Here is a 259426-nt window from a genome sequence, read left to right as displayed (position 1 = left end):
GCCATTTGTTTAGCTTTCAGCGCTGTCACACTTTGAATGACAATTGCGCGGTCATGCTACACTGTACCCAAAACATTTTTTATAATTTTCTTCACACAAATAGAGTTTTCTTTTGGGGGTATTTAAATCACTGCTGTTTTTTTTATTATATAAAATTAAAAACATTTTTTTTTTATTTAGTTTCTGTCAGTAAATCTTGTAACTAAGTAATTTTTCGCCTTTACGTATGTGCGCTGATGAGGCAGGACTGATAGGCTGAGCTGATGGGCATTGATGAGGTGGCACTTATGGGCACTGATTAGGTGGTACTGATGTGGAGGCACTAATATACCGCACTTATGGGCACTGATAGGTGGCACTGATATGTGGCATTGTTAGGCGGCACTGCTGGGCACTAATAGGCAGCATGGATAGGTGGTACTGATGGGCATTGATGGGTGGCACTGATAGCCAGCACTGACTGGCATTGCTAATGGGCATTGATTAGTGGCACTTGAGGGAAGTGGTGGGCACTGATTGGTGCCACTGGTGGGCACTGATTTCTGGCACCGGTAAGCAATAGTGGGCACTGATTGGTAATAATTAAATTTTTATACTGTAATCAGGGCATGGGGGATGGTTTGACTGGGCAAAGAGAGTTCCATGCTTAGCAAGAACACAAGACCTCTCTTTCCCTCTGACAGAATGGCGTTCTGCCTCTTCCAGGAACGATCGCAGGTGGCGGTGCACATTGGGTTCGCCTGACCCGCCGATTAGCTCTCCCTCTGGCCAATCAGCACACGCCCCCCCAGAGCTACTGTAACTGTGCAGAAGGCGGTCCAGAACTGGTTAAAGTGGTTGTAAAGATCACCTTGTAAAACAACCCACTCAGTTGGAATAGAAATGAAAGGCAAAACATTTGTGCATTGATTAAATTATATATATATACATATATATACACACACACACACACATATACATATATATACACACACACACACACACACACTATATATATATATATATATATATATACACACACATATATACACACACACACACATTTTTATATATATATATATATACATATAAAAACACGGAGATATATATATATATATATATATATATATATATATATATATATATATATATATATATATATATATATATATATATATATATATATATATATATATATATATATATATATATATATATATTACACACATATACCCCCTTTTTTATAGGTGATCACATTCCCTCTGTTTTCAGCTGCGTAAGAGCTGGGGGAAGAGGAGAAGCAGCAGCACACTGAGTTTCCCAGTGAAAGGCTGTGCAGTGAGGGGCGTGTCAGGACGAGTCTGATCATTGGAGAGCACATGGAGTTCCCAGCATAACTAGAGAACTGACCATGCTGTGCTCTCCTGCTTGGTGTAGTCAGTTTTAGGAAAGCAGAGGGACTGGCAGGAACACCAGGGATTTCACACAATAAGCAATACAAAGAGAACAGGAGGCTTTCTCATAAAAGTACATAGTACAGCATCCACATATCATGATGACACAAGTCATTGACTGTACTGAAAAACTTACAATTTGAAACTGTTTGATTAGAATTTTCAAACCAACATTATTTTCCAAATCCTACTAGTGTATAGCCAACTTAAAGCGCCCACGTTTAGCAGGAGCCAGCTGAATTTTGATTCATGTATGGTTGTTCCCCAAGAGTGGATTGTTAGATTGAATTCTGTCAAACTGGAATGTTGGAAAACTTTTCTTGATCAGCGGCTGTAGTTGCTGATCAGTGTGTCCTGAAAGCAGGGAGTTCTGCTGGGAGAATTCAAATGTCCCAGCGGGGAGGATTCCTCTGTCCACCTCGCTTGTGTGGAAGAAGGAATTTGATCTTATTTTTTCAAACAGCACACTATCTGGTTGAAAACAACAAAAAAAAAAAAAAAAAAAAATCATCTATGGCCAACTTTACTGTAGCAAACTTTAACCACTTAACCCCCGGACCATATTGCTGGTCAAAGACCAGAGCCCTTTTTGCGATTCGGCACTGCGTCGCTTTAACGGACAATTGCGCGGTCGTGTGACATGGCTCCCAAACAAAATTGGCGTCCTTTTTTTCCCCATAAATAGAGCTTTCTTTTGTTGGTATTTGATCACCTCTGCGGTTTTTAGTTTTTGCGCTATAAACAAAAATAAAGCGACAACTTTGAAAAAAATGAATATTTTTTACTTTTTGCTATAATAAATATCCCCCACAAATATATAAAAAAACATTTTTTTTCCTCAGTTTAGGCCAATACGTATTCTTCTACATATTTTTCGTAAAAAAAAAAAAAAATCGCAATAAGCGTTTATTGATTGGTTTGCGCAAAAGTTATATCGTTTACAAAATAGGGGGTATTTTTATGGCATTTTTAATAATATTTTTGTTTACTAGTAATGGCGGCGATCAGCGTTTTTTTTCGGTACTGCGACATTATGGCGGACACTTCTGACACATTTTTGGGACCATTGGCATTTTTATAGCGATCAGTGCTATAAAAATACATTGGATTACTATAAAAATGCCACTGGCAGTGAAGGGGTTAAGGGGCGGGGAAGGGGTTAAGTATATTCCATGGGTGTGTTCTACTTGTAGGGGGGGGGGGTGGACTGACATGGGGAAATGACTGATCTTCTGTTCATACATTGTATGAATAGAAGATCAGCATTTCTCTCCCTGACAGGACCGGGAGCTTCCGTTCCTCGCTCTGTAACAAGCGATCGCGTGTGCCCGGTGGCGCGCCCGCCGGGCACGCGCACGGGAGTCGGGGCGACGTATAGCTACGGGCTCTCGCGCAGGGGAGCCGACCTGCCATGGTAAAACGGCGGCGGCTGGTCGGCAACCAGTTAATTGGCCACAAAACAGGAATATTATTAAAGTAAATCTAGTGTCAAAACTATTTGTACTAAGAGTAGAAAGTGTTCCTTTTCTTTTTTTGTTATACATCTGCACCCAGGGAGCCTCTCCTTGTCTTTTCAGTGTTACTGGAACAGGGATCTCTGTTCCTAATTGATGGCAGCCCTGCGTGTTGGACCTCTCACCAGTTTCCCTTATGGTCATTGGACTGTTAACACTGTTAATGATCATGGACCGTTTCATTTTAGTTATCCTTTTGACCGGGATATTATGCTGAATTAATGTTCATGCCATACTACACTGTAGTTCTCTGCGCCTCCACTTGTATTAAAGTGGTAGTAAACCACATTTTTTTTAAAACCTGCAAGGCAAAGATATAATGTGCTAGTATGCATCGCATACTAGCACATTATGTGACGTTTACCTTAAAACTAAGCCCTCCAGCAGAACACTGTTACCGCTGACAGGGCTTCCATCTTCACTCGGTCTTTCTTCTGGGTTGGCCGGCTCCGATCTTTTGACTAGATAAGCCACAATGACATCACTCCCAAGCATGGACGTGGGAGCCACACAGTGATGAATAGACCTTCCGATCAGGTCCACCTGTCAGTTTTTCCATGTGAAAGGGGCCTTAGTGGTGGCATCAGCAATGAGCGACTGTGAGGAAATGCGTTTAAAACTGTACTGCCCAATTTCTCACAGTCAGAACGGTGCTACATGAAAAAAGGAGATATAATCTTCTTGATCTTTGTCAGCTAATAGCACTATTTTTTTTACTTTTATCTAAACTTTTAAATAGAAGTAAAAAAGTGCTGTTAGCTGACAAAGAACGAGAAGATATTTACCTTTTTCATGTAGCACCGTCCTGACTGTGAGAAATTGGGCAGTACATTTTAAACCCAATTTCTCCTGACAATGCTACATGAAAAAAAGGATACACAACATGCTGTTGCAGACTTTTTTTTTACTTAGCAGAGCAGTTGAAAAATGTGATCCAGTTGCATCCTGAAAATTCTGTGAATGATCCTTGCTTGCCACAGACTTACTGAGCTGAGCTCAAATACACCACCACTAGAAGGAGATGGTAGGGCCGGCCGCACCCTCTCATGTCCACTCACACTCACTGCAGCAGGATAAAACCTTGCAGGCTCCACCTCAGGGATGTTCCAGTCTGGAATCCAGAGTGCCTGGACAGCTGTATGAGGAAGAATTAGGGATCTGTCCCTACATGTTCTCGGCCTCGTGGGTTCCTTGTCCGGCAGCACAACAATGCGTGCCCCTGAGTGCAGGCACCCACGGCAGTGATGTGAACAACAAAGCCTTGACATCCAGTTGAGTTGTGGTGCCAGCTGCCCACCAACAGGCAATGCAGTGTGACATATCATCACTCACTGGCTGCTATCCATGAAAGACTTTCATTTCTGGGACACAGCCTGGGACAAAGTCATGTTGGGACAGCTTTTGGAAATCTGTGACTGTCCCGGCAGAATCGGGACTGTTGGCAACTATGCAAGTGCATTTAGAAATTCTGTTGCTGGGGACAGTAACTGGGTGGGCGCATGACCCTGTTGCGTGTGGCTGTTGCCCAAGGACACTTTCAGGATATGAAGTGCCAATCCACTGTTTGAAGTGTAGCAGTGGCACTACCCCCGTAGGAGCTGCTGGTTTAGATTTTGGGTTTTGCACGTTACCACTAAGTTTGTTGTCCAGGGGAAGAAGTCTGTAGAAATTGCAATGTCCACACAAGATGTAAAACCTTCAACTGTAGGCTTTATTTTCACTGCATAAACTTGTCAAGGAAGTAGAGAGTTTATAGAGAAGGGGAAGGTTCAGGTACGTGGTACAGAATGCACAAAAGTATTCAAAGGTCCAATATTCGCCACTCACTCCTGAGTGGGTATTGCTCACCCGGATAGACCCCTCTCACATGGCCTAGCAGCCGGAATGATGCACGGACAGTATAGAAACAGTCTCTGCCACAGACCGTCTGAGAACACAGAATGGATAGTCAGGAATCCTCTGCCACAGGATTTAAAGTCCCGAACTTCCTGCCTTAAAGCCAGAGAACCTTTAAGCCAATACGGCGGATTGTAAGACAATTTGTGTAGCGGATCCTTTTTTCCTTAACGAGGTCACCAGGCCTATCTCGAGACATCAGCTTGCCTTGCTTGTCTTCTCTAGGGCAGGTCCTCCCCCGGTTTCCTTCGCTAAGAAGCTTCCTCCACTTGGATAGACAGCTTGGGATCCCTTGCAGAACCATAGGCCCCAGCCAGCATAGCTGGGCCTACTTGACAGGAACATAGCCTCAGACCAACGTGGTCCAGAGACTGAACTCACGCACACCCACCTCGCGCCAGGAGGGCCACGAGGCGAAGGACCCCGAAAAACGGCGTCTGCCACTTAAGTACCCCCTCCCAGCATGCACAGCGGGGCACCACTCCCACTGGGCTGCTGCCGAGAAGGGTCACTCAACACACTATGGTTTGCCAGAGTTCCAACATGGGCCTGAAGTGGTAACACCACCTACAGGCAACAAGGAAAAATTCCTACCGAGCACAACCATAGCCAGAACAGAGGCCAATTTAAATAGAATTAAGAGTCTGAGCCCAACTATTGGCTCAGACACCCCTAAATTTACAATAGCGCCCGACTCGTTGGGAGACCAGCGCTACAGAAGCGTTGACTTGGAAATAGGGAGTCTACTCCCTGGGACGGCCTGAGGCATTTGGTGAACACCTTGTGTGACTGGACTACCTGGTAGAGCATCCTCTCCCCTTAATGATGGCTAAAGTTGTACCAAACTGAGTCTGTGTGAACACATAGAGATTATGGAAGTGAGCTCAGGGCTGGTAAGAGCTCAAACTTCAGCAAGCTCAATTTCTTCCATATTGAATCTTATTTCGTAAAGGGCCCCACCACTGCCAGCCAACGTGCTTATCTCATCTACCACTGGCCAATGAGGAAAGGGCAGTTTAGCAAATATAATAAACATTTTTCCTCTCGGTACCAAGCATATGCTACCCATGCAGTTGAATATTGCTAGACGAGAACATTGCTAGTGCTTAGCTCTTATTCTCTCCATACAAAATATAATGGTGCAAGTAATAATAGTAAACCTTGGTGCCAACCAAAATAAAAAAATTGAGTGTGTGAAGCTGCCCCTTTAAGTGGATTGACAACCTATGAAAAGGAAAATAATAAAAAGCAAGACGCTAACACATATCCGGTATTTGCATGTGAACAAATAGCAATCCAATATACTTGAAAATACAAAATGATGAACAAAAAGTGTAAAAAGTTTTTTACACTTCTTTTCATTGTTTTGTATTTTCAAGTATATTGGATTGCTACAATTTTTTTGTTCACATGCAAAGTATTGGATATGTGTTTGTTGCTTGTGTGTTCTTTGACATACTAATTGCCTTTTCTCACATTGTTGCTATTCAAATAAATTGTTAAAATGCCCAAGGTGTGTGGCAGAGGAACTACCAGGGTCACAGCAGTCGCACTTGCGACGGGGCCCTGTCATTCCGCCACTATCAGGGCCCCCAGAGAGGTTCCTAGACCCATGGCTCTGAGCGGCGAGCATCTCTCATACAGCTCAGAGCCAACAGTTCTCCCTGCTCCCCCCTACCTCCCTCCCTCCTCTCTCGCATGGGATGACACAGCCGATCTGCTCCTTCTCCCCCCCTCCCGTGTGTGTGCTTTGTGGGAAGCCAAATGCGAAGTCAACAAGCTCACACCTCCCGCGGTACAAATACGGGATAGAGGAGGGGGGAGAAGGAGCAGATCGGCTGTGTCATCCCGTGCAAGAGAGGAGGGAGGGAGGGATGGAGGGGGGGAGCAGGGAGAACTGTAGGCTCTGATCTGTATGAGAGACACTCTCCACTCAGAGCTGTGCTAAGGAGGAAGACGGCATTGATAAGCACTGATAGGTGTCATTGATGAGCAATGATCTGTGGCATGGATAGGAGGCGCGGCACTGATAAGCGGCATTGATAAGCAATGACAGGCAGCATTGATGAGCAATGATAAGTGTCACTGATAGGCAGCACTCATAGATGTTCACTGATAGGTGGCATTGATAAACAATGATAGGTGTCACTGATAGGCAGCATTGATGGGCACTGATAGCTGGCACTGATAGGCAGCATTGATCAGCAATGATAGCCAGCACTGAAATGCAGCACTGATTGGCACCACTGATGGACACCAATAGGTGGCATTGCTAAGCACTGATAGGTTGCACCGATAGGCAGCACTGATTATGAGTGTAAACAATTTACTGACATTCTTGGCAGTTAAGGACAATCCTTTCCTTACACAGACACAGCTTATCACATGGTAAAGGGCCACTGTTATTGCGCTGGATACATGTCCCAGGGGGCATATGGGAGGCAGAGTTCATGGGAGGATATCCATTGACACCCTCCCAAAATTGGAAGCCTGAGGGATGGATGGAAGGGGGGGGGGATGGGTAAGGGGGCTCATCATTGTTTCCTGCACCGGGACCCTAAAGTTTCTAGATGTGTCATCTCCACTTACACAGACAATATATATCCTGCGGCTCCTCCAGGGGTTCACTACAAAATATGAACCCAGTAGTAAATTAAAAACCAAGTACCTCCCCCCTTGAAGAATGAAAGCCCTGCAGCACATAAATTGGGTAGAAGAGCAGCTAAAATTCACTGCCAACCTCAAATCAACCACAACATAACAAACAAAATTCCTGCAATGATAAGAAAAAAAAAAAAAACACAGCAAAGGAGATGATTGTGCAAAAGGCCAACAATCAGAATAATTTCCTAAATGACTTACCTCTTGCAGTTAGTCAGCTTTCCCTACAGCAGTTTCCAATACACTGACACTATGGCTACTTTGAGCCCCCTTTTTTTATAATGAAAAACCTAAATGATCTCAAAGTCACATTATTGTCCCTTTTAAGCCTGGTGGTCATATCTCAAGGGCAATGTAGTGCGTTGTGGTTAAAAATAAACAAAAAATCTTCTGGGCAAATCTGCATTATCCAACAGGATTGCAAATCTCAAACCCACAGGATTTACCTTGGTAATAACAACATTTTTGACCATAAAGTGCATGTATACCGACACATTGTTGCGCTGCGTTAAATAAGCCCAGTATTGTCCTGCTGAAAACTCCACTTTTATTAGGGTCCAATAACGGGGCCTGTGTATGTAGTATTTAGTGCAATAGCATGTCATGATCCCTCTTCTCTGACAACAAAGTGCTGCCTGTCTGTCTTGGCCTGCTGGAGTCACACACCACTAGTGGACTGTGAAATTTCTAATTAGCTTGGCACGCATGAAAGTCAATCTCTACTGAGAGGAGGGCCAATATTATATGTTGTTCACTTATGTGCTACTAGTGCAGATGACTTTGCTTGTTAAATACCAGGAACTATGCTGTCAATGACAATGGGGATTTCCCAAGTATGTTAGAAAAGGAACGTGTTTTTGGGCAGGTAGAGTAAAAGCCCAGACCTACAGAAGAAAAGAAGAAGAGATAACGAACAGCGGGGCTGGAAGGAGTAAATGAGGAGTTAATGAGTTAGTTGGGAAAACAGGGGGCCGGGATTAAATTACCCTACAACCTATTATTTTTAATTCCTTTTTTTTTTTTTGCTCCCTTTCCCGGAGGTACTTCATACATGACCCTGGCTCCCTATGCCCCCCCCCTTCTTTTTTCCTTTTTACATATCTATATATATTTTTTCTGGAGGGGGAGGGGTTAGGGTGAGGAGGGACTGGTCGACAGGAGTTGAAAGAAAAGGGGATCCTATCCTTAGTACCTTGAAGTAGAATTATCGGGGCGGACAAGAAAAAGGACTAAATGGACTAAAAAGACTAAAACTTTTCCAACTGGGGTGTAATAAATAACTCAAGTGTTAAATATACAGAGGGTGGGGGTTGGTGAAATCATGTGAACAAGGGGTAGAACAAAGAGGGCATATTAAGGGCAGGTTAAGGGGGGGAGTAAAGGTGGTAGTAGGCGGGCGGACGGAGAGGGGGGAGCATAGAGGATTATATACTTTTTTTTTTTTTTTTTTTTTTTACTCACTTCTATTTTTTTTCTTTTTTTTAGGGGTTTTCCCCTTTTTTTTTTTTTTTTTTTTTTTTCCAGTTTGTAAGGCACTGGTTTTGCTACTAGGGTCAGTAGCAATACAACAATAATGGCATTAATAACTAATAACTAAATACACTTAATACACTCTAATACACTCTACTATCAAGACACAGACACACACAGCACATAATGCACATAACGCACAATTCAACAGGAAAGTCGCACACAGATTATAAACACCAACATTAGACACAAATAGGTCACATTAAGGGCACAATAGGCCACAATGGGCCGCCGCTGTGGGGCACAAGGTGGGGGGGTCTGATTGTGGGCCCAATCGCGGAGGTTCCACCCCCTTTTTTTTTTTTTTCTCACCTGCACTAACGGAATACTACACAGGAATGTACACGCCCGAATTGGGGGCCACGAATAAGGGCTAGTGGGATGTGGCTTTTTTTAGAGGACACAGCACTCTTTCTCTAGAAAGGTTTTTTTTTTTTTTTGTTTTTCTTCCTCTCTCTTCCTCTTCCCCTCCCCCTTTTCTTTCCCCTTGTATGCGGTATAGGTAGGCGTATGTGTTTGCGCGTTAAGGCGTAAATATATACAATATATATACACAATATATACACAATCCCCGATAAGCCACCTACCTGTAATGATCACATGGAAGTTAAGACTCAGTTGGGAGGGGGAAAGAAAAAGGAAAAGTCCCCCCCCCCCTTTTCTTCTCGTTTCTTTTTATCTATTTTTTCTGTCTGTTTTACGCGGTAACCATATCATTTTGTCTATCCCATTCGATTAGAAGGGGGAGTGGGGGAAGAGGGGGAAAATGGGACATGTATATGAGCGCATATTAAATGTATGCATAAATGTATATAAATGTATGTAAATGTAAATTTATTTAAATATATATCCCATAAGTTAAACATACTAATGTACTAGTAAGGGGATAGGGGGAGGGGGGTAAAGGCAGAACATGTAAAGGAGGGGATGATGTAGCAGAGAGCAAAGTGAATGTAAGGATTACTATTTGAATGTTTGGTTGGTGATAGCTCTCATGCTCTTTTGTGAATCTTGCTGACCCCCATCTTGTACTGTCTCTATATGCCACCCGGGCATGATGACATGTAAGGAAAATGGGTTTATTTTCCTCTCTTTTCTTTTTTTTTTTTTTTATTAGAATGAGGATATGGGAGCCGGCCCCTCAGTACTCCTTTCAGTATCCTTCTTTTTTCTGTTTTTTTCTTTTTCTCTCTTCTCTTTTTTTTCTTCTCTTTCTCAGATGAAGCGAGGAATATAGAGCAACAAAGTGCAACATAGTGCATTATGACTATTGTTTCTGTTTTAAGGAGTCTAGAAGGGTACCGTGGAGAGGCCCAGCTCCAAGCTCTCTCTTTTTTTTTCTATTCTGTGGCTAGCCTGAATAGTGGTTCCGCTCTCTTTTTTCTTGTTTTTTGGTTTAGAGCCAGGGGAACTGCTGTTTTGTGCTGAACTTTTATTTTTTCTCTCTCTTTTTTGTCTCCCTCCTGGGGAGGAATACTCGCGCACGCCTGTGTTCAGAGGCCCTCGGATACCGGTTCAGCTTTATGGTGTGAACAGGCTCTTTGAGGGGGTTGGGACGCAGGGGGGCACGGGTTCTACCTGGGGTACACGCCCCTAACCATAGGCTGACGCTCAAATACCGTGTATACGGTGAGTGTTAATTAGCAGATTGCTAAATATTAGAGTTTGATCCTACTCTTTTTTGTATTTTTTTTTTTCTTCTCTCCCTTTTCCCTCTCTCCCATTCCCCCCTCCCGCCCATATCCTCCCCAATACGACTAAAGGGAATTGAGATGGAGGCTTTAAATATTTTGTCACTGAACGTAAAAGGATTGAACTCACCAGAAAAAAGGAGGGTCCTTATGCATGACCTGCAAAGACTAAGGGTAGACATGGCATATATACAGGAAACCCACTTCAGAGAAGATAAAACCCCGATCTTAAAAAACAGGTTTTACCCAACTGTATATCACGCTACAAATCAAGAGTCAAAGTCAAAAGGGGTATCTATCCTTATAGGAGGGAGAATTAAGTGGACATACACGGATATGATGAGAGACACGAAAGGGAGATATCTATTTGTGAAAGGTAAAATAGGAGGAATCGGGGTAACATTTGCCAACGTATATGCACCGAACGAGCAACAGGAAACTTTCCTGGGTAAAACGATTAAACGTCTTCAAGACCTCTCAGAAGGTCACCTGATACTGGGAGGGGACTTGAACATCCCGCTAGATCCCAAGATGGATACATCAACGGGAAAGTCATCTATCTCTTGTGGGGTTAGAAATCGTCTCAACCAAACTCTATTTAAAAACCAGTTGACTGATATATGGAGATTGCTACATAACAAAGAAAAAGACTATACATTCTACTCTTCACCACATAAAACCTACTCTCGAATAGATCTTTTTCTTATCCCACATGCCCAATTACATTCAGTACGATCAGCTAAAATAGGATCTATTACATGGTCAGACCATGCCCCGATTTTTCTGGAATATGAGATACAAGATTATAGACAGACTAGATCTAACCAGTGGAGACTAAATGAAAGTCTATTGCAAGACAAAAAAACTCTAGAAGAGGTAATTAAAGAATTGGAATGTTACTTTAACACCAACGATACCCCGGAGTGCGATCCCGGAATTATCTGGGAAGCACATAAGGTGGTCATTAGAGGGGTTCTAATTAAACATGGGTCTAGAATAAAAAGGGAACGTACGGAAAAACTGAAAAAGTTACTGGAGGAATTGGCCATGTTGGAGAGTAGACATAAGCAGGCAGGATTTACAACAGGAGAGGAAGAGGTGGTGAGGAAAAGAAGGGAAATTACAGATTTTTTGTACTATAAAGCTCAAGCAGCAATACAGAGGTGTAAAAAGTATGCATACGAATCAGGAGATAAGTGTGGGAAGGGATTGGCTAGATTATTACGTGAACAGAAGACGAGTAACTATATCCCATGTATCAAACCATTAAAGAAACAGAAAGTTTTTAAACCAAAGGATATAGCGAAAGAGTTTCAAGAATACTATAGCTCTCTCTATAATATAAAAAGTAAACCCCCGATCAAAGGAAAGATCGACCAGTATCTTATGGAATCAGCAATACCAAAACTAATGGAAGCAGATAAAGAGAAGCTAGATGCCCCTATAGTTGAAGAAGAAATCAAAGTAGCAGTTAATTCAATGAAACAGGGGAAAGCGCCTGGGCCCGACGGGTATACGGGTCAATACTATAAAACTCTATTCCCATCGCTATTGAAATATATGACGAAATTCTTTAAACGCATTAGGGACATCAGCTAGCTTTACGAAAGAAACTTTACTGGCCTATATTTCGGTGATACCGAAAGAGGGGAAAGACTTGAGTTTGTGTGAAAGTTATAGGCCGATTTCGTTACTAAATTTAGACGTGAAAATCTTCGCTAAGATCCTGGCAAATAGAATACAACAATATATCCCAGAACTGATACATTTGGACCAGGTGGGATTTGTCCCCACACGGGAAGCACGCGACAACACGATAAAAGCCATTAACTTAGTACAGATTGTAAACAAAACACAGACACAATGTGTACTATTAAATACAGACGCAGAAAAGGCCTTTGACAGGGTGAATTGGAGCTATATGAGGGCAGTTTTACAACATGGAGGTTTTGGAGATAAAATGATAAAATGGATACTGTCTATGTACTCTGGCCTGACGGCCCAAGTTCGGGCCAACGAAATAGTATCAGAACCCTTCCAGATATGGAATGGTACAAGACAGGGGTGCCCCCTGTCCCCGCTCATCTTCGCCCTGTCGCTAGAACCCTTCCTGTGTACCGTACGCTTAAATAAAAATATATCAGGAATACACATAGGAAAAAACCATTGCAAAATATCTGCATACGCAGATGACATGCTGTTCACACTCACGAAACCACTGATCTCTATCCCGAACCTAATGAGGGAATTCGAGAAATATGGCTCTCTCTCGAACTTAAGTATTAACTTCAATAAATCAGAAGCAATGGGAATTAACGTCCCACAAACATTAATAAATCACTTAAAACAAAAATGTAAGTTTAAATGGACAGAAAAAGCATTAACATACCTGGGTATACAACTTTCAGGGAGAGTAGATAAGATTTTTGAATTAAATTTTCCACCATTGCTTCAGAAGGTGAAGATACTACTGGATAAGTGGAACCAGGGGTTCCACACCTGGTTAGGCCGATGTAATGTCATTAAGAGGAGTATACTCCCAAAAATCCTTTACTTATTGCAAACATTACCAATCCATATCCCAGCGCAGTTTTTCAAACAATGCCAGAGAGTCATCTTCAAGTTTATTTGGGCACACAAAAATCCCAGAATACAAAGAAAACAACTAATGTATACCAAACAACAGGGAGGTCTGGGAGTGCCAGATATACGGAAGTACTACTATGCTGCCCACTTGAACAGATTAATAGACTGGAATAGGCACGCAGACACTAAACTCTGGGTACAAATTGAACAATCCCAATCTAAAACGCCATTAGAAAGGGCACCATGGTGGTATGCTTCATTTCCAAAAGAACTTAACAAAAACCCGATACTGGGAAATACAGTGAAGATATGTGTAACAGCTTTTTCCATGATGGGCATGGACCCTAGGACCTCTCCACTATACCCAGTACTGGGAAACCCCCTTTTTCCCCCGGGAGATGAGGATGGAGTTTTCCGAGACTTAAGGGAGGGGGGGTGTAGACAGGTAGTGAGTTATATACGAAGGGGAAGATGGCTCACAATAGCTGAACTGATGGAACAAGGGGGGGGATTCCATCTAAAGTTTTGGAATGCACTCCAGATGGTTCACTTTTTGAATACATTACCAAACCCAGGGGTTTTCAAAAGACCAATTACGAGAATTGAAAAAATGTGTAGCGAGAGGGGAAGATTACAACATACACTATCATTATGTTATGATATATTGACACAGTCAGGGAATCATCCTCTGAAATGTGTCCAGGATTGGGAACAGGAACTAAAAAAGGTATTTAGCACGGAACAGCGACAATGCATATATAAACGAATACATAAAACATCAATATGCGCAAGGACACAGGAGACAAATTATAAGATATTCGCGAGGTGGTACAGGACACCGGAGAGATTAAACAAAATCTTCCCGGAGGTGTCAGATAAATGTTGGAGGTGCCTGGGGAATAAAGGGACGTTGTTACACATATTCTGGGACTGCCCTTTGATAAGGAGCTTTTGGCTGGAGATTAAAAGGATACTTCAGATATGCTCAGAATATGAGATACCGGAAGATCCAGAATTCTACCTCTTACATGTGAACCAAATACAAGAGAAAGCATATAGGGAGACAAGTCTAGGTCATCTATTAGATGCTGCAAAAATGTGCATAACAAAAAAATGGAAGTCCTCAACATCACCCACAATAGAGATGTGGATAAATAAAGTAAAAGAAATCAGTAAATTAGAAGAATTAATACAAACAGCACAACACCAAAAGGAAAGATATTTAAGAATTTGGACACCCTGGAAATCTTTTATAGACTCCAGGGCTTGAGGGGGGGGAATGGGGGTGTGGGATAATGGAGAGAGTATGGGCAAATTTTTTTTTTTTTTTTTTCTCCTTTTCTTTATGGTTTTGTTCTCTTTTCTGGTTTATATATTTTTTTTTTCTCTTTCTTTTCTTCTCTTTGCTCCTCTAACAGATGGGTAGGAGTGTTTAGGATCACATCCATAGGTTAGAGGGGATACGCTACAGAACGCAGTGGCAAGGTCAACCTATGTGAATTGTATATATATATAATGAAGATGTGTACAACAACAGTATCTTAAAAGTAATAAGCACTGCTATAATTGTATAATGTATAATGTTTTATTAATGTGTATCTAAATAAAACAAAATAATCGTAAAAAAAAAAGAAAAGGAACGTGTGATCCACTCCCCCTTCCTTTAAACAAAATCATTGGCTGTGCCATCGGTTTGCTTTGAAGAGCTCTAATAAATATGAAACAGCCTAAAGCCTCTGCTAGGGGCCTTACAGTGGGAAGAGTGTTTTTATGCAGCTGAGAGGTGCCTGGGAGTGAAAGGTGTTCATGTACAGCCGCCTGTACAAATCAATGACAGATTGCAGCTGTGTGCGTGACACTGCACATCCGAGAGTTGGCATGCATACAAAGACAGAAGAGCGGCCCTGGACGCAGACCGTGTGCTTCTTGGATGTGATGTCAGCAGCCCCAGTAGACTCAGAGCTGTCACTGCTTCCCCAGCAGCTATATACAGTGGGGATCCAAAGTTTGGGCACCCCAGGTAAAAATTTGTATTAACCACTTCCCGACCTCCTCATGTACATATACGTCAGCAGAATGGCACGGACAGGCACATGTACGTACCTGTACGTCCTCTGCTAGACGTGGGTGGGGGGTCCGATCGGGACCCTCCCCGGTACATGCGGAGGTCGGGAGGAGCGATCCGGGACGACGGCGTGGCTATTTGTTTTTAGCCGCTCCGTCGCGATCGCTCCCCGGAGCTGAAGAACGGGGAGAGCCGTGTGTAAACACGGCTTCCCCGTGCTTCACTGTGGCGGCGCATCGATCGGGTGATCCCCTTTATAGGGGAGATGCGATCGATGATGTCATTCCTACAGCCACACCCCCCTACACTAGTAAACACACACACACACAGTGATCCCTAAATGTTACAGCGCCCCCTGTGTTTAACTCCCAAACTGCAACTGTCATTTTCACAATAAAGAATGCAATTTAAATGCATTTTTTGCTGTGAAAATGACAATGGTCCCAAAAATGTGTCAAAATTGTCCGAAGTGTCCGCCATAATGTCGCAGTCACAAAAAAAAAAAAAAACGCTGATCGCCGCCATTAGTAGTAAAAAAAAATAAAAAAAATAAAGATGCAAAAAAACTATCCCCTATTTTGTAAACGCTATAAACTTTGCGCAATCCAACCGATAAACGATTATTGCGATTTTTTTTACCAAAAATAGGTAGAAGAATACGTATCGGCCTAAACTGAGGAAAAAAAAAATTATATATGTTTTTGGGGGATATTTATTACAGCAAAAAGTAAAAAATATTGCATTTTTTTCAAAATTGTCGCTCTATTTTTGTTTATAGCGCAAAAAATAAAAACCGCAGAGGTGATCAAATACCACCAAAAGAAAGCTCTATTTGTGGGGAAAAAAGGACGCCAATTTTGTTTGGGAGCCACGTCGCACGACCGCGCAATTGTCTGTTAAAGCGACGCAGTCCCGAACTGTAAAAACCCCTTGGGTCTTTAGGCAGCAATATGGTCCGGGGCTTAAGTGGTTAATGTGCATAACGAAGCCAAGGAAAGATGGAAAAAATCTACAAAAGGCATCAAATTACAGATTAGACATTCTTATATTATGTCAAAAAAAAGTTACATTTTATTTCCATCATTTACACTTTCAAAATTACAGAAAACAAAAAAATGGCGTTTGCAAAAGTTTGGGCACCCTGCAGAGTTAATATCTTGTACTGCCCCCTTTGGCAAGTATCACAGCTTGTAAACGCTTTTTGTAGTCAGCCAAGAGTCTTTAAATTCTTGTTTGAGGTATCTTTGTCCATTCTTCCTTACAAAAGTCTTCCAGTTCTTTGAGATCTCTGGGCTGTCTGTCACGCACTGCTCTTTTAAGGTCTATCCATAGATTTTCAATTATGTTGAGGTCAGGTGATTGTGAAGGCCATGGCAAAACCTTCAGTTTACACCTCTTGATGTAATCCCCCGTGGATTTTAAGGTGTGTTTAGGATCATTATCCATTTGTAGAAGCCATCCTCTCTTTAACTTCAGCATTTTCACAGATGGCATCAAGTTACCATCCAAAATTTGCCGAAATTTTATTGAATCCATTTTTCCTTCTACTCGTGAAATGTTCCCTGTGCCACTGGCTGCAATACAACCCCAAAGCATGATTGATCCACCCCCATGCTTAGCAGTTGGACAGAGGTTCTTTTCATTAAATTCGGTGCCCTTTCTTCTCCAAACGTACCTTTACTCATTCCGGCCAAAAAGTTCTATTTTAACCTCATCGGTCCACAGAACTTTTTTCCAAAATGCATCAGGCTTGTCTATATGTTCATTTGCAAAGTTCAAATACTGATTTTTGTGGCGAGGACGTAGAAGAGGTTTTCTTCTGATGACTCTTCCATGAAGACCATATTTGTACAAGTATCTCTTTATAGTGGAATAGTGTACCACAACTCCAGTGTCTGCCAGATCTTTCTGGAGGGATCGTGCAGTCAAACGTGGGTTTTGAATTGCTTTTCTCACAATCCTGCGAGCTGTTCTGTCTGATATTTTTCTTGGTCTTCCAGATCTTGCTTTAACTTCCACTGTTCCTGATGACTGCCATTTCTTAATTACATTCCGAACAGAGGATATTGACATCTGAAAACGCTTTGCCATATTCTTATAGTCTTCTCCAGCTTTGTGAGCGTCAACTATTTTCAGTTTTCTAGACAACTGCTTAGAAGAACCCATGGTGCTGATTGTTGGGGCAAGGTCAGATGAGCCTGGGCATTTAAAACCTTTGAGATTGACATCACCTGGTCTTCCCAGACGATGATTGAGAACAATCCATGACACTGGCAGGTCTCAGCTTTGCAAAGGGGGCAGTGCATGCTATAAATTCTGCAGGGTGCCCAAACTTTTGCAGACGCCATTTTTTTGTTTTCTGTAATTTTGAAAGTGTAAATGATGGAAATAAAATCTAACTTTTTTTTTGACATATTATAAGAATGTCTAATCTGTAATTTGATGCCTTTTGGAGATTTTTCCATCTTTCCTTGGCTTCGTTATGCACATTAATACAAATTTTTACCTGGGTGCCCAAACTTTCGATCCTCACTGTAAAGGGTATCATAGGGAGGTAAAGGAAGGGGTGAACCAGCAAGGCCAGCACAGATAAGGACTATGAAATACAAGGTGAGAGGAGGTTGTGCAAGTTTTAAGCTGCTATGCTTTTACCTGCAGTTTTTTTTACGTTGACGACAGGGTGTCTTAACCACTTAAAAGGGGTTGTAAAGGTACAATTTTTTTTTCCTAAATAGCTTCCTTTACCTTAGTGCAGTCCTTCTTCACTTACCTCATCCTTCGATTTTGCTTTTAAATGTCCTTATTTCTTCTGAGAAATCCTCACTTCCTGTTCTTCTGTCTGTAACTCCACACAGTAATGCAAGGCTTTCTCCCTGGTGTGGAGTGTCGTGCTCGCACCCTCCCTTGGACTACAGGAGAGTCAGGACGCTCTCTCTACGTTGCAGATAGAGAAAGGAGCTATGTGATAGTGGACGTCCTGACTCTCCCGTAGTCCAAGGGAGGGGGCGAGCACGACACTCCACACCAGGGAGAAAGCCTTGCATTACTGTGTGGAGTTACAGACAGAAGAACAGGAAGTGAGGATTTTTCAGAAGAAATAAGGACATTTAAAAGCAAAATTGAAGGATGAGGTAAGTGAAGGAGGACTGCACTAAGGTAAGGGAAGCTATTTATGTTTTTTTTTTTTTTTTTACCTATACAACCACTTTAAGCAATGGAAGCTCCCCTATTTTTCTACCCAAACAAAATATACGTCCTTTTTACCCACAAATAGAGCTTTCTTTTGGTGATATTTGATCACCTAACAAATTGCTACAAATTATAAAAAAAAAAAAATTACATGTATGCTTTAATACAGGCATGTCCAAAGTCCGGCCCGCGGGCCAATCGCGGCCCACATTCCAGTTTTGAATGGCCCGAATGATTGATGCAGCCACCACAGTGAAGCACGGGGAAGCCGTGTTTACACACGGCTCTCCCCGTTCTTCAGCTCCGGGGAGCGATCGCGATGGAGCGGCTATAAACGAATAGCCGCGCCGTCGTCCTGGATCGCTCCCCGCGGGTATCCGACCGCCGCATGTAGCAGGGGGGGGTCCCAATCGGACCCCGACCCGCGGAAAGCGGGGACGTACATGTACGCCCATATGCCTGTACGTGCCATTCTGTGGACGTACATATACATGTGGCAGTCGGCAAGTGGTTTAAAAGGTATCATTTTTTTTTTAAACAATAATCATGTTACCTGCTCTGTGCAGTTGTTTACGAATCTAATGAAAATTTGTATTTCGTACGAATCCAAATTGAATTTCGGACACGAATTACAAATCTTCTGGAATCTCCTCCATGCTCTTGAGACTGTGCTGTGAGAAACAGCAAACCCTTCTGGCAATGACACGTATTGATGTGCCATCCTGGAGACGTTGGACTGCCTGTGCAACCTTTATAGGGTCCAAGTATCACCTCGTGCTACCAGAAGTTACACTGACCCTAGCCAAATGCAAAAACTAGTGAAAATAGTCAGAAAAGATGAGTAGGGAAAAATAAAAATGTGAGTGGCCTCCACATGTAAAACCATTTCTGTTTTGAAGGTCGTCCAATTGTTGCCCATCTAGTGCACCTGTTAATCAGTTTCAGCTGCTTTGGTGATAAATTAACAACCCCCTCTGCTAGTTAACTGACCAGATCAATACCCCAGGAGTTGTATTGACTTGATGCTATACTCTGATTATAAAGTGTTCCTTTAACTATTTTTTGAGCAGTGTGTGTGTGTGTGTGTGTGTGTGTGTGTGTATGTATATATATATATATATACACACACACACACGTGTTTGAGCTTTGGGGTTGCACACCCTAAGAGCCCTTTCACACTGAGCCGCCCAAAGCATCGGAGGTAAAACGCCGCTATTTTTACCGCCAACGCTATGGGTGGATTTTAAAATAAACACAGTCCTTCCTTAGAAATCCTCTCCACAAAGTGTATATGAAAGTGACCCTTCATCAACTAAATGCAATGTCATCCACAAATAATAAAAAAAGATTCCACCACTTTGTCACACGGTTAAATGCCCCTCTTACCAGATCTGATGGACCATCATATTATAAATGGTCATTGCATCAAAGCCAGAGACGACTCCCTTCGGCATAGAAATGTTCCCACCAACGATATCACCACTGGATAAAAATTAAACAATCTCCCATCGTGAAAAGTGTAAAAAAAATCTCTACTTTTATTCATAAAGACTAATGTCCACATCCACTTTAAATACGGTGCAAAAAAACAGCAAAAAAATAAGTTGCCTTACATAAAATGGTATTGTAGCAGGCTGAAAGCTTTGGGCACTGAAAGACACTAAATCAGAACAGCAAACAGCATGGACCGGCGTAATACATGATGGAACTTTTTTGTTTTGTATAATTTATTAACATTTCTTTATAGACGTTTTCACTTAAAGTGGACCTACACCCTTCATCAGCACTGTCCTCCTCCCCACCCTGCTCCCCCTCCGCAGCACTGATATCGGTTTCTTTTTTACCCATGTTTTTTCCCCTCAAAAGTTCAGCCCGCTCCCTGTTTTCCAGAATTCGTCTAGGATTATGGCGCCGTGCCCCCAGTGCCTGACATGCAGTCCCATTCAGCAAAGAGGAGGGGGCGTGGTGAGCGGCGCCTGCACCCGAAGAGCTAGTAGCTGAACCAACACCATGGAGGCACCAGACCTGTGCAGCCACTGCAGGAGGAGGATCCCAGCAGCTCAATGCTGGACCTGCTTGCTAGGTGAGAATGCTTTTTGTGCTGAAGAATGTCAAAGATAAGCAGAGGAAAAAATGGGGGGGGGGGCTGCAGTTCCTCTCTAATTATAATTTTGAATATATGTTACAAAGTAGCTTCTTGTGCTTGTCGATTGGTGACCTAGCGTGGATTTAATTAATTTTTATATACAATCTATAGTTAAATACATGTGTACATACAAAGGGGTAAAACCAATGGATTCTGGGGCTTTCAGGTTAAGTATAGACACTGGGGCAGTGATGTACAACAAGGGCCGGTGCTAGCGCAAGGCAAGTTGGGCACTTGCCTTACGGCGCCAGGGAAACAGGGCGGAAAACTGAGCCGGTCACCGCCGGGACAGTCGTAGTGTGTGTGTCTGTGGTGGGTTAGGCTCAGGGCTGCTGCTGCGTGACAATCCGTCCAAATCCTAACTGCTCTGTACAGACGGTGTCACTGGCTGTGCTCTGGGCTTCGGCCACCAGGCTCCATTCAGTGCGCCCGGTGATTGGACGAACGGAGGTCACATTCGGTGGCAGGGCTGGATTGCTCCAGGAGTCCCGTCTTCGCCTTGCTGTGTGAACCGCCGCCGTCTTCTCTTCCTCCTCTTTGGGTTGGATGATTTCCCCTACGTTGTGGCAGCCACTCTGGCACTGGCGCTGTGGCGCCAGCTCTACCCCGGTCCCCGCATGCAATGAAATTACATCTCCAGGGATATGGATCTGTGGCTGCCTGACCAAGTGAACTGCGGTATGTGAAACGGATGTACATACACAGAGCATCAACTTCTCCCCCACAATGTCCTCAATGTGCCTCCTGTCACCTCAATGTCCCACCACTTATCTCTAATGCCTCTCCTCCCCCCCCCCACTTATCCACAATGCCCCTCCTCTCCTTTCACTTATCCCCAATGTCCCTCCTGTCCCACCACTTATGCCAAATGTCCCCCCCTGTCCTACCACGTATCCCAAATGTTTCTCCTCTCCTCTCATGTATCCCAAATATCCCCCACTTATCTCAAGTAGCCCCTCTCTCCCCAATTGTCCCAAACATCCCCACACTTCGCAATAATGTCCCCCTCCCCCACTTAGCACCAATGTTCCAATTTCCCCCCCCAAGTTAGAAATTAGCACATTCCCCCCCTCCCCCCATTTAGCACCAATGCCCCATTAACTTAGCACCAATATCATTGCCTATACCCCCTCATTCTACAAAGTGCATATACAGGGGATTCGATTCACTGAAAACCTGTGGAGGGAAATCATTTATTGACGACTGCTGCGTGTGTGCCGGGGGGAGGCGGCAAAATGCACCTTCGCCTGAGTTCGCAAAAATCCTTGCACCGGCCCTGTGTACAGCTGTATCTAAACTACCATGAACCTGCTTCTGAAAATGCTGGTTTCTGTGATGTAAAAAAAATGAAACAAAGATAATTAATTTCAGAACTTTTTCCACCTTTAAATGTGACCTATAAACTGTACAGCTCAAAAACATTTTTTTTTTCTTTGGGGGGTGGGGAATAAGTAAAAATAAATGTGGTTGCACAAGTGTGCACACCCTCTTATAACTGGGGATGTAGAATTAAGCACATTCAGACTCATGTTAAATAGGAGTCAGTACACACCTGCCATCATTTAAAGTGCCTCTGATTAACCCTAAATAAAATTCAACTGCTCTTTCTTGAAATTTTCTTAGTCGCATTCCACAACAAAAGCCACGGTCCGTGGAGCTCTTCCAAAGCATCAGAGGGATCTCATTGTTAAAAGGTATCAGTCAGGAGAAGGGTGAAAAAGAATTTCTACGGCATTGAAATATACCTATGAGACACACTGAAGACAGTCATCATCAAGTGGTGAACAGATGGCACAACAGTGACATTACCAAGAACTGGACATCCCTTCAAAATTTTTGAAGACGAGAAGAAAACTGGTCAAGGAGGTGGCTAAGAGGCCTACAGCAACATTAAAGCGGATGTGCCACTAAAACAATATATTAAAAGCTAGCAGCTACAAATACTGCAGCTGCTGACTTTTAATATAAGGACACTTACCTGTCCTGGAGTCCAGCGGTGATCGCAGCAGAGGATGAGCCGATCGCTCGTCACCCTGCTGCTCCCCCCTCCATCCACGGTGAGGGAACCAGGAAGTGAAGCGCTGCGGCTTCACTGCCCGGTTCCCTACGGCGCATGCGCGAGTCGCGCTGCGCCCGCCGATTGGCTCACACGCTGTGTGCTGGGAGCCGAGTGTTCCCAGCACACAACGGGCGACAGACGGGATGTGACGGAATGCCCGTCTTTCGCCCGTAGCGTGTGGCCGGAAGTGGGTGCAAATACCTGTCTTTAGACAGGTGTCTGCACCCCCCTCCCCCCTGAAAGGTGTCAAATGTGACACCGGAGGGGGGGAGGGTTCCGATCAGCGGGACTCCACTTTAGGGTGGAGGACCGCTTTAAAGGAGCTGCAGGAATGTCTGTCAGGGACTGGCTGTGTGGTACATGTGACAACAATCTCACATATTCTTCATATGCCTGGGCGATGGGGTAGAGTGGCCTTTTACTACGAAGAAAAAATCCAGGCCTGGCTAAATTTTCAAAAAACACATCTGAAGTCTCCTAAAAGTACGTGGGAAAATGTGTTATGGTGTGATGAAACCAATGTTTAACCTTTTGGTCATTATTCAAATGATATATTTAGCACAAAAACATTGCACATCACCAAAAGAACACCATACCCACAGTGAAGCATGGTGGTGGCAGCATCATGCTTTGGGGCGGTTTTTCTTCAGCTGGAACAGGTGCTATACATACACCCCTGAAGAATGAATCAACTTCTAAAAGTGTTGGTTGATTCTGCCAACAATGAGTAATGGTGTGTTTATCGTGAAGTTACCAGAAAAAGTAGAACATCACTTTTATGTATATCGTATGTTCTGTTGGTAAAACAATACATCAGCCATAATCTGTTTTTAAAGTGATATTGTTAAATAAAATTTGCATTGAAATTTTCGCAAAAAACTTTGTCAATATACAATATTAATGGATTAAAGATTATATACTTTTTTGGGCCTTTAAAGTCCTGTTAGGGGGGTTCTTTCTTTTCAGTCTCATTTGGGATGATGCCTACCTAATCCGACCTTCGACTATACCCTCATTTCTATTGCAACTTTGGAGAGGAGAGAGGAGAATTCTCTTTCTGCTCCCCGAGAACACGTTTGGCCAGAGGGAGAAGATGGGGATCTATGCTCACAGCTTTCTGGAAACCCTGCATAAATGTAGGGAATAGTGGAGGTAGACTGATCTGAAATTATTCTCACCGTTATTGTCATTGCCTGCATATTGCATGCCCCTGTTGGACCATCTATACTTATTTTCTGCCTGAAGCTGTTAACCACTGCAGCACCAGAACTTCAGTGACAGGAAGAGGCATCTCCGCAGTGAGGATTTCTATAGGATCCATTTGTCTGCACAATGCGAGTCATCTTACATTATAGGCAAGTGATGAGACTAAATCTGTAGGGACTTCGGCTTTAAAGCCACAAGTGCTTTACTTCTGCTTTTTCTTTAATCCAGCTTTACAATAATTTAGATGTTGGATTGAAGGTTTAGTATAACAAATTTGATTACTAAGTTTTTTTTTTTTTTTTAAATAAATGTTGATCAGAACAAAATGAGATATGGAGGAGGAAAGTGTAATATGGGTCAAAATGGACAGTTAGGAGCTACATTCCCATTCGCTGTGGCCCAGTATACACTATTCCTAGATTTCATCGTTGGTAACTCCAATATCTTATAGAAGTTCCCAGGTATTCAAATGACTTGGCAGTGAATACTAGGCTTGTTACGTGCGAACACTTGTAGTGCACAAATGCTACAGCACTACAAGTGTAATTAAAAACTAATAATTTCCAATGTAAATAAAAGGAAATGTATGGTAATTCAAGGTAATATATGGTATAAATAAAAGCCCAGCATAGATGCACCGTGTTATGTGTATTGGAAAAAAGTAGTTAGCAGCTTCCGATGAGTTCCCCCTCTAGTGGTCAGAGATAAAGTTGCAATGAATGCCTGTCCTTAACTAGTTCGAAGAATTACTCTTTGTTTGGGAAACGCAGTTTAGAACTGCTGGTACATTTAAAAGATATGTTGGAAAAATGTCACATTGTGGTGCTGAAATTAAAATCCCTGAGCAAATCATAATTATGTGTGTTATGTAATTTAGATATTTCATCCAGTTTCCAGCTACTCGGTTAATATTAATTACTGTTTTCATCACCATCTGTATTCATGTTGAGTACAAAGGGGGATCCATGGCTGTTTATACAGTAACAAGGGTTTTTGAATTTTCATAGTAAGTCAAGATTAAATCTTGACTTACTCTGCAGTTTCAGTATTTATTGGATATGGCAAAAATAAAGAGTGTAAAACTGTACATATTAAAATAAAAGTTTAAAGATACAAGGTTCTCTCTGCTGTTACAATGCATTCCATTTATGTGGACATATAACATTCCCTACCATGATCTCTTATTAATATCCTTACCTGCAGATTGCCAGGACCTTCTCTGTTACATCACCATCTGGAATTCATGATGGGAGTCTTGGCGTTTGGATATGTGATGCCCCCAGATGTGCCCATCAAACCATTCCTCAGATACAGCTCCATCCTGGCATCTGCTGTGCAGCCTCTGGCTTAATGCAGCTTTTAATATAACTGATTGATTTCATAATCCCAATAAATGAGAGGGGGCTGGATTATAACAATGTACAGATCATCCCAGCGAGGAAATGAGATGAAACTGAAATCCAGGACTACCTGAAATGTTGGAGGGCAATACCAAATGCAAAAAGACATTTAAGAAGGCAGGGTAAATGCATTTGAACAAACCACATTTTTGCAATAGAAGCGTTCAGTAAAACATAAATATGACCATTCACATAGTATATCCAAATCTGTGAAAGTTTATAATATCTCACAAGTGTTAGTGAGTTATACAGATGTCAGTTATGGCACTTGAAGTTATTAGTCACCTCAACTGAAAAAGCAAAGATTTGCCATTTTATAGGAAATATCTAAAATGTTTATTGTGCTGAAGCAGAAGGTTTACCTTTTTTCTTTTTACTCCTCCAGAAAATAGCATTGCACTTCCTGTGCCTTGAGCTAAAATTGTACATCTGCAGCGTGAGATCATCTAAAGCAATTCTGATTTTTAATTGTTCTCAAAAGACTTGGAGATGTCACCGGTATGCTGGTCGCTGTTCTTTGTGCTGGAGAGAAAACTGAACCCGAGAACCTACATTACAAAGGATCTCTCTGCTTTATCCATTATCTGGATCTGTGCTAGGATCTCCAGAATTCCTAGGACCTCAACTGCCACCAGGATTTCCAGAGTTCCTAGTAATAATGCTGGGCACGTCCTTTTACTAGAATGGCATTTAAGCTCCTGCCTTTAAAGTAGCTGGTGCTGGGTCTTATTGCCAGATAAAGATCTAGGTTACTTACCTGCCAGTTTGACTGTTTGTTGCTGACCCAGAATGAACTGACTACGCTCTTGCCTGCCTAGTCTGGATCCGATCGTTTTTGCCTGCCATGACTTCCTACCTGGACGTGACTACTCTCTCACTGCATTTAATTCTTGGTGTTTACACATATGTACAGCGAGTATAGAAAATAATCAACCCCTTTAAATAATCACATTTTGTTGCTTTGCAGCCTGAAATTAAGACAGACACAGTTTTTGTTTTATCCAGTTGTATTTACTCTTCGGCACATCACAGATCTGGTGGACAATTTCCTGGGAAGGGCTAGGGAAGACCCGGCTGTCATGGTGCACGTTGGCACCAATGATAAAGTCATAGGCAGATGGAGTGTAAAGAAGTGTAAAGAATGATTTTAGGGACTTTTTAGGGAAATTGAGGAAAAGGGACCTCCAAGGTAGTATTCTCAGATCTGCTGGGAGTGAAGATGGCCGAAAAGTTAGAGGGGTTTTTAAACTAGTTGATGGGGGGAGGGTCCAGAGGTAGACAGTCAGCAATGAACATACTCCAGAGAGAGTATTGGGGGCATTAGTGGTAGGTTGACTAAAGCACAGAAACCCGAGGTAAGTATAGTAACAAGCACCATTTGCAATCTCGAAACACCCAGTAAGAGGACAGTATGCGACCGGTCTAAAATATGTGGCATGTTCACCAATGCCAGGAGCCTGGCGGAAAAGATGGGTGTACTAGAGATACTGTTGAACGAGGAGGATTTTGATTTTGTGGGAATTTCAGAGACCTTGTTCAACAGCTCTCATGATTGGCTTGCAACCATTCAAGGGTATTCCCTTTTTCGCAGGGATAGAGGGGGTAAAAAAAAAGGGGGAGGGGCATATATCAAGAATATTATACAAGTGAATGTGAGAGGTGACATCAATAAAGGGAGCTAGGGAGGAGGTGGAATTCTTATGAGTAGAGCTCCAAAGGGATTTTAAGAGGAAATTAATACTGGGACTATGCTCTAGCCCCCTAACCTGAGGGAGGAGGAGATGGACCTCCAATCACAATTTGGATTAGCAGAAAGGATGGGAAGTGTTATCATAATGGGGGATTTTAATTATACAGACAGACTGGGTGGAGAGAACCACGCATTCGTCCAAGGCTCGCCAGTTTCTAAATGTCTTGCAAGTTAATTTCATGGGTAAGATGGTAGATGCACCAACTAGAAACAAGGTGTTACTAGATCTACTGATTACCAATACAGACCTGATCACGGATGTGAAAATATGGGTCAATTTAGGAAACAGCGATCACAGGTCAATTGGCTTCAATATAAATCATACAAATAGGAAACACAAGGGAAACACAAAGACACCGAATTTCAAAAAAGGCAACTTCCCTAAACTACCAACCTTGCTAGAAGATATAAATTGGGATAAAATGTTAGAAACAAAGAACACGGAGGGTTTGCTTTAACATATTAAGAGCATTAGCCAGTGCATCCCATTGGGAAATACATTTAAAAGAGCTAAACTCTAATGTAAAAATGCATATTAAAGCAAAGTAGAAGGCCTTCAAAAAATACAAGTCTGAGGAATCATCATCAGTATTCAGACTTTACAAAGAATGCAACAAGATATGCAAGGGTGCAATTTGGGCAGCCAAGATAGAATACGAAAGACACATAGCGGAGGAGAGCAAAAACAATCCCAAGAAATTCTTTAAGCTTATAAATAGATTTTTTTGGGCAGAAAACCATACTAATGAAAAGAAAATCAGACGTTATGGTCACATCAGACACAATTTTTTTTATCAAAAGCAGCATACCAATCGGCATATCATTCATCTGACGAAATTTAACTTAAAATTTTCTGACCGTGTGTACGGGCCTTAAAGGAGTTGTAAAGGAAACTGTTTTTTCACCTTAATGCAATCTATGCATTAGGTGAAAAAACATCTGCTGCTAACAGTTTGGTCAATAGTGTAAACCAGGGTCTCCTCAGTCAGTAAAGGGATTACTGCCAAGATGGTTACTGGTTCTTCTATTAGGCGTTGAAGAAATATCAGTATCAGAGGGATCTGAGGGAATGCATATCCTATCTGAAAAATCCACTGTTGGACAAGGGTATCCACCCCCGACTCCCAGACTGGAAACTTTGTGAAGAAGCAAGATGTTCTGGACATTTGTTTGTTGTCCATTTGTAGCAAGATGGACCTGCCTTTTAGAAGGGATGCCAAGTGTGATATCGCCATCCAGCTTACTCTTAACTGGACACTATACCTTCCGTGTTCAACTCCCACCCTCCCTGGATCATTTGATCTTTGAAGTGGGTGCCCCAACCCAGACGACTTGCATCTGATGTAAGAGAGACAGGGCCAAGATGGTATTGATTTAATAGATGATTGTAAGGTTTTGTCCGCCACCATAGACTGAATTTCACTGAACATGTAATTAGAATCTTCCGAGATAAGGATCCTCCACTGGGATAGAAACCACCGCTGAAACACGTGGAGATGCTACCGGGCCCACTTCACCATTGAAGTTCCCCTACCTTGAATCGTAGAAAGGTCTGGAAATCGTGATGAAATGGGATATGTAGGTAGGAGTCTGAGACCATCCAATACTCTAGTTGAACTGCTAGGATTACTGTGTTGAGAGATTCAATTTTGAAATGTTCTAGATTAATTTGTATTTGTTTAATTGCTTTAGGTCCAGAATTGGCCTCCTGATTTTTTGGGTAAAACCCCAAGAATTTTTCTGACTTCGGGACTGGTACTACTGCTTCCTGGTGTATTAATGTCTGTACATACTAGAGAAGAATTTACTTTTTTTCTCTGGAGCTTGGTGGGTAGAAACGAACAATGAGGCAGGTTGGGCCTGAACCTCCAGAAGTGCTCATGGAGTATCGTGGAAGTGACCCACTGATCTGTACAAGCTTCCACCCAAACCTGAGCAAGAGCCCCGGGACAAGCCCCCACCGGACCGGTATGGGTGGGCAGGAAGTCAAAAGGACTAGTTTTCGAGTGGAGTAGATGTAGACTTCTGCTTTCCCATATTTAAAAAGGTAGCCTGGGAACCGCTCCAGCCCCTTCTATATTCTCTCTCTGGCCTATATGACCCGGTGTCCTTGTTTTTCTGCTGAAAGGAAGGCCAAGCTGCAAACTTTTGTCTCCTGTTCCTATCTTGAGGTATTAGGCCACTTTTCCCTCCTGTGACTCAGTTAATCACTGTATCAAGTTTTTCACCGAAGAGGGCTTTCCTCGCATAGGGTATGCGGCACCATGTTTGCTTGGAGGAGGGGTCCGCCGACCATGGTTTTACCCAAAGCGCTCCTCTGGTAGTCTGAGTATCGCATGGCTCGGGCGGAACATCTCAATGTATCAATGGCTGCTTCAGCCATAAAATCCAATTTTATTTAATCAAGGGCTTTAATAATCTTGTCTGACTCAATGCCCTGCTTTAAAGCCAACTCGATATTATCAGCCCAGGCCTTTGTCACTCTGGAGACTAAAGTCAGAGCTACTGCTGATTTACAAGCACCTCCAGCTGCTTGAAATGCTTTTTTGAGGTCTGCATCGATTTTGTGATCGAGTACGTCTTTTAAAGGAAACTCTAAGGGCAGTGTTGTATTTCTTGCTTGCCTTATGATAGAGGCGTCTAATGATGGCAAGGAATCGAATAGTTGCGCATCTGAGTCTGCTAGGGCAGTGGTCATCAACCCTGTCCTCAGGGCCCACCAACAGGCCAGGTTTTATGTATTATCTTGGGGAGATGCAGACTAGAATACTGCAATCACTGAGCAGCAAATGATATCACCTGTGATATATTTCAGTTATCTTGCAAACCTGGCCTGTTAGTGGGCCCTGAGGACAGGGTTGATGACCACTGTGCTAGGGGATATAACTTGTGGAAACAGGTATGGACTATCTGCCTTTTTTCCACCTTCCACCATACCTCCTTTATTTCTTCCATAAGCAGGAAGGTTGGGGCTTGCTTCTTTAAATGGGGGAAAATATTTCCATGACTTGGCAGGGGGTTCAGGAGCCCCTGCCCATTGAATCACATCTTTCACTGTGATTACAAATGGTTCAATTAACCCGAAATCAAAAGAGGAACGGTGTTCTTCTGTCGTGTCTTTGGTGTCGTCTGAGCTGAAGTCTGCCGAGTCGGGGTCTCTGCAGAAAACTCGCTTATTGAAGGAGCTGCTAAATCCTGGGATGAGGCTAACTCTTGAATTGAGTCTTATCAATTTTTCATAGTGTTTATGGACTCTTGTTCTTCCTTATTCCCAGCTGCCTCCAGAAAACATGCTTTGCAGACCAATTTCTCTGGAAGGGCCTCCCTTCCACAGAATTAGCAAGCCTGGTCTCTGAGGTGGGCAGAAAAATGTCAAGAGGCTCTTCTAGCCATATACAGGGGTGATCTCCAGCTATGAGATGCATGAGCTGAGGAAGAGTGTTCTCTTCTTGCGCTACTATGACCTTTGGAGCTCCTGTTTGGTGAATCTCTGTGGGATGATCGACAGTGCAAGCTGTAAAGAAGAAAAGACAGGAATTCCTGTATTTCATACATAATACCCAGATACTCTTATTTTATTATTTGCAGCACTGGACTACATTAAGTGGCTGTCAAAGACGGAAAGGGTCGACTTATTTTTATATAACCGATCCAGAAAAAAAGTTTTAGTTGGCTCCGTCCCACCTCCCCCTTATCTTGGGCTGGCTCAAAATTGCCAAAGGCTGTTCCCGTAAGAGGGAAACTTTCCCAGCGTGTCTGCCATAATGAAGGTACACAACCCTTTATATATGTACAGCTAGCTTGGGTGTACCAAGATGGGCGCCTACAAGTTCACGAGTCTACCGTGCATGCGCCGATTACATCACACCATCCGCAATGCGGCTCCACCTCTGAAGAGGATATACTAGCCAAGGGAGGCAGGTATGGCCGTGCTCTGCAGTATAATCAGGCTGGAAGTCTTTTTTTTTTTTTTGCCAGACACGCATCTGCAGAGAAAAAGGAGCTGCAAACACATTTAAATAGGCGCAGGCTTCTCAGCAGGGGAATTGAAAGACCCCAGGCCCCTGACCCTAAAAAGATCCACAGAAAAACAGGTTCCCAAACATATTGGCGCCTTTAGCAGCCTAAGAACTGGGACTCCATATACAGGGGAGCATGAACCTGCAATGGTTGCACAAACATTGTTGGTGTGGCAAGACCTGTTTCCAGGTGATCCATGATCCTGCAGATTTGAGGACAAAAAAAAATGGCATATGGGGGGGTTAACTTTATTTTATAGAGTTAAATTGGTCCTGTTGGTTGGGGTGGAGCAACCAACCATGTGTATGCTGCCATGAAGGCACCAGGAAAATAGGTTTGCTTGGCAGTGAAGAGGCAGGAATTATATTTTTGGAGGTCAGATTGAGAGCAGTTACATTTAAGACTTCTGGTGTCATCTGTGGCCAAGGTTGTAGAGGTCAGTCAGGGCCTGATTGCGGAGGCAAGCATGTCCATTGAGGATGACCGTGAACTGTTCTAGCCACTTCTGTCCGAGTTGGGGAAGGACAAGGGTGATATTTTGTCAGTTGGTCCATAGCAGAGAAGAAAAGGGTTAAAAAGTGGCAAAGGTTTCTATGGGTAATTGTTATGCAACTGGGAGAGGTGAAGGACAGGGAAAGAGTGAAACCAATAAGTGGTGATCAGAGAGAGGAAAAGGATTATTGGAGAGGTTGCATGGAGTCTATAGGTAGGAATATATAAGGTCAAGGATGTTGCCATCAGAGTAGATTTATGAATCCATTGCATCAGGTCAAAAGAGGAGGTTGGACTAAAAGATTACAAGTAGCAGGAGTGTTTGAATTAACAGGGATGTTGAAGTTGCCAAGAATGATCGTGGGAATTTTAGAAGAGTTAATGTAATGTAGCCAAGTAATCGAGGAAGGTTGAAACTGGTCCAGGGGGTCAATAGATCACAGGAATTATTAAATAAATTGGAGAAAACTGACATATACAGTGAGCTTCAAATGGTGAGAGGGACAGAGGAGAGCGAAAAATCTGAAAAGGTGCTTTGTATGGAAAGGGGGATTCCCACTCGACCTGCCTTCTGTCCACTGGGTCTGGGAGAGTGAGTCCAGAGAAGACCACCGTGGGAGAGGGAAGCGGGAAAAGAAGTGTCGAATTCACGGAGAAAGGTTTCAGAAACGGCAAGTACAGCTGTATTGGGTACACTTAAATGATGGAGTCCCAGGGTTTTGGAATGCATCTACAGATGTTAGGAGAAGCAGAAGTGTGAGGGAGGCAATATGGGAGTGCAATTTGTATGAAGGTACATGCCTCAGCATCCTAGGACATGATGTGATGAGTGCAGTACTAAGGAGAAGACAGACGTAAGGGTCATATATTAAAGGCTGTGGGATGGGGAAGAGGGATAAAGGAAAGAGCGTTCAAATAGAGGACACAACTGTGAGAAAGTAAGGTAGAGAGCGCATGTTACAGAGGGGAAGGAAAGTTGAATGGGGGGAAACAAGGTCACCTGCAGTCTGTTTGGCGTTTTTCAAAGTAGTCTACTGTAAATCTTTCCTTTGCGGAAGTGCCACTTAAAGAACCCACTTTATTAAAAAGAACCCCAGCATTTGCCTCCCCACCCATGTGCACCCCCATAAAAGGCGGTCTAGCTTTATACTGTGGTAGGGGTGGAATTTGACAACTATTCAATCAGGAGTTAAACACACGGCTAGCAGAGCAAACTTTTCACACCACACTCAAACTGCAAGAGGACCAAGACATGGGCAGAGCTGTAAAAAAAAAAGATCATCAACCCAAAAGTTATGCAAGACACCAAACAGAATAAACATCACAATAATGTGAACAGGGCCACAGATGGTGAAAACAATATAGATGCAGAATTTACCATTAAGACATTGAGGACAAATTTCAATCAAAGCAGCACAATAGACACATCTCATTGTCGGCAAGTAATGTCCCTTGCGCTGTTTTTAAACATTTAATTTTGACCAAGCGTAGGCTTAAAAGCAGAGCACCTCCTGTAGAAATCTTCTGTGCCTTGACGACAGGTCCTCTCTTCCTGTTAGCTGCTGAACATCTGTCATTGTAGGAGTTAAAGGGTATCTATGGTCATAATGTCAAATCATATTTCCACATTGCATTTCAATTATTTATAGCCTACTCTATTAATATAAGATCTTACTTTGTGAAGATCCCCACACATTGATTTCTTTAAATTCAGCATTAAATATTCACTATGTAGTATGAATAGGCACTGCTGTGCCACAGATTTTACAGAGCCTGCATGCTGAACAACAGAGGTACTGAGAGGAAGAGTTTCAGGAGGTGGAGTCAGTATGGGAATCACTGCTTGCAGGCAGCAAGGTACCATGGGTTATATAGTCCTTAAGAAGTGAAAGCAAGAAGCAAAGTATAAGCTGCAAAGCATGCAGGAATCTAGGATGTTGTGGAACGAGATGGCCAGTAGACAGAAAGCACTTAGGACATGAAAGGACATTTTTAAAGAAAGCTTGTATTGGATCACATATAACTATTGTTTGTATTGTTGTCGATATTATTAAATGAACGTATATGCAGTAGCTATGATACTGTGCAGCAATAAGGACATGTGGTCATAGGCAATATTTACCTGCATTTTAGGCACACAACAGAGGTCAGCAGATTCCCATTTACAATGTGGATGAGTGTTCTGAGGTTGCATTTTACCAGCTTTGCATTTCTCTAAACTCAGCATGCCCTCTTGAAAATGATTATTTTTTTTTGCATTGGAAGCAAAGCAGATCAAACAAAACCTGTAGCATTCAAACACAATCAGCTGCACTGCTTTGTATACAATGTCTCAGTTGTTTAGCATTAATTTTTACCATTTCAAAATGCGTTCTGAATTTCAGTCTAATGCACTGTATATTTTAATTGCAAGTACTGTCAATATCAACCATAGTCCGATGATTATGAAGGAAAAATCCAAAACAAAAACTGACCATACACTGTGCACATTTTGGTTGGTTTTGGCCATGGGTCTTCAAAGTACAGCCCTCCAGCTGTTCAGGAACTACAATTCCCATCATGCCTAGTCATGTCTGTGAATGTCAGTGTGTTACAATGCCTCATGGGATGTGTAGTTCTACAACAGCTGGAGGGCCGTAGTTTGAGGATCCCTGGTTTTGGCACTGCAGCTTTATCCATCTGTGCTGTATAGCACTAGTCCCCAACCTTTTTGGCACCAGGGACAGCTTTTAGTGTCAATTTTTTCCGGGGGTGGTGGATTGGGAAGGCGGTTCATGGAACCTCACATCCGCCCCTGCACTGCAAAAGGAGCACTGTGATATACAGTGAGGGAAAAAAAGGTATTTGATCCCCTGCTGATTTTGTACATTTGCAGTGATTTTCTGCTCTGATAACCTCACAGCAGCTGCTTATTATCAGCCAGAAGCTAGTAAAATATTAAGCAGTGCTAATCTTTGTAAATTTCATTTTACATAAAACATTCTGCATAAAAATTAAAGTAAGCGTTCATGTGACATTTCAGTGATATACAAAATAAAAAATCCATTGCCTATTCACACTAGTGCAGTTGTATGTAGTGAGTTAAAGTGGTATTAAACCAAAAAGAAACCATTATATTGTAACTTACCATTTCTTGGATGTGATAACTGCATTAATTTTCTTTTTAAGGCTTTCTTTATTCTATTTTAATCTGGTGATCTGGCCGCCAAGTCTGTTTTTCAAAAGAACAACCTCTCCAGCAAAATGCAACAGTTATAGAGATGAGACAAACCCATTAACACTATCGGGGGTGGAGTGCTTACAATGATTAGCTTTTTTTTTTATTTATGTAAAACCTTTGTCCCAAAAGGAAAAAAATGTTTGCTGTAACTGCTTATAAAGTGTGAGCTAAAGTTTGGCTTTGGAATCTGTTAGTATATTTAAATCTGCTACATCCAACACCCCCTCCACCAGACTGACAATGCTGCTGTCCATAAGTGCCCCCTTGTGCTCATTCTTCCAGAGTGGGAGCACTTCCAAGGCTACATTCACATTGGCAACTTAGGCCCGTGAGACCTGCGGTGGCAGGAGTCTTCCGATTCCAGCTGCGGCAGTAATCGGCTAGGTGCGGCTGCCAGCCCCACTCACTATGACAGGTCACTGGCGGCTGCAACTATTCGCAGCTGTCCACACAGTCAGCGATTAACCCACAGTGATCGCTGCTAAACACACACAATGAGGCCCAATGTGGGTAAAACATGTCAGAGGGGCATGACCGATGGGCTAGGATTTGTGCTGAGACCTGTCTTTCATTTACCTTACATTGGAGTTGAATGCAGTGTGTGTGGTGGTACCTGCATGTCATGTTAAATGTGCTCGATTTCTGCCAGCACCTAAATACAAAGAGTAAACCTGGGAGAATGATACTGCAGGCTTGGAGCAGTGTCGATATGTTAATAGTTTACTGGGATGTTACTGGCCAGGTCACAAGGTGAAAACAAAAGAAAAAAAAAAAAAAAACTTAAAGCGGAGCTCCGGTAAAACGGTTAGCAGCTGCTAACACTGTGCAGGCTTCACTGCCCGTTTCCTACGGCGCATGTGCAAGCAGCGCGGCGCTTTGTGAATGGGCTGGCTGCTTTCTGGGATACACACAGTTCCCAGAATGCAGCACGCCCCATTCACAAGAAGAAACCGAGTGTAGGAGGAGGAAGAGAATCCACCGCGGAAGAGGCAGATTCGGCACTTCTGCATAGCAACAGCTATTTAGGGTAAGTAAAAAAAAAATACTTCTTTTTTTTTTTTTTTTCCAGATTTTTGGTGCAAATTTTTTTTTCAGGGTGGAACTCCGCTTTAAAAGAAAACTGCTGCAGCTATCACATTTAATAATTGGTAAATTGCAATGGATTACATTTTTAGGTTTATTACCGCTTTAACACATGCATGTTGCATAAAGGCAGCCCATTTGAGCTTACAATACACAGCAGAACCAATAATGCACCTGCACCATTTCTGCTGATGCAGGGTACCACAATGCATGGTGGTGTGTCATTGTGCCATTTATCGCAGGCATATTTTGCTTCCCAAATAAATCAACAGACAGCAGAATCTATTTTCCTTTTTTTTTTTCTTTTACGAAAAAGACAAACAAAAAAAATAATAAAACACATAAAGCCACATAAATTTGTTTTTGTTTTTTATACAATCTACAAACCAGAAGCACTTTGTGCCAAATTTTTTCCTACTGACCAGAAAGTACTCCACAGTATTAAAAAAAATGTACTCTTATATCCATCAAAAGGGAACAAAAAATCTATCTGCACAGTCACAGAGAAGAGCAAGCAAGTATCGGCCTGTGCTCTCTTTTAGAGGACAAGCTTGGAGAGAAGGAAGGGAAGGAGCAAGCATGAAGTGTGTGGAGGGAAGAGAAATGAAATAAGACTAGATGTGGGGTGTAGGGACACAAGATAGGAATGCACCAACAAGTCACAGTGCTGATACTGAAGACATCTAGCAGGAAGAGAGCTTCACAGTGGGGACAGACAGCTGGAGAGGGGAGCAGGGAGGGACGGAGTGTGCTTTAATTTCCTCTTTATTCCCTGTTTTTCCACGTCCCTCATCCAGGTAGGATTCCCTTGCTGTACAGCCTTACATCACATCTTACACAAGAAGAGCACGTTTGTTACATCACAGCTACAAAGCTTGAGCCAGCTCTGAGGCAGGGAGGGAGATCCTGTAGGCCGTGTCCGTTCTCTCTACTGATGTGAGCGATCCTGTTGCAAGTAAATCGCATTATGAAGACTGTTCACAGCAGTACCAGCAAAAGACTGAAGTTACAGCTGCATGCCAGGAAGGTGCCATTTGATCTCAGCTTATAAGTGGCCATACTTCCGGTATTCCTCCTATTACAGCAATGTTTGCCAAGTAAACAGCCGAGACATATTTAGGGAATGTAAGTATCAAAGCCTGAGTTGGCTAGATTACTAATTATATACAAAACCCACAGTAAACGATGTGGCTCCTAAACCCTGTAAGGAGTTTAACAATACAATTTGAAGTCAGCCATTTTGTAGGATGAACTACAATGTTTTCTATCAGCTCCCTAGCTCATAGTGACTTAAAAAGCTGTTTTATACAACATTGGTCAAGGTTTCAAAATGGTTGCCTTCACAATACAATTGAACAGTCCCTTCCTGCAAGTTCATTTTGCATATTCCTAATCACAAACAAATTGGTTTTAAGCAGACATAGGAGTTATTGTTACTGTAAATGTTGTAACAGGTATAATGTCAGTCTTGATGTGTAGTTCCTTTCCATTACAGCCTATCAGGCTTTAAAAGCAACTCCCTATACACAGCAGTTGAGCTCGGTTTTAAAAATACAAATGATTCCCCCCATGGCACGGAAGGAAGGACAAAGCATGCACACAGACATAGGAAGCCAAGCTGAACAGCAATGCACATGTACAGCAACAGCTAAGACAAAGCAGTGGTCACAAACCTCGAGATCTCTCAGCATGGCCCTTTGACTCAAGCCCGTCAAAGAACTGGAGCCAGGGCAGTGCTGAGAGAGGCAGACTCTTGTAGAGGTACGTTGTCACCTAGCGGAGGTCTATTTCATAAGATTGTCCTTGCACTAACTGGAGAAAGCAGACAGGTGTGTGGGAGAGGGCAGCTCCATTATACATCTAGACCTGTCTCATGGAGAAGGTGAGGATGGACTCTTTAAAGCCAACATCGTCTTTCGAGAATGAATGACGTTAGTACTATGCTGCCCCCTTCCCAATAACTGCATTGTGCATCTACTGCAGTGCTGGGTATGGAGGGAGGGTTATTAAGACTGGTTCCCTATTGTCAGCCCTTGTGGGAGGGTCTGCTGGCAAATGTGGGTAGAACCCAGAAAGGCAGCGATGAGACAGCTGACAGCCGTGTATGAGCCTGCTCTCACAGAAGTCATAGAGAATACTTGAGACATACATTGCACCTCAATGTGCAATGTTGACATGTCTTATCTGGCAGTAAAGGGGAGAGCTTTAAATTCACCCACTCTGCTGTGGGAGGGTCTGTGAACCATTTACCCCCGTGGCCAACAGTACTCAGTAGGGGAATGGTTAGGCACAGCTCTCCCAGTGCAGGCTATTGAGGCTATGGAAGGGAGTGCTCAGCTCTTACAAAGAGCAGAATACAGGCCCTTGGCAGGACTGGCTTCTGTCAGATTATGGTGTGGCTGCACACCACTAAGATGAGCATAGAGAATTGAACACATCCAGCAAGAAGATCGGAAAGATCAGAGAGAAGATAGGATGGAGAAAGAGCAAACAAAACTTTGGTTTAAAACAATGAATTAATGAAGGTTTAAATGTAGGGAAGTTAATCCCTCAAATCTCAGTCACTCCCCCAGCCCCTTTTTCATTGGGACCCCTTCCAGCACTGCTGGGGGGTGGGAACAAAAAATATCCATAATGCTCTGCAAAAAAAAAATGCATGTATGGGGATATCAAGGGTAAGGGCAATGAAAACAGTATGTAAAACAAACAAAAAAAAAAAAAGGATCAGCTGTGAATAAAACAAACCCAGCACAGGGTGTTGTGTGTGGCATCACAGCGATAGAGATCAATTAAATCAAATCTGTCTGAAGTCAGGTAAGCAGAAAGACGGGACAAATCAGCAGATGGAGATTATGATCGCCCTTTAATATTCTAACTCCATCTAAGCAACCTTGAGTGTAGCGGTCATTCCTTGGCTTCTTTGTTTACATCTGTCCATGGATTTGGAAGAAGGGGGGCAGGCAAATCACTTAATGAAGAGTTGGCAAGCGCACAGGACAGCCCTGTAATGAAGGGGTGTGGTGAGTGGACAGAAAGAAGCCTGAAGTGGGGATGAAAGCTTGGTGGAGATGGTCGAAGAGAGTGAACGGTAAAAGCAACGAGTGCCTCATGTGTTGGCTTCATCATCAGTGTCATCAATCAGGACCTTGGCATCACGAGTCTTGCTCCTATAGAATGAAGAACATAACATAAGCTATACAATGCAAGAATTTACTTTCATAGACACTATGGGCTAGATTCAGATAAAATTGCCTATCTTTAGGCGGGCATAGCGTATCTCAGATACACTACGCCGCCCTAACTTAGTGAGGCAGGTACCGTATTCACAACGAACTTGCATCCTAAGTTACGACGGCGTAGTGTAAATGGGCCGGCGTAAGCCCGCCTAATTCAAATTGTCCAGGCAGTGGGCGTGTTGTATTATAATGAGCCTTGACCCCACGTAATTGACGCTCCTAACGAACGCCGTCCGTGAACGTTTCCCAGTGCTCATGCTCAAAATCAGGTCGCAAATAGTCAATGCTTTAGATGTGAACGTAACTTACGCACAGCCCTATTCTTGTACGACGTACGCAAACGAAGTAAACAACGGAAAATTCAACGCTGTCCCGACATCCATACTCAACATTGGCTACGCCTCATATAGCAGGGGTAACTTTACGCCGAAAAAAGCCTTACGTAAACAACGTAAATCAATGCACCGGGCGGACGTACGTTTCTGAATCGGCGTATCTAGCTCATTTGCATATTCTACGCGTAAATCTACGGAAGCGTCCCTAGCGACCAGCGTAAATATACACCCTAAGATACGACGGCGCAGGAGACTTCCGCCGCTCGTATCTAGGCCAAATCTATGCGTAACCGATTCTATGAATCAGGCGCATAAGATACGACCGCGCTCATTCGGACATACGATGGCGTATCTGAAGATACGCCGTCGTATGTCCTTTATGAATCTAGCCCTATGAGGGGAACTTGCTAAGACTGGAGCAGCCAGAATATGAAGCAGCTGTGCATGGGAACCAATCAGCTTGTCATTCATTTTCAAAGCTTAACTGAACAAGCAGCATTTAGACACCGATTGGTTACCAAAAACAGCTGCTCCAGATTTTGTTGACTTAGTTTTAGTAAATTCCTCCCTATATGACCAAAGGTTTCTTGACATCTGACCATCACACCTATAAATTCTTGCTGGACAGCAATATGGAGTTGGCTCCCCCTTTGTGATTATAACAGACAAATTTTGCAGCGTCTGGGAATTTGTGCCCCTTCAGCCAAAATAACATTTGTGAAGTTCGGTATGGATTAGGTTTGGAGTCAAGGTTCTGTCCAGACCAATTAAGTTTCTGCACAATAAACTCCCTCATACTAGGTTTCCAAAGACCTGGCTTTGTGCACAGGGGTGTAAGCCATGCACAAACAGAAAAAGAGCCACCCTCAAACTGGTACTAAGATTACAAAGATCTCTATTGTTTAACCAGCCGTCATTGGTCATCCTTGGTTTGCAATTGTTATACTGGGACGATGCCGGTAGGTACAGGCATCATCCCAGTATTAGAATTTTCAGGCAGAAAATCCCAGCAGGAAAGAAATTATTTGAGTGGTTCAGCCACTCAGTCACTTATACGGGCTGTGGAAGGGGGTCCCCAGGCTCTCCTGTCTGATCGCGGAGTCCGGAAGCGCTGCGGTTGGTGGCGACGGATGCACGGCACAGAGAGAGAGGAACAGATGTTGTTCCTCCTGCTTTGTGACCCCGGAAACAAGTATTTTGTCACTTCTGGTTCCGTTAGCGGCCAGGAAAGCAGCTGATCGGACCAATCTTTGTCTGATCAACTGCATTGGTGGGCAGAGGAGAGATTTGGGGTCTAAAAGACCCCAGATCTCTCCATAAAGAGGACCTGTCATGGCCCATGCTGTCACAAGAGATGTTTGTTCATTCCTTGTGATAGCAATAACGGTAATACATAAACAGCATTTTAGCTTGCACATGATTGGATGATAAAATCAGCAGAGCTTCCCCTCATTTCAGATCTACCCCTCAGATTTACAGCGACCGCACTTCTAGTGCACTTTCAAGTGCACTTGTAGTGCAAAGTGGATTTGCCTTTTTGTAAATACTGTATTTATTGGTGTATAACACTCACTTTTTTACCCTGAAAATAGAGGGTAAACTGTGCTTGCGTGTTATACGCAGGGGGCTGTGGAAAGATTTTTTCCTGAAACTTCCCTCTTAAAGTTAGGGTGCGTGTTATATGCCGATAAATACGGTAACTCCCAAGGTGTCCTCAAACATTTTGGCAATATAGCACATTGTTGAACTCACGATATCAGTCTTACATACAGACTGCTCACTAGAACGTACTTCAACAAACATTACTATCCCTTTTTCCTAAATTCTGAATCCTATCAGGCTCCACAAGAGTGACAAGCACTGATCTCTAAATGCAGCATATGTGTGCCTTGCAGTGAAGTTTTTCTTTAGTACAGGTTGACAAGATATTGAATAAATAAAAGTTCATAGTTTCCTTGTTAAAAGCAAAAACTCTAGATGCCATATGGACTTTATTAGGTGCACTAGATATCTGGCTCCTGGCATCTGTTCAGTACTTAGATACCAATACATTAGTTATTTATTATACAGTTAACAGGTATCACTCACTGGGAGGACAAGCGTGGTATACGGAGAGAGATACTCTGGCTGCGCTTCCATATCTTGCTTTTGGCTCTGTTCTTCACTCCGTCGTCCTGATCCATCATCTGCTCCAGCAGTGTTTGGTCATCGGCATTCATCGGTGCCACAGAGATGTCGCGCACGGCGCGGAACTCACCACAGTTATTCAGGTGCTCATTCTCCAGTCGGAAGAAATTCCACACAAAACGGCTGTGGGGTGAAAGTGGAATGTGGATATAAATATTTCTACTTTAAAACTTGTGAAAACTGGTAAGCTGCCTTTGTTAAACTCTCCTTTTGGAAATGCTGAATGCTTGGCTGTTATGCTGATCCTAAAGCACAACTGAACTTACAGTTGAAATCTGTTAAAGACATTCCAGGCTCAACAAAAAAAAAAAAGTCAGTTTGTGTTCTACAGACGGCAAGCATACTGCCCGAGTACAAAAGACGGTCACACCCTGCCAGAATGCTGTGGCGAGGGACCCTTGTGCACTGTGTGGAAGCAGTGGTCTCAATGTAGAGATCAGAAATTCCCTGCATCAGACCTATAGCTCAGCAACAACTTAAAAGGGGTTGTAAACCACCCTGTTTTTTCACCTTAATGCATCCTATGTATTAAGGTGAAAAAACATCTGACAATTACCGGCCCCCCAGCCCCTCAGTTTTACATACCTGAGCCCTGGAATGTCAAACTATGAGGATGCGCTGCATCTTTACCTGGGGTTCTCGGCTCTTGATTGGATAGATTGATAGCAGCGCAGCCATTGGCTCCCGCTGCTGTCAATCAATTCCAATGATGTGGGCACCAGGCAGAGTCCTGCATTCGGCGGCTATGGACGCGAAATGCTGGACTCGGGAGCACGCCCGCAAGGTAACCCCCTTGGAAGAGCGCTTTCCAGAGGGGGTTATCCGATGCAGGGGAAGAGCCAAAAGAGCCGCCGAGGGACCCCAGAAAACGGAGTTCGGGGCCACTCTGCAAAACAAACTGCACAGTGGAGGGAAGTATGACATGTTTGTTATTTGAAAAATAAATAAAATAAAAACGTTTAGTGTCACTTTAACACGGATTGAAGGGCTCTAGCTCCAACTCAGCAGGGGGGCATGTTGTACCTTTAAAGAGAGGCCATGCTTCCACACAAAATAGCAACCATCCTTCTCTGCAGCATGACATCATTGTTTTCATGCACCTGGAAATGTATTTAGCAGTTTTATACCTGAAAGCTCAGTTGGGCTTTAAAGTGATAAGAGAGTGTCCCCATAGCAAGCCACTTGATCTGGGGGCACTTATGCATGTTCCCTCCCGAGTCCATAATACACACCCAGAACGGGGCTCAGCCCCGCACCCGCTCACTTCACATTGGCTGTGATTAGCAGCCAAGGGCTCCTGCTGCTGTCATTCAGCCAATGAAGAGTCAGAGACCAGGGAAAGCAGCCGCTCTCATGTACATCGCTGGATCGCGACCAGGCAAGTATTGGGGGGGCTGCATACTGATGGTAAAAAAAACTTCAACCTTTAGATGCTCGTCAATGTTTTTTTAAATATACAGATGTAAATTTAAATGTACAGAAACAAACATGTATATAAGAAGTTTTGTCTGTTCTGTGACTCAAAGTATTGAGGCCAGAAAACCAGGCAACTTACATTTTCAGAAGGACCTCCACAGCCTCCTTTTTATGCTCAGTATTGTATTTCTTTAAAGAGACAATGTTGTGCCCACATCAACATAAAACTGTTGCTCAAACCCTGCTCAATACAAACCAAGGATGAGCTGTTGGAACATGGGGCTTAGGTTGGTTCAGTAGGAACTTGCCGAGATTCAAACTTTTGAATAGATCGATTAACGTAAATACAACCAGCCTGACGGAGTCACTTCTGACTATCGCTAGCGGCCGCTATAGTTTTTAAAAAACACTGTAGTACATCTGAATGGTTTGTGACCCAGTTTTGTACCCATCTACAGTTAGAAAAAGTGGGTAGGTATAACAATTCTAGGAGAATACATCCGATTAGGTTCTAATAAAGAAGAATATGCATTTAAAGATCGGGCAGCTAGGCTAGGCTGAAAAAAGTAAATGTCATAAACAAGTCGCTAAACATGTCTTAAAAAATGGCTTTTTAGTATAATGCATACATAGTAGTAAGACAAGCTATGACAATGAAATGTAATGTACTGTACGAGTTCCTCTGGTGAACAGCAGAGGGCGAAACTTGCATGAATAATACCAAGAAAGCAACAAAGAAGGAAAATCTAATACTTCCATCAAGGTCATATGTAGGTAAAAGCAGATAAAGAGCTTTTCATTTGATCAAAAATACACCTTGAAAAAAGCAAACTAGTTTATGTGACTAAACTGATGCATTATTATAGAGTTGCTGTCAGAAACCATTTTGTTTATTGGTGTGAAGAATAAAAAAATGCTAAAAACAAAAAGCACGCTCAGCAAAACTGAACACGCATAGAGAGCACACATGAAGGACAGAGGATCCATAAATATTTTTTTATGAAAATGTTTGAACAGACTACCAAATTTTTAACCCTGTTTTTCCCATAATTCACTTCCTTAAATCATTTTAGTATAAGATTTTTTTCCCCTCATATACTGTGTGGTCACAGGTAATGCTGTCTCCCGTCCTGCTAGATATGTTGAAATCTGACACTAAAGGCCACCTTCGCTTATATGATACGAGATTAACATAACCTCAAAAATAAGGTGTACTCCGTGGTGATATTGCAGGTTAATAAAGACTCCTAATACTAAGATGTATGCTTTTTTTGTACAAATGTTGTTTTGGTAGGGCGGACTTGTACGTCCTCCCAGAAATGCAACCCCCACCCCCCGGATTGTACAGCCTTGTAATCCGTTGCAGTCTTGTCCGCCAGACACAGCAGATAATGGATCGGAGTACTGGGCAGTGATGGGCCTGGTACCATGTGATCTCTATGTCCAATAGTAAACAATATCTTTCATTCATGATGGCACTACTTACTACTGTGATCTCTGATTGCTCACAGCGATCACATGGTACAGGCCCAATCACTGTAATAAGCATTCATGATATATGTATGTTACTGTGGTGAAATGGCTTTGTTGTTTGACCGTATTTAAAAAAAATATATATCTTTTTTACATACGGTCACCAGAGCAAGTGCAGTGTCACTATGGTCACTTTGTACTGCAGTGGCGTTGTGCATGTACAATGGCTTGCTGCTCTGATATCACTGTATCTCAGTGTAGCCAGCCATTGTCTCTGACCACCACCACAGCAGTACAATGTCACCAGACTAGTGCTACCAGTCAGTGTCCTCAATCACCCCCATTAACACATAGCGTCCCTAATCACCGCCACACCAGTTACAGTGTTGCCGATTATGATCTCTCCAGTTTACAGTGTCCCTGATCACCGCCACACCAGTGCAACTGGTAAATTCTCCTGTCAGGTTGCCAAGTGACTATGAAAAAGCGGCAAGATGGCAACTGTTTTGCTTGTGGTTTAAGCTTCCTTCCCTCCCGGCCTTCTGCAGTTCCTGTGAGGTCATTTCCTGCCCAACCCTGTGCCACTTCCTGTGTGCCGACTTGTTGGAATCTGCTGTACAACCTCTCCACACTGAACATTGTCTCTCCAGCTCCTTGGACACACCTATTTAACCAGCAATTCTCATGGTATGCTATTACTGTTATCTTTACAGCGTCACAGTGAGCTTTTTACCACAGCATAATTTTAAAGAGCCATTTCATTTGTCTTTATGTGCTCAATAAACCTTTTTTTTATGGACCCTGTGGACAAATGCCTTATTTATACAGAAGAATAGTGTATATATCAGTCCATCCAGCTGAGCATAACTGTTTTCTAGTACCATCTAGTGACCACCCCTACCAACAGCGTTCTCGTTTGTCTTCTCGTCACTCCTCAATTCCTGGGAGTTTTTTTATGAGCAGCGAGGTCAAGGTGGCTGGACATGAATTCAATTTTCTTTTCCCTTTATACCAAGGCTGTAGCACCTGGATGTTGGTAATGTGCAGTTTATTTCTTCTGCTGTGATAGAGAAGGTGGGGGCTTGGTCTGTGGTGGCAGATTTATCTAGGCTTGGATACCCTGAAATGGCATGGAGCTTGCCAGGATAAAATAAACTTAAAAGAAGGACAGGAACCCTTTGATGCAGTATAATAAAGGTGTAAACTTGCATCACTAATCCTTAGCTGTGCATAACTGGGGTTAAAAAAAAAAAAAAACTTTCAACACATCAGAACTTTAAATGATTTCATCCAGCAAAGCACCAAAAAGACAGCCTTCCACAAAAACAGGCCTTCTTACGTATTACTCTGCTGTTCAGTAAGTCTGAATGCCCTGCACATCTGAACAGAGAGGAGGTTACCCAGAGACATAACTTGGCTTGTATACAGCACTGCATAGCAGATCAGGTTCAATGTGACTGCCATCTAGTCAATGCTGGGTGTTAACACCAACCACTCTCAGGTCCCCACATAGGGAATTCGAAAATGACTGCAGTAGAGACGAGTATAGTTTGAAAAGGAAACCCCCTTTGAGGAGTGTTTGAATGTTCAATTACTCACCGGAAGACTTCAAGCGGAGCAAGGACAGTGGATATTATATCTGAAATATTCCCATGTAGGTTTAACGTTGTGAGAGAAATCTGTATGGTCCATGCAAAGCGCAGAATGACATCCTGTATGATTGCACAGTAATAATAGGCCTAGAACAGGAAAAGGGAGAAAGTAGTAGCGTTTTAGATAGAGGACACAAAGATGAAAAATGACCAGAAACAACAAAGGAAGTCTACAGAGCTCTCACCTTCTGTGGATACACAATCTCTTCTCGCAGGAAAGTATTCTCACCGGCGTTCTTGTCAAACAAACCCCAGTCCATCTTCAAGTCCCAGATAAGCGTATATAATGAACTGATGACATAACTAACGATCCACAGGTAAAAGAACACCTGAGCATCCGAGTGATTATGAGCTGCAAGACAAAGAATACACGTGTGGGCTGCATTTCAATTACCTTGGCTGATATGTTAGTCATGCTAATGTAATCACACATGCATTCAGGGTCATGGCCTTTTTGACCCTTGGAACAGGATGATTTTTCATTTTGAAAAGGTGTCAGCTGTGCTATTAAAAAAAAAAAAAAAACATTTTGTAGTCTGTTCTGACATGTCACAGTTTATTTATTATTTATTTGGATGGTGATGACTGCATTATTTTTAACCAAGGAACAAGTGGAAATATACTGTCCAGTATCACATAGGCAGGATCTGTATATTGGATTAAAGTGGTACAGAACTTAATCAAATCTCACCTTTCAACTTAAATCTTTTTACTCCTTATGTTCCGATATGTGGCAAAACCAGTGAAAAGAAATCTGTGAAAGCTTGCTTAAAGTGATTCTAAAAGGTATTTTTTTTTACCTTAAAAATATAAATATTATACAGTAAAACCTTGGATTGCGAGCATAATTTGTTCCAGAAACATGATTGCAAACCAAAGAACTTGTATATCAAAGCAAATTTCCCCTTAAGAAATAATGGAAACTCAAATGATTCATTCCACAACCATTTATTCATAAGTCCTTCAGCTTGTAGTCCCATATAAAAAAAGATTATAGCAATGTGACCAAGTTGTGTAAACATAAAAAGTCCATCTACAAATGGCCATTTTCACAAGGGGATTGGAAGCAAAATCCAGCAGGAGCTACAGAGTATAAAAGAAAAGAGAGGCGCCTCCAAGTGTAGCAATATGGTTATATTGATGATTAAAAGAGACACATCCAAGTATGCAGGCATCTGGGGCAAGGCTGTTCACAGACGATCCTCCGCACCGCCGGCTCTCACCGCTGTCAGTCTGAAATCGTGACCGGGAAGTCTACCCTGCAGTAGAGCAATCTGAAAAGTGAGGCTTGAAGTGTATGTGGAGCGCAAAGTGGAAGAAATTACGTTGATGGCGACGAAAAGGATGGTCTATCTCAGGGGATAGACAACCTTGGACATCCAGCTGTTTTGAAACTACAAGTCCCATGAGACATTGCAAGACCCTGAGATTCACATGCATGACTCCTAGAGGCAGAGGCATGATGGGATTTGTAGTTTCACCACAGCTGGAGGGCCGAGGTTGCCTCCCCCTGGTCTATGTGGACCTGTTTTCTCCCGGATGCCCGCATGCTTAGATGTGCCTCTTAATCATCAACCATGTAAGTTTACTAAATGTTGTACCTTCAATAAATGTAACCATATTGTAACACTTAGCGGTGCCTCTCTTCTCTTTTATACTCAGTTGTGACATGACGCTACTCTTATAACAAGACATTGCTTGTATATCAAGTCACAATTTATTAAAAAATAAATAAAAATGCTCACCTTGCAAAACGCTCTCAAACCAAGGTTTTACTGTACTTGACTGCAAAACCATTGCACAGAGCAGCCCTGATCTTCCTTTCTTAGGTCCCCCGCCAGTGCTCCTGGCTCCCCACCCTTGCCAAGTGCCCCTATGCATTCAGAAGGCTTTTTATCTTAATGCAAAGAATGCATTAAGGTAAAAAAATAGAATATTTTTATTTACCTTTAGAACCATTTTAACACTCAGATTTGTGCAGAAGTGAATTGGCGCAGAGGAACAATATTTTCATATCTATGGTCATCTGAATGCTGAGTGTATACTTGGTCATCTAACACCTATTTGAGGAGTACAAATAACTTCCAATGTGCATATTAGGACCCATGGGTAATGGGTGTTTAAAGAACAACTCTTCCCATGCATCAATTCCTACATCCTTTGATTTCTATAGATGCTGTGGATGCAAACCAGCATGGTTGGACATTTTGTCTCCCCCTAGAATCTGAATGCTTACCATAAAGAAGTATTTTATCTCTGTACTTGTATAAATCGTACTCTAAATCTTACCTTAGATTATAACCCTAATTTTAAACATGACTACTCACATTGAGTTTAAACATTATTTGTATGGATATTTTTTTTTTTTAAGTATGCTACAGCCACTAGAGGGCATCACATGACAAAATGTACCAAGTATCTGACTGTTTTGAATCGATTTGTCAGAAAAATTAGGACACCTAGAACTTAGTATATGGTCACTGATACAAAATTGAGCCAGCATTATGTCTTATTAGACCGCTTTGCATCCTCTTTATATTATAGGTTGGCCTACCACAGGAGATTTACTCAGCTTTCCTACATCAACCATTCGAATACATACCTTGGCAACTAAAAAAGCATCATACTTACAACTATCAAAGTGACAGTAGTAGTAATAAGAAACCGTAGCAAAAAGCAGGCTGGAGTTAAGTGGTTAAAGCGGAGGTTCACCGGTAAAATGCTGTTTTTACCCTTAGATGGATGCTCATTTAGTCTAGGGGAATCGGCTAGTTGTTTTAAAATCCGAGCATTACTTACCGTTGTAGAGGGCGATCTTCTCCGCCACTTCCGGGTATGGGCTGCGGGACTGGGCGTTCCTTCTTGATTGACAGTCTTCCGACAGGTCTTCCGAAAGGCTTCCGACGGTCGCATCCATCGCGTCACGATTTTCCGAAAGTAGCCGAACGTCGGTGCGCAGGCGCAGTATAGAGCCGCACCGACGTTCGGCTTCTTTCGGCTATTCGTGACGCGATGGATGCGACCGTCAGAAGCCTGTCGAAAGACTGTCAATCAAGAAGGAACGCCCCCGAAGACCCATACCCGGAAGTGGCGGAGAAGATCGCCCTCTACAACGGTAAGTAATGCTCGGATTTTAAAACAACTAGCCGATTTCCCTAGACTAAATGAGCATCCATCTAAGGGTAAAAACAGCATTTATGGGTGAACTCCCGCTTTAAGGAAAATCTGTTTCTGTTGGAAATGAGGAAGGACAATGATACAACATAGGCTTATCCATCAGGGAGACAAGCAGTGTACATATAATGAATCACATATGTCACCAATATTGGGATTTCACAGCTAATCAGTCACAATGATGTCTCATATCTGGAGAGAATACACACACACACACACACACACACACACACACACACACACACACACACACACACACACACACACACACACACACACACACACGACTTTTACCATTGTGGGTTTGGTAGAGAGCAGCAAACGTGACCATGAAGAAAGTAGTGGAGTATTTGCCAGCATTCGCCAGGTGAGGAAAGGCTCTTTTAGTGTCTCTGTATCGTCGCAGGCACTGGATGAAACGCAGCCATGCTGGAATACACTGAACCACAGCTCGCACCCCATAAGAATACGTATTACACTTCCCAGTCGCTGTAAACAGAGGAGAGGATGTGAGACACAAGAATAAACAGATGAAATAAACCCACACTCTGATTCAGGCACCTGGACTGGCTATCATGACCAATGATGTCAACCTTATCCTTGTCCTCTGCTTTTAAACATCTAGTCTATATTTTATGTGATAGAGATTTAAAGAGAATTCGTCCTAAAATGAAGAAACTGCCTGAGAAACTTGAAAGAATATGATGTCTTCTAGATTGTAAGCTCTAACGAGCAGGGCCCTCTGATCATTCCTGTATTAAATTGTATTGTAACTATAATGTCTTCCCTGATGTTGTAAAGCGCTGCGTAAACTGTTGGCGCTATATAAATCCTGTATAATAATAATGTCCTCTCCCTTCCGGTTTTAGCCATGGGACAGGAAGTGAAGGGAAATCTCCCCAATGGGTCAGAGATAGCAAAAATTAAACCAACATGGGTTATAACCCTTACTCTATAAAGGTTTGTATTGCGGTCTGTGCCCATGTTAGGGAGATTGACCCTCTGTTTGTCCTGTTTACCATTATTAGTAAAAGTGAAAGTAAAAGAAAATCCCAAATGTTTGGTTGTCCGCAGAAAAGTAATGGGGGGGGGGGGGGTATCTCCCACGGGGGACACTGGGTCTGGTGACCTGGGGGCCCAAAGAAGTCCCTTAAGTTGCAGGGATTTCCTCTCGCTTCCTGCTTTGGCTATGGGACAGGAAGTGAAGGAAAATCTCCCCAATGGGATACAGAACAGATGGCAAAAAGAACTGACAGGCGTTATAACCCTCCCTTAAGCTATTCGAAATGAAAAACAAAAGTTTTGCCTATAGTTTTACTTTAACAATTCTTTGACGTAATTGGAACTGAATTGGTGTGCAAGAAGAGAATTTCTGTTAAGTATTTGACCTCTATCTTTCAACACTCGAACAAAAGACAAGGTATTGAGGCACCTGTGAGGTGTGACTGCCCTACAAGTATGTAGCCCAAAAGCCAAAGAATAGAGACTTCCATCAAAATCAGATGTTTAAACTTAATGACACAAAATGGGCTTGCACCAAATATGGGGGGGGGGGGGGTGGAAGCTGTTAGGACATCACATTCCTGACTATCATTCTGCAGTGAATCCGATTGTATATTTTCACTGAATCTCGGATTTGCTCTTTTTTTAGAATATTAGGGTTGCAACTGTGAGAAGGTAGGCAGAGAATTTGTAAACTTTCCCCCTTAAGCCCCGTACACACGATCAGGCTTTTGCCCAGCCAAACTCACATTGGAATTCCATCGGAGTTAAAGAGAACATGTTCTCCATCTAAACTCCAATGGAATTCCTCAGAGTATCCGATAAAATTATTCCGATGGGGCATGCACACAGTCGGAATGTCCGATGGAAAAAGGCCGTCTGAAATTCTGATCATGTGTACGGTGCTTTACCCTCTCTTCGCCCGACCCCTTTATTCTTTTATACACTTCTTTCCTGTTGTACACTCAATGCAACACTTCTCTTATATTTTCTAACACTGCAATATCTTTTTACAAAAGAAAGACATGTTTTGAGACATGTCAGCTAATTATATTTCCGTTGGGTCTCAAAGTAGATATCTGAGGTTTTCTATCTGTATTGATTTCAGTTCCCAGATCACATTGGACTAGTTATGCAAGATAAAAATAAATAAAAAACAGAAAACCCCTTCTATGCCTTTCCCCCCCCCCTACTGAACCATAGATATGTTTCAAAGTCCATGAAAGCACAATGCCCTCTGCACTTTTCTAACGCATCAGAAAAGGAAGGGTCTGGTTGAGGGTTGTGCACTATACTTTATGACATATCAATGGTACAACAATGCTTTGCAGGGAAAAATAACTTTATGAAGGTCTGTCTTGTTATTTCCATTGTTTCCCACCAGATCATGCTTTTCTTTTACCCGCCAATATCAATTGAAATTAAGAATTGAAGACATTCTAAAACAATGCACAACAAGCAAGAAAAAAAAAGGGGAGCTAGCATTAAAAGAAACAAGGTGGAGGTGGGGAGAATGGTTTCCCAAACCAATTGACAAGAACTCACAATCCCATCAAAAGAAGCAGATTAAAACAAAGAACATGTATGGTAGAGGGTGGTCCCTCTTCCAAATATAGGGATTTTAGATGTGAGGTGTCAATTGTAGTAATAGGGTAAGCACACAAATTTAACAAAAAGGTTTAATATATGTATAAATAGTTCATAAAAAACATGTATTGCATGAAATAGACCACAATAGTTACAAAGCAGCGATAAAGTATTTGGTGCAGAATGCCAACTAGTTTCGCACTTTCGTGCTTCGTCAGGGCCTTGCAACGTTAGCCTTTATGGATATAGTCTTAATATCTTAATATCCACGCATCTAACGGCCAAGTGGATCTGGCTTCCACTGGCCATTGCCCGGCTCGCCCCTGCCGTCCATGCCGCCAGGATCTTCTGGACTGCATTCTATTCAGTCAGTGACAGAATTGGTAAGCACACAGTTACCATGCTTTTCTCTTTATTTTGATACTAAAATGTATGATGTATTACAATGTATTAACTGTATGTGTACTAACGGCATATTTTTATGTCACACACAGACCACTATATCCATAAAGGCTAAAGTTGCAAGGCCCTGACGAAGCACGAAAGTGCGAAACTAGTTGGCATTCTGCACCAAATACTTTATCGCTGCTTTGTAACTATTGTGGTCTATTTCATGCAATACGTGTTTTTTATTAACTATTTATACATACTGTATTTGCTGGCGTATAAGACTGCCTTTTACACTTAGAAAAACTGGCCAAAAAGCAGGGGTCGTCTTATACGCCGGGTCAGCTGCTCGATGTGCGGTAATACTGTATGTAGCTTTGGCTACATACAGTATATACCGTTTAGCCAATCCCAGTGAGCGATGTATTCAAATGAATACAGAGCATGCTCGGATTGGAGTAACAACCTCTGCCAATCCGTGCAGGCTACATACAGTAGCCTGTCCGGATTGGTTTTGAGAGTCAGAGAGGCGCGGGCTGATGATGTTACAGCGTCTACCCATCCAAGCAGGCTTTGTATTCATTAATAGAATACATTGCTCGCCGTGATTGGCTCCAGCAAGAATGAAGAAAGATATGGCTCCAGAAGGAAGAAATATGAAGCCTAGGAAGGGGGCTCGTCTTATACGGTGAGTACAGGCAAAACATCTTAAAAAAAACTGTAAAATTAGGGGGTCGTCTTATACGCCCAGTCGCCTTATACACCGGAAAATACGGTATATTAAACCTTTTCGTTAAATTTGTAAACCTCGTTGTTTGGTGTGCTTACCCTATTACTACAATTGACACCTCACATCTAAAATCCCTATATTTGGAAGAGGGACCACCCTCTACCATACATGTTCTTTGTTTTAAGGAGCTAGCATTGTTTTTTTACCAGCACTGATGAGTCCATTGTCATTCTTCCAGTTCAGCTCAAAGCTGTAGAAGCAGATCATGAACTCCAGGTCCATAAGTATCACTGCAAGACTGTTGAGTTGGTCGGCCAGCCAGAAATCTGCAAAGCCCACTTTATGGAAGGGGGCAGTAAACACTCGGAACTAGTATGAGAAAAAAAATAAAAACCAGATCAAAAAAGACAGAAGAGGATAAAAACACAAGAGCAGAAACAAAAAACACATGAGACGGGTTTTAAGAGATATACAAGCTCAAAACCACCAACTGGTTGGAAAATTAGCATCAAATCTGAAGTATGAAATTAGTAATGTAAGTGGCCCCTTCTACACAACTATACTAAAAATATAGAAAGCATGAAAGTCAAACACTTTGGTCTTTTTTCAGAACTTTGAAGGTTGCTGCAGTAAATTATCGCACATCATGCACAAGGAAATAAGACCGCTGATTCCATTTGAATTGGTTGCCAATGCAAAACAAGGGTCCAAAAGGAACGTACACAACCCTTTTAACACTGCACACTATAATGCTGCGTTGCAGTGCAGGTGTTGTTTCAGGGTTAGTTTGTGTATTACAGTATTTTACAGCAACACATAATTGTGAATGGGCAATTATGTTTAATGTTCTTTTGTGCAATGGAATAAAAACCAATAAACAGCCTATGATGTAGTTATAGAGTAGAAAACATTACAGATAGGAAAACGGATTCTGTTTCTTGTTCTGTTTAGACATATTCAGCTAGGATATGCTGAAGACTGGGTCCAAGCATCTTAGCCTTGGTAAGGGTAACCATAACACAACCTTGGATAGTACATACTGTAATCCATACATATCAAAAATCAATGGGAACGCAAGTTGAGAGAGTAGAACAACAGGCTTTTGCCAAATGGCTTCTGTAGCACTCACCAATAACTTAAGCAGCCAAAATCGAGACTTGTAGTAGAAGGTCTTTGTGGGGTTGATGAGAAAAAGCAACATGAAGCCATACAAGACCAGTGGATTCACCTGCATTGGCAAATAGATGTGATGTCCAAAGACACAGGAGAATAGACTGAGGCACCACAGCATGCCAAGGAATCCCGCAAGCTGAAACAGACACAGAACTGTTATAGACCTATATAAACACATTAAATACACAATAAATGACAAAATAATGTAAAGCTTTGTTTAAAAATTATCAGCTCACACACCAAATTATAAATAGAATGCAACATTTACATAAAAGACCATTGTGATCTTTTGGTAATACACTATCACAGTGACGGCGAACCTTGGCACCCCAGATGTTTTGGAACTACATTTCCCATGATGCTCAACTATACTGCAGAGTGCATGAGCATCATGGGAAACATAGTTCCAAATCATCTGGAGTGCCAAGGTTCGCCATCACTGCACTATCAGGTCCTTTCATCTATTACAATGAAATATCAATACTCGCTCTACACCATGTTCAAACAAAATATTCACACATTTTATAATGCAATTTTCTTCCTAAAATAATAATTTTAACCCTTTCGCCACCAGGCACTGTGCTCAATTTTGTATACCTCAGGTGGCCAGACCATTTTTGCAATTTATCCTTTGGTTTTTTATTTTTCACTTATAACTTTCAGAGTTTGTAAAAGAACCACCAAACCATATTTTTTTGAAAGCCCATGATCAGTAGAATAAAAAGAAGGCGCTACTGATTTTTTCAGACCACGCGGTATTTGTGCAAATATTTATCAAACCAATATATTTGCAAAAAATACATTAAAACCATTTATTTTTTTAAAAGGTGTTTATTTTCCATTATAAACAACCAAACAGAAATTAAAGGGGTTGTAAAGGTACATTTTTTTTTACCTTAGTGCAGTCCTCCTTCACTTACCTCATCTTTCGATTTTTCTTTTAAATGTCCTTATTTCTTCTGAGAAATCCTCACTTCCTGTTCTTCTGTCTAAATCCACACAGTAATGCAAGGCTTTCTCCCTGGTGTGGAGGGTCATGCTCGCCCCCTCCCTTGAGGGGGGAGGTGGCGAGCAGGAGAGTCAGTTCAGGATCAGTTCACCTTTAGTAACATGTTACACCAGTATTTAGGGCGTGATATGTTACTGTGCAGCACCCCACACACCCCCCTGTTGCAGTGGGCAGGGCTCCCTCTTCCCCACAGCCATAGTCACATTTTAAAATCAGCGCAGCTGAGAAGGGCTTCATCAACATAGTCGCACCATTCATTCACAGCAACCTGTGAATGAATGAACGAACTGCAAAGTCCTGTCTGCAACTACGGCTCATCAGCACCCTCATAGTTCACCAACGTTTCTTCCAGCATTCAAACAGAAAGCTGGAGGCATTGTATGCAGGAGTCTGAAATTGCATCCGTAATCTACTGATCGCAGGTACAATGCTCTGAAAGCTCCTGTGAAAAAAGTAATGATAAATGCATATTAATTTCCTGCAAAAAATGGGAGGCGGGAGCTTGGCTTGGCTTGGATGTGCTGCAATGACACCATTCTTATAATTGAAATACCCATTTGATCTTTTTATGTTTGACAGAGACCCAGAACAACTATACACAAGGATTTAGGACTTTCTTCAACTGAATACTTGTTCCAGGATAGCAATGCAAAGTATTGAAGCCATGGCACTATTCTTCCAAGGGCTTCCGTGGCAGACCTGTATTTCTCTCATTACATGTTTAAATTGCATACAAACACATGGAAGTATTCCAATATAAAATAACAATCTAAACGAGAATTACACACAGAACACAAGTCAACCTTGCAAGGCTATGAAAAAAATAAATGTAATGTTTATGTTCTAATGTAAGCATCAATCTTGTACAGACAGCTTAATTTATATGTATGGAGGTAGGCACTGCATTCGCTGAAGCCTTCTGTGTAACCACAGAAACAGTATTTTCCAGAAGAAAAATAAAAAAGCTGTGCTGACAATAGCACTTACACTATTAGTAATATATATATAGCAATACCCTAAGACCCCATATACACACTATTAGATTTTCTGCAGATATTTGTCTTCAGATTTACCAAAACAATGTAGTGCAAGTGCCTCCATGATTGCATACAAATTGAAACTCTTAAGGTTTGATTTCATATGTATGGTTTTGGTAAATCTGAAGACAAAAATCTGCAGAAAATCTAATAGTATGTATGGGACTTAACCCATGGCTCCACTCCAGATAACAGGGGCAACCTAGGTGCTGGCTACCACAGCCTGTTTCCGCTCTCAGCCAAAAATAAATGTAAGCTACACTCCAAAACTTTGCTCTTCTTTCTATTTAATTTGTCAGAAGATGAAAACTGCATATATTAAAGTCTCCACCCGAAACCACCTTCCTTGATGAATTTCACCACTGCTGGCTTGCTGACAAGGATAGAGGTTACTTCCCCTATACGTGTGAGCAAGCCAGCAGTGCTGAAATGGATCAAGGAAGGTGTTTTCGGGTGGAGACATTAATGTATAGTAATACCCCAGAGGTGTTTGGCATTTCTTTTACCATCAATGAACGCACCTGCACATTTGCGAATGTGCCCATGCAGACAATTTAGCACTTTTTATGCACAGCATTAAAAAAAAATAGCACAGGCATGCGTTCCCGGAGATGCGTTTTTTTTCTGTGCAAATGTGCATAAATACATAAAAACATGCACAAACGCCCTCCTATGCATGGACATTTATGCTAATGGTTGGAATACATGAATATTCTAGCCAGCAGAATGATTTTATGCACAAAAACTTCTAAACGCCATATGCATAAAAACACACTTAAACACAAGTGAAAAAATTGGGAATTCAAGGCATTTTCTGTCAACTTTAAAGGGTTACTGATCCCAGGACTGTGCATTCACTATATCTGGTCTCCCACAGTACATGCAAATTATTTAGCAAATATAAAAAGGAGTGTCTGGTTAAAGCTTGTAGGAGTTTTTCTTCTACTCTGACTGGCCTATACTGCTGCAGGACCCCTGACCTTATGTCGGGACAGTGCTGATTGGCCCAGTGTCGATCACATGCACCCTCTCAAGAAAGAAAGGAGAAAAAAAAAACTCTAGCAATACACGCCAACATGTGTAGAGTGTCCCCAAAGATCTGTACTATCAGGAGATTGATTGGGAATGGTGGAAGAAGGGGAGGATCAGAGAAGAAGGGATCAAAAATACTTTTTTACACAATGCAGAGGATTAACCCCTTAGGTTCCACAGCGAGTAGAACAAGTATGCTTTCCTGCATACAGGGAGTGCAGAATTATTAGGCAAGTTGTATTTTTGAGGATTAATTTTATTATTGAACAACCATGTTCTCAATGAACCCAAAAAACTCATTAATATCAAAGCTGAATATTTTTGGAAGTAGTTTTTAGTTTGTTTTTAGTTTTAGCTATTTTAGGGGATATCTGTGTGTGCAGGTGACTATTACTGTGCATAATTATTAGGCAACTTAACAAAAAAAAAAATATATACCCATTTCAATTATTATTTTTACCAGTGAAACAATATAACATCTCAACATCACAAATATACATTTCTGACATTCAAAAACAAAACAAAAACAAATCAGTGACCAATATAGCCACCTTTCTTTGCAAGGACACTCAAAAGCCTGCCATCCATGGATTCTGTCAGTGTTTTGATCTGTTCACCATCAACATTGCGTGCAGCAGCAACAAACAGCCTCCCAGACACTGTTCAGAGAGGTGTACTGTTTTCCCTCCTTGTAAATCTCACATTTGATGATGGACCACAGGTTCTCAATGGGGTTCCGATCAGGTGAACAAGGAGGCCATGTCATTAGTTTTTCTTCTTTTATACCCTTTCTTGCCAGCCACGCTGTGGAGTACTTGGACGCGTGTGATGGAGCATTGTCCTGCATGAAAATCATGTTTTTCTTGAAGGATGCAGACTTCTTCCTGTACCACTGCTTGAAGAAGGTGTCTTCCAGAAACTGCCAGTAGGACTGGGAGTTGAGCTTGACTCCATCCTCAACCCGAAAAGGCCCCACAAGCTCATCTTTGATGATACCAGCCCAAACCAGTACTCCACCTCCACCTTGCTGGCGTCTGAGTCGGACTGGAGCTCTCTGCCCTTTACCAATCGGCCACGGGCCCATCCATCTGGCCCATCAAGACTCACTCTCATTTCATCAGTCCATAAAACCTTAGAAAAATCAGTCTTGAGATATTTCTTGGCCCAGTCTTGACGTTTCAGCTTGTGTGTCTTGTTCAGTGGTGGTCGTCTTTCAGCCTTTCTTACCTTGTCCATGTCTCTGAGTATTGCACACCTTGTGCTTTTGGGCACTCCAGTGATGTTGCAGCTCTGAAATATGGCCAAACTGGTGGCAAGTGGCATCTTGGCAGCTGCACGCTTGACTTTTCTCAGTTCATGGGCAGTTATTTTGCGCCTTGGTTTTTTCCACACCTTCTTGCGACCCTGTTGACTATTTTGAATGAAACGCTTGATTGTTCGATGATCACGCTTCAGAAGCTTTGCAATTTTAAGAGTGCTGGCATCCCTCTGCAAGATATCTCACTATTTTTGACTTTTCTGAGCCTGTCAAGTCCTTCTTTTGACCCATTTTGCCAAAGGAAAGAAGTTGACTAATATTATGCACACCTGATATAGGGTGTTGATGTCATTAGACCACACCCCTTCTCATTACAGAGATGCACATCACCTAATATGCTTAATTGGTAGTAGGCTTTCGAGCCTATACAGCTTGGAGTAAAGACAACATGCATAAAGAGGATGATGTGGTCAAAATACTCATTTGCCTAATAATTCTGCACTCCCTGTATAGAGACTGATTTTACTGTTGTGGGTTTAGTAACAGTTTAAGTAGCATAAATGAATATGCCTGTGTGCCTGAGGCTATAGAGCAGGGGTCTTAAACTGGCGGCCATCCAGCTGTTGCCAAACTACGAGTCCCATCATGCCTCTGCCCGGGATTAATGCTTGTAACGGTCAGCCTTGCAATGCCTCATTGGGACTTATAGTTATGCAACAGCTGGCGGGCCGCCAGTTTGAGAATCCTGCTCTATAGCCTCAGGCACACGGGCATATTCAGAAGAGACCCTGTCATATTCAGTTTTGAAACCCCTGCCATAGAGTATTATACATAATATAGGAAACAACTGGGTAAATGTTAAAAATAAGAATAGCAATGCTTAGTGATATGATAGGGGAGTTAACTTTGATGAAACAAATCATGTATAAAAAAGTAATTCTGTTAGTGCACCAAACCAAGAAACAAAATAAAAAATAAATAAATAAAAAAAGTCCCATTACTGTGACCTGTATTAGAAAAATAATGAATGTAACTGACTGAGGTGGGCAAGAACGCCAGTCTCTACAAATGGAACCTGAGACCTAGAATTTGACTCGATCACACCTTTGCATTCTGGAGACAAAGCCCCAATTCGGCCAACACTGCCATGTGTTTATTGGAAAAGACAAAGCACAGTGGACAGAAAAGATGAAACACAGGAATGAACACTATTTATAGCAGCGTATATCCCAACACAACTAGTTGCTTCTGATCCACTCATAAGGAATGTCCATTACTTTATCCTCAAAGTGGGAACTCCGCTGTTATAGCAACCACACGGGCAGGGCTGCGCACAGAAAAATCAAAGCCTTCCCAGGTTGTCCGAGTTACTTTCTAGACTGTATTCTGTAATTGGCCATCAATTATTCATTATACAATGCTTAATAGGGGCTTCCACAGGAGATGAACTTAATTTACCGTCTTGAACGTGCCTCCTGCAGCTTTTACATTCTAGTGTTATTCTTTCTTTTTAATCATAGGTTGTATTATCAGGTGGTACCTAGGATAAGCGGAGTATGTTTAGATAAAAGGATATTGATTGTGAACAGCAGATCTGCACTTATGCTACAGGACAAACTACCGTATTTATCGGCGTATATCCGCGCACTATTTTGCCCTGAAAATCAGGGCAAAATCGTGGGTGCGCGGTATACGCCGATACCCGCCACGGGTATTGAATACTGCGCTGACATATACCGAGCGCAGTACACTCGTGTATCTTCGGGCAGTCTCGGCGCCTCTCACGCTGACGTCCTGAGCATACAGGACGTCAGAGCGAGAGTTGACGAGCCTGCCCGACGATACACGAGTGTACAGCGCTCGGTATATGTCAGCGCAGGTATTCAAACTCGCGCGGGAAACGAGCGGGGAGGACGCCACAGAAGGACGCCGGACCCGACGAAGAGGACACCCGAAGCCGCAGAAGGACGCCGGACCCGACGAAGAGTACACCCGAAGCCGCAGAAGGACGCCGGACCCGACGAAGAGTACACCCGAAGCCGCAGAAGGAAGCCGGACCCGACGAAGAGTACACCCGAAGCCGCAGAAGGAAGCCGGACCCGACGAAGAGGACACCCGAAGCCGCAGAAGGACGCCGGACCCGACGAGGCCGCCAATGGACGCCGCGCAAGACACCAAAACTGTAAGTACAAAAAAACGTATTTTCCACAGGATTCACGGCAACTTTAGGGGTGCGCGGTATACGCGGGAGCGCGTTATACCATGATAAATACGGTAATATAAAAACCAGGTCCATAAATGAATCAATCCGAAGGAGGCAAGTTATAGAATTCTTTCTGACCTTCACAACCCCTTTAAACCTGAATTTCCTTTTCTCCTGTTGACTGAACAGAGGCATGTGTCTGAAATAAACACTAAAGGCCAGACTGTCAACAAGAAAAATCACGGCAAATGTCAGGGGGAATGGGGGCAAGTGACGTACAAATGATTTATTTAGCACTGTCATTTTTGGCACTATACAACATATGCATTGCAACCAAGGGCAAGACTGATATGCAAAACCTCTGAATGACTGTGAAGCATAATAAGAGTAACTAAAAGCTGCTGTTGGAGTAATAGCCCAGGCTACAGAGGCTTACAGTCAAAGACTAAAAAAAACAAGTCCTCTTTAATTATCTCTAGTCAAGTATAATGCACTCAATTTGCAGACCTGCAATAAAACCATCACATTACAGCCATGGTTGTTTACTATTTTTATGGTATTATTCATTGCCATTGTAAAGACATGTGCATGAATGCTTACCTCAAACAGATGCTGATGTGAGAGGTTGTTACGAGGGTTGAGCTCAAATATGAGGACGTGATTGACGCCAGCTTGTCTCCATCCATAAGTATTGATCCCCAGAAGAAAAAGGAATTCCACCAGCAGGAAACCACCCCTGTAAATGCGCACCAAAGGCCAGACATCTGTAATTTTATACCTCTCGTAACCTGCAAGGGACAAAATTATGACAGATGTTTGTCTCTTACACACAGCGCACCGCAGACATTTTAAGTGATACTACAGCCACATGGCAACCTTTTCTATCTTGCTCATGGGAGCAATTTTCTTAAGAACAGCAGATTTCTATGTATTAACTGCCCAAACACATGCAGATTGAACAAACCTAGCAACTTGTCAGCTGTCAGTGGCCTGGCCCGCAACAGATTTAGGTGTGAACTAGAGGTAGACCGATATGGGTTTTTCTTTGGCCGATGCGGATATTTAGAAATTGGGGTGGCCAACGGCCGATATATGATGCCGATTTTTGTGGCCAATATTTTAGGCCGATTAAAAAAAATTAAAAAATCGGCAGGTATCACTGGTTTGGAACTGACAGATGGCACTAGCAGGTGGCACTGGTTTGGAACGGACAGGTGGCACTGGTTTGGAACGGACAGGTGGCACTGGTTTGGAACGGACAGGTGGCACTGGTTTGGAACGGACAGGTGGCACTGGTTTGGAACGGACAGGTGGCACTGGTTTGGAACGGACAGGTGGCACTGGTTTGGAACGGACAGGTGGCACTGGTTTGGAACGGACAGGTGGCACTGGTTTGGAACGGACAGGTGGCACTGGTTTGGAACGGACAGGTGGCACTGGTTTGGAACGGACAGGTGGCACTGGTTTGGAACGGACAGGTGGCACTGGTTTGGAACGGACAGGTGGCACTGGTTTGGAACGGACAGGTGGCACTGGTTTGGAACGGACAGGTGGCACTGGTTTGGAACGGACAGGTGGCACTGGTTTGGAACGGACAGGTGGCACTGGTTTGGAACGGACAGGTGGCACTGGTTTGGAACGGAACGGACAGGTGGCACTGGTTTGGAACGGACAGGTGGCACTGGTTTGGAACGGACAGGTGGCACTGGTTTGGAACGGACAGGTGGCACTGGTTTGGAACGGACAGGTGGCACTGGTTTGGAACGGACAGGTGGCACTGGTTTGGAACGGACAGGTGGCACTGGTTTGGAACGGACAGGTGGCACTGGTTTGGAACTGACAGGTGGCACTGGTTTGGAACTGACAGGTGGCACTGGTTTGGAACTGACAGGTGGCACTGGTTTGGAACTGACAGGTGGCACTGGTTTGGAACTGACAGGTGGCACTGGTTTGGAACTGACAGGTGGCACTGGTTTGGCACTGGCAGGTGGCACTATTGGCACTGGCAGGTGGCACTGGTTTGGAACTAGTTTGGAACTGACAGATGGCACTAGTTTGGGACAGATGGCACTGGCAGGTGGCACTGGCAATTGGAACTGGTTGGCACTGGCAAGTGACATTGGCTGGCACTGGTGGGCGACACTGGCTGGCAGTGGTTGGCACTGGCGGGATGGCACTGACAGGTGGCACTGGCTGGTGGCAGCGATTTGCTATGGCACAGGTTTCACACTAAGCCTGGGCAGGTGACAAGTCTGGAAATTGGTCCCCAAGTCCCCAAGGCTGTGCCTCTTCATGGGTTTTTGATACAGTTTCATGATTCATGTGTTTTTTGCAGAAGGAGACTGGTTGTTAAACGAAAAGCTCTACCAGAAAACACATGCATGTGCACATTTTCCACCTTGCACTGCCATTGATGTCTATAGGGTCAAAATTGCACCATCAAAAAAGTACCTGCACCTCTTCCAAAAATGCACTGCAGGAAAATGCATAAATGTGAACCTCATAGAAAGCAACGTCAAATTAAAAAACAAGCCTTTTCATACCCTGTAGAAGTATTTACCATAGGCTTTGATACAGCAGTAAGGGGGTGTAAGGTGGTGTCTCTCCACGGGTGGGGGATTTTCTTAAAAGAGTATATTTTCACAGTAACAGTGTTATATTTCTGATATGTTAGGTGGTCAATCAGATATCAATATATTTTACTAGAATTCATGCTTACCTTGAAGATATATTGCTTAACAATAAAATACTACACTGGTTATCGGAACATGCGGTATAAAATCAAAAGAAATCCTACAAGGTCCTGGTGCTGGCAACGAAAATAAAATAGTATTTTTTCTGCAACCAATAACATTTCCAAATCTGCATTACGACGACAGCTGGTACATGGTTCATTGCTATAGCAACACCTCCATTTCCTTTGCGCAGATATCAAACATATAATTTTCTGCTCCTGATGCGGTTTTACAGCTTATGTTGGACACCAAGGCTGCATAACTAAGAGAAAGGTATTGGCAACGCCTGTGATCTATTGTTTCCGTATGTGAAAAAAGCAGCAAATGTAAGCTTACCAGTATACACAACCTGCGCAATTCAACACAATAAATATCCACAATACAGTCCCACACTGATGTAGTCCAGGCTGGTGCAGGCTGAAAAATAACAGAGAACAAAAGTCATTGGCAACTTTTAATGCTCAATGGGGCAGCTGAATGATACAATCTGTTTTAGAAGAAAATCATAAGAAGCCCAGCATCTTAAAATTACGTTTGGTGACCATTTCGCGATTGAGAATGCCTACAGACACATATGCAGGAGGGCTTTACATTTTATCTAAAGTAACTTCCTTTTGAAGCCTTGAAAAAGATCCCCAAGGCCAGCCACACACAGCTCGAATCTCAGCTGGTTCCTACCAATTTAAATCATTCATGGGCAGACGGAATGTAACAAGTTGATTGATCGATCAACTTGGGTACAATCAACCTTATGTTCTGTTATAGTGTGTGTTAAGATGGAAATCCTCAAAAACCCAATCTGTTTATGCATTAGACTGAGAGGGATCATAAATTGTCACAAGCAATATGATTAAGGATCATTCCTCACTTATGCCGCGTACACACGATCGGATTTCCAAAGGTATAAAATCTGAGGGAATTTTCCGTCGGAATTCCGATGAAGCTGACTTTCATCAGTCTTGCCTACACACTGTCAGACTAAATTCCCACCGTCCAAAACGCGGTGACGTAAAACATTACGACGAGCCGAGAAAAATTAAGTTCAATGATTCCGAGCATGCGTCGACTTGATTCTGAGCATGTGTGGAAATTTAAAACATGTTCTATTTTTTCATTTACACCGATGGAAAAAAGTCTGATGGGGCCCACAAACGATTGTGTGTACACGGCATTAGAGTAATTATCTTTTTGCCAACATAAATTGTGGCATGTCTGAGGTAAACATCAAAACACAATTACAATAGGGTGCAAATAATGCATACCACCACCAAGACCATAAATAGAAGAATACTGACCGAGTAGTACAGACATACTTTCGGTGCTGATCATGCTGCTTGCAGCTTTAAATTAAATTGTATCAAGTCTTTATCCAATCTCTGTAGTATGATAAGCTTTTATTAAATGCTTTCTTATAAAGAGTGTACAGCATCAATACACGTCTTCCAGCATTTGTAGTTTTTAGTGCCATAATATTGATGGAACTGCTTGCTTGTGTCACTACGACTGCAAGCTATTGCGTACCTAAAATGGAGAAGAATTGGGGTTTTCACCATATAGATTGCAAGTATTATTTAAAAAACAACAACTGAGTGTCTCTCATCAGCTGCATTCTGGCTGCCACTTGATATCCATGGTCAGGGGTGAAAAATTCCTCAGCTGGCCTGACCAAAGAGTTAGGAGGTTCTTTTAGGAAGCTAGGAACAGGAAACTAAAGACAGTAGAAACACTTGTTGACTCTAGCCCAAATTTTTCACCTGTGCAGCTCCGAGGGGTGGCACACGCAGACGCTTCATGGCTTTCTGTCTGTCTCCATCTTCCAATTCATTTGTCACTAGACCCTAAAAACAGAAAAACGTAAGCAAGTGTGAGAAGTTTACAAACAGGTCTTAGTCCATTGATGATGCCAGGTATCTTGGTTAAACTTCCTGCCAAATGTATGAAGATTTAGAACCTAGGGTGTTCAGAACTGCTACTATAGACTTTAGATGCAGAGATGAGCAGCCCTCCACTGCCATAGCCTCTGGGATGCAACCCTCTGCTAGGGTGCATAGGCATGGATCTGGGCTACTGTATAGAGATAAGGGGAGAGCAGTCTACCTAATAATAAAGCTTTGCCTTAAAGGCAAAGTTACTTTTAGTATACCTGTTTTACACCCATAATCATGGTGTAACACGTTTCAAAAACAGCATTGTGCCGCAACCCCCTAACCCCCCAACGACAGCAGGCAGGGAGTAACTTTCCATACCCACACAGCCGCATCATTCATTCACAGCTATCAGTGATAGAATAAACTTGCGGCAGATGGCTTGTAGTTCTTAATTAATGCGGCCATACGCATATTATGTGGCCTCTGGGTATTATTGCCAGAGGCCACATATACGAGTACCAAAATATAAACAATGGCCGAAAGTGGTGCACCCTGCGAGCTCCTGTTACCCGACTTTCCAATCATGTGACCGCTGTGACAGCCAATGACGGTGGCAACATACCGGAAAACCTACCTTCGGTGTCAGAAACCCCTAAAGGGCCAGGAGGTGCCAACGCTAAGGGTTCAGGCAGGGTGCTAGAGAGCGCCTTCATAGTTTATTCGATTCTCTCTAGCTCTTCAGCAATTGTCTGCCTGTACGGAAAGACAGCAGTACTGAGAGTCAGAAAGGAGCCCGACATTGCAACCCGGGATCTGTTGATTGTGGTGTGTTATGCACTACATTCACCCAAGAAATATAATAAAACGCACTTTTTTTTACCGAGAAAAAAAATAATTCCTTTTTAAAAGTGAATTTAATTAGGACTTGGGGACCTCAGTTATCAGAAAGGCTAGCATACGTAAAAAAATAAAAAAAATCTTCAGCATCAGGTAAAGACACAAGGCCATTCAAGTAAGTTGGAGAAGTGGTTTAACCTGAACCAAAAATACCCAGAGGGCAGAAAGATGGAGCTTTGAGGTACCGAAAAATTGATCAACATCAAATTATCAAACAATATAATTTTTTTTATTACGTAGATAATATAAAATGACTATAAAATATTCGGGCAAAAACAGCCATTTGGTTACAATACAGAAGAATAGTTGCCTCTATATTTTTCACCACAATCGTGGCTTCGTCTGGAGCTTCCGTAGTTCCTTTACATACAATATCACCCTTAATGATCATGGTTCCAAATAATCCCTAAGCCCCTCCAGGAGGTCCGATCGGGGATATCTGTGCCAAGAGCAGGAGGGAACAACAAATACCCTCAACTTGAGCCTATTCGTCTTAGAAGGGTGCTAATCTGTTAAACACAACTTCTAAGACAAACAGGCTCAACTGGAGGGTATTTGTTATTCCCTCCTGCTCTTGACTCAGACATCCCAAACCGGACCTCCTGGAGGGGTTTAGGTTATTTGGACCCATAATCATTATGGGTGATATTGTATGTAAAGGTACTACGGAAGCTCCAGGCGAAGCTACCATTGTGTGGTGAAACATATAGAGGCAACTATTCTTCTGTATTGTAACCACAGGGCTGTTTTTGCCCGAATATTTTATAGTAATTTATGTAATAAAATGTTTTCTATTAATTGATAATTTGATGTTGATCATTTTTTCTGTACCTCAAAACTCCAATTCTTTGCCCTCTGGGTATTCTTTGTTCTATATAATTAGGAGGTGGTGCGTTTAAAATATCACCAAGCTCCAATATTAAAATAATGGTTTAACCTGAAACTGCGTAGGTTTTTTTTTTACTGTTAGGGCAGTTATGAGGTGGAACTCATCTACAATCAGCAGGAAGTGCAGATAATTAGAAAAAACGTTTAGATGGGCATCTTAAAGCGGATGTCCACCTGAAATTTAAAAGCCAGCAGCTACAAATACTGCAGCTTCTGACTTTTAAAAAATGGTCACTTTCCTGTCCAGTGCGCCTGCGATGTCGGCAGACGAGGACGAGCAATCGCTTGTCTCTGAGGCTGCCGCCGCAATGCTTGGTGAGGGAATAGCAAGTGAAGCCTTTGCGACATCACTGCCCGGTTCTCTACTGCACATGGGCGAGTAGCGCGGCACGCCGTCACTGGTCCTGCTCTCTCCTGGGAACAATGAGTTTCCCAGAAGACAGCGGGCGGTGGTGATGCAAAGGGGCGTGACTCCCAGGGGAGTTAATACCCGGAAGTGGTGCAAATACCTGTTTTATACAAGTATCTGCACCCCCTCCCCCCTGAAAGGTGCCAAATGGACATCGGAGGGGGGGGGGAGGGTTCCGAAAAGGGGAAGTTCTATTTTTGGGTGGAACTCCAACTTTAACACAATATACTTAGATATGGGAAATGTCAAAGACCGAATTATAAACACAGGTTGAACGGGATGGACTGGCGTGTTTATTCAACCTTACTATGCAACGAATCCTTTCACCTTCATTAAAACAGAAGTGCAAGATCAATGACATATTACACATAAGAACATTAACACTGAACATGTCAAAAATTAATTTAGATAAACACAATTTTTTTTAATAATGTAAATTCTGTTTCCAAACTTGGCTACCATCATGTTCTCCTTGCAACAGAGTTTGAAATGACGACAGATGGGTGGAGGCGTAAGACAAGTAAACAGGTGCCAGGAATAAATCTTCTAGCATTCCAAGCTGTATACTAGGAAGCCACGGGATTTAAAAAGTGGTGATCTCTGCAGTGCAGAGATGAAGAGAAGTATAAAGAGTCACAAACTTTTTTGTGTCCCTGGTTCAGCAGATCACATCTACTGGAGCTATTGATAGTGCAAATTCTTAGAGAAATTAACCATCAAGACAGTTAGGAGGCACCGTGGCAATGTAATCTTGTGGATTTTTTTATTTTTTTTATCAAAAGTCCTACTTTCACGTTTCCTTGTTAGTTTTAAAAACCAAACTGCAGATATTGCATATTCATTCAATGACAGTGCACCTACTAATAGAGAAAGGGACATACAGTCAGCAAATTGGGGCTCATTTACACTTGCTTAACCACTTTCCCACTTTCACCCCAGGCCAATTTTCAGCACTGTCACACTTTGAATGACAATTGTGCGGTCGTACGATGTTGTACCCAAAATAAATTTTGATCATTTTTTCCCCACAAATAGAGCCTTCTTTTGGTGGTAGTTTGATCACCTCCAAGTTTTGAATTTTGCGCTATAAACAAAAAAAATACAAACCTCACATCCAGGTTAAAAAGGAATGTGACAAGCAGGATAGAAAAATGAAACGCATAAATAAAAAGAAGTTAAACTAATGGGACAAAATATATGTTTGCTTCATAGCTTATGTTGCTATAGTGACAAATTGACATGGTTAAACATTTTTTCCAGGGAGACCTGATCGGACTTTGCAGTCTCCTCTATGGAGGGATGGATGTCAGCGGACATGTGTCCGTCATCCACCGATATCCATCCCAATGCTGGATGTTGCCCGCAAAATCCAGACGGATGGTGGTCCTATTTTCCATTCCTCTGGCGATTCGGATGAAAAATGGGCAGGCGGTTAGTTTTCATCCGATTTCCCCATACAGGAGAGTGGGACTGTTTACGCTGTGAACAGTGAAGCAGACAGAACCTGTTATTTGACTGCTAAGTGGGGATCAGCGGAGCAAGCGGAATCCGCAATACTGAGGCGCATGCATCATATAAATATGTAAATTCCTCATACGCCACCCCCTCCGCCAAGACTTGGGGTGGCCAAAGAGGAAGAGATTTAATCTTTGAATGTCCTTCCTGATCACACTCCACCTCATGTCTTGGTAGTTGGCCCCTGCATGATACAGTACCTCCTACCTCCTCTAAATTAGATGAGGGAAGATTAGGCCCACTGTAAAGTTTTTCAAACAAGTTTCAGATGTGCAATAAGAAGTACATTTAAAAGATGAAATACACCTGTTCAGTGTATATAGACGTACCTCAGTCTCGGAGATCAGCTGATTAATTTTCTTGCAGGTATAAAATGGCGCCACCTCCACATGAGCCACCCTCCAATCTGCACCACGGCCCGTATCCAGAATCTTGTCATGTTTCTTAAGGATCTTCGGAACCCTGTGAAGTTCAGATTCTAGCCAAATAAAAAAAGAAAAAATAGGTTTAGGAAAAATATGTTAGTGCATATAATAAAATACCATACATTGTAATTTTTATATTTTGTTTCAACAGGTTTTCATGTTGTATTCAGCACTGCCGGCAGCATACATCTTAAATGTAAACATTTCATCTGAACCAGTAGAGCCGAGAGAGATGTTCTTGCTTCTTAGGATTGATTTTATTTTACTGAAGACAGGTACTTATATAGCGCTGTCAATTTAGGCAGTGCTTTACATAATATTGTACATTCACATCAGTCCCTGCCCTCAAGGAGCTTATAATCTAAGGTCTCTAACTCATATTCACACATAAACATAATAGGGCCAATGGCCAATTTACACAGGAGCCATTTAACTTCCAGCATTTTTTTGGAGTGTGGCAGGAAACTGGAGTAACCAGAGAAACCCACGCAAACTCTAGGCAAGTAGTGCCGTGGTTGGGATTTGAACCGTCGACCCTAGTGTTGCTAGGCGGAAGTGCCAACTACTACACCACTGTGCTGCATATCCATTTTAAAAGGTCAACCTCTGGCATCAAACACATTTTTTTACATGGGCAGCAGTGCCAACTGCCCCACCTGAAAGGCAATCCAATGCTGATCACTTTTCAGATTGTCTGGAATGAGGTTTTCAGGCGTTCAGGAAGCGATAAATGCTGGAGAAGGTTACACCCAACGGGTGTAATGTGCAACATACTACCAAAGGTGAACCTATCCTTTAAAACACCACAGGCTGTGGCATTTATATGCACTCTTCCATGATCAGGGTGGATAAAAATCGATGCGGGTTTAAAAAAATAAAATAAAAAAAATCAGATTTTTTTTTCAAATTTAGTTTAATAAAATGCTTTTGGAGTAGAAAAAAAAATCTATCTATAGACCCTGTCCATGATAGAATTTAGGTGGGCAGTTAGGGGCGGCTGTAAAAACAGGCAGTTGACACTATCCTGCCTGGTTGCATTAGGTATGAATGCTTCTTTTACCTTTAGTCCCAATTCACACTGATGTGGTGTGAGGAGCTGTATGTGATTTGGACAGAATTTGCACCGCATTCCTGTTCAAATCACATGCGATTCTTTGCGATTTATGCCCATTTTACCTGGCTCAAATTGCATCACACCCGCCCAAAAAAAATGCATGCACTTTTTTTGGCACACTGGAATTGGATCACATGGGTGTTCACAGCCAATCGCACTGCATTATGCGAACCAAATTTGGGGTGTCGTTAACATTGAAATGCACAGGACACACTGTGAATCCCACACCACATCAGTGTGAACCGGGACTTAATGTAACCACAACCTAATTTTTTTATGATCACACTTCTCTGCCGAGTGTTGGTTTTCCTTAAATAAAACAAATAAATACGTTGCTCAGCTTCAGCTCTGCTCAAAGCTGACAACAGTTATTTTACTCACTGCATTAATGGAAGGAAAAAGAAGCATAATGTTGGAGCAAGACCTTTTAATGAGGCCATAGACCACATTTGGAGGTAAAAGGCAGGCACACAACTTGCATAGTGGCTCTGAAATTGGTGTATAATTGGTAAATACAGACAACGGCAAGAAGAATCTAGGAAGCCTCGGAAGACGTCACATTAGGCGAAACATGCAATGCAGTGTCTGCGCTCGTGACGTCATCATGAAATCTGGAAGCTGTTCTCTTGACTTGTACAGCGCTGTCTATGTCTTTATACATGCAAGTAGCATTATTTTCAATAAATACTGGTCACCATTGATTATACACCATGTGAAGTGTTTCCATTTTTTCATGCACATTTCCTTGAGTGGCTGTTAATATACATGGTGGATTGAAGTGGCAATATCAAATATCCAGGATCTGAGCTAACAGCTTTCAAGCACTATATGACTTTGCAGTGTGAGGGTCATACGGTTTCAGTAAGCCTTTGATTTGGGCACTGGTGTGGGAACACAGCGTGCATCGTCTTTTTTCACTTAGGAGTATTTTTCATTATATGAAGATTATTTAATCTTTCATTTACAGTGGATTTTTTTTTGCTTGCCTGGAACAAGCCATTATAGAGACACACTTTGGACCAATATCTATTTATTTTTATTTTTTTATGAGCGATGCACTTTTGTTTGGGTTTATTAAATACTACCATTTTGTATCCATTAGTGTGCTAGCTGCAGGTTTAATGATTTTGGGTGAGTCAAAGATTTTTCTAAATCAAAATATTGATGGGGGGCTCAAGCGCAACCCTTGACATCAAAGGGGCCATCTCTAAAATTTGGCAAATATTTAAAGTGGATGTAAAGCCTCAGATATACCCAGTGAAGTGAACAGCCTCAGATAATGCACAGAGATTAAACAAATCTACCTACCCAAGTTTTACATGTATATATGCGGTGTTCAGCTTTATATACGGTTTAGAAAGTGCACATCCTGTTAGAATTTTCTATTCCCTAATCACCTGTGGGTGTGGATTTTTGCCATACACTGAGAAAGTAGATTGAAGGGAAGGCACACCCCCCTCTTTACACAAGCAGAAAAATGAAGAAATTTGCGGAGCTGTGAATAGACCAGCTATCTGCTAATCGATTTATAACACCCACCCCGACACAAATTTCCCACTGGTTTTATCTCAGTTGACAGACTTGTCAGAAGTTATGCTGATATCAGAAGAACGGAGCAGGAGAAAGCCACAGGACTTAGGTTGTTGAAGAGAGATAAGAAAACACTACAGATATACATGCCCGGGTCAAATTTAATGAATGGGGTTTACATCCACTTTAATGTCAGAGAAAACAGACATACATCAGGATATAGTCAGAAACTGCAGGCATGATACAATAGTTGATGAAAGACTGGGCATGCCACAAGAGATGGACAAAGACTGCAGACTCCCATTTATTGCTGGAAATGAACAAAAGTAATCCGAGTGCGTCTCCAGCATTCAGAGCTAGCCCTGTATCTTTGTTAACAAATACAAGTCTACTTTCACTTAGGCCAGCTTGGCCCAAACAAACCATTTAAAAAGTGATATTAAAGCTAGAATTCTACTTTAAGTGGAAGTAAACCCATCAATTTAACAGTTTCAATCGTTTTTCTGCGCAGGAATCTGTAACATGTATGCAGTTTTCTGCATGGGAAAAAACTGACATGTCATCAACGCTGGAGTGAATGGGCACATAACGGACGCTCATGAAAACTGTTGTCAAGGTGCATGAAAACTGATGTAAACTGATGTGAAACTTATGTCTCTACAAGTGAAATCTGAGTGGTTTTCCCTTCAGTTCCCATCAGTTTTCATGCACGTATGGTGTGAACGCGCCCTAAAAAAGGTATGTAAACTTTTATATATATTTTATATAATTTTTTTTCCATAAATTGTATATTAACTAGTCTTTCGTATCTGATAAAAGAAAGAAGTTACATTTAAGTTGACCACATTCTCCATATAAAAGTCTGGCCTCAAAATGACAGCAGCCATGTTGTACCTGATAGTTCTGCAGCAGAATTAGGCTGAGATAGAACTCGCTGAATGCCAATTTCAGGTCCCTGATGTTTCTGTACTGGACCCGTTCCTCATGTGAAAGGGTGAATACAGCTTTTCTACGATGCCTGAGGGTAGGCAACCGGCTGATTTCCCTTTGTGCATCCAGTGAGGATTGCAGCTCATTTTGTAAAGTGGCTGAGCGTCGCTGGGCTTCTGCTAACTTTTCTGCAAGGAAAGACAAAAACAGTAATTAAAGCGGGGTTCTGGGCATAATTTTTTTTTTTTGCAAGCAAAAATTATTTACATTAAATAGTCCCTAAAACATATTAGTAGCTCCCCAATCGTTCCAGAAATCATTGCAAACACTTGCCTTATATCTGCCAGCTCATGTTGTGGCCGTATCCATCATATGTGTGGGCAGGGAGATTTTTAGGCACAGTAATGAATGCCCAGAGACTCCTGGGAAATGAGGGTCATAATTTCCCAGGAGGCAATGGGATCTTAGGACAAGAAAGTGAACCACCTAGAAGCAGGAACTAGGCAGATTACGAATACTGCCTAGTAACAGCAAGCTGTTAAAGCGGAGGTTCACCCTCTATATCAACATGACCTTATTCAGACGTGCTCCATATTTACTAATACCTTCCGCAATTTTTAAAATTAGTTCTGTACCTTGATTCTGATGTTAATAGCAGCCACTTCCTGCTATCCCTCCCGCGGAAGTGGGCGTGTCTCCCTTCTCCACAGCAGCCCAGTGTTTCATGGGACAGCATCGCAGTGTCTCCTGGGAGCAGAGTGTGACGCTTCCCTCGAGACGATTCCTAACACAGCCCGACGAGATATCGCGAGATTTTACTCGTCACATGACTACTTTTCAGTATGCCGGCCGTTGTGATTGCAACTGTGTAGTGTTGACGGCGCCGCACGCCGTCAACACTGCCCATGCGCGGGATAGAGCGGTGAATGCTGGGACATCAGCATTCACCGTATCCCGCAAGTATTTGCTTGTGAGCTTCACAGTGCCCATAAGCAAGATGGAACCATGCAGGACACATTTTTATAAATTATTTTCGACCGAATGACCGTGCGGATGGCTAAAAAATAAATAAAAAATCTGACACGCGAGTACAATCTTAACAGCAGTAGATGCACCTAAAGGAAAAAAAAAAAAAAAAAAAAAAGATTTCCTACGGAACCCCCGCTTTAATAGAAAGTTAATTTTTAAGGTGGAACTCCACTTTAAGAGATGCAGTGTGGGCATAGATGTCTTCTTGCTTTGATCAGAACCCTGACAGTGGTTGCTTCCAGCAGCCAATGGACAAGAAGTTTCAGGAGAGCTGACCACAGATTGTCTATACTTAAAGCAGTTCTTTGCTCAGTTTGAAAAATATTTAAACGCTCAAGGACCACCCTACATACATATATTGTGGCAGGGCAGCCCTTGAACACGATTCCTGTGATCAGCTCTAGGGCGCATGCTGCCGGAGCCCCGCTTCCACTGTGATTGGGTCCAATCACACTGTGTCCAATCAGTGGGTCTGGCTGGCCTCCCGCGATCATTCACAGGAGAGGCAGAATGGCGGTTTGCCTATGTAAACGAGGCAGGCTGCCATTCTGTGAGGGAGAAAAATTGAGATCTTGTGATTCTGCCAAGCAGAAACACAGATCTCTGTTTTCCTTCAGTCAAAGCCTTCCCCACATTTAGAAAGCACTCCCTAGGTGCAGATTTAACCCTTTAATCACCCCCTGGTGTTAACCCCTTCCCTGACGGTGTCATTTATACAGTGACCGTTTTTTTTTGCACTGATCACTGTATTGGTGTCACTGGTCCCCAAAGGGTGTCACTTTCTGTAACACTTTTGTCCGCCGCAATGTCGCAGTTCCACTAAAAAACGCTAATTGCCGCCATTACTAGTAAAAATTTAAAAAATGCAAAGGTCCATAAATCTTTCCATAGTTTGTAGACACTATAACGTTTGCTCAAACCAATCAATATACGCTTCTTGAGATTTTTCTTACCAAAATCATGTAGCAGAATACATATTGGCCTAAATTGATAAAGACATTTTATTTTTAAATTTTTTGGGGATAGGTTATATAGCAGAAAGTAAAAAATATTGGGTTTTTTCCCCAAAAAAATGTTTTGTTTATAGCGCAAAAATTTAAAAAGCAGATCAAACACCACAAAAAAAAAGCTCCATTTGTGGAAAAAGAAATCTATTTATTTGGGTACAACGTTGCGCAATTGTCAACGCAGTGCCGTATCGTAAAAAATGGCCTGGTCAGGAAGGTGTAAAACCTTCCGGAGCTTTAGTGGTTAAAGTCAGTAGCTACTTCTAATGGATCGCTGCTGAGATCTAATGGGAAGTGGGAGAGGGTACCTGTCAAAACCAGGTACCACCCCAAAACAAATTGCCATAAAACAGAAGAGGGCATAAAGCTGGACTTCCCCTAAAAGGAAAGTCCCGCTTTATGCCCTCCTCTTCTGTTTTTGCCTTTAACAGTGTTCACAGTTAATTTACCTGAATAAAATGTGTTGATTTTGGCAAGTTCTTTCTCGCAGGTCTGGAAGAATTTTTCTTCAAACTTGGCATAATATCGTTTTACAGTATCCTCGTCTGTAACTGCAAAAGACAAAGGTAAAGAACAAAAAACTGTAAGAAAACATTCCTGGATAAAGCATCAACTACCACACAGGAGAACCCAATTTTAAACAAATTTTCATAATCTCACCCTAAAGAAATCGGTATCAGTTAAACCGTCCTGCCTTTTCCAGTATGATATATTACAGACCCAAGCTGATCTGGTCTTTCTAGAAAATGATCCAGTATGGTATTAGTGTCATAATACATTCCTCTATAGTCATTCTACTGTACGTGCATGGGTAGTGAGCGATACCAATACTATACTATAGATGGTAAATAAAATCCCTTAATTTCTTGTCCTGGTGACAGTAGCAACAAATCCTTACCCTATCTAAAATATAAAAAAATATCTATCCGCCATTGGATTTTTACCAAACCTAGTTTTTCTGGAACCCAGGCGTCTCATGGCTTCCACATTATAACAAGAACTATTGGAAAGTGTGCATACTGGCCAACAATCCTCCCTTACTGTGGGGAAAGTGAGTGTTAACCGCACAGCATTAGCCATGTTACACAGAGGATGGCGGCATAGCCTAGAGCAGCGGTCTTCAAACTGTGGCCCGGGGGCTGGATACGGCAATTTGCTTGCCTTTATCAAGCCCCTTGGGGGAATAATTCTTCCACCAATACGAAACTATTCTGCCTACTCACACCAACAATGGGGCGCCACTTCTGACACACCAATTCCTCCCAAGGATACTAATGATGGGGCACTATTGCTCCCCCTAATACCAAATGTGGCAATGTTTAGTTGCGCTGATGGCAGAAAAAAATCTGCACCCACTGGCTACAGTCTGCCCCCCCTAAAGCCTGAAGGACAATAAACTGGCCCTTTATTGTAAACGTTTGGATATCTCTGGCCTAGAGCAGGGGTCTCCAAACTGTGGTCCGAGGGCCAGATGTGGCCCTTTGGTAGCTTTTATCCGGCCCTTGGGGCACGATTCCTCCCACTGACACCAACAATGGGGCATTTTTGATATTATGGATACCAATGTTGGGATACTACTAATAGGGACACTACTCCTCCCATTGACCACCAACCCTAAGGCCATATTTATTCTCCCTGACGGGCCTGTGACATTTTCTGCCTCTGTTGGCAACAATCCGGCCCCCCTAAAGTCTGAAAAGTTTGGAAAGCCATGGCCTAGAGGATGGGCTGATGTCTTACTATTCATTGTTTTCTGCCTCACTGTGCATTTATGATGGGAGCAAATTCCCCACTGCTCCAAAAACCCTAAAAAGATGTGTACCCTAGTACCATGAATGTTTACCCAATATTCTAAGTTATCACACTAAAAACAGTATAAAACTTTTAGAAATAATAACAGGTATCATTCATTTTCACCATACTCTATAGAGTTCTAGTGTGAATGTACACAAATAGAAATAAGTACACATTGTAAGGCGTTAATCCTGCATTCCGCATGCACAGCCACCGTCTCACACATTGCATGTGAGAGTCTCACTTTCTTAATGTGCCTGTGACGACGACTATCCATGTCTGCAAGCCTTGCCAAAAGAAATCATTTTCCCATCAATTTCACAACTACTTTCCAACCCTCTCTTGCTTGCCAGCTAATAAAAAGTATATTTTTCAATCTATGAAAAGGGATTTGTCATTTACTGGTGACCATCAAAACAATATCTAAATCTGTGTACTGTATTAGTTATTACATATCTGACTGCTTCCTCTTATCTGCTGCAATTACAAAGTCTACCCCGAAGCAGAAGGCACTCATGTATGCCATTAACATCCCAAGGCCAATCCTTTTTAGATGTTACAGGTGCAGAGAACATGGGTGGCCTTGGATATATAGACCGTGACAATAACATGCAGACAAGGGTACCTATAGAAATGAAGGTTATTCCATGAAAGACGGATAAAACTTGTTCACATAGAAACAGAATGCATAACGCATGAATACATCCAGTATGTTCTACAATCATTTATTAGAATGTAATAGAATTCTAAGAAACATTTTGCAGGCAACTGCATTATAAAACACATTTCTCCATTTATTCCAATGTGTGAAATAAAAAAAGTATTTATGTAGAAGCTGTAAGTGCACAGAACACAACAAGATGCAGAGGTGAGTAGGAAACAGGCAATAAACCAGCACCCCCCCCCCCCATAATCTATAAAAACGTGAATGTATTTTAAAACTGTAAACCTAAAATTGACACTTTTATTCCCTAGGGTCTCTGCTAAAATATATACCCTGTTTGGGGGTTCCAAGTAATTTTCTAGCAAAAAATATTGATTTAAACTTAACCACTTAAGACCCGGACCATTATGCAGGTATGCCCCTTTTTGCAATTCGGCACTGCGTCGCTTTAACGGACAATTGCGAGGTCGTGCGACTTGGCTCCCAAACAAAATTGGCGTCCTTTTTTTCTCACAAATAGAGTTTTTTTTAGTGGTATTTAATCACTTCTGCGGTTTTTATTTTTTGCGATATAAACAAAAATAGAGCGACAATTTTGAAAAAAATGCAATATTTTTTACTTTTTGCTATAATAAATATCCCCCAAAAATATATAAAAAAAAAAAACATTTTTTTTCCTGGGTGTTCTACGCAGATACTGCAATTTGGGCTGCCTTGGAGAGGCCATCGAGTAAACAGGAGATTCTCGCTGTATGTATTCTGACGGCGCTCATCCCGCCCCCCTCCCTGAGATGGGCATTGATCAGGCTGCATTCATGGCAATGGGGAGGCTGCAGATGGGCATTAATCAAGCTGCACTAATGGGCAATTGTGAGGCTACGGATGGGCATTGATCAAGCTGCATTGATGGGCAATTTTAAGGCTACAGATGGGCATTGATTAGGCTGCATTGATTGGCACTGACCCTTATTTTGCTTTAAAGTTCTTTTTTGTTTATTTAAAGTTTCTTTCCTGAAACTTCACTCTTAAAATGAAGGTGCGTGTTATACGCCTGTGCGTGTTATATACTGTGAGTGTTATATGCTGATAAATATTGTATGTTTTTTATCATCTACAATAGCTAAAATCAGGCAGCTTCTTGCATTGTTTCTGAACGATACATTAGCCTCTTGCCGCACAATTCTCTGCAGTTCAAACTCCCTTCAGGCTAGGTTCACACTGCTGCGAATTCAAAATCGCAGTAAAATCTCGATTTTACCGCGATTTCGCGGCTGCGATTTTGGCCGCGATTTAAGAGACATCAGTGCAGGGTTCAATGTAAATCGCGGCTTGAAATCGCAAAAAGTAGTACAGGAACTACTTTTTGAAATCGGTGCAGCGCCGCAGATGCAAATGCTGCCGATTTCAGATGCGATTTGACATGTCAAATCACGTCTCAAATCGTACCCAGTGTGAACCAGGGCTCAATGCTACAGTCGGTGTGGGCGAGACTACTATGGGCTCAGAGAGATGTTACTGGAACAGGCTGGCCTGCATCTATGAAGGTTCAAGTTCAGAAGATGAGTTACACAACAAATGACAGAATCAAAAAATTAAAAGCACTGAGCAGATATGTCGTGTCCCTGAACATATTTCAATGCAATACGGTTACATCTGAACGCAAGGTAACCAACATTCGTACTGATGCTTCCAGCTTTGTCTTTATTTTCTAAGCATTGTTCCAGAGGACTGACCACACATTTAGGATCACAGATACTGTATCACAAAATGCATAACTGCTCAGCAGTGCTGAATTGGTAATCTTCGACCTCCACTTGCTGCCAGCACTGTACACACGCTGTCTCACCGGCCAATCTTTTATTGCTTTTTTAATATCCGGATAAGCTTATGGCTGGTCATGTTAATAATATACTGAAATAACGAGTGTACACACAGGAAGACTATCTGATAATTGGTCAGCCAGCTCCCCGTAGTTCTGACAGCTCTTGGTACAGCAAGTGTGACCTCTATTACAGCTCACACTAGGGGTGCTGTACACTGATGGTTTGATACAGAAAGACCAGAGTGCTGCTCGAGTTGAAAGAATGTGATGGTCTCTAGAATATTCTTCACTGTAGCGGTTACCACCCATATAGAATATGTAACAAATAGTACCAAATTAAATAGATATAGAAAATTGCATACTACACAGAAAGGATCAATGACTAAGCTCCTGTAAGAAATATAGCTTGTTTAAACAGAGTACAACACAGGCTGTAATACAAACACCGTAAAGAACATTTTATCTTTTAGTGTCTTAAATTTAAGGGTTATAAAGCTGCCACATAAAGCAGGATCCCATTAAAGCACACTAATATTTACAGTGCACTGGAGTCAAACGGTCAGGACATCCTGAATTTTCTATTACTAGGAGCTGTATGGAGAATGCAGGCCCGCAAGGCAGTATATATACAGGGCATAGAGACAACCCACGGGTTAAAATATCTTTTTTTTTTTTTTACAAACGAGAATAAAAAGCAGAATAGCATACTGCACATGACATTTAGGTTCCACTCTAGCTTTAAAATTACATTTTTTTTCTTTTACATTTCCTAACTGCTGCAATACTTTCCTTTTCCACCTGGCAGATAGTACGCTAGCTGCCCACCTACACTTTGAAAACCCAGTTTGATTCAACCCAGAGGAGGAAAGCACACAGCAGTCATCCGTGTGTGAGCCTCTCTACTTTGCCCAGAGGCAGCTGTCGGTCTGTATCTGCCTCCTGTAATCAAATGTACAGTAGAATTCAGACTGGGAAATGGTGGGGGCAGCACTTTGGGCCAAACGTGTGGTGCATGCATATGTTGCAAAACAAAATGGTGAAGTGAGGTTACCAACTGGGCTCTGCCATACATATATATATGTATATATGTGTGTATGACTATGTCCCTAGCGTGTCATGATCCTACGGGGTAAAAATGACCGCACCAGCCAAGTAGATACTGGCTGGAAAAAGCGCCCAGAGGCGATTCAGTTTGCATGCGTTGCGCTATACAAGTCATTCATTCATTCATTCATGCTGCCTGACAGATCTGTAAGGCCTCATTGCACACTGGATGGTTTTAAAACAGCTGTTTTTGGCTTTGGACGTTTTTTTCTACAGTCAATAAACTCCCCATCATGTTATCCTATGTGTCCATACACACATAGGCTGTTAGCAGTATTTGGCTTTAAAAACAAAAAAACAAAATAAGTGGGTCCGGAGAGGAGTTTTTTAGCGGTTTTCATCTGTAAAAAAAAAGGGGGGGGGTAAAAAAACACTGATAAAACACAGATAAACGCAAAAAAAGCTCACCAGCATTTTTGATCCATTAAAAAAATAAATTTAATATATATATTTTTTTTTTAAGAAAAACAAACGCAAAAAAAAGCAACGCTATTAAAAAAAAAAATAGTAACGGAAAAACTCACTGCAAAGCTACTGGCGTTTTTAGAACGTTATTTTAACGTCCAGTGTGCACGAGGCCTAAATGTCAGGATGAGACAGACAAAATACAAATGCTTTGTCACATAAAGTGGTTCCCAGACATGTATATCTGTAAATTTTTAACCAGTCATCTCCTCTAGAGCTTGGCTTTCGGTATTCTTCAAGTCAGTAGGCATGTCAAAGTTGAATCTCCAATTTTGTGTACCTTTAATGGAAACCATAGAGAATCATGTAGGCTGCCATTGTTTATCTCTCCGCCTGAATTCTAGTCACGTTAAAATACAAAAACATGGATACTTTCTAAAGCCGGCCATAGATGGTTCGAATCTCGGATGGTTTAGAAAGGACTGGCTGAGATTTAAACCATCTATGGGCAGGCTGATTGTACCCAAGTCGACCCATCGATTGATTTGGGTACAACCAGCATGTCAGATTTTTACATGCGATTATTGCCAGGGGCTATAGCCGCCAGCGGTAATAACCGTGTTCTTTCCAAGCAGGAATGGCTCCCTGTGTACCAGAAGGCTCTTCAGCTTTTACACAACAATGGCAGATGGATGGACCAGCAGAGGAAGAACCTGTGTGCATCATGAGGGAGCCAATTGCAAGAACAGGCAGAGACAGCTGGCTGCCAGTGATATCCAAGAAGATGATGGCGTTGTGGAACCCTGCATGTGGCAGCAAAGTGGCAGACTGCAGGAGGACAATGCTGGAATTGCAAATATGTTGATTGAGGATAAAAGGTAAGGTGACATGCAAAATAATTTAACCCAGGAGGATGGGGGGGGGTCCCTCTTTATCAATAAAAGGTTAATATCCAAACTGCACAACTGTTACTAAAGCAAAACTAATTTAAAGCAGAGTTCCACCCAAAAATGGAACTTCCGCTTTTTGGAACCCCCCCCCCCCTTCGGTGACACATTTGGCACCTTTCAGAGGGGAGGAGGGTGCAGATAGACAGGTATTTGCACCCACTGCCGGCATAGACTTCCATGGGAGTCTGCGCCACTACCCGCCCCCCGCTGTCTCCTGGGAAAAACACTGTTCCCAGGAGAGAGGGGGGACCAGTGACGGCGCACCGCTCTAGTCGCGCATGCGCATGTAAATAGCTGTAACCTTTAAATCCGGTCTTTGATAACACAAATTATATAACTCCTACATCTACTGCTAGTCTCAAAGTCAAAACATATGAGCTGTCAAAAATAGTAAACCGAAAACACCTCAGCCGTAAAAGATCTCCCACACCAACCCTTTAAATGTGAGATTATTTTACATTTCAGAAATATTAAATTGTGCAGCTAGATGACTGGCACCTGCAAAGCTCTGCTTCTCTGCAAAACAAAAGCTGTTGCCCATTTTTTTAATTCCAGTGCCTATTAGACGATAAAAAATAGCCAGTCTGCCAGAAACAGTAGCCGAGGTTGGCAACCATAGAGCGACACATTGCAGGCCTCCTACATTCACTGTCCGAGATAACTGGGCACAATCTCAAAAGGCACAGCAAGACAAAAAATCTGCCCGGAAGAACATGCTGATTGGATTAAGTCTACAGACATGTTGGGCATTACTCCATTAGCCGGTCAGACAGGTAATGGGAAATTATCAACGACGGAAGCACTTCCCGAGTCCTGGTGAGTCTTGGCCGTCTGGCTGTCAAATGAGATTTGGTTACAACATTGTTAAAAAGCATATTAGATCAATTGATACACACAGGAATAGAACATATGCAGAAACTTGAGACCATGTCAATATAATTAAAGATCCACCATAAAACTTGGTTACTCAAACCTTCTTTCTACAAGAATTGCTATTGGAAGAGTGGGCAGTGTAGATTTGTTGGAATTATGGGGCAGGCATCAGAAACAGCAGGCGGTCTGCAATAATGTAAGTACATTTGGCTTTGGTGAGCATTAGATGACCGTATCTTAAACAAGGTCAATTTCGGTAGTCTCTACCCCAGGGGAGGCAACCTCTGCCCTCCAGCTGTGGTGAAACTACAAATCCCATCATGCCTCTGCCTCTAGGAGACATGCCTGCGATTGTCAGGGTCTTGCAATGTCTCATGTGACTTGTAGTTTCACTACAGCTGGAGGGCCGAGGTTGCCTACCCCTGCTCTAGCCTAAGGCCAGCCATACACGGAGCAAATTTCTCTCAAATGTTCAACCAAATCCCCCATTAGCACAGACAGTGTTGATGCAAGAAATCCCTCCTGCCGGGCCATGGTCTTCTCCTGGCGGGGGAAGCCAGTGATTACAGCGAACGTTTATAGCGATAATCGCAGGTAAAACCCAGCATGCTGGTTGCACCCAAGTTGATCGATTATGTTGGTGCATTCAGCCTGCCCATACACGGTTCAAAACCTGCCTAAGTGCCAACAAAACCACCTTGTCAAACATGCACTATGATTTCTCCACAAGGAAAGAGAAACATCATAGTATGATTCAACCTGGTAAGCAGCTCATTACTCAATGACTTATGCCGCGTACACACCATCACTTTATGTGATGAAAAAAAACGACACTTTCTGTGAAGTAAAAAATGACGTTTTTGAAACTTCAATTTTCAAAGACGAAGTTGCCTACACACCATCGTTTTCTCACAATGTTCTTGCAAAGTGAGGTTACGTTCCACCACGTTTTACCATTGAAGCGAGCTTCATAAGTAGCTTCTGGGCATGCGTGGATGAAAAAACGTCTTAGAAAAACGACGTTTTTTGCTACACACGGTCAATTTCTGTGAAGTAAAAAGTGCACTTTTGAAAAACGACACATAAAATTGAAGCATGCTTGAATTTTTTTTGGTCGTTTTTTACAAGACATAAAACGACGTTTTCCCCCACACACAGTCAATTAAAGTGACGTTTTTAAAAACGTCATTTTTTTTCATCACATAAAGTGATGGTGTGTACGCGGCATAAGAACCTGGCCTGATAAGCAAACATAAAAATTCAGATATGGGGCCGATATGCTCATTGTGCCGCAAAAATGTAACCCAACTATCCATCAAGGTGTACAGAAAGAAGGGCCTGGGGGTCAGGATGGAAGAGAGCTCTGTCTTCCAGCATACCTGGCTGCACTTCTAGTGAGAACAAAGCTCAGAAATGGTAAAAAGAAAATTGTAATGTTTTTTTGTATCAATTACATTTTTTGTATAGATCTGCGTTTTTTTTTTTCTTCAATTCATATGAACAAAGCAAACAGGCAAGGTTAGAAGTGGAGGGGGGGGGGGGGTGCATTTCTAGGACTCAAGTGCAAGTCTGATGCACCACTTAGCTCTGAAAGACGTCCATTTCCCGCAAGCAGAGATCAAATTGGTAACAATTCCCTACCGGTTTTTTTTTTGCCCATCTGTGCTCTTTTGCCCAGGTTCACACTGGGTACGATTTCCTTCGATTTGAGATGCGATTTCACATGTGAAATCGCATCTCAAATCGGCGGTATTTGCCGCTAATTGTCGGCAATGACACTGTCCTAATCGGTGCGACGCCGCATCTGCAGCGCTGCACCGATTTCAAAAAGTAGTTCCTGTACTACTTTTTGCAATTTCGGGCCGCGATTTACATAGACATCTGTGCAGAAACCTGCACAGATGTCTCTTAAATCGCGGCCGAAATCGGGACTGCCGGCGGGAGTGAAATCGTGTGAGTTCAGCTGAACTCGCACGGCTTCACTGCCGCAGCCCAGTGTGAACCAGGGCTTTGGGAGATTTTTCTTGACATAACAGCAAGTCAGAGGAAATCTCTTCCTTGTTTACCATACAAACTCCCATTGACATTCGTCACCAAAAAAAAATAGAGGGGGAAATTCTCCACAGAAACAAAAACTGCACAAAAAAAACATTACAGGGGCTTTAATAAAATGATCAGTGCTCCGATACCCACACAAAGATATACAATGCAGCTTTCACGTATATGCATCAAGTTCTTCAATGGCAGGATTACAGGATGTAGATGTTTAATGCCGTGTACACACGAAGGGACATTCCGAAAACAAAACAGTGGATTTCCCCCCCCCCCCCGACGGATGTTGGCTCAAACTTGACTTGTATACACACGGTCGCACAAATGTTGTTGTTGAAAATTCCGATCGCCAAGAACGCGGTCACGTATAACGGCACTAGAAAAGGGAAGTTCAATACCAAGTACGCCACCCTTTGGGCTCCTTCTACCAACATGAGATTAGCAGAGGTTTGGTGAGAGACGATTCGCGCTTATATGTCAGAAATCAGTTTGTCAGAACTCTGTGTGAATATCAGCAGCAAAACAACTTCATTATTCTAGCAATATAAAGAAGAGAATGCGCGGCATTAAAAGATTAAAAAATTTGCAGCGTGACGAATGTACCATCTTAATTACGAACACTAGTTTTACCAGACCGAGCGCTTCCATCTCGTACTTGATTCAGAGAATGCGTGGAATTCTGTGTGTCGGAATTGTCAACAGACGCTCGGAATTTACGAGAACAGATTTTGTCGTCGGAAAATTTGAGATCCAGCTCTCAAATTTTTGTTGTCGGAAATTCCGTCAGCAAATGTCCGATGGAGCCTATACGGGGTCGGAATTTCCGTCAACAAGCTCCCATCAAACATTTGTTGCCGAAAAATAAGAGCGTGTGTGCGTGGCATTAGTGTAAAGAACTTCTGCTCAACGGGTTGCAAATACTCAGTGCTTTATTACATAACGAGAATGTTAATTTGCCTTATTAAGTTCAGAGGATTAGTATAGTTAGCGGTATTAACGAGGCTACAGAGCACGATTGGTATGTGAAGAACTTTTGATGTAATTGAGACACACGTGCCATCCAAAATGTTTGCGACTTGTTAGCTGGCTTAGACAAGGATAGTGCCGACAGATAATAGCACTAAATAGAATTCTTTCTTGCTTCAGAGTCTGAGTAACTAAATGCAAATTATGGATGTTCCAGGATAAAAGGTGGATATAGATTTGCAGTTGCTTTGAAGGTAAGCCTAGGTAGGTCTTTTTATTAGTAAATGTCTGACAGGGGGAATGTTTTCAGGTTCTTTATACAAATTAAATTTTCTCATAAGTCAGTCACTCTTTAACAACTTATTTGTTTTACACTGAACAGGTAGTCATACATGTTACATTTTCGTTGCCATAAAATATAATGACAAGACAATATAGGTTTGTTTCAGAAGGATGCATTACAAATGTTTTGCATTGTAGTGTACTGAAAATAGTGCTGCATGTTGCACTTATAAAGAATTAACCTGTACTTTGCCTTATACGTGAAATGGACCCCAATTCATGTCAAAGCAATGCACATCAACACATGCCCTTTGGTGTTACAGTTTCCCATGGAGCATTGCTTGACTGTACTGTCACTCAGTCCAGATACAACTGATGCATTTGTGGGATATCCTATAGCTGTCAGACATGCCCTACAATGCAGAAGCTGAAAAAGTCTTAAAGGGGTTGTAAAGGAAACATTTTTTTTCATAATAAGCATCCTTTACCTGCAGACATTCCTCTTTTCACTTCCTCATTGTTCGTTTTTGCTCAGAAGTTGCTCCATTTCTTCTCTGTTCTGTTCACTTCCTGCTTGTCTGATTTTACTGACCACTGTGATGGGAGGTTTTACTGCGGTGGTCAGTAACATGCTCACCCCCTCCTAGGAACTACATCTGTGCAGCAGGACGCTCTCTATGTGTTAGAGACCTCAAGGAGGTGTGAATTACTGGGCGTGCCACAATTCTAATGGGAAATGTAGTTCTTACATGAACAAGCGCAGCAAACCAGGAAGTAAATAAGAGAACAGAAACTAGAACGCCGGAGGTGATATAGATGAAGGAATTTAATAGGTATTTACTCGTTTTTTAACAGAATCATTACACTATTCTGTCTGTCTACCTTGCAGACATTAATTTTTGGCAAAAAATACATTTCCTTTACAACTCCTTTAAGTCACGTGCAATCCATTTAAAACCTAGCAGATTGGAAGTTAAGGGGGTGCCAAGAAAAATATCGGTAGTAATAGTAACCCCACAGTTAACAGGGACCCCTATGACACTGCTGCTTACATCAGGGCTTGACAAATTTGCTTAGAATCTAGGAGCCAGCTAAAAAAATTAGGAGCCAGGAACACGCCCCCCATCCCGCCGAGCTCGCGTGCAGAAGCGAACGCATACGCGAGTAGTGCCCGCATATGAAAGTGGTGTTCAAACCACACATTTGTGGCATCGCCGCAATTAGTAGAGCGAGAGCAATAATTCTAGACCTATAGACCTCCTCTAACTCAAAACATGCAACCTGTAGAATTTTTTAAACGTCGCCTATGGAGATTTTTAAAGGGTAAAAGTTTGTCGCCATTCCACGAGCGGATGCAATTTTGAAGTGTGACATGTTGGGAATCAATTTACTCAGTGTAACATTATCTTTCACAATATAAAAAAATAAATAAAAATGGGCTAACTTTACTGCAGTCTTATTTTTTTAATTAAAAAGTGTATTTTTTCACACAAAAAAGTGCGCTTGCAAGACCGCTGCGCAAATTCGGTGTGACATAGTATTGCAACGACCGCCATTTTATTCTCTAGGGTGTTAGAATAAAAAATATATATAATGATTAGGGGGTTCCAAGTAAAGGGAAGGAGATGGACGGGCAGTGAAAAAACAGGCAGGAGAATCCATTAGCATTGCTGATTGTCTTGTCATACCAACGGCCACCACAAGATGGCACCAGAGAAGCATAGGACTGCAGAAAGCCCCGCGCCCTCAATAACCGGCTGGCGCGGCCCAACATGATCGCGGCAGGGGGGGTGTCCCACGGAGAGACAGGATACCCCAGCTGTGCCGTGCCAGGTCACTAGTTCTAGTCGCAAATGCGACCTGGCGCCCGGGGTTTGTCAAACCCTGGCTTACATTACTTGTAATGGGAGTCATAGCAGGCTGTGAGTACCCTAAAGCAGCGGTTCTCAACCTCCGTTCTCAAGTAGCCCCAACGGGCCACGTTTTGGGGCACGTTTCTAACTTCCCTTAGATAAAATAGCCCTTATCAATACCATGTCATTAAAATTGATTTAACTACTTAAGGACCAAGCGTGTGTGTGTGTGTGTATATATGTATGTATATATATATATATATATATATATATATATATATATATATATATATATATATATATATATATATATATATATATATATATATACATATACACATACATACATACACACACACACACACACACACACATACATATATATATATATATATATATATATATATATATATTTATTATTGTTTTTTCAGACACACTATAGAAAAAATGTCAGTTGTTGCAATACTTTGTCACACCGTATTTGCACAGCGTTATTACAAACGCAATTTTTTTTTTGGGGGGGGGGGGGGGACACTTTTTTTTTTTTTTTTTTAATTAAGACACCCAGGACGCGGCGGAGAGGGCACCTCTCCCACCGGCCATAAAAGTGATCTCGCTGCGAATGCACCACAGAGACCACTTTTATCTTAAAGCAGACCGCCCTCTGTGGAAAAAAATAATGGGGTTATGGCAGCTATCTGCTACCATAACAATGGCATTTAATGCCAAAGTACCGACGTATATCCACGTCGGGCAGTCGGGAGGTGGTTAAAGCAGCTGTGCAAAGTAAAGGAAAGCCTGAAAACATGGCCCGTTGGGGAGGGGGGGGGGTACAGTACTTGAGGTCTGAGGTTGAGAACCACTGCCCTAAAATGCCACTTGACATTGAGGTAGTAGATTTCATATGGCTGTGATAAAATAGTTACCACATTCATATGCAGTTAGTGCCTGTGTACAGTACAAAGGCTTTTTTTCCCCCACGTCAAAAGGATTTTGCATTCCCATACAATTCTATGGTATTGTAAAAAAAAAAGATCAAATGAGTTCTGAATGATCTCAAAAGTATCGCAAACTGATGACATCAACACAAACCCAAAGCCCATCAAAGCCCTTGGAGACCTGTTGAGTGGGGTTTGATATTTTCTTTTCGCAGTAAGAATACAGTCACGTGCCTTCCATTATATAGAGTAGAAGAAGAACCATTTATGCGTATTTGGGTAAAGAAAGATCTGCAGAGTGCCCAGATTTATAAATACAGCTACTGAGGAGAATGCACGAGACGAGGATCCTTTTCTCAGACACCCATTCTGGGTTACCAATAGTCAAAAAAAGGTTTATAAAAATCAGTTAATACATTTTTTTATAGCATTTTCTTTACTTGGATGATCCTAATAAGCTTGGCCCAGTTTCTAATGCCAGGATATTGACTAGTATACATATTTTTTTTACACCAGCCAACCACACTTTGTTGTCTTTGTTTACATCGCTTTGAAATCTCTATGAACCAAGAGACATGCTGTCGCTACTCACCCCAACAGCCAACACTTGTGACTATAGGCAACAAAGAAGCTTGTATTTTTGTAGAATGAGTTCTTAAGGCGGGGGTTCCGTGGCCAAGCGTTTTTTTCCCCCAGCATTCAATGGGGTTTAACAATACTAAGGTACACTCACTTGTTTGGTCTATGCAAATATCTGATGTCCGTTTTCGTGGCAAGAAATCCGTTGCAGGTTGTTTCCATTTTGCTTGTGGGCATTGTGAAGCCCACAAGCAATAATTTCCAGGACACATTCACTGCTCATTTTCGCGCCTGCGCAGCGTTTTACGAAGAGTAGCGCCGTAAACGAACTGTTTGCCATCACAACGGGCGGAGTCATTGATAGTTCACGCCCCGTTGTGATGGTATGCACAAAAATTTAGAGACGCCCTTCACAGTGAGACTTCCAGGATTCCCCTCCTGCGGGAGTAGGCGTTTCTAAGCCTTTCCCCGGTGCCGCAATGCAGCGAAGTCCCACATTGCATTGCGGCACCGGGGAAAGGCTTAGAAACGCCTACTCCCGCAGGAGGGGAATCCTGGAAGTCTCACTGTGAACGGCAATAATACGGTATTTATCTATGCAAAAATAAATAAAAAATTGTTGTGGCTTTTGATGATGTACATGGAATATAGTTAATATTTTGGGTGAACCTCCGCTATATCAATTGTATTTCCCAGAAAGGGTTGCATTGCACTGGGGTTCACATTATATTACCAAACTGTGCTTAACATTTTCTAAAGTAATTGGCTACAGTGCATCTCATAGCACATTTCTGCAGCATACAACATAAATTGTACACTGGAGTGCCATTCAAAATAGATGGTAATAGATGGGGTGTTCCTGAAAAATGCATATGTGAACAAGCACCAAAACTTTGCTCGTGTTTTCCAGGTCTACCCAATTGCTACAACCTTTCCAAGGGAACCTGACCTTGGCTGGCTAACTTCATGTATTTTATATCACCTGAAAGTAGCAGAAATAGAAAATCACCCATTTAGTTTGAGAATCCACAGCAAGAGAAAAGATACAGTAACTTCTGTTTGGAAAACTTGATACTGATGCCCCAAGAAGATATAGGAAGCTGGTGAAAGATCTCTATCTTGTGGACCGAAGTTGAACTCCAGGTCAGCAGTTAAAGTGGTTGTAAAGGCAGGTCTTTTTCTTTTACCTTAAAAGCAGTAGTAAACCACAGTTGAGGGTGAAAAAATAAATAAAAAATTCCCTTTGCAAGGCAATGTAATAATGTATGAGAGATGCACCCAACAAAGCCCTCCCACGGGCGCACTGTCAACGCCAAGGCAGCTTCCATCTTCACATGATCTTCCTTCCACCTAGGGCGTGATGACGTCACTCCAGCGCAGGGGCCAACACTTAAGATAGATTCGGCACGGCATCTCCTAAACCAGGTGTGCCCAATCAGTGGCACGGGGGCCACATGTGGCCCACGGAGCCCTCTGATATGGTCCACGACCTCCTGCTCTGGGATGGAATAAAATAGAATAGAAAACTTATTAAAGGTAAGTTTTCATTACTAAAATTACAGTGTGTGTATATATGGGCATATGCTGGAGCAGCTGCTGAGATGGATGCCTGTGTCAGCTCAAACCGTCCCACGTCCAGCTAGTTCAGATTAGATTGCGGAAGTGACCTAGTGGCCACGCCCCGACATGTTTCGTCACGTGGGCTTAGTCATGGGGTTCTCAGCAGCTGCTCCAGCATACCATCAAGGGCTGTGAGTACATTTGGGCTGTTTGCTGGTCCGCCGTGACCACTAGTTCACCTGGAGAAATTTCTTTGTTTTCGTGCAACACTTTGGTTTATTTGAAAATATTAACTGCTTGATACAAAGAGTGTTTTGTGAGTGCATCTTTTGGAGGAATTTTATAGCGTTTTATTAAAGTTGCTTTGCAATATCACACTATTGTGCTTTTTCTGTTCATTACTCATGTGGCAACCCTCTTGGAGTTTATTACTTTGATACGGATTCCCATCTGTTGAGCTGAGTGATCCAGTTTAAGCTTATTTGCCTAAAAAAAAAACGAGTGTCAGGCCATTTGTTGCTGTGAGTGTGCATTTCTGAAGGGTGGTGGAATCACACAAACACTGTGGTGTGGTGGAAGTACATCTGAAGACCCTGGAAGGAATTTTCACTTATGAACTTTATTTTCATGTCCACACATTTAGTTCACGGATTATAGATATTATTGCAATTTTTATTTTATTTTTTGTGTGATTACATTTGTACTGTTTATTTTTAATCACGTATAGGGTGTTTATTCACTTATTCATTCATTTATTAATTTAAATTATATGTTGATTAATTTATTTATTCATTTATGTGAGCGCTGCTTTATACTACTGACACATTATCCATAATTGGGTGTTATTACACGTATATTTTTTCACAGGGTATTTTTTTACCATGTTTAAATAAACTTTGTATACTTGTATGCATTTGAGTACTCTTTTTCCTTATTGGGATTACAGTTGGCAACCGTTAAAGTCAATTATCTTTGTTTTTGCTTTAATTGGACTTCGCAGCACAGCCAGAGAATTAACATTTTCAGAGAGAGGCTTCAATAAGCCTCATATTTAGGATCGCTAATAAAAAACATTGCCTTTTAATGGCTTGCTATACCATACACACCTCTGAATTTAATATACCCTATATACTCGAGTATAAGCAGAGTTTTTCAGCAAAATTTTTTGTGCTGAAAATGCCCCCCTCGGCTTATACTCGAGTCACCTTTTTGCACCTGATCTCCCGGACTTTGGGGACCCAGTACTGGCCACATGTAGCACCACTCTTCCTCTACAAGTGTGCAAAGTTTGTTGTCTGGGGGACCTACAGCTGGGGAGCACCGATTTTCAAAGCCGGCACCATTTCCATAGACTGCCATGTTAAACGCCAGTCTAGGCATGGGCACAGTGAGGCATGCAGATGGCCACCCTAGGCTTATACTCGAGTCAATAAGTTTTCCCATTGTTTTGTGGTAAAATTAGATGCCTCTGTCTATATTCGGGTCAGCTTATACTCGAGTATATACAGTACTAGATGCAAATTAAAACATTCATGCAAACACAGGGCACAGCTTGGTCTGCCCTGTCTTTTAAGTTTTCTTTCAAAATTAAAAGTAATAAGCTTTAGAGACTATCATTTCAAAACGATTGCGCTGGGGGGTTTCTAGAAACCGTGGCTATAGTGGTTTTACTCCTATTAGTTTAAGAACTGTAGAATTCAGATTAAACCCTCATTATGAGTATCTGATGAAAAATGGAGGAGTCTCCTTACTTTTCTCATGGCTTGAGGCTCCGACATTTCTTGCACGCAGGTAGCTGCAGTATGCGCAGTGCAACCAGCAGCCCCAGGCCACGTATGTAATTATCAGCAAAGCAGATGTGGTCTCAGAAATATTGGAAAATGAAAATGTGCTCTTTTTATTAAAGAAACAGAAGCTATTAGTGACTGCCGTGGGACTGCAGACTGAAGATTGCAGCGGGTTATACAACAAGGCAAGGACATCAAGAAATGCAGGCATTTGACGGGGGCAAGTGGGGTATCATTAGCACTATAGAGGTCTCTTGGGAGACCTTTTCGTTTATTCGCGGAACAGCTTAGAGTTATGCTTTTCAAAGTGGAAGGAAAAGTACACAGAACAGACATCCTAGAATTAAAACCCTAATTCCTGTAGCTCTGCCACAACAGCTGAACAATTTTTGTCACCATGCTGGTTTGGGATTATATGAATTGTGTATCAGAAACAGTTGGAGTGACCATGAACTGCCCCATGTAACACTTAAAATATCATTTAATTAGGTATAGCACTAAAATAAAAAAGTTGAAAAACTAAAAAGTTGGAAGCTTTTTTTGCCTTCAGTCCTTGTACACGAGAATCGCAAACGAGTAAACATTTAGGGCCCATGCACACTGGGGCTTGAAGTACAACTAAAAGCACATTTTTTTTTTTAGTTTTGGATAGAATGAAGAGGGATTGGAACACCTGTCAGTTTTTATTACTGTCTGTATGTGTCCCCGTTAAGGAGATTCACCCTTTTTCCGGTTTACCATTAAATATAAAAGTAAAATCACACATTTTGGGTTGTCCCCAGAAAAGTAATAGAGAGGAAATCGTCCAATGGGGACACTAGTTCCGTGACCTGGGGGGTCCCCAAGGAATTCCCTTAATTTGCAGGAATTTCCTCACTTACTGTATGGCTATGGGACAGGAATAAAGGCAAAATCTCTGCAATAGGACACAGATGGTGTTAGAAAATCTTACAGATTATAACCCTGCGTTGCGCTGAAGTTTTGCCTATTGTTTATTTTATTTATTTTTTAGGTATAAAGTGCTATCCAACATTTGTTGTCGGAAATTCCAACAACAATTGTCCGATGGCACATACAGACGGTCTGATTATCCGACAAAACCCTTCCATCACACAATTGTTGTCAGAATATCCGATAGTGTGTACGGGCCTTAAGTGTTCACACATTAGAAAGTTTGGAGGCATTTTTTAAAGTGGTAGTTAAGGCTTCCTTTTGATTTATACCTATAGGTAAGCCTATAATAGGGCTTACCTGTAGGTACAGTAAAATATCTCCAAAATGTGCACCTTTAGGAGATATTTTAGCAGCACTGGAGAGGTCACCTCACCGAGGTCTCAATAGACAACGTGCCGTTCATAGTGAAAGAGCTGTGCCGCGGGAGTGACGTCATCGCGGCTCCGCCAGTCAAACGACGGCTTTCCGCAAACCCTGAAGGAAGATGGAAGCCCCATCAGTGGTGACAGCGTGCCGCTGGAAGGCTTCGTTTTCACGCATGTCTTTCATAATGTGCCGTTATGCGATGCATATTATTTTAGGAAAAATAATAATTTGGGCAATTTACTACCGCTTTAAGCTCAGAGTTTAGAAGTAGAAATAAAAAAAAAACTCTTCTGGTTTGTGCTTTTAAAAGGAGTTTTCTGTCAGTATAAAAAAAAACACAACACTGTAAAATGCTCCTAAAACGCCTTTACAAAAAACGATCTATATGAGCTTTTTTTTTTTTTTTTTAAGCCAAGCGTGCATTGACCCCAAATTGCACAAGTTATGAAAAAGGCGAAACCCTGAGGCCATAATACAATAAAAGCAATTAATATTTTTCCAAGGTATAAAGATTGCATTACTGTTCAAAATGTAGCTCCATATGACAAATGAAAAACCATTAAAGCGGTTGTAAACCGCATAAACTTTTTTTTTTTTCCCCCAAACCTGCAATGCAAAAGGCATAATAGGCTAGTATGCACCGCATACTAGCCTATTATGAAATACTTACCTCGGAACGAGGTGTGTACCACTTACCTGGTCCACGCCGAGCAGGATGTCATCTTGCTCCGGCGTGTCTTCCGGGTATCGCCGCTCCAGCGCTGTGATTGGCTGGAGCGGCGATGACGTCACTCCCGCGCGTGCGCGCGGGAGATTTAAAATCGGCAGGGTCCGGCGATGCCGGTCCTTCAGCCGTGGAGTCCCCCCTGCGCATGCGCCGCCCGCATTGCGGGGGTAATATCTCCTAAACCGTGCAGGTTTAGGAGATATTCTCCTTACCTACAGGTAAGCCTTGTTGTAGGCTTACCTGTAGGTAAAAGTCCAAATAGTGGGTTTACAACCACTTTAACTGGTAAAAAAACAAAAAAAACAACAGAAAGTCCAATCCATTTGCTGTAACCTCTAATCTACAAATGCAGAAAACAAGCAAGGATAAGGAAGTGTTGCGACGTCCCCGATGTAGTGAAGTGTGCAGAAGCTGGGGGACAAAAAAAAAAAAAGTACAAATGGGGGAGGGGAGGCCTGGGAATGACATTATCAGACAAAGATTATGTCATTCGGGAACCTCAAGGAATACATAAGACTATAAGGGAGTAGGGTTGTCCCGATACCACTTTTTTAGGACCGAGTACCGATACTTTTTTTAATGTGATGTGACAATTTGAGTAATTGCCACTGGTAGGTGGCACTGACAGATGCTACTGACGGGCACTGATAGATGGATGGAACTTATGGGCACTGATAGATGGCACCGATAGTCAGCACTTACGGGCACTGAAAGGTGGCACTGATAGGTGGAACTGATGTCATTTATGGGCAGGCACTGAACTGCAGCACTGATTCACAATTGCATAATAAATTACATGAATGAGGAGAGGAAGGATTTTGCAATGCTATATGGCATATACCATTGCAAAATCCTTACTTTCTTCTCATCATTCATGTCATTAACTTCAAGTAAGTATACTGCGACGCCCATAATGGTACACCCTGCACTCGGCAGCAGTAAGCCAGCAGCGGACATCTTGTTACACCCAGCCCAAGCTATATGAGCTGGGTGTAACAAGATGTCCACTGCTGGCTTACTGCTGCCGAGTGCAGGGTGTACCAAGATGGGCATTGTGATGTTTACCTTCCGACGGAGACACAGAATGTCACTTCCTGTACCGAATGTGACTGCTCCGAGCACCGTTTTGGAAGGAATATGCGGCGGCCCTCTGCACTCCTGTCCCGGCCAGCTTACCACCCATGATCCACTGCTGCCAGACCGATCTCTGCTCCGCCCTCACCGGCTGCCGACTTCCGGTTTCAGGTATCGGATCTGGCATCGGGAGCATTTGTACGAGTACAAGCACTCGCACAAATGCTCGCTATCGGTCCCGATACTAGTATCGGGACAACCCTATAAAGGACTTGGTTCATAATAATCATGTAAACTAATAATGTAGCCACTGACGCTCCCAGAACGTGACATTACCTAAAACAGCATCCAGTTGGCCTAAGGGACCAAAGTAATGCCAGGATGAAAACCAGTAGCTCATTTTAAGTTAACCAGATGTCAGTTTCAAGAAAAATGTTTTGGTTTCTACTGGATGGTACTTTTTCAGAGCATAATATGGAGCAAAGGCTCGTCAGAGGTTGCTACCATGGTGGCTGCATAGTTCTGGGGCCAACCCCACTCAACAGAGCCAGCAATGATCTTTTTAGCTGTAGCTTTCTATACACCACTGTAAGGGGGTATGACTCCCAATAAACTGGGTTTTAATAGGGGATGCCCAAGACCAAAAATAACGTTAAGGGTTCTTGCAAGGAAAAAAGGTTGTGGGAAGCTGATATACAGAGAGAATCAGAAACTGTAAACTAAGAAAAAAAAGGATGCTTACACCCAGTTACTTAGACAAAATGCTCCTAAAAGATACACGGGTAATTTAAACCTGAACAACGCGACGTGTGAATTGCATGAAGGGTTTAAAGTATTTCTCACAGCTGAACGGGTTAAAATGCTGAAATCTTGTAGGTAATCAGCAATATCGTGCTGTCACAGATTCAATGGCACTGTATGGTGCGCTGTGGAAGCATCCAATCAGAAAGCATTCTGCTTGCGGTTACCAAGTCACCCCGGAAACCTCTAGATTTTCACACAAAGGAAACCACCTCCCATCCGCATTACATTCTGCGCCATCTCCTGCTCCCCAGTCACAGCGAAACAACCCCCCACCCACAGTGTGACCACTTGCAGCTACCCGCTGTCACCTATGTGTAAGTATAGGGCTGTGCAGCTAGCCAAGCAGGAAGGTGTTGATGGACTGGTACTTAGCAAGACACGTGTCAAATGAAGATCTCTGCAGGTCCTCAAATGCATACAGATGAACAAAGAAAACTCGACAAGGTCAAGAGCTAGAGACATATCCGTGTTAAAGCTAGTGATATTTTTTAATTAATTAAGAGAGAGGACAGAAGTAGATAATTATTTCTAAAATAGATTTGGTATTTAATAATCTCAAATGTGAACCCCAATACCACATGTTGCTCAAACAGTTACCAACTGATTTTGAGTCTAACATTTTGAGAATCTGTTCCTGAAGACGTCCCAGAATTTGAAATTCTACAAAAAAAATTTGCATAAGTAGATTTCGTTTTGTAAGATCAACATTTCAAAATGCATATCTACATACTATCAGCATTAAAATATATATATATATATATATATATATATAAATATAAATATAAATAAAAGCCGCAGTTGTGTAGTGTTCTGGAGTTAGCCATCATCATGTACAGTACAATACCAGTCAGGGCACAGCTGACCCCTGTGCTGACTTGCACAAACATTGTTCATTCACCTTAATTTTTGGATGGACAACGAAGCCGTACAGACACGCCGGGCCACAAAAAAAAAAGTTACATTTGGTATAAATGTAGCTTAAAAACCCACAAGCTAAAAAGCGCCCACAAACATACATTACACTGTAGAAGCCCTATAATAAAAGCTGCTACAGCAAAGAAAAGGTTAGCTGGAGGCAATCAGTATACCTGAAGGCAGAAAGGACCTCATGTGCCATACTGTAAAGGAGGAAGAAAACGTTTAGATGGAAATGCAGGCTTGTGATCTACAGGTTACACTCAGAGGAGGTAAACAAAGGGAAATGACTGCCTATGTAGGAGCTAAAAGGGTTAACGCAAAGAACCAGTCTCAAGCTGAGAAGAGGTTAATGAAGTTGTAAGAAAAAATTGATAAAGAGCACACGACCTTCCCCCTCCCTCGAGTGAACAGCAATCAGAGTTCTTATGCACATTATATGCAGCCGGGAGGGAATGGTAAAGAGGGGGGAACTGAAAGAGATGGAATCTGTGACCCCACTGACACATTTCAAGCGTGTTTAAAATGGCAGCAAATAGCTGCTTTAGAGTAAATTGTATTTTTTTTTGTTCCACAGGAGGAAGAGTGGGGTGGGGGGGTACGGGAAGCAGAGAGTGGGGGAGGGTATGCGGTGCGTTGGAGTGAGTGGAAGCGATAATGCACAAATCGCTAATCCAACAGCAGCACCTGCCAAGCCCATCATGTCTTCTGTCTTTACAGAAAGCATTATACTATTCCCACAAGTGGAGGTTCCAAGGAGAGAAAAAGGGGGAAAAGGCGGACACCAGTAGCCACTCTTAAATACCCTATATTGCAAAAAAAAAAAAAAAAATGTATAATATATATATATATATATATATATATATATATATATATATATATATATATATATATATATATATATATATATATATATATATATATATATATATATATATATATATATATATATATATATATATATATGCACACACACACACACACACACACACGTATTATATATACACACACACACACATACACACACACACACATACACACTCCTAATTCAAGATTTTTTTTTTCATTGGTGTTGAAATGGCCATAAAGTAAAATTAGGAATACTGACAAAGACATGCACCGATGTTGTACATATTCAGTCAATGGAATAGACAAGCCGAGGTCTCTGCAATAACACAAGAGGAATGTATTGAGACCCTTTCACACAGGCATCAGTCCAGATCTGCCTGTCAGTTTTTCAGACAAATCCAGACTGAACTAGAATGTATGTTTATGAGAGAAGAGATGTAAACAGACACTGGTTTTGGCAAAAATATACATAGTCGGTGTCATTTTGAAATGTATTTGTGTTTATACTTTATTCCACCTATACGACTATTTTCTTCACCAACTAAAAACTGTAAACTGAACCAGCTATGGATACATTAAATGATGTAACCTGATTCAGTATCCATCCTTCCTTGACTGATGCTCAGGTGAAAGGACCATTAGATATGTGTGTGTGTATATACATACACACACACACACACACACACACACACACACACACACACATTATATATACATATACACATACATATATTTTATAATTTTACAGCGATAGTTTTATAGAATGTTATTGCTTAGTTTTAGATTACTCTAAAAATCACTAGATATTTACGCTGCGCCATGCCACTTACACAAGTCCATACTTTATACGGTTTTATTTGTAGTCCTGATGAAGGGGGCCCTTTGAACCCCTGAAAACATATTGGCTTTTCACGATACGAGTCTGAATACTGAATTTTGTTCATGTCCCCAATTCAGCTAGGGATTTTGCAGCTGTGGTGACAACTCTGCACATGCTCAGTTTACAGTAAGTTTCTATGCTGAGCATTTCCTCCCCATCACATATAAGAAGCCCATGTGACTCTAGACACACACATGTGGGTGTATACACAGTGGTAAATGACAGCCCACTCCCTCCTCCACGCCCACTAACCAGCTAAAACACAATGGGGCGGGATATTACATGTAGATTGATAGAAGCTTTACCTCCCTATTTCTAGGACACATGCTGGATGGGCATGACACAGCCTGTGACTGGCAGAAATTCACCCACACCACGTTATTGCCAAAAAAGAATAAAGATTTGATTTCAAATTATATATATATATATATATATATATATATATATATATATTGTAACAGTAGGAGCTACTGTGATGGTAAAATGGACCCAGGGTATGCACACTTGAGATGTGCAAAACTACAGAACATAGCTGTGGACTGGAGAAGACTGCTTTTGCAGCTTTCTCCAGGTTTTGGTAATCCAGGCTTTGTTCATTACCAGCAGGGTGTGTGTGCTCAGGTGAGCACAGCCCTTTATAATGAGTGTGTGGGAAGACCTCATGGCTCCCAGTTGGAGACAGCTCCTGGAAGAGACAGGAGGTCTCCAGGAATCAGAGAGGCTGTAGGAGACAGCCAGAACGGTGACTGCAAGAGGCAGAGCTGTAGACGCTGAAGGGAAGCGGTCTATGTTGAGGAGTCCGCTGGTCTGGGCAACCAGGATAAAGAGCAGAGGTACTGCTACAGAGAGCCAGAGGAGGACTAGCATTTTCTATTGTATATTTGATGGAGAAGAACCCCCCCTGCGTGGGAAAACGTTTGTTTGGACTTATTTTTGCCTTTTTAATAAAAATGGGCTACCATGCCCTTAACCATAGTTCCTGGCTGGAGTAAATCGCTGAAAAAACGCCCATACCACGAGAGCTAATAACCCCCAACCTTACAAGTGGTGGATTCATGCGGGCACAAGACGGTGGCATCCGGGTCCTTGCTCCACAGTGAGTTCACGTCAGGAACTGTTGGCTGTGTGTGGAAGTGCAGCCAGGCAAAAGGCATTGCAGGTTATGTACCTGTGAAAGGAGAATCTTGGCAGAACTGGAGATCTCTGCAAAAGTAAGTTCACCTGTTATATGAACTGTGTTTGTGTGCTTGAGACAGCACAATCTGTGTGCAGCTGAGTAAAGCTTGCATGAAGTGAAAAGCAACTTGCTTTAAAGTGACAGTGCTTCATTTTTGCTGGACGGTGCAAAAGTTTGGTGGAGTGACTGCAAAGATGATGCAGGGGTTTGAGCCTGCCGGAGAGTACTGCAGACTGTTTTTTGCTAAACTAACGCCAGTTAAAGGGGAAGTGCATGTGGTTGCCCCTGGTAACGCTAGTACAAGCAGGCCAGCTGTTAATGTGCAAAGTCCTAAGGTTGAAAGAGGATGCAGTTGGGGAAGCCCTGCTAAGGCTATGAAGCAAGAGCGCTGTTTGCGGTGCAGTGAGTGGGGGCATGTTGTCTCCAAATGCCCTTTGTCTCAGTCTCCAAGACAAGGTGACATGGCCAAACAAAGGTCTGCGACAATGTTTGGAAAACCTAATTTGAGTGCCAGGAGTGTTCAAAAGTTGCATCCAAAGTTCGAGAGGTATGTGGTTGCCCGTAGCAACGGTGGAGATATCAAGTCTGCCAACCACGTGATAAACGAATTGCCGACAAAGGATCGTGGCAAGTTGAAAGCAACAATGTTTCAAGGATCGCAAAGTCGCTGCGTTTGGGAGAGTCAGCAAAGTACAGCTGGAAGAGTGCCATCTCCCTTGGCAACGAGAGATCAAATGTCAACCGGAAGGAGGAGCTACTGTGGAGATGTAAAGAGGCATCCCATTAAAGATATGTGTAAAAATGTACCATGCCTGGAATGTGGCCAGCTGGGGCATGAAATATTGTCTTGCCCTAGATTCTGGGGTGCACCTGGAGATAATGAGGCTGAGCCAGTTTCCTGTGAAAATATATTTGCCGTCTCCCCTGGCAACAAGGAGTTTTTTGTTGTGCCTCCTGGGGGTGCTAAGGAGTCAGAAATTGCTGCTGCAGTTTCATCCCATGGCCACCAGGGAGAGTTGGCCAGTGAAAGACAACGTACTCAAATGAACATGGCAGCCCCCGTTACAGTGATCGGTAAGACTGTTGCTGGTAAATGCATGGAAAAGATTGACTATTTGAATGTGCACACTGGAGTTGCAGTGACCCCAAATGGGAGATCCACTGTCTGTGTGGAAAAGGACTTTCCTCGCTGCAGTGCCCTGTTCAGTGGGGAGGCAAGTGGTAAACTTGAATATGACAATCTGATGGGTAAAACTGATATTGTGTTGGCTAAAGTTGATGGCCCAGCTGCTAATGGGCTAGTGCACCTCACTAGAGATATAAATGTTGATATGAATACAGTTAAAGATGTGCTATCTCCCCTAGCAACCGTGATGAAGGCCACAGAGGTGTCCCTAGAAACCCCCAGGGAGCTCTGCGTTTTGGAGCCGGAGGTTGCCTGGGACAGCTATGGTGCCACTCTGAAGGATAAGACGGTACCTGAACATGGTAATAATGAAATGTTAAATGCTAAAACTAATATGTTTGAAAACACTCATGATGGAAGTGTCTTAATGCTGTCTGGCAATGACAGGTGTGAAGGTCTTCATGCATTTAATGAAGCGCCACCAGAAGGTGAGAGTGTGGTATTGCAGCCTGCAATGGTTAAAAATGTATTACCACAGTCTGGTTTACACAAAAGTGATGTTTGCAATGTGTCTGTTGCTGAGCCACTCTGTCCCTCTGGTAGCGCAGAGATAACAGATTGGGACAGATGGACAAAAAGCCTGTTGGCTTTGTTGGAAAAGGCCTCTGTTGGTAAGAGTGGAGCAGACATGATTTCTGCAGTGCCAGATGAAGGACCTGCAGAGCAACTTGTATGCAATGGTGCATTTGCTGCTGCAGATGATGTTGCTCACAAGATGGAAGCGCCAAGTAACGGCGAACGCACAGAAGAGGTCATGTCTGTGATCCACAAAGGTTCTAATGATGTGGTAATGGATGGTGCCATGCCAAATGAGCTGATGTTGGTGGAAGTGCCAGAGGGCACAGCAATAAGTGAACTGATTGTAGTCAAAGATCCAAATGTTGTGTTATGTGATGTTCAGCGGTCGGGACAGTTGCTGGCAGAGGATCTCATGCCAGTGGAGTTTGCGTGTACTGAAGCTGCCGGAGACAACCACTCCGTTGGGTGCAGTTCCTCTCCAGACACTGCCCTGCGGAACATGGGTGAAATTAAATATGACAAATGCATTGATGTTTCTGACCATGATGAAAAATGTAGCATGTTGGCGATTTTTGATGGTATGGTTGCCATGGGTGACATCAAAAATAATGGTAGACATGATGGTCTTGGTCAAGTTGATCTGGTTGTAGAAAACCCTGAAAATTGTAGCGAGACAGGGAATGATGGGTTTGACACAGAAGAGGAAAAAGGTATAGCAGAAGTAGGCCCCCTAGAGGTTCAGGAGGGTAATTCTGGGGAAGGTTTCCTGAGGTTTGAGGAACTTCTAGGATCTGAGAAGGATCCTGGTAAAAAATGGTTGGAGGGAAAAAGCCCAAAACTTAGCAAGGTGTCACATGACTTAAAAACCTCAGAGTGGCGAGATAGTCAGGATGTCCTTCAGAGGGAGACTAGGACGAGGTCGCAGTCATATGAGGATGTTGGTGATGAAACTGACAGAATGAAGCATGCAGTGTACATGGGGAAACAAGTGATGCTAAATTTGGACAGTGTTCCAGGGGAGCATCCGGCTGTGGTGGCTACCTCCAGTGAGGTGGATGCCCCTTTAAAGGTCTCGGACCCCCAAGCTGCAGTGAATGAGCCCCTCCATGTCTCTAATAAGGTTAAGGTCCCCAAAAATGTTTGGCATATTGATGTGGAGTGTGTAGAAATTACAGATATGCTAGTGGATTTGCTTGAACTGGTGAAAGCACAGTCCTTGTATACCTGGGTGCCTCCATTACAGTCAGAGGTGGTGGTACTGCGTGGTACCAATGGATGGAGCCAGGTAGTGCAACCTGTGCCGGTTAAAATTAGTCACCAGTGGAACTGGTTAGTACAGTGCTTTCTGATAGTGTGGCAGGTGATCTCCCAGTTTCCTGTGAGGGTGCTTCCGCATACAGTTCAGTACGGAAGGCACTCTGGGGGGCTGCTGGAGACATCAGAGGTCTCTCCGCCTGATGCGGTGATGGAAATGTCTGCTAATGTGGTCCGAGATGCGGCTGAGCAGTGTTTTGTAAATGGCTCGGATACTGCCTCACCCGTTACAACTAAGAAGGAAGGGCCAGATACGGACACAGCAAAAGCAGATATTTTGTCTCTCACCTACAAAGAGGTACAAGTTGGGGTACCCGGAGACACTCTAAAATATAGTATGGAGAGGAACAAACATTGGGATATGGAAAAGTGTGAGCTGGCAAAAGTTGGTACACCCAAAAGTAGCAGGAAAGGCAGGGGGCCACCAGAAAAGAAACATGAGTTCAGGAACCCCAAGGACAGAGGGAGTAGGCTGGGGATACAGAATGGTAGGACCCCGTTCCGATCCAGGATAGGGCATGCCTGGAAACGCACCCGAAAAAAAGATTGGGGCACCTCTGCGCCAGCTGTTCGCTGCGTAGGCCCAATCAAGGATTCAGGCTTGTGTGTTCCGCCCCCTACGGGTTCAAAACAAGGGGGGGAGGTATGTAACAGTAGGAGCTACTGTGATGGTAAAATGGACCCAGGGTATGCACACTTGAGATGTGCAAAACTACAGAACATAGCTGTGGACTGGAGAAGACTGCTTTTGCAGCTTTCTCCAGGTTTTGGTAATCCAGGCTTTGTTCATTACCAGCAGGGTGTGTGTGCTCAGGTGAGCACAGCCCTTTATAATGAGTGTGTGGGAAGACCTCATGGCTCCCAGTTGGAGACAGCTCCTGGAAGAGACAGGAGGTCTCCAGGAATCAGAGAGGCTGTAGGAGACAGCCAGAACGGTGACTGCAAGAGGCAGAGCTGTAGACGCTGAAGGGAAGCGGTCTATGTTGAGGAGTCCGCTGGTCTGGGCAACCAGGATAAAGAGCAGAGGTACTGCTACAGAGAGCCAGAGGAGGACTAGCATTTTCTATTGTATATTTGATGGAGAAGAACCCCCCCTGCGTGGGAAAACGTTTGTTTGGACTTATTTTTGCCTTTTTAATAAAAATGGGCTACCATGCCCTTAACCATAGTTCCTGGCTGGAGTAAATCGCTGAAAAAACGCCCATACCACGAGAGCTAATAACCCCCAACCTTACAATATATATATATATATATATATATTAGTTTAAAACTGTTTGCTTATTTTTACTATGCATTTCTAAGGCCGTTTTTATTTCTTTATTGTGAACAAGTGATCAGCAGCAGAGGACTAGAAGCTCCTCCCCCTGCAGACAGGCTGAGAAAGATCTGGATCATGTGACAGCTTTATATCAAATTAGGAAAAGGTACTTAGCATGTCAGACTGTCAAACGTATAAAACTTTAAAAAAAAGGATAAACGAAAAGAAGTGGGGATTAGGTTACACTTCAAAATCCCTAACTCTTTGACACACTATATTTTTCACAGACAAAAAAAAAAAAATAGGATTATTGTACTCAATGTAAAATCCTTTTCTCTGCGTTCATAAAGCACAGGTTCACGCCAGCGAAATTTAAAAGCCGCAGATCAGGGCAATTTGGATCTCCAATTTTATTTCGGCTTGTGACTTCATTTAAGTCAATGCAAGTTGCAATTAAAATTGCAAAAATAGTAGTACAAGAACCTTTTTCCAGGTTGCTGCGACTTGAGTCGCAACTATTTGAACTGTCATTGTCAGCAATAGGGTGCGACTTTGAACTGTCAAATAGCATGACAAATCCCAGTGGTGTGAACCAAGGCAAAAAGGAGACAGCGTAGATCTTAAGATCTTGACCACTGGGATGTCCCAAAGCAGTACATAAGGAGGGTTGGCATAATAACTGAACAGTAGAAGAACAAGACACCACCCTTCCCTGCAAACGATAATTACACAGCTGCCTGCAATACTTTGCGACCAAAGTGGCATCGAAAAATGTAACATCCACTGGTAAAAATCCCAGCAGGTCCTAAATCCTTGATGTAGGACTAAAAATTGAGCAGCCTCTATCAGACAGGGGTTTTGGTCACCAGCAGTTTCCCCTGGGCCGTGTTTGCACCTAGTGCCCTAGTCTTGCAAGTGGCACTATAAGCCAAGGGTCAAGATTTAGGCTGCATTCACACCTGAGCGTTTCTCCCGTAATTTTGAATAGGTAAATGTAAAGAGCAGAAAAACACCTGTAATCTGCCCCAAAGAAGCTCATGTTCTTTTTGGGCTTAAGCTTTTTTCAGGCGTTTTGCTTCAGGTGACAAAACGCTCAGATGTGAACAGGTGCCATTGAAATGAATGGTATTTTGCTTGTTGGGCGTTTTAAAAGCGTTTGAGCTGAAAACTCTTAGGCCTCGTACAGACGACCGGACTGTTCGCTGAAATTGGTCCGCCGGACCGTTTTCAGCGGACATGTCCGGCCGGAGATTTCTGTCTGATGGTTGTACACACCATCAGAAGTGATTCGACGCATGCGAGGGATGGCGGCCGCTCGGACATGTACGGCGAGTCTGTACAGAAGACCGAACATGTCCGACGGACAGGATTCCAGCGGACATGTTTCTTAGCATGCCAAGAAACATGTGTCCGCTCGAAAACGGTCGGGTGGACAAATGTCCGCTGGAAACCTGTCCGCTCGGCCGTACAGACGACCGAACATGTCTGCTGAAACTGGTCCGCGGACCAGTTTCAGCAGACATGGTCGGTCGTCTGTACGAGGCTTTAGATGTGAATGCAGCCTCTGTGCACTTTAATAATTGGTAAAGAAAAGTCAATTATTTTAGCTACATTCTCCATATCCCACCAGGCCTGGGTAACTTCTATCTATTCGGATGTTCCCTAGTTCTTCCTAGCAAAAGCACACTATGAAAGTATAAAAAAAATTGAATCTTCTGGCATTTTAAGCATCCGTCTAGAAGTAGATGTCCGATTTGTTTTTACGGGAGGTAATTTAGGTTTCTGATTATATGCTTTCTAAGAAAAACCAAGACAAAAGTAAACTGTTACACTAGTAAGACAGCATGGAGGAAAATGGATAGAGGACATATCACATTACTGAATAAACAGGCAAAGGGAATCCTGCTCTGGAGAAAATCATAAAAAGCGATGACAGTAACACAAATGAACATCTACATGTGGCATCTCCTAATGAAGGGAGCACATGTGACACAAGCACAGCCATATGTGTATACATGGCATCTCCTAATGAAGGGAGCACATGTGGTTTGTGCCTTCAATTAGTCAGGTAAAAAATCCAATTATCCTGAATGTGGTTTAGTAGAGATATATTCTGTGTCCATAACACAGAAAGTCTATGTACTGGCAAAGGGAACTTGGCAAGGAAAAGAAAACACGATTCATCAGACCAAGCCACCTTTTTCCAATGCTCCGTAGTCCAGTTCTGATGTTCAGGTGATCATTCTAGAAGCGTTTGCATGTGGGCAATGGTCACCATGGGCTTCACAGCCCAATACACACAAACTGCGATGCAATTTTTTCTGCTTTCACCACATCATGTTCACTTGCTGCCTAATATATCTCACCAATTTTCAGATGCCATTGTAACGAGACATTCCCTTTACTTGTCAGTGGTCATAATGTTACGGCATGTGTGTGTAAAACACAAGTTTGCCAGATTTCAGCCAATGATTTTGGCTGAAATCAGCAGATTGGTTGTATCCAATCACAGGCAGAGTTCACAAAAACACAGAACTCTGTGCATAGGAACAGTGATCTGGCAGTTTTGTCTCCCTGCGACGTAGGGAGACAAAACAGCCAGACTAGAAAGTAAAAGCAGCACATATTACACACTGTAGGCACACAATTAACCCCATGATGGCCCCTAGATGTTAACCCCTTCCCAGCCAGTGTACAGTATTATCACTGTATTAGTGTCACTAACGAGGTCCAGTATAGCGTCTATAACTGCATAAATTCCTATATTATATATATACAACGGCGGATCCTAGGCAGGTAATTGAAAGTTTTTTTTTTTTGTATAGTTTTACAGCCCGGGCACAGCGGGGGTTAAAAGTTTTAGGTCAGAGAACTCCTTTAATGACAAAAATGTAAGTGTGTAACCCACACCAAATTATGATATTTAGGATTGAAAATGTTTTTATTGATATTATAAACGGCATCCAAGAACGATATTTAAATGGTTTAACCCATGTTTAGAAATGGCAGCTAGACAGACCTACTCTGGGCAAGAGGAGAACCCATATTTGTATACTGTAATGGCCCGTACACCGAATATCGTATGATAGATCGTACAACTTTTTTTGCTTAATAGTTGCAAGTAGAAATTGAATAGGTTATTAAAGTCACGAAAATTCTCGTACGACAGAAAAAATAAATTGGATGCGATGTCATGGGTTGTAATGTATTTGTATTGTATTTTCGGACGACAACTATACTGACTAAACGAAAATCGTACGAGGAAAAGTTTCGTGCTTGTCCGATCGAAAAATATCGGATGAACTATCCAAAATCGTACGATTCTTTCTCGGACGATTGTTTTCGTCCGATATTTGGATCGCGTGTACGGGCCATTTGTTTTTACTTAGAATATAGTGAGTGGTGGTGCTTTCTGCATTAATTCACGTTGATTTGTTTGCAATAGCTGGTAGTACATTCGAGATTTATGCACTGTATAAAACAAAAAGACAAAAAGAAAAACAGGATAAGTGGAGCCTGTTTCCAGTTAACAGCCACAGGTTCTGACTATCACAGCCTTCTATATAACTGCACCAGTAAGGCTGGGAAAAAAAGCCGTTCATTTCACATATGCAGATTATACAATTTGTGCTACATTTTCATTTTAAAATTTAGAAAAATCAGTTTCCACGCTTGACATTTCCAAAATGTCACAAAAACACGCACACATCTGATATAGGGGGGAAAGAAAAATCTCTTCAAAAATACAAACTTTATGTAAAAAAAATTGAAACTTTACAAATTTTTTTTAAAGAGAAAACCACATTTTGTGCTATAAAGGAGAATAGATGGAAAAGGTGTATAATGCCCCAAACTGCACAGATTGCATCCCCACCCCACCGTGTTTATTAAAACTACTTAGATCATTGCAGGATGAAAGAGAGCAAACAGTGAGCGGCAAGAAAACACAGTATTTAATTACAGTTAAATACAAAATGGGATAATGATATTCAAGTGAAAAAGGGAAAATATAAATAAATAAAATCACGGCAAAGCGTGGATATCAAAGCAATAAAGAATGGAACAATATGATAAATAATTTAAAAGGATGGAAGGGGGAAAAAAAAAAACACACAATCGCGTTCTCTGAAACAGAGCGGCTGTTTGCTTTGATGGACATTTGAGGCTCTGTCGCCGAGTAGGTGAGCAGAATTTTAATTACTTTCTTTCATATTATGAAAAAAAAAAAATAGACAAATAGAGACTGCACCAGCTGTGCCCAGGTTAAATTTTATCAATAGAAATAGCCATTTTTCAAATGGACAACACTGGTAAATACCCGACGCAAAGCTGAAGGATAAAGGAAAGCGGTGAGAAAGCACGGCGAGGATACAGAATGCTGTGAAGCCGTTTTTAAACTGAGGTTGTATAATTCGAAGATCGGAGAAATAAGTCACTAATGTATTGGTATAATTTTCTAATGTGTGACGCACACACAAAAAAAACAAATAAAAAAAAACACACTAAAATTAAACACACACACACACACACAATACGTCAATAATTAAAATTTAGTAATACCACTTATGACCCTAGTCAGAAATCAGATAACTAGTGCAACATTTAGGCCGAATTCACACGTTTGTGGTGCAAATTTCAGCTCTCTTATCTCTGCAGAGAGATAAGAGAGCTGTTCAGCAGATCATCTCCGTTTTAGCTGCGAATTTGGAGACCTGGGAGAGGGGGGGGGGAGGGGGGGAAGTGTATTGAGGTGAATGAGAGAAATCCTGAAGAGAAATGAACATCTGCGAATCAGATGCGTGCCCATAGAAGATAATGGGCCTGAATTCGCACCTGAGCCGCACCGCAATGCCTAGAAAAAGCACACTTTTTTTCGGCAATGCGCAGTGTGAATGCATCGCACATATGTGAACCAGCCTCATTGAAATCAATGTATTTTATAATGTTATGCGAATTGGATGCGGTTTAAGCCGCTATGTCTTTTTAAAATGCTGGCTTTTAAATAAGAGGGGATATGATCACAATGAAGTTGTGACATGGTGCATTATCCTGCTGGAAGTCGTCATCAGTAGATGGGCACAGTGTAGTCATAAAAGGATGGATATGGTCAGCAACAATACTCGGGTATGCCGTGGAGTTTAAACGATGCTCAATTGGTACCAAGGGGCCCAAAGTGTGCCAAGAAAATATCCCCCACACCATTACACCACCGTGGATACATGCTATCATGTGGTTTACGACAAATTCTGACCCTACCATCGGAATGTCACTGCTGAAATCGAGACTTCTCAGATCAGCAAACGTTTTTCAAATCTTCTATTTGGTGAGCCTGTGTGAACCGAAGCCTCAGTTTCCTGTTCTTAGCTGACAGAAATGGCACCAGAGTGTGGTTTCTGCTGCTGCAGCCCATCTGCTTCAAAGTGTTTTGTTTTCAGAGATGGTATTCTGCATACCTTGTATGTAACGAGTGGTTATTTGAGTTACTGTTGTCTTTCATCTCGAACCAGTCTGCCCATTTTCCTCTGACATCAACAAGGCATTGTCAGCCACACAACCTCCGCTTACTGGATATTTTCTCTTTTTTGGACCACTCTGTAAACCCTAGAGATGGTTGTGCGTGAAATTCCCAATAGATCAGCAGTTTATGAAATAAGACCAGCCCGTCTGGCACCAACAACCATGCCACGTTCAAAGTCACTTAAGGGCCCCCCCCCCCACTTCTGATGCTCGGCTTGAGCTTCAGCAAGTCGCATTCACCACGTCTAAGTTGCTGCCATGTGATTGACTTATTAGCAATTTGTGTTACCAAGCGATTGAACAGGTGAACCTGATAAAGTGGCTGGTGAGTGTAACTTGGCCTACAATCAGCCCACCAATAGTGTGAGTGTGTGAGAGTGTGTGTGTGAGAGTGTGAGTGTGTGTGTGTGAGAGTGTGTGTGTGTGTGTGTGTGTGTGAGCGTGTGTGCGAGTGTGTGTGTGTGTGCGCGCGAGTGTGAACGTGTGCATGTGTGCGCGTGTGTGTGCGAGTGCACGCGTGTGTGTGTGTGCGCGAGTGCACGCGTGTGTGTGCGTGCGCGAGTAATTCAAAGTAAAGGCTTATTTTTCTAGAAATCCAATTAAAAAAGGAGTCAATAAGCACTTTTTAGGTATGTAAATAAACCCAGGTATAGTCATGTTGATCTATCCATTTGCATGTGTCCTGCTGCAACCACTGTACATGGTAGATATAGGCTGGCGATGGCCCTCAAGTGCAGGCTTGATAATTTCAGACTCCTATATTTCACCAGTCCACCCCAGTGCCTTTGGTCAGTTTTGTGGATCTAATAATTTATGCTTTCAATGCCGGTTAGAGTGCATTCACATCACGATTTTATCATCCTACTTGTTCTCACGATTCTTAGGTTTGAAATCGTACAAATCTGTATGGCAAAACGTATCCATTCACTTCCATTCATTAATGTAGGTCCCCAAGTGCATCCGATTTGATCCGCATCAGATTTGATACAATTTAAAAAACGCATCAAAAATCGTGTTTGACCATGATTTTTGGTCCTGATTTGAAATCGTATTAAAATCGTGTCCGATTTTTTTTATATTGTGGTCAATCTAAATCGTAATAAATCGGATGACTGTGCGTTTTTATCCGATAAATCGTACCCGATTTTTTATTACGCATGCGCACTAGACACTGGAACGAGCTAGAAACTTCAAGAATCTTCTTTTTCCCAGAAATCAGGATCAGATTTTTTAGTGAAAATCGGATGGAAATTTTAGCTGTGCGATTTATGAATCCGATTTAAAAAATACATTTTGACATACGATTACATACGATTTTGTCATATACGATTCCATACGATTTAACGGTCCGATTATCGGATGTAAAAATCGTGATGTGAGCCTAGCCTTAGCCATTACAATAACACACTGCCTGCGATCCCGTTTGCTGCTCAGAAGTTACCCAGAACAGGCTTCAGGAAGCATAGTCTCAATGAACCCATGAAGAGCTTTCTGGATTCTGGCAGCAGTGAATAACACTCATATTAAAACAGTTTTCTTATGCCGCATACACACGATCGGAAATTCCAACAAGAAACCCGTGGATTTTTTTTCCCCAACGGAATGTTGGCTCAAAATTGTGTGGCATACACACGGTCACACAAAGTTCCGACCGTTAAGAACGCGGTGACGTACAACACAACAAGCTGAGAAAAATGAAGTTCGAGCATGCATGTTTTTGTTGCGCGTCGGAATTTTGCATACAGACGATCGGAATTTCCGGCAAGAACTTTTCCCGTCGGAAATTCCTACAGAAAAAAAGTCAGTTGGGGCCTACACACGGTCGTCATTTCCGACCGAAAGCTCACATCAAACTTTTCTTATCGGAAATTCCGAACGTGTGTACGCGGCATTACTCTAGCACAGTTGCAAGGTTTGCTGGGTATCACCAATAACTCATTGTCTGCTTTCACTTGACTCAAATCTCTACTAATTATGATTTATGCAACGTATGCCTTTTTAAAGCAGCAGATGACAGGAAACCGTCATATACTAAAGGCTGGCTTTATAAAAATGTTGGTTATTCGGTTTCTAGATCAATCTGATTTTCTACTATTGCTTCAAGTTCATGAGTTGTACATACAGTCCATAGTCTAGATCACCAGGGCTCTCTACAGAGACACCCCCCACCCTTCCCGATTTAGCTTCTCTCCACTGCAAAACATCAAATCCAGTTCACTGGGCAAGTCATTCCGGCATAAACCCGGCGCACGGCTTGGACAAAGGAAGACATGATGGAACGTGCTGCCCCCTCCTTTCTCCACACAAGAGAATGCTTAATTGCCTGGATCAATGCAGAAGTGTTTGCTGCAGTTTGTGAGCGCGTGCTTCTGCATTTCTAAATGTGTTTTATATTGACCAATGGTCTGCCCAACGGACCCCGTCATGATTGCTTAGAAACAATCAACTATGTTACATAGACATTCATTCAACTTGTAAAATTAGAATGTAACGTTGGTCACATATGCACACGTGTATAATGTGTTTTGGCATGACGTCGATTTATAGCATCAAAGAAAACAAAAAAAATAAAAAAATCTTCCAACATGAAATCGAAAATTTCTTCTGAGAAACAGAGCCAGAGATTATTCATGTAATCAGTTGAGGTACTGAAGCAATCCTTTAAGTGATTTAGATTCTTGACTTTACAAAAGAGAACAGCAATTTATTTGTTCTGAAAAGGCACATGACAGAAGAGTTCGGAGGATGAAGGTGCGCTGTTCTACAATCTCGAGATCTAACCAGCTTTGCTTAACCACTTGTCTCCCGGGCACTTTCACCCCCTTCCTGCCCAGGCCAATTTTCAGCTTTTAGCGCTGTTGTACTTTGAATGCCAATTGCACGGTCATGCAACATTGTACCCATAATACATTTATCTTTTTCTTTTCACCCAGAACTTTCTTTTGGTGTTATTTAATCACCACTTTTTATTTTTTGCTACACAGCTTGTTATAAAATTTTCCTCCTTCATTTACGTGCGCTGATACGGCTGCACTGATCAGTGTAGATACCCCCTTTTCACATTTGTCGGGTTACCGACGCTCCTCACAATGCGACAACGCATAAGGAAAGGGATGCCGATAACCTGCCAGTGTGATTAGCTGTGATTGGACACAGTTTGTCACATGATAAAGGGCCACTGTAATTGGCACTGTACCCCGATCTGTAATAAGCCGTGTCCAAAGGACACATCTGAACACAGAGCGCTCCAGATGCATGCAATAGGGGAGGACGTCAATCGATGCCCTCTTATAACTGAATGTATGCGCTGTGGCCGTCATTCAGCTATCGCGCAGTCGCCAAGTGTTTAAAGTGGAACTTTGCCTTGTTACAAAATAATGTTTTTTAGCAAGGATATTAATAATTATGTTACAAAATGAGTGTGTGCTGTAAATTGCATTGTTCCCGTTTCTTCTTGCTGGAGGCTGCCATTTTTCTGAAGCCCAGAGCACCTGAGCAACAGTAAATTTTTATGCCATCAATAGATCAGCCGGTAGTGGCTCAAATTTTTGGCATAGTGCCAAAAACAGGGAAGCGAAGGAGCATGTGCAGAGCAGGGTTACACTGTGTATTTTAAACAGTATAGGCACTTATTTTTAATGTTTTACATACCTACAAAAAGGGGCCAGCATGAAGTGATCTAGAAGGGTGCAGCAGGGGAGTGACAGTGGTCTGGCCAGCAAGGTAATGACTTCATAGAAAAAATGTAATGATCTCAGTTGCACATTTCTTTGGGTGGTACATATTCTAAGAGCTTTCCCTAGAGTAGTAATGCACAGTGCAGGATCATCTGCCCTGTTGGTAATGGAGGAAACGTGCCTCAAATTTCTTGGCTCATTAACGTCTGAACAGTCACTAAAAGAGAAAGTGCACCCAGATTTTCTTCCCAGTTATCTGGTTTATCCTCAAAGAAAATACTCATACATGAGGGAATACAACGTTGCCCTTGCTTTAATCTGCACACCAGGACCAGCACTACCATCTTCTTTATGTACATTATATAGAGCCAGTGTTTTGTCAGATATGGTGACCCTTCAGAATTTGTAAAAGTGGCGCTCCGTCGCCACCATCTTGCTACACCCCGCACTCCTTCATAAGCTAGGATACACTGAGAAGGGAGAAAGCGGACATCTTGTTACACCCACCAGAGTTTTGCATTTTACACATATTTTTAACAGTATAATCAGTTTATATGGTGAAATACAGTACTTAGAACTCTGTCTGACTGGTTAGATGTTGAATTTTAAAAGCAGTGGCAAGCCAGCTCATCTCACAGGTTGGATAATTTGACAGAAGTTCGCTGCTTTTAAAATGTCACCATGTAAAATGCAAAACTCCGGTGGATGTAACATGATGTCCGCTTTCCCCTTCTCAGAGTATCCTTACTATGGAGGAGTGCGGGGTGTAGCAATATGTCGGCGACGTCACGTCACTTCCATTACACGTTCTGACGGGTCGCCTAATCTGACGAAACACCGACTGTCTCTTGGATTCTTGCAGCAGACCCCTTCAATGCCTGCGAAGTGTGTTCTAGATGGTCCAAAAAAGCCTTCCAAGATCTGTGATGGGAGTATTCCAGAAGGCTCCGGGCAGAAGGGGGTGTCATTCTTGCCTATGGAAGAAAACCATAAGCTTGGGCTGAGCATCGCAGAAAAAAGGTATTCCACACCCCCACCCCACCTTTCCCGTTACATTTTAAAGAGGAACTTTCATCAGAAAAATAAAGGGGTTGTAAATGTTAGTTTTTTATTTTCTAAACTGGTTCCTTTAAGCTAGTGCATTGTTGGTTCACTTACCTTTTCCTTTGATTTCCCTTCTAAATGTTTTTTTTTCTTTGTCTCAATTTCTTCCTGTTCCTCCTCAGTAAGCTTGCCCCCGTCATCAAAGCTGTTCTGGCTGGGGGTTACACAGCGTGCTCAACCCCTCCCTTGGGACCACATCCCTGCGGGGAGACGCTGTGTAGTCCAAGGGAGGGGGCGAGCACGCTGTCTAACCCCCAGCCAGAACGGCTCAGATGATGGGGGCAAGCTTACTGAGGAGGAACAGGATGTGAGAAATTCAGACAAAGGAAAAAAAAACATTTAGAAGGGAAATCGAAGGTAAAAAGGTAAGTGAACCAACAACGCAGTAGCTTAAAGGAACCCATTTAGAAAATAAAAAAAACAAACCTTTACAACCCCTTTAAGTCCTCCATTAGGAAGTAAAAAATTGCAGCATTTGGGGTTAGTGAGGGACTTGCTATAGGATAACAAACCCCATCTTCAATAATTCTACTCCTGGTGATGTGCCTTCTCCTCGAAAAAAGGACGGGTTAAATGGGCAATCGTTAATAGTTCCTGCTATGCAATTTAGAGCCCTGGCTCCCGGTTAAACTCTATTGTTAAATAAAAGGAGGTGGGGGGGGGGGGGGGGGGGGGTTAACAAAAAACAAAATGGGCTTTTCGTCCATTTGCCTTGGCATCAGTGACCTCATTCAGCCCAGTTGCAACCTCTTGGGAAACCCGAGCATCCCAAATCTCACAAGTGAATATTTCTGTAATGTGCTCATTGATTTGTTTTTGTTGTGTTTATGCCAGGCAATTTTTCATGGGGAGAAGATTGGTTATAGCGTAGACTGTGTAATGTGTCTTAATGGTCTGTGCTGAATGGACTCACAGACAAGTGACAGAAGTAACACACCGTTTAAAAGCACATTTAATTGAATTGGGTGTCTTCCTCTGTAATTCACTTACATTTGTTCCCATTACAACCATTTTAATAGACGGAGGTGATCCAAGTTCAAGCTCTTAATCTGCCGTGTTTCCCGATCTGATATCTCGGTTGAATGTGATCTGTGTGCCCGCGGTAAAGCATCACACAAGTAATTGGGGAGCATAACTCAGTCTCTTGTTCATGTCATAGTGTCCCAAGGCCCTTCTCCCAGCACAGACTGTCCTCAACATACCGACAAGCAACAAAGAAATATTTCTCAGTGCAGCACACAGGGGAGAAAAAATAAAGAAAAAACAGCCTTTATGGGGCACCAATTAAACCAATTTAATGTTTAATCATTTCAGAATTCACCCTCTCATTATGACATGAGAAACTATCACACTAAGAGAATGCATTCCTTGAATTATATGCATTTCTGACCAGGGATTACTCAAACCGAAAAGAACAATCAAACCAGGGAGGTATAACTGGCACAAATTTCAAAGAATTCTGGTTTCATTTACAGGAATCTTAGGTACCATATGTTTTCATATATAATTTGTAACTTAATATGTAGATGGAGGCAGCCATGTTTAGTTGACCTCGGGAAGATCTACCCCTTTTTTTGCGATACTGCACTGTGTTATTTTAACTGACAATTGCGCGGTCATGCAGCGATGTACCCAAATAAAATCAATGTCATTTTTTATTCCCACAAATAGAGCTTTCTTTTTGGTGGTATTTGATCACCACTGCGTTTTTAACTTTTTGCGCTATAAACAAAAAAAAATACAAATTTGGAAAAAAAAATATATTAATATGTATTATGAATACAAAAAAAATAGTGAAGGATAAGGCCTAATTCCACTAACTCGGCGCTATGGGGCAAACAGGTATTCACAACAAAGCAGGGGATATAATCAATAAATCTACAATAAAGTAAATATTGATAAAGCAGCCACTTAAAAAGGTAAGCACAATGTATCAATAGTAAAAATTAATAAAATCAGAAAACTTTGATAGAATATGTATTATGCTACATGTTTTTGGTAAAAAAATAAAAACCCAAAAGTAGATATTGATATGTTCATGTAAACGTTATAGCACCTGCAAGCATGTATATATACACACATACCATACATATATACACACACACACACACACACACACACACACACGTGATCATGCACAAGAGGGCTGCCCTGTAGCAGAAAATCTGCATGCGTCAAATTTTAATTTACAAAGTACCTCTCACAATACTATGCTGGAGTCCGCCTACTTAATGAAAGCAATTCACTCTTTACGTCCGTTACACACTGGCTGAAAATCAGCCAGTTCCTGTTAAACCAACCAACTTTCGGTCTGTGTGTACAGCTGTCTGTCCGAGCAATCATGCTGGAAAACCAGCATTCGATCAGCGCTCACAGCCAATGACTGCAAGCACTGATCAGTGTATTCTTACAGAGGGGAGTGGGAGAGATCTGTGTTTCAACATCGCTTGTGTTGATGCAGGGATCTGTTCAGCCCACTAGTTTAAACGAAAAAAACTGTGTACCTAGCCTAAAGCTGGCCATACACTGTTAGAATCTCTGCCATTTCCTGCTGAGATTAGAAACGTGTATGGGAGGCTGAATGTACCCAAGTCATCGTCATCGCCGCTCCAGCCAATCATATCGCTGGAGCGGTGATGCTCGGCTCGGCGTGGACCAGGTAAGTTCCCTACCTCGTTTCGAGGTAAGTATTTCATAATGAGCCAATATGCGGTGCATACTAGCTCATTATGGCTTTTGCCTTGCAGGGTTAAAAAAAAAAAAAAATTGTATATGCGGGTTTACAACCGCTTTAAGTGATACTAAATCTTTGTTTTAAAAAATAAATTAAAAACAAACATGTCATACTATTACCTCGTCTTGCAAAGAGTGGCCCCTGATCCTCCTCCTCTGGGGGCCCTCGGCGGCTTTCGCTGCTACTCCCTGCATTAGATAACCCCCTAGGAGAAACGTTCTCCCGAGGGGGTTACTTTGCGCCCGTGTCATTGGATTTAATTGACAGCTGCTATCAATCTATCCAATCAAAGCCGGTACTTTGTGGAGAGAAGGACGGCGGGGACATGCCCACGGAAATTAGGGGCTCAGGTAAGTATGGGGGGGGGGGGGGGGGGACACTGCAAGATGCATTAAGGTTAAAAAACACGAGGGTTTACAACCCCTTTACAGTGGAACTAAACCCAAAAAGGAAAAGTTCCGCTCTTCCTCCTTCCCCCCCCCCCCCTCCTCTAAAAAAAAAATGTTTGGGTCGTGGGTCTCTGAAGGCTGCGGAACCACTCACAAAGCTTGTGCATGCGCAGTGGGCATCCAACTGTGAAGCTGCAAGGAGCTGCCCAGTTAACACATGAAAAAATAAATAGGTTGCGCTTACTATTTTTTCATATTTATTTTTCATTTCTTCATTCTTGCTTACCGTTTTGTTTATCAGCAAGTTTGCAGCTTTCTCACTTCATTATATATTTTTTCACTATTCACTTGGTGATTTAATTTGCAAACAATTTCTTAGCGCAGTTTCTTTTTCCAATTTTTCCACAGATAACACATGCCTGCAACCGGTGAAGATTGGGACCGGGTGAGGACGGAGCTGGATCCTCGGATTGGTGAAAGTGATTATCAAGGTGCCACTTTAAATACTGTACTACACCTGTATTTACAAAAGATTAATCCTTTCTAAAGTAAGCAGAAGGAACCCAAACTCAAGTGAAGTTCAATTGCCACTGCCCATTTTATGGATGACTGATAAATCTGGCCATAGACTGGTAGTATACACAAGGTGGATGGAGAATTCCCCCGTCCTGTCAGGGCATTGTGTTTTCTGACAGCACCTGCTGCTGTCAGAATTGATCAGCCGCTGGTCGAATGAGTTCCCACCATGTCCCTTCAACACAAGTCGATTATATGATTGCCATTTTTTGAGCAGAAATGGCCGCACACCCTGATGGAAATTCACCCCGTTCCCCGGAGAAACACCCAAATTTCGAACAGTGTATGGCCAGCTTAAAATCACATCTGACATCAAGGTTGGTGTATTAGAAGACAAAGCACTAAAATAAAATGCCAATAGTATCGGGACTCTCGCTGTTGGAGGCCGGGTTCCTCGAGGCAGTAGAGATGAAGATTTAGCCGCACAAAACTCTTCTGAGTAAAATAATCCTTGCAATTTGTTGCTGATTTTCCATTACATTCAGATTGATTTTTCCTGAGAATGTATTCAGCCAGGAACAGCTGCGCCTGAGTAAAACTACAAATCAATGCTAAACAGATACAGGTCTCTGACCCAGAAATAGCAGGCTGAAATGCTGGGCAAAACTTGCATTGGCAATAGAAAGCCCAGACCTAAGAGACGTTCAAGCTGCCAGCACTGAGGCTACAGACATTGGCACCCAGCATGGAGGGCAAAGGTGATATGTTGTTTTTATGGACGATATAAAAGGAAACGGATACCAATGCACATACATGGGCAAACATGGACAAGACAGGTTTAAATAGGAATTATCAGCTGTTCACTGTTCTACAGACAACAAGGGAGGTAACCAGTACTTTAAAAGGTTATCTGGTTGGCAATCTAGACACAACTAAACCAAAGCCTAGTAATGCCCTGGAGTCTAGAAATGCCCATAGATACTAGACCTTGGTCGCCAGTGCATGATCGACCAAGCCACCAAACATCATCTTTAATGACCATATTCACATGAGACAAACCTACGGTACATCTCTCTGCCTATGAAATAGTGCTGTAGAGAGCTGAATGTTCTGCCCGTCAGCTTAGAAATGTGATGGGCCAGGAAATCATCCCAGCTGATCATTCGCCCAAGCAAAACCAAGCCAGTGTGTAATGTTAGCTTCATGGAGCGATCTGCATAAATGTACTTGTTCCGTGACGTGGTTAGACACAGGAATTATACAAGAGTATTACGGAAGGGGAAAAAAATAAAAGTGTGTTTCGATCTGGGGGGTTTGTTCAAGAAAGTAGAAAGCTCGTTTTAGCTAGAGGCGGGATAGGCTTGCCTGAAGAAACGAGTTCTCAGGCCATGGTAGGAAGTGATGAGAGAGGAGGTCCTGGGTTGAGCGGAGAGGACAGTTAGGTTGATATATTTTGGAGTGATGTTGACAATGTAGCTGGAGACAGTTGTGAATTGCTTTGTTTGTTCTCATTATAAACTTTATTTGTTGGACGATTGAAAGCCCTGGGTCAGGGGTAGGCAACCTGGAGCCCTCCAGCTGTTGTGGAACCACATTTCCCATGAGGCATTGCAAGGCTGGCAGTTACAATTGCTCCCAGAGGCATGATGGGACTTGTAGTTCTGCAACAGCTGGAGGGCCCCACAATGTCGAAGCCCTAGGTAATGATACTAAAGACTCCATGACTAAAATAAATGAAATCCAATGAATAAAGAGGGGCGTGCCAGGAATAGTCAGGCTGGGGATGAAAGAAATAGATAGTGGTGGACAGAATGAATGAATTAATTAATGTGACCAGGCAAGGCTCAAAGTATGCAGTGAAAAGTAATATTAAAAAAAGGTAATTTTTTAAAAATAACAAACATGTTATACTTGCCTGCTCTTGTGAGAGTCGGTTCACACTAGGGCGACACGACTTCCAGCGCGACTTTCAGAGGCGACTCCGACACGACTTGAGCATGAACCACAGGGCGATCTGGGGCGATTTACAACACGACTTGAAGTCGTCTCCAGGACAGGAGACTTTCCAGTGGCCAATCAAACAATGCGCCATGTAGCAAGATGGTGGCGACGGAGCGTCACTTTCGTTACAAAATCTGACGGGTCGCCTAATCTGACGAAACAGGCAGCAAGGTACCATGTGATATGTAGTCCTTAGAAAAAGAAAGTAAACAGCAGAGGGGAAGCTGCAAAACATGCAGGGAATCTAGGAAGTTATGGAAAAAGTTGGCCAGCAGACAGGCAGCAACCACAATATGAGATATAGAGATTGGTCAATTAATCTTAAATTGAATTGTATGGTGTTAGTTTTTTTTGTGTAAAAGGTGAACACTTTAATTGTTCAGATCTGTACATCAGAACTAAAATAAGGATAGCTTTGGTTAAGAGAGGAATAAAGGTCTGTATCCAACAAGCAGGGCAACATATGTCCTTAAAGCTGAGGTTCACACAAAAAGTGAATCTCTGCTTTTTGGATCCCTCCCCCCTCCCGTGTCACATTTGGCACCTTTCAGGGGGGTGCAGATACCAGTAGTGAACCGGGTAGTGAAGCCGCAACGCTTCACTTCCCGATTCCCTAACCGAGGATGGCTGCGGGTGCAGCCGAGGGACGAGCGATTGGTCGTCCTCGGCTGATGACATCGCGGGCGCACTAAACAGGTAAGTGTCCATTTTTTAAAAGTCAGCAGCTGCAGTATTTGCAGCTGCTGGCTTTCAAAAAAAAAAAAAAAAATGAAAAAAACGGGTGGACCTCAACTTTAATTTTAAGTTTTTAAAGCATTTTCTAAAGTGCAAATGTAAACGGTTTCCATCGTTATATAACAAAAAATGAATGCCCCCTCGTTGGCTCATCAGGGAGCTGGCCGACGATGCCAGATAAGTAGCTCACAGCAGATACAGTAGCAGCTCTGTATAAACTGGCAAGGATCAGCTGAAGAAGACACTATGCAGAACGAAGATGTCATGTAACATCAGATGGTGAAAGGGATGTGAAAGCATGAGGGCACACTCTTCTGCCATCTCAGATGGTGTACACTAACACTGCGGCATTTAACTGGAAAGGATTAACAGCACCAGTAGCAGAATGTACGCCAATCTAGAAATTGAATGCAGCAGCAGAACTGTGGATGAGGAGCATGCTAAATACCCAATCACCAACATATAGGTCAGAACCCAAGTAAAAGAACCTGTCTCCTACTCTACAGGAAGATACCAAGCAGTTGTACACTCCAGCTGTTAAAACTCAAAAGTGCAAAGTTATGGCCCGTACACACGATCCGAATATCGTACGACAGATCATACAACTCGCTCAATAGTCGCAAGTAGAAATTTAATGGGTTACTAAAGTCACGAAAATTCTCGTACGACGAAAAAAAAAAAAAATCGGAAGTGATGTCATGTGTTGTAATGCATTTGTATTGTGCTTTCGGACGACAACTATACTGACTAAACGAAAAACAAAAGACCTGGCATCGCACAAGGAAAATTTTCATGCTTGGCCGATCAAATAATAAAATCGGATGAACTGTCGTGATCGGCTCTCGAAAGTAGTGTACACACGATCGGAAAATCGTAAGATTCTTCCTCGGACGATCGTTTTCGTCAGATAATCGTGTATGGGCCATTAGGCCAGGTGGTCTCATCTTAGGACTTGGATATAAAACTTCAGCCCAGATTCACACTGGACTGCGGGAATGAAGCCGTGCGAATTCCGCTGAACTCGCGCGATTTCACTCCCGCTTGACAGTTCCGATTTCGGCCGCAATTTCAGAGACATCTGCAGGTTTCTGCACAGATGTCAATGTAAATTGCGGCCCGAAATTGCAAAAAGTAGTACAAAAACGACATTTTCAAATTGGTGCAGTGCTGCAGATTAGGATGGTGCCATTGCTGGCAATTGCCGCCGATTTGACATGACAAGTCAAATCGCTTGTCAAAATGCACCAGTGTGAACCAGGGCTTCAAGACAGAAAAGTAGCCACACTTTCATAGATGTGATTGTCCAATGATTCACTGATACATAATGACAGATAACCATGAAATCACAATCAAGGACTAGCAATTTATGTTTTTGGTGATCGGTAAATGGAATAGCCATTTTGTTTATCAAACATTTATTCATGATTATCAAAACATGCATTTCCGATTTGGTAAATTATATATATATATATATATTTATATATATATATATAAGTATATTCTGTTAGAAGTCATATTGTGTAACGATTGTCTTGATTGTGTTCAATGGCTATATTTACACCTTCATTTGCAAAGAATACTAACTCGGCTTTTGAAGGCCTGGTCAGCCAACGGAGCCTTGGAATAGACTTGCATTTCAATCAAGATTTGTTTGCTCCCTTGCTTATGGCTAAAACTCTAGGCTTGTATATTAAATACATATTTTTGAATGTGGTTCAGCAGTCAGCGTGTTATTGGGAACCCCTGAGTTCTGTTTTTCCCCATCATTGGAAAGCCATGCATGCTATATTTATGTTGTACCTTTGCAGGAATTTACTATGTATAGAAATGATTACTGTTTTTAAAGTGTATATATACCCTTCGAAAAGGGTAAAAAAAAAAAAACCTGCCAGTGTATTTTTAGGGTCTGTGCACCACTGCAGAAGTTTCCCTTCACTTCCTGCCCCAGAGACACAACAGGAGGTTAGAAGAAATCTCGTTACAGGAATTTCCCTCCCAGAACTAGTGAGAAAATAGACCCTACAAGTTAAAATAAGACTATTACTTAAAGGGTAACTCCTTGTATGTTACATATCTTTATCTTTGATATGGCTAGCTGATTGTATAGCTTAGAAAATCTCATCTAAGTTGGACATACAGCTACTTCCTGTTTTTCACCCACAACACATCTCTCTTTATCTGAATTTGCTATGCTGTCTTTTCCTGAAAAGGTTGTTGGACTTTCTTAGTGGTGCCTAGACCTGCCAAGCCCCGCTCCCACCCCTCCTGTCCTTCACAGAATATGATCTCCTCCTGTCTTCATTGCTCCGTTTTGGCCAGCAGCTTTGGAAGTATGCTATGCTCACTCTTCAAGGTTCCAGTAGCACATAACACACGCAGTTTGTTAGAAACGGCAAGTTAGATTATGCTACAGATTTTCTACAGTGTAGAACCACGTGGCTGTTTCTGCATGGCACTGTGATGAGCACTGATGGCACTGTGTGTATGGTGTGGCACACGCCCAGATGCTGTGAACGGTGGAGGGAACTGGGGAAGAATGGTCACGTGATTGGCGCAATATATGAAAGAAATAAAAGGTACAAAAAGGAAAAAATAAATCTTAAAGCTTGGAAGGATACAGATCAATTTCTATTGCCGATTACATGTGATTAATGAGTTTAAGGCGGTTTCAACTAGTGCGACTTGTCATGCGACTTTGCAATTAAATTCAATGGGCTGTGACTATGTTCAAAGTCGCATGACAAGTTTTCACTATTGCGACCCCAAAGTTGCGCGATTTAGAGTGTGACTTTGATCCAATTATACACTCTGGATCAAAATTGCATCAAAGTAGTGCAGGTACCTTTTCAAAGTTGCTAATTTTCAAAGTTGCATAGATGGGAACGGGTGCCATCAATGGGCTGTGACTTGTCATGCGACTTTGTGTGTCAGTCGAATGACAAGTCACACTAGTGGAAGCGTAGACTTAGTGTAGTTACCTGTACTATTTCTTTAATGTACAGTGATCATTGTAGACTGTGAGCCGAGACCCCAAAGCACCTCCAGCTACACCGACAGCCCCCCTTGACCCAGCTCCCTTCTCCTGCGGTTGTTGCGATTCAAAGCCCAGCACAGCTATACTGTATATGTGCACTGCACCTCCCACCCCCCTGTGTCCTGCGTGGATACAATGCATCCTTACTGATGAGAGAACACTGGGCAGGAACATATGATCAGCTCCTCCCATCCTGTATACGCCCACTGGCTACACAGGAACAGTGTCCCTCCCTGGAAGTGGTGTCACTAGCTTTCAGTAACCACATCACTGGCTGCTCTTTTCTTTTTTTGCTACAGGTAAGCCTATATTAAGGCTTACCTGTAGCTAGCCTGGATATCTCCTAAACCTACATGGTTTAGGAGATATCCCCCTGTGTCTGCATGTGCCGAAGTGATCGGCGCACTGAAGCAATGGCACGTTGTGTCGTTGCTTCAGTTAGCTGTGCCAAAACCGGCGGCTCCTGCGCAGGAGTGACGTCATCTAGGCTCCAGCCAATCAGCACCCGAGCCGCGATACCTGGAAGCAAGCTCCGGGAGAGATGTCTGCATCCGGAGGGGGGTCGACGATGGCTGCGGGGGCTTCGTTCCAAGGTAAATAATACATAATGCCTTTGTCTTGCAGGTTTTTTTTTTTTTTTTTTTTTTATTTACGGGTTTACAACTACTTTAACCACTTCCCGACGGCCGTACGACTATATACGGCCGCCGGGTGGCTCTGAATCTCTGGGAGGCCGTGTTTTTACGGCCGCCCCTTTTCGCGTTCCCCGCGCGCGCTCCCGAGCGCGCAGCGGGGAACTGCTGTGCTGGCCGTGTCCCTTGGACACAGCCAGTCACAGATCGCCGTGAACGGCCAATCGGAGCGGCCGTTTCCTAGGCGATCTGTGCGGCCAATGAGAGATGATCTCATATGTTTACATATGAGATCATCTCTCATTCCCGGCTCTCGCAGACAGCGGTGCTGTCAGGGGAGAGAGGAGACGGGTCTGTGTCTCTTGTACATAGAGACACAGATCGGTCACCCCCCCAGTCACCCCCCCTCCCCCACAGTTAGAACACTAATTAGGATACACATTTAACCCCTTCCTCACCCCCTAGTGTTAACCCCTTCCCTGCCAGTCACATTTATACAGTAATTAGTGCATATTTATAGCACTGATTGCAGTATAAATGTGAATGGCGCCAAAAACGTGTCAAAAGTGTCCGATGTGTCCGCCATAACGTCGCAGTCCCAATAAAAATCGCAGATCGCCGCCATTTCTAGTAAAAAAAAAAAAATAATAATAATAATTCTGTCCCTTATTTTGTAGGCGCTATAACTTTTGCGCAAACCAGTCGCTTATTGCGATTTTTTTTTTTTTTTTTACTAAAAATATGTAGAATACGTATCGGCCTAGACTGAGGATAAAAAAAAAACGTAAAAAAAAAAAATTGAGCTATTTATTATAGCAACAAGTAAAAATATTTTTTTTTTTTTTCAAAATTGTCGCTCTATTTTTGTTTATAGCGCAAAAAATAAAAACCGCAGAGGTGATCAAATACCACCAAAAGAAAGCTCTATTTGTGGGGAAAAAAGGACGTTAATTTTGTTTTCGAGCCACGTCGCACGACCGCGCAATTGTCAGTTAAAGCGACGCAGTGCCGAATCGCAAAAAGTCCTCTGGTCAGGAAGGGGTTTAAGTGCCCAGTATGGAAGTGGTTAACTGCTTGCCGACCAGCCGCCGCAGTTATATGGCGGCAGGTCGGCACAGCTGCGCGTGATCACGTAGCTATACGTCATCTCGCGTATCAGCCAATAGGGGCGCGTGCCCCCACGATCGCTCGTTACAGAGCGAGAACCGGGAGCTGTGTGTGTAAACATAAAACTCCCGCTCCTGTCAGGGGGAGAAATGCCGATCGTCTGTTCATACAATGTATGAACAGCGATCAGTCATTTCCCCAAGTCAGTCCCACCCCCCTTCAGTTAGAACACACAGAAAACATATTTAACCCCTTCCTCGCCCCCTAGTGTTTACTATAAAAATGCCACTGGCACGGAAGAAGTTATCAATGCATTTTTATAGCACTGATCGCTATAAAAATGCCAACGGTCCCAAAAATTTGTCAAAAGTGTCCGAAGTGTTCGCCATAAGGTCGCAGTACCGATAAAAAAATTGCTGATCCCCGCCATTTGTAATAAAAAAAAATATTAATAAAAATGCCATAAAACTATGCCCTATTTTTAAGACGCTATAACTTTTGGCTCAAACCAATCAATAAACACTTATTGCGATTTTTTTTTACGAAAAATATGTAGAAGAATATGTATCGGCCTAAACTGAGGAAAAAAAAGTTTTTTTATACATTTTTGGGGATATTTATTACAGCAAAAAGTAAAAAATATTCATTTTTTTCGAAAATTGACGCTCTATTTTTGTTTATAGCGCAAAAAATAAAAACCGCAGAGGTGATCAAATACCACCAAACGAAAGCTCTATTTGTGGGAAAAAAAGGACGCCAATTTTGTTTGGGAGCCACGTCGCACGACCGTGCAATTGTCAGTTAAAAGAGACACAGTGCCGAATCACAAAAAGTGGCCCGGTCATTGACCAGCAATATGGTCCGGGGCTGAAGTGGTTAATGATTGCAGGGGAGAATTTAAGTGCTAGGCTTTACTTGCACTTTAAGGCCTACTAATATTATGTTGAATTGCAGGGAAATTCAGATGCGTCAAATAAGATGCAATCCAGTCATATTAACTGTAAATGTGTGGATGTGTGTCCCTTTTTATTGTCCTGCAGCACTGGCTACCATATACAGCATTGCATTTGCAGCACAGAGACAATAGAAATAGAATATAAAAATACTTCACACAGACTGAAAAACAAGGAAACCATCAATGTAGGTGCTGTAGGCCTCTTTTGCAGCAATCTGGATGACCTCAAAATTCTCTGTGCAGCTGTTGACTTTCTGAAAGTTGATAGCTGTGCTCTCCTGTCACCACCTGACCTGCTTGGGCATATAAATTGGATGATCAGGCACCAAGCACTGGACGGAACAAGGTGGGAGTGGGTGTCATGTGCCCTCTGGGTGATCTATGTACATTTGCAGGAATTTTAACAAACTTTGTTGCAAATTCCTACCTTTTGTTATTCTGAAGAAATAGCCGTTGGTGGCCATGTGCAGAGGTAAGGTGTATGGGACTAATTTTATAATTATCAATTAGCTGATGCACCTGCAGTGCTCGAATAAGAAAATTGACAAAGTCTGCATCCCTTTAGATGCGATTTCCCTTTGGCAGCATCGCATCGTAAATTACATTTTTGTTGCAGAGAACGCCAAAAGTTGTATTGGTATCTCAGTGCAGACTCCTGGGAAAATCAGTGATCCACTCACACAAGCAAGAAATTACATTTTTATATTGGAATTTTAACACTATCCGTTTACAGAACGCCTCCAGGTAGCTATATTGTATTTACAGAAAATAATAGCACTGCAGATTGGAAAGGTCATTTTTTTTTAATAACATTCAATTACAATATGACTTGAGTCGCAATTCTATACGCGGTCTTTTTTTATTTGCCTTTTTTTTTTTTTTTTTTGGATGTACAGAGTAACTTCGACTATACAGACAGGGTGCAATATTGGATTCACCAACAGGTGGCACTAAAGAGAAGACCTCAGACTGCTGTGCCTCGTTTACTGGAAGAAACCGTCCTCTTCGTTCTTCCATTTGGGATATTTGGAATCTATTATGCTAATTATTATTTTAAAAGAACACCTGTACCGAGAGATACAAGCAAGCTGATCCCGAACTAAAAATGCAAGGCCTCTGGCTGTCTCTGGTTTTATGATTTTGAGCTACCGACCTATAGAAAATATGCCGTCCGTAAAGGCAGAGCTCCTGATTAGTATTCAGAGGCTACAGGATGAGTAAATATCAGCAAGTCAATATTTTCAGCAATGGCAGCCTACATAAATACAATACTCCGAGTACAGGTCTCCATCATATACAGATTGGAGAAGGCAGTTACATGCTTCCATAACAGTTTAGAAGTAGAGAATAGTTATAGATTGATAAGACCGGCATGTCGATGGAATCCCCATTCAGAGCAGGCCGATTTAGCTAACCTTTTACTTCCTCTGCTACAAAGTCCACAATGATAACAGCTGCTGGTCAGAGCCTGAATCAGCAGATTAAATATTCTGGGGAGATAATTATGAAAGGAACACTTAATAACAATGAATATATGAGTCAGCAATTTTGGAAAGCCAACCGTACATTTTGCTATTTACAGGTGTGTGCGCATATATTACACACAAACTCAATGACCTACACGGTTAGGCCTTATGTACACTGCTGCTGGTAAACAGACGTTTAAAGTGGTTGTAAACCCAAGCACACATCTTGCACATACAGGTAAACCTAGATTAAGGCTTACCTGTAGGTGCAAGAAATATCTCCTAAACCTGCACGGTTTGGGAGATATTTACAGTAATTACAGGCACCGATGTCTACGGCGCAGGCGCACTGAAAGTGCAGTTTTTCCTAATGGCATACGCAGGGTTAATGCCTTTTTCCCGCGCATGCGCAGGAGTGACGTCATCTCGCCGCTCCGGCCAATCACAGAGCCGGAGCGGCGATAACAGGAAGAGGATGCAAGGAGACATGGTGGCGGCGGAGGGGGATGAGGAGGACTTGGGGGGCTGCGATCTCAAGTAAGTGCCACATAATGAGCTAGTATGCGATGCATACTAGCTCATTATGCCTTCCCCCTTCATGCCTTCCCCATTTATCAGGGCCGGTTTACTTCCTCTTTAAAGTTAGTACCGACGCCAGGAAAAAAGTGTCATTGGTCATCCGACTTCTGCTGCGACTTCTATTCAAATCAATGGGCTCCCATAGGGAACCATTCGTTTTGAATAGAGGCAGAATACCGCCTGACGAGGCTTACTTTCACCTACCGCCTGATAAACCACTTTCACCTACAGGTAAGCCTAGATGAATGCTTACTTGTTGGTGCTGGAAATATCTTCTAAACCTACACGGTTTAGGACATATTTACAATTCCCCCGTACAATGATTTCTTCTGCGGCAATCTACTCAGCCCATGCGCACTTTAGAAGGGGCACGCTTTGCCGTTTCTAGATGGGGTCATGCCATGACTGGCGGCTCCCACGGGAGTGACGTCACACGGCTCAAGCCAGTTACAGAGCCGGAGTCCGCGGCCCCGGAAGGAAGAGGGCTAAAGATGGATGCTTCCAGCCAGCGGGGACATCGCAAGCTTCGGTTTCAGGTAAGTGACACATAATGGGCTACTATGCATCGCATTATGCTTTACCTTTGCAGTGAAACAAAGAGGAAGTAAAACCAATCATGGTTTACTTTCCTCTTTAAAGCTCTGTATACAGCGTTACACCGTGTTTAACAGCTTTTACCGGCCATCTGGCTGACTGCGCTAGAACACGATCTTAGGGCGTTCAGACAACAACCCATAAACTCCCCTGCTGATAAACTCAAACAAAACGGTGTGTATGGACTCATAGGATAACAGAGGGGAAATTAAAGGCCGTTAAAAAAAAAAAAAATCACCCAAACTCCCAAAAACATGTGTATCACCTTCAGTGTGCATGAGGCATTATAGGCTGATATAACGTAGACGTTGACTTGTTTTACTATACTTTTTTTATTTATTTTTTTTAACCTGGACATGCTTGGACTTGATTTCAGGGATCAGACTTGCCCAACAAGTACTCCTCTTACATCTATGTGGACCAGCCAAAACATATTTCAGTAACAAGGTATTAATACCAGTATAGCCCTAAATTAAACGGCTGTAAAAAGAACATATGAACCGTCCCATAAGCACTATTCCCAATGTGAACTAAGCAAGCAAAATCGTAAACTATTGTACATTTTCTGGGTGGCAAGTCACCAAATTATTACAGGATATATAAAGCTATATCCAGTTGTGCCAGTAGTCTTTGAAAAAGCTGATCCATTTCCAGTGGCAGGAAGGATCAGGTCTCCCTTGTCCAGATTGAGACTTCAACATGAAGAAAAATAATTAGATATAAAAGTTAACAAAAAATCCAAAATTAAATGTTAAATAGGTAAACTGATAAAAAAAAAATGAAAGTCTCTCCAACCCTCAATAGCCATGTCCAAACACATGTCACATATCAAAATATCAAATAATGTACAAAGAGGGCCACACAATATATATATATATATATATATATATATATATATATATATATATTTATTTATTTATTTATTGTGTGGCCCTCTTGACAGATCTCAGGCCACACTGCAAGTTTTTTTGTTCGGTTGACCATCCCTGCAGTAACAATAGCAGATAAGTTAGGAATTATTAGGCATGTGTGGAGGGGGGGTCGTCTTTTAAAAAATGTATATGACTGCTGTGCATGATATAGTTTACATATAGGTTACTCTGAACAAGATGACAGATTTCAAAAGTACTAGCGTGTGTGTGTGTCTCAGAGGGGAATATAATATAGCTAGATCAAAGACGCATTTGTTGCTGGCTAATAACAATTTGTATAAAGATCAAGCCCATAGGAATAGCGATCCATTGGAGGGTGTCAGCGGGAGGAATAGCGCCCCATCGGTGCGTGGCAGCGGGAGAAATGGCGCCCCATCGGTGCGTGGCAGCGGGAGAAATGGCGCCCCATCGGTGCGTGGCAGCGGGAGAAATGGCGCCCCATCGGTGCGTGGCAGCGGGAGAAATGGCACCCCATCGGTGCGTGGCAGCGGGAGAAATGGCGCCCCATCGGTGCGTGGCAGCGGGAGAAATGGCGCCCCATCTGTGCGTGGCAGCGGGAGAAATGGCGCCCCATCTGTGCGTGGCAGCGGGAGAAATGGCGCCCCATCTGTGCGTGGCAGCGGGAGAAATGGCGCCCCATCGCTGCGTGGCAGCGGGAGAAATGGCGCCCCATCGCTGCGTGGCAGCGGGAGAAATGGCGCCCCATCGCTGCGTGGCAGCGGGAGAAATGGCGCCCCATCGCTGCGTGGCAGCGGGAGAAATGGCGCCCCATCGCTGCGTGGCAGCGGGAGAAATGGCGCCCCATCGCTGCGTGGCAGCAGGGAGGAATAGCGCCCCATCGGTGCGTGGCAACGGGAGGAATAGCGCCCCATCGGTGGTATGCATAGTGGTATGCAAAGCGCCACACTTTGGAGGCCACTGATCTAGACTTTTGAGATGTAGCTTAAGGCTGGGTTCACACTACTACACTACTTTCATCCTTCTTTGCTCTGCTACATCGGTCCTACATTTATCCTACATTGGTCCTACATCCATCCTACTTTCATGAACAGGATACTACTTTGGTCCGACTTCAATGATATTCAATGGGCCTGAAGTAGGATCAATGTAGGACCAAAAGTAGTACAGGGAGCATTTTCAAAGTCGGACCGACTTGTGTAGGACGCTACAAGACGCTCTCATAGGGAAACATTGAACACAGAGCAAAGTAGGATGAAAGTAGTGTAGTAGTGTGAACCCAGCCTCAGGCCAAATCTTTAAACGATCTAATGTTCAACAGATGATCTGTAAGTGAATGGACACTTGTAATTAAAACTTATGTTGCACCAACACCTTCCACCTGAAGGAAGTTAAGTGGAACTTTTCACTTTCCAAAAGAAAAAGAAAAAAAAAGCATCAAGGATATTCAGTAGAATGTCAACATAAAAAAGGCATTTGTTTGTACAAAGCCGTATTTGTCTGGAGCATGTTTCAGCTGGCAAAATGACCTTACTTCACTGTAAAATAACCATCCAACAATGCTTCATAATACACAGTGTTTGGGACTAAGGATTGCTTCAGGGCAGCACAGGATATTTCTAGATTGAAGAAGACACTTGTTAGCCTGGTTTCAGCCATAATCGCATGACAATCAATTTAAAACTTAAGAGTCAACATCACATTATAAGGTTACGATAGAGCCCATTGTTCCTTCACCTGCCTTATCACCAACCGCAAACAATTCATGACTAACCAAGATTCAGAAAGGAGGCATTACATATACAAAGATAAGCCAAGTCCACACTGTTTACATTGCACAGCATCATGCAAGACAAAGAAGGAAAGTCTGTGCAAGGTACATTTACAAGCTCACAGAGGCAGACAGATGTTGGCTACACTAATGCCGTGTACAATGTGAAGACAACACCGACACAACCTGAATGAAAAATATTTAAAGCTGCAAATCCACTATACACATTCCTGCAGGTTCCTGAGCAATGGAGCCAATTTTGCAACATGCCCCCCCCCCCCCTAATCAGTCACCTCCTGCCCAATTTCCTTTGATTGGAAAAAAAAAAAAAGGGCAGAAAACTGTCAGCCGAACAGCTGCATCCAATCAGATTCCAGTATTCTGACAGGTGTCAGCTGTGGCTGTCAGAACACAACAGCCATAAGTAATGACAGAGTCCTTGATCTGTGCTATATAGCATGGATGGAGAGATTGGTTAAAAGATCAGGTTTAACAAAAAATTGTCTATGTATGTGTAACCAGCACAACCACTTTCGGATCCGCCAACCATCCTAGGAAACCGTGGACGGGCGGCCAGAGCCGGCAAAGCGGCATACTGGTACATCATTGCCTGCTTCTGGGTTCATGGAAAGGCGTGCCGGCAAATAAATTACCACTGAAAAGTATTTATTAACTCTCGTACACAGTAATTGCCCGAACAATGCCTTTATCTTGCTTTCTCCCCAGAAAAAAAAGCATCATTTATATTTTAGAGCACCAACCAAGGTGCAAGCTAGTCCATAAAAGGACACAATCAGGCAAAAAATCAAAGCAAGCCTTCGTTCACATGTAGGCTAAATGTGTAAACAGCAATAAAAACCTGACAAGTGTTCTAATTCATTTTGTTAAGATTTCAGAGCAGAAGAGGCAGACACCACTAAAAATAATAAATAAAAAATCACTGTAAAAAAAAAAAAATATATTAAAAAACTAAATTGTGTAAAAAAATAAATACCGCCACGGTCACGTGACATTAAAAAAAAAAGTATCGGTATTTATCAGCATGATAACTTCTGACAAGTTCTGTGTGCCTTTCCTCCAATCAGCTGTATGTCACACAGTGTATGCCAAGAATCAACACCCAGTGCTGAACAGGAAGAGGACATTTCTAACACCATGTGCACTTTCTAAAGAATATAGCAAGTCGAAGACAGCAGATATAGATGTATAACTTAGGTAGGGAGATTTGTTTCATCTCTGTATCATCTGAGACTGTTCACTTCACTGGGTGTATGTAGTATGTAATATATATATATATATATATATATATATATATATATATATATATATATTTATTTATTTATTTATGAGGGTTTATATCCACTTTAAGCTAGGGAATAAGGTAAACTGGAGCACATCAACCAACACAGATGTAATTCAAATGCTCTTTTTACTAGTTGCCTGTACAGCCCAGCTCTCTGCAACCTTCAGGACATCTGCAGTCAAAGTTTCTAAGAAACAATGCATTTTCATAACATAAATATTAAAATAAATGAGGACACTGCTTCATAGTTCTGAGATTACTGTAGAAGGGGATCCCTTGACACAGGAAATACATTAACACTCAATATGCAGCCAAAACCATCTTTTTTTTTGTGTGTGTTTATATTACAGGCATTAGGGATTTGGTAAAATGAAAAAAAGGCTAAAACAAAAGAAGACAATTTCCCAATACAGCCTGATCCCCATAATCCTCTGTTGTGTTCAGTACTGCGTGCATGCAGGGGATAAGCAGCACACTCCACAGATACATTAATTCCTAGGGACCAGTTGTTCCATTAAAAAAAAAAACTCAAAAAGGGTCGATTTTCCATCTGTGTGACCTGCTCTGACACATGGAAATAAAATAAGTGAAGGATTAAAAAGGGAGCTCCCATACTTCCAAAGCACCCGAAACATGCTGATCCGAGAACAGGTCCCCTACAGCTGGCACAAGATGATAAAATCCCAAAAAGGAGCAGGCACTTTTGAAGATCAGAGTAGGGAAAAGGTTTTAGAAGGCGCTGGCTGCGAGGAGAGATAACAGACCAACACAGCTCTTGGGAGTGATAATCATGAGCAGGGGCGGGTGAAGGAATCTGAGCAAGCAACAATAATCATATGCTGACAAAAGTGCAGCAAACTGAGCAACTTCTGAAAACTGAGATCAAAGTCCGCCAAAGTGAAACAAAGAATGAAAGTAAAGCTGGAAATGGATATCTGAATGTACAGACATGTAGACACGGGCAACAATCTTACATGGTCTGCAAGCATCAGCATGGCTTCTGTTTAGTCAATGGCAGAAGAAGGAATGAACAGAATAAAAAGCCTCATACTTTGCTTATACCATAAGAAACATAGGGGGAGATTTACTAAAACTGGTGCACAAAGAATCTGGTGCAGCTGTGCACAGCAACTAAGGCCCCTTTCAGACGTCCGCTCCGCCTGTTCGTTATTACAAGTTATTACAAGTCCGATCCCTATGGGATCGCGTCCGTTAGCGGATGGAGCATCCGCTAACGTCCGCGTCCGTCGAGATCCGGTTTTCGGACGGAAGAAAACCATATTTTTCTTCCGTCCGGCGGAACAGAACTGATGCAGACGGACACACGGTCCGTCTGCATCGGGTTCCCCATAGGGCAGAGCGGAGCTGAGACAGGGCGGTCTCTGCACTGTGTGCGGGGACCGCCCTATCCACCGACAGCTCAGCGGGGATCCCCGCTGAGCCGACGGAGACACACGGAGCGGACCCAGAAACGGTCCGCTCCGTGTGAAAGAGCCCTAAGAGGCTTCTACCTTCAGTTTTTCAATTAAGCTTTGACATCAAAACCTAGAAGCGGATTGGTTACTACGCAACAGATTTAATCTCCCCAACTGTGTTCAATGCTCTAACCCAGGGATCTTCAAACTACGGCCCTCCAGCTGTTGCGGAACTACACATCCCATGAGGCATTGCAAGACTCTGACATTCACAGACAAGACTAGGCATGATGGGAATTGTAGTTCCTGAACAACTGGAGGGCCGTAGTTTGAGGACCCCTGCTCTAACCGGTCAAATGTCCTTAGAACGGTCATGCAGGACTCTGATAGGTAGATCAGGAAAAAGGTTGCCTCATGTCTATAAAGAACGTTGGATGTGAGTCTGAAGCGAAAGTCCAGTCTAGATCTATCCAAGCTCAAACACGGCTTCCCACCCCCCTCAAAAGTCCCATTCTAACTACCCTGTAGAACAGTGGCCCCCAACTTTATCACCGGGGACCGGCGTTGTGGGAAGAAAATTGTGCCAAGGTCTGGGGGGGGGTGTCACTTGCCACGCTGCCTGCCACCAGATGCGGTTTGACACTTGTAGGTAAAACATTTAAAGGGGGCATCGCCAATTGAATCATAAAAGTCTCTGTAAAGCTAGATAATAAAGTCCACAAGAGCATAAAGCATGTCAAACAATGTGTCAAGATGGCCGTGGCAGATAGGACCCTGTGACGTAAGCATGCCATCACAACTTGCACATTTCGTCACCATCTGACGGATGTGGTTTGTCACTTGCCGCGTCGCCCATCACCAGCCACCAGATGCAGTTTGTCACTTGCCACGCCACCAGAAGCAGCTCGTCACTTGCCACGTGGCCTGCCACCAGATGCGGTTTGTCACTGCAGTGGTGGCAGCACAGGTGTGAATATTAATTCAGAGGCAGGCCTGGAGTGGTGGATTCTAAGTAAGGTAGAACAGCGGTGAGAGATATGATTTTATCTCTCTGCTCCCCTGCCTCATGTCCAGCAGTGTAGCGACCCTGCTGTGTGGGCAGAAGAGCAGTGATGCGAGCGCTGAGAAATTATGCCCACCGCAGCGTCACGTCAGACCGTGCAGCCTTCGCAGATCGGCTGCAAACAGGCCACAGCCCGGGGGTTGAGGACCCATGCTGTAGAAGGCAGATGCTTATACGGCCACTGCACCTGATGACATCTGCTGTAACAAAACGCATCGGGCCAGCGGAAGTGACATCACTATGCACGCCGATACCAGAAGCAGCATTCCGAAGGAGACGACGGCTGATCAGATGCCCTTTTTAGGCTCCATTATATGCCGTTTTATACCAACATTAATGTGAGCGTTCATTCTGGGATGACGATAATAAATATGGGAATTAAAATTTCTTCTAAGTGATCTATTTTGCCTGGATCTTTGGAGCGCATCTATTAGAAGATCGGCCGCATGTTTAGAGCATTATATGAATATATATCCTACATAGTTAAATGCATTTTGGTAAGGTATTCGGTGAGCTCATAGGGTAAACATGTGGTAGGTGAAGAGTCCTTCTGATATATACATGGTGGATTCGATTAGCTCTAGCTCCTAAAGTATAGGCATCCTAGATTGTAAGCTCTAACAAGTAGGGCCCTCCGATTCCTCTTGTATTGAATTATATTGTAAATGTACAGTCTACCCTCATGTTGTAAAGCACTGTGCAAACTGTTGGCACATTATAAATCCTGTAACATAATAATTTGAGAGCATAAGTATCATTTGACCCTCTGAGAGGAACGTTATGCCTAGAAAAAGTTGCATAAATGTCAACTCTCACATTACCCAATCATACAGATTTATACCTGGAAGTGGTGAAGGAAATGTCGTCTCGTTTCCACAGGGATAGAAAGACAATATTTCCCTAGATCTGTTGCCAGAGTTAGGTTGGCCGTGCTTGGATCAAATTTCAACAGGTCCCATAGGCCCCTTTCACGCGGACAGACCATTCAGGTCGGCCTGTCCGTTTTTGATGGCGGACCTAAACAGCCGCTCCATGCATCTCTATGGAGCGTCGGATGTCAGCGGAGACATAACCCGATCCGATAAAAAACAGATGTATGGGGATACATCCCCATCCGTCCATGGCGGATCAGATCGGGTGAAATCTGATGAAAACGGACATGCTGTCTGTTTTCGTCCGATCTCCCCATAGGAGATAGCGGCGCCCGACAAGCCCCTCCCCGCTCAGTGAGCAGAGAGGGGTTCGTCATCCGCCAGCTCAGCGGAGATCAATGGACTGATCTCCCGCTGAGCTGGTGGGAGCAGGCAGACTCCGTAGCGATGGAGTTTACCTTGTGTAGAAGGAGCCTAAAGAACGGTCTGAAATTCGCTCAGTGATTGGCGCTGGTGGCTTCCTCCCTTGTCGGACATGTAGTACAGTAACCTTGTTGACAAATTACACAGCCTAAAGGGATAAAGTATAACAATAGGGTTCAAGGACAGCTAAAGCTAAAAAAACAACATGACCTCAATCTCAAGATCTGTTAAGATACACATGTACATTACTGGATATAGAAAACAAAATTATATATATATATATATATATATATATATATATATATATATATATATATATATATATATATATATATATATATATATATATATATATATATATATCACACACACACATACACACACACATACACCAGAAAAGGCTACAAATCCTTTCATTAGAGTGTCCCTTTAACAATACTGACACGTGTTTGCTAAAAGGAACTCTAGAGCAATGTGCATGCCTATTGTGCTGCTTCTAAGTCTCTCTTCTATTTCTCAGCGTGTTTAAATAACAGGAGGTCACGGTACATTTTGAGCCGCTTTGTTTGGTTAGCAACAGCCCCCCTCTTGCCACCAAGAGTAATCAGGAAATCATTTCAGCTATTAATCACTTTAATGGGATGATGGAAGCAAATTATTGCCATGAACTTTTAACTGTTCTCACACCTAGTTGTGGGTGACCTCCTGTTTCGGTCACAAAACAACCATGCAAAAGGCGAAGAATCAAAACAACTGGTGTAGCAAACATGCCATGAGTATTGGGCCGATTATGTTACCAAGACACAGACAGGTCACTGCTAAAGTGAGCCTGCACAAACCAAGAGACACAACACTCCTGAGTGACACATATTTGAGAAATGAATCAGCTGGTATTTTTGAAAGAGGAACTCAACGTTCAGCTAGCTTGTTCTACTAATGCCTACTTGCCTAAAGTAAATCCAAAGTTGAATGTCATAATTTATAGTATAGTGTAATCTAAAACTTTGAAGCTCAAAACGTCTGTTAGGGGATGCACCATCCTAGAGGTAAAAGACAAGATGGAGGTCTCTTTCCCTGTGTAATGGTTATGTATCTGCCCCCTTTGGGTTTAATAACGCTTTAACATTTCTACTGGAGTTTTGCCTTTAGAGTCAATGATGCAACTACATCCCTGGATGAATATTTGTAGTTTCTAAATATATTCCAGAGTGGAGTATTCATAGGAGCTTGTCCGTGTGCAGCAGTCTATCTCATTGCCAAGGTATTGCTGCTTTCAGCCCCAAGCCACAGACTAGGCAGAAGATGGTTGAAATGGTCCCCGAGCCACACTTAACCCTGGAACTAAATCCATCAACCAATAAAACATCATCATACCTTCAGCTTGCAGAAAGCTCAATCATAAAGCCAGCAAAGAGCACAGACACCCTGATCTTTGCCTTCTACTGACAAAATAAAAACAAATATGTTATCTAGCACAATTACATTTAAAATTAATCAGCTTAAACTTACGATGTTGCGTACAAACTCAACTCTAGAACAGCCTTTTTCAACCAGGATGTCCAGGCACCCTGGGATGCCTTCAGGTTTCTTCATGGGTGCCTTGGCAAAAAATTGCCCAAAAACTGTACAAAAGCCAGAGAATAAGAAAGGGGGCACATTAGGAGCCCACTTGAGTGGGATTGTGGCCAGCACGGGGTAAATAGGTGATTAAGTGCTGAAGTTAGCTTGTAATTGGTTAATGTTTGCCTTGTAATTCCTATGTACTGTGCCTTTAAATTTGGGACCATCAGCCAGCCAATGGAAGGTGTCGGAAGCTTCTGGGAGCAGCAGAGGCTATAAAAGGTATGGCTGGGCTGGGAATCTCCCTCTTTTCCCCTGGCAGCAGCAGCTGAAGAACTAGGACTTTTGGTTCCTGCTGCCCCCCTTCTCTTGGTAAAGTATGGAGTCTCTTTTAAGAAGCTTTTGGAGAAGGCAGGCAGTGAGGGGGGTGAAGAGTGGCTGAAGCGCTGCTTAGTTATGGGGGACATTGTCCCTGCAGACCAGCCAGCTGAAAGGGCTACAGGCTTTGGGTCTGTGTCTCCCTCAGAACAGCTGAGGGAGAGCGCGTCAGTGAGTGGGGTTTCCCCTGTCAGAGCGCGGAGGAGCCAGCCTCTGGAGCGTGCAGGGGAATCCCAGCAAGCTGAGGAGGCGGAGAGAAGGCGCGGCGCGTGTGAGGAGGAAGATGGCGGGGGCGGTCCCACAAACGTGCGCCGTTCGGTACGGCAGAAGAGGAACATGTCCCAGTCCCCTGCTAGGGGAAACGCCAGGAGAGGAAGAGCGGTGCAGCCCGCAGCAAGAGTGGGGAGGGGGCGTCCGCTCCCCCCACGTTCACCTAGGCAGCCACAGGTCTCCGTCTGGGGACAGGAGCAGCACATCTCACCTATCAGGCAGGAGCCTGCAGCAGGCATGCTGAGAGAGGAGCCTGGTCCAGCCATCAATGCACAGCCTCCAGCAGTGGGTGAGTGTGTGCAGCTGCAGACTTTAAATGCTATTATGGATTCACTGTCTTCCCTGGTTAGAACACTGACCCCTGCTGGTGCTGTGTCTGCAAGTCCTGTGTCACATTTGAACAGTAATACTATACATAGCACACATTCTGCTATTGCTCCAGTGATTCAAACCCCCAACGTGGTTATGGCCCCGGGGGCTTTGGCGGGGGAAGTTAATTCCCCCGGGAGGGTTAGCGTGCCAGAGGCATGCATGAAGGAAGTTATGCCCTGCGAAATGTCTCCCCTGGGGTATCACCTAAGCACGTCAGTGAAGGAAAAAATTTGGAGGGGGGAATTTATGGACATTCTATCCCTGTTACCCTCACAGAAGGATTTTATGGCTAAATCAGAGAAAAACGACAAACATGAGGACGACAGACGCAGACCCATACCGAGGTCATTTAATAACTGGTTGCAAGCGTTTTGCGTTTTTGCAGGTGTCATGACGGACAAGTACCCGGAACGCAGTAGTGGTTTGTTCCAGCATGTGGATCACATTCTGGAGGCTTACAAGAGTTTTGGCGGACTCGGTTAGTTTTACTACGACGAGTCTTTTAGGCAGAAATTGGCGGTCCACCCCTCGTTGCGCTGGGGTATGAAAGACGTTGGCCTGTGGCTAAATCTGCTGGCTCCGCAGAGGTCTGCCATGCCAAAGCCAGCTGCGGTTTCCAATTCCGGCGCAGTTTTCAGGAAAGGGAGCTGTTTCGCGTTCAACGATAGCCAGTGCCGCTGGAATGCGGCTTGTAAATACAGACACGAATGTTCGTACTGCGCAGGGGCTCACCCTGCGGCCAAGTGTTTAAAGAAGTCGGCGAATGCCGGGGCTAGCTCGAGCTCTAGGGATATTTTTCCAAAAAGCCTGCACGCCAGTGAGGCTGGAAAGCATGCGCCCATGGCTGGAAATGTATCCAGACCAGGTGACGGCGCAATTCCTCAGTAGAGGTTTTGAATTTGGTTTCCCCCTCCCTTCATTCTCGGGGGCGGGATGCACAATTGTGGGTAATTTAAAATCAGTCAGTCAGTTTCCACAGATCGTGAGGGAGAAGGTTGGCAAAGAAATTGCAGAAGGGCGCATTGCTGGTCCCTTTGAGCACCCCCCGTTTGATAATTTCCGCATATCGCCCCTAGGGGTGGTGCCTAAGAGGGAGCAGAATGCTTATAGGATTATACAGCACCTATCATTCCCTAAAGGGGATTCGCTGAACGACGAGATTAATGGGGAGCTTTGCTCGGTCACGTATGCGACTTTTGAGGAGGCGATCGTTAAAGTGCGGCAGTGTGGTCCCGGTGCGTTGCTGGCAAAAGCCGATATAAAATCGGCTTTTAGACTGTTGCCCATAGCCCCTGAGGCATTTAATTCTTTAGGTTTTTATTTTGACGGGGCCTACTTTTTTGACAGATGTCTGCCTATGGGGTGTTCAGTATCATGCTCGTACTTCGAGGCGTTTTCGTCTTTCCTGCATTGGGTGGTTGGTTTTCAGTCAGGTAGTGACAAGATAGTCCACTACCTGGATGACTTTTTGTTTTTAGGACCTCGGGATTCGTTGTGTTGTCAGGAGCTATTGCAGGCTTTCCAGGAAACGGCGGCGCAGTTTGGCGTTCCGCTGGCGGAGGAGAAGACATGTACCCCGGTGACATCGCTCGAGTTCTTAGGCATTTGCATAGACACATGTAGGATGGAGTTTCGTTTGCCGGAGGCAAAATTGGTGAAATTAAATTCATTAATATCTTCCTTTCTGTCAAGAAAGAAAGTGCTGCTCAAGGAGATGCAGTCACTGTTGGGCGTCCTGGCGTTTGCTGGCAGGATTATGCCCGTTGGGCGGATTTTTTCGCGTCGTCTGTACTTGGCAATAGCGGGTTTAAAGTCGCCGTTTGCCCACGTTAGGCTGACTAGTTCGATTAAGGCGGATTTGTTGGTCTGGGCACGTTTCCTCGAGACGTATAACGGGAGATCGTTTTTTCAGGAGGAGTTTGTGGCGGCGCCGGATTTCAGGTTATTCACGGACGCGGCGGGGTCCAAGGGCTTTGCTGCAATATGGGGAACGCACTGGTGCTGCGCAGCATGGCCAGAATCTTGGGTGGTTCAGGAGGTTACAAGAAACATCGTTCTGTTAGAGCTGTTCCCGATATTAGTGGCGTTAACTTTGTGGGGAGCTCAGTTTGCAAACAAAAGGATTCTGGTGGAAACAGACAATAAAGGGGTCCTCTTTGCCATAAATTGCCTTTCATCAAAGTCTTTGCTGGTGGTCAAGATCTTATGGCAGGTTGTGTTTCTTTGTTTACACTTTAATGTGTGGCTGAAAGCCAAGCACACGCCGGGAGTGCAAAATAATCTTGCCGATGCGTTCTCGGTTTCAGATGGACCGTTTTCGCCAGCTGCTGCCAGATGCGGATGTGGAAGGGATTCGTTGCCCGGAATATCTGTGGGACCTAATCTGGACATAGTTTCAAGAGCAATACAGGGTTCGGTGGCACCCAAGACATGGTTGTGCTATGCTGCTTCTTGGAAGAGCTGGTTGTCCTTTGCAGAAGGGTTAGGAGTTAGTGATGGCCGCCCTTCCGAGGGGTCATTATTGGCGTTTGTGGCTTCCCTTATGGAGCAAAGTTTTTCTTTTAGCCATATCTCAAACCTTGGCGGGAATATCCTTTTTTTTGCCGGCTGCGGGGTTTTCCGCCGTGCACGGCTTACTTTTCAGTGAAACAGGCCTTAAAAGGGTACAAGAGGGCTCATTTCGTTCCAGATGACAGAAGGCCGATTTCACTGGATCTTTTGGGTAAACTGTGCGAGATAGCGTCGTCCGTTTGCTTTTCGGGTTTTGAATCCCTGCTTTTTAGAACGGTGTTCGTGCTCGCTTTTCATGGGGCTTTACGGATATCAGAGCTACTCCCAAAATCTAAACGGGGTGGGTCGGGAATTTTAGTCGATCACGTAAGGGTAGACCCCACGGGAATTCAGTTGTGGTTAAGTCGCTCCAAGACCGACGCGTTGGGTAAAGGCGTTGGGATTCGGTTGGCGGCGAACAACGATAAGTCGATTTGCCCCGTGGACACGGTGTCTCAATTTTTAAGCATTAGGCCCCCGGTTCCGGGTTTGTTCTTAATCCACCAGGATGGAGGGCCACTTACCAAATACCAATTTGATGCAGTGCTGCATAAGTGTCTAAAAAATTTGGGTTTGCAGAACATGCGTATATCCTCCCACTCATTTAGGATAGGCGCTGCATCAGAGGCGGCCCGCAGAGGGGTGTGTGAATCGGCCATTAAAGAGATGGGGAGGTGGAAATCAAATTGTTTTAGGATTTACGTTCGCCCTAACCTGTTTATTTAAATTTTTCAGGTCAGCCCCGCACAGTTTGGATTCTGGGACACTCCTATATTCACTGGGCGCATAAGAGAGCGGCCTTGCGTAGGTATTCAACTAATTTATCTTTTCGTCCGGAATCATTCCAGGTTTATTGGAAAGGTGTGCGGGGACTTCAGTGGCATCAACTTTATTTTCACTTAAGTGGGCTTAGTCAGCGATGGCCTAAGCCGGATGTATTATTAATTCACGCAGGTGGGAATGATTTGGGTAAAGTAAGGACTTTGGATTTGTTATTTATGATTCAAAGGGATTTGCAGCGGTTTTCACTAGCCTCTCCAGGTACAATTTTGATTTTCTCAGAAATCGTTCCGCGCCTCTCTTGGCTCTCCTCTACTCAGAGGAGGGCCATGGAGAAGATGAGGAAGCGTATAAATCGGGCCATGAGCAAGTTCATGCCCCAGCTGGGTGGTCTGGCATACAGACATGTGGATCTAGAAGGGGGTTTTACCAGGTTATACAGGCAGGATGGCGTCCACCTCTCGGACGTGGGGATTGATATATTTAATTTGGGATTGCAGTACGGTATTGAGCAGGCCGCGGAGGTGGGGTGGGGCCGGGCATGATGCTCATGCCCGGCTTGTGGGACGTGATATGTCAATTAATGAGTTAAATGCTGCTTGAGTGACAAAAACTGAGCAGTTGCACTTATTTGGTTTTGCTTTATTAATGGCAATTTTTGATGTTGAAGTTATGGAATAAAATTGATATGATGATTTGAAATTATTTTGTGTTTAAACCAATAAAATTACCGCGGCCTTTATTCGCCAATGATGGGTCAGTGTATTTATTTATGTTTGTACCTGGAGTATGGTTGTTGGGTGGAGTGTATGGCCTACAGTCCCATAAGAAAGGGGGCACATTAGGAGCCCACTTGAGTGGGATTGTGGCCAGCACGGGGTTAATAGGTGATTAAGTGCTGAAGTTAGCTTGTAATTGGTTAATGTTTGCCTTGTAATTCCTATGTACTGTGCCTTTAAATTTGGGACCATCAGCCAGCCAATGGAAGGTGTCGGAAGCTTCTGGGAGCAGCAGAGGCTATAAAAGGTTTGGCTGGGCTGGGAATCTCCCTCTTTTCCCCTGGCAGCAGCAGCTGAAGAACTCCCTCCCTCCTCCCCTGTCGCGGTAAATTTATGTGGTAGGCGTCACCTTGGGATCCAGGGGGGACGTGATATGTCAATTAATGAGTTAAATGCTGCTTGAGTGACAAAAACTGAGCAGTTGCACTTATTTGGTTTTGCTTTATTAATGGCAATTTTTGATGTTGAAGTTATGGAATAAAATTGATATGATGATTTGAAATTATTTTGTGTTTAAACCAATAAAATTACCGCGGCCTTTATTCGCCAATGATGGGTCAGTGTATTTATTTATGTTTGTACCTGGAGTATGGTTGTTGGGTGGAGTGTATGGCCTACAGTCCCATAAATGAAGTCTGCCTTTTAGTTACACAAAGCCACAAGTTTTCCTTGCACACTATTACAATCGTTCAGCCGCCGTCATCTTAATCAGTGAAAGTCGGGTTTGTACACAGCATCCTTGTTTGTCCTCCCCTGTCCCTCTTTATTAACACCGGGGTCACATTGGCTGAGAGAGAAACTGAGGGAGAGGAAAAACCATTGGAAAACTAGTCAGTACCCACGTGCAAAGTAGTATTTGTTTTGGAGGAATAAATCACCTCCAATGTTAGGTGTCCAATATGTGTAGATGTTGCTGTGATATGTAGTGCAATTTGTTTCGTTTTTAAAAATCTTAAAATGGGGTGCCTCAAGATTGTGCATAATTTTAAAGGGTGCCTTGACTGAGAAAATGTTGAGAAATTGCTCTAGAAGCTGTGCCAAAAACAGGCGGGCATATAACTAGTAATTAGCATTGCCTATAGCAGGGGCGCCCAACCAGTGGCCCGGGGGCCACATGTGGCCCGCAGAGCCCTCTGATGTGGCCCACGACCTCCTGCTCTGGAATGGAATATAATACTGTTAATAAAGGTAAGTATATATGGGTAATATCTGTTCTGCAGTGGTTACTGGGCTGCTTTTAAACTGATCTGCAGAGCAATGCACCTGCACCATAGCCATAGACTTATTTCCTGCAAGTTTGGCGAGCTTTCTGAAAGTGCAGAACACCTACAGGATATAATAGAAGTCTATGACAAAGTGCAGCTAACCTGCAGGAGAGCCACAGGGGAACTGTGCTGCACTTGCGGTGCGGGAAAACAGTTCATTGGTGTGAAAGCAGCCGTAGGCCAACCCAATCCGACCCTCCATTCACCTCTAAGGTGTGGCAGATGTAAGTGGACTTGTGTACATTCACAAACGTTTACCTCCAATCCGATAAAATAAAATAAAAAAGTAGAGTGGGTTCTATAGAGTAGAGTGGGCTGCCATTCACCCGCTCTGCTCACTGTGGCCCGCGATCGGTTACAAGTCTCTTAAGAGGCCCTCACTCTTCAAAAGGCCCTGGCCTATAGTCTCCCTGCAGCCAATTTTCTGCCCCATTACTGACGTACAATGCCTTGTTTTGCACAGTCTTTGCACAGAGGCATTTGCTTCCTTGTGTCAGCCTCCAGCAAGGATAATGGTGAGCAGTTCAATAGTGACATCACCAAATCTCACTCCAAATTTCTTGGGAGCAGTGCTTTAGATCTCACACTTAAGCTTTATGAGTATGTATGCAAGTACGGGAGTGCCTCGGCACACTCGCATACAAGGAAGTTCAATTTTCAGGAGCAATTTTATTTTTATTGGCAGTTACCTGCAAATGAAGTCCGCTAGTGAAAGCATTCATCTTCACCCCTCTTCCTTTCCGGGGGCCGCGGACTGGCTGGGGCCTTATTATAGACTTCTCTATATGTAAAAATATCTCAAGGTTTTTTTTTCCCAACCACTTTAACATCTGTCCTAAGTAGAACAGGAGTAGCAACTTTATAAGCCAAGCCAATACATGGCCCAAGAATTAAATAACTCAAACACAAAGACAATCATTCTACATAAAGCACCGGGCTTCCTGCTGTCACCAAGCTTAACATTAGTAGATTCTCTGACAAGCCTTGAAGTTCACTGGCTTAATAGGTGCTGGTGATCCAAAGTCTACTTCTTCCTGTGTGAAGGTCAATAGCGTTTGTCCTTGCCAATCCACAATGGTTGCCTCCTTGGACTTGCAGCCAGGGAACACATTTTGCTTGATGAGAGAACTAATTTGCATATATTGTAAACAAGGATTATCTACAGCCCAGTTACTCTAACAATTTGCATGCTGAGCATTGCTAATGAAATGTAATGGATGTCTAGAAATAACAGCTGATCAACACCATTAGACTAAATATTTGCTTAACTGGATGCTTGAAGAAAACTGTATATACTGATAATTCATCATTTCCAAAGGTGTACTTGGTTTACAGGGTTTGTTCACAAGTGTAATTCTGTGTTTAAAAAAAAAAAAAAAAAAAAAAAAAGATTTGAAAAAAAAAAAAAAAAACCAACAGGGCCCATTCACCCTATGTGTGGTCACCAGCACTTTTCTACAGCTTATTAATGCCAGTCATCACCAGGGCACATGGGAAACGAAATGTAAATCAAAACATTTATATACAATAAAATTGGCTTTCGATATCAGTCAAGATTTAAGGGATAAATTCACCTTTTGGAAAATGTTTCATGTTCCATCCGTATTTAGTGCACAATTGCACAGAAAACAATTACCTGGGGTGAGAAAAAAAAATACTGTCCCTGGACCCCGGGGCAATCATCTGCTTGTAAATTAAGGTAACTTCTGTGAGATTACATTTAAAACGATGGCGGACAGCTAGAGCTGTTGTCAGCCTATCAGTGGTGAGGGCAGGTTTCCGGACACAGTTTTTCACAAGATACTTACCCACAGCAACTCTGATATGGCCAAGTGAAGATGCCCACGCTCTCATTCACACAGCCTTCCCACATTTGTTTTATATGAATGGCTTTAGACAAGACTCAAGATTTAAAGGATAAGGGCACCTTTTGGAAAATGTTTTACGTGTTCCACCCATATTTAGTGTGGAACATGTTCCAGCAGCTGCAGCCTCTCCCCCCCCCTTTCCTGTGACAGCGAGCGTGGGATCTTCTCCCTATGCGCACTGTCACCATTTGAAAATAACGCAGACACATGGGGATCCGCCCACACAGCCACATCATTCATACAGTTTCCTGTGAAAGCACGAAATACAACTACCGCCATCCATTGCAGTTGACAGTTTGTAGTTCTGAAAGGACTGCAAGGTCGCTGATGAGCGGCCTCGTAGCTCATTCACAAGCCCTGCAGCTTGTAAACCATCAGCTGAAAGCTGCAAGGTTGGTCTGCAGGATTCTGACATTGCACTCCCGATCCACTGATCACAAGTACACAAGGTTTCCAGGCTTCTTTGGGAAAAAATAAATGCACATTGTTTTGTGCAAAAAATGTGTTCATTTATAAGGTGAACTTATCTTTTAATTGAATTTAGACTGAAAGTTGGAAGACACTAGGGCCAAAACAACTAATCGATTAATCGACAACTAATCGATTATGAAATTAATCGATTACAATTTTCATAATCGATTAATCGGCCAGTAACATAATGGGGTTAAAAAAACTAAAATTAGCCCTTTATAGTTAAAAAAAAGCAAATCGCTACTGTAAATATTACTTTCCCTGTCCAACAGTAAAAAAAAATGAACCCCTTAGATCCGGGTTCACACTGGGGCGACACGACAGGCGGCTCAGCTGCCTGACGTGTTGCGTCCCATTCGATGCAATGGAGCCGTTCCAATAGGAGCGACGCAAGTCGCTCCGACTTAGAAAAAAGGTTCCTGTAGTATTTCGGGGGCGGCTCAGGGCGATCTGCATTGACTTCTATACAGAAGTCGTTCTGCGAATCGCCTCTGAAGTAGTCCTCAGGACGACTTGCAGAGTCGCCCCCGAAGTCGTGGCGCCTGTGTGAGAACCGACACTTACAGTAGCGATTATTTGCTCTTTGTACTTATTTTTGTTTTTTTAACCCAATTATGTTACTAAACATCTCAGGCCTGGGGTCACACCTCTGATTTTTGCACAAACACACTACAGTTCATTTACATGTATCCCTATGGGACACGTTCACATCCATGATTTTTTTCAGCTGCTGCGTATTTGGAAAGGGCAAGGACTTTTTAACGCAAAACGGTGCTATTCTTTTTTTTTTGGTTCAATATACTTCAATGGAGAAGCTGTAGAAAAGCATGCAATGTGTTTTTGCGGCAATTTGTGTTTTGTAATCTGCCCAACAACAAATTGGCCCAAAAAAAAATTAAAAAATTCGATTTATTCTTATTTTAAGGCCATTATCCAATTAATCGATTATGAAAATAATAGTTAGTTGCAGCCCTAGAAGACACCAAGGCCTCATTCTCATGGCTGTATCAAAATGTCATGCCGCAAGTGTCAAGCTCAAGTAGGTGTGCGGATAGCTGTGGCCGGGAAGTTTCTACTAAGCAAAGACAGGTTGACAGCAGTTGCAGCTGTCTGTCAGTGTTCAGAAGTAATTGCACAGAAAACAATTACCTAGGGTTAGAAAAAAATGTACTGTGCCTGGACCCCGGGCGATCTGCCTGAAAATGCAGGTAACCTCTCTGAGATTACATTCAAACAAACAGTGGCAGACAGCTGCAGATGCTGTCAGCCTATCAGTGCAGGTTTTCCAGCTGTTGCAGTCTTTAGACACCTAGGCTCCCAGCCACAGTTTTTCACAAAATACTTAGCCACAGCAACTCTGATCTGGCCAAGTCAAGATGTCCAATCTCTTACAGCCTTCCCACATTTGTTTTATTTAAATGCGGAAGACATCGATATAGGAAGTACGTGCTAGTTTATAGTTCCCAAATTAGTTTCTCTTGCATGGGTGCACACAGAATCTGGTGCAGCTGTGCATAGTAACAGAATCAGCTTCTAACTTCGGATTGTTCAATTAAGCTTTGACAAGAAGGCTCGGTTCACACTTGTGCGATGCGGGAACCCTGCAAATCCACTGCGGGTTCCAGTATCACACCCTACTCGCACAGCAGTTCACACTGCCATATGTGAATTGCCAGGAGTATCAATATATTGTTAACGACAGCCCCATTTCAGCTTGCATATCGCCGTTAGCGACATATCACTGACAGTTCGGACATGAATCAGATCGCATGGGTGCATGTTTATTAATGGAATGCCCATGTGAATTAGGCATAAGAGGGTGTTTATCATTTACCAAGATTGTCTTATTGTTTGCTAATCTACGGCTTCCTATGAACTTAAGTCAGGGACAGATATCCACTGCTTAAAAATTGTGGACTTCTAGGTTTTGCGACAGTAAAGCTGTAAACTTTGTGCAGTCTCTCATGATGCAGTATATTTTAGATCTAAGATATTTCACCTTTTTTGTTACTTGTCTTTTATAAATATCTAAGTGAGGTATCCAGAACTGGTCCCCTGCATTCCAAATTAAAGATCTTCATAGAGAAATCAGGATCTCCTCCTTCCTGCTGGTTATTCCGCTTGTGATACACCCAATTCTATTCAAACTGCCAAGCCATAGTGTTTACCCTTTTGGAATGCCCTGAAATAAGCACACTTAAATTTTTTTCCTCCGTAGTTCTGCCCAATAAATGTGGACTGTCATTTGGTCGCACTATCATGCAAACATAAAATTTGTCCATTTGGTCTAAAAAAAAGACCTAAAGGCCAATGCCAAAATATTTGCACAGAAATTGTGCATTATTTGATACACAACAGCATTAAGAAATGACCCTTAGGTGTTCCAAGTTTGTAACTATTCCTTCCTTTACAAATCAACATTCCAGGGTTCATAATGGCGAGATTCTGTTTCGGCCGCTTCATTCACCTAGACATATATGATACATAGTAATTGTGGTGGAGGAGGTGCAAAGTACTGTATGCATAATATGGCAATGTACAAATGGATCCACAAGAGAAAGAGAAAGGCCGCAAAAATGTCCCACGTGTGGTTGTGTTTAGTATTTGTATGATAAAAGTTATCATTCCCACCTCTCCACACGTAGTTCCTAGCTCTAGGGCAAGGGTCTCAAACTGGTGGCCCTCCAGCTGTTGTAAAACTACAAGTCCCATCATGCCTCTGCCTGTGGGAGTCATGCTGGTAACTGTCATTCTTGCAATGCCTCATTGGACTTGTAGTTTTGCAACAGCTGGAGGGCCGCCAGTTTGAGACGCCTGCTCTAGGGCCTCATTTAATGAAACTACTGCCCAACTATGACCTTGACTTTGTTGAACTATAAAAACTCACACATTATGAAGACACTGTATTTATTGGCTTATAATACTCACTTTTTTATCCTGAAAATAGAGGGTAAACTGTGCCTGCGTGTTATACGCATGGGGCTGTGGAAAGTTTTTTTCCTGAAACTTCCCTCTTAAAGTTAGGGTGCGTGTTATACGCCGATAAATACTGTATATTTAAATTAAGCCTTCCAGCAGTCAGCTGTCACCGATGACAGGGCTTCCATCTTCACAGGCTCTGGCTGCTTGAATGGCCAAGCTGTGGTGACATCTCTCTCAAAGGACGGCATATAGTCACAAGCATCAGTGACGTCACGGGTTGCTACTAAAGTAAATATCTCCAAAACAGTGCACATATAGGAGATATATGTACTGTACCTTCAGATAAGCTTTATTATAGGCTTACCTGTAGGTATAAATAAGATACAAAACTTGACTACCGCTTTAACTGAAGCACAGGCCAAACAGGATCCTGAAATGCAGATGCATTACCTTGATTCTTCATCCTCAACGCCAGTCTTAAAAACATCGGAGAGTCAGGACAAATATGAATATGGAGATATACATCTCTTAGGTTTATTGATGCCATGCAACAACCTTGCATCAGGAGATTCCTGACCGAGAAAAAAAAAAAGTTCATCCAATTTTTTTTTACTGAACCAAAATGTTTAGTGGTCTTAGAGTATAAACTTTCCCAAAGGTTTCCCCAGCAGAAACATGTGGGAGCAGAACCCCTGTTCTTCTGGTGCTACCAAATATAACTCCTCTCTGGAGCATAAGAGGACGTCATAGCCAAAGATTTGACTAGATTGTTCGATGGGTTTGTCACCAAACAACAAATTGTAGGGGCTTCCGCAAAATTTGATGAGGTAAGCTTAGGAGACAATAAGCAAAGTGTACTGGTGTGATGTGATGGCCTGTAAACACCTGTAACCTTCCTCCAATCTGTAAGGGCAAGTCACTGGGACTTTTTGGACTATGGCAAAGGATCAAAAAGGACTCCACACCCTTGCTTTCTGTGAAGTCCAGGTCTCTCTTTCCCCGAGCTTTCTCTTCTGGTTGTTGAAGCTCTTTAGAGAAGAAAAAAAAAGGGCACACCAAAAAAAAAAAAAAAAAGTTAAGGGGAACCCACCATCTTCCAGGCAGCCCTGAGAGATCCTAGTTCCCCAACTTCAAGGTGCTCCTGCCAATTTAGAGGAAACGCAAAAACTAAAGCAGTATGAGGAGAAGCCTTTTTAAGAGTTTGGTGAAGAGGCGTTAACCGTCACCGGTTGGAGGAGCTACAATTTTTTAGGTGCTGTCCTGAAAGATATTTTGGGAAATCCAATCTAGATACTGCAAGAGGCTTTGTTTTTTTTGTTTTTTTTTTTGTTTTAAAACACCAAAATGTTAGGGAATGTGCACTGCAAATGTGGAGTCGTATGCCTTAAACACATGATCGGAATCTCCAATGAAAAAAGTCAGACGGAATTTTTTCCATCAGATATTCGGACCGTGTGTGGGCTCCATCTGACTATTTTCCGTCAGAGTTTAGAAAAAGAACTTGTTTTATTCCCCCCCCCTTAATTCTGTCCAAAACACTATGCATGCACTATGCATGTTAAGAACCACTGATCCATCAGCATGTTCAGATGTCCTACACATGGCCCTTGGAGCTTCAAGTGTATCCTATGAAAAAAGCATTCGAAGATTTAAAATATTGTTGTTAAGGAAGTGGCTCTCAAACCTCATCAAAAATGCTCAAGTGTAAGGCTCATGATTACCATCAAGTGTTCATGCAAAATTGCCTACAATACTTTCACACTCTACTTTGGTAACAGGTTATTTTTCAATCAATGGATCAAAATGGCCTTCTTGCCATTACATAAGGCTGGCCTCACCACCGTTCATTAGTTTTAGGCATTTCTCACCAGTCTTTAGCTATATTAAAACTCCACTGCACATTGTGCAAACCTTTCTTAAAGTGGTAATCAAGATGCAAATCTTGCTGTCTGGTGCAGGCTTGGAGTTAATGAGTTCACCGCACAAAGCGGCCCCATACAAACCTGAGAGGGAATGAGGCTGCCTGCAAGCTATGAGGGGGGATGTCAGCATGGGAGTTGTTAATAGCATGGAACAATTATTTAGAACAGGGGATAATGGTGTGGAATTAAAACACAGCTTCCTTGATCCTCATGTGCAGCTCACCTGGGAATCCCTCATTATCTGTCAGATTTTTGGCTTGTGCAAATCTTATTCAGAGCATCACTAATTTGGCCTAATTTACAGGAAACTCTTTAAAGGGATGAGTCTTTATACTTCTATGTGTTCCAAGGGCATATGATATAATAAACTGTCAATAAAAATGTGATCAGAACAGGCTCCAAAAGTTATTAATGGGCCTCCTGACTATGTGAGCCGAAAGCTACAAGGCAATGGCTCCACACTTCATGCAGCAGACCAATACTGTCTTTGCAGTGGCCTCCAATGCAATCCAACTAGGATTATAAATGATCACAATGTTCACAATACAAATTGTGTCCTTGCTGAACTGGCCGAGATTCAAATATTCTATGGCAAACACTATCGGCATGGAGTTCTTATATATTCAAGTAAAAAAAAATTATGGTGGGTTACATGGTTTTCGCTCTAGTTGACCCAAGTGAGATTATGAATGTGATGAGGCAAGTAGATTAGAAACTCCTTCAGAGTCCGATATGAAAGTATCCATGTATACAGAGGAGTGCTGTGTGATACAACACAAAAAAGTATTTTTAATAAGCCAACTGCTCCACAAGTAGCCTGCTTTTGTTTTAGATCTTCTATCTCCTCAGGCATAAAGTGCTAGGATTCAGTCATTATGGAAACTGTATGGAGAAGACTGGTTGCAACCTTTATCCGACAAAATTAGCATCTTCAATATCAATCCGTGAGTAAGGATGAGCTCCGGCGTGTTCGCATAGAACACGTGCGGAGCCCGCCAGGAAGTCGGCACCCGCGCTGCGCTAATCACAGCCAGGCAGACATTTCCCGATGCTCGGCTGCAGAGATCGGGAAATGTCTGCCTGGCTGTGATTAGCGCAGCGTGGGTGCCGACTTCCTGGCGGGCTCCGCACGTGTTCTATGCGAACACGCCGGAGCTCATCCTCATCTGTGACTAAAGTCAGCCATACACAGTTCGAATTTCGAAAGAATTTTCTTTCGAAAATCGTATCAAAGAATTTGCGTGGGGGATTCCCCTAAAAAATCCATACCATACCTAAGGTTCCTGTATGGTTTTGGGGAGGGGACACAACTGCATTTTTTTTGTTTTGTTTTTAAATTTAATTTTGGCGTGAGGTTTTTGGGGAGGGACTCCCATGCTGTGATTTTTACATTTTTTTTTTTATTGCTGCCAAGGTTTGTTTGTTTTTTTTCTTACATTCAGCCGTCAGCGGGAAACCCTGTTGACAGCCGATGACTCCATTGTTAGGGACACGGCAGCCAGCTTCTTGGCCAGCTGCTTAACAACCAGCTATTCACTGGTTAAGGACATTGGTGGCCTCCACTTTAAAAGAGTTTAGGAGCGGTCAGTGTTTTTTCTGCCAAAACGCTGCTGCTCCAGAGCGCGCTAGCAGAGGTTTTGTAAATTTAGTGTTTGCAGCCGTTCCTCTTAATTGGAGGTTCTCCAATTCCCATATTAGTTTTGTTACTCTTCTTTGGAGACTCATTTCAGCACATCCCTTCAGAGGACTGATGACCAGAACTGGACAGAATACTCCAGCTGTGGCCTAAACAGAGTTTTATAAAGCGGTAGGATTATAGTTTTATCACTGGAGAATATCTTTTTTTTTCTTTTTTTCTGTTTTTTTTTTTATGCATACCAATATTCTGCCGGCTTTGGTAGCTGCAACTTGACATTGCATGCTATTGCTCAATCTGTCATCTACTAGAACACCCAGATCTTTCTCCATCCTCGATTCCCCCAGTGGTTCTCCCCCTAGTGAGTAGATTGCATTTATGTTTTTTGCCCCCAAGTGCATTACCTTACATTTTTCCACATTAAACCTCATTTGCCATGCATTTGCCCGCTCCATTATTTTGTTCAGGTCTTTCTGTAAAATTTCTATATCCTGATGTGAAGTTATTGCCCTGCTTAATTTTGTGTGATCCGCAAAAAAACTTAGATTGAGCCATTTATCCCATCCTCTATATCATTTATGAATAAATTGAACAGAATTGGTTCCAAGACAGAACCCTAGGGACCCCACTTACCACTCCAGACCAGTCCAAGTACACATTACCACCCTTTGGACACACCCCTGTAACTAGTTTTTTTACCCAAGAACAAACCTTATGGTCCACGCTTGCAGACCCCAACTAAGCGCTTATGGGGGATTGTATCGTGTATTGAATGCCTTTGCAAAATCCAGGTACACTAAATCCTCGGGCTTTCCCCGGTCTAGATTGCAGCTCACTTCCTCGTAGAATGTTAACAGATTGGTCTGGCAAGAACGAACTTTCGTAAACCCATGCTGATAACTAATGATATTTTTTTCTTCAGTACATTTTTGGATATAGTCCCTTATCCCCTCCAATAATTTACCTACTATTGATGTTGGGGTGACTGGCCTGTAGTTTCCAGGGATTTGTCTTTTTTGGAATATTGGTACCACATTGGCTTTTCTCCAATCAGCTGGTACAATTACTGTCAGTATGCTGTCCTCAAAGATAAGGAACAATGGTCTGGCTATAACCTGAACATAATCAATATAGTGTTTATAGTGTAGTGCAATAGTGTTTTTGACTACTCATTCACAGTTTATCTGGCTATAACCCGACTGAGTTCTCGGAGGACTCTCGGCTGTAAGCCATCTGGTCCTGGTGATTTATTTGTATTAAGTTTATCAAGCTTTCCTTAACTCAGGCCTCTGTTAGCCACAAGGGTATGCCCTGTAGACTGAGCCGAGACCCCAAAGCACTTGCAGCTACACTGACTCGTCCCGCACCGGCCCAGCTCCCTTCTCCTGCTTCCTTCACAGCCCAGCACGGCTATACTGTATATGTGCACTGCACCTCCCATCCCCTCCTGTGTGGGTAGGTCTTTTATTTCTTAATTTTCTCATGAATTAGGATGTACAATGCATCATTACTGATGAGAGAACACTGGGCAGGAACCTATGATCAGCTCCTCCCATCCTGTATACACCCACTGGCTACACAAGAACAGTGTCCCTACCAGGAAGTGATGTCACTAGCATTAAGCAACCACACCCACTGGCTGCTTTTAGACTCAAAAGGAAGTAGAATTGAAGTCACATGACGGCACTGGATACTGCAAAATAAAAAAAGGGTATAAAAAAACAGGGATTTTTTCTTCATTTTGAGGCATAAGGCTGAAACTTAGCTCACAATAATGATTGCAAGGGAGAATTAAAGTGTTAAGGTGAACTTCCTCTTTAAGTTATAGTAATAATATGCATCCGAGTCCACGACCTTGTTTCTATATGCTTCATCGAGTGGTTAACCGAATGCTAACCCTCTTGAGTTTAAGTTATCAGAACACTTTACTAGTAGTCTATAACAAGTGGATGTCTTCCTTGGATATAAGTTTATGTACGTTGGAGGGCCCTATGGCAGACGGTACCTCTGTGCTATTGTCCTCACAGGTTCTACCAAGCCTTGCACTTGTACATTTACCCATTTTACGATTGGAGCAGACGAGGATTGTTTGCTGCTCCATTGAATGATCTTTTTTTGTTCTCCGAAACAAATAAAAAACGATTGAAAACAGAAATACAATTTTGCAAATAAATAATCTAACAGAAACAAAAGAAAAAAAAAAAATTTCCCCAAAAATTTTCAGGACTTTATTTAGCAAAAAAAGTGATGGTTAAATACCACCAAAAGAGAGCTTTGTGCAAAAAAATTTTTTACGGGTACACTGGGTGCATGATCCGCACAATTGTAATTCAATGTGTGAAATTGCTGTAAGCTGAAAATTGGCCTGGGCAGGAGTAAGGGGTAAAAGTACTCTGGAAATGATGTAGCCAATACTGCTTTAAAACTAGCTGAGAGCCAAAAATCTCCAGTTTGAGATGCCTACCAGATAAAAAGGGTACGTTTTTTTTTTAAATAAACACAGCATTTAAAAAAAAAATGCTAGCATTTATGTTAAAAACATAAAAACAAACCCGCACTGCACAATTCCACTGCTTTTTCTAGAATCACATTTTCCTTTCCATAGAAATCCCATTCCATTCATTATTTACCAAGATGCAATGCCACTAGACAATAGCAAATGTTAAATTGAGTGCATATTTAAAAAGTTAGCAGGAACAAATTTTTTGTACCAAAAACGTATGCACATCGGCATCTCTAATCTTCGTTATTTTAACACACAGCAGGGGGGCAATGTAGCTGCTTGCCATCAACATTTTCGTAATCTCAAGTAATTCAAGTTTACGCTTACAGGTGCAGCTTTGTTAGGAAAGGAAAAAGTTATATTGGGTCTTCTGTGGGCTTATTTTATGTCTCTGCAATCTGAGCCAAGTATAAAATGATGTTCAAAAGCAACTAGCAATAGCAGAGAGCCAATTCATTCCTTGAAACAAAGAAACAATGCTAAGGCAGGAGAACCTACCCAATTACCATTCCCCTAATATTTTTAAAGTTTAAATTCAAATTAAAAACATTTAGTTTCCTAAAGCACTGTGCAACATGAACATTTTCCTTTTTATCATTTTTTTTTGCTCCTGTTGTATCGGCCGAATTTTGATCATTGTATGGCCAGCATTTGGCTATACATAGATGTATACATTCCTATATGCTAAACAGCAAGAATGGTGATATGTCCCTTGCCGGCTATTGTGTTCTAACAGGTGACACCTGTGGCTGTCTCAACATCTGAAAAGAGACTGCAGTTCAGCCAACAAATTTCCACCGGGCTCCTATTTTTCAACTGAAGTTTGTTGAGTCAGGTCGCATTGACAGGGCCAACAACGGTTTGAATTTAAGCCGATTTAGCAGGAAATGATCAAGATTTAATCTGTGTTTACGCCTTCATGCCCAGCCTTGGCATCCCTTTAACCATGTATCTATACCGAGAGGGGGCAAAAAAGATGAGTCAATCACATGACCACTGTTGGTTGTCAGTGGTCACATGATTAGGAGCCAGTCCCGCCAGCTCCCGATCATTAGTAGACACCAAAAGCTCACCCTCAGCACAGAAGGCTCTGCCCCCAACTGATGCATTTAGGTAGCATGTAGGTGTTAAAACCCACCCTCTCGGCCACTGCATACAGTATGGGTTAGAAGACAGTGGATGCTTACTATCCTGCCAATCTGGACCACAAAGCACCACTCCCCTGAAGTTTTATTGGAGAGTTTGTGTTTTTTTTATGCGTTTTACCACGTTCCAGTACAGTCCAGTGCAGAAAAAGCATATCCTACTGAAACTAGAACTGACCACACTGGTGTGAACTATGCCATTGAAAACCATATAACTTACATTCCATGCTTTAAGGAGAAAAAAATAACAAAAAAAAAACACTGAACTGCATGTAGCGTGAACTGGCCCTAAAACTAAAATAATTCAGATGACTAAAATACAACTAAAACTATAATAGCATTCTATTTAAAAGACTAACTAAAACCAAACCGAAATTTGATGTCAACACTGGTGTGGAGTACGCCATTGTAATGTGTTTTGAAATGATCACAACACAAAAAACGCACTCCATATCCACTCAGGATGCGTATCTGCATGCGTATTTTTGATGCGCCGGTGCATTTCAGATGCTTTTTTTCACTGTACTGGGGTCAGTTTTTGATGCATTCCAGTACAGAAAAAAAATGCAGCATGTTCTATTTTTTTCTCTGGAACTGGAATGCGCTGGTGTGAACTAGCCCATTGGAAACCATATAACTTACTTTTCATACGGTTTTTGATGCAGAAATGTGGTGTGATCTGGCCCTTAGTCTCCTATCTTGTGATAGGGTAGCACAGTCAGTCACACAATTTGGAGACAGAGCTTATCATGGAAGTTCCTGATCTAGGCAAGATCACCAGAGACTGCCTATAAAACCTCCAGATTTAAAAATAATGAACCCATTTACGTTTACATGAGATTTTAGACAGTAAATCGGTATTAGCCGTCTGCCATGCGAGTCTGTGCAACTTCCTTCTCATGCTTCGATAAGTGTGAATAAGGCTGCATGGAGCAGTGCTCAAACCAATAAAACTTGGCTTATCTTTGCAGGTTAGGCTAAAAACGTCTAAATAGCCATATCAAATACAGATTTTCTTTTTGCAAGCTGTATAACAGACAATGCTGGTTAATCCAAGGCAGAGTTGTAGATAGACTGTGACAATTAGGTTTCTTTTAAAGCCTCAGTGGCAGGAATTCTCTACAGAACATAATTTTATATCGAGAACTTCATTAAATCTCATCACCATAAAACTGCAGCATGTTATTAGTGCTCTATGACAATTAGACTGCTGGTCCTGCGCTGTTCTGGTTACTAGGTCAATTGTGAGTCTTCTAATTAATATGTAGTAAACCTATTCCGAGCTTCCTGGCTCCACTGTCACATAACCGAAACCTTGAGATTGTTGAGATGGAAACTGCCTAATGGCATTGAAAGAAAAGCCGCCATCACTACAGCCCTGGAGACAGAGGTCACAGAGAAGTGATGGTGCCAACAAACTGTGGGGACTGGACGCAGTTACTGGCGTTTTGACAAAGTGCGATTACCCCTTCCCCGCCCTGCTAGCAGCATATTGATTTGGTATCATTTCTGGGGACTTTGGCTTTCTAAGCATGACATTTGCAGCACCCTCAAGGGACGGCTGCATAAAGAGACACTCCAGGAGCAGAAGGTTGGCAAGGTTTTAATTAAACAGAAGGTAATGTTAACATGTAGAATGAGCACAAATGGGAGATGCGATGGACAAAGAAAAAAAAACTGACTACTGTATCTTCAAGGCAAACTGAAGCAATTAGCTGCAACCTATTTCACAGGAGAAATGTAAGAGGCACCTGTCATAGAAATCAAGATTCAGGAATGATTGCTGAGCTTTGTGCGCTCTGGGCTCCGCTCCATAGCTCAATATCTCCCCGACTGCTCAATAATGGTGTGAAAACATGAGCCCTAACAAGACACATGGTTAATGATTGCACATTAGGAGGTGAAACACCGAATAAGACTCAGATAATCGCAGAAAAGGGTACAAGGAGGAGAATGAAATGCACAGCTAGCTTCCCTTAACACATTTATTATACATGCCGTGTCCTAATCCTCAATACTCCAAGGTCCAGAAAAAATATAAACTGCAAGATACTTCCCATGAAGAAGCAACACCTAATACTGCCATATATAATATACAAAGTATGTAATCTGCGTTCAATGACTGTAGTATTATCATTTACAGTCGTGTGCAAAAGTTTAGGAACCCCTGACAATTTCCATGATTATCATTTATAAATATTTGGGTGTTTGGATCAGCAATTTCATTTTGATCTATCAAATAACTGAAGGACACAGTAATATTTCAGTAGTGAAATGAGGATTATTGGATTAACAGAAAATGCGCAATATGCATCAAAACAAAATTAGACAGGTGCGTAAATTTGGGCACCCCAACAGAGGAAAAAAAAAAAGTCACATCAATATTTAGTAGAGCAGAAATAACAGCCTCTAGACCAGTGGTTCTCAACCTTCCTAGTGCGGTGACCCGTTAATAAAATTTCCCAAGTTGTGGGGACCCCTAACAGTAAAATTATTTTCGTAGCATAGGTTGTACAAGTAATTAGCGCTCCCCGAGTTCCTTCCACTTGTACAGTATTAAAACCCCTTATGGTACATTTTAGGATGTACCACTCTTTCTCTTTGTTCTCCTCTCTTTCCCTTTTCTCTCTCTTTATCCCAATTTCTTGTTTTTTCCCCCATCCTTCTCTCTAGCAGTCTTTCTTGTTCTTTCCCTTATTCTTACTCTCCCTTTTTCTTTGTTCCTCCCCCTCTTACTCTCCCTTCCATGTGTTCTCAATTCTTATTCCTCCTCTTACTCCTTTGTAGGGGGAGGGGTTGGGATGCGTGGCAGTGCTGGTGGCATCAATGGCAGTGCCTGGGGGGAGTTCTGATCAGCCAGCTTAGGTGCTCTTGATCCAGGTCATCTGCTGATCTGAGAACTGTAGTGGGGACTTTTAATGGCAACTATAATCACAGGTAGCGTTACTCACTGTGTCTCCGGCTTCATTGTGTCCCCAGCTCTTTGGTGTCTCGCAGCAGTGACACCTATGCCGAAATCAGCCCCTCCGACTTCACATTCCTCACTAGTTAGCTGACCTCTAGTCTCTGCCCCCCATCCATGCCATGAACTGAATAGGCGGCTGAAGAATGGCTAAGTGGGTGGCCACGGGCTCCAGGAACAGCTCAGCTGGGTAGCCACAGGCTCCAGGGACAGCCCTGCTGGGCGGCCACGAAAAGGCTGGGAGAGTGGTGCGGGCTTCAGGAACAGCTCAGGATTGGGTGACCCCTGGCAAATTGTCATTCGACCCCCAAGGGGGTCCCAACCCCCAGGTTGAGAACCACTGCTCTAGACGCTTCCTATAGCCTGTAATGAGTGTCTGAATTCCGGATGAATGTATTTTGGACCATTCCTCATTACAAAACATCTCCAGCTCGGTTAGGTTTGATGGTTGCCGAGCATGGACAGCCCGCTTCAAATCACCCCACAGTATTCAATATATTCAGGTCTGGGGACTGGGATGGCCATTCCAGAACATTGTTCTTGTTCCTCTGCATAAATGCCGAGTAGATATTGAGCCGTGTTTTGGGTCGTTGTCTTGTTGAAATATCCAGCCCGCGCGCTACTTCAACTTTGTGACCGATTCCACATTATTCTCAAGAATCTGCTGTTAGAGTGGAATCCATGCGACCCTCAACTTTTACCAGATTCCCAGTACCGGCACTGGCCACACAGCTCCACAGAATGATGGAACCTCCACCAAATTTTACTGTGGGTAGCAAGTGTTTTTCTTGGAATGCAGTGTTCTTTTGTCGCCATGCATAACGCCCCTTGTTATGACCAAATAACTCAATCTTTGTTTCATCAATCCACAGCACCTTATTCCAAAATAAAGCTGGCTTGTCCAAATGTGCGTTTGCATACCTCAAGCTACTCTGTTCGTGGAGTGTGCGCAGAAAAGGCTTCTTTCGCATCACTCTCCCATACAGCTTCTCCCTGTGCAAAGTCCCCCAGTGCGGAATTGTTGAAGGATGCACAGTGACACCATCTGCAGCAAGTTGATGTTGTAGGTCTTTGGAGGTGGTCCGTGGGCTGTTTTTGACCGTTCTCACCATCCTTCGCCTCTCCAATATTTTATGTGCCTGCCACTTCTGGCCTTAACAAGAACTGTGCCTGTGGTCTTCCATTTCCTCAGTATGTTCCTCACAGTGGACACTGACCCCTTATATCTGCCATAACTTTTTGTAGCCTTCCCCTAAACCATAATGTAGAACAATCTGTTTTCAGGTCATTTGAGCGTTGTTTTGAGGCCCCCATGTTGCCACTCTTCAGAGGAGAGTCAAAGAGAACAACAACTTGCAATTGGCCACCTCAAATACCTTTTCTCATGATTGGATGCACCCGTCTATGAGATTCAAGGCTAAGGCTGGGTTCACACTTGTCCGACAAACGGTCCTACATTGGGAGCCTCATGTCACATGACGTGTGAAAATCAATGTTTCCCTATGAGAGCTGTCTTAACTGGTCTGACACAAGTCGGTCCGACTTTGAAAATGCTCCCTGTACTACTTTTGGTCCTACATTGATCCTACTTCACTCTATTGAATATCATTGAAGTCGGACCAAAGTAGTATCCTGTTCATAAAAAAGTAGGATGGATGTAGGACCAATGTAGGATAAATGTAGGACCAATGTAGCAGAGCAAAGTAGTATGAAAGTAGTGTAGTAGTGTGAACCCAGCCTTAATGAGCTCACCAAACCAATTGTGCGTTCCAATTAATCAGTGCCAAGTAGTTACAGGTATTCAAATCAACAAAATGATAAGTGTGTCCAAATTTATGCACCTGTCTAATTTCGTTTTGATGCATATTGCGCATTTTCTGTTAATCCAATAAACCTCATTTCACTACTGAAATATTACTGTGTCCTTCAGTTATTTGATAGATCAAAATGAAATTGCTATTTCCAAACACCCAAATATTTATAAATGATAATCTTGGAAATTGTCAGGGGTTCCTACACTTTTGCATACGACTGTATAGAACAGAGCTCCAAATACTGCATTATAAATTAAGTATATTGACAGGCATATGACTGTGCAAGTCCCTATTAGTGTAATGTAGAAGAAAAAAAACATCTCATGATACATGCCTGAAACAATCCTAAACTTTAATTATTTTCAATTGTAAACTCCAAAAAGAGTTCTCAACCTTGCGTTTCTTGCACCCCCCAAACCGAACCACTTCCCCTAAAGACCGCCCATTGCATATATACTGCAGCTCTATTGTGCAAAACATATCTGTACGTTGCTTCATGCAATAGATACTGTGGATGCGTGCCCGCTGCACAGAGGGAGAACAAATGCGATGGTCCTGCAGACCCGATGTCTGCCCGTCACACCCTTGATCACTTCACAGGTAGGCAGAACGGGGATCTGCCTATGTAAACAAGGCAGATCCTTGTTCTGACAAAGGAGAACATGGAGATAGTCTGTGTGTAGTAATCGGGAACATCGATCTGTGTTGTTCCTGTCAGTTCTTTCCCCACACCAGTTAAAAACACACTGAGGAAACACATTTAACCCTTTGATCGCCCCTGATGCAAACCCCTTCTTTGCCAGTGTCATTTATACAGTGATCAGTGCATTTTTTTTTTTTAGCACCGATCACTGTATTGGTGTTTTTTTGGTCCCCAAAAAGTGTCACTTGGGGTCAGATTTGTCTGCCACAATGTCGCACACAATTTTAGCGGCCGAATACCGCCGCAATTCCGACGGTATAGCGGCGCTATACCGCCGCCGCACATACTGCCCCAGTATGAAAGGGGCCTATTGAGCAGCGTTCTGCCTTTACGAACACATTCTACTTACGAACAACCCTACAGTCCTTAATGTGTTGGTAACTCTGGGACTGCCTGTAATTAAGGTCCATCTGTAGATGCTATAACTTTTGTGCAAGCCAATCAATATATGCTTATTGATTTTTTTTTTACCAAAAATATGTAGAATACTTATTGACCTAAGTTGATGAATTTTTTTTTCATTTTTTCTTGGATATGTATTATAGCCGAAAATAAAAAAAAATTCAAAATTGTCTGTTTTTTTGTTTGTTTTTGTTTATATCGCAAAAATTAAAAACCACAGAGGTGATCCAATACCAATTACAAAAAAAAGCGCTATATTTGTGGAAAAAAAAGGGACATTCATTTTATTTGGGTGCATCAGCTGCGGTGCCGACATCGAGGGACTCCAGGACAGGTAAGTGTCCATTTATTAACAGCCAGCAGCTGCAGTATGTGTAGCTGCTGGCTTTTATTTTTTTTATTCTTTTGGCCAGAACACAGCTTTAAGTTGAATTTGTATGCAAGTCAGAACAGGTACATTTTTTTAGTGTAGTTCCAGGGAAAAAAATTTGGGTAGCATGGGGAAGGGTTAACACTGCTGTAACATTTGTTTTGCTGTCTATGTCCCGGTTTAGAAGACTTCACCTCACTTTCTGTTCCAATGACAATTGATCTAGAATGTTTATTGATACACATGCTGAGTCAGAACAAAATAAAGAGAATAAATAGTAGTGTGTGTGTGCGTCTCTAATGAGCAATACTATTTATTCAATTTATTTTGTTCTGACTCAACATGTGTATATGCATCAATAAACATATTATAGATCGATTTTTATTTTTTTCATCACCGCATAGCCGTGTGCTTTATTTAATGTCCCAAATTATCCCCTTTTTTTTATATCTTTGGAATGTAGCGAGTTACAGAACTAGCATGCCTGCAATCTAACGCATTCATAAATACAGACCAAAATACAGCAGAACATCCTATTTTAGAATGCACATTGCACGACATCAATATACCCATAAATACAAGGCTTATAAACTGTCTTGAGCGTCAATGACTCCAGCAGCATAATGAAATTAGCTTAGAACTCAGAGGGCAGCTGGTAAAGATGAGAAACTGTCAATAGAATAAAAAAAAGGGCATTTGCTATATAAAAAAAAAATGCTTAAACATCTTAAAATTGCCTTTTCCTTACAGCGGGTCTATGACTCCTGCAGTGGTTCCCTCGTCACTCATTCATTCCCTGTGCTCATTATGGAGCATAATAAGGAAGTGCACAGTAATAGGATTAGGTCAGTGTGCCTGCTTCTATTACAACCATGAGGGTTGTCTGAGGATGACTTCCAGATACCTCCATCAATGACACTAGACCAGGGGTTGACAAATTTGCTTGGAATCTAGGAGCCAGCTAAAAAAAGTTAGGCGCCAGAAAACGCGCCCCGTCCCGACGAGCTTGCGCGCAGAAGCAAACACATACGTGAGCAGCGCCCGCATATGTAAACGGTGTTCAAACCACACATGTGAGGTATCGCCGCGCTTGGTAGAGCGAGAGCAATAATTCTAGCCCTAAACCTCCTCCAACTCAAAACATGCAACCTGTAGATTTTTTTAAACGTCGCCTATGAAGGGTAAAAGTTTTTCGGCATTCCACGAGCGGACGCAATTTTGAAGCGTGACATGTTGGGTATGAATTTACTCGGCGTAACATTATCTTTCATAATATAAAAAAAAATGGGGATAACTTTACTGTTGTCTTATTTTTTAATTAAAAAAAGAAATTTTTTCACAAAAAAAGTGCGCTTGTAAGACCGCTGCGCAAATACCAACGGCTCACCACCAGATGGCGCCAGCTCACAATTTTTTTTTTATTATTTTTTTTTTGCCCCCCTTCCAAGCCAAGTCGCCAGGACCCTATTTCTAGTCGCCATGGCGACCGGGATTTGTCGAGCCCTGCACTAGACACATCGTCTGGGCGCTAATACTACCAAGCCCAGGAATCCAAAAATTGCAGAATCCTCCTGAGATTCATCACTGAAAGCCATAAATTGCCATAATACATTTTAGGCCCCTTTCACATGTGCGGACCGTTCGTCCGTTTTTTACAAGTCCGTTTACGGACTTGTAATGCATCCCTATGGGATTGCAGACGTTAGCGGATGATGAATCCGCTAACGTCCGCAAAGATCCGCATCCGTAAAGATCCGGTTTTTCGGACGGAAGAAAACCCTATTTTTCTTCCGGCGGATCGAATTAATACAGACAGACGGTCCGTATTCATCCGATTCCCCCTAGGGGAGAGCGGAGGAAAGACAGGGCGGTCTCTGCACTGTGTGCGGGGACCGCCCTGTCCGCCGACAGCTCAGCGGGGATTACGGATGATCCCCGCTGAGCCGACGGACACAAAAACGGTCCGCTCCGTGTGAAAGGACCCTTACAGTTCTCTAATCAAACCTTCAAAGTTTTATCACTACCAATCTTGTTAATGTTGATGTATCCTAGATCAGCTTGTGCATTATTGTTTTTAGGCTTTTCCACCCAGGATACCACACATGGGGGGTTTGACCCAGACAGAGTAAAGATCCAGAGCTTTCGAGTCCAAGGGAGGCACAGGTGCCAGCAGCCCATCAATGACAGGCTGAAATGCACAGCAGGTGGACGCTGTTCCTAGCAGACAGTACTTGCATTCAGGGACTTGTGTCCGGAACGTGGATTTCCTGCTTTCAGGGCATACATTCCTGACCACATACAGTCCCTAAAATGTCAGTACCACCCCTAATCGAGACTAGCAAACATGTATTGCAGCCTATCACTGAGTATAGGGCTGCAACCAACGATTATTTTCATAATCGATTAGTTGGCCGATTGCTTTCATTAATCAGTTAATACCTTAAAGCGGAGCTCCACCCTAAAGTGGAACTCACGCTGATCGGAACCCTCCCCCCCTTCGGTGTCACATTTGACACCTTTCAGGGGGAGGGGGGTGCAGATACCTGTCTAAAGACAGGTATTTGCACCCACTTCTGGCCACAACAGTTTCGGACAGACTGCGGGCATTACGTCACCTCCCGACGCCCCCCCCCCCCCATTGTGTACTGGGAACACCCGGCTCCCAGTACACAGCGGGAGCCAAATCGGTAGGCGCAGCGTGACTCGCGCATGCGCCGTAGGGAACCGGGCAGTGAAGCTGGAGCGCTTCACTTCCTGGTTGCCTCACCGTGGATGGTGGGGTGAGCAGCAAAGTGACAAACGATCGCTCGTCCTCTGCTGCAGACGGCGCTGGACTCCAGGACAGGTAAGTGTCCTAATATTAAAAGTCAGCAGCTGCAGTATTTGTAGCTGCTGGCTTTTAATATATTTTTTTCATGGCACATCCGCTTTAATATGTAAAGTTTAAAAAAAGGCAATTTATTCTTAAATATCTCTATGCAGGGGTATATAAAAATAGCCAACTATATGGTTAGGGAACAAAATCTCTAATCCACTATTCAGAATAACAGACTGAAGAGATATACTGTATATACTAATAAAGGGTGAATCTGGTAAATATCAGACTCCGAGATCACTTTTTTTATTTAAACGAAAAAATAAAATTAGACTGCTTTGCCAATTTTCAAGCAGAACTGTAATATATTATATGCTGGCCATACAAAAACAATGTCTTCCTTCAAAAGAAATGTAATTTTAGGAACGTTTGTTTAATTTTCTAATCATTTGTGAGGTCAAATCCACTTTGTTTTCAACCACAGTGACAAGAAAATGTAGAAATAATGGAATACTTTTTGGTCAAAGAAATTTTCAGACAGTGTATGTGGTTTGCATTCAGACATTACATTGATTTTAAAAACAGAATGTTAAAAGCAAGTGAAAAATTTCAAATATTCTTTCATTCAGCAAGATTTTTCGTGTGAATTTTCTCATCTGAAAATTGATCTGTGTCCCATAGGAAACCATGTAAAATTAACTACTTTTCTGCAAAAAGCACCAAAAACATAGGTGTGAACAAGGCCTAAGACATTAAAGTGGATGTTTACCCTAAAAACTAATTTTTAACATTAGACTAAGCATAGTAAGGGCATTTACTTTCGGCAGGTCTTTTTTTTTTTCCGTACTTACCTTTATATTCTGATTTGGTCCAGGGCTTCCGCGTTCTGACGACTCTGGGACTGGGCATTCCTATCCCTGCCTACGGGTTCCGATGACTGCGGGACTCGGCGTTCCTATCCTTCGGTTCGATGATTGACGGCTTGTGAAACAGGTCCCCTGTCGCACAACGCGCGTCACCAGATTTCCGGAAATAGCCGAGCTGCGAGTCGGCACTATATGGTGCCTGCCGTGTAGAGCTGACTGCGCAGGCGCCGTATAGTGCCTACTCGCAGCTCGGCTATTTCCCGACATCTGGGGACGCGCGTTGTGTGACAGGTCACCTGTTTCACAAGCCGTCAATCATCAAACCGAAGGAAAGGAACGCCCAGTCCCGCAGTCATCGGAACCCGGAAGCCCTGGACAAAAACAGAATATAAAAGGCATGTACAGAGGGGAAAAAAAAAATGGCCTGCCTAAAGTAAATGTCCTTAGTATGCTGGCTCTGCTAGATGTAAAGTTAAAAAAAAAATTTGGGTGAACCCCCGCTTTAAGGCCCCTTTCACACTACTGTGACTTCAAAGTCACGCGATTTTGCTGCAATTTCAGGGAATGCCTGTTTAAGTGGTATCAAAATTGGACCAAAGTAGTGCAGGGACTACTTTGACGTCGTACTAATATGAATGGAGGTCATTGGAAATCGTGTGACAAGTCGTATAAGTGTGAAAGGGGCCTTAGTAACATAGTGGGGCTATAAAAAAAAAAAAGAGCCCTTTTATAGTACAAAAAATAAATAATTGCTGCTGTAAGGGGTTCATTTTTTTTTTTACTGTGAAAGTAATATTTACAGTAACAATTTGCTCTTTTTGTGCCATAAAAGGCAAATTTTTTATTTATTTTTTATCTAATTATGTTACTGGCCGATTAATCGATTATGAAAATATTAATCGATTCATTTCATAATCAATTCGTTGTTTCAGCCCTAACCGAGTAGGACAGGCTGGTGCCCAAAAACTCCAGCATGTTTACAGGGTACAAATGTAACTACCAGTGAGCTTGAGCCCCAAGCTATCTAAACACCCCCTTTCCTTAAAAATATAGAAGGGCCAATATACACTATAAAGCCCCTTTCACATGGGCGGCTGTTCTGCTGCTGTTAAAAGCAGGTTTTGTTATTTTGAAATTCCAACACTCCAAGCCTTGCATTTACATGCGGCCGTGTTGGAACTTTCTTACCATTTTTGATGTGCTTCCTGTTTTCTTTCCTTGTTTCCGCTATCTGCAAGTGAAATAGTACACTGCGATTACCTGCAGTTATGTGCAGATTGCTGCAAAAAAAAAAAAAAAAAATCGGGCCTGGACGCAAATTTATTTTTTCTAACCGCATAAAACCCGTTGCTAAACGTGTTAATGGGGCCATAGGAAAGCATTGTCTGAGTTTAGCTGCGGTAGAGAACTTGATCTATCCACAGCTAAAAGCTGAAATCCATCTACCTGTGTGAAAGGGGCCCAACGCATTAACAAAGCAACAGAGACACTTCTGTTGGCCTGCAGTCACGTGCATTTCTTCGTGTTTATGTGCATTTTTCTGCAAAGTACATTATCTTTAAAAAAAAAAAAAAAAGGTAGGTTTCCTCTCACCTAATTTTTTTGGGTGAGAGGTGCACTGCAGTGCATTTTTGCATGCTTACATTCATTTATGTGCGATAAAATTCAAATATGTTGCATTTTAACACGCATACTGTATACACATAGCATTCTAGTGTGGACATGACATGTGTCATTGCAATTACATGCAAGGAAACTCCAAGTGGTGTGATTGGGTCCTTACTAGATTGACATTCCCATAAAAGGCAACAAAATATATAAAAAATAAATTACACTACCTAGCCTACAACTCTTAAAATGCCCATACAAAAGTGAAACATTAAAGTGATACTAAACACACACTGTTTAATTGACATTGTCCCTTCTATTTCTGTATGTGGATATAATAAAAAAAAAAAAATATTATATATATATATATATATATATATATATATATATATATATATATATATATATATATATATATATATATATATATATATATATATATATATATACATATACATATATACACACACACACACACACACACCTAAAGTACCTTTTCCATAATAAATATACTGTACAACTATCACATGACCAGGCGCTCTCTTCCAGCCTGTATGCGGAGAAACAAAGGCAGAAGGAGCTTCTAGCCCTCTTCTGATGGTCACATGTAGGGTTGTCCCGATATCGATACTAGTATCGGTGCCCATACTGAGCATTTGCCCGAGTGCTCCGATGCCTAATCCAATACTTTGTCAGTGGTGCTTTTGTCCCCCGTGTACCGCTCCAGTCCCCCTCCAATCCCTGCTCCTGTACCCAGCATCAGGTCCCCCTAATGCTCTGCTCCGGTCCTTCCGCTCCCCTCTGTGTACCGCTCTGGTCCCCCGCCGTGCTCCTCCCCCCCCCCTGTCCCCGATCTGTCAGGATGGAGAGCGGAGGAAGGAGCCCTTTTCCGAATGAACAGTCAGTGATCATATTTTTTTTTTCAGTGATCACTGACTGTCTGTCTATTCATAACTGAGCATAGTAACTGTGTTACAATGTCTCAGTTTATGAATGGAGAGGAGCTGCTGTCTCCTTTACATTCATCTACAGTGCAGTTGAGCCTGCAGAGAAAGGGACTAGGGAATCTGAGAGACAGAGAAAGGGACTAAAAACAACAAGAGGAGAGATCAGGGGTCTGTTAAGACCCCCAATATCTCACCAAAGCCCCCCCCCCAACAGGGCTGACAAAAACAAAAAAAAGAATTGTAAAAATAATTAAAAAAAAATAAAAAAACACACTGACACCACCACTCCAAAAGAAAGCATTGTAAAAAAAAAAAATAAAAAAAAAAAAAAATGTATTGTAAAAAACGCGTCAGTATTGCATATTAGTGCCACGGTCAAAATAAAATTTAAATAAAAGTATCGGTATTCAGTATAGGCGAGTACTTGGAAAAAAGTATCAGTATTTTTATTAGGTCTAAAAAAAAAAAGTGGTATCGGGACAACACTAGTCACATGTTCAAATTAAAAAAAAAAAAACTGCCTTTGGAATAGAGTAAAAATAATTAATATCAATAAATGGGTTTAAATGGTCATACAAATATGTACGGTATTTAAAATCAAATCTATTATCTCTTGACAATAACATGGTGTGGGCAGATTTCTGCCAATCACAGGCTGTGTCCGACCCTTCCAGTCTGTCTTAGAATAACAGGGAGGTGAAGCCTCCATTAATCTAAATGTAATACCCTGCACCCCCTCTGTGTTTAGCCATTTAGTGGGCATGGAGGAGGAGGGAGGGAGTGGGCTGTCATTTACCACTGTGTATACGCCCACATGTGTCACATGGGCTACTCAGATGTGATAAGGAGGAAATGCTCAGCATAGAAACGCACTAAAAACTGAGCACGTGCAGAGTTGCCACCACTGCTCTGCAAAATCAGTAATGGAATTGAAGACATGAACAGAAGGTGGAGATAGAGAGCAGCAGGGTCAACCAGTTTTTTTTTTTTGCGGAATACAGAAAATCAATCTCATGGCGAGTATAAACAGCATGTAATACACCATTTATTGATTTTTTTTTTAGGATGTGGATTTAGTGACACTTTAAATATTGTGCAATTTCAGCCAATTAGCTGGAATTAGTTCCATTAGGTGTCCCTGCCAGCATCATCCGGCTCGACAAAAGCCAGGCACACAATTCTTGCCCAAATAGCTCCTGTACAGCATTCCATCCAATACAGGCACCATTCAGGTATCCTGACCCAATAAAAGACATCCTGATATGTATGGCCAGTTTTATTCTGGTTTCTGGTGTGTGGAGAACTGTAGGAAGACACGGTAAAATGCATTTCAGTCAGTTACACCAGATGTCTGTCAAAATACATCTGAGTTTAATGAATAGATATAACTGGACTGAGGGGGTGACTTGACAGCTGCCTGGAGTTCCACTTTCAGCATCTCACCGCAGAAGTCTATACACGTCCTATGCGGCAGGTGATATCAAATGTATGCATCACTTTTCATACAATGTCAGAGCAATCATGCATGACGATTACCTTTAATGTATATCAGCATGGAAACATCTAAGTGCTTTCTATTCATAGTGTCATGCAGAGTGGGGCTTGCGACTTCCTCCATACTGCAAGACCACTATATTATATTAACACATTCACAACCAGAGAAGATAGTAACGTCTAATGGAATTTTGCTGGGACGGCACAAGGTAAGGAAGGAAGTCTGGGACTGTGGGAGAGGAAGCGAGGAAACTATCACCGCAGATCCCATACAGTGCACAGAGTGGACTAGAATTGGCCATATACATACAGAATTTGTTCCATGAGTGGACCTGCTGGCAACCAGCTTATGTCAAAAGGACGGGTGGAAAATTCTCGGCCAATCAGATGTAGGAATGTAGGCTCTGACAGCCACGGGTGTCAGCTGTTGGAATACAATAGCCAGCACTATAGATTCCTCCATATATCCAATTTAGCATGGATGGGGGAATTAAAGTGTTAATTGCTGTACAATGTACTTGTATGAGAAAGTATCCTGATTATCTTTGTATTGCTTCCTTTGTGTAAAATCCCTGGCGATCCTGCAAGTCCCTCTGCTTTTCTATTAAAAACTGACCACACTAAACAGACTTGTCCCGACACACCTCCCCTGCAAAGCCATTCATTGGGAAGCTCAGTGTGATGTTGTTTCTCCTCCCCCCAGCTCTTATGCAGCTGGTAACAGAGGGAATGTGATCACACTTTTCTTTATTCTTATAAAAAGGTATTCATTTCTTTTATTCAGCATGTGGGTTGAACAAGACATCTTAAAAGGGGTTGTAAGCACTCAATGTTTTTTTACCTTAATGTATTAAGGTAAAAAAAAAACAAAAAAAACCTTCTGTCACTCACAGGCCCCCGTTATACTTACCTGAGCCCTGTGTTTGCCACGACGAGAACGAGCACACGAGCACCAACTGGTGTCTAGTGTCTTGATTGGATAGATTGATAGCAGCGCAGCTATTGGCTTCTGCTGCTGTCAATGAAATCCAAATGATGTGGGGGCAGGGCCGAGTCCTGCTTTCTGTGTCAATAGATGCAGAAGCAGGACACGGGTGTCCCAAAGGAGAACGCTTTTCCGACGGGGTACACGGGAAGAGGAGAAGCCAGGAGTGCCGCTGAGGGACCCCAGAAGAGGAGGATTGGGGCCACTCTTGTGAAAAACAAAACAACGGAGGCAAGTATGACTTAAAGAAAAAAAAAAAGTTTAAACCCTGAAACTTTACATTCCCTTTAACATGTATGGCCAGTTTTAGCTTGTACAGTAGCTGTGAAGAAGCTTCTCTCGATGGTATTGAAAGTCAAAAACTTTCACTGGTATTGTAGCACATAAAATTATCCTACTAGATCAGCATTCAGAGCCGGTTCACACAGGGGCGACACAACTCTGGCCGCGACTTTGCGAGGCGACCTGAACACGACCTGAGCGAGCACCACAGTTGCGACTTGGGGCAACTTACAAGGCAACTTCAAGTCGCCTCCAGGACAGGAGACTTCCCAGTGGCCAATAAAACAATCAGCTCTGTGGGAGGGAGGGGTTTGCCTGAGAAAACAATTTTCTCTTCCTGTATTGTTGCTTCAGTTAAGACAGGGGATCCGACTTGGAGGCGACCTCCATTGAAATCAATCGGAACACGTTGCCTACAAGTCACCTAGAAGTCGGATTAAATTATTACAGGAACCTTTTCTGAAGTCGGAAAGACTGCAGTAGTGTACATTAAGATGGCTCCATTCACTTACATTGACTTTAACCGCACGACTTGGGGACGACTTCAGGTCGGATTCCAGGTCGCCCCTGTGTGAACCGGCTCTTCCCATCACTACCTTGTAATTCTAAATAATTCTCTCTGTGGTGTTTCAGCCATTTAGTCCAGTGATAAATAATCTTATATTAAACCTTTCACAAAGAATCCACCTCCATGACCACCCAGCTGAAAAAAGAAAAAAAACTTTGGATAATATTACTGTGATGGAATGTATTCATTTAGAATATGGTTCTGAAGGACACCACAATCGCCTTTCCACCAGTTTATATAAAACTTGTGTCTTTATCTTTAGTACATCTTGAAACTGTCAAGTACAGCCAATATAATTTAGATGCCAGTGAATGCAATCCATTATTCCTCTCCATATTACTCACCATTACACGGATTCCAGCGCACGCTTATCAGCTTTTTTTTAATAAAGCAACTGGACTCCTTTATCTTTAGCAATGATGCATGATGTTTGGACAGGCGTGCAACATTTATGTTTTGGCAGCTAAATGATGATCCATACTCTTTGCTGTTTATAATGAGATTTTGTATGGAATGAGAAAACTGACACAAAAAGTGTTTCTGAGCTTGTGAAGAGTGCATAAAGGAGGCAAACAGCTAGACAGACTTAAAGTAATGCTAAAAGGTATTTTTTTTTTCTTCTAATCATGTTCCTTTAAAGATAATGTACTGTGTTTTCACTTACCTTTTCATTCATTAGGTGTCTGATTTTGTTACTTCCTGTTCTTCTGTAAGGTTGCCCCCTCATCCGAGCCATTCTGCATGGGGATTACCAGATGTGCGCGCCCCCTCCCTTGGGACTACATCCCTATGGGGAGACGCTGTCTGCGTTCACAGGCACGGACCCAGGGGCGTGTCTAAGACACTAACTCCGCCTCCTATGTTATTGAAATAAGAATCTGGATCTCAGCAGCACAGCCCCGCCTTTACTCCGCCCCCTTTTTTTTGTGGAAGGGCCTGTAGTCTCCAGTTCATCGGCTGTAGACTATTTACACAATGCAAGCAGTAACTGTTTGTTTGGAATATGAGCGTAGCTGCTGGGAGGTGTCTTTGCACCGAAGGCTCTAAGACCCCTTTCAAACTGAGGAGTTTTTCAGGCGTTTTAGCACTAAAAATAGTGCCTAAATGCCGCCTGAAAAACTCCTGCCCTGCAGTCCATGCAGCCGAGGGCTTTCACACTGGAGCGGTGCGCTAGCAGGACCGCTCCAAAGGTCTTGCTAGCAGCACATTTGGAGCGGTAAAGAAGCAGTGTTTTTACCGCTCCTCCATTGCTCTTTCCCATTAAAAACAATGGGAAACCGTGGCAATACCGCCAGCAATGCGCCTCTGCAGAGGCGCATTGCTGGAGGTATTAACCTTTTTCGGCCGCTAGCAGGGGGTTAAAACTGCACCGCTAGCGGCCGAATACCGCCGCAATTCCGAGGCAATCAAACATACAATAAGGCTGCATTCACACCTGAGCGTAGGTCGTTCGGTCGTTTTTTCCGGCGTTTTGTCGCGCTTATTTGCGCGTTTGCATACAGCGTCGTCTGACGTTTTTGTACTTCGACGTTTTTTATTTTAGCCAATAGGAAAAATGATCATCTTCTCATCACTTGTTATGTTGGTAGATTTTTTTTATCTTCTGCCTGGGTGAAATGTTCTATTGATTAAAGACGCCCGTAGCAAATGCTCGTTGTCGCGCTAGTCGCTTGAATCGAGCGTTTCCATTACTTTCTATGGGAGATAGAAACGCTCAAAAATCCCCAAACCGCCCGATTCGCGTGGGTCCGGAACTTGTTTGAGCTTCAGACGTTCGGCGTCAGGCGTTTTGGAGTAGAGATGTGAACCATCTCCATAGGAAATAATGGATTTTTTCCCCTCTAGCGTTTTTGAGCGTCGCGCTTCAGGCGACAAAATGCAGCCTCAAGGAGGACGTGCCAAAAAACATTATCTATACAACAGGGAAAACAAATGTTGCCAGAAATAGATTCCTGATCTATGTAGCATATAGATCAGATATAGGTAAAACATTTAATAAATAAAAAATTTGCTTTACAACCCCTTTAATCCTGGTACACACCAATACAGTAAAACCTTGGTTTGAGAGCGTTTTGCAAGACAAGCAAAATGTTTTAATAAACTTTGCCTTGATATACAAGTGATGTCTTGATATAAGAGTAGCGTCATGTCACAACTGAGTATAAAAAAAGAAGAGAGGAGACTCCAAGTGTAGCAATATGGTTACATTTAATGAAGGTACAACATTTAGCAAACTTATTGCTACACTTAGAGGTGCCTCTCTTCTCTTTTAAACCCTGTTAAAAAAAAAATGCTTTGATATACAAGCGCTTTGGATTACAAGCATGTTTCTGGAACGAATTATGCTCACAATCCAAGGTTTAACTGTAGTTAAAAATGGACAGCTCCGGTTGGAATCACTATACTTAGACCCCTTATACACCTGGGCGATTTGCAGGCGCTATTGCGCTAAAAATAGCGCCTGCAAACCAACCTGAAAAAGCGGCCGCTGTTCCTCCAGTGTGAAAGCCGAGGGCTTTCACACCGGAGCAGTGCGCTAGCAGGACGTGAAAAAATGTCCTGCTAGCCGCATCTTTGGAGTGGTGTGTTTACTCTCCCTTTTTTCCGCCCCAAACTGGGGTAAAACCACCCCGCTAGTGGCCGAATTGCGCTGCGAAATTAGCGGTAAAGTGCCGCTAAAAATATTGGCGCTTTCCCGCCACCGCCGTTCCCGACCTAGTGTAAAAGGGGCCTCAACAGTCCCACATTAGTACCGCGATCTCCCCAGCTGAGCTGTGGTGTTCCGATGCCCCCTGTACAGAGTAAGTAAGCATAACATGTACATGTTTGTTATTTTGAAAATAAAAAAAATCATTGCCTTTAAAATCACTTAAAAGGTAATAAAATAAAAAAAAACGTTAAAGCTTTAGAACCACTTTAACTTTAATCTGGTCAGGAAATCTTCACTCCGTAAATTATCAGAGGGGATGAATGACTGAGGTTTTCTACTCCTTTTACCTAAATGTAGCCATTTGTACTGCACAAAAGATATGAGATCATAGTCTAAAAAAAAACAAAAAAAACAAAAAAACACACACCATCCAAGACAAGACAGTCATTCAGTTCCCTCAATATCTTGCAGTAAATAAAACAATAAAATGTGTTAGCAATCCATAATATATGCTAAAGTCTTTATCAATTGTCTGAGGAATGCTGGCTTTATTACACCTGCTGGTCAATAGCACAAGCAACAGTTTGGCGACTTCTAAACAAAACAATATACAGATCCACCCTAACAACATCAAGGCTCTCGACATTAAATCAACAATTTCTTTGCACACAAGAGGCCGGCTGGTTTGATTTCGATGAGATGGCATTTTCCAGCAACAATCGTGATATTTCCATTTTATATAATAAAATAAACTGACCCTTTGTTCTTCCCAACCTCAAATATCCATTTCATGGTCAATTTGCATTTTTTTTTTTTTTTCTGTTTGTTTTTCTATCTCAGTGGTGTCCAGAATACCTTAAGAGTGGCCTCAGAAAAAAACGGGGCTGGGGGCCAAAAAAAAAATCACCAGTGGACCCCGAGCAGTGAGGCAGATAATCGCAATGAATAATTTACAGGCACGCTTTCATCCTGGACGCCCTGAATCCTAAGGAGTCTGGGGAGAAGGCTGCACATCTGCTAAATGAGCGGAAGAATTGAGGAGGAGGAGGGGAGCACAAGGACCTGCCTGTAGCACCTATACGATTTATCCAAAGCAAACAATATACTATACTGACAGGCAGAACATACGCTCTGCAATACAGAAAATAAATAACGGCTAAACAGGAGTACAAATCAAAATGTTTACCTTGAACACGGGAATCAAACCTGTAGCAAACATTAAAAAACACATCATCATTCATATCTGAACACTCCTGAATCATCACTGAGGGGGGCAGACATCAAAGACACCCAGCTACTAATAAGCAACGACTGAAAACCCTGAACAGAGAAACTTGCAAACAAGAAAAAAATAATTTTCTTTAATGCATTAGATGGTGTTGATTTTTGTCCCAGTAATGCATTCACTTTGCACCAGGGGATCTACAATACAAATCCCCACGTGGAATGTACGGGGCAAACACAAACAAACCCGCACTGTTTATAAAGCCATCTATGGATGACGGAGCTTCCTTTTCTCAACAGTTTATAAAAGGCGCAAATAGTCTGCAAGGGTTTTACTTCACAGAAAAAAAAAAGTCTTAAAAAGCCATCAGGGAGCCAAATATATTCATAAATCTTGGGAAACGCAAGCCAGAGAAAATATAAAGAAAAAAAGGCAAAAGACATGAGCCTGAAGGAGTCTAGTAGAGCGGTTTGTAATTGGCAACCAGGAGCTATAGTGCCAACTCCACCCAGTGCTACATAGCATGTGAAGTTGTGTTATTGGCGAGGGGACAGCTTGTGCTCACGGCAAGATATTTCTCACATGCCTACGAACCTGCCACTATGAGAGCGCAGCTGTGATCTACCGTCTGCCGATCCAACGTTAACAAGGCGAACGAGCCAGACTGCGGCTCAGCGGTATGGAGGAGAGAGGTGTCAGTGACGGGAGGACAAGTCTTCTATGTTGGTGGCAGAAGTCTGCTTAAAAACACACAATTCTAATGACATTGTCAACACTTGTAGTCTACAAATGTAACTATATTTTTTTATGAAAAGTGCTTCAAAATAAACACTTCATTAAAAAAAAAAAAAAAAAAAAAAAAAAGTCAAAATAAGTTCTATATATATATATATATATATATATATATATATATATATATATATATATATATATATACACACATATACATATACATATATACACACACACAGGGGCAGATTCATGTACCTCGGCGCATATCTCCGCCGGGCGCAGCGTATCTAAGATACACTACGCCGCCGTAACTTTTTTTTTTTTTTTCGAATCCTCAAAGAATTTGCGTCGCAAGTTACGGCGCGGAATTCAAATGGATGTGATGGGGGCGTGTTTTATGTAAATACGTCGTGACCCGACAAACGTTTTTTTTGAACGGCGCATGCGCCGTCCGTGGGGGTATCCCAGTGCGCATGCTCGAAATTAAACCGGAACAAGCCCATGCTTACGACCGTGACGTCATTCTACGCAAATCCCTATTCGCGAACGACTTACACAAACAACGTAAACAATTCAAAAGGCGACGCGGGAACGCCGGCCATACTTAAAGTGGAGGTTCACCCTTTAAAAAAAATTCTGACATCACACGGAGTCGCGCCATCCTACCGACAGAATGACAGTGTTTTGTTTTTTTCTCAGCACGTACCTCTTAATCCCGATTTTCACCACACGGCAATCCCGCGGGAGTGGGCGTTGCCAAGCACTGCCTGTGATTGACAGGCTTCCGAACGGCACATACTGCGCGTCACATGTTGCCGACAGAACCCGAACGTCGGTGCGCAGGCGCCGTATAGAGCCGCACCGACGTTCGTTTTTTTCGGCAACCTGTGACGCGCAGTATGCGCCGTTCGGAAGCCTGTCAATCACAGGCAGTGCTTGGGAACGCCCACTCCCGCGGGATTGCCGTGAGGTGAAAAATCGGGATTAAGAGGTATGTGCTGAGAAAAAAAAATACTGGCATTCTGTCGGTAGGATGGCGTGACTCCGTGTGATGTCAGAATTTTTTTTGAGGGTGAACCTCCACTTTAACATTGAGTTCACCTCATAATAGCAGGGGTAACTATACGCCGGAAAAAGCCGAACGCAAACGACGTAAAAAAATGCGCCAGCCGGACGTACGTTCGCGGATCGCTGTAACAAGCTAATTTGCATACTCAACGCGGAATTCGACGGAAACGCCACCTAGCGGCCGCCGAAAAAATGCACCTAAGATCCGACGGCGTACTAAGACGTACGCCTGTTGGATCGATCCGAGATGCAGTCGTATCTTGTTTTGTAGATACAAAACAAAGATACGACGCGCAAAATTTGAAATTAAGAGATACGCCGGCGTAATTCTTTTATGGATCTGCCCCAATATTTCTATACATTTATATAGATTGATCTCTACATACACACTAATATTTACCAAGGCATATGGGCTTCAGTTTGTATAAAAGCAGCATGTGCAGTAAGATGTGCAGAGCTTTCAGCAAGCTTTGTTCGAGCCGTTACCAGTTTATAAAGGCTAAACTCCGATCATAAAGCCAACTGAGCCCAGTGCTGAAAGTATTTGTCGTCTGAGAAATACATTTTCCAAAAAAAAAAAAAAAAAAAAAGCATACAATTCTTGATTGTCAGGATTCTCTTTGCAGCGAATGGGCTCACATCAAACCAGGCCCTGCCTACAGTCACCAACACAAAGCACCCAATGTCCAGTTTACAAATGCCAGTCTGGGTAGTGGGCAAGCACAAAATTCAATGCTGATGTCAGTGGAGTAGGGAGCGATCGATATGTAAAGGAACACAATATGACGCTGCCCTCAGGGGTTACAAGGACCGTCCATATAGTAGAAATGAAAAGGCCATTCTGGCTTGAGGCAAATTCTGTAGAATTTTGAGGTTAGTTTTGCTTCTGCCCTACATAAAGCAGTACTACGGGTACAAGTGTTCACCTACGTGCCAACAGTCCAACACACGAGAGGTCCCTAGCCAGCATATTATCCCTGGCCTTTTCTGCGTGCCCGTCTTTGGCCATCTTGACTAGTCAGCACAGGAGGGAGGATGTGCACTGTAGTTCTGTCATGCCAGCACAAAGGGAGTGTGCCGGAATGTAAACTGAGCCGAGTAGGAGGCGGGGGGAGCTGCACAATTGTAGTGTCTGGCCCGTCCTGCAAATGGCAGAATGGAGAAGGGCACATGGGACCAGCAGACTTTGCAGAGGTGCCCTGACAGCTGCATATGTAATAAAAGCAGGAACAGCATTTGAAAAAAGGAGGACGGCAATGTTTTGTTCAGAAGCTATGGAACTGCATAAGGGGCATTTCCGAAAAGATTGCCGAAAGTGAACTTACACTTTATTCCTTAACCACTTCCATACCAGGCACTTACGCAGCTTCCCACCCAAGCCAATTTTCAGCTTTCAGCACTGTCGCACTTTGAATGACAATTGCGCGGTCATGCTACACTGTACCTAAACAAAATTGGCGTCCTTTTTTCCAAACAAATGGAGCTTTCTTTTGGTGGTATTTGATCACCTCTGCGATTTTTATTTTTTGCACAACAACTTAAAAAACGACTGAAAATTTAGAAAAAAATTAAGTTTTAATTTTTTTCTGTAATTTTTTTTGTAAATAAGTTTTCTCTTTCAATTATGGGCACTGATGAGGTGGCACTGATGGACACCGATAGGTGGCGCTGGTATGCGGCACTGATGGGCACTCATGGGTGGCACTTATGGGTACTTATGGGTGGCACAGATGGGCACTGGGCATGGATGGGCACTGAGGGGTGGCACTGATGGATCCATGTAGGCAGTCAGTGCCCATTTGTGGGCACTGATTGGCATCTTTATTTTTTACTGCTTTTTTTATTATTATTGCCCCCCCTTTTTTTTTTTTTTTGCCCTTCCCTGCTGGGCTTCCCTGGTGGTCCAGTGTGGCGATCCGAGGGGGGGCTGCGCTGATAAACAATCAGCGCAAACCCCCCCTGTCAGGAGAGCCGCCGATCGGCTCTCCTCTACTCACGTCTGTCAGACGCGAGTGAGGAAGAGCCATCAACGGCTCTTCCTGTTTACATCGTGATCAGCCGTGATTGGACACGGCTGATCACCGAGATCGGAGATGCAGGGGGTCAGACTGACACCCCGCATCCCCGGTCGACGGGCGCGTGCGGCATGAAATCCTGCAGGACATCAATAGACGTCCAGTCCGGATTTCAGAACCACTTCCCGGACGTCAATCTGCTATTGACCGGGCGGGAAGTGGTTAAAGACAATGGGAGTTATTTACTAAAGGCAAATCCACTTTGCACTACAAGTGCACTTGGATGTGTGGTCGCTGTAGATCTGAGGGGAAGATCTGAAATGAGGGGAAGCTCTGCTGATTTTATCATTCAATCATGTGCAAACTAAAATTATGGTTTTTATTTTCCTTGCATGTCCCCCTCAGATCGACAGCACTTGTAGTGCAAAGTGGATTCGCCATTAGTAAATAACCCCCACTGTACTTACGGTAATTCAAATGAGTTTAGCTGTAACCAAACAAATGCTACAGATGTCTGGGGAAATTCTGCAATACAGAGATCACAAAAAGAAGCAAAAACATTCTTCTATTGGACTTTCAGTGTGGGACCCATGTGGTTTCTCTACAAGGCTCCCTATAGCTACAGAGAAAGACTATTTTCCTCAAACTATAAAAAGGACGCGTAACAACCAGATCCTCCTCCACTGCATGCAATGACATCGCTTCGAGTCTAAATTCCTTGTGAGGGTGATGAAGGGCTGACAAACAAATTCAAAAGAATGCTAAACAGATTAAAGGATATCTAAAGTCCAAAAGGTTGTTCTTGTTTTGGAAAAGGGAGTTAAAGTGTTACTAAACCCAGGACCCTGCATTCGCTATATCCGGTCTCCCACTGTACACAGAACATGGAAATGCATTTTTAGTAAATATAAACTGCTAAATACCTTTTCTCATCGCAGTATATAGCAGTCTTGTGACTTTATTAAGTGTGTGGTTAAAGCTTGTAGGAGACATTTTCATTCTCCTCTGACTGTCTTATGAGACTGCAGAAGCCCTGACCCTTCTGTCTGGACTGTGCCGATTGGCACTGTGCTGATCACATGCACCCTTGGGGAGGGGGGGGGGGGGGGGACACTCTAGCAATACACACCAAACTGAGCGTGCGCAGAGTGCTCCCAAGGCTCTGTACTCTCAATAGATGGATTGGGGCAGTAGAAGGGGAGGGTCAGAGGAGACAGGATCAAACAGACTTTACACGATGCAGAATTAACACCTTAGGTTCCAGTTAGTATAACAAGCATGCTTTACTGCATAGACGGATTTTACTTTTTTGGGGGGTTAAATAAGACCTTAAAGGTTTTGGAAACCATGGCTAGATTTTATTGTCTGTGTACTCACAAGGGAGATAACCCCATCCATTTTACTCTGGTGACCATTGTCCGACTGAAACTGGAAAAGGTGGTAAATATTTCACTTTTTCTGGTGACAACTAAAAGTGTATTTCCCTCCTTTTTAGAATAATTTCCTGTACTTTTCTGCCATGTCTACAGGACAGGAGGTGAAGGGAAACGTCCCTAATGGAACACGTATGACAAAAAAAAAAAAAAGATAGAGGTTTTAGCCAGTCTCTACTTTACTCCAAATAAAATAAAAGGTTCTTGCTTAAGAGCTGGTTCACATACGGGCGACTTTGGGGGGCGACTCAGCAAGGCGATCTCAAGACGACTTGAGAGGCAACTTGCAAAATGACTTCTGTATTGAAGTCAATGCAATTCGCCCCGAGTCGCCCCCAAAGTCATACAGGAACATTTTTCTAAGTCGGAGTGACTTGCGTCGCTCCTATTAGAACGGTTCCATTGAATAGAGCGGACTGCGACTTGTCAGGTGGGTGAGTCGCCTGACAGGTCGCCCCTGTGTAAACCGGCTCTTAGGTAAACTAAAAACTTATTTTAAAGTGGAGTTCCACCCATAAATAAATAAATTACATCAGTAGTTTTAAAAAAATGTCATTAGTCCTTTACGAATTTTTTTTTTTTTTTTTAGATGCCTTCAAAGTGTTGTTGCTAGGCAGAATAGTTAATCTTCCCACTTCCTGCACCTAGGTGCTTAATGCTTCCTAACTTACACCGCACAGACTCCTGGGAATGTAGTGGGTGTAACTTTCCAGGAGTCTGTGCATTCCCCAGTCTCAAAGAATCATTTGACTTGGACAGCACAGGTGCTGAAACCTGATCTGACACTGCTTGTGCAGCACTGAGCATGTGCGAGATTTGCAAGGCTGAAATCCAGGAAGTCATACAGTCTGGCTTCATGATGCCCACACTTAAGATGGCCCCAGTCAATTTCTATTTTATAAAGTGTTTAAATGCTGTAACAACCTAACAAAACGGACCTTAGTTTACAGACTAACTTTACTAGAATACATTAAGCTTGTGTATTACAGGGGAATTTATATTTAAAAAGTGAAATTGTGGCCGGAACTACGCTTTAACTCAGACATCACAGGCAACAAAAAGATTTGCCAACATTTGCGCTGTCATGACAAATGCACCTAGCCAAGTGCCATTCTGCATATGATACATGCTACATATTGTTTCAATTGTGTACAGGTAATAAATCACTGAAAAATGCTAATTTTGGACAGCAAACTTCAGCTAGACGCAAGGTCTTCAAAAGAAGAACCAATTTTCAAAAACGTACACTATATTGTCAAAAGTATTGGGACACCTGCCTTTACCCAGGCATGTTCTTTAATGGCATCCAAGTCTTAGTCCGCAGGGTGCAATACTGATTCGCCATCACTGCCATAGACGCACTCCTAAACCTTGTGGACAGCCTTACCAGGGGAATGGGTCTATGGGAATGTTTGTGTACAAGCTACAATCAAGGTCTAAGGTGAAGGGCAAATCACAAGTTCGGTTAACATTCAGTATAATGTATTTCTGTAAATTGACAAACGAATTTTCTATGAATTACACTGCCAAAGTCACTCTGTGGAGGCACTAGATAGCCGTTTTGAATAAGGAAATGATAATTTAGAATGACAGCACTTGTTAAAACTTTTAAATAATTTATCATGTTTTTCTCAACAGGTCTATTTTTATGAAACTCATCTTCTTTGAAACACAAGTGTCTTTCCGGTCCATGAAATCAAACATGTCCCTTCCTTACCTTCAATAGACGGGGCCTGGTCTTGGGCTGCATACAACATCTCCTTGAAAGCCTGTGGGAGAAGAGTGCACATTAGAGTTAGTTGTCATCGAATGCCCATTCCAACAAAGCATGTAATCCATTGGAACAAAGCTGCAAGCTTAAAGTGACCCAACATCCCTCCTCTCCCACCAACGATCGTGGCGATACCTCACATGTGTGGTTTGAACACTGTTTACATTTGCTGGTGTGACTTACTCATGTGTTCACTTCGCTGCGTGGGAGCACAGAGGGATGGGGCGCTTTAATTTGACATTTTTTTTTTCTTGTTTGGTTAAAAATGTGATCACTTTTATTGCCATGATCCCTTGTGACAGTGACAAGTACTCTTTATGGAGGGATCTGGGGTCAGAGGCCCCAAATCCCTCCTTTGCACCTAAGCATTCAAAACGCCATTTTTGGCCGTTTTGAATACCGTCATTACTGGCTCCAGTAAACAGGAAGTGATGTTACTAGATCCGAGACCCGATCAAAGCTAATTCTGACTGGTCGCTTGGGCCTCCCGGTGGAAAGGGAAGTCCCTTCCCACTGCTTTGTAATAACAGCTGAAAGGCCAATTAGCCACATTGGTTTCCATTACAAGAAAAACGGTACGGAGTGATGCCTGCGGCTGTAAGCATCACCCCAATACTACTTCTTGAAGCCGTAAGCCAGATTTTGCATTACGTTGGCGTCAAAAAAAAAAAAAAAAAAAAAAAAAGCAAAAAGCGCTTTCTGGATCAGGTTGAGTTACAACTATGAAATGCATTACCAAAAGTGTACGTCCAGTGACCCATCCAGTGACCCATCTCGCACTACTTTCAAGCTTACCACCCTTTGTTAGATGTATGAATGGGGCAGAGAAACTTGCTTGTTCAAGTAGAAATGTTATCAACCTATGGACATTAAAAATCTTAGGGCCAGACCACACAAAAAAAAAAAAAAGTGTGCTTTTGCTCACAGTTCACACCACAAAACTCACTCTGGATGCCTTTCTGCATGCGCATTTGTTATGCCAGTGTGTTACCCCCAAGGTTCCCGGGGGGGGGGGAGGGGGGGCTTAATGCAGTAATATGTTTCGAAGTGTTTATTATGCATTTTGCCACATTCCAGTACAGTTTTGTGCAAAAAAAATAAAAAAGAAACGCATTTGGAACTCACCTACCTGGACTGCACTTCTGTGGTGTGAACCACCCCTAAAGCAATAAAGATTTTTTTTTAAATGAGCCCCCGCTGACTTCGGAGAGAGAGAGAGAGAGAGAGAGAGAGAGAGAGAGAGAGAGAGAGAGAGAGAGAGAGAGAGAGAGAGAGAGAGAGAGAGAGAGAGAGAGAGAGAGAGAGAGAGAGAGAGAGAGAGAGAGAGAGAGAGAGAGAGAGAGAGAGAGAGAGAGAGAGAGAGAGATTCCCTCTGCGAGTTTGTCTTATGCCACAAACCTATAACACCACCAGTTCTCCTGAAGCCTCCCCTCTTTGCTGCTTGGCTGGACCCAGCTGCCTGATGTCACATATAATTCAGAACCATAATTTCTGCATTGTATGCGAGGACAGAGGGCCCATCCACATACCAGGGGAAACAGGAAGAAAGACTGGGTAAAGATGGACGTGCAAGAGCCCAAACTGGAGTGGTGGCAGCGCAGCGCTGGAGGACTGGTTTGACAGGTTAGTCTGCCATAATGTGCCAATATATGTAATGCATAAACCTCCTGGGGGGACCATTAAAAATTGTGGATTTTAATATCGCTTTAACATCGCACCAACGAGAGAGACATAAACTAACTACACACTTTCGGCCTGATCAGCCGACGGTATAATGTATACAGAGATCTGTTGCTTTGCCATTGCTTTTTCAGCCAAAATCTCATACATCAAGTCAAGACCATTTGCAACATGCAACAGCCTGCAGACTGGGTATTAAACCCATTACACAAGCCATAAAACAGGCACATCTTTTGTCGAAGTGTGGCAATACAGATTCCAGCATTCTTCTAGGGCCCATTCACACCTTTACTCTTGTCATTGCGTGCATTTTACATGGTGAAGGCTCCTGTGTTTAGGCGTGTTGTGCTCTGAGTAGACTCTCAATGCATAAAAATAAAAAAAAGGAAGTTTACAACAGCCCTGTTTTTTTTTTTTTTGTGGTTTTCCAAGCAGATATCTATTTATTAAAAAAAAAAAATTGTACTGGAAAAACTGACACAGGAAAGAATCATTTGCACAACTCAGCAGATCTCAACTATCAACACCCATGTACTAAATGCTGTCTATTATATTTACTAGGTGTACACTATTAGTGTTAACTAGGTATTCGTTTTTGAAAGTGGAGATTGTCCTATGATTGGCCAGCTTAGAAGATCAACAGAAATCTAAAAATAGCAAAACTATTTGAATCATTATTTGACCCAGGTAAGCATACGCAGTTTTAGATTTGTGTTTAATTATTTCTTGTTAAAATGCTCCCGATGCCTGACCCAATACTTCATCGGCGGCAAGCGGACTCAGTGGGCGGAGAGCGGGCGGCATCAGTGGGCAGATCGTGCGCCCTAAGTGGGTGGAGCGGGCGAGCGAATTCAGTGGGCGGAGGGAGGGCGGCGTCAGTAGGCGGATCGGTCGCCGTCAGCTTGGACGCCCATCTTGGCACACCTTGCACTTGGTCACAGTAAGCCAGCAGCTGACATCTTGTTAAACCCAGCCCATATAGTTCAGGTTGGGTGTAACAAAATGTCTGTTGATCTTACTGATGCCGAGTGCAGTGTGTACCAAGATGGGTGCTGCAGCATAACATTTAAAAATGCTTTCCTCCTACACCTCCCTACTGTGTGATCTATGTATGGGATTTTGGGGAACGTCCAATTTACTTTGATATGCATCAGTGTGTTCTCTGTATTTCTGCATGTTAGTCTCTCAAATAATTTATATACATACATACATACATACCACACACACACACACACACACACACACACACACACACATATATATATATATATATTAAAAAAAAAAAACTTTCCTCATGTCATTTATTGCTGCATTTCAGTGCCTGCCCATAAGTGCCACCTATCAGTGCCCATAACTGCCACCCATCAGTGCCAGCCACCTGTCAGTGCCACTTATGAGTGCGGTCCATCAGTGCCAACCACCTGCCAGTGTAATAAAAAGTGATATGCACTTTAGTATCACTTTTTATTACATTTATTCATTTGTGTACAGTGAACACCACTAGATATTGCTGCTTTTAAACGTAAAGTATTTAATAATTGTTTACTCACAGTAGCGCAGAAGTTTTCACTTTTATCACCTGTCCGTGTCCATAGGTGCCACCTATCAGTGCCACCTGTCAGTGCCCAGTCAGTCAAACTGTCACATGGCATTAAATAAAAACTATCGGTATCGCGAGTACATGAAAAAAGTATCAGTACTTGTAATCGGTCCTAAAAAAAGTGGTATTGGGACAACTGTAAATAGGACACTTGTGTGCTGGAGTCCAGCGATGCCGGGACAGCAGCTGATCGGGTGCTGCTGTCGCCGCCATTGCAGAACTCCGCTTTAATAAAAAAAAAATTGGATAGGATTGGGCACACCTGCGATTTCTGTGAGGGGAATTTATAGAAATGTACACAGAAAAAAAAAAAAAAACAGTATTCGCACACATCTGAACACAAGATGCGATTTATTGTCAGTTTCCATTGATGTCTATGGAGAGGGAAAAAAAATCTCACTACAACGCAGTAAACTCGTACAGCACCCATTTTGTTGCCGCATTGCATTCACATTGTAAACGCAATGCATAGATGTGAATGATCGTCATTGAACACAATGTGTTTTTGGATGTTAAATCTATTTTTTTTTGTAATGTATCAAATCTGCGTGTGAACCAGCACTAAAAGTATTAAAGCTACCGTCACATGGGGGTTTAGCCACAAACCCCAGATTCCTGCCACAAGAATCAGCCGACTTACGGCTGGAATGATTGACAGGGTCATGTCAATAGCGGCGGTCGCTCAGCCTGTACAAAGTTATGACAGGCTGACAGCACAAGGTGCCGTTTGCATGTAGCCACATTCCAAGCTGTTGCCTGCAGTTCAGATGTCTGAGCCTGGACACAGGCAGATTCATCCAGGCTTGGTCACTTGTCCTTAACCGCAGGCAACCACTTGGAGTGTGCGGCTATCCGTGAACAGCCATGACTGTTGTCTGTCAATACTTTGTACAGGCTGAGCAGCCGCCACTCTATGCACACACCTGTCATTCCAGCCGCAAGACTCCGCTGACTCTTTCTGCTGGAATCCGGTGTATGCTGCCTTCATCCTTGTGTGAAGGAGGCCTTACATCCTCAGCGTTTTAAAACTTAAACACTATCAGCTTATCCCAAAAAAAAAAATTCACAGTAAAATTACTGTGAGCTCCAGTCTCCCAAGTGAAAATTAAAAATCGGCAGCTACAAAAACTGTAACTGCTGACTTATTAAACAGCCACTCACCTGTCCCAAGATCCAGCGGTGTGCTCACCCCAGCCGTTTTCTCCCTGTATCCTCCATCGCCGGCATCTTTACTATGGGCACCCGGTCATGACAGCTTGCAGCTTCACAGCCGGTTGTCTGCGGCGCTGAATTCTGTGACTGCTTCCGTAGTCTTCTGGAACACCCCAGAAAACCCGCCGGGGGGGGGGGGGGTTGAACTTCCACTTCCAATCGCCTGGGTGATCGGCGCGGAAGTGGGTGTCTGAAAAAGCTTTTGGGGAGGAGGTGGGGTACCCGCTCCCCACCTCCTCCCCAAAAGCTTTTTCACAAACAGAAGCGGGGGAGGAGGCCTTAAAGCGAAACTACCACTTTTGAGTGGAGCTTCGCTTTAACCACTTCAGCCCCAGAAGATTTTACCCACTTCCTGAGTACTTTTTACAATTTGGCACTACGTCGCTTTAACTGACAAATGCGCAGTCATACAACGCTGTACCTAAACGAAATATGCGCCCCTTTACCCCACAAATAGAGCTTTCTTTTGGTGGAATTTGATCACCTCAAGTTTTTATTTTTGCGCTATAAAACATAAAAAAAAAAATTTTTATATAATATCCCCAAAAACAACATTTCTTCATCACTTTAGGCCAATATATATTCTTATACATATATTTTTGGTAAAAAAAAAAAAAATTGCAATAAGCATATATTGGTTTGCACAAAAGGTATAGCGTCTACAAAGGAAAGATTTATGGCATATTTGTATATTTTTTTTTTACTAGTAATGGCAGTGATCTGCAATTTTTAGCGGTACTGTGACATTGCGGCGGACAGAACGGACACTTTTGATACTTTTTTTGGGACCATTAACATTTATACAGTGATCAGAGCTTTAAAAATGCACTGATTAATGTATAAATGTCACTGGTAGGGAAGGGGTTAACACTAGGGGGTGATCAATGGGTTAAATGTGTGTGTTCCAACTGTATTGGGATGGAACTGACTGGGGGGGGGGAAGAGACATATTGTTCCTACTCAGCCGATCAAGTTAATATGCCATAAAAAGTATTCGATTTCACATTAGGCATACCATACAAATAACAGATATTGCCATAACATGTAAAGCTTGTAGTTGACATCATAAACCCCAACATTCCAGGGGAGTAGTCTGTGTGGACATCTTCGACACGTTTCGTGCCACAAAGTATGCTTCTTTAGGAAGAGGTAACTTATAGTGACTAAAAATATACCAAACGCACAATATATGGAGAGGTTATCAAGCAACCAACGCATAGAGAAGATCCGTGAATGGCAAGAAGAGTAAAAGGAGATTTCAATCATCATGTAAAACAAAAACAAGCAAGGTGCTCCTGATCAGCCATCAAATGTTGTATTATACCAACAAACTTTTTTACCATACATGGAAACATGTACAGCTCTGATGGTGGGTAGGATTGAATACATCCCAATTAGCATTCAATTCCACTCAGTCACACCAACAGGAAGAGTCCAATCCTCCCAAGTCCCTCCTCTCAGATCTCAGCATTATTCAAGGAGGAAACACCTTCATATACACACATACGTACACATCATGTTGTGAAAGCTAGCCGCGATGCTGCTGGGCAGGATTCAATGGATCACAATTAGAATTCTATCCTGCCCAGTTAAATATGCAGACCAGTGTGAACAGGGAGAGTCCCACCCCTCAGATCCCGCCCTTGCAGAGCCCTGTTCTCTGGAAAGTGACTCATTTAAATATGGAGGGAACACCTTCATAATAACCTCCCATAGCCCTTCCTCTGTAGTCTTGCAGTAAGCCTTCATTATTTGCCATGCTTTAAGGCAGGAATGACCCAGGAGCAGGTATGACATTTACACTTTTCACTACCCACATGAAGGCCCAGAAACACCCACAGTAACCCTAGGATCTACCAACATTAACTCCCAGAACTGCTACAAGTGACTCCTATAGCACGCCCTGAAGCCACCGAGGCTCGAAGGATCATGGGACACATAGAAAAAGGACAGGAAAAGGAAGGAAACAGGAACTTTAAAATTCAGCCAGAAGGGGGAGTGACATCACAGACAAAGAAAGCCGTTTTATACAAAGGAAGGAAGTCACACAACCTGACAGCAGGGTTGTGATTCCTTTACATGCACAGTGCATCTGTTTTGGGGAGGAAAAGCTTGAGTTCTGCTTTTATATAGCATTTTAAAATATTTCAAATGGAAAATGGAACTAAAAGCACTGGACCTCGATTACTGACCTGCATCCATGAAACAATAGTTGCCTTCTTCAGTTTAAAACGGAGATCCGGATTCAGAAATACTGTAGATGCTGAATTTTAAAATTAGTACACTTAAAGTGGTTGTAAACTTGTTTTTACAACTTTTACCTACAGGTAAGCCTATAATATAAAGAATATCACCTAAACCTGTACGGTTTAGGAGATATTCCCCCTGCAATGCGCCGCTGATTGCAGCGGCGCATGCGCAGCGGGGATCCTCGGCTAAAGGACCGGCAGCCGCCGGACCTTGCCGAATTGAAATCTCCCGCGCGCATGCGCGGGAGTGACGTCATCGCCGCTCCAGCCAATCACAGCGCTGGAGCAGCGATACCCGGAAGACACGCCGAGTCAAGATGATATCTTGCTCGGCGTGGACCAGGTAAGTTCCCTACACCTCGTTTTGAGGTAAGTATTTCATAATGAGCTAATATGCGGTGCATACTAGCTCATTATGGCTTTTGCTTTTCAGGTGAAAAAAAAAACGCTTTAACTGTCCACAATTCCAGTGGTGTCTTCACCCGTGCAGATTTTTTTAATTGGCTCCGGGGTGCTGCCATCGTAATCACGGGTAGTGGAAACTGTCAGTAAAGCCTTGCAGCTTCACATTCTGTTCCCTACTGTGCTTTGTGATTGGCCCAGAGGCCCACGGGCTTTGCCGCTGCGAAAAGTCAACTAAGCAGAGCTTCCCCTTTTGGATGGAGCTCCGCTTTAATTTACCTTTGTCCCTGATACAGAACATGAATATGTAGACGAATACGTATCGGCCTAAACTGAGGGAAAAAATTGTTTTATATATTTTTGGAGGATATTTATTATAACAAAAAGTAAAAAAAAGGGATTTTTAATACAGCTTACCTGTAAAATCCTTTTCTTGGAGTACATCACGGGACACAGAGCGGCATATTCATTACTATGTGGGTTATATGGAGTACCTTCAGGTGATGGACACTGGCAATCTCAAACAGGAAATGCCCCTCCCTATATAACCCCCTCCCATAGGAGGAGTACCTCAGTTTTGTAGCAAGCAGTATGCCTCCCAAAATGGTCCCCAAAAAGAGGGGTGGGAGCTCTGTGTCCCGTGATGTACTCCAAGAAAAGGATTTTACAGGTAAGCTGTATTAAAAATCCCTTTTTCTTTATCGTACATCACGGGACACAGAGCGGCATATTCATTACTATATGGGATGTCCCAAAGCAATGCTCACAATGAGGGGAGGGAGAACATCTCCAAGACTTAGTTGAGAAAAATAATCTTAAATTTTAAATTTAACTCAAAAAAGAGGAGCCCCCGGAATCCGAGGGTCTCAAACTGCAGCCTGCAGCACTGCCTGCCCGAAGGCTGTATCAGACTTCCTTCTTACGTCCAACTGGTAGAATTTTGTAAATGTGTGGACAGAAGACCAGGTTGCCGCCTTGCAAACTTGAGCCATAGAGATCTGGTGGTGTGCTGCCCAGGAGGCGCCCATGGCCCTAGTAGAATGAGCCTTTAATGATACTGGAGGAGGCAACCCTTTCAAGCCGTAGGCCTGAGTGATTAATTGCTTAATCCACCTAGAAATGGTGGACTTTGCAGCTGCCTGCCCCTTCTTGGGCCCCCAACACCTAAGACACTGGCGTAAAAACTGAGGTACTCCTCCTATGGGAGGGGGTTATATAGGGAGGGGCATTTCCTGTTTGAGATTGCCAGTGTCAACACCTGAAGGTACTCCATATAACCCATATAGTAATGAATATGCCGCTCTGTGTCCCGTGATGTACGATAAAGAAAAATATGTTTTTTTTTCAAAATTGTCGCTCTATTTTTGTTTATAGCGCAAAAACTAAAGACCGCAGAGGTGATCAAATACCACCAAAAGAAAGCTCTATTTGTAGGGGGGGGGGGGGGGAGTGATGACAATTTTGTTTGGGAGCCACGTCGCACGACCGCGCAGTTAAAGCGACGCAGTGCCGAATCGCAAAAAGTGGCCTGGTGTTTGACGACCAATATGGTCCGGGGGTTAAGTGGTTAAAACAAGTGGTGTATAAAGTGGAGCTGGACTCTGGCACAACTACCACGAAGAAGAATTACAGTCAATTTAAAAAAAACACAACATTACTAATCTGCTTCCAACGAAAAGCGAGAGGGTTTTTTTTTTTTTTTTTTCACACCCACTGCACTCTACCGTAAGATCCGTGTGTCATCTTTCTCTGAATGAGGATCAATTGATATTCTGTCAGCCTAGCTCCTCTTTCTTCTTTTACAGGATTTGAAGAACACACATGTTCTCGGATCGGCCCTACAAATTAACCTGTCATTTCCTTCCTGCTATCACACGGCACGGAGCTGCTCCAGGCTGACAGAAAACAGCACAGAAACAAAAATGATTAAAACGACTAGCAACTGAACCGCTTTGGTGAAACAACAAAGACCTCCGCAGCAGGACTGAAATTTCTTCCAAGACAATGTGAATGATTTGCTGCTTATATGACAGGCACCCAAGTCCAAAACTGGGTTTTATAGTACAATGAGAAAAAAAAAATGAAAATAAAAAAAAAAAAAAAAAAAAAAAAATTTAACCTTTTCTGAATGTAAAAAAAAAAAAAAAAAAAAAAAAAAGAAAAAAGAAATAAAAATAATAAATAATAATAATAATAATAAAAACAACAATTAAATTTTATACACAATCTAAACATAAAGCACGACTTTATTTTAGGCATACAATTCAAACAGTCTTTCAATCTCGAGAACATATATTTGCAAATGTATGAAAAACACTAAAAATATATAAAGCGCATTACAAATAAAATCTATGTAGCGCGGTTAACGTTGTGCATTGGAATAAGTGTGTTGATCATAGGATCAAAGGATTAAAGGTGGTTTTGTGCGGTTTTTAGTAATCAAGCTATTCATAGGGAATACAGTAAATGATACGGCTTAAACCCAGGTAGGAATATCACATAAATACCAAATATTGAAAAGCAAGTCCTTTGTACATTTGTTTATTTTGCTTTCTATGATCAAAAGATACATGGGAACTGCTGGCACCTATATCAATCAATCACAATGTATTTAGTAAAGATAACTGGCTTTGCACAGCATGTTATAAATACTAAGAATTTTACAATCACATTAAAGTAGAGCATTACATGCAATCTGAGGAACGCGATGGCCTGCATCGGTTAGACTACATTTCATGACAAGTAAACGACCTTCTCAAGGTCATACGTTTCCTCATGGATTGAACACACAACCCCACCGAGCAGAGAAGGCTGAACATCTTTCTAGAATGGGAAGAGCTCGTCAGGAAGGGATGTAAGCAACACAAGGATTTCAGATGCATCTCTGCACACCAAATCGCTGAATCTGATGCTTTTTTCCCCAATAAATTATTACACATCGTTTGAACTTAGTCTTTACTATTGATTTTTCTTCAGGCACATGGGCTACTGTAGCTACCATCGTGGGAAACGTGACCTCTACTACCCTGGAGCAGACTGCAGTCTCACGAAAGTATATTGGAAAAGCCAAAACACTGGTTGCATGAAACGTGAACTGAAGAACCAGTGCCGTCATGCTCCATAGGACCGTTCCTCCATCAACACACATTATTCTGTGATACATAAAAGGTTTTATTCCTAGTGACCACATAAATACAGGGCATTTTGACCCCCCCCCCCCTTCTGCCCAGGCCAAATTTTCAGCGCTGTAACATTTTGAATGACAATTGCACGGTCATGCAACACTGTACTCATATGAAATTTTGGTCACCCCCCCGCCCCCCAAATAGAGCTTTCTTTTGGTGGTATTTGATCATTCTGCCGTTTTAAATTTTTTGCACTATAAACAAAAAGTAGCTACAAAAAAAACAAACAAAAAAAACACAATATATTTTTAACTTTTTGCTATAATTAATAAATTTATATATATATATATATATATATATATATATATATATATATATATATATATATATATATATATATATATATATATATATATATATATATATATATATATATATATATATATATATATATATATATATATATACACACACACACACACACACACACACACACACACATATACATACACACACATATACCGAAAATAACGCAATAAGCGTATATTTATTGGTTTGCACAAAAGTTATCGCGCCTACAAAAGACGGGATAAGTGTATGCCATTTTTATTATTGTTTTTTTACTAGTAGTAATGGTGGCAAACTGCGATTTTTTTTTCATGACTGACAATGTGGCAGACATATCGGACACTTTTGACACTATTTTGGGACCACATTTATACAGTGATCAGCGATAAAAATGCACAGATTACTGTGTAAATGTGACTGGCAGAGAAGGGGTTAACACTAGGGGGCAATCAAGGGGTTAAACGTGTATCCTAGGGAGTCATTCTAACTGTGGGGGGAGGGAACTCACAAGGGGAGGAGACCGATCAGTGTTCCTCTGTACTGTGATCACACGGATCAGTCTCCTCTCACCTTACAGGATGTGGATCTGTGTGTCACGTCCCTGCTGTGTGACAGGCAATCGCGGGTGTCCGGCAGACATCGCGGCCTCAGGCAGCTACCGAGCGACGCTGCGGGGGGGGAGTGTGCGCCCCCTAGAGGCTCGGGAAGCCAAAGACGCTATACGACGGCGGCCAGGAGGGACAGAGGGTTCCTGCCGCTGTCATATGACAATGGAGCAGTAGGGAAGTGGTTAAAGGGATTATAAACCAATTTTTATTTATTTTTTAATAACAGGTTATGCTTACAGGGATGGGACAAAAATATGGAAACACTACATGATTTGTAGGTGTGAAAGGGACGACAGGTTTCGCGATGAAAGAGGAAGTGATGTAACATTCTTTTGCTTCCACTGTGTGATGAGACACCCAGCTAACAGGTGGGACAATTCCCTTCCGTCATTCACTGCGCTGCTAGTAATACAGTCATGTCAGAGCTTACAGAGCTTCAAAGAGGCCAAATTGCTGGTGCCTCCGACAAAAGTTGCCAATTTATTTGCCGTGTTGTGAGATACAGTATCAAAAAGGTTAGGACGCCATATACAGTTTCCGAGAAATGTTGTCTGATAAGCATAAGCACTTTTGAGATCGAAAGAGACAAAAAAAAAATTGTTATTGGATTCCATTATTCACCATCCAAGACTTATATTTGTCAATTCCCAGGAGAATTCAGGCAGTCTTGAATGCCCAAAACGGCCCAACACCATATTAAGTACCGATTTTATTCTTTTACCATACTTATTTCTATAATTTTGTCCAACCCCTGTACCTGCTCTGTGCAGAAGTTTTGCGCAGAGCTCTTCTGAAGTCCCCAGTTGATGTTTCTGGCTCCTCTTCTCCGTGTTCCCCCATAGGAAGCAGATTCCTATAGTGGCGCACCTGCGGGCTCGATCCCAAGCAGTGCGGTCTGATAGTGTACTGAAATTAACATTTCGGTGTCTAAACCGAAAATTCGGAATGCACTCGGCCAAAGCAGAAACTGAATGTAATTTAAAAAAAAAAAAAAATAAGTGTGTGTACACACACTTTTACAAACAATTTGATTATATTTGACTTTTGAATATGAATTGCCGCCTATTATTTTTAGAAGCGGTGTTAAAAATACTGCTTGGTGTATTTTTGAAGAATAATTGACAAACGCAACTCCCCATAGAAATTGACATTTGAGTCACATGACCTATAAAAAAACAGAAGCTGCTGCTCTCGAGCACAGCACTGGATCAAGAACAAGCTCAGGTAAATATAAGGGGGACTGGAAGGGAGAATTGAACACAGAAGGGTTTTTACCTTAAAGCGGGGGTTCACCCTATAAACCCCAAAAAAAAAAAAATGTTTTCTTCTACCATAAAATCAGGCATTGTAGCGCGAGCTACAGTATGCCTGTCCCGATTTTTTTATCCCCGTACTCACCGTGTACTCGTACATCGAAGATACCGACTCCCCTCGGGGAATGGGCGTGCCTATGGAGACGGAGGATGATTGACGGCCGGCTCTGGCGCGTCACGCTTCTCCGGAAATAGCCGAAATAGGCTGGGCTCTTCACGGCGCCTGCGCATAGCCTGTGCGCAGGCGCCGTGAAGAGCCGAGACCTACTCCGGCTGTCTTCGGGGAGAGTGACGTGCCAGGGCCGGCCGTCAATCATCCTCCCTCTCCATAGGCACGCCCATTCCCCGCGGGAGCCGAAATCTATAATGTACGAGTACACAGTGAGTACGGGGGTAAAAAAATCGGGACAGGCATACTGTAGCTCGCGCTACAATGCCTGTCTTGATGGTAAAATCGTGTCACTGAGGGTGAACCACCGCTTTAATGCATTAAGATGATGGGGAAAAAAAAAAACAAAAAAAAACAAAACAAAAAAAAAAATCACACCTTCTACCTTTACAACCACTTTAAAGTGTAACTAAACCCTATCTGATCATTTATTTTATTTTGTTGAGAAATCGCTGTGAAAAAACACCTCCTAGCAATTCAAGACAAGGTCAGAATTCATGTAGCATTTACTTCTTGGAATCCATCTGCCCTTAGCACAGGCACGAGGTTGCTTAGCTGAGAAAGTCCCTCCTATTCTTCAGGACAGAGAATAAATTGCCCATGAAGACTCTTAGAATGAAAGACATCATTTTGGCCTAGGCCAGAAACCAGGAAGCAACGGATGTAATATATATACACACACACATCTCTCCATCTTCCCAATTATTAATGTTAGCAGCATAAGGATTTAAAATAATTGTTGATTGAGAGAGTTTAATTCCGCTTAGTCACCTTTTTTTTTTTACACTTCCACAGCCCAACATGAAAGCACACCATGAAGCAGGAGGTTTGCATGCTCTATTCCGTACACAAAGGTTTTAAGAACGTTTTAAGAAAAACCTAATTAGCTACTACTGACTATTCGTCCCTTACGTCAACCAAGCGTAATAGACATAAATAGAAACGTTTTTTATTTAAATAAAGACGAGAGGAGCCGGTCTCTCTGCGAGGAATACAAGGCCAACGGCGCTCTCACTAGCCAACAGACGATCCAAGCTGCACCCAGGATCAGACTGTAAGCACAAGCATCTGTTATTTGACTGATCCCAATAAAACTGCGTTCATTCTCAATTAGGATTCTGGGTAACGGGATTGCTTTTAATGAATACAAACAAAAGAACAAATGTGAAAAGCCCAGAACCCCACTGAAACTCATCAGTAATCATCGTTAAGGCCTCCTGCGCACTGGGTATATAAAAAGCGCTGCTTTAAGGCTCGATTCACATCTAAGCAGGTTTTCGATTGATTTGTTCTACAGTGCTTTTTGCGGTGCTTTCTTTTGTTGTCAGGCAGATTAAAAAATAAATAAAAAATTATAGTAAATTTACAGCAAAAAAAACAAAAACAAACACGCTACATGGTTTTCTGCAGGTTCTGTTAAAAGTCTATTGAGCCCATAAAAAAAACAAAAAAAAAAAAAAACACTGTTTTGCATTTAAAAAAAGTCGCCGACCCTTTCCAAAAACGCAGCAGCTGAAAAAAAAAGAAAAAAAAAAAAAAAAGAAATAAAAAGCATAGAAGTGAACATGTCCCATAGGAAACCTTGTTAAATGAACTGTACTGTTTCTGCGAAAAGAAAAAAAAAGCACCAAAAAAAGTATAGGTGTGAACCAACACATAGAGGCTTATGGGGAGCACATAGGTGCTTGCAGGCATATTAGAGGAGCGTTTAGAAGCAGAAAGAAAAAAAAAAAAAAAGGAGGAGAGGAACATTTGAGCAAAAAATAAAAATTGCACATGCGTTTATGCAAATTTGAGCGTTACAGGATTCTAATGGCCAGAATAAATGAATATCATGGCCAATAGAATGCATTAACTGTGTGAAATATGTGGCTTATACTGCCTTTTTTTTTTTTTTTTAACAGCTTTTGTCCTGCCAGGACGCTCCGTGTGCATGAGGCCTCATTGATTTCACCTAGAAGATCCAAAACATTGACCTTTTGGCGAGATGTGGAGCGCCGTCTTAATTAAAATTAATGCAAATAATTCCTTCTTTTCTAATCCGAAAATAATATTGTAAAACAGCGGTGTCAAATTATAAAAAAAAAAAAATGTTTTAAAAGTAGGACTGTGGAAATTAAAGATTAATTCCTTGATTACTCGTTAATTTTTTTGGATCGGTACTAGTGGTGCAAACGGATCCTAAATGATCCGTGAACCAAACTGGTCACCATATGCGGATCGGCACACCACGTGATCCGCTGCTACCTCAGCCACAGGAAAGGCCGCGACTTCGGCCTAGCTCCCAGAGCGGCAGCCATCTTGGTCCACCCAGCGGTGGCCTAGAGCAGCGTGCTGACGTCATCACCTGGCCTCAACTGTTTGTGTTTGGCCAGCTTCTCTGGCAAGACTAAGCAAGCACTAATTTTTCTATACAGTGGGCGAGATGTCTGTGGGCCATATTACAAAGGGGGGGGGAGAGAGGTCTGTGGACCAAATTACAATGGGGGGGGGGAGAGGTCTGTGGACCATATTACAGTGGGGGAGGGGAAGAGGTCTGTGGATATTACAGTGGGGGGGGGGGAGAGGTCTGTGGACCATATTACAGTGGGGGAGGGGAAGAGGTCTGTGGATATTACAGTGGGGGGGGGAGAGGTCTGTGGATATTACAGTGGGGGGGGAGAGGTCTGTGGATATTACAGTGGGGGGGGGGAGAGGTCTGTGGATATTACAGTGGGGGGGGGGGAGAGGTCTGTGGATATTACAGTGGGGGGGGGAGAGGTCTGTGGATATTACATTGGGGGGAGATGTCTGTGGATATTACAGTGGGGGGGAGAGGTCTGTGGATATTACAGTGGGGGGGAGAGGTCTGTGGATATTACAGTGGGGGGGAGAGGTCTGTGGATATTACAGTGGGGGGGAGAGGTCTGTGGATATTACAGTGGGGGGGAGAGGTCTGTGGATATTACAGTGGGGGGGAGAGGTCTGTGGATATTACAGTGGGGGGGGGGTCTGTGGATATTACAGTGGGGGGGGGGTCTGTGGATATTACAGTGGGGGGGGGGTCTGTGGATATTACAGTGGGGGGGGGGTCTGTGGATATTACAGTGGGGGGGGGGTCTGTGGATATTACAGTGGGGGGGGGGGTCTGTGGATATTACAGTGGGGGGGGGGGGTCTGTGGATATTACAGTGGGGGGGGGGTCTGTGGATATTACAGTGGGGGGGGGGTCTGTGGATATTACAGTGGGGGGGGGGGTCTGTGGATATTACAGTGGGGGGGATGTCTGTGGATATTACAGTGGGGGGGGGGGTCTGTGGATATTACAGTGGGGGGGGGGTCTGTGGATATTACAGTGGGGGGGGGGGTCTGTGGATATTACAGTGGGGGGGGGGTCTGTGGATATTACAGTGGGGGGGGGGGGTCTGTGGATATTACAGTGGGGGGGGGGGTCTGTGGATATTACAGTGGGGGGGGGGAGAGGTCTGTGGATATTACAGTGGGGGGGGGGGAGATGTCTGTGGATATTACAGTGGGGGGGGGGGAGAGGTCTGTGGATATTACAGTGGGGGGGGGGAGAGGTCTGTGGATATTACAGTGGGGGAGATGTCTGTGGATATTACAGTGGGGGGGAGAGGTCTGTGGATATTACAGTGGGGGGGAGGTCTGTGGATATTACAGTGGGGGGGGGGGTCTGTGGATATTACAGTGGGGGGGGGGGGTCTGTGGATATTACAGTGGGGGGGGGTCTGTGGATATTACAGTGGGGGGGGGTCTGTGGATATTACAGGGGGGGGGGGGCTGTGGATATTACAGTGGGGGGGGGTCTGTGGATATTACAGTGGGGGGGGGTCTGTGGATATTACAGTGGGGGGGGGTCTGTGGATATTACAGTGGGGGGGGGTCTGTGGATATTACAGTGGGGAGGGGGAGAGGTCTGTGGATATTACAGTGGGGGGGGAGAGGTCTGTGGATATTACAGTGGGGAGGGGGAGAGGTCTGTGGATGTTACAGTTACAATTAATCGAAATTAGTCAATTAAAAAAATTTTTGATTAAATTGAACACGAAAATTGTAATCAGTAACAGCCCTATTTAAAAGCCTAGATGTTTCTTAGTATAAAGTATACATGTCTTATTCACTGTAAAATTTACACAGGTAGGATAGGATATTCCACAAACTAATCAATTCCTCTAAATGATTAAGCAAGTTCATCCATTTTACACGCCGATAACAGATCCACACAAGATTTCTTCAGAACCCCACTTCAATGATATGATGTCCATAGAACTCGTTACACACGGATAAACAAACATTCCTGGAAGACGGCATCCCATAAGGTTATTTCACACAAAGCCAGCAATCGAGAAGTAGGTCTTTACACTATGCATAAAAAGCCATCACCTCAAATCAATACCCAGTCCGGGGGGACCTCAAGCTTTTACAGAATATCACTGCCGGCATCTCAGATCAATTGTATATGTATGTCTGTCAATCGCTCGCCTAACACAATGCCTCTCTTCAGCCACACCTTTCCCCACCACGCTCTACATGCACAGATCACTAAATTATGATTTCTGTTTATTCGCCCCGGAGATAGAACATTTTGCTGTAAAACACTCAGATTTTCTCACCACACATCTATTTCTTATACAGAAAAAAAGATGCCGTTTTATAAAAATAAATGTAATGATCTGCTAAAATCATGAAAAATATTTATTGTCAGTGGCAACTATTTTTTCTCATTTTTTAAACTGCAATAAATAAAAAACTGCTGCAACTACATGAATTGGGCGAATACATTTTACAGATCTGACAGCCAATGACAGTCAGAGTTTTTTTTTTTTTTTTTTTTCAAACACCAACAAAAGAAGAGCTTTGCTTTCACCACAAATTTTAAAACATGTTAAAAAAAATCATTGCATCAAACTGCAAATTATTTCCCCCTCCCCCCACAGAAAAGGGAGAAATGGTTATTTACAGGGAACATCTCCTCTTACTGTCTTATTTCTTTTAATAAAAGTCTATTTAACTACTTAAAGCGGAAGTTCACCCGAAAAAAAAAATTTGAACATTAGATTGAGGCTCATTTTGTCAAGGGGAATCGGGTGTTTTTTTAAAAAACGAAGCAGTACTTACCGTTTTAGAGAGCGATCTTCTCCGTCGCTTCCGGGTATGGTCTTCGGGACTGGGCGTTCCTATTTGATTGACAGGCTTTCCGACGGTCGCATACATCGCGGCACGAGTAGCCGAACGCCAGCGCTATACGGCGCTTGTGCACCGACGTTCGGCTACTTTCGGAAAATCGTGACGCGATGTATGCGACCGCCGGAAGCCTGTCAATCAAGTAGAAACGCCCAGTCCCGCAGCCCATACCCGGAAGCGGCGGAGAAGATGCATCTCTAAAACGGTTAGTACTGCTTCGATTGTAAAAAAAAAACACCCGATTCCCCTTCACAAAAACGAGCCTCAATCTAATGTAAAAATATATTTGGAGATCATCTATAAAGAAAGTATTCAATTTTTACAATTGTATATCACCTCTGGCAAAACCGGAAGTGACAAAATACTAGTTTCTTAGACCATAGAGATAATTGGGGCTGGCTGCATTTCCGGGTTCCTCGGTGGGATGGGTATGCCTGGGAAAGCAGTTGAAGATGGCAGGAGACCCTTTCCCGCCGCTTGTAAAAGCAATCCAGCAGCTATACAAAACACAGAATCGCGGGCTGAAATAATACCGGATGAGGCCTGCAGATGTACCAGTACATCACCTGGCAATTTAACTGGTTAAAACCAAATTAAATTTCTAGAGCACTTTCAGCAGCTGATTTAGAGAATATGTAAACCCAACATTTCCGATTTCTGATATGGGCCTGCTGTACCGTGTACTTGTATAAAAAAAAAAAAAAAAAAAAAAAAGAAGAAGAAAGAAGTATCCCCTTCCCTTTGTATTGCTTCCTTTGTGTGAAATGTTTGGTGCTCCTGCCAGTCCCCTTGCTTTCCTATTAAAAACTGACCACCGTAAGCAGGAGAGCACACCGTGGTCAGTTCTCTAGAGATCCTGGGAACTTTGTGTGCTCCCTGATTAGACTTGTCCCTATACGCCCTTTTGCAAAGCTTTTCACTGGGGAGATCGGTGTACTTCTTTTTTCAACCAGCTCTTATGCTTAGCCGAGTATTTGATCACTTATAACAAAGGGGTGGGGGGTGTATATAATGTTTTTTATATCGATACACAAATTTTCATTACCATTTTAAACTGAATTGTTTTAGAAGGTGAAAGTTTACCAATCACTTTAAGATCTACCTGGCAACGCATACATGTAGCAACAGAACCACAGTGACCCGAGGTTGTGTGCTGATGGCACACTCCGAGCACACCGACAGATCTCGGTCACAGTTTCTGGTCGGTAGCCAGTGGGATTGGTTTGCAATAATGTGACCCCCTGTGAGAGCCAATGACAGCGGGCACAAAAGAGAACCCGTTCTGGGAAGGGGTTGAAAAACGTAGTACTTCCCTTTATCTTTTAAGGTTTGTCCTTATTCCAGTTTAAGCTGGTACTATAATCACCACACAACCTTTAGGGATGTCTCACTTGCAGGGTCCTATGCAGCCTCACTTGCATGCACACTCCCAGCCACAACCAGTTGTTCCTCCTTGTGTTGTGTGTCAGTACAAACCCATAGCCTAGGATGGTAAAACACTGCTGCTCCAAGACAATAGACTGGGCTGTCCCGTTCCGTTCCCTTTTACCAACGAAGAACTCCCTGCACAAGCTCCCGGCCAAAATGTTGGGGAAGCAGCACTAAAAGCCCAAAGGCAATGAGCTCCGATTCACATCAGACGGTTTTAACACACATTTGTTCTACACTTAACTCTAAACATCAAGAACATAATCGTTTTAAATTATGTCTGAGGACTAATTTTCTTGTTGCTAAGTAGTACATTAGCTTTTTTTTTTTTTTCAGGCAGAATTAAGCTTTTTGGAACGATGGACTTAAAGGAGTTGTAAAGTAAAAATAAAATTCACCTTAATGCAATCTACGCATTAATGTGAAAAAAAACATCTCATAATAAAGGCCCCCCCTCGAGCCCCCGTTATACTTACCTGACCCCTCGAAAGTCCCCCGCGGTCCCGAGATCCTCTTTGCCGCTCAGCCTGGCCGCTGATTGGCTAGAGCGGATGGATTGAGAGCAGCGCAGCCATTGGCCGGAGCTGCTGTCAATCACATCCAGTGACGGGGCGTCCTGAGGGGCGGGGCCGAGTGATACAGTGAGTGGCTATGGCCATTCGCTGTATCACAGGAGCGCGCCCGCAATTACTGACCACCATGCAAGCTCTCTCCCATGACTGTGGTCAGTACTTGCGGGGAGGACCAGAGACAGCCGCCGAGGGACCCCAGAAGACATGGATATGGGCCACTCTGTGCAAAACAAACTGCACAGTGGAGGTAAGTATAACATGTTTGTTATTTTAAAAACGACAACATTTTTTCCTTTACGGAAAGAAGAGAGGGGAGAAGACCCCCAAAGTCAGAAGAAGACCCCTGGAGCTGACCAATAAATGATTTTGAAAACCTGTGTAGTGTGTATTTTTTTTTTACACTTTTCCTTCAGGTGAATGGGAAGGGGTACGATGTCCCTACCCCCTTTCCTGACCGGCCGGGCTGCTGCTCGGATACAGGTCTGGTATGGATTTTGGGGGGACCACCACGCCGTTTTCAGCGTAGGGGTTCCCCTTTAAATCTGCACCAGACCCATGGGCCTGGTATGGTCTTGGAGGGGGAACCCAATGCCGTTTTTTTAGTTAAAATTTGGCGTGGAGTTCCCCCTCAAGATCAGCAGAGTACAAGTCGCATGCCAAAGTCGGAGCATGCAAAACAGCGTTCCGACTTTAATGATATTCAATGGAGTGAAGTAGGATCAAAGTCGGACCAAAGTAGTACAGGGAGCATTTTCAAAGTCCCTCCGACATGTGTCGGACCAGTTAACCACTTGCCGACCGCCGCATGTATACGTACGTCCACAGAATGGCACGTACAGGCATATGGGCGTACATGTACATTCCTGCCTTTCCGCGGGTCGGGGGTCCGATCGGGACCCCCCAGCTACATGCGGCGGTCGGATTCCCGCGGGGAGCGATCTGGGACGACAGCACGGCTATTCGTTTATAGCCACTCCGTCGCGATCGCTCCCTGGAGCTGAAGAACGGGGAGAGCCGTATGTAAACACTGCTTCCCCGTTCTTCACTGTGGCGGCTGCATCGATCGAGTGATCCCTTTTATAGGGAGACTCGATCGATGACGTCAGTTCTACAGCCACACCCCCTACAGTTGTAAACACACATTAGGTGAACCCTAACCCCTTCAGTGCCCCCTTGTGGTTAACTCCCAAACTGCAACTGTAATTTTCACAATAAAACAATGCAATTTAAATGCATTTTTTGCTGTGAAAATGACAATGGTCCCAAAAATGTGTCAAAATTGTCCGAAGTGTCCGCCATAATGTCGCAGTCAGGAAAGAAATCGCTGATCGCCGTCATTAGTAGTAAAAAAAAAAAAAAAAAAAATTATAAAAATGCAATAAAACTATCCCCTATTTTGTAAACGCTATAAATTTTGCGCAAACCAATCGATAAACGCTTATTGCGATTTTTTTTTTACCAAAAATAGGTAGAAGAATACGTATCGGCCTAAACTGAGGAAAAAAGAAAATATTATATATGTTTTTGGGGGATATTTATTATAGCAAAAAGTAAAAAATATTGCATTTTTTTCAAAATTGTCGCTCTATTTTTGTTTATAGCGCAAAAAATAAAAACCGCAGAGGTGATCAAATACCACCAAAAGGAAGCTCTATTTGTGGGGAAAAAAGGACGCCAATTTTGTTTTGGAGCCACGTCGCACGACCGCGCAATTGTCTGTTAAAGCGACGCAGTGCCGAATCACAAAACCTGGCCTGGGCATTTAGCAACAAAATGGTCCGGGGCTTAAGTGGTTAAGACGGCTCCCATAGGGAGACATACATTTTCACACGTCATGCGACATGAGCTCCCAATGTCGGAGTGTTTGTCGGACCAGTGTGAACCCGGCCTAAAGCACAGAAGCCGATTGGTTACTATGCACAGCTACACCAAATTGTGTGCACCAGTTTTATTAATTCTCCCCCAAAGTTTCCTATACCGCACATCACCCTTTAACGCACACAAAAATGCCATAAAGAGTAAGTAAACCCTCAGGGACAACTTACACCTACAGGTAAGCCTAAATTAGGGCTTACCTGTAGGTGCTTGCAATATCTCCGAGACCTACACGGTCTCTGAGATATTTGCAATTTCCCAAAGCGACGCCTTCAACTGCGCATGTGCCATCTTGAAAGGGCACGCTGTGCCGTATCAAGCTGGGGTCACGCCGTTAAAGAGGGTGCCCGCGTGGGAGTGACGTCACGCGACTCGCGCCAGTCACAGAGCCAGAGTTTGTGGCCCCCGGAAGAAGAGGGGTGAAGAATTGATGCTCGCTGCCAGCGTGGAAGACAGCGATATCGCGTCCTTCTCCTGCAGGGAAACAGAGGAAGTGAAACCCATCAGTTATGCTCAGGTGTAAGTGCTGGCCCAAAAGTCTAAGAAATGACTTCCTGAGAAATGTTTATTTTGCAGAGCTGAATGTGTTGTGCTAAGACACAGTGAAAGTTTAATACTGCTTTAAGCACACCAGGGTTTATTCATGCACTGCCACCTACTATAACAAAGAGCAAAAAATATATTAATACCATGCAGCAATTTCTTCTAAGTGCATATTTGCGCACTGTCCAAGCGACTGCTTGATGAGTCTGCAAATTCTGCACATTTCCTGCTGACACATCCAATTTTTTATGAGTCATTGAAAATAACAAATACAGAATATTACCTAAAATTCTACCTCAAAATGTATCCAAAAGAGCTGGAGTAAATTGTTCAATTCTCCACATACCTTACAATTATACCCACCATAGGTTGACAAAAGGGAAAGGAATAGTTTTGCTATTTAAGCAGATTTTAAATATACATTTGGGAGTTGAAGCAATTCCTGGCCTATCAATCCACTATATGCCAATGTCCACACACATTTTCTGGCTGTGCTGGGAGCACAGTCAGTCCTCCGATGGGCAAAATTGTAATGAGACACACACAAACAGAGCTGCACAATTAATCGTTAAAAAAGAATTACGATCTCGATTCAATCCCTCCTCACAATCTTATTCAGCATTTCCAAGATTAATGTACACAGTGCAGAGTTGTTCTCTGCTCAGAGCTGTCAAAACGAAAAAAGAAATAAAATAAAAAGCAGGCAAAGTTTATCACAAAATTGCTCAGTGCTAAGATAAAAAGAAACATTGTATCATTTGGTTCTTTTAGATCAAAAGGGTGAACTTCAGTCTGTAAATAAGGGCAGTTTAACCAGTTAAAGACCAAGCCTTTTTCTGGCACTTGTTGCTTACAAGGAAAAAAATCAGTATTTTTTGCTAGAAAATGTATTCGAACCCCCAAACATATATTTTTTAGCAGAGACCCTACAGAATAAAATGGCAGACGTTGCAATATTTTATAAAAGGTAAAGTTATCTGCGCTAATGGATAAAGAATTGCTGCTGCCCCCCTGGTTGTAAGTCCTAAAGCAGGACTACCTTGTGAATATATAAAAAGATTGATAAGGGTAATGGCGCTGCTAATTGGTTGGAAGATTGCGATATATACCATATAAAATATTGCAACAACCACCATTTTATTCTCTAGGGTTTCTGCTAAAATATTATATAGATTTGGGTGTTCCAAGTTCATTTTTTACTTGTAAGCAACAAATGTCAGAAAAAGGTTTGGTCTTTAAATAGTTAAGCTACACGCCGGAGTTCTTTCCTTTGATAAAAGAACAAAAAAAAAAAAAAGATACTTTGTTTCCACTTATTCGCCTGTTGTACTAAAACTTGGCAGGCTGCCTGTATTTTCTTTTTCCAGCTGTGAGAACAAACTTTCTTTCCCAAACATTTTCGTTCAAAATTCCACCCTGCCAGCTTAAGGTGGAACAATACCCAGCGAAGTGGTGTCCTCGAGCTTCCCGCCTGGCCGCTGACATCTTCAGGCAGCCGGCTTCTGGGTCTTGATCGCCGGCTGCCGTCATTGGCCGAGCGGGGATGACATCATGCAGGGGAGTTTAGTCAGGCACACTGTACAAGGGCGGACATGCAAATAAGCAGCTTTAATGCAAAACAGACAAAGAGTGTCTCTTCTGCATTACAAATCCAGCCTGTCCACCAATTTTGTTTCCATAAGTTCCACTTTAAGTACGCTGGGGTGCTATTGTGATTAAATGGCACCACAGTGCTTTCTTGTATAAAACATGCAATAATGTGATTTGGGGTAATGCGTTGCATCACAAAAGTGTGATTCAGCATCAATTTATATGTATTATGTTCATAACCCTTACCTTGTGGAAAGAAAAAAAAAAAAATCTACCCCCCGCCCCCCCTCTAATACCAAGCCAACCGCAGGGTTCCAGGGTTTAAACCGCTCTACCTAGCGGCGTCTGACAGATGGTGAAGGTGCCACATTCAGCAACAGGCTTACTACCCACAGAACATGACCAGAGAGATTGTTTTTGCTACGATGTGAAGCAAAGCATCACAAAACTGGCATGTAAATGCTCCCATCCGCTGCCTTTGCAAGCGGAGTTCCACCCAAAGATGGAACTTGCGCTTTTAGGAACCCTCCCCCCCACCGGTGTCATATTTGGCACCTTTCAGGGGGAGGCTGACCCGTGGGAGACACGCCACTTTCCCCCCCACTGTCTCCTGGGAAACACTGGTCCCAGGAGAGAGCGGGGACCAGTGAGGGCACGCCGCGCTACTCGCGCAAGAGCAGTAGGGAACCGGGCAGTGAATGCTGACAAAAAACACAAACTCCTGCGCACTAGTGGGATCCTTGATGATTGGTCAAATGTCTACATACAGTTCTCCTTAGATGTCAAAAAAACTCGGGCTCTGAGGAAGAGGTCTCTGTCACCTCGAAACGCGTAAGCCAGCAGCAACGCACCTCGCCACCCCCCCCCTACATTCTGGAGTGTGGTTTGAGGGGTATTTCAATTATCGTTTGACAAGCCTTATATCATTCTTTGTATGTGAGTAGTTTTCATTATTTTATTTTTCCATTAAAATTTGCCAAACGGTAGTACACGAGGCTGGTGCGCCTTTCTTTCTCCCTTTTTAACCGGGCAGTGAAGTTGCAACGCTTCACTTCCTGATTTTCTCACCGAGGATGCCGGCGGTAGCCAACAAGAGACGAGCAATTGCTCGGGCTGCCGACATCGCGGGCGCGCGCTGGACAGGTAGTGTCCATTTTTTAAAAGTCAGCAGTATTTGTAGCCACAAAGTCAAGTTCTCTGGGGCCATACCGCGAGACAAGCCCCCTAAGGAGATTTAAAAAAAAAAAAAAACAAACACAAACACACAAACTCGATATCTATCCAATAAAAAAAATAAAAATAAAGGATTTTCTTGTTACCAACTTGTTTACATTTATTTTATCTTATCCGGGACTGTATACAGAACATAGTCAAAGTGAAGAAAATTATCAGAAGGTAAACACAAACATGTAGAGAACACCAGTAGTAAAAAAATAACCATAAAAAAAAACATAGGTGAACATACAAAAGGACATCAACCCACTTTGCATGCACATAAAGTACCTAAAAAGCACTAACTGAAAATCATAATGGAGACAATGACATAAAAGGATAAATGGGAGACGTGGCCTTCACATTCAATGCAAGAGCAACAAAGGACAGGCACTCCCTCTAAACACAGCATTTAGCCAAGTGCGCACCAGATGACACTTGACTCCTGGCAGCACCCCAGCAATTAAAATAAAGCACCCAATAATTCTGTTTATGCCCATTAAAGCCACACCTTTCTGGACAAACTACAATCTCAGACAATGCATATTTCCCCCTGCAAAGCTCATTAGTCTTCAATGAATAGATAAAATAATGCCTATTCAGGACACTTAGAAGCAGGAAGCCGTTTTTCCAAGTAAACAGGGAGGGCATGAATACGCCAAGCAGTGCCCCAGATTAGCAGCAGCAGCTTCATGCAAGTCACACCATGCCCTGCTATTTCAGAGCGAAGATGATCATTACTTTGCAAGGAGAATGGGGGACGCCCGATTATCTCTGACCCTCGGATTACATTAATGGCTCCTATAGGTGGAAGGTGCAGCGCTAAAACACAAAGACAAATGCTGAGCTCTGTGCTGCGCTCCTTACATAGATCCCATTAACTAAACATGACAGCTATGATAAAGAACCCGGCCGCATCCAGCAATATGGAAAGGATACAGCTCTCGTTTATGTGGGACCGCAAAATTAATAGCTTGGGTTATTTCATTTTGCCACAGGGGAAAGGAAATGTGCATCCCAAGTGTACCATAAAAGAAATATTTAGAGAGACATTCATTCACAATATCATGTAATGCTGGGGAGCCCAGCAGTCAGCACTCCTGTTCTGCATATCTATCCCCACATCAGAACATTATCACAATACGCATTCCACTGATATACGCTGCAGGACGGCGTCGCCACAAAGGGAAGAGCCTGTTGCTCTTATTTTTATGTCACTTCTGATTCAGGCAATACAAAGAACACTCAGGGACAACACCATGTAAAATCGCATCCTTCATGAATCATGTCAGAGCTGGACAGCCAACAATTAGTCTCCCATTAACATTTTAACCCAAGAAATGTGACCCTTATGAAAGCCAAGTGTCTAAATACACAGAGAAATGGCTTGTTGCCAAATGCCGGGCACACAGCAAACAAGACCAACATTTGTAAATTCTTGAGGAAAAAAATTAAATACAAAATTCATTACATCCTTTGGAGATGAAAGGAAGTCATTTAAGATGTTACAGGATAGACGAGAACAAATGTAATGTCTACAATACTATATATTGATATGATGCATACAAGGCTGGCCATACAGATTCATTGATTATGTTCAATCAGCGACTGAAAAAAAAAAAAAAGCGCTCATGCTATATCCCCTTTATTTTTGTTTTCGCTATATTAATTTTTTAGACCCCTTTCACACTGAAGCGTTTAAGCGTTAAAAATCTAAAAAAAATAAAAAAAAAAAAAAAGAAGGTTTTCATGCATCTCAATGGACCCTTTCACACCGAGTCCTGCAAGCAGCATCTTTGGAGCAGCTTTTGGGCGCTGAAAAAAAAAAAAAAACGCTCCAAAAACGCCCTCTCCATTGAAATGAATTGAAAGCGCTGTAAAAATGCCTTACCCTTTCACACTGAGGCACTGCAAAAACGCCCTAAAACGTTAGGGTCTTAGCCCCCATTCACACCTAGGCGTTTTGTCGCCTGTAGTGTGACGCCGCAGCACCCCCGAGACGCTGGAGGGATGAAAACACATTGCCCTCTATGGAGATGGTTCACATCTCCACGCCGAACGCCTGCCGCCTGAAAAAAAGCCCCGGACCTTTTTTTCAGGTGGCTTTCGGCATAGGAGATGTGAACCATCTCCATAGAGGGGGTGAGGCTGCATTCACAATCGCGGCGTTTTGTTGCCGCAAATCGCGGAACAAAACGCCGCAATTTGTCGCCACAAATCGCGGAACAAAACGTCGCGATTTTGTACGCCTAGGTGTGAATGCAGCCTTAGCGGTGCTTTACCAGCTATTTGGGATTGCAGATGAGGGTTCGCTCGAATAACGCCCCAGTGTGAAAGGGGGCCTTAGCTGTTTTTGTGTCTTTCATGACTTTATTTTATGATATGATGTACTTGGATGGTATCCGCTATGTAAAGCTGGCTACTCATGTACGATCTATAAATGCTCTTTTCTTTTTGGGGGGGGGGGGGGGGGGGGGGAGTTCCTTAATCAACCCATTCAAGGTGGATGGGGAAATCACTTCCGCTGTGCCACTATATCCTGACAGCAGGGAGACTTCCCCACCATAAGAAAACACAAGGATTAGCGTTGGGGCTATAGCCGGCAGCACTGATCACTCAGGAAAGACCTAACATGCCAGTTTAATAGATCAACTTGTAAATCAGCCTGCCCATACATGGATCAAAATTTCGCTGGACCCCGCTGAACCAGCCAAATATCGATCCATGTGGCCAGCTGAAGATGTTAAAGCCCAGTTCACAGCTCTGCTCCTCTTGTCAAGCATTTTTCCTTGTGCCTTATGTTTTTTTTTTATTATTATTTATTTTACACGTTTTTAGTGTGTTTTACGAGCATTTTACACAATTTTTTCAAGTGTTTTCATACCTGTGTGTTCTGTCATGGGGACAGAATACACAGGTAAAAATTATAAAATAACGGACAGGCTTAATTTTTTAGAATGCAGAATAACACATAACACAGATTTCCTTGGAAACAATGTATTTTCATGACACTTGTACTGCACAACACGTGTGAATCAGGCTTTATAGGATAAGTTAACCCCTAAAAAAAATGCACATCTTTTTGCAGGGAAAAAAGTGCATTTATTATTTCTTTTATTTTTATTAGGAGCCTGTAAATCACTGTACCCATGATCAGCAGTTGCAGGAAAGAAATTAGCACGCCCCCCCCCCCTTAACACAGACAGTGCTGACAGGGGAATCCCTCCTGCCAAGCAATTGTCTTCTCCCAGTGGGGGCAGGGAAGCCATCGCCACCAGGCGAAGACAGCGATAGCCACTAGCAATAATCGTAAGAGAATCCGGCAGCCTGGTTGTACCCAAGTTGATTGATCAATCCAGTTTGGTACATTCCGCCTGCCCATTAAAAGGTTGGTCTTATCCTTTAATGATAGTCTTCCTTCCATCTCCAAAGGCCTACCTGTATTAAAAGCACAACACAGCTTTCTTTTAATACTTTTACTATATACAATAATTTAATGCTTATAATGTGTATTCCCTAATGTGACACTAAGTGATATCCTTACCCTTTCCCTCTCACTTGCCTTTGTTTGGAACCTAGTGCATGGCTGTATGTACACTACAAATCCCACAGTCCCTAGTCCATTTCAGGAGAGAGCAAGAGACAGAAACTATGTTCCCACATACAGTAAAAACAAAGGAGAACAGACGTAACCACATGGGAGAATATACTTTACAATATATTATAATTTTTTAAACCACTTTAAAAGACAAACTAAAGTTCATGTTGTAGCCCACAAAGCCTACAGCACCCATTCAAATGTATATTTTTTAGGTTTAGTGCACAATGTACATTATCTGTTGGTAGCAATGCTTCATGCATCGTTCTTTGTCCTGCCAATCAAACTAAACACCCCAAACCATTTTACAAAACTAACACATACACGCACACGTTTTAGTTTATCGTTAAGTATTTGAATGAATATAAAAAAAAAAAACATTATAAATACATTTCAAGTAACTATTACATAAGCACCTGAACGATCACAACATACAGGGATATACCAGGTGATACTGACATATAAATCTCACATAGATTGGACTTGATGAACTTGTATCTTTTTTCAACCTCACCTACTATGCAACATTCCCCTCCCCCCTTTTTTTTTCTTTGTCGTCTTCTTATTTATTTATTTTTTAAGTGTTCCCGCTGTTCTCAGCTGCATAAAAGCTGAGAGGGGGGGGGGGGGATGTGCCAGGACTGATTATAATGGAGGAGAGCAGACCGAGTTCCCAGCACCAGCATAGCTAGAGCTATGGCAACGCTGTGTTCTCCTGCTTAGTGTGGTCAGTTTTTAATAGGAGAGCAAGGGAACTGGCAGAAACAATCAGGACTTCACAGAAAGGGAAGCAATACAAAGAAAAGAGGATTCTTCTTTATACAAGTACATCTGGAGTACCAACTAGAAATGCACTAAAACTTCAGCCAAAAATGGTGTCGGCAGAATGCTGATAAGAGAAAAGGATTATAATGGCACCAAAAACGCACCACTTATTTGTGTCATTTTTACCATGATTATTGTGCTCATGGTGTGTTTTTCATAGACTCAAAAACCGCATGAATAAAAAAAACACAACACAGGTGCATTATGCTCGGTTTACACCGGTGCGATGCAAAAACCCTGCGAATCCAGTGCGGGTTCCCACATCGCACCGTGGTCAACACTGCCATATGCAAATCGCTGGGAGTGTTAATACACAGTAAAGTGGAGGTTCACCCGAAAAGTTAATTTTTAACCTTAGATTGATGCTCATTTTGTGATGGGGAATCGGGTAGTTTTTTTTAAATCGAAGCAGAACTTACCGTTGTAGAGAGCGATCTTCTCCGCCACTTCCGGGTATGGGCTGCGGGACTGGGCGTTTCTATTTGATTGACAGGCTTCCAACAGGCTTCCGACGGTCGCATACATCGCGTCACGATTTTCCGAAAGTAGCCGAACGTCGGTGTGCACGCGCCGTATAGAGCCGCACCGACGTTCGGCTTCTTTCGGCTACTCGTGACGCGATGTATGCGACCGTCGGAAGCCTGTCAATCAAATAGGAACGCCCAGTCCCGAAGACCATACCCGGAAGCGGCGGAGAAGATCGCTCTCTAAAACGGTAAGTACTGCTTCGATTTTAAAAAAACTACCCGATTCCCCTTGACAAAATGAGCATCAATCTAATGTTAAAAAAAAAAAAAAATTCGGGTGAACTCCCACTTTAATGACATGCCCAGATCGGTTCGCATGTCGCAGTGCGAACATGAATCCGATTCTGGTGTGGACCAAAAAAAGGGTCCCTGCATGACTTGCGATGCAAATTCAGCCATACAATCTGAATGTCTGAATTAGCATCGCACAGACATCACATGTAATTTGCACTGCAGTGCGATGCGAATCACATGCGACCTTACACAGCGCATCAGTGTGAACCGGAACTTAATGATGCGTTCCCGCTGCATTTTCAATGCATTTGAACTGTGAGGTGCGTTTTTTTACTGACCAAAAATGCACCAAGCTGGATTTTTAACACCAAAATGGAAGTGCAACAGACCAGTGTGAAGACATACATAGAGGGATACATTTTTCTTGAGCCTTTCTTGCGCTAAAGGTGCCAATTATGGGGGATGATGAATGTATATTAATTTAAAATTATATTAATTAAAAAGAATACAATGATATATAAAAATATCTAAAAAAAAAAAAAAAAAAAAAAAAACTGTCATTTTCATTTTTTTGGCCAAGTGCATCCTGCATTTTCGGTTTCAGCACCAAAAATTTCCATTCGGTGCACCTCTAGTACCAACAAAAAGCAGTTTTGCTTACCATATCCCTTTCTCACACAAGCTTCCACCTCCCCACACAATTAGTCCCCCAAAGCTGCTTTCCTTCAGCACCCCATCAGCCGCAAGCACTCTGATGTCATCCTATACAATGCAGTACCAGCAGTCCTGCATTGTAAGAGAAAATGCCAAGGGCCCACCCACAACCTGCTACACTAGAGGGAAGAGGAGAGTGGCTAAGGTAAGTATAATTGTTACCCTAGACCAGGGGTCTCCAAACTTTTCAAACAAAGGGCCACTTTATTGCCCTTCAGACTTTAGGAGGGCCGGATTGGGGCCAGCAAGGGAAAAAAAAGTCACGGGCCTAGCATCAGTGAGAACAAATATGGCCTCAGGGTTGGTGGTCAATAGGAAGAGGAGTATTCCCCCTATTTGTAGGAGGAATAGTATCCCATCATTGGTATCAGTGGATAATATAGTGCCCCATTGTTGGTGGGAGGAATAGTGCCTCATGTCAGTGGGAGGAATTGTGCCCCAAGGGCCGGATAAAGGCTAGCAAAGGGCCACATCTGGCCCTTGGGCCGCAGTTTGGAGACCCCTGCCCTAGACCAAAAAAAAAGTTATTAACCCTAAAATGCAGGGGAAGCCCCACTGCAAGGGTATCTTTTGAAATTTCCCCAGAGTTCAGCTTCATGTGGCAAACACACAATCGCAGTTATTGTTTTAGAACAAAATATGGCTCATGTAAATCCATAATCAAACAAGGTGTTACATTCCTTGAGAACATCTTTGCACAAGGTACAGGCAGGAATAACATAATCCCTAAAATGCTATGTATATTTAGCCTTGATAATTAAATACAGGAAATGTTAAACCTGCCGCTGCTTAACTATTGAGTCTGTTTATGTGTTGGCCAGAGCAACAGCTGCTCAGATACAGACACAGGCCTGGGTTTTATCAAACGTTACATCGTGGCCGGGAAGGACAAGGTGCTCAAGCAGGAGCCAGTGGCGATTTCTAGATACACCATCAATACACAAACACACACACACACACACACACACACACACACACACACAGGGTTTCCCAATGCATTGCATTTTTTAAAAGGACACCCTCTCAGACATTAACACCCCCCCCCCCAGTATGATCAAGATACAGTCAAGAAGAGATGCAACTAGTGATTTGTGTACATTAAAAGGTCTCCAATGTCCCTTCTCCTAACATTTTTCATGCAAAGTACCATTTCACTTAACCATTTTCATCGCACTATTCCGATTTTTCAGACTCTATTACCGCAGTCACTGAATACTGGTTACACCAAGACAATTATCGGGTCCTCTAATTCTTACATTAATACACAGAGATAACACTGCCAGACAGACAATGTAACAATACATGTCGGGATGGTTGTTTCAGTTCCTCTCTACTTGCCCTTTATACTACATTTAAAGCATAAATCTAATTTACATACATTTTACATTCTCTCTGGATGATGACCTGGCTTTATTACAGGAGTCTTTTTTTGTTTTTTTTTTATGTGCAAAAAATAACTGTAAAAAATGTGATAACTACACTGCAAGACCAAATCTGTCGATGCTGCCAAGCGGATTACTCATTTGAGAAAATATATATATATTATATATATATATATATATATATATATATATATATATATATATATATACACACACACACATATATATACAATATAGACACTGTATATTATTCTTGTTTAAGGTGATTGTTGCCATGTTAATGCACAAAAAACAATTATTGTATTTGTTACTTCTTTAAAATTCTTCCATGCTCTACTTTTTGCACAGTTGTGTCCATAAAAATGAACCGATGCATAAACAAAACAAAAAAAAAAATGATAAGAAAGGATCTCTTGTATGCATATCATTATTTGAACAGTCACACCTTATTTTTTATCTTGGGAAATAAGATAAAGTACGTACTTTCTTTTGAGAGAGAGATTATACACAGACATACACACACATAATAATAAAAAAATTAAATGTGCATTTTATGTTGTGTATATATCTATAGATACACACATAATAAAAAATAAATAAAAAAAATGTGTGTTCCGTCTATAATAATAAAAATGTGTGATATATATATATATATATATATATATATATATATATATATATATTTTACACACACACACACACACATTTTTTTTTATCATTATCATCATTCATACTCACATTACATGTTTATATAGCTTGGTGTTTTTAATTCAAACACATTTATTTCATTTTTTTTTTTTGCTCCACCTTGTTAGTATCCTGGAACAATTCCAGCTGTTCTTATATAAAAGGACATTTATTTGGCCTGAACAATACAGCGTCTTCTACAACAACCACCTTTATTCGCCAAGGCTCACCCAGCCCGTCATATTCTAGGTCAGCCTCTCTCAATCCTTTTCCCCCCTCCATGTGGATAAAATTAAATATTGTTTCAGGTCTTGGGTAACCTCTTCTAAAAATAATTATACTCTAGAAGAAATAATATGGCATATGTAGCATATTTGACACAGATGCTTTTACACCCTCCTGCTCTGTACAACTTTAATAAGAATCTGGTAAACAACTGAATAACTGAAAATGAATGCAGACATTAAAAAAGGAGTAGTATTCCCCAACACAAGTGCTTAGTGCAGTGTCCGCACACATTGGTGGTCAGCATAGTTATGCCCCGCCTAGCATAGCAGTGCCCGTCAGGGCTTGACAAATCTCAGGCGTCAGGTTGCCATGGTGATCAGAAATTGCTTCCTGGCGCCTGGGCTTTTGCCAGCCCATTTATTGTTGCAGGAATGCACAATCTGTATTGCCCAACGCACAGGACATGAGGTTCCAGGCACCGGGCAGGTATATTTCTTCTACATTGAGCTGTGCTGTGGGCAAGCAGCAAGGCTCACTTGTCAGGTGGAAGCATTCGGGCAGCTCAGCTGCTGCCCGATTGTCTCTACACACACGGGTAAATTGCACGCACCGCTGCCATGTATCCTGGGTTCCACTTGCAGGCCAGACATAGTGGGTGCCGCAGGGTAGAGGGGGAAGGAGGACAGCGGACACACATTCGCTCTTCTCCCTATCTTGTTTCTGACCCAGGGGAGACGTATAGGAGTCTTTTAGACCCTGCATGTCTCATTAAAGAGAACCTGTCACCAAAAATTCAACATAGGGAACCCTTTGTCCCCATTGTGATTAATGTTTTATTAATAAAAAAAAAAAAATAAAAAAAAGAAGAATGTGAGCACATAAAATCCTCTCTACATATACGCATGTACAAACACACGCGGCGGGATGAAAACATTGACACTACATATCGCCGTGCATGTACACAAACTTGCTCCTAACTTTTCTAGATGGCTTAGATTCTAAAAAAAAAAAAAATTGCCAAGCACCTGATGCCCCCCACATTGGTGGTCAGCATAGCACTGCACCACTCCCCTGTGCATTGGCAGTCCGTAAAGATACAAAATTAATTCACCACTGGTCATGAAACCCCCCCCCCCCCCCCCCCCTGACCCTAAGGAGAAACACTGGTCGTGAGACTGTTCTAGATGTAGTTCTTTCCAATCCCTTCAATAGAGGTCAGTGAGTGAGAAACTTATATAGCGCAACACATGCAAACTGAATCGCCTCTGGGCGCTTTCAGGTGAATGCTGCCCGCTGTGGCCAGTTACTGTCCAATCAGAAAATTAACGTCGGCAGACCTGTTCAAACTCAGGAACAAGATGGATTGGTCACTGGATTTCTGTGGCCAGGCACCGTTCCAACAATATAAGCCTAAACTGTAAGGCCCAGATTCACGTAGATGGGCGCAAAATTATGCGGGCGCAACGTATCCCATTTACGTTACGCCGCCGCAAGTTTTTCAGGCAAGTGCTTTATTCACAAAGCACTTGCCTGTAAAGTTGGAGCGGCATAGCGTAAATCACCCGGCGGAATTCAAATTTGGCGGGTAGGGGGCGTGTTTCATTTAAATGAAGCGCGTCCCCGTGCCGAACGAACTGCGCATGCGCCGTCCCTAAAATATCCCAGTGTGCATTGCTCCAAATGACGTCGCAAGGACGTCATTGGTTTCGACGTGAACATAAATGACGTCCAGCCCCATTCACGGACGACTTACGCAAACAACATAAATTTTTGACGCGGGAACGACAGCCATACTTAACATTGGCTGCGCCTCATAGACCCAGGGGCAACTTTACGCCGGGAAAAGCCTATTGTAAACATTGCAACCTTACTGCGTCGGCCGCGCGTACGTTCGTGAATTCGCGTATCTAGCTAATTTGCATACTCGACGTGGAAATCGACGGAAGCGCCACCTAGTGGGCAAAATAAAAATTGCAGTTTAGATCCGACGGCGTAAGAGACGTACGCCTGTCGGATCTAATGAATATGTATGCGTAACTGATTCTAAGAATCAGTCGCATAGATACGACGGCGCTACACAGAGATACGATGGCGTATCTGGAGATGCGCCGTCGTATCTCTTTTGAGAATCTGGGCCTATATGTCTGTTTTGCGATTTTTAAAATGGCTAAAAAGACGCATGTAAACGAGACGCGGGTTGCCACGTTTAGCCGCATTTAGAAGCGTGTGCAATGCCTGTAAAATCAGCATCTGAAAGTCCATTGCCTAGAAACGACTATAACCGACCTGTGTACATGTATTGATAAGATAACAGAGGAGGGTCCAGCAACAGTTGGAAAAAAAATGCCCAACTTCTCCTAAACGTCCGTTAACCAGCACCAGTGTACATGAGACGTAATGTACATTCCACATGCCTAATAATAGACTTCAGGGACAAGGACACCCACATTTAAGGACCACAGCTTCCAGGCCATCTTATGTCCTCAGTGTTTAAGAAACTGCTGATTCAGCTAAACAAACACAAGGCAAGTGTCCCTATGAGAAGGCTTGGGAACGTTATCAAGCTGTCACCCTTCCCTTCTCCATCCGTGTCTACATTGGCCGATTAGGTGCTGTGATAATCGGATTGCTGCTAATCTCTGCATGTCCTTCTCAAAGTGTGTAATTACATTACAGCTCTACTAAGGGCTATTTTCAAGCAAGTGATCCTGAAGTTGTGGCAATCGGTAAGTGAACTATTTCCCGTTTCTATGTCCATCACAGAAGGCAGAGGGTTGTACAATGTACTCAGGGACAGACAGCAAAGTGGAGACAAATAAAACCAGAACTGCTAATAATTGACTGAAGGCAGGTGCATGAGGACATGAGGGAGGCACATAGTGCTGAGGGCGGAGAGGAGTCATTATCTCATATACAAAGCACTGATATACACTCCGTACAAACATCTGTATATATAGAGCACTGAGGTCTGTGGATGGAGGAGTGACAATCATACATTCCGCTCCATTCATATTTGTCACCATGTGACCCATTTCTCCATCTCACTGGCCAAAAAAAATGACTGCTTTACTGAAAAACAGGAACCCTGCTGGTGTGCGAGGACTGAGGGGAGCCCATTATCTGAGCCGTGCCAAATCCATGGAGGAGATGGGCTGATTGATGAGCCCTCACTATACACACATCCTGGGTCATCCACAATGAAGGAGTGTCTCTAACATGACCCGGGACCAAATGAGAATAAACTCATCATATGGCTCTCAGGCTAGGATGGAACTACAAGTCACAGCATTGCCGGTAGCAACCACTCTAAATGTGGCAAGAGCAGATTATCTATAGCAACCAATCTAAATGGGACATGAGCAGAGCAGTTGTCTATAGCAACCAATCCAAATGTGACATGAGCAGAGCAGTTGTCTATAGCAACCAATCTAAATGGGACATGAGCAGAGCAGTTGTCTATAGCAACCAATCTAAATGTGACAGGTGCAAAGCGATTGTCTACAAAATTGTTTCTCAACTCCAGTCCTCAAGAACCCCAAACAGGTCATGTTTTCAGGATTTCCCTCAGATGAAAACGGCTGTGGTAATTTCTAAGGCAGTGAAACTGATCAAGTCACCTGTGCAAAGTAATAGGAAGCCTGAAAACATGACCTGTTGGGGGTACTTGAGGATTGGAGTTGAGAAACATTGGTCGATAGATAGATAGATAGATAGATAGATAGATAGATAGATAGATAGATAGATAGATGCCTATAGCAACCAATGTACAAAGAGGATGTCTATAGCAACCAAATGTACAAAGAGGTTGTCTATAGCAACCAAATGTACAAAGAGGTTGTCTATAGCAACCAAATGTACAAAGAGGTTGTCTATAGCAACCAAATGTACAAAGAGGTCGTCTATAGCAACCAAATGTACAAAGAGGTTGTCTATAGCAACCAAATGTACAAAGAGGTTGTCTATAGCAACCAAATGTACAAAGAGGTTGTCTATAGCAACCAATGTACAAAGAGGATGTCTATAGCAACCAATGTACAAAGAGGCTGTCTATAGCAACCAAATGTACAAAGAGGTTGTCTATAGCAACCAAATGTACAAAGAGGTTGTCTATAGCAACCAAATGTACAAAGAGGTTGTCTATAGCAACCAATGTACAAAGAGGAGGTCTATAGCAACCAAATGTACAAAGAGGTTGTCTATAGCAACCAATGTACAAAGAGGAGGTCTATAGCAACCAATGTACAAAGAGGTTGTCTATAGCAACCAAATGTACAAAGAGGATGTCTATAGCAACCAATGTACAAAGAGGTTGTCTATAGCAACCAAATGTACAAAGAGGATGTCTATAGCAACCAGCCTAAATTGTGAGAACAAAGCCTAGAAATTAATCTAAATTGGGGCAAGAGCGACTATCCCAACCAATCTAAATGGGGCAAGAGCACAGCCGTTGCTTATAGAAACCAATCCAAATGTGACACATACAAAGAGGTTGCCTATAGCAACCAGCTGAAGTGGGGCAACAACAAAGCATAGCAACCAAATCTAAAAGTTGCAAAAATGAGTGAAGTGGGTTGCCTGTAGCAACCAATAAATGAGTATAGTGCTCTGGGAGGAGGACAAAAAGTAGTTCTCATAACGCCCTAAAACTGAGAGCACCAGAGGAGTGAAGCGGTTGCCGGTAGTAACCATCGGATGGGGCCGGTGATGGGAATGGATGGGGCCAGCCATGGCTGTAGACTGTCACTCAGGAGTAATGGGGAAGTGTCAGGAGATGAAGTGTGTGGGTGTTCCTGTCCAGAGGATGAGGATGACACCTCTATTATACCCTTCCTATATACAGGAATGTCTTGTCCAAGGAGCTTCCAATCCATGACTGGGCTGGTCTCTTACAAAGTGTAAGGATCAGTCCTGGGTGTGATGGGGGGGCACCCAGGGCAGAGAATTGGGGGGGTGACACCCCAAGAAGGGGGGGGGGGAGCACCCTGAGATGGGGGTGACACCGCGAGATGGGGGGGGGCACATTGAGATGGGGGGACACCCAGGGCAGAGAAGGGATCAGTCCTGGGTGTGATGGGGACACCTGAGATGCGGGGGACACCCTGGACAGAGAAGGGATCAGTCCTGGGTGTGATGGGGACACCTGAGATGCGGGGGACACCCTGAGATGGGGGGGACACCCAGGCAGAGAAGAGATTAGTACTGGGTGTGATGGGGGACACCTGAGATGGGGGGTGGGGTGACACCCTGAGATGGGGGGGGACACCCAGGGCAGAGAAGGGATCAGTCCTGGGTGTGATGGGGACACCCTGAGATGCGGGGGACACCCGGGCTCTCTCACCTCATACTGGATGTACTGTTTCCTCCACTCCGGGGTGATGTGAGCGGACAAATGCTCGGCGAACTTCATCCTGAGGCCAGCCCGTCAGGGGCCCCTCTCCCGGCCCTCAGGGGCGCCCGGCTGTCTCTTCCTCCGCCGCCGGTAGATCCCGGGGACTGCTCGGGCTCATGTGTCCCGCACTGTCCGGCGGCCTCCCCGGGTGTGGCGGCGTGTGCTGAGCCTGTCACTCCTCCGTATCCCCGAATGTCCCGTCGTGTCGGCCCTCCCTTCCTCCGGTAGCGGTCGTCTGTCCTGTGTAGCCGCGGTCTGCCTCTCTGACTGCCTCACAGCATCTCCCAGCTCTGCCTCCTCACTGGCCCCGCCGCCATCTTGACAAAACTCCCACTGCGTCTGCGCACCGCCCGCCCCGCACACAACGTCAGTGTCATGGTAACCACCTACAGCGGTAGGCACGGAGGAGAGGGGGCGTGACCCTCAGCGCTTCATTGGCTCGAAGGGTTTAGCATAGGGCGGGCTTGGGAGGAGGCGCCGCGCCCCCTTCACGAGAAGCCGGGTGTTTGCGGCAATATTAAGGAGGGGGCGCGGTTAGAGCAGGACACGCCCACATGTTTTGAAATCTTAGTCAGTCTGAGTCTGGCAGCCGGGTGTGCGCTGTGTTTTCATAGCTGAGAGATCAGCCTGAGATTGTACCAGAGCGCTCACTATTACAACACCTTCTATGATGCCAGAACAGTACATTATAATATAATATATGGATTTACAGTGTAAAAGTGGAACTAAACCCACCGATTACATTAAAGGCATGCCACTCATAGGAAACTGTCACAGTTGTTTGTGCTCTCATCAGAACTGTCAAGTCAGCAAAAGACAGATGTCATAACTGGTCACATGTGCAGCACCATGGCAACTGCAGATTAAACAAGAGACAAGATGGCGGCCTCCATGGCTGTAAAGGACAGGAGGGTTTAGTTCTGATTTAACCACCTCAGCTTCGGACATTTTTACCCCCTTTGTGACCAGGACATTTTTTGCTCTTTAGCACCGTGCTTCTTTAATTAGTATTTGCACGGTCGTACCCAAACAAAATGTATATCTTATTTTTCCGACAAACAGAGCTTTTTTTTGGTGGGTTTTTATTTTTTGCAATATATATGGGAAAAAAACTGAACATTTTGAAAAAAAACAAACAATATTTTTTACTTTCTCCTATAAAACATCCAATAAAAAAAATCTTCATAAATGTATGTGCATAGCAATGTGTGTAGAGTGTTCTGCTTTTACTAACTGATCTCTCAGGTTCTCCTCCCTGCTTTGTCGGGATGAGAAACACAGAGATCATTCCCTGTCTACAGAGTTTTGCACTGTTATTGCACACAGCTGATAAGCATGTCCTGGCCGTGAATCATTGGCCAGGACTCGCTAATAGGCTCCCACTATGTACAGTGGGCCAGATTCAGATAGAGATACGACGGTGTATCTCCTGATACGCCGTCGTATCTCTGAGTTCCGTCGGTCGGATCTATGCGCCTGATTCATAGAATCAGGTTCCGCATAGATCTCCCTAAGATCCGACAGGTGTAAGTGACTTACACCGTCGGATCTTAGGCTGCAATATCACGCTGGCCGCTAGGTGGCACTTCCGTTTGTATACGCGAGGAATATGCAAATGAGGAGTTACGCGATTCAGAAACGAACGACCGTCCGGTGCTTTTTTGTTTGCATTCGGCTTTTTCCAGCGTATAGATAGGCCCCATACACACGAGAGGATTTGTGCGGATTTCCAATGCGATGGAGTGTACTCACCATCGCATTGAAATCCGCGCCGAAATCCTCTGGCGATGACGTGTCGCGCCGTCGCCGCGATTATGACGCGGCGACGTGCGCAACGCTGTCATATAAGGAATTCCACGCATGCGTCGAATCATTACGATGCATGCGGGGGATCCCTTCGGACGGATGGATCCGGTGAGTCTATAGAGACCAGCGGATCCATCCGTTGGGATGGATTCCAGCGGATAGATTTGTTTAGCATGTCAGCAAATATTTATCTGCTGGAATCCATCCCAGGGGATAACAGATCCGCTGGAGTGTACACACCATAGGATCTATCCGCTGAAACCCATTCGCTGGGATTTTTCAGCGGATAGATTCTATCGTGTGTATGGGGCCTTACCCCTGCTATATGCGGTGTATCCTATGTTAAGTATGGCCGTCGTTCCCGGGTCGAATTTTTAATTTTTTACGTCGTTTGCATAAGTCGTTCGCAAATACGGATGGACGTAATTTACGTTCACGTCGAAACCAATGACGTCCTAGCGACGTCATTTAGAGCAATGCAAGCTGGGAAATTTAGCGGAGTTCGTTCGGCGTGGGGACGTGCCTGATTTAAATGTTACACACCCCCTAGCCGCGGAATTTTAATTCCGCCGGGGGATTTACGACACGCCGCCGTAACTTTAGAGGCAAGTGCTTTCTGAATAAAGCACTTGCCTCAAAAACTTGCGGCGGCGGATCGTAAATCAGATAGGTCAGCGTATCTTTAGATCCTCGTAACCTATCTGAATCTGGCCCAATCAGCCTAAAAATGGCCAAAAAAAAGAAAAAAAAGGGAGAACAAAATTTCCCGCAATTCTGCTTGGGGATCTCTTTAAAGAGAAACGTATACCCCCCCCCCCCCATTTCTATGTCACACATCCCAAGGGGCAGTTCACGAGATTTCACGCATTTGCATTTTACTGATGTAGACCTGAGTATGCCTAGAAATGGCTTGGGCCTGATAGACCTGGCACAGAGCTGCCATGTGTCAGCACGTGCGCCTGATCTTCAATCAAGATGGCGATGTAGGAGCTGTGTAGGGCAAATTTTTTCCTGCAAGTTTTTGATAGGAAGGGGAATGCTTTGAACTAGTTGAGCACCGAATGAAAACTCCACAAAAATTGCCAAAAACTGAAAATTCAGGGTGCACTTGGTCAAAAACTGAAACCGAAATGTATATATATATATATTTTTTATTAAAATTGTTTTAGTGTTGCTGCCATTTTTGCATTGAAGTCAATGGGATGCGATTTTGCATTGCGGTCAATAGGGAAATGTTTTCACTGATGTCAATGGGATGTGATTTTGCATTGAAGTCAACGGGATGTGATTTTTTCATCGAAGTCAATGAGATGCGATTTGGCATTGAAGTCAATAGGATGGGATTTTGTGTTGAAGTCAATGGAAGCGGTTTTCTTGTATTGAAGTCATTGTGGCGTGATTTTGCATTGAAGTCAATAGTTTTTCTGCACATAAATCTGCAATGTGTATACAGTTTTCTGTATGGGAAAAAACTGTCATGACCAGTGCCGATCCTGACCTCCCTGGGGCCCTAAGCAAAATGACATGGCACATTAAAAATGAGAAGCGGGGGGCGCTGACGACAGTGACATGTCACATTAAAGAAAGTTGAGAAGCGGGGGGAGGGGGTGTTCTTCTGTCGGAAATTACATCTTACATCAAATTGAGAAGCGGGGGGGGGGTTAACTTCTTACCTCTTCTCCCATGCAGCCAGCGAGTTGAAAAGCGGGGTGAGGGGGCGAAAATGACTTCTCACCAAGTGGGCCTCTAGTAATTTGGGGGGCCCTTCGCAGCCTGGCGGGGCCCTAAGCGCCTTGCATAGTGAGCCTATAGGGCGGATCTGCCCTGGTCATGACATCAACATTGGTGTGAACAGGGCACATAACTGGCACGCATGAAAACTGATGTCACCGTGCTTTAAAAAACTCAATGAAACACGCATAGAAATTGATGTCAAAGTGATGTAAACTGATGTCTCTACAAGTGAAATCTGCATGTTTTTTCTATCAGTTTTCATACACGTATGGTGTGATTGAGCCCTAATACAGAGATCAGTGTTAAAAGTTACAATATCACTGTACTAATAATACTGGCTGGGAAGGGTTAACAGCTAAGGTAATCAAGGGGCAGAGGCGGCTCTAGGCTTTGTGAGGCCTTAGGCAAAACTTAACAAGGGGCCCCACTCACGCCCATGTTGGAAAAAATAATTCAAAGACAAGAGCCTCTTCCCCACAACCCTGGCCGGTGGTTGTGGGGGTCTGTGGGCAGGGGGCTTATCGGAATCTGGAAGCCCCCTTTAACAAGGCGGCCCCCAGATCCTGCTCTTTAATAACTAAGGGGCGGGGGCCACCTGGTGGTGTCACTGATATTCACTGGTTGTTAGGGATGCTGGCGGCCCTGCTCCTGAGTCAGGGCTCATAATGTTGCCTGAGCACAGCAGCATTAAGGTCCCCTGTCCCTCAAAACTGGGGTAATGCATTAAGCAAGTTAGGTGGCCGCGAGGCCTCTGTGAGTGCGAGGCCTTAGGCGACCACCTAATTTGCCTAATTAAAGAGCCGCCTCTGTCAAGGGGTAAATATGTGCATAGCAATGTGTAATGTGTGTACAGTGTGCTGCTTTTACTAACTAATCTCTCAGTTTCTCCTCCCTGCTTTGTAGGGATGAGAAACACAGAGATCATTCCCTGTCTATATTGACGTTTCTAGCTACTACCTGCAACTGTTTTTAGGGACCATCACTTTATGGATTATTGTCCTCCCCTGGTGTGGTCATGTGGGGGCCCCGCATGCGCCATATGCTGCCACAGCACCTGGAAAAGATGCCCTTAAGGGAGCTTCCAGCTCTCAATGTTGCTCTTTCACATGGCGGTTGTGAGTCTTCTCCAGATTAGTGTATATTCCTGATCTATACTCTTCTTTTTGTTTGTCTTTTCCCTTTCAAAGGCAGTGACCTAGAAACTCATGTTTAATTTCAGAAATATACATTGCTGCTCCTGAAGAGTGGCTTTAAATATTCCACGAAACGCGTCAAGCCTCTGTACATGCAATGTTCAAGCTGATTATGTAATTAATTTTATTCATACGAATATTTGTATATTATTATTATTATTATTATTTTTAAATGTATGCAATAGGAAGTTTCACAGGTGGTGTAATCTCCACCCCTCTCTACTGTCATGTATTATCATGTTCCTATATGTATATGGATGAATTATACTGTGACATTATTTATTCATTTGTATGCATTTGTTATTATGATATACATCAAATATATAATTTCTTGACTCCTCACTATTGACTGTGTGCTTTATTCAAAGTCCTGCCTTGCCGCTTTTTCTCATTGAAGTCAATGGGACACAATTTTGCATTAAAGTCAATGGGACACAATTTTGCATTGAAGTCAATATGACGCAGAATGCCATTATTGACACCTTTTTGCCTATAACCCTATTTTTGTCAGATCATTTTCGGCGGCCGATATATCAGTGCATCCATACTTTTAACCTCTGTTAATGTATGTGGTGTTTGTGTCCCTTCACTTTTTTTCTCAGATACACAACAGCTAGAACACACTGGGCCAGATTCATGTACCTGCGCTGCGGCGTAACGTAACTCATTTACGTTACACCGCCGCAACTTTTCAGCGCAAGTGCCTGATTCACCAAGCACTTGCGTGTAAACTTACGGCGGTGTAACGTAAAGCCGTCCTGCGCAAGCCCGCCTAATTTAAATGGGGCATGTACCATTTAAATTAGGCGCGCTCCCGTGCCGAACGTTCTGTGCATGCTCAGTGTAAAAATTTCCCGCCGTGCTTTGCGCGAAATTACGGCGGCCCGACGTGTTTTTTGAACGGCGACGTGCGTAACGTACTTTCGTATTCCCGGACGTCTTACGCAAAAAAGAAAAAATTGGAAATTCGACGCGGGAACGACGGCCATACTTTAACATGGCTGGTCTAAATCTAAGCCATGAAATAGCAGGCTTAAGATTGTGACGGGAAAAACCGACTAGCGACGACGTAAGAGAATGCGACGAACGCGCGTACCTTCGTGGATCGCCGTAAACAGCTAATTTGCATACCCGACGCTGAAAAACAACGCAAACTCCACCCAGCGGCTGCCGGAGAATTACACCTACGATCCGAAGGTGTACGAAGCCGTACGCCTGTCGGATCTATGCCAAAAGCCGTCGTATCTTGGTTTGAGGATTCCAAATCAAGATACGACGCGGCAAATTTGAAAATACGCCGGCGTATCAGTAGATACGCCGGCGTATTTCTGCTGTGAATCTGGCCCACTGTGTTGCGCCCACACCCATTGGCTGCAAGCACTGATGGGATGCTGGTTTTCCAGCATGCCCAATTTTATTATTTCTCGGTAGGCCATGTAAGATATTTTGCATGTATGATCAGTTAGGACACCAGCCATTTGATGGTATGACAATTCTGTTGAGCACACAAGCAACTATGACAGTTATCATTTACAGCATGCCTTGAATGTAACTGTTGATGGGTTAAGTCTCACTGTAAGTCTTCCACAGTCTAGACAAAATGCTGCCGGCTTTCCTTTCACTTCTCAGCTACAAGTATGCAGTAAATGAAAGTTGGAGAAAAGTCAGAGTTGACATCTCTGTTCTCTTTCTGGGTCAGTGATATAAAAGGTATTGAAGCCAAAGCATCACAATGACAGGCAGGGAACTCATATTTTCAAAGGAGGACAGCTATGGCAGCCCCCTTATTCCACTTATGACAGGTTTCCTTTAACTTGATGTGTGAAGTCACCACGCTAAGTTTTATTTTGTCAAAGTGTCTGAAGGAAGAACAGTCTCAAGCACTTTATTCCTACAATATCAGTCAGATAAAAAAAAAAAATCTATGTCTGTCCTTTTTTTGCACAGGTTTTTATCTGATTTCTTTATTAAAGCCGAGCTCCACTGAATTTTTTTTATTAAAAGCCAGCAGCTACAAATACTGCAGCTGCTGACTTTTAATATTAGGACACTTGCCTCTCCTGGAGTCCAGCGCCGATCGCAGCAGAGAGAGGACGAGCGATCGCTCGTCACTCTGCTGCCCCCCCCCCCCGCCCGCCATCCTCGGTGAGGGAATCAGGAAGTGAAGCGCTCCGGCTTCACTGCCCGGTTCCCTACGGCGCATGCACGAGTCATGCTACGCCTGCCGATTGTCTCCCGCTGTGTACTGGGAGCCGAGTGTCCCCAGAACACAACGGGGGGGGGGGGGGGACGGGAGGTGACGTCATGCCCGCAGTCTGCCCGAGACTGTGTGGCCAGAAGTGGGTGCAAATACCTGTTTTTAGACAGGTATCTGCACCCCCCTCCCCTGTAAAAGGTGACACCGGAGGGGGGAGGGTTCCGATCAGCAGGAGTTCCGCTTTAAGATGCAAAACAGATGGTGTGAGATTGTTCTTCCCCCGGGGCACTGTGATTTATAAAGTCAGTGTTGATTGGGGACAAAAGTATGATTTACTACAGAAATCATTTAAAAAGAAAAAAACGATTTATTATTGATGACCAACCATAGGCTAATATAAAAATGTACCACATCCAATATAATTGTATCACCAAAAAAAAAAAAAGATAGCGGACTTTTAAAGTATATGTTAGCCCAACATTTTATTTTAGATTTCTGATATGTGTGTTACACCATGTATTTGTCTTTAAAAGTATCTCTGTATTTCTTCATTTATGTGAAATTTGGGGTGGTCCTGCCAGTCCCCCTGCTTTTCTATGTCAAACTGACCACTCTAGACGTAGAAGAACAACTTTACTATGTGTGTGTGTGTGTGTGTAGCACTACCCCCGAATGAGCTGCTGGTTTGTTTTGGGTGGCACGTTACCTCTATTCCTTTGCCGTCTACTCTAGGGTATACGATGAGAGATGAGAAGAACTGTCCACACTTTAGGTGTCCTTTTCTGTGCTTTATTACCCAATGAGGTAGAAGAATAAAAGTAATAGCTGAAGAGGTATAAAGGATAATAGGTAATAGGTTCAGGTGTATAACTTTGTTCGAAAACAATCCTGCTTCCAGCAATGTAACTTTCGTTACCACTCTAGCCAGAGCGGGTATTGTGCACCTGGATAGGCCTCTCTCACCAGCCTAGCAGCCAGGATGTCACACAGAAACTTTAGCAAAGTCTCTGCCACAGACCTTCCCAAAGATGGAGATGTATTCGGTCCAGAATCCCTCTCAACAAAGGATTCAGCACCCGGATCTCTCTTAAATAAACTCTTGTGAACTTAGAACTGACAGGCGACCATCACTCAGCCTCTCAGCAATCATGCGTCCTTCGATGAAGTTCAAGGCCTCTCCTGAGATACCAGCCTTGTGCTCGGTGCTTTCCAAGACAGGTTCTTCATCGGGTGGCTTCCTCCCTCAGGCAGGGCTGGACTGGGACAAAAATTTGGCCCTGGACTTCATCCAGATTGGCCCACTTTGACAGGTCTCTCCTATGGTGGCCGGACAACTCCCGCACCCCCCCCCCCTCCCCCGGCCACCCAAACCCCCTCTTCCCCTTCACTAGCCCTTCTATTTTATTAGAGTAGAACGGCTGGTACTTTTATAGGCAGTACCAGTGGGGAAGCTAGACATTATTTCACCCGGGGCAAAGAATCAGTTTGGTGCCCCCCCCTAATGGGACAAGATTAGGAAGAAGTGAGAAACTCCCAGGCCATAGCTGTTCAGTCAGCAGTCTGTCCCCTCCCCCATGCTCCTCTGTCGTCCCCCCTGATCCTCTGGTCCTCCCCCTGCTTCTTTGTTCCCCCCAGGTGAGCGCTGTGGACAGGGAGAGGAGGTGAGCGCTGCGGGAAGGGAGAGACAGAGGAGCGGAGGGGGGCGGCATACCGCTGTCACTGAAGTCGGCCCACTGAGCCATTGGCCCACCGGGAAACTCCCTGTAGTTCCAATGGCCAGTCCATCCCTGCCCTCAGGAGGGACAGCACAGGACCACTCTGTAAAAGTAGACCCAGTATGACTTCCAGGCCTACACAGTAAATCACAACCCCGGACCAACGTGGTCCCAGAGCCAGGAACACTTGAACACGCACCCCCAGCCATAAGGGTCCCCATAAGGGTCACACACGGGGGGTGGTGGGACGACAGACGAGCAATCGACGACCCAGAACTAATGACGTCTGTCCCTTAAAGTGGAGGTTCACCCTAAAACAATTATCTAACATTACATCCAGCATACTAACGACATGTACAGTATGCAGGTCTTTTTTTTTTTTCGCCGTACATACCGTTATATTCTTATTTTCTCCCCGGCTTCCGGGTTCTGCGCCACCAGTTTTCCGTAAATAGCCGACCTGCGAGTCGGCTCTATATGGCGCCTGCGCAGTCAGCTCTACACGTTGGGCGCAGGCGCCGTATAGCGCCGACTCGCAGGTCGGCTATTTGCGGAAAACTGGTGACGCGCCTTATGCGCCATGGGAAGTTTTTCACCAGACGTTAATCATCTAACCCAGGGATAGGTACACCCAGTCCCGCGGGAATCAGAACCCGGAAGCCGGGGAGGAAATAAGAATATAACAGTATGTACGTCGAAAAAAAAAAAAAAGACCTGCATACTGTACATGTCGTTAGTATGCTGGATGTAATGTTAGATCATTGTTTTAGGGTGAACCTCCACTTTAGGAACTCTCCCCCAGCATGCACAGTGAGGCGATCAACCACCACTTATTTCTGCCGATGAAAAACACCCATTACACCCTGACTCGACTGCTGCCACCCTTGGCCTGAGGTGGTACCAACACCCCAGACAACAATAGCGGTCACTCACAGTACAGCCATGGCTGGAACAGAGGCCCAAATTTGGTAAAACAATACAGTCAGAGGTAATTAAGTCTCTGACTACCCTCTAAATTTAAGGCAGTGCCAGCTATGAATGAAAGTAGCAGGCCGCTACATGTATATATATTGTAAGGGGTTAGCTCCGTAGCGGGGTGTGTGACCCCCTGGATGGGTTCACTACACACTGAATTTATACAGACAGGCAGTCGAAGACGGTTGAAAACAAAGATTTTGGTTTATTCTTCCATCTTGCTGGAAACAAGTGCAAGCATCCAAACAGCATAAACAAAATCAAACATAAAATAAACCCTGGCCACTTGGGGCGTCTATCTTCATCACACAGGAACCTATCTATGGAGTCTGGCACAGCCTAGTGCTGGACAGACAGTGCTGGTCATACAGCATAAAAACAATAGTCTTTTAATTTTTATCACACAGAAAAATCAATCCTCTCCTCACCTCCTCAGAAGACTTTCAGTACACTGCTCTCCTTCCTCACAAAGCCTCAGGATGCAGCAATTCAGTGGTAATCCTCTGGACTACTTATAGAGGCCTTAATTGCCTCATTCTGAACAGCTGAAGTTTTCCAACGGCCTTTAGCCTTTTCTGGCTAAATTTGCAACCGACGCCTAATAACAATTGGTGTATTGTCTAAACAAGGCAGAAATGTATGTCCCATCTGTGACAACACCCACAGATTTACCTGACTTCCTGTCACAATATATATACACATATTGTTTTAATTGTTTTAATGCCTTAATCTTATATTTAAAGTGATATTAAAAGGTACTTTTTTTTTTAAATAACAATCATGTTATCAAAGGGAGTAGGGGACTACTAAATGTTGGGATCAGGTGCCGTATTTTTTAGGACATTTGACCACTTTTGCCAAGTTTTTCAACAATCATGTTATATTTACCTGCTCTGTGTAATTGTTTTGCACAGAGCAGCCCCAGTCCTCCTCTTCTCAGGTCCCCCGTCAATGATAATGGCTCCTCTCCTTCTCCCAGTGTCCCTATAGCAAGCCACTTGCTATAGGGTACGCGTGCGTTGCTACTTCCAAACTCCCAAATTCCGCTCCGTTCGGAGATAAAAACCTTCAATCTTTAGAATCCCTTTAAACCCATCCAGCACCTATTAGCAATTCTAGTGTTCATTAGTTAAATTGTCTGTCACAAAGGACTACATATTTTGACTAGGTCGGTGACTGACTACGTATCTGCCAATTCTCAATGCGTTTCATTTAAAACATTAAAATACCGTAATTGGAAGCACCTATGTTTTGTCCCCGCTACACGTTTCCCTGTGTGTAGCTCAACATGCAGCTAAACCCTCCTATTCTGCAATAAGCCAGACTGAGTGTAATTTTGAAGCTTTATTGATAAAACAGGGTGGGTAAAGCTATTGAGAAAAAAACAAATACATATAATCAGTATATGAAATATACATAAATACAATGAATAAGCTAGGCCAGGGGTGTCCAAACTTTTTTCAAAGAGGGCCAGATTTGATGAAGTAAACATGCGTGAGGGCCGATCATTTTGCCTGACATTCTTTGAACCATTAAAATTCAGTCTAAGTGTGTTTGTCAGAGCACTAATACACTGCCCAACAATAATTATCTCGCCTTTGTGGCTGTGTTTGGTGAAGAGATGAGCTTGGGCGTGTTATTTGTGTATATTTAGAGAGAGGTATAGATATATATCCAAATTACCAAGGGGGCCACATTAAACCGGAACAAGGGCCGCAATCGCCCCGCGGGCCGGACTTTGGACATGCCTGAGCTAGGCTATAGATGGCAATATGTCATTCTCACCAGCGATGCTGTGTTTAGGGGATGCAAGCAAATGTAAGTTTTAGTCCAATATGTGCTCTGATAGTTTGTTCCTTCTTTCAGTCTCTAAGATGTAGTCAGAGCTCCCAGAATGCACCTGTTTCTTTTCCTTAGACTGAAGAATGATGGAAACTTTTGTTAAAGGTACACAGTTTCTAGTTTCTGCAAAAGCAGTAAATTTACCACGGGCTCCATGTGGTCAAATATAATATTGCAGGCAAAACTTAAAGCGGAGCTCCACCCTAAAGTGGAACTCTCGCTGATCGGAACCCCCCCTCTGGTGTCACATTTGACACCTTTCAGGGGGGAGGGGGTGCAGATACCTGTCTAAAGACAGATATTTGCACCCACTTCCGGCCACACAGTCTCAGGCAGACTGCGGGCATGACGTCCCCCCCCCCCCCCCCCGTTGTGTTCTGGGAACACTCGGCTCCCAGTACACAGCGGGAGCCAATCGGCAGGCGTAGTGCGACTCGCGCATGCGCCGTAGGGAACTGGGCAGTGAAGCCGGAGCGCTTCACTTCCTGGTTCCCTCACCGAGGATGGCGGGGGGGGCAGCAGAGTGACGAGCGATCGCTCGTCCTCTGCTGCAGACGGCGCTGGACTCCAGGACAGGTAAGTGTCCTAATATTAAAAGTCAGCAGCTGCAGTATTTGTAGCTGCTGACTTTTAATATTTTTTTTTCAGGGGACAGCCGCTTTAAATCAGTCACCACATTACTAAGGGTCTGGCTGTATCTTCTAGGTTCTTAAAGTGATACTATGGGTTCAGTGTTTTTCTTTTTTTTAATAACAAACATGTCATACTTACCTCCACTGTGCAGTTCGTTTTGCAGTGTGGCCCCGATCCTCCTGTTCTGGGGTCCCACGACGGCTCTCGCAGGTCCTCCCTGCAATAGATAACCCCTCTGGGAAGCTCTCTCCCGAGAGGGTTACCTTGCGGGCGCACTGCCGTGTCATATACTCGGCATCCATAGCCGTCGAGTGTATGACTTGGCCCTACCCCCCGGAGGCTCCGTCATTGGATTTGATTGACAGCAGCGGGAGCCAATGGCTGCACTGCTATCAATCTATCCAATGAAGAGCCGAGAAGCCGTGGGGAGAGCGATGCGGGATCGCGCCCATGGAAATTCGGGGCTCAGGTTAGTAAAACGGGGGGCTTGAGGGCCAGGCACAGCAATGTGTTTTTTCACCTTAATGCATAGGATGCATTAGGGGGGAAAACACAAAATGTAAGGCACATCGGTTGGCAAGATGCATCAGGACCCCATTCAGAATGAATGGCACTGCATCATATCAACAAGCATGTGGTATTGTGCCTTGTGTCACCACAGTGTAGTTTGAATGGGCCTTGACGCCCAGCTTTAGACAAATATTTTTTAAAGGCCTACATCGATGTAAGGGAAAAATGACTGCAAACATTAAGGCCAAGTTCACACCTATGCGAATTGAGTGCGGCTTAAACCGCATCCAATACGCAGAACATTTCTAAATACATTGTTTTCAATGAGGCTGGTTCACATATGTGCGATGCATCCGCACTGCGCATTGCAGTAAAACCGTGTGTGTCTTTTAGGCATTGCGGTGCGGCTCAGGTGCGAATTCAAGCCCATTATCTTCTATGGGTACGTAGCTGATTCGCAGATGTGTTCAGTTCTCTTCAGGAATTTCTTTCATTTAGCTCAATACACTTCTCCCCCACTCTCCTCTCACCCATAACTTCTCCCAGGTCTCCAAATTCGCATCTAAAATGTTGCTAATCTGCTGAACACTTCTCTCATCTCTCTGCAGAGAAAAGAGAGCTGAAATTCGCACAGCACTAGTGTGATTCCGGCCTTAAGCCCAACTGAAGTCACAGAAATAGTTTCAGTTAGACACTGTAATAACAACCCACATTTCACATCCCCTTTCTTGCAGTATGCAGTTTTGCAATGGGTCTAAATGAGATTAGATTGGCCAGTAGGCACCAGAGTTTGACCAGGCTGCCCAGTGTGCTCTTGCCGAAAAATCGCATACCGGTTGTGTCATTTGACTTCAAGTGGTTGTACCGGGTGATGCCTGCAGCAGCTCTCTTATAATAGCAACTGGAGTGGCTAACTATCCACTCGATTGCTATCACTAGCAGTGGCAGGGGATGTCCCCTCCCTCCCGCCGCCTTCCACAGCTCCGTCGGGATCCCCCATCCTACCGGGAGATCCAAGCTTCTAGCACATCCGCCGGCTAGTGGGAGACCCATACAAAGCCGGAGTCAGCTTTGATCAGGTCCCTGCCATGGTACCTCGGAAACGATGACATGACATCACTTCCAATTTACCTGGATGTCAATGGCGCCATTTTTTTAAGTCAAAAGTATTCAAGAAAACGCTGATCTTGGCGTTTTGAATGCTTTTAAGTCAAAGGAGGGATTTTGGGTCTTATTGACCCCAGATCCCTCTATAAAGAGTATCTGTCACATCCCATGGTTGTCACAAGGGATGTTTACTTTCCTTGTGACAGCAATAAAAGTGATACAAAAAATTAAAGCAACAGTGTAAAAAAATAAAATAATAATAAAAAAAATTATTAAAGTGCCCCCCCCCCATCTCCCTTATGCTAGCGCGCAAAGGCAAATGCATACGTTGGTCCCGCACACACGCAAACACCGATCGTCCCACATATATAAGGTATTGTCCGAAACGTAATATCATGGGTAGGAATTCCTCTGTAGATATAAAGTAGTAACCTGTAAAGGCTTTTAAAGCGTCACCTATGGACAGTAAAATTGACGTCAGTTGTTGCCGTTGTGCAGGCGTGTGCAATTGTGAAGCATGACACGTTTGGTATCTGTTTACTCGGCATGACATCATGTTTTATATTTTACCAAAAAATTGGGTTATGTATTGTGTTTTATTTATTTTTTGCATTAAAATAAAAAGAAAGTGTATTTTTCCCGAAAATGTTGTTAAAAAAAACAACCGTGCAAATACCGCGTGACATAAAAAGTTTTAAAACCTCCCAATTTATTCTCTAGGGCCTCTGCTTTAAAAAATATATATGTTTGGGGGGGTTCTAAGTAATTTTCTAGCAAAAACTGATTTTTGCATGGAAACAAAAAGTTGCAGAAAATATCCATGTCAAATCGCATGTCAAAACGCTGGCGTTTTCCGGAAAGGTACAGCAATGGCACCGTCCTAATCGGTGCAACGCCGCATCTGCGGAAACACATGATGTCTCTGTAATCGCGGCTGGAATCGGGACTGACAGGCGGGAGTGAAATTGTGCGAGTTCAGCTGAACTCGCACGGCTTCACTCCCGGAGCCCAGTGTGAACCTGGGCGGACTATAAAGAAAAAAAGCCTTTAATTAAGCTCTATGTTTTTCTGTGTGATTCATTTAATTTTAATTTGAGCTCTCTCACACTTCATAATAATCATTATAAAGATAATTAGTGTGTTTTTCCATAATATTTATAAAACTTACTAAATAAACTGTGGCAAGCAAACCAGATTCTACTATAGTATAGTCAGCTCATTGATCTGGGTCACTGTTTGTAAAACAAAACTGCATTGCATACAATAATTTATTATTGGCCAGTTAAACTTGAAAGTAATTTGAGTAAGAGCAATAAATCTGCAATTGTTTTCCATAAAACAAGTCATGCTGTCTTGTGTTGAAATCTATGTTTTCATTCTTGTATTATATTTTGGGAATGTCACTTGTCACCACTCCCTTAAGCATTTGTTGTAAGTAAATATAACGTGCTGTAATCAAACAATCCAAGTGGTTAGTATAGATCAGGCATGTCCAAAGTCCGGCCCCCCTGTTGATTTAATATGGCCCCCCTGGGGATTTGGATATATATATTGTTTGTGGCCCCCAGGGCCACAAAAGATATATACTGTATTTATTGGCGCTGCCTTGGAGGGGACAGGACGAGCGCCGTCAGATTACATGAAGAGAATCTCCTGTTTACTCAGCAGCGTCTCTATTGCAAGTACCGTCTCCTGGGATGCCATTGGACGACTGTTCTGTCTATCATAAGAGGCGGGACTTTGTATTAAAGAGGCCACAGGGTAAACAAGAGATTCTCCTTTTTGTAATCTGTCGGCACTCGTCCTGCCCCCCTCCCTCTGCCCTCCGAGGCTGCAGAGTGGCATCGTTCAGGCTGCACTGATGGAAATGGTAAGGCTGCATTTATGGCACAAGTGAGGCTGCATTTATGGCACATTTGAGGCTGCATTGGTTGCAATGGAAAGGCTGCATTGGTTGCAATGGTAAGGCTGCATTGGTTGCAATGGTAAGGCTGCATTGGTTGCAATGGTAAGGCTGCATTGATTGCAATGGTAAGGCTGCATTGATTGCAATGGTAAGGCTGCATTCATTGCAATGGTAAGGCTGCATTTATGGCACATGTAAGGCTGCATTCATGGCACATGTAAGGCTGCATTCATGGCACATGTAAGGCTGCATTCATGGCACATGTAAGGCTGCATTCATGCCACATGTGAGGCTGCATTTATGGCACATGTGAGGCTGCATTGGTTGCAATGGTGAGGTTGCATTCATGCCACATGTAAGGCTACATTCATGGCACATGTGAGGCTGCATTTATGGCACATGTGAGGCTGCATTTATGGCACATGTGAGGCTGCATTGGTTGCAATGGTGAGGTTGCAATGGTAAGGCTGCATTGGTTGCAATGGTGAGGTTGCAATATTAAGGCTGCATTGGTTGCAATGGTAAAGCTGCATTCATGGCAATGGTAAGGCTGCATTCATGGCAATGGTGAGGCTGCATTCATGGTAAGCCTGTGCGTGTTATACGCCGATAAATACGGTATATCCAAATAAAACGCCCAAGCTCATCCTTAGTCATAAGCAGCGCTCTGGGCTTCGTTGGGGCCACAAAATAAATATATACAGTATATCCACACCAAACACAGCCACAAAGGCAAGCAAATTCTTGTTGGGCATTGTGTATTAGTGCTCAGACGAACATACTTAGACCGAATTTTAATGGTTCAAAGAATGTCAGGCAAAATTAGTCGGCCCTCACGCATGTTCACTTAATCAAATCTGGCCCTCTTTGAAAAAAGTTTGGACACCCCTGGTATAGATCAATCTTTCTTAACCTTTTTTTAAAGAAGAAGTTTGGGGTATGTAAAAAATAAACACCCATACTCATCTCTATGATGCAGTATCGGTATGATGCTTCAGCTGTTCCACGTCAGCTCCAAGACCGGGAACTGAGTAATCACATGACCACCGATCACTCAGTTCTTGGTTTGCTTAGATTGAAGAGCAGTGACTGTAAGTCACCCCTCTCAGCTCTGCTCCTCCGGCACTTGCTGGAGAACGGGGTAGGATAGGTGGTGAGCATCAGGCAGCTGGGTGGATCCTGACAGCTGCTCTGCCAAGTCAGGTGATAGTGGGCAATAGCCCGCTATCAGCTGACTCTGGGTCACATGACAACAAAAGTAAGTGCACTATTGTGAGTCACAGGAGAAGATTTGCCAAAAAAGCTTTGGCCATACTTCTCTTTTAAGTAGAAGCATTTTTTTACAATATGAAAAAAATCCTGAGGTACCCCAGTCTAAAATGTAAAATAAGTAAATGTTACTTATAATTGAGAAACTTGATCCTACCTTTTTGGCTACTCTAGTGCAGCAGAAGGTGGGAGGTGGAGCGCGTCTGCAGGAGCCAGTCGTTCATCCTCTCCTGAATGCTGACGGTGGCCCTGCAGGGCACCTGGCCATTATCAGCATCTTGAGCTGCCATGGTGCAGGCCAGCTTGCTGCCAACATCATAACAATGAATGACCCTATCCATATTGCCCTAGGGCAGTGGTTCCCAATCTTCTAGTGCCGTGACCCCTTGATAAAATTTCTCAAGTTGTGGGGACCCCCAACAATAAAATTATTTTCATAGCATGGGTTGAAAGCAGGCAAGACAAGTAATTTGCGCCTCTAACCCACGGACATTTAGCGCTCCCTGAGTCCCTTCCACTCGTACAGTATTAAAACCCCTCACAGTACATTTTAGGATGTACCCCTCTTTCTCTTGGTTCTCCTTTCTCTCCCTTTCATCTCTCTCTATCCTAATTCCTTGTTTTTTTCCCCCCATCCCTCTCTCTGTCTTTCTTGCTCTCTTTTTTTTTTTCTCTCCCTTTTTCTTTGTTTCTCCCCCTTTTATCATCTCCCTTCCTGGAAGAACAGTGCAGGCTTCAGGAACAGCCCAGGATTTGATGACCCCTTTAATTTGACCCCCAGGTTGAGTATCACTGCCCTAGGGCATCACTAGTTGTTATAATACTAATGGCTGACCCACCCACACCATGGCAACTCATGACACTGATCAAGGCCAAAATGGGTCCTATGCTTGTGGCACCCCAGGGGAATCCAAAATGGCACCCCAGTTGAGAATCACCGGTATAGACAATCAATTGAGATTCACTGATCAAATAGATTCCAAAACCAATAGGTTCTTTGGGTATAATTTTAAGGTAAATCCTTCCAAGGTCTGCATCACTTGTCTATTTATTGTGTCTGACATGGTATGATATCATTTTAAAGGATACGAACACTTTGAACTAAAGAAACCTCTAAAGAAACCTCCCAACATTCCTAGTCAGAGTCTTGGATCAATGATTTTTACATTTCAATTGATCACTGATTTTCTGCACACACAGGAAATGAAGTCTGCAATCTGGTACACATACAGTATCTCACAAAAGTGAGTACACCCCTCCCATTTTTGTAAATATTTTATTATATCTTTTCATGTGACAACACTGAAGGAATTACACTTAACCGACCAGATCAATACCCTAGGAGTTTAACTGACTTGATACTATACTCTGATTAAAAAGTGATAAAAAAAATCTCGCTCCCCAGTATCCATGTCACTACAGAGTTATGCATTTCGGTACACACATCTAATTTCCCAGTATCCATATCACAAATGAGACCTGCACTCTGGTACACACATCTCACTCCCCAGTACCCATGTCACCAGAGAGATATGAATTCCAGTACACACAGCATACTCCCCAGTATCCATGTCACCAGTGAGATCTGTAGGCGATGAAGAGGAATGAAGGGGACAAGTGATTTTGGGCTCTAGCATTGCCGGATTTGTGGTCCTGCATGCAGGGAGATGGCATTGGCATCTGGAGGGTAGACTTAATGTGTTTGTTGAGTCTATTTTATTTACCGCCAGCCCCTCTATTAGACGCTGGCATACCACACTATGCAAGTCATTTGTAAAAACGAGCATTCCAAATACCTCTTTAGAGCTGTCTTCAGGCTGGTCACATGACTTATGGCCGTTTTACAGCTCCGATATATTGCTTCTGTGGGAGGGGTCATTATCTCTCTCTGATGTTAGCCGGGGAGATCGCTTGATCGTTCTTTCGGGCAGAGGAAGGGGACGTCCCCCCCCTCCCGCCGCCCTCCGGTGCTTCTCCAGACTCACCTGTGCGATTGATGAGTCGGTGACAGGAACTGCTGGCCCTGGATGTTGATCACAGAGATTTTCGGTGGACCAGATGGTCGCCGGAGTTTCTATGATCGTCGGAGGCCGGGCGTGATGTTATAACGTCACACCCAGGCTCTGCATTAAAAAAAACTGCACCGCTTCAGCTGTGACCTTTTTTTTTTTTTTTTTAGGCTTCCCAGCCTAGTGGTGAAATGTTGGCTCTTATTGACCACATATATCACTGTAAAGAGGTCCTGTCATGTCATATTCCTATTACAAGGGATGTTTACATTCCTTGTAATAGGAATAAAAGTGATCACATTTTTTTTTTTAAAGTTAACAATAATTTTTTTTTTTAAAGTGCCCCTGTCCCCGTGTGCTCGCACGCAGAAGCGATTGCATACGCAAGTCCTGCCCACATATGAAAAAGGTGTTCAAACCACACATGTGAGGTGTCGCCGTGAACGTTAGAGTGAGAGCAATAATTCTAGCCCTAGACCTCCTCTGTAACTCAAAAAATGTAACCTGTAAATATTAAAGCGTTGCCTATGAGGATTTTTAAGTACTGAAGTTTGGCGCCATACCACGAGCGTGTGCAATTTTGAAGCGTGACATATTAGGTATCTATTTACTCGGCGTAACTTCATCTTTCACATTATAACTTTAACACGCTAACTTTACTGTTTTTTTTTTTTTTAAACATGAATCTGTTTTTTCCCCCCAAAAAAATAGTTTGAAAAATTGCTGCGCAAATACCGTGTGAGATAAAAAGTTGCAATGACCGCCATTGTATTCTCCAGGGTCTTTGCTTAAAAAACATATATAATGTTTGTGTCACGGAAGCATGAATCAGACGTACAATAGATAAATGAAATAGGAAGGCTTTATTGAAAACCAAACAGCAAGGTAAAAGTCCAAACGGATGATCAAACAGTGCAGAGTCTTCCACCGGAGCCAGGGATCAGGAGCCAGAAGGATAGTCCGAACGAAGCCAGGGATCAGGAGCCAGAAGGGAAGTCCGAACGAAGCCAGGGATCAGGAGCCAGAAGGGTAGTCCGTGGAAGCCGGGTCGGTAACCAAAAGCAGCAGCACAATCTCAGGAGCATGTGAATACAAGAGGACCAAGCAGGGAAATGAAGCAACAGACCTCCTATATATATGCAAGGCATCCAGCTCCTCCCAGTGGGAAGGAGGAGCCGCAGGGTGTGGTAAGTTATAAGAAGCCCAGAAACCAACATGGCCGCCAGCACATGTCAGATGAAAGAAGCCAGCAAGAGGTAAGACCATGACAGTTTGGGGGTTCTATGTAATTTTCTAGCAAAAAAAATATGATTTTTACATGTAGGAGCGAAGTGTCAGAATCGTCCGGGCCTGAAGTGGTTAATATCAAGTTACTCTTATTTTTAGACAAAAATAGCAAAGGGTAAAAAAGTACAATTAGAATATATCAATTAGACATCATGTGTAATATAAGATGTATTTCCTTTAACATAAACAAACATATTTTAGACGTGATGATTTAAATAATTCTATTAAACTTAGTGAGCATTTTCTATTGCTGCTTATTATAATATGAATTATTAAAATCTGATTAAACTTAGCAACAAGGTGACTGAATAACTCAATAAGAGCGTATATCAATCTTCTCTATAATTGTGTAGTCAGTGGTGGGCCAATCTGAGACAGCCGTGAGCCTACTGTATAGGAGAGATGACATTGGGTGTTATGTATGTATTTTGAATATTATAGGTTTTTGGTATAAAGGAGAACCCCTCATAGTGGGTTTGACTGAGCAAGAGAAGCCTTTTCCCACGCTCCTTACTATAGGGCAGAGACAAAGAGAAACAGAAATTGACTCTAGTTAAAATATAATGCTTGCCAGCTCACATAATTGTATTTGATCAAAGTATGCTAAGTCTAGTGATTTTGACCCGTTAAGGGCCCATTCACACCAGATGAAGTGAGATGCATTTTTGAATGTATTCCCACTGCATAGACTGTCCAAAACCAATGTTAGCTAATCAGCATCAAGCCCACTCAATTGACCTTTTTTCACTTTAGGATACATGGATATTTTTCCATGTAGCTCTCATGATAAATGTCTTACTTGAAAATGCTGCGCCTCTTCTTTGTTATAATGTCGTGGCATTATGTACATTACCTGCTGTTATGAAGAAAGCGGTCTTAATGCAATAGTGAATACATAGCTAACATTAAGCTTTCTGATAAATTTTCTCTCTGAGCACTTCTGACACTTAGACCCGGTTCACACTGGGGGGCCCCACAGGCGGCTCAGCCTCCTGACGTGTTGCGTCCCATTCAATGCAATGGAACCGTTCTAATAGGAGCGACGCAAGTCGCTCCGACTTAGAAAAAGGTTCCTGTACGACTTTGGGGGCGGCTCGGGGCGACCTGCATTGACTTCTATACAGAAGTCGTTTTGCAAATCGCCTCTGAAGTCGTCCTCAGGACGACTTGCAGAGTCGCCCCCGAAGTCGTGCCGCTGCTGTGTGAACCGACTCTTACCGTATATACTTGAGTATAAGCTGACGACCTAATTTTACCACATAAAAATGGGAAAACCTATTGGACTCGAGTCAGTAGTGTATTTAGGTTTTGTGCTGCCCTAGGCCTCACTGAACTTGGGCACCACCTAATTTTAATGTAGCGCTCACCCCCGAAGGAGCCACTGATTAGTTTGGGATCGGCTTACTGAGTTACCTTCTTGATTTGGTCTAGGGGTGATTTCTGTGAGTGTGAATAAAGAGCAAGTGTCCAGACATCAATTCAGTTTTCAATGCTTTATTCCAAGGCGCAACACGGCCAACATCAACATGGCACACGACAGAAAAAGGTTGATGAGCGTAGAGAAACTTTAGTATCAGGCCTTGGATATGAAGAGAGAGCAAGCCTGCTCTCAGCAATGATATAGCTCAATTCGTCGCCACCCCAATCAGGGTGGGTAAAGTGCCCCCGGACAGGCGGGTATCTCAGGCCTGGCAGCCGGAGCGTCACTTGCGGATCACTGGGACCTCTGCCACAGGTCTGACTCAGGTCCTCTGCCACAGGCCGGACAACTTGGGATTTGTGAGATCAATTTGAGCAAATCCTCCCAGTTAGTTCAATCAGTGTCACCCACTGACAGCTTGAGCATACCTGTCATATGGTGTGGTGACCGAATCCCCGATGGTTCGTCTAGGCCTCCTGGACAACCTCTAGTTCTAGGTTCCCCCAAGCCGATCCCCCATCGCACAGCCTCCAGCTTAGGATCCTCTCAACAGAAGGTTGGGAGTCGCTGGGGCAAGTCGCTGGGGCCCCTCTTAATGTCAGGATAAGGCTCTGCATGGTGCACAACCTCAGCGAAGCAGGCCACGGTGGTGGGGCCCATGGATGCGTGTACCCTGAAGGTGGGTACCGCACCTGGAACTCGGGCCCCGCATAGCACAACCCACTAAAAGCGGCTGCCCCAGATATACCCCCCTCTTAGCATGCCCAACGAGGAAAGAACTCCTCTGATTGGCTGCAGGAAGTGAAAGGAAATCTCTGCAATGGGACAGGGATGGTAAAAAATAAACTGACAGTGGCTGTAACCCTCCCTTACTCTTTATCTTCCCTTTACGCTTCATGAAAAAAAAAAAAAGTGTTGCCTATAGTTTAGGCACATATTTCTGATAATTTTGAGGACTAAGAAGATATAATCATGCCAATGGTGCAGTAGAAAACATATAGCACGGGAAGGTTTGTGGTCCAGGCTGATAGGACAGTCAAAATTAGAAGCAGCTTGCGTTACACTAACAGTGTAGCACAAGACTCTTTCCCTGCTGCCCCCTGCAAAGTGCTGCCCTAGGTCAGGATATAGCGTTGACTCGAGTATAAGCCAAGGGTAAGAATGCAGCAGCCACTGTAAGCGGAAAAGAGGGTCAACAATGCCCATTTGCACGCCTCACTGTGCCTTTTGCAACCTCACTGTGCCATACCTCACTGTGCCAATTGCAGTCTCACTGTGCCATACCCCACTGTGCCAATTGCAGTCTTACTGTGCCATACCTCACTGTGCCCATTGCAGTCTCACTGTGCCATACCTCACTGTGCCCATTACAGTCTCACTATGCCCGAGTACCTGCATTCTTGACAGGCGTTCATTTTTTAAAAGTCGCGGCTTCCTCCTGGCATTCCGTTCCATGATAGGCATTTGACACTGTGTTCCGCCTATAACGGACACTGTCCCTGAGTACCTGCATTCTTGACAGGCATACATTTTTTAAAAGTCGCGGCTTCCTCCTGGCGTTCCGTTCCATGATAGGCATTTGACACTGTATTCCGCCTATCACGGAGGTCCGCTCATCCTTGAACAAGAGGACGTCCGCGATTGGTGGAACACTGAACACAGTGTCTTCTGGGAAACTGTCCGAGGATGAGAGGACCTCTGTGATAGGCGAAACATGCCTATCACGGAACGAAACGCCAGGAGGAAGCCGCGACTTTTAAAAAAATGGACGAATGTCAAGAATGCAGGTACTCACTCGAGTATAAGCCGAGGGGGGTATTTTCAGCCCTCTTAGGGACCTATCTGACCAAGGATAATGAATATGCAGTGCATTATGGGTTCAGGTGCAAATTTATGGCCACAAATTCTGAGTTTCCCCGAATCATGCGATCCACCTCAAATCCAAGGTGGCTCTGACCAAATTTCATCCCTACTTACTGTTTATTCCAGCATCAAGCAAATGTAATGTAATATTATTAAAGGGGTGTTCCAGACTTTTTTTAAGTTTATTAAAAGTCAGCAGCTACAAAAAGTGTAGCTGCTGGCTTTTAATAAACAGACACTTACCTGCTCCATGGTTCCAGCGACACGCCGGCCGGGTCTCCGCTCCTCGCCCCCCCCCCTCGCCGGCCGGCGTCTTCATTCCTAGTGTGGGCACCCGGCAGTGACAGCTTTCGGCTTCACGGCTGGGCACCCACTGCGCATGCGCGAGCGGCGAGGCGCCGTTTGATTGGACAGGCGCTCGCCTACAGGGAGGGGCTGCAATAAGGCGATTAAGCTAATCGCCTTACCAGCCCCTCGGCGGAAGGAGGAAGTGGGACAGGAAGTCCCACTCCTCCTGACCCCCCCACTACCCCCCCAAAAAAATTACATGCCAAATGTGGCATGTAAGGGGGGAAGGAGGGGATTAAGCGGAAGTTCCATTTTTTGGTGGAACGCCCCTTTAACACTTAAGACTCCCCCATCCCAAGATCTCACCCACGTCTCTTGCCTTACACATTTACAGACAGAATTACATACGTTAAATTCCCTCTCAAAAATCCATGTGCTCAGCCACATAGCTCGGTAAATACATTTACATAATAGCCGACCAAACCAAGTTCATAGAAAGCATGAGTTGGATCAACAAGCTGTTTATATGCAAATCATAAAAGCTTACTTACCTTACTAGTTACTCTGGCAAGGTCTCTCCTCTCCTGGAAGTGACATTTTGCCAGCCGATGACGTCACTTTTGGGAGTCAGGTCTGCGCATCGGGATTCGGCAACCCCTGGCAATCTGGCATTCAACCCCCCCACAGGGTCGTGACCCACAGGCTGAGAATGACTGCATTACATGGACTGCCAGTGCTCACACTGTAATTTTTGTAGCTGCTAAAAATGTAGCTACATTATGATATGCACATACACAGTCAACATTTAAAGAGCTTGTATGTTACCTTACATACTTTATTTGATTTAGCTAAGATCAAGATTTAGGGTAGGGGTCTATAAGCTTTCTAAACAAAGGGGCAATTTAATATCCTTAAGACTTTAGTTGGTGGAAGTAGAAAATGCCCAAGCATCAAGTGGGAGTGAATATTGCCCAATCATTAGTATTAGTGATAGGAATAGTGACCCATTATTGGTGTCAGCAGGAGGAATAGTGGCTTGTATCATTGGGAGAAATAGTGCCCCAAGAGTCGGCTAAAGGTAGGTCACATCTGGCCTGTGTGTCACAGTTTGGAGACCACTAGTATAGAGCATTGCGATGCCATCATTAGTATATAGAATAGTCTATTTTTATATTTATTTCTTTATGTGTATTACAGAATCTTTTTTTGAAAATGGACAGTTTTATTAATTTTTAACAATAAAAAAAAGAAAATACAAAACAATATACATGACAAAAGCCAATAAGTGCCCACTGACATCTCAATCACATGAAAAAGTGGAATAAGACACCTAGATCCTGTAGATGGAGACAATGTACAACAATGTCAGGTCTAATGTCTAGGTCTGCAGACATGGTACAAGAGATGGTCAGAGACTGTAGACATGGTACAAGAGATGGTCAGAGACTGCAGACATGGTACAAGAGATGGTCAGAGACTGCAGACATGGTACAAGAGATGGTCAGAGACTGCAGACATGGTACAAGAGATGGTCAGAGACTGCAGACATGGTACAAGAGATGGTCAGAGACTGCAGACATGGTACACGAGATGGTCAGAGACTGCAGACATGGTACAAGAGATGGTCAGAGACTGCAGACATGGTACAAGGGATGGTCAGAGACTGCAGACGTGGTACAAGGGATGGTCATGGTACAAGGGATGGTCAGGAAACTGGAGACATGGTACAAGAGATAGTCAGAGACTGAAGACATGGTACAATAGATCAATGCAGCCTCATCAATGCCCATCATTGCAGCCTCACTGTACATATGAATGCAGCCCCCACTGTATATATGAACGCAGCCCCACTTTTGTATATTAATGCAGCCCCACTTTTGTATATAAATGCAGCCCCACTTTTGTATATAAATGCAGTGCCACTTTTGTATATAAATTCAGTCCCACTTTTGTATATAAATTCAGTCCCACTTTTGTATATAAATACAGCCCCACTTTTGTATATGAATGCAGCCCCACTTTTGTATATAAATGCAGTCCCACTTTTGTATATAAATGCAGTCCCACTTTGTATATAAATGCAGTCCCACTTTTGTATATAAATGCAGTCCCACTTTTGTATATGAATGCAGTCCCACTTTTGTATATGAATGCAGTCCCACTTTTGTCTATGAATGCAGCCCCACTTTTGTCTATGAATGCAGTCCCACTTTTGTATATTAATGCAGCCCCACTTTTGTATATTAATGCAGCCCCACTTTGTATATGAATGCAGCCCCACTTTGTATATTAATGCAGCTCCACTTTTGTATATAAATGCAGCCCCACTTTTGTATATTAATGCAGCCCCACTTTTGTATATGAATGCAGTCCCACTTTTGTATATGAATGCAGTCACACTTTTGTCTATGAATGCAGCCCCACTTTTGTCTATGAATGCAGCCCCACTTTTGTATATAAATGCAGTCCCACTTTTGTATATAAATGCAGCCCCACTTTGTATATTAATACAGCCCCACTTTGTATATGAATGCAGCCCCACTTTGTATATTAATGCAGCCCCACTTTGTATATTAATGCAGCCCCACTTTGTATATTAATGCAGCCCCACTTGTATATTAATGCAGCCCCACTTTTGTATATTAATGCAGCCCCACTTTTGTATATTAATGCAGCCCCACTTTTGTATATTAATGCAGCCCCACTTTTGTCTATGAATGCAGTCCCACTTTGTCTATGAATGCAGTCCCACTTTTGTCTATGAATGCAGTCTGACTTTTGTCTATGAATGCAGCCCCACTTTGTATATTAATGCAGCCCCACTTTGTATATTAATGCAGCCCCACTTTGTATATTAATGCAGTCCCACTGTGTATATGAATGCAGCCCCACTTTGTATATTAATGCAGTCCCACTTTGTATATGAATGAAGCCCCACTGTGCATGGCACTCACCATGGCATTGCCTCGATCACACACAGCAGGTATCTCTTCTCCCGACGTGTGTCATGGAACAAACAGGAGCTGTAGGTCTGTGTTCGGGAGGGCAGTGTGCTCTAGCAAGATCCCCCCTAGATGGGCTTGTGTGATAGACAAAACACTGATTCAGTGTTCCATCTCCATCTACTATCACACAAGCAGGTCTAGCAGAGGCAGCACAGCCGAACACAGACCCAGCTCTCACACACAGCGAGAGATGCCCGGTGTCATACACGCAGGAGAGAGGGGGAGCGCTGCAGTCAGCTACAGCTCAAAGCAGCCTCAGGACAGGCAGCCTAATGGGCTGGGCCAGTCCGGGCCTGGTGATGAGAGAGAGAGAGAGTGAGAGACTCGGCAGCGGCAGCTGCAGGCACCGCAAAGCAGTTTAAAAAAATACGTTTTTAAAAGCCAATGTGACCTGATTGTCTCGGGGGGGGGGGGGGGAATTTCCCTGTTGCCCCCCGCTCTGGATCCTCCGTTGATGTAGCCGAGTGGGAAAAAGTACTGAAATTAGCACAATGGCAAAAAAAAATCATACAATAGAGCAAGACAGAGGTAGAAATGGTAGAAAAGAAAAGAGAAAATAGTAAAGAGCAACCACCCACACCAGGAGCCCTCCAAAGACCAGAGTCACCATCCACACAGGATGTCACAAAATGAGTAAGACTTCAGGTTGAAGGGGATTCTAAAGCCCTGTACACACGATCAGTTCGTCTGACAAACCGATCGTGTGTGGGCCCCATGGGTTTTTTATCCATCGGTGAAAAAAAATAGAACCCGTTTTAAATTTTTTTCTATGGATAAAAAAAACTATAGAAAAAAACGATCGTCTGTGGGGAAGTCTATCGGTCAAAATCCATGCATGCTCAGAATCAAGTCGACGCATTCTTGGAAGCATTGAACTTCACTTTTTTCAGCACATCGTAGTGTTTTACGTCACCGCATTTGGACACGATCAGATTTTTAACCGATGGTGTGTAGGCAAGAATGATGAAAATCAGCTTCATCGGATATCTGATGTCCTGGTCCGCACGTGTGATGCCTCAATTTGTCGCCTGCGTTCCCAGCCTCATTATACTCAGACTGAACATGACGAGCTGGCAATGGTCCCGCAGCCTCTATGCATTTCGTAACTTAATGCGTCATCAGGAAGCTTCCTAATGACGCAAAGCGCACTTGGGTTGAACGTCAGTATGAAAACCTTCTCATGGGCTTGGAAACGTGTTCTCTGTGTGTTTGGGGGTGTTTCCTGGTTTGTAAGTATTAAGCACAATGCACTGGGCTTCTTGCTGTAAGAGAACCATTTGTTTTCGCCCGATGCGCACTCATGCGCATGCGCGTGCAAAGGGGGGCTCAGAGATGCCTAGGTGCACCAATGCGCATGCGCAACGGACTGCGTGCACGCACAGGAGCACGTTTTTAATGCCAATTGACGCCAGGCGGCCTATTTAAAGAAGTGCCCTGACCCCCAGACCCTTGCTGACTGGTCTTCAGCTGTTACCTGATATCCTGAACCCTGTTGTGATCCTGCTTGATACCTGTTGTTGAACCTGGCTTGCCTTTACCCTGCTTCTGGACTCTGCTTCTGTTCTGACTACTGGTTCCTGATCCTGGCTACCCATTTGACCCTGCTTCTGCCGGCTGCCTTATACATTGCTGTCCGCCTGTTACCAGACCCGGCTTGCCTTGTGACCCTGCTTCTGCTTGCTGCCTTGTACCTTGCTGCCCGCCTGTTACCAGACCCGGCTACACTTGTGACCCTGCATCTGCTTCCTGTGTGGCTCCTCATCAACCTCCGAGTGTCTGGAACTTCAGTCTTGGGACTCTCTGCGACTTCCTGCTGTAAGTCTACCAGAGACTTTACATCATCCGACATCCCAGTGCCACTGTTTCAGCGGAGTGCCTCTTTAACCCTGGCTGATGCTTGGTGCACAGCTGCCTTCCATGATCTGATGGTCCTCCTGCTCATCCAGGCTCACACCCTCTGCTACAGGTTTCTGGGCCTACACCTTCAGGCACTCGTGTTCCTCCTGTCCCTCGGGTTCCCTCTGTTCCACTTCCACTTTTTTTATATTAAAGACAACCTTAAGGTTTTTTGGAGTGCGGCTGTCCATCCCTTTTTTCTTCTATCCATTGCTTTGTGCATTGCTGGCACCCTTAATTCCCTGAACTGTTGCTGATTGTTCAACATACCCACCTGGAGCGGTTACTTCCTTCCCTTTGTCTGTTCCACTTCCAGTGGGACCAGGGCTGGAGATACAAGAGAGGCCAACCTCATCACTTCAGTCTCCCATCAGAAATGTGACACTTGCCTTCAAAGGGCTATGCACATTAGAGAAGCAGGGCCGGTGCTAGACTATTTTGCGGCCTAGAAAGAAAGTTTACCGCTCAGAGGTCCCAGAGAACAGCAAAGTGGAGTCCAAACACTTGGGTGCAGGCACTGCAATAGTATGCAAAAATGTATAAGAAAGAACCGGGACGGCCGCACTCCAAAAATAAAAATTTGTTCCTTTTAATAAAAACTGGTCACAACATGGATGTCACAGCAAAAAATCAGGAAAAAGGGCTAACGCTATGAAAAAGCACTGTATGAGAGTGTGAAACGCGTTAGCCCTTTTTCCAGATTTTTTGAGGTGACATCCATGTTGTGACCAGTCTTTATTTAAAGGTACAAATTTTTATTTTTGGAGTGTGGCCGTCCCGGTTCTTTCTTATTTTGCGGCCTAGGCGAGACCAGCTACTTGCACATCCCCCCCCCAAAAAAGTCTAAATTAATTCAATAATTTTAGCAACAGAACTGGTCCAGGTGGACAGGAGAGGGGATGCAGCCAGGTGGGCGAAGGATGGAGCCAGGTGGACAGGAGATAGGGGTGCAGCCAGGTGGAGGGATGGAGCCAGGTGGATAGGAGGGGGGGGTGCAACCAGGTGGAAGGAGGATATAGCCAGGTGGACAGGAGAGGGGGTGCAGCCAGTTAGAGGGATGAAGCCAGGTGGACAGGAGGGAGGTTGCAACCAGGTGGAAGGAGGATATAGCCAGGTGGACAGGAGAGGGGGTGCAGCCAGTTAGAGGGATGGAGCCAGGTGAACAGGAGATGGGATGCAGCCAGGTGGAGGTAGGATATAGCTAGGTGGACAGGAGAGGGGGTGCAGCCAGTTAGAGGGATGGAGCCAGGTGGACAGGAGAGGGGGTGCAGTCAGGTGGAATGAGGATATAGCCAGGTGGACAGGAGAGGGGGTGCAGCCAGTTAGAGGGATGGAGCCAGGTGGACAGGAGAGGGGATGCAGCCAGGTGGAGGTAGGATATAGCTAGGTGGACAGGAGAGGGGGTGCAGCCAGTTGGGGGGTGGAGCCAGGTGGACAGGAGGGGGTGCAGCCAGGTGGAGAGAGGATATAGCCAGGTGGACAGGAGAGAGAATGCAGCCAGGTGGAGGGATGATATAGCCAGGTGGACAGGAGGGTGAAGCCAGGTGGAAGGAGAGGGGGTGCCGCCAGGTGGACAGGAGAGGGGGTGCAGCCGGGTGGACAGGAGAGGGGGTGCAGCCAGGTGGAGAGAGGATATAGCCAGGTGGACAGGAGAGAGAATGCAGCCAGGTGGAGGGATGATATAGCCAGGTGGACAGGAGGGTGAAGCCAGGTGGAAGGAGAGGGGGTGCCGCCAGGTGGACAGGAGAGGGGGTGCAGCCGGGTGGACAGGAGAGGGGGTGCAGCCAGGTGGAGAGAGGATATAGCCAGGTGGACAGGAGAGAGAATGCAGCCAGGTGGAGGGATGATATAGCCAGGTGGACAGGAGGGTGAAGCCAGGTGGAAGGAGAGGGGGTGCCGCCAGGTGGACAGGAGAGGGGGTGCAGCCGGGTGGACAGGAGAGGGGGTGCAGCCAGGTGGAGAGAGGATATAGCCAGGTGGACAGGAGAGAGAATGCAGCCAGGTGGAGGGATGATATAGCCAGGTGGACAGGAGGGTGAAGCCAGGTGGAAGGAGAGGGGGTGCCGCCAGGTGGACAGGAGAGGGGGTGCAGCCGGGTGGACAGGAGAGGGGGTGCAGCCAGGTGGACAGGAGAGGGCAAGTGCAGTGCTATTAACATGTGTTTTTTTTTTATATATGTAATTAGAATTCAGCTTTAGGTAAATATCCCAAGTCTTCCATATAGACATTTCCTGCATTGTAAACACTACAAAAGTCTGTGCCAGCCTGTGGCTCTACCCAAAAACAAACAGACAAATACAGCTCGTAACACATTGTGATCTGATCATCAGAGGCTCTCAGTTGACAAGCCAGGTTGAAGGCTTCTGCAGTACTTGAGTAAATAAAGCTGTGCTCATGGATTTACAGTACAAAGCGTGTTACAGAACACATGCAATGCAGGCACTACTACTGGAAGATCCGGGCTAATTAAATAAGACTGAGCCAGCGAAGTTACCAATAGCAACCAATTAGATTTAAGCTGTTATCAATTTATAGTAGACAGAACCTTTACAAATAAACGATGAGAGATTACTCTGGGGTGCTGCACTTTGATGACTTTATTCTACCTTATTAAATTAGTCAGTGTGCTCTTTCCTTGCAGCGTCGTCGATGTACCAATATGTCAGACAGGAGGATGGACAGTAAGGCCAGGGAAAATAATCATATTGGTAAAAGGATGTGAAAGAGTCATGTTTGCCTGATATTTACATATGCATACTGGCTAGCATTCTGCTTTGCATAGAAAATATAACAAGCAGTTTACACATTCAAATGCCAGGAGCAAAATAACAGTAGGGAGTAGGGTCTTCTCACAGTGACTTTTTAGGTGTTGATTCTCAATTTTAAATATGTTTTCTAGAAAGAAACAAGGAGGTTTTAATGTGCTGCTCTGCGTGCATGCATAAGTCCAAGTATTCCCCTATTACCAAATGCTAATCAGTGACATTTAGTAGATTTACAAAATCAAGAAATTGAATAGAATATGTGATCAGGCATCAGCTGCTGACCTCAAGTGCCACTTTGGGCTTTTTAAAGGGAAAAAATAATGTATTGTCGGTGAGCACATATTTTGAGTTATTATTGCTGTATTGACTTTCATATCTGTTAATGCTTACCTTCCCATATTTCTGTTATTGTATTTAATGCAGAAATTAGAGATTTAATGCAGAGATCTTGTTACACAAGGAGTACATTTTAATAGGTCGGCCAACCTTCAGGCCGGGTTCACACCGCAGCACGGAGTGGCGCACAGCAGGGGTCCCCGTTCACCGTTTCAGGTCAGATTTCAGCCCAAATTTATGTCTGAATTCGGACCTGAAATGGACCAGAAGACACACAGGGCTCCTGCGCAATTCGCACCGGAGCTGCTCCGGAGATGTGCGAGCCATCTTTATAGAGAACCGCTCACAATCTCCTGACATGCGGATTGGATACGGGGAAATCTGCATCTAATTCGCAATAGCGTGAACCCAGCCTTAACCACATGCTGGCCGGGCCATAGCCGAAAGACGGCTACAGCGCGGTCGGCATATTCTGAGAGGGCGTCCATGGAAATATCCGTGACCGCCGGGTGCGGAAAACCCGGCGCATCACTGATAGCGGCTCTTTACCATGTGAGCTCTCTGTCAAATGACATGCGATCACAACAACAAACCAGCGTCACGTCCGGTTCCTCTCTGTACTGATCGGTACAGTGTGAGAGGAGAGGGTGAGAGATCATTTGCAGCAGCGCTGTGGGCTGGATCTGTAGTGCCCACAGCGCTGCTCTGTGCCCATTCCAGCCACATCCATACTCATTAATATTCTGCAATACCTCATCCATACTCTGCAACACCTCATCCATACTCTGCAATACACTGCAATACCCTGCAGTACCCTGCAATACCCTGCAATACTCATCCATACTCTGCAATACTCATCCTTACTCTGCAATACTCATCCATCCATCCATACTCTGCAATACTCATCCATTACTCTGCAATACTCATCCTTCCATTCATACTCTGCAATACTCATCCATACTCTGCAATACTCATCCATACTCTGCAAAACTCATCCATACTCTGCAATACTCATCCGTCCATCCATCCATACTCTGCAATACTCATCAACCCATCCATACTCTGCAATAAAAACAGTACGGGTGGCGGACACAGCCCACACATGCAGCGGGGAGACATTGCAGGATCTTGGGGACAAAGTAAGTAACTTTCCCAGGATACTGCAATGCAATCCCCAATGAGGCTCGGGGTTACTGCTTTTGGTAATGAAAATTCACCCCGAGCCACACTCAGGAATACCGTAAGCATTGGTGTGCTCAGCCTATTGCATTAGGGTCTGCACCCCAGAGCACAAACGCATATGCGTGTATTTCAGCAGAGCAGTGGAAAGTGTGAGTAGAGCAGATATAGGGCAGTGGATGGTGTCAGAAGTTTTTTATTTTATTATTTTTTACCATGTTATTTTTGTAATTATTTTTTAAAAATGTTTTCTTTTATTATTTTTTTACAATTTTCTTTTTGTAATTATTTAAAAATATATATATTTTTATTTTTTTAGGAGCCCCTTTGGGGGAATTTGTTGAAATATCAAAGGTCTAAACAGACCCCTGATGTCTCACAAACAAACATAGTTTACTATGCTTCAGTTAAGAATGAACACAGGAGCAATCAGTACAGATCACTCACTGTGTTCATCCAGAAAAGGAAACTAAATATTTACCAGCCCCTTCCCCCGCTCTCCATCCAAAAACATCCCCCCCGCAGCAGCTTGCGGGACAGGAGAGAAGGGAAGCTGGCAACACTGCAGGGATGAGACAGGTGGTGCCAGGAAGCAGGGGGAATCAGCACCGCATGGGGTGATTAGGGTGTGCCCAGGCACACCCAGCACACCCTGTGTGCACGCCTATGACCGTCAGGGAGGTTAAACGCTGGGATAAGTGTATAAATCTAGCAGGGGAGTATGTCAAAATATACATATACTCAAAAGTCCCAGTTTAGGCCCATACACACGATCTGACTTTTTGACAACAAACTTCAAAATGAGCAGGTTTTTAAGAAAATCCGACCGTGTGTACGCCCCATTGGACAAACTTATTCGGACAAAAGTTCGCTCTGTAAACAGACAAACTTTCCGGCAACAAAAGTCCTATGGTGCAAAGTCCTGCCGTGTGTACAGAAATCCATCAGACTTAAGTCCAAAGTACAAACACGCATGTTCAGAACCAATGCAAAAGATCAGAAAACAATACAGAAGTTGACCAAAGGGTGGCGGTAAAGAGCTAAACAACACGTGATTCTGGGAAAGTTCGCTGAAAAAGTCCGGCCGTGTGTATGTATACCAAATTCACGGCCAACGCCCTTCGGAGAAAAATCCACGGAAAAGTTTGAAGTCCGATCGCGTGTACGAGGCTTTTGACTTGAATGCCCCTCATACATTGCCTTCAACACAGGGATTGAATTTCTAAAACTGTAGAGTGCAAAATCCGGTGCATCTTTGCATAGAAACCAATCAGCTTCCAGTTTTTTTGTCCAAGCTTAATTGAACAAGCTGATTGGTCACCATGCACAGCAGCTGCACCAGGTTTTTTGCACTCTCCAGTTTTAGTAAATCTACCCCACAGTGTTTCACTTGGAAAAACTTAATTTTGATCCACAATTTTGAGTTTTTCTCTTTATAAGGTGGCAGAAAATATTCTAATTGTAGCACTTCTCTTCATCTCTCATTATTAACAATTACTGGCAATGGTCATAACTATGCAAGAGGTTAATAGAAGTGGGTGAGTCACATATGAGGCACCACTTAGTAAGTTGGCAAATAATGTGATGGAAAGGAACAACATGTTGTGTATTTTTCCATTTGTAATAGTAAAAGAGGAACTTTAGTGTTACCTGTCTGTCTTCTGTTAACCTTGTGGCTAATGCATACAGTCTTAATACTTCTTGCTGACATGAATGTGTCGCCTTCAATAAATGAATATAATATGGTTTACATTAAATGTATTCTGCATAGTGTATATGACTGTTCATCTGCTGGGATATGAAGTGGGCAGAATGACATCACACACTCCCCTCCCCTGGGCTAATGTATGAGCTGGCTGGACACCAGCATCTTGGCCTGCTAAAATGCAAATTAACGACATGCCAAAGAAACAGCATCTTGCAAATTAATACAAAAATACAAACACTAGATATCTAACATTATATCTATATACAATATATATAATTTATTACAAGTATTTATATAGCGCAGATAAATGATAAAGCTCTTAAAATATATATTCTACATTCACATCAGTTCTTGTCCTAAAGGAACTTGCAATCTAAGGCCCTTAACCACTTGCAGATTGCTTCACGCCTTAAACGTTGGCAGAATGGCTCCTGTGGGCAAAGCAATGTACCTGTACGTTGCTTTAAAAGACTCGCTATGCGGGTGCGTGTGCACACTAGCGCGAGCTCCGTGACCATGCCCGCTGGGCCCGATGTCCGCCGATGTCCTGCGATCGTGTCAAGGAGCTGCAGAACAGGGGGATGCCTGTGTAAAAAAGGCATTTCCCTGTTCTGCCTAGTGACAGGACACTGATCTGCTGCTCCCTGTTATCGGGAGCAGTGATCAATGCCCTGTCACTAGGGATGAGCCGAACATACCCGCGTTCGGTTCGCACCAGAACCGTCGAACAGTCTGATCGTTCGCGCGAACATTTAGAACCCCATTGAAGTCTATGGGACTCGAACGTTCGAATTCAAAAACGCTCATTTTAAAGACCAATATTCAATTTAATGTTGGAAAACGTCTTTCAGAACCTGGGTCTTGCCCCAGGGAACATGTATCAATGGAAAAAAGTTTTAAAAACGGACGTTTTTTCTGGAGCAGCGATTTTAATGATGCTTAAAGTGAAAAAAAAAATGAAAAATTCCTTTAAATATCACACCTGCTGGGTGTCTATAGTAGTGGCACCTGTTCAGGGCTGGTGCAAGGATTTTTGACACCCTAGGCGAAACCTTATTTTGCCGCCCCTTGGCTCCTCCCCTGACCCCACCCCCTTTGTGCTTGCCCTGACCTTTTTAATGGCTGCTCAAAAACAAAATAAAAATACCTTTGAAGTTGCTACTTTCTCCACAAACCAAACTTCTCCTGCAATCCTCACTCCCAGCACCCTGCCATCCTACTCCCAGCAATCCTCACTTCCAGCACCCTGCCATTCCTGCTCCCAGCAATCCTCACTTCCAGCACCCTGCCATTCTGCTCCCAGCAATCCTCACTTCCAGCACCCTGCCATTCCTGCTCCCAGCAATCCTC

General features: G+C 43.2%; 1 protein-coding gene across 1 annotated transcript; it reads right to left on the bottom strand.

Moving 5' to 3' along the window:
* Nucleotides 1-36293: 36293 nt before the first annotated feature.
* Nucleotides 36294-223787, bottom strand: XPR1 (xenotropic and polytropic retrovirus receptor 1). Its single transcript, XM_040360240.1, is given in 17 exon segments — nt 36294-39108; nt 41601-41822; nt 46188-46327; nt 46426-46592; nt 49709-49903; nt 53327-53489; nt 54250-54429; nt 61433-61620; nt 63904-63963; nt 63966-63984; nt 65322-65405; nt 69474-69601; nt 69604-69622; nt 73108-73331; nt 75629-75730; nt 184686-184737; nt 223383-223787. Coding segments are annotated over 17 exon segments (2073 nt in total). The 5' UTR covers nt 223452-223787; the 3' UTR covers nt 36294-39047.
* Between the last annotated feature and the right edge of the window lie 35639 nt (nt 223788-259426).

Source organism: Rana temporaria, chromosome 7, assembly GCF_905171775.1.
Source record: "Rana temporaria chromosome 7, aRanTem1.1, whole genome shotgun sequence".
Lineage (NCBI taxonomy): Eukaryota > Metazoa > Chordata > Amphibia > Anura > Ranidae > Rana > Rana temporaria.
The sequence above is the reverse complement of the archived record's forward strand: the minus strand, read 5'-3'. Positions and strand labels throughout refer to the sequence as shown.